Source organism: Artemia franciscana, chromosome 17, assembly GCF_032884065.1.
Source record: "Artemia franciscana chromosome 17, ASM3288406v1, whole genome shotgun sequence".
In the NCBI taxonomy this organism is placed as follows: Eukaryota; Metazoa; Arthropoda; class Branchiopoda; order Anostraca; family Artemiidae; genus Artemia; species Artemia franciscana.
The window spans coordinates 35051585-35339942 of NC_088879.1; the positions used below are offsets into that span (position 1 = coordinate 35051585).

Genomic DNA, 288358 nt, shown 5'->3' on the forward strand with positions numbered 1-288358 from the left:
TTTTAAACCCGACCAGATCTGATGACATTGGGGGGGGGGGAGTTGGGAGGGAGAAACCTAAAAATTGGAAAACACTTAGAGTGGAGGGATCGGGATAAATCTTGGTGAAAAAAAAAACACGAGTCCTAGATACATGATTGACATAACCAGAACGGATCCGCTCTCTTTGGGGTAGTTGGGGGGGGGGGGGTTAATTCTGAAAAATTAGAAAAAATGAGGTATTTTTAACTTACGAACGGGTGATTGGATCTCCATGAAATTTGATTTTTAGAAGGATATCGTGTCTCCAAGCTCTTATTTTAAATCCTGACCGGATCTGGTGACATTGGGGGAAGTTTGGGGTGGGGAAACCTAAAATGATGGGAAACGCTTAGAATGGAGGGATTGGGATGAAACTTGGTTGGAAAAATGAGCAGAAGTCTTGCATACGTGATTTACATAATTGGAACGGATCCGCTCAATTGCGGGGGGGGGGGGGGTAATTCTGAAAAATAAGAAAAATGCCGTATTTTTAACTTACGAAGGAGTGATCGGATCTTCATGAAACTTCATATTTAGAAGGACCTCGTAACTCCGATATCTTATTTTAAATCTCAGCCGGATCAAGCGTAATTGGGGGGGGGGGCAGTTGGGGGGACCGGAAATCTTAGAAAATACTTAAAGCGGTGAGATCAGGATGAATCTGGATGGGAAGAATAGAAACCTTTCTAAGATACGTGACTGACATAACTGGACCGGATCTACTCTCTTTGGTGGAATTGGGGGGGGGGGTAATATTGAAAATTGAGGTATTTGTAACTTATGAAAGGGTGACCAGATCTTAATAAAATTTGATATTTAGAAGGATTTTGTGCTTTAAAGTTCTAATTTCAAGTTCCGACTAGATCCTGTGACATTCGGGGGAGTTGGAGGGGGGACCGGAATTCTTGGAAAACATGAAAATTGGAGTATTCATATCTTACGAATAGATGATCGGATCGTAATGAAATTTGATTTTTAGAAGGAATTCATGTCTCAGAGCTCTTATTTCAAATCCCGACCAGATCTTTTGACATTGTGGGGATTTGGAGGGGGAAATCTTGGAAAAACACTTGGAGTGTAGGAATCGGGATGAAGCTTGGTGGATAGAATAAACAAATGTCCTTAATACGTGATTGACAGAATCGTACTGGATTCACTCTATTTGGGGGAGTTGGGGGAGGGGTTCAGTGATTTGGCGAGTTCGGTGCTTCTGGACGTGCTAGGGCGAGGAAAATTGGTAGGCGTGTCAGGGAGCTGGACAATTTGACTTGATAAAGTCGTTTTCCCAGATTCGACCATCTGGGGGGCAAAAGGGAGAGGAAAGATTAGAAAAAATTAGGTATTTATAACTTACGAGTGGGTGATCGGATCTTAATGAATTTTGATATTTTGAAGGACTTTATGACTCAGAGCTCTTATTTTAAATCTTGACCGGCATTAAGCCTCTTATTTTCCTTTTTAAATCAATCTATTGATTCATAGAATTTTGTTAGAGCTCATACCATATGATCTCTTGGCTCTTAGCTCTTCTCGCCTCGTCACAAGTGCCATATGAGCTCTTAGCTCTTGTTTTTTTGTTTTTTTTTCCAGCAAGCCTAGTGGCATACCAGAACATTAATGGCTCATTCAAAAGCTATTTCTCATATCTACGTGCTTTTTATAAACTCCGCAGTCCGCAAGTACCATATGACATTAAAATGTCACTTTTTGTCCCATTTCTCACGGGGTGGCACTAGCAGGCTACCAGAACATCGTAGACAGGTTTTTCATAACTTATATAAAAGATATTGCTCGTATCTACGTCCTTCATATAAATTCCACTATTAGAAAGTTCCAAATGGACCAAATAATGGACCAAGACGGTACTATGTCTCAAGTAGAAAAGCTGGGGCTAGTGGGCTAAAAGAGCTTTTGAGAGTTATTTTTAATAATTCATATGAAAGTTATTGCTCCAATCTACGTGATATCTATTATATGCGTGATGTCTTCGGTGACTACCATTCGGTGTTGTAGATCACCATTCTGTGACCTACAGCACTTCTGGTTTCATTTCTTAGGTAGAAAAGTTTGGAAGCATAAAACGATATCATTGTAATAATTGTGGTCCAAAATCCTTAAATGAAGGTTGGCAAAAACACCTCCCGTTTGTTCCTCCTCTAAGCCCCTTTAATAAGCTACGTAATTAAGGGACAAACACCAATATATCAAATTATTTCCCGCTTGGTTTTTTTTTTCAATCACGGTTTTGCCCCTTATATGATTATTTTTAAGATAGAACAATTTCACTGATTTTGTAAATGTGATGTGCTCATTTTTTAAAGCATTTTGCAGGAAGGTATTTTGTCAAGCATGTCTATTCAAAAGGGAATAGAGATTATCTAGTTCATGGTTTGCAACGACATTCTTAGCTGATCGATAAATCCATACCCCAACGAATGGCATAATTTTATCAAAATCTTGCGGGGTGGGGGCGCCAAAGTTGGAGCCTATTTTTACCAAATCAAGTTAAAATGACAGATAAACTGAAAAATGAGCCATATAGTAATAAAAAAGGTAAAACTCTACTGAAGAAAACTGACCTCTTTCAGTGGATGCTTGAATAGTGCAGGCTTATCTTAGTTTTGACAACATTTTGGAGAAACTAAATTTTAGCTGGGGGGATGGGAAAATTGGGTTATAGGGGAAAAATGAGGCCTGGGAGGGGCAGTTGCCCCCTCTGCCTCATGGCAAATTACCTCCCTGACCCCAACCTATTGTCTTTCAGGGGTTGGAGAAGTGTAGGCTTGTGGGTCCAAAGTTTTATATTAAAAGGAGGATTACTATTTTGTACTTGCTCATTCAAATTAATTACTTAGCAATTCCATCGTAATATTCTCTCCGTACGTTAAATTGTGCACCCAAAGAGGAAGAAACACAAATTAAAATAGTTGTGCAGGAGAATTCAGGTAATCCTTCCCAGTTTTTTTCAAATGAAAACAAATTTATTTTATAATACCATTTATCCTACTATATAAGAAATTATCTTTTTTTGAAATTTCGATTCATTTCTAAGTAATGAGTGGCTTTTCTATTTAGGGACAGGTCAAATAGCTCCCTAACCCTAAAGACGCATTTCTGTTGAGCTAGCATACCTTGCCACATTTGTGTATGGATAGGCAAAGCTGTCCGCTTAGTTAACCTTTTGTTCCGAAGCTACTCGCCTGGAGCAACTTCCTTAATTGCTGCTAAATTTAATTTTTAAAAACAAAAGAATCTATTTCGATATTGAAACAAGGAAGTAAAGATCTATATCTTATTTAAAATTCGTTTTTTTTTTTACAAATTGAAAAGATGGTCTTTTTGTTTCTCCGAAACTATTTTTTCTTTGAGTGCTTAGGTTGTTTCGCCCTCTAGCTCCTTAATAGGGTTTGATTCTCAGAGATTTCCCTGGCCTGAAAGTTAAGAAAACTGTTAATAAATAACTCAAATTGTATTGTAAGGTCTCAAAAGTGTTCAAGTTTTGAATCACATTAATAGTGTTTTGCAACCCAAGTGGGTCATTGCAACTAAAAAAAAAAACACATACGGCTTGAGAAGCAAGTCGTTTTCAATAAAGTATAAAGCTAAATTTCATGTTCCATGTTGCATTTAGAGGTAAAAAACCATGTTGTGTAATACTGTGCATCTTGTTCAGGCTTTAATTGAGTTCAAAAAGAAAATTCAAAACTATAATAATATTGAAAGATAAAGAAGTGAGAGACAATTTGTAAACAGAATCGAGATAAAGTTTTAACAAAAATACCAAATTCTCAAAATCCGTACTGGGAATGAAAATAAAGAGTAAAAAAGAGTTAAAACAGAAAACAGGAGATTCTAGCCAAACAGAAATGGCTGTATTTCCTTTTAGAAAAACATAATATAGAAATTAAAGCTATCTAATTGATGATGAATGAATACACAATGAGAAGATAATCCCATCATGGGACCACTGTGTAATTGACCTGTAAATGTATTTCTGGTTTCAGTGCCTAAACATGTATTGTTTTGTAAAGTATGAATAATAAACTTTTTGTTAGAAACTGAAAGTTTTTTTCGTAACTTTCAAGGTTGTCTACAGTATTCTCTATAGGTATTCTCAACTGAAAGTAAGGAGTGACATTAAAACTTAAAACCAATAGCAATTATTTAGTGTAAATAAAAAAGATCAAGGTAGTGTTAGATTTTGATTAAAAAAAAAAGAGCAGAGATTAATTTTAAAAAACAAAATTTTTCCGAGGGAAGTAAAGAACAGAATTGTCAATCAATTGCACAATGACCTATTTTTACCAAATGGGAAAATTTCATTTTATATTTTAATAATTATATTCCTTCGTCTCTAGAGAATTTTCCTTATCAACAGAGTGCCCTTTAATATTTTTCCTTGGAAAAGGATTGAAAATCACATCTCTGTTGTGTAGCAGAAAAGTAATATAAGAGCAAAGGTCATACAAATTGACTTTCAAGTAGTCTAATTTATTAATACATATTAATTAATCTAACATATTAATATAATGACATTTTAAAGAATGTAGAGGTCTTCGAAGCCTGGAACCATATGCAAAATGGGACGATATATGGAAAAGGCGGAAGAGGCTCAGTCGAGCCTGAGTGAATGAAAATAAGTATTGTTTTATATTGAGTGTGTGTTCTATGTAGTGTTGTATCACTAAACCATGTTGTGTATGGCCGTAGGGCTCAAATAAATTTTTTCTTCTTTCTTTCTTCTTTCTTCTATTTATAATTTAAATACATATATTTAAAATTTTCAATGCAATATTTATAGTTTAGTATATTTACAATTAATATGCAGTGTATTTAATAATGTAAATAAATGTATTTAATATAATCGATTAAAAATGATTTGTCATAATAAGGGTAGTAGTAACATTAATTTGCTAGATGGTATGTAATCTTCGCAACTATTTGTTAATCAATTGCATATGAAGAGAGCACCACATTATGTAAAGAAGAAATCGCATACTTATTCAAGGACTGTGATACATACCTACCCTTTCACAAGGGCTTCTCCTATTAGAGGTGGGTGCCCTTAAAGTAAGTAAAGCCATGTAAAGTGACACAACATATTTTTTAACAAAACAGAGCAGTAGTATAAGAGTAGACGTCTTGCACATTGTATCTTTAGATTGCAGAATGTCATATATCTAACATCATAGGTTAAAACAAGTTTTTATAGAAAGGGTTGTGGTACCATTAAGGCCGTGATTAAGTGAACTTGAAAACACCGAGCTTCAGAATTGAAGTAAGGTTACCCTTCTGTCTTTTAATTCTCTAGAGATCGTCGATTGTCAAAACTTCAAATAGCACCAATTATCAAGTCTTGTCAAAGGTTTTGATTGACAGCTTCCTTTGGTGAGATGCTTCAGCCGAGAAATAATAATATATTTGACAGTGTCTTGCAAAGCTTGGTTACCGACCAAGGGAGATTAGAAAATGAGCAAAAGAGCACTATCATTCTCAAGTACAAAATGCCCATGTATATGCAACTGTGACGGCATGCATAGAATGCATTTTAAAATTTATTGTTTTTTCCACTTTATTTCCTAGGGATAGGCTATTTAAAATACCTCATTTCATTAATTCGAAACTAAACAGCGAACTTAGTTGAAAGCTTTCTTCGAGGATTCTTAGAAAACCAAAGTTTTCTTACAAATTAAATTAAAAAAAAAATAAAACTGAAAGTAAGGAGTGACATTAAAACTTAAGACGAACAGAAATTACTTCGTATATGAAAGGGACTGCTTCCTCATGAACGCCCCGCTCTTTACGCTGAAGTTTTTTACTGTTTTAAAAAATAGAGTTAAGAGGAAGAGTCAGACTTTAGCGTGAAGACCGGGGCATTGATGAGGAGACAGCCGCTTTCATATATGAAGTAATTTCTGTTCGTTTTATGTTTTAATGTCACTCCTTACTTTCAGTTAAAAACACTTGTTTTTATTTAATTTAATTTCTTAACGTTTTTTAATCAATGCATGTTTTGATTTATGCTCTCCACAGATGAATAATTAAAACGAAATTTGGGTATTTATTTTTTTGGCTAAATGGGTTTCTCATAGTTTTGATCAAACGATTTTGAGAAAAAAATAGGAGCGGGGAAGGAGGTATAGTTGCTCTCCGATTATTTGGTTACCTGAAAAGGCAACTAGAACTTTTAATTTCTTACGAATTTTTTTATTAGTAAAATTATTAGTAAAAATAAATTTTACTAGTTAAAGACATACGTAACTTACAAATTAGCTTACGTAAGGAACTTCTGTATTCTCACATTTTTATTACATATATGAGGGGGGCTCACCCCCTCAACAGTACCTCCCTCTTCACACTAGAGCTTAAATTTTGTCCCGATTTCTTAAGAATGACCCCTGAATTACAAAAGCCGTAGAATAAATAGTTGAAATTCTAAAAATACTTTAGTGTAGAGAGCGAGGTATTAGGAGGAGGTGAGCCCCTCATATGCGTAATAATTTCTGTTCCTTTTAAGTTTTAATGCTGCTCCTCACTTTCAGTTGAAAAAACTTTGTCATATTTATTTTTTCATTGTTTTTTTTTTAATAATAGTAGGAAATCCTGCGCTCCCTTCATGGAAATTTTCTTCCTCCATGAAAAGTTTCCCCAGCATATCCCTCTCTTCTCAACCCTGCCCCAGACCAAATGAAAACGCCCCTGAAGACGTCTGTACACTTATAAGGATTTAGTTATAAGGATTTCCGACTACGCTGAATAAAATGGCTATCTCAGAATTTTGATCCGGTTACTTTGGAAAAATAATTAGCGTGGGACGGGGGCCTAGGTGCCCTCCGAGATTTTGGTCACTTAAAAAGGCACAAGAACTTTTCACTTCCGTTAGAATGAGCCCTTTTGCAACATTCTAGGGCCACTGGGTTGATACGATCACCCCTGAAAAAAAAAAAAAAAAAAAATAAACACGCATCTGTGATCTGCCTTCTGACAAAAAATACAAAATTCCACATTTTTGCAGATAGGAGCTTGAAATTTCTACAGTAGTGTTCTATGACTTTTAGGCAGATCACGGATGCGTGTTTATTTGTTTTTTTTTGTTTTGTTTTTTTTCCAGGGGTGATCGTATCCACCAAATTATCCAAGAATGTTGCGAGAGGGCTCATTCAAACGGAAATAAAAAGTTCTAGTGCCCTTTTTAAGCGACCAAAAAATTGGAGGGCACCTAGGCCCCCTCCCACGCTAATTATTTTCCCGAAGTCAACGGATCAAAATTCTGTGATAGCCATTTTATTCAACGTAGTCGAAAAACCTTATAACTATGTCTTTGGAGACGACTTACTCCTCCATAGTCTCCGTGGGAGGGGTTACAAGTTAAAAACTTTGACCAGTGCTTACATAAAGTAATGGTTATTGGGAAGTGTACAGGTGTTTTCAGGAGAATTTTTTGGTCGGGGAGAGGGGTCGAAAAGAGGGGGATATACTGGGGGAACTTTCCATCGAAGACTTGGTCATGGGGGAAGAAAATTTCCATGAAGGGAGCGCAGGATTTACTAACATTATTTAAAAAAAAAACAATGAAAAAATATATATGAAAAAGTTTTTTTTCAGCTGGAAGTAAGGAGCAGCATCAAAACTTAAAACGAACAGAAATTATTACCCATATGAGGGGCTCACCTCCTCCTAATACCTCGCTCTTTACGCTAAAGTATTTTTAGTAATGTCAACTATTTATTCTACGGCTTTTGTGATTCAGGGGTCATTCTTAATTAATTGGGCCAAAATTTAAGATTTAGTGTAAAGAGAGAGGTACTGACGACGGGGTGAACCCTCTCATATGTGTAATAAAAATATGAGAATAAAAAATTCTTCACGTAAGCTAGTTTATAAGTTACGTATATCTTTTACTTATAAAACCATTCGTAATAAATTAAATTTCTAGTTGCCTTTTTTTATTAACCAAAAAATTGGAGGGCAACTAGGCTTCCTCCCCCGCTCTTTTTTCCCAAAATCATTCGATCAAAATTATAAGTAAGCCATTCAGCAAAAAAAAAAAAAATTCAAATTTTGTTTCAATTATTACTCTGCGGAGAGCCAAAATCAAAACATGCATTTATTCAAAAACATTCAGAAATTAAATAAAAAAACAAGAAAGTAAACTTTTCAACTGAAAGTAAGGAGCGACATTAAAACTTAAAACGGACACAAATTACTTCGTATATAAAAGGGGCTGCTTCCTCATCAACGCCCCGCTCTTTACGCTAAAGTTTTTTACTGTTTTAAAAAGAAGAGTTGGGAGAAAGAGTCAAACTTTAGCGTAAAGAGCGGGGCGTTGATGAAGAAGCAGCCCCTTTTATATACGAAGTATTTTCTGTTCGTTTTAAGTTTTAATGTCGCTCCTTACTTTCAGTTGAAAAAACTTGTTTTTTTATTTAATATATTTAAAATCAGCATTAAAATGCGATTCTTTTGATGTAGCTATTGGTACCAAAATTCCATTTTTTAGAGTTTCGGTTACTATTGAGCCGGGTTGCTCTTTACTACAGTTCGTTACTACGAACTGTTTGATAAAGTTGGAGGACAAGCAATATAAACAAAGGTATTTTATTTCAAATGACAATACAATTAAGTATGTAACTACAAAGAAGGATAGAATGTAAGGAAAATGAATTTTCCTGTTACCGGTACTAGACGATTAATCTTATAAGTACGGCTCTTGTATTGGAACCCCCTGTGGAACTTTGGGATCAAAGCATCAATGAAGAATCCTTTCAGCTTGGGAAAAATCTTTTCGGTCCAAAAGCCTGGATTGCGGTCTATCTTTTCAATGTAGAAGTCTTTCTGGGTAAAAATCATGAAAAAGCAAGTATATAGCTGAGCACATTCAAGCTGACTGATTGTACTTGGTAAAAGTAGTCGTGGCCTCGTTTGGGGTTGACCAGTCCATTCTTTCCAACTTCCATGCAATAGTCCGCCTTAGACTCTTTTCGGTTCTTTATCCACTAGCCTATCCCCAAATTTCTCGCAGTTTCGCAGTTCCATACCTCGCTTTGATTTAATTTTCCCCATGATTTCGGCTTTGTGTGCATAACTTTCCTGAAGGCTCCTGACTATTTCTCATTTCTATGTTTCTTCATTGCATTGAAATAATTTATGAAAATTTCACACTATTAACAAGCAGCTGATTATTCCAGCTTGTCATTTTCGTCTCTAGGGGTTATTATCGGCGATCTGAAACGATTCTTTATGGCAACCGACTTGTAAAAATTTCAGGTAGCTGAAAATATTCTAGGGGACTGTTAGAAAACAGGAAAATACATCAAAAAATGGTTCCAGTCATCTTATAGGTTATTGTCTTCTGCACATGATAGTACCAATTTTGTTCCAAAAGCAATATCCTTCATAGAGTACACTTGTGAAAAATACCTAGACATTTTCTAAGATTTCTAAGCAATTAGAGGAAATAGAACAAAATCCTTTCAAACATTTTGTAGCATCTTCAAGAAGCTATGGCCTGATATTAAAAGCGGCATCTTCCGCCAATGAATACTTGAGTACTTTTTAAATATAAATTTTCAATTTAACATGGGATTTTCGAGTTCCATCAGTTCACTTAATCACCCCCTTAATTACAAGGTGCTATGTCCCTATTCATCACAATTACGAATTTACTAGCTGCCTGTACATAGAGCAAGTGTTTTATTGTTTTAAAAAGTAGAGTTGTGAGAAAAAGTCGAACTGTAGCGTAAAAAGCGGGGCATTGAGGAGGGACAGCCCCTTTCATATACAGAAAAATTTCTGTTCGTTTCAAGTTTTAATGTCGCTCCTTCCACGAATTTACTAGCTGCATATACCTAGAGCAAGCGTTTTATTGTTTTAAAAGTAGAGTTTTGAGAAAGAGTAACACATTAGCGTAAAGAGCGGGGCGTTGAGGAGGACCCTTTCATATACAGAATAATTTCTGTTCGTTTTAAGTTTTAATGTCGCTCCTTACTTTCAGTTAAAACAAACTTGTTTTTTTATTTAATTTTTGAACGTTTTTGAATCAATGCATGTTTTGATTTTGGCTCTCCACAGAAGAATAATTGAAACGAAATTTGCATATTTATTTTTTTGGTTAAATGACTTTCTCATAGTTTTGATCGAATGATTTTGAGAAAAAAAGAAGCGGGGGAGGAAGCCTAGTTGCCCTTCGATTTTTTGTTTACTTAAAAAGGCAACTAGAAATTCTAATTTTTTACGACTGTTTTTATTAGCAAAAGATATACGTAACTTATAAATTAGCTTACGCAACGAACTTTTGTATTATCATGTTTTTATTACATATATGAGGGGTTCACCCCCACGTCAGTACCTCTGAATCACAAAAGCCGTAGAATAAATAATTGAAATTACTAAAAATACTTTAGCGTAAAGAGCGGGGTATTAGGAAGAGGTGAGCCCCTCATATGCGTAGTAATTTCTGTTTGTTTTAAGTTTTAATACTGCTCCTTACTTCCAGTTGAAAAAACTTATTCATATTTATTTTTCATTGTGTTTTTTTAAATAATGCTAGAAAATCCTGCGCTCCCTTCATGGAAATTTTCTTCCCCCATGACAAATTCCTCCATGTAAAGTTCCCCCAACATGTCCCCCTTTTTTCAACCCCTCCCCCAGCCGAAAATTACCCCTGAAAACGTCTTTACACTTCCCAATAACCATTACTATATGTAAGCACTGGTCAAAGTTTGTAACTTGTAGCCTCTCCCGAGGGGACTATGGAGGAGTAAGTCGTCCCCAAAGACATAGTTATAAGGTTTTTCGACTACGCTGAACAAAACGGCTATCTCAGAATTTTTATCCGTTGACTTTGGAAAAATAATTTGCGTGGGAGGGGACCTAGGTGCCCTCCAATTTTTTTGGTCACTTAAAAAGGGCACTAAAACTCTTCATTTCCGTTAGAATGAGCCCTCTTGCAACATTCTAGGACAAGAGAGTCGATACGATCACCCCTGGAAAAAAAAAACAAACAAAGAAACAAAAAAACACGCATCCGTGATCTGCCTTCTGGCAAAAAATACAAAATTCCACATTTTTGTAGATAACAGCTTGAAACTTCTAAAGTAGGGTTCTCTGATACGCTGAATCTGATGGTGTGATTTTTGATGGGTAAGACTAAACTTGATGAAACTTATATATTTAAAATCAGCATTAAAATGCGATTCTTTTGATGTAGCTATTGGTATAAAAAATCTATTTTTTAGAATTTTGGTTACTATTGAGCCGAATCGCTCCTTACTACAGTTCGTTACCGCGAACTGTTTGAAGAACTTGTTTTGTGGAAAAAGTTTTTTAAATTAATTTCTGTTCGGTTTTTATTGACATAGCCTTTTTCATGGAAAAACAATATTTTCTATCTTTTCAATCTCTTTTTTAAGAGTCCAAAGTTTGGGTTGCTATTTGTATGTTGGAGAAACTTTTTCAACAATTTTTAATCCTGACACAAACAATATTTTTTAATTTAATTTGATAACTTTGAATTTGACCTAAAAATAAAACTAAATCATTCCCAAAAGTTTCTATCTATGCTCTTTGACAACCTGGACACGCTTACGCTCTTTTTATTTATTTAAATCGTAAAAGCAGAAGTAGTAATAGTAGTAGCCCATAAAGTTTGAACTTAATACCCCCAGTTGATCACGATATATTACTGAGTTATCTTATTGAAAACCATGAACACAATGCCTTTTGATGTAGTTTAAAGCAGCATTTAGTTTGAAAGTATAATGGGTCAATTATATAATTTTGATGGGTTGACAAGACCAACATCCCTAAAGACATAGTTCCTGGACCTTTCTACTATGCTGAACAAAATATTTGTTTAAAATGTTTGACTGAATGTGTCTGGAAAATGAAAGGGAGAAGGGCTGCATGCCCTCCAATCTTTTTTACTCTTAAAAGGAACACCAGAACTTCTAATTTTGAATCGAATTAGCTCCTTTAAAAGCTTCAATGATATTTCCTGCTATTACAGAGTGGTACAGTTTCCTCGTTTAATTGAAACTCTTCCTAAATGTTCCCTAAACGTTTCACCTTAATACCCTTAGCATCATTGGTTACAGTAACAGCAGTATTAGTATTAAAAATATACGTATAGTGCCTTCTGGCTAGTTCAAAATCCCCCATAACTTACCCTTAAAGGACTAACTTAGTAATATAAGTTGTTCTTCAGATATTGTTTTGTCATCTTTTTGAAAGTCCACATGCTCATAGTTTGTTTTGATTTAGTTCAACATCTACCTATATATTCCTTTAAAGCTTCACCTTAATGTCATTAGCTTGCGAAATAGCAATAATTGTAGCAGCATTAGTAGTAGTATGCGCATAGCACCTTTGGTTTCTTCGACATCCTCTTCAACACACGCTGAAAGTTTCAGCCTAATACAATCAATGCATCGGAAAAGTAATATCTAATTCAGACTACTACATTCATCGAATTACCACTTTATTATTAAAATTTAAAGTTTTAATCTTCAGTCCCTCTATTAATGTTGGTACTACTATATGGCACTGCTAATGGCCTAACCTTCCTCTCCAAATAAACATCAGTGGATGTGTCTTAGGTAGGACTCTAGATGCTTATGATGGGGAAGGGAGTGGGTGGCGTTTCCCAAATTCTTGAATTTCTAAGAATTACTGATAGTTTCTATTAGTTTCCGTTACTTTTTCCGCTGTTTTCTAAAGGTCCTCGAAAGCCCATTTACTCTTGAGTAGGAATATATATAAGATAGCATAGCCCGGGGGTCAGCAATTGGCAGCTCGCGAGGTGGATGTGGCTCTTTCGTTGTCAATCTGAGGCTCTTGAGAAGCGCTCTTCGTCATTCTTATTATACCTATTTGACAATCTAATGAGCCACACGCACACACACAGAAATCATGTCAATTCACAAACCCTACAACATTGACAATTGGAAATCGGAGGTAGTCCACACAGTTTGAATCTGGTGAACCTTCGCATACAGATTTTTAGCAATACATATTTTGAAGCTTTTTTACAGGTATATTTCGCATAAAACTTGATGTACGATCTATGAACGATATTGCAGCTTTACTCTAGTATGCATCAAATCCCATCGTGCAATTACCCTGCTTAAGAGAATTCAAAGGGATGTCGACTTCAAGAAATCACGGACGCCAAGTGGCGTGTGCCAAGCATGGTGTACCAAGCGCGGATTAACCGTGCCAAGCACTCAAAGGACTGTGCCATGCGTGGTGGAACTGTTTGGCACATGTGTTGCTATGGGATAGGCACCCGATGGCGGAACGTAGGTGACCTATCGGGTTTGTCTTAAAAAGGGTTGTTAGCTGTTGAATGCTGGCGTTAATATTCCTCAAAAATTTTTTCTCCACATATCTCGGTCCTATTAAGCTGGAAAATAAGTCTATGAAAAAATTGGTTTGGTTGAATATTTGAAATTGTGTGGTTTTTGATTCTTAACTGAGAGTTAAGGTTACAAAGTAAATAATGCGTTTTTTAGAAACTATTTTATCCCCTAACTGCGTTTCTTCATTAAATTTTTCAGTCATTAAAAGGTTAATAGGCTCTTTCAATTAAAAATATTTCAAATTACTGGCATAGCTGATGGCAGGTATACTTTTAATTAATGATGAAATCTGTAGTTATTCGTATTCAACAGTTTCTTATAATAGCCTACATAGTTACTTAAAATGAATATTTTACTGCGATAGAAGGATTGAAATACTGGGTTCCACAAAGACGTTACCGGCTATATTTTTGAAAGGGATGTCCATTTCCAGAGCGCAACTGTTGATTCAAGTGCTTTCAGAGTCCCGCTTTTTCTTGATTTTAGTCAACATGAACTTATCTGTACAAGTGAAGGCAGTGTGTTTACTTGTGAAGAATTTTATGCAAAAAATTAAGGTATGAATTTTGACTAGCATACAAGTGGCGTCAAGCAGAACCTAGAGGGTGCCAGGGACAGGTCGCTTTTTCTTAATTTTTGTCATCGTTAGCTCTTCTTTACTAGTGATTTTTGAATATGTACTAAAAATCAGATATTTTATTCAGTTAGTATATGATCGGTACAAGACGAGGGCCAGGGGGGCCAAGGAGTAGCCATCTTTTTCGTGATTTTAGTCAACATGAACTTATATACATAAATGAAAGCAGTGTGTTTATTTGAGAAAAAGTTTATTCAAAATATTAAGGTATAAATTTTGACTAGCATGCCAGTGGCGTCAAGCAGGACCTAGAGGGCGCCAGGGACATGCCGCTTTTTGTTATTTTTTTTCATCATTATATTATCTTAACTAGTGATTTTTGAATATGTTTTAAAAATTAGATATTATATTCAGTTGGTATATGATCGTTACAAGAGGAGGGCCAGGGGGTGCCACGGAGTAGCCATCTTTTTCGTGATTTTAGCCAACATGAACATTTTAGCCAATATGTACATGTGAATGCAGTGTGTTTACTTTAGAAAATGTGTTCAAAAGATTAAGGTATGAATTTTGACTAGCATGCAAGTAGCGTCAAGCAGGACCTAAAAGATGCCAGGGACATGCCGCTTTTTCTTATTTCTTGTCATCGTGAACTTATCTTTACTAGTGACTTTTGAATATGTGTCAAAAATTGATAAGATATTCAGTTATTATATGATCGGTACAAGAGGAGGGCCAGGGGGTGCCATGGAGTAGCCGTCTTTTTCGTTATTTTAATCAACATGAACTTATATGTACAAGTGAAGGCAGTGTGTTTACTTTAGAAAAAATGTGTTCAAAATATTGAGGTACGAATTTTGACTAGCATGAAAGTGAATAGCGACGAAGACCACACTCCTTTTCCATCACAAACACCAAAAACAAGAAGAACAATAGGGAATTTCTCAAGACAGTGGGAAACAAAATAGAATGAATATTTCGGCCCTTTGTCCAAGGGCCGTTCTCAGCAATACAAAAATATATAAGAAAAAACAACTTACAAGAGGATAAAATCAGTAAAACTAAAATGAACAGTTTTTCAAAACAGTCCCAGCATCCTTAACTCAGCGAAGTTCAACCAGGACTGATAAATAAATTATGATGAAACGAGGCAATTCATTGAAATGAAAGAGAATTATTTAAAAACACGTTTTTAATGCCAGCCTAGCTTTTTTCGCTGCTGATCTTATAGGTCTATTTTGTGACAGGTTCTGTGTTAATATTTATTGTTTCTTTTTAATATTTAGTAAGGTCATTTTTAATTTAATTTGTGCATAGAGCATTTAGTGAATATTCTCGTAAATCACTATTTAAGTGAATATTTATGTAGAGCATATTGGATATTGGTCATTAAATTTGTATTTTTTGAAACATATCTTTTGGGGATGTTACATGGATGACGTAATTTCACTTTGGAACTATGGAGAAAATGAACTTAAGTATTTTTTGGATCACCTTAGTGCATATAATAGGAATTTACAGTTTACCTTAGAAATTGAAATTGCAAATAAAATCTCATCCTAGAGGTTCTAATTATTCATAACTTGGATGAATTCAATTTTACTATTTACAGAAAAACAACACAAAACAATAAATATTTACATTTTGAGTCAAACAACCCCCCACAAGTTAAAAGAGGTGTTGTGATATCTCTGGTCGATCAAGCCCTAAACATTTGTCCTGATTCCTACATCACAGCTCAACTAGAATTTATCAGGGACATATTTTTTTTTGGAAATGGGTATCCTCTTTTATTTACTAATAATACAATTAACCGTAGGGTGAAAAGACACTCCCATAAAATCAACGATAATTTACCATGTGAGAATCCTGATAAGCCGCACCTAACCAAATGGCGCGGGTAATGGGAGTTAAAACATAATTTACCTCCCATATATCCCAAAAATCACTAAAAATCTTAAAAAAGTATGCACACAAAATAATCTGTATGTTGTATTTACTTATAATTTGAAAATCATACATCTCCTAAATTCTGGTAAAGATAAAACTCCAGTTACTCGCCAAGCAGGTGTCCATCAAATACCAAGCGACTGTGGCAAATTCTATGTAGGGAGAACCCACCAGAATTTCGATAAACGCCTACAACACCATAAGGATGATATTCCCAATGCTCTGAATTCTAATGCTATTCTTATTTATTTTTTTTTTTATTCTGCTTTAAGCAGCCATGTTTTTTAAAATCTTAGCCACAAAATACTTTTTGAAGAATCCACTATTATTACCAACGATCTAGGCATAAAGAAAGTAGTTCCAGAAGCAATTGAAATCAAACTCAAGATTAATAATAATATTTCCTTAAATAGGGATTTAGGAGAATATTCACTAAATGTTCTATACACAAATTTAATTAAAAATGACCTTACAAAATATTATAAAAAACCAATAGATATTAGCACAGAACCATTCACAAATAGACCTATGAGATCAGCAGCGAAAAAAGCTAGGCTGACATTAACAACGTGTTTTTAAATCATTCTCTTTCATTTCAATGAATTGCCTCGTTTCATCACAATTTATTTATCAGTCCTGGTTGAACTTCGCTGAGTTAAGGATGCTGGGACTGTTTTGAAAAATTGTTCATTTTAGTTTTACTGATTTTATCCTCTTGCAAGTTGTTTTTTCTTATATATTTTTGTATTGCTGAGAACGGCCCTTGGACATAAGGCCGAAAATTTCATTCTAATTTCTTTCCCACTGTCTTGAAAAATTCTCTATGTTCTTCTTGTTTTTGGTGTTAGCATGAAAGTGGCGTTAAGCTGGACCTACAGGGTGCCAAGGACAGGCCTTTTTTTCTTATTTTTTTTTGTCATCATTAACTTATCTTAACTAGTGACTTCTGAATATGTGTTAAAAATTAGATATGATATTCAGTTGGTATATAATTCGTACAAGAGGAGGGCCAAGGGGTCCCATGGATTTGCCATCTTTTTCTTGATTTTACTCAACATGAACTTATATGTGCAGGTGAAGGTAGTTTGTTTACTTGAGAAAACTTTTATTCAAAAAATTAAGGTATGCATTTTGACTAGCATACAAGTGGTTTCAAGCAGGACCCAGAGGGTACCAGGGGCAGGCCACTTTTTCTTATTTTTTGTCATCGTGAACTTATCTTTACTGGTGACTTTTGAATATGTGTCAAAAATTAAGGTATGATGTTCAGTTAAAATGTGAGTGGTACAAGAGGATGGCCGGGGTTGACATGGAGGGCCATATCCTTCTTGGTTTTAATCGACCTGAACTGATGTGCACAAGTGAAGGCAGTATGTTTTCTTGCGAAAAACTGTATAAAACAAGAGCTAAGAGTTCATATGGTACTTGTGACGAGGCAAGAAGAGCTAAGAGCCAAGAGCTCATATAGTACGAGCTCTAAAAATTTGAAGAATCAATAGATTTATTCAAAAGGAAAATCAGAGGCTTAATGCCGGTCAGGATTTAAAATAAGAGCTCTGAGTCACGATGTCCTTCTAAATATCAAAATTCATTAAGATCCGATCACCCACTCGTAAGTTATAAATATCTTAATTTTTCTAATTTTTACAAATTAACACCCCCCAGCTCCTCCAAAGAGAACGGATCCGTTCCAATTATGTCAATCACGTATCTACAACTTGTGCTTATTCTTCCCATCAAGTTTCATCCCGATCTCTCCACTCTAAACGTTTTTCAAGATTTCTGTTTCCCTCCTCCAGCCCCCATGTTCCTGGATCCAATTCGAGTCACAAATGGAGCATCTGAGACAAAAGATTCTTATATAGCCTATATGTATATCAAGTTTCATTAAGATCCGATCACCTATTCGTAAGATAAAAATACCTCAATTTTCACGTTTTCCAAGAATTCCGGTTTCCCCCTCCAAGTCCCCCCAATGTCACAGGATCTGATTGTAATTCAAAATTAGAGCTTTAAATAATAAGATCCTTCTAAATATCACATTTCATTAAGATCTGGTGACCCAATCGTAAGTTACAAACACCTCATTTTCCGAATTACCCCCGCCCCCCAACTCCACCAAAGAGAGCAGATCTCCCTCCCAATAGAGCGGATCCGTTCCAATTATGTCAATCACGTATCTAAGATTTCTGCTTATTGTTCCCACCAAGCTTCATCCTGATCCCTCCAATCTAAGCATTTTCCATGATTTTAGGTTCCCCCCAACTCCCCCCCCCCAATGTCGTCAGATCCGGTCGGGATCTCAAATAAGAGCTTTGAGACACGATATCTTTCTAAATATCAAATTTCATTGTGATCCGATCACCCATTCGTAAGTTATAAATACCTAATTTTTTCTAATTTTCAGAATTAACCCCCCCCCCCAACGACAACCCCAAAGAGAGCGGATCCATTCTGGTTAGGTCAATAATGTACCTAGGACTTGTGCTTTTTTCCCCACAAAGTTTCATCCCGATCCCTCCACTCTAAGTGTTTTCAAAAATTTTAGGTTTCCCCTCCCAACTCCACCTCCAATTTCACAAGATCCGGCCGGGATTTAAAATAGTAGCTCTGAGATACGATACCCTTCCAAACATCATATTTCATTAAGATCTGATCAACCGTTCGTAAATTAAAAATACTCCATTTTTCCGAATTAACTGGCCCTCCACTCCCCCTCCAGACGGTCAAATCGGGAAAATGACTATTTCTAATTTAATCCGGTCCAGTCCCTGATACGCCTGCCAAATTTCATCGTCCTAGCTTACCTGGAAGTGCCTAAAGTAGCAAAACTGGTACCGACAGTCATACAGACAGAATTTGCGATTGCTATATGTCACTTGGTTAGTACCAAGTGCCATATGAAAATATATATTGTATGAATTCTGATTAGCATACAAGTGTTGTCCCCCAGACGGTGCTAGGGGCAGACCTCATTTTCTTGATTTTCGTCATCGTGAACTTATCTTTTTTATTAATGATTTTTGAATATACGTTAAAAATTTAAGGTATAAAATTCAGTTAGTATATGAGCTGTATATAGCCATCTTCTTGTTCAGTTTTGTCAGCATGAACTTATTTTTCGTAGTAGGCTGTGAAAAATTATGTGTCAAAAACTTAAGTAGTATGTTTAGTTTTTACATGAGTTGTACCAGGGGATTGCAAAAGTGCCGTAAAGGCACATTATCTTCATTTTAGTCACTGTGAGCTTATCTGCAAAAGTGTCGGCTGGGTATATACTTGCAAAAAGTCTTACGCGAAAAACTAAGGCTATAAGACGATTGGTGATAGCCAAGAGGGTGTCAGAGAGAAATTGTTCTTGCTGATTTTACCATTATGCACTTTTTTTTACTAGTGAATTGTGAAAAACTATTTGTCAAAAATTGAAGTTATATATTTAATCTGTGCCAGAAGGGTGCTAAGAGAGGGCTTGGAGTTGCCATGGAGGGGCCAATTTTCTTGTTTTTAGCCACCATAAAATTATCTTAACAAGCCAAAGTATTTTTATTTATATTTATTTATTTTTTGTGAAAATTCTTATGCCGATTAAGAAACACTATTAGATTGGTACATTGGAAGCGCCCCCAATTGACTAAAAGGGGGGAAATGGTTCATGGAAGCAGTGTCTTTATCTCTGAAAGTTTGCGCGCAAATAATTAGAAATTAACTTAGTACACTGTTGAAAACAAGGAGAGACCAGGGTAAAAGAAAATATGGTAAAAACCTCTTTTGAAACCTATACCACTGTTTAGTCACCCCCCTCTTTTGTTCACAGATCTTTTTAAAACCAGGAAATTTTAATTTTAATGAAAATATGACTAACTATTAAAATACTTAAAATTCTTAAAATCTAATACCATCTCACCCGTTCACTTGAACTCCCCCTGATGCAATTTCCATGTGGTGATTCTCTCGGTTAATACGACCAAAATAATATGTCAAATCCAACAAAATATCTGATTCTTGAGCAAACTTTCCATGTTATTATTCGTTAAAACTAAATCTAAAATGAGAAACAGAACTTATAACTTAAAAACGAGCATCAACATGATTATATAAGATACAAAATATAAAACAAACAGAGATTATTTTGACTCGAAAGGAAAAGCCAAAAACAGAGATGTCTATGAATAAAAGAAATCAAACTTAAAACAAGTAAAAATTACAACAAACTTTGAAGTCAATTTAGGGTTTCTCTAGATAGGAGCTTGAAACCCCCACAATAGGGCTCTCTGGCATGCTGAATCTAATGGTAAGATTTTCATTAAGATCACTTGTGTTTTTAGATATATTTTTGATATAAAATTAAACATAATGAATTTAATATATTCGGAATCAACATAAACGCCTTTATTCTTTTGACATTCTATATATATATATATATATATATATATATATATATATATATATATATATATATATATATATATATATATATATATATAAATAAGTTGTCTGTATGTGTGTGTGTGTCGAGTGACGTCATGTTTGTGTGTCGACTGACGTCATGTTTGTCGACTGACGTCATTATAAGGATTGAGCTGTATGCGTCATGAAGTTGTTTGTCGACTGACGTCATGTTTGTCAACTGATGAAATTACATACCAGGACACCGGGACACAAATGACGACCGGGACACAGGGAATATAAATGACGACCGGGACACAGGGACACAACTACAACGGGGACGCCGGGGGCACAGGCGGTATATATAAATGACGACCGGGACACAGGATTGTTCGAATAGAAATTACAGACCGGGAAACCGGGACACAAATGACGACCGGGACACAGGGAATATAAATGACGACCGGGACACTCAAAGAGAAATTACAAACTGGGACACCGTGACACAAATGACGACCGGGACACGGGGAATATAAATGACGACCGGGACACAGGGACACATCATTAGAATAATGAGGTATAGATCTGAATACGGATTATTTTTCCCATGGACAATTATATGTTGCATGTTCAAGATTCAGTAAGCCTGACCATCTATTTATGTGCACAGACAATGGGACAGCGAAAAATGTTGTATATTCGCATGTTTTACGTAGTTAAAAACACACACATATATATATATATATATATATATATATATATATATATATATATATATATGTATATATATATATATATATATATATATATATATATATATATATATATATATATATATATATATATATATATATATATATATATATATATATATATATACTAGCTGTTGGGGTGGCGCTTCGCGCCACTCCAACACCTAGTTGGTGGGGCGCTTCGCGCCCCCCAAGCCCCCCCGCGCGCGTAAGTCGTTAAGCGCCATATTAGTTATGCGCCATTGTAGTTGTGTCCCTGTGTCCCACCTGTGAATATAGATAGATTTATATATGTGTTTCAAACTACGCAAAAATTGCGAATAAACAACATTCTTGGCTTTCCCATTGTCTGTGCATATGCAAAGCCGTATGTACTAATAATGACGTCATATACAAACGCTCTTTTTACAAACAAACAAATGTGCATCCACATAACTCGTTTTTATATAGATAGATACAATACAAATTAACTGCGTAAAACTTGCGAATAAACAACATTCTTCGCTGTCCAATTGTCGCTGCATATAAATACATTGTCAGGTTTACCGACCCTCGAACATGCAACGTACAATTGTCCATGGGAAAAACAATCAGGATTAAGATCTATACCACATTTTTCTAATGATTGACCTTGAGCTTTGTTAATGGTGATTGCAAATACTAATCGAATTGGGAATTGCAATCTTTTAAATTGAAAAAGCAGATCCGTTGGAATCATGGGAATGCGAGGAATAAGAACAGCCTCACCCTCATAAGGCCCTGTCAAGATTGTGGCCTCTATTAGGTTTTCCATTGTTTTTTTTTACGGCAAGTTGGCTGTGCGAGAATCGCTCTTTCACTTAGCCATTTATTATTTTTATAATTTTTTAGAATAATCGGAAATACTTTTTCAATCAATTCATTTTTGGACGTCACTAAATTACAGAAATCAGCAGGTAGTTGTATACGTCCTGAAATTGAGTCTATCGTATCATAAATGTCTTTTTGTTCCGACGTTAACTTGGAAATGTTATTTTGTACATACGACAATAGATCACTCGTGCTGTAACTTTGTTCACGATCCAATTCTACACATTTCGAAACAGCAGCGATACGGTTAGGTGAAGGCATTCCCAAATCCTGAAGAGGTTTGTTTGCCATACGTACGCACAAATCTTCTATAATAACTAAAGTGTAGTTATAAATTTCTGATGTAAAATCAAAAGTCATATCTGACGTCTCTAACTGTTTTCGATGGAGTATATCTTCGGACATTTTTGACTTAAAATTTTCCCATAACTCTGTAGGAGCTGATGGAGAGCAAGTTGTTAAAATGATGCCAAACAATGCACGAATTTGACTTGAGGTTGACGTTTCGCACGCGTCATTGATGCAGTTACCCCAGTGTTGGTCATTCTCCAATAAATTCAGAGCTTGGCATGCACTACGGTAAGTGTCATGTATAGTACCGTTTACAGTTCTCAAATACTCAAAGGATGTCGGACCGGGTACATTCACCAAAAGCAGGCGTAGAAAGAAGCATTCATGTTGATTGGGGTGAACGGTGTAGAGTCTTCCTATCGTGGTATCTTGGAAGATGGTAGGTTGGCCGTCGACTGACTTACCCTGTTTTCGACATTCAAATACTTTATTTTTAGTATTCCACGTGAAATACGAAGGCACTTCAGTATACAGCAGTTTTTTTGCAAAAGAATCATTTTTGCAAAGCGAAAAAAAAGCTGTTAATTTTGTATCCGGTGGATTCAGGGCTCTTTGTTGCACGTTGGTTTCCGAGAAATAAACACGTTGACCATTCTGTAAATGTACCGCTAAGTGAACAACAGCTGGACTACGTTCATTTATCGGAAATGAAAGAATTCGCCAAACAGCTTCATTACTGCTTATGTATCTTCCAGCCTGATATTGTACGATTTCGTCGAAATCTTTGATTTCGGGCTGCAAGCCAAAAACTGCCATGTCACTGCCTTTGTTGACGTATTTACATATGTATTTGATTGCCTTTACGGAGTTACAGTATTCAACGTTTATGTGTGCATTAAATGTTTTTGATAATAATGGGGAATATGGAACAACCCACTGGTTATCTACTTCGATGGTGGTACCGTTGCCATTGTAGGTTCTTCAGTCATTTTACAATTAGAAATTTCTCTTTCAACGGTCTTCTTACAATTAAAAATTTGTCTTTGAACGATATTCTTAAATACCTGTGTCCTGGTCGTCATTTATATTCCCTGTGTCCCGGTCGTCATTTGTGTCCCGGTATCCCAGTCTGTAATTTCTCTTTGAGTGTCCCGGTCGTTATTTATATTCCCTCTGTCCCGGTCGTCATTTGTGTCCCGGTCTGTAATTTCTCTTTGAGTGTTTTTTCTTTTTAGTATTTTTAGTTTTTTACATTTTTTCTTTTTCTTCTTTATTTTTCAGCTTCACTATGAAATAAATATCGCCGAACCTTTGTTTTTTTAACTAAAATCTGGTAGGCATTGATGACCTTATCCAAGTCAAAATCCCAAACCCAATCATCATCGCTATCATTTTCAGTTTTGATATGTTTTGACTCTCGCTGTCCAGGTGGATCTTCATCTAACTGCGCGGTTTTGCGTTCTTTAGCCTCAAGCCTGTTTCCTTGCTGTTCTTTTGATTCCTCGGCACGCTTTCTTTTCTGACTTTCTCTATCAGCAGCAAGTTTTTTGGCATAGACTCTTTGAGCATCTTCATCGGCTTTTGCCATTGTAAGTTCATCAGTCATTTTAAACTTAAACATTAATAGATTTCTACGTGAACATATATGTCTTAAATATCTTTAATGAAGTCACCGTCATAACAAAAATGACGACAACTAACTTCATGACGTCATTCGACACAGAAACATGACGTCACCTGACAGACAGACAACTTATTTTTATATATATAGATATATGTTTTTAACTACGTAAAACTTGCGAAAATACAACATTTTTTGCTGTCCCATTGTCTGTGCATATAAATAGAATGTCAGGTTTAACGACTCTTGAACATGCAACATATAATGGTCCATGGGAAAATAATCCGTATTCAGATCTATACCTCATGATTCTAATGATTGCCCTTGAGCTTCGTTGATGGTGATTGCTAATCGACGATTCCCTGTGTCGCCATCGTCATTTATATATCCCCCTGAGCCCCCCGGCGTCCCTGTTGTAGTTGTGTCCCTGTGTCCCGGTCGTCATGTCCCGGTGTCCCGGTCGTCATTTGTGTCCCGGTCTGTATATACATTCGTTTTTGAATTGGTCTTTTTTATGTTTTAGTTTTTTACCTTTTTTAGTTTTTTTTTCCTTTTTTTTAGTTTTATTTTTCTCCTTTATTTTTCATTTTTTTTACTTTTTCATTTTATTTTCTTTTTTAGTTTTTTTTTAGCTTTTTAGCTTTTTTAGTTTTTTATTAGTTTATAGTTTTTTTTTCTTTTTGGTTTTTTTGTAGTTTTTACCTTTTTTTAGTTTTTAATTTTTTTTTTACTTATGTCCTGGTCGTCATTTATACTCCCTGTGTCCCGGTCGTCATTTGTGTCCCGGTGTTTTGTTGATGGTGATTGCTAATCGAACATTCCTTGTGTCCCGGTCGTCATTTATATTCCCTACTAGCTGTTGGGGTGGCGCTTCGCGCCACCCCAACACCTAGTTGGTGGGGCGCTTCGCGCCCCCCACAAGCCCCCCCGCGCGCGTAAGTCGTTACGCGCCATATTAGTTATGCGCCATTGTAGTTGTGTCCCTGTGTCCCACCTGTGAATATAGATAGATTTATATATGTGTTTCAAACTACGTAAAAATTGCGAATAAACAACATTCTTGGCTTTCCCATTGTCTGTGCATATACAAAGCCGTATGTACTAATAATGACGTCATATGCAAACGCTCTTTTTAGAAACAAACAAACATGCATCCACACAACTCGTTTTTATATAGATAGATAGATAGATAGATACAATACAAATTAACTGCGTAAAACTTGCGAATATACAACATTCTTCGCTGTCCAATTGTTGCTGCATATAAATACATTGTCAGGTTTACCGACCCTCGAACATGCAACGTACAATTGTCCATGGGAAAAACAATCAGTATTAAGATCTATACAACATTTTTCTAATGATTGACCTTGAGCTTTGTTAATGGTGATTGCAAATACTAATCGAATTGGGAATTGCAATCTTTTAAATTGAAAAAGCAGAAAGAATCATGGGAATGCGAGGAATAAGAACAGCCTCACCCTCATAAGGCCCTGTCAAGATTGTGGCCTCTATTAGGTTTTCCATTGTTTTTTTTACGGCAAGTCGCGTGCCATTGCAAAGCTTTGGTGGGTTGATATTTATTAAAAGTATTATTGGTACGCCTATTTTTAGTTGTAGCACGTGTGGTGGAAACCCTGAAGGATCTATGGAATTTAAAAATTCAGATGGATAATTAACCGCTTCATTTGGTTCCAAAACTGTGTCGACTGACTTGTAAAGGACTGCCTGGTCTCGAATCTTGGTCAAAACAATATTGTTGATTTCGTGGACGTCTATATTTTTGGGTGCGAGAATCGCTCTTTCACTTAGCCATTTATTATTTTTATAATTTTTTAGAATATTCGGAAATACTTTTTCAATCAATTCATTTTTGGACGTCACTAAATTACAGAAATCAGCAGGTAGTTGTATACGTCCTGAAATTGAGTCTACTGTTTGACCAGAGTCATCCTTTTGCAATCGGACACGCATATTTGTAGTTAATTTTAGTATTTTTACGTGTGCCCATAAATTAGAATTTTTTAGGCAAGCATTCATTTCGTCTGCAGGAGTTAAACTACGTAAAAATTGCGAATATACAACATTCTTGGCTTTCCCATTGTCTCTGCATCGGACACGCATATTTGTAGTTAATTTTAATATTTTTACGTGTGCCCATAAATTAGAATTTTTCAGGCAAGCATTCATTCGTCTTCAATGGCTCTGGTGGTGCAGCCAATAGAGGAAGTTTAACTTTTCCTGAGGCGCAACACATTCCCATTGTTTCACCATTGAATTTCAAGGCCTTGCAATAGGGACAAATTTTAGACATTGTCCCGATTTGAACACATCTACTCAAGCTATAATCATCGACTGGGTTGTACCTGAATGCCAGGCGATAACTTTCAGGTTGCTCTGATTCCTCGGCACGCTTTCTTTTCTTACTTTCTCTATTAGCAGCAAGCCTGATTTCTTGCTGTTCTTGTGATTCCTCGGCACGCTTTCTTTTCTTACTTTCTCTATCAGCAGCAAGCCTGATTTCTTGCTGTTCTTGTAATTCCTCGGCACGCCTTCTTTTTTCACTTTCTCTTTTAGCAGCAAGTCTGCTTCCGCGTTGCTCTGGTAGTTCCTCGGCACGCTTTCTGTTCTTTTTTTCTCTATCAGCCTCAAGCCTGTTTCTTTGGTGTGACTTACGCGCGCGGGGGGGGAGGGGCTTGGTGGGGCGCGAAGCGCCCCACCAACTAGGTGTTGGGGTGGCTAGAGACAGTGTGCTGAAGATTATGAAAAAGATTTTTTTGAAAAATGTTGTCAATAAAGTTTTAAGTGTAGAACAGTGTGATCTTAAAAAGGGAAGAGGATGCATCGACTTAATTTTCATTCTCAGATTGATAATTAAGGAGTGCCTGTGTCAACCGACCCCTTTACTCTTAGAGTTTATAGATTATAAGCAAGTGTTTAATTCAGCCGATAGAAGACCTTGAGTTATATTTCCACTTGTGTATATTACTTTTTAAATAACATTTTACTATCAACACGAATCAAATATTTGCAACCATTCCGTAATAAGCTACAACTTTTCTTACAAGTCAGTTTTTTTAACACAATTTTTGAATTTTGTTCGCATGGACTGTGGCTAGTTCTTTACTAGGTTACAGCTATTGGTGAAAACATGAACGCAATAGCTGACTGACAAAGGATAGGGCTGTGGATTTTAGGTAGTTCAGGATTTGGTCTTATTTGGGCTGCTAGAAGAAGTCTTTGATATGACCTGGTACTAAAATCTGTACCAGGTGTAGTTGGGAGATAGGGGAGGCTAGGAAAGAATCAACTCCAATCTCAAAAGCGTAATTGTGGTCAAACTGTAGATTCATAAAACTAAAATTTGTTAATAAAACGCTAAATTTGAAAAACAAAGTAATTTACTGAAAACGCTAAGCTCCCATCTATAAAAATGGGGAATATCGTCTTTTTACCAGAATAAAGATAAAAAATACGTGTTTGTTTATTTTTTTCCGTTTGTTTTTCCAAGAAGTAATCGTATCAAACCAATAGTCCTGAAAGTTCACGAGAGAGTTCATTTGAAAAGAAATCCAAATTTCTAGTGCCTTTCTAAGTGCCAAAATATTGAAGGTTAGCCAACCCCCCTCCAAAGCCTATTTTCCCCAAAGACACCTGATAAAACTTTTGAGATAATCCTATCATCCAGCTAAGTTGAAAGGTCCAGTGGCTTTGCCTTTGGAGATGACACGAACTCTCACAGTCAGGGAGAAAGGGATGTCCTACATATTTGTAATTTGCTATTGAATGAAAGCCAATTTGATATTAGGAAATACACATAAATTTTTTGGGGGCTTATAATGCGAGTGGGGGATATCCCACTGAAAGAATTTTTCGTGGGGAAGAAAGTTTCAGAGGAGATTTCCGGGCGATAATTTATTCGGTGATGGGAGGAATTTCCTGGCGTAACTAGAAAAAACATTCTGAAATTAAACAAAAAACAAGTTTTCTCCACTGAAATTAAGGTATAACATTCTTAGAGTTAACTTACAGTCTATGTAAGGGATACGTCTTCCTTCGTCATAATGCTTCAAGATGGAATGTGTTTAGTTTGTATGTCTTGAAGGAAACAAGGTTGTTATTCCCAGAACAGAAAATTCTTTTCAAATTACGTGTTCATGTGCCACAGTGGCAAATAAATGAAATTTCAAAAGCAGTAACCATGCAGCATAGGATACTCGTACGAAGACCATGGGATGTTGCATTTTGTTGCAAATAGAAAATTCAATCCAATTGGCTGGCTCAAGTAAAGCTTTAAAATTACTTCCAAAAACTCTGGTCCATTTTACATTGACTGCAGTTTGCATCGTTTAGGCGGGGTACGAAGGCAAAGCTGCCACCCGTAGTGGGCAATAAAGCATGTATAAGGAGTCAACGAACAATACGTGAAAGTAGGTTTTACTCTAGCTCAAGAGATGGGGAAGTTGACCTTATTCTTTTCCTTATTCATAATTCCACTTTATATTGTCTTTTATGGCATAGAAATACTTCCAGTTATCTATTTACTCTTGAATTTCTCTTTTAAACAGCTGCATTCAATCTTAAAATAATTTGCGCAAACATGTCCTTGATCCTAGTGGAAAACTAGAGAGTTATTGTCCATTGTAGCTGTGAACAAGGATTAGTTCTTTGGGACTGATTGTCCACTAAACATGTCACTTCGGGCTCAGAGTGCCCTGGGACTGGATGATATATATCAAATTGGAAGTGTATAAATAACTGTAAATAAACTTCATTACAAGTGTTGTTCGATGCTGGAAAAGTTACAACATCAAATGTTGAACTAATGTTGTTCTTCTTAAAGTAAAAAGGTTTGTGTTTTCTTTTACTTAGATAGACTGCCTCCTACAATTAGGATTGCAAACAACTTCACTGGTGTCGAAAAATTAGCCAAATAAATGTAAATAACCCGGCAAGCTGGTTGCCTCAATTGCTTCTGGACTGATTACCCTTCACTACGCACTTAAAAGTGACCCTTCGGCAGATAGAAAAGGTTCAACAACTTCATGGTTGGGTACTGTTTCTTCTAAATATTGTTGATCAGTCTCGTCCCCCAAAGCAAATTGTTGCACTATTTTTACAATATAGCATTTTTCGTATATTTTGATGTCAATTTGAATTTAGACACTTCGTATGTGCCGGCCTTGTACTTCGTATGTGCCGGCCATGAATATTGTCAAAATGACAACATTGAAAATTAAATATTTCATTCTAAATTAAACAAAACGCGTGTTTTGCTTGTATTGAGTATAGATGTATTACCGGAGGCAGCTAAAATAAAAAAAAAGGCATTGAAATACACGTTTGTGTAAATAGCCACTACAAATCTAACAAAAATTGCCGGAACAAACCTAACAATCTAGCTTAAAAAATTGAATTAAAAAATCGATAAAAAAAAAATCGATTTTGCTTGTTTGAAAAATTTGTTTTTCCAACATAATAAATTGTTGCTAAAAGTGGAGCATTTTCTTCAAATGTTTTGAAAAATTCTTTGTTTTTTAAAAAGTGTACTAAGAAATCTATCTTTGCTAAGAAATGCTATAGAAGGACTTTGCTATAAGCATTTTTAGTTAGAATCCAGAAGTAATACAAACTACAGTACAACTGCTAAGTACAAACAGCTAGACTGCAGAAGTTATATACACCTTGTGAAACATTAGATAAAAAAAAACATGCTTTTATTTTCAGCTGAAAGTAAGGAGCAACGTTAAAACTGAAAACAAACATAAATTACTACGTATATGAAGCGGGCTGCCCTCTTAAGAAAACAGCACTTAAATCAGTAAAAATCAAACCATAAAAACACCACTAAACTAAAAGTAAGACCCTTTCCAAGCAAGGGTGAAAGGATAACTAAATAAAAAAAAATGGCAAATACTTTTTTCAAATGATTTTTTGCCGGTGGAAAATGATTTTTGATTCCTTAATCAGTTACTATTTCACCGTCGCTTGGAATAGGTCTTACTTTTGTTTTAGTTCTTAAGAATTGGTTTTATTCAGTTTCGGGGTTGCTTTCTTAAGGTCCTTTTTTTTACTGAGAACGATCGAACGGAGGTCTCGGCTGAAATATTTGTATTGCATTTTCACTAGTTGTAAATATCCTCGTTTTTTCTTCTTTTCGAGCTTTTCTTATATTGGCATGCTTAACCAGTGTAGTCTCATGACTAAATTATTTAGTCATGTTTTCAAAAGACGGAGGTATTTGTCCCTCCAGTAAATGTAATTACTCCTTTGTTTTAAGACGAAGCTATTTCTCTTCAGAAAAAAGGAATACTGGGATTTACTTGTGAAAAGAATTCACAAACATAAACCAACGAAATGAAATGCCACTTTTTAAGACAGAATTGTGGAACATTAACATCTCTTTTTGCGTACACTTAGGCTACATAAGATAAGATTTATCTCAACAAGGCGGCAATCACAAGCCCAAAAGGACCGAATTCGCACTTTAGTGTCAGTACAAAATCATAAAATTGCAATCATTAAAAGTCAAACGATAAAAACTCGTAAAGTTAAAACATGGAAAACAAATTTAAACAAAAGTCTAGCTAGCAAGAATTAAAAAGTTTGCAATTACAAAATATACACTAAAACTATAAGATAAAAGTGGATTGAGAAGGGGAATTGGCTATTGGTTTAAAATTTCAACTATGTGAGGGATGAATGTTCTTCTATATCTTTCAGTGGAAACTCTTATTGGGCCAATAAGGGGGATTTTTCTTGAAACGGAACGTGGAGAACGAGTTGGGGGGGGGGGTAAATTATTTTATTTTATGGAATTTTGTGTATCTTACTCTATTCTGCTTTTTTCTTCTTGTTGCATTGAAAACAGCTAAATTTAGGTCTCAGCGAAATATTTTCATTAACTCTTGGTCTTCACGGGCTATAGTTTTGCCTGGTTTATTTGTTCCATGTTTTTTTTTTCATGTTCTTCCAATGTTTTATTAAAACTCACCTGCTCATATATGATTGTCTAGCATCAAGGAGAATAACCCAAAACCTACACATTACTTAAAGTACAACTAAGGTGAGAGCAAGGTTATAAGACAATGTGTATATAACACTATCTGTCCTAGAATATTGACAGTGTAATATCCTTATGCAACATTGCTATAAAACTAGTGGAAATAGGGGTAAATCCTTTTAATAGTCAATGATTAATTTTCGAAAAAATACTAGATATTTCAGTCATACAGGCAGTGACTGTCATCAATATTAATATACTAGTGGATTATTACTCACTGATGATGAATGTATTACTACTGAAGACGTTCACTGCATATGTGACTGAAATACCTAGTATTTTTTGTGAAAATTTATCACTATCTATTAAAAAAAATTTCTCCCTACTTGAACTTTTACTTATCGTCATTGACAGGCAGTGTGGTATTCGAAGTTATTTATGCAACATTATGATTATGTATTCAAAACTGTGTGCCTTTCAGTAATAGTAAACTTTTATTCTTTGTGGTTAAAGAGGAGTAAGCAGGTATTCATTCTTTAATTCATCATGGTAAGCAGTGGTAGGTTACTGAATTTGACTGTAGATTACATTCATAGTTTTTTTCTTATATTCAGGTAACTGAGATGTAAAATGTGATTTTGACTGGAAGTTGAATGCACAAAAACATAAGCTTTTTCAGAAACCAGGTGCAAGTGTTTCAGAAACCTGGTGTGAGTGTTTTGACCCTTAAGGGGCCCCATAAAACTGTGTCAGAGGGAGAGAAGATAGGCAATTAGTCTAATCTGGAACTGAATTTTTTCTGAAGAGGGTTAGAAATGTTGAGAAGTTACCCTTCTGCTGTGTTCAGTAATGTACAAAACTAAGAATGTAAGAGTGAGGTTTTAAGTAGAAGGCAGCCCCCTTCATATACGTAGTAATTTCTGTTTGTTTTAAGATTTAATGTTGCTCCTTACTTTCAGCTGAAAATAAGAATATGTTTTTTTATCTAATGTTTCACAAGGTGTATATAATTTCTGCAGTCTAGCTGTTTGTGCTGCTGTTTGTACTTAGCTGTTGTACTGTAGTTTGTATTACTTCTGGATTCTAACTAAAAATGCTTATAGCAACTAAAAGAAAATTCGCTGGAACCCCTGATTTTCTGGTATGAACAGACCTAAGATAAATACGTTCTTCAGATGAGAGGATAAATACAAAATATGTTTTCATTTTGATGCCCTTGGCACTTTAAAGTCTTCTGCTATGAAGCTCGGTTTGTTTTTAATGATTGTGGAATTAAGTTGCATGAACATGATTCATTATTCATTTAAAAAGCAGAATACCTGCCTTTAACCCGATTCGTCGCTTCGGTTATTGAGTAGATACAATTCTGCAGTACTTCTGCAGCTAACCTGCAGAAATTATATACTAATTTTATCAAAGTATAAAACCGAAGGTCCAACATAATTGGGAGTGAGCTCATAATTTTAAATTTATAGCTCTTTTTAAGTGACCATACAGATTAGGTCAGGCAAAGTCTTGTTATCTGCCATTTTAGGGCATCAAACTATGACTTTATCCCAAAAGAGGACGAATTTGCGATAAATTTAAAATTCTGAGAAGCTAATTAATTTAAAAGTATCAATAACTATATTTTAGGCTTCCCAGTTACAAAAGAAGTAATGCCAAACGGTGGTAGTACTGGGCTCAACCAAGTTGATTCGCTTTATTTGCAATGAAACTAGGCTACGTTCGGGGATTGTAATTGCGTATCAGCTATAATGAGAGGGAATGAGTAATTCTTTAGGTTAAGTTAATTAGGTTAATTAGGGTTAATTAATTCTTTTATTTATTTAATCTTTTGATTATAATTCTTTAAGGTTAGTCAATTCTTTAGGTTAATTAATTTTCAGGTTAATTCTAAAACGAACATTTTAACGGAAAAACTGCTTACTCTTCATGAAAATTCAGTTAAATGTTAAAGAGGTAGGGTGGGAGTAGGAATGAATTAAAATGTTTCTCAATACAGCTAAAATGTTACATTCCCATGCCTACCAGCACAGAGGTGGAAAAGGTAAGGTAGGCCATCATTAGCTCCGCCAGGAAACTTCTTTGGGACAGCAAATACTGCTATTAACTTAGTTTTCAGCAAAGATGGTGGGAGCAGTGAAGATGTTAAAAGTAGAATAGCTAAGGCTCAGGGTGTTTTTTCACAGTTAAAAAAAGTTTGGAAGAATAGAAAGATAAGTCGTCAAACCAAGATTAGAATATTGGAAGCTAAAGTGATGACAATGGTCAAATACGGTTCTGAAGCATGGGTGCTCCGAAAAGCAGATGAAAATTTACTAGATGTTTTCCAGAGAAATTGCCTACGGATTGTTCTGGGTACCCGGCTGACTGACCGTATTTCAAACAGTAGGCTGTACGAAAAATGTGGTTCAATCCCGCTTTCTAGGGCTATAATGAAAGAAAGGTTGAGATGGCTAGGCCACGTTCTACGGATGAAGGATGACAGATTACCGAAGATTGTCCTTTTTGGTCAACCGTCTGGGGCTACACGGAAAACAGGTCGTCCTTGTCTGGGTTGAGAGGATGTCATAAATAAAGATTTAAAGGAAATGGGAACTTCCTGGGAGGGTGTAAAGAGGGAGGCTTTAGATAGATTAGGTTGGAGGAGGAGCTTGCGTAGCTGTGTCGGCCTCAGGTGGCTTGGTGCTGCAGTGAGTTATTATTAGTAGTAGTAGTAAAATTAAACGGTTCTTAGTCAACGTACAATTACGGATTTACACATATTAAAAGCAATTAACCAGGAATCTAAGGGACAGGTACCTCAAATTATATCTTGGTTAGGCCTGAGTATGATTTGGAAAACAATCATAAATTAAATAAAAAAGAGCTTTTCCAAATGAAAGCATGTAACCGTTTTGAAACGTCTTTGAAAAGATTTTTATCTAAATGAGGGGGACTGTCTCTTCCTTAGCTCCTAACTCTTTACTGTTAAGTTTGACTTTTTTAATTTTTTTTTAAAGAAACTTTGTTATTGGAAAGATAAGATTTTTTAAAGCACTAAAAGCTTTTGTTTAAAGTGCAAGGTTTTAAAAGTTTTAAAGTTTTAAGTTCTTAACTTGCTCCTTTACTTCATTTGAAAAACTTTTTGTATTTGTTCAATTACATATCATGAAACAGTAAGGTTTTATGAATACAATACTTTTGGTAACGCAGAAAAAACGATAAATATTTCAATGATCTCTGCTTGAATTTTGATTGGTAATCAAACAGGTCATGGTAACGAACTATAAGGAGTGACCCGGCTCAATACTAAACGAAACTTTAAAAAACGGAATCTTGATACCAATAGCTGTATCAAAAGAATTGGTTTAATACGCTGATTCTAAATATATAAGTTTTATTAAGTTTAGTTTTACACCGTCAATAGCTGCGAGCCTGAAATAATTTGTCTGATTTTCGAAAAACGGGGGAAGACCCCCTCGAAGTCTTAGAATTTTTGATGAAAATCACATAATCGGATTCAGCTTCTCAAAGAACCCTACTGTAGAGGTTTCAAGCTCATATCTTTAGAAATGTGGAATTTTGTAATTTTTGCCTGAAGAAAGATAACGGTTGCGTGTTTGTTTGCTTCTTATTTTTTTTTTGTTTTTTTTTCAGGGTGATCGTATTTACCCATTGGGCCTAAAATGTCGAAAGAGGGCTCATTCTAACAGAAATGAAAATTACTAGTGTGCTTTTCAAGTAACAAATAAAAATTGGAGGGTAACTAGGCCCCCTCCCACGTCACTTTGTCCCCAAAATCGTCCAATAAAAATTTTGAGACAGCAGTTTTTTTTACCATTGCCCATTTTTAACCATTGTTCTATTTGTTATTAAGAAGTATGCATATATTTTTCGGGAGGAAAGGGGAGGACGAATTTTTTGCTGGGAGAATTTTTCATAGAGAGGAAAACTTCCAGGAGGAAAACTTAGAGAAAAAAATTTCGAGTTCTACACCATTTAACCATTGTTCTATTTATTATTAAGAAGTATGCATATATTTTTCGGGAGGAAAGGGGAGGACGAATTTTTTGCTGGGAGAATTTTTCATAGAGAGGAAAACTTCCAGGAGGAAAACTTAGAGAGAAAAATTTCGAGTTCTACACCATTTAACCATTGTTTTATTTGCTATTGGGAAGTATCCATACATTTTTCAGGAGGAAAGGGGAGGACGAATTTTATGCTGGGAGAATTTTTCATAGAGAGGAAAATTTCCAGGAGGAAAATTTTGAGAGAAAAATTTCAAGTTTTACACTGAGTGAATTTGTCAGTCCTATACGAAATTTCTTTGTCTTGCTTTCTCTCTACCGATTCAATTTTAGGCGTGGGGATGTTAAGAGAAATTGTCCAGGGTAAGTCTTCACAAAAGTTAATTGTCCAGGGTAAGAATTACCCATAGGATATTTTTTTGGGGGAGGGGGATTTTTCCACGAGGCGGGTCAGCTATCCTGACGTTATTTAAAAAAACGATCAGAAATTAAATATAAAACTAGTTTTTTCCAACTGAAAGTAAGGAACAACATTAAAACCTAAAACGAACAAAATTATTACGTACATGAGGCCGGCTGCCCCCTCATCAACACCACGTTCTTTACGCTAAAGTTTAAATTTGTCCCAATTCTTTATAAAGAACTCTTGAAACACAAGGGTCGTTTAATTAGAACAATAAGTAACTTTTTTTTAGAATTGCCGAAAAACTGTAGCGTGAAGAGCGAGATGTTGATGAGGGTTGAAAAAATCTTTCAACGTTCTGTTGAAAAACTTGTTTTTTTTATTTAGTGAAGCTTAGAGACAAAAATTTTTCTAATGGCAATGGAAAAAGTATGTCAATTAAAGTAAAAGTATATAGAAGTGAAAAAAGAAATTAATTACAAAAAAAAACACAAAACAATAGCCTACTTACTAAGATATAAGTTCCCAGCATTTAGTCGCCCGAGGCCAACACAGCTACGCACACCGTAGAAAAAAAGAAAAAAAAATTAAAACATAAAAAAGAAAAAACAGAAACTCTTTCCTTATTACTAATTGTGTCCCCGTTCCTATCTTTAACTGGGAAATATCCGAATTGACAACTCCCTCTCAATTTATTAACATGCCAGCACAATATTTTACTATTATACTCTCTAGCTGCATCTTCCAGATCCTCGGCAATTTAATCCATGGCCTACACTTCATACCTCCTTAGTTCATATTTTAATGCTTTCTCCACTTTCTGACATTCCTTTTGTTTTCATATGATGTATCACTCAGATAATTCTTGTACAAACCCCTTCTCCTATCAATTACACATAAGGCTTTTTCACTAATATTCCTAGCTGCAGTCTTAACTTTCATCCCTAAGACACCATCAGCAAATTCACAAAATGTTTTTCTAAAATTATTTCAACAATCTTCCACATTGTCAAATTTTAAGTTCTCAAATTTAGTATTCAATTGTTCCTGAAAAGTTTCTCTTAAATTCTCATCCTGGAGTCTACCGATATCATACCATCCCTGGAGGTAGTTACCCTCCGAAATTTAGTTTTAAATTAACCCTAGACACTATTTGATAGTGATCTTCACTTTTAATATTAATAACATTACTCTTATATACCCTAGTATCTTGTATTGATCCTGCCAGTCTTCAGTTTACTATAACATAATCTATAAGATTTTCTGTTTTACCATCACGTGGGTACCATGTCAATATATGTGTCATTTTATGACCAAACACGACTTTGGTTATAACTAAATTATTATGCCTACAAAATTGCAAAAGTCTGTAGCTGTTAGTGTTTTCTTTTTCTACACCAAATTTACCTAGGCTAGGATGCCATCTATCCCTTTTTCTACCAACATGGGCGTTAAAATCTCCAGTGAAAACATTATATTTCTACATGGGACCCTGTCTATTGGTTCATGTAACAGTAGGAGAAATTCGTTATTCGGTTCAACAGGGGCATATACTACTTTAACTGACACCCTGAACTTTTTAGTCATAAAATGAGTGATTAGTATTCTATTATTAACACCTTTCCAGCCTAAACAAGACTTGGCAGCTTTCTTACTCAACATGAGCCCTACTACCTGTCTATGTAAACCATCTTTCTACCTAAGTAAAAAATTCTTTATCGCCTAATTTCATGCTTATTACCCCTGGGATATGGTTTTGTGAAACTCCTTATAAAGCCAGTTCGAATCGTCTGAATTCGTCTGTCAAAATGTCAGTACGATGGTCCTTTTTTGACGCCATAACATTCCAAGGTCCAATTTTCATGTCCTGCAAATCATTGAAATTATTTTGACCTCAGGACAAGTAATGATCCTGGATACCAGTGCAGGACGGGGAGCACCCTATCTTCTCAAATCTACACCGACGTGCTTAATCCGGCTTAGAACTGGACAGCAAGAAGTCCCTGGGATCTCCAGTATCAATAGAGGCTTTGTTGGCCTATCCTTGTCACAACATGGTTTTCAGCACTTGGCGATGCTCTTCCATCAACAAGAGTTGAAATCCTGCATAGACAGTCCCAAGCTTATTGCCTCTGACTCATTATATATTCATGCCTACAAGTATTACGCTACGGCGGGGATACAAACTGGATACCTAGTATGTACAATAGTAAAACAGTTCAAAATAGGGATGATCTCTTTTTATTGACAGTGAATAGATATAAAATTATTTAACTGGATATTTCGAACACATATACAGTGTTCATCATCAGCAGTATGTACAACAGTACAACAGTATGTACAATGGAAAATTCACCAAAGAAGACTAGGCAATACAACTTCTACTTGTTGACACTCTATTTGCTATTAATGAGATGTTTCTGTCTGGGCTTATGGTCGTTTGGCCTTAGATATTCTAAACGTATCTTTCTGTAGGTAAAATGAGATTATAAATTGCCATAAATTGATAGGCCATAACTTGATCAGAACATTTTAACTAAAACCCCACCACTTGATTAAACTATGTCACTAGTCTTTTTTCTTCATAACCTATAAAAAAAACACTACAGCTAATGAAACCGCTTTTTTCATACGGTTTAAAAATGAATTGTATGAATTATTATGAATTAAAAATTAACATATTAAAACACACTAATAAAAGCAAATTAATATAAAATAATTACAAGATTGTCCGAAAAACTGAAGAACTTCTCAAAGACATATCTCAAATGTCCTTTTTGCAAAAAATTCCCAGTTTCCCCTACTGAAAACTTGTAAATTGAAAACAAGTTTGAGAATATAGAAACAAAATGCAAAGAATAAAGTGATTGAGTGAACCTTTTGGAGACAAGCTCCAAAGCATTCTTAAAGGTTCACTACACATGTTGGTTTGTATTATAGCAAGGTGCTAATCGATATCGGATTCATTTGCAATGTAACCTATGTCTTCCGAACTCTTGGCAAGATGAAAATAACTAAGTCTTAAGTTTTGACTATTGGCAGTCAAAAATAGAGCATGCCTGCATCAACAAATAGAAAAAAAAATGCATTTGTGATATCAGTAGTGACGCTCTCCTTAATCCGAACTAGGTCATTCTTAAGGTAAAATAGAAAAGCGTGAGTTACATATGCAGAAGAACTTTTTTCCATTTCTAGAAAACCAATAGAAAGACTTAATCAAGCTTGGCTATGTATTGATATTGCGAAGTAAGGAAGTTTTTTCTACATTTATTGTTGTATGCAAGGTCACTGCAAGCTTTATAGTTATGATAGTTATGATATCAATGGAAATCTCTTATTCCATTTACCCAGAGGGTCTGCAGCAACTCTTTTACATATGTATAAATGACAAAACGGGTCTTAGTAGGAATATGAGCTCCTAAGAATCAATGTCACTTATAATTATTCCTAGGGATGCCTGGAAACTAAGGAAATTTTGATACTCATATTTCGGCACCCAGGTTGGGTCACTTTTAATCTAAAGTCAGGACAGTAGCTTTCTTATTTTGGTACGGAAGAAGTTCAGAAGCAGCTAAAACAGATTACTATTTGCTAATTTTGGTGATTAGAAAGTCAGTACAAATGACAGGGTTGTGTCTCCACATACGAAGGGTGCCAGTGGGAATATTATTTGCTAATACTGTTTCGCTAAGAATACAGAAGTCAATAGTATTTATTTGGGCTTGTAGCAGAACTCAAGCCTCTCAACTCTCCCTGGTTTCCAGTAGCCAGGCTCAAATGAATTTGACCCAGAACTCATCCCATCTTCCTCCACATTTTGTGAAGCCATGGAGTGGTTCTAACAAGCAAGCCATGTTTTTTATATCCTTTATGTCACTTTTTCCATCCCGAAAGCAGAGTACATCTAAGGGCCTTATTAACGAGGTGTGCTATAGGCGACAAAGTGCATGACCGAATCATGGGAGTCTTCTCTGTTTGATTAGAGTATCCAAATCTCCTCCCACAGGCCATGGAGCCTTTCGTGGGATTTGTAGATCATTGGGTAATTATTTTACTGTTGTATGGAAAATTGATCTATCTATCTATCCATCTATAATATTGATGGCAATTTTTGTGGGATTCATCATTGCTGACACGATTACTAGGTTTGTCGCCAATAATTCTCTTTAGACATGGATGGTTGAATGCATCGAGGGCTTTTATGTCGGATGCTTCTATATCAGATATATCCTTATTCTTGTCTTTAAAAGAAATTTTTTCTAGTCCCATAGAGAGTGGTTTAACTTGCTGAAGACTCCAGTTGCTAAAGCGATTCTCGACCGAATTTCTGATCTGCATTATCCAACTGGGTCTACCAAAAAGGCATCTCGTCTATGGAGGACTGTTCTAGTAAGATTGGGGGGGTTCTTGAGGTGATATACCAGACACATGAACTTTTGTCTTAGAGGAGTTTATTTTCAAACCCACAAGATAGAATGCTTCAGCTACTTTCGATAGCAGAGACTGGGCTTCTGAATGACATTCAGCTAATAAGGTAATATTGTTGGTTTTGTCTAGATCAGTAATGACAAACTTCGGGCTTACTGCAACGCCTAAGAAGGTTGTGATTTCCTTAGTCATAATCCAGTCGATTACCAAATTAAATAAGACAGGAGAGAATATACATTCCTGTCGGACACAAAAATCAAATTTGGAACATCGAAGAGAGCTCCACGCCGATTCAAATTTGGGCTTGCGCACTCTGGAAGCATGCTTGAATAAGTTTAACTGTATTGTCTGGTTCTCAATCCTCCGTCATGGCCTTCCAGATTCCATCCCTTAGAACTGAGTCAAAAGCTGTTATAGAATCTATAAATAGAGGCACTGTCGGTCTATGGTATTTTGCCCTGTGATGAATAGCTGGTCAATTATCCTCTGGGTGGAATCCCATTTGATTGGGCCTTTGCTTCAACTTGCTCTGGACATGAAAGCAATCGCGTAGCACTATGGTGAAAATTCTTAGTGACAATTCAGATGAGGGAGATCCCACGATAATTGCTGCATCTTGTCTTTAGCCCATTTTTCAAAAAAAGTAGATGATAGAGTCATCATGAACTGTAGAAGCATCTCTTCTTCCCCTATATGAGAGGCTAGTTTATGGTGCCTGCTGACAAATTCTGTCCCTCCATACTTTTAGGGTTTAGCAGGGATAGCATCGGGACTAGGGGTTTTGTTACTTTTCAGACAATTGATTGCTTGTTGGGCTTCATGTAATATGAGGGGGCCACGTCGACGTCCTTGTAGGTACTGCTGGATGGCTTCAATTCCTGCTGGTGATCAGGGATAAGGCTTGGGTTATGGCTATTATGATATGTTAATATGAAGAGCTTGTGCTGTTTTAAGTGGTTTGTCAAAGTTTTACTTCTAGCGACGGATTATTTCTGATTTTTTTTTCAGATAAGCCGCCATTTCATCTTTGACAGAGGTTCTAGCAGGCTTGTGTGATTTCCTCCTTATTTATTTTAGGAGCTAGTAGATCTCCCTGGTTGCGGATCTGGAGGCAGCAGCTTCAATGTCTTCTGCGATTTTTTCTCAATGCTGGTTCTTTTCATTCTTAGCCGACTGGTGGTTATATCTTCTGTGGCTTTTGAAAAACTCCGATTTAATGTCTGAAGTCTGTTGCTTGCGCTCTCAGCTGGACTGAACATGGGGAAATCCATTTTTTGGATAGCCTTTTGCGCTATCCTATCGTAGCTTATGCGACCTCGTGGATTGCATTGCGTTTGGTTACCTATTCTTCATCCAAACAGGGGGTTCACTCCTTGTAGTTTGCACTTGGAGAGCTTAAAATAATTAGAGATTTATAAGCTAAGTGCCTGTCGTATATTAAGATCATCAAAACAATTGCTACCACTACTACTAGTAATAACTCACTGCAGCACCAAGCCGCCTGAGGCCAACACAGCTACGCACGCTCCTCCTCCAACCTAATCTATTTAAAGCCTCCCTCTTTACACCCTCCCAGGAAGTTCCCATTTCCTTTAAATCTTTATTTATGACATCCTCCCAACCCAGACAAGGACGACCTGCTTTCCGTGTAGCCCCAGACGGTTGGCCAAAAAGGAGAATCTTCGGTAATCTGTCATTCTTCATCCGTAGAACGTGGCCTAGCCATCTCAACCTTTCTTTCATTATACCCCCAGAAAGCGGGATTGAACCACACTTTTCGTACAACCTACTGTTTGAAATACGGTCAGTCAGCCGAGTACCCAGAACAATCCGTAGGCGATTTCTCTGGAAAACATCTAGTAAATTTTCATCTGCTTTTCGGAGTGCCCATGCTTCAGAGCCATATTTGACCACTGTCATGACTGTAGCTTCCAATATTCTAATCTTGGTTTGTAGACTTATCTTTCTATTCTTCCAAACTTTTTTAATCTGGGAAAAAAACACCCTGGGCCTTAGCTATTCTACTTTTAACATCTTCACTGCTCCCACCATCTTTACTAATAATACTACCAAGGTAACTGAAGCTCCCAACCTGATCAATCTTTTCGTTACCTAATGTCACCTGTTCATCTTCACTTATTCCTAGCCTTAGTGACTTAGTCTTCTTAACATTAATTTTCAAGCCTATTTTAGCACCCTGAACTAGTAAAACCTCTAAAAATTCATTCATTTTGCTCACACTTTCATCTAATATGCTTAAATCATCAGCATAATCTAAGTCCAGGAGCGTTCTTCCTCCCCATTTGATTCCATGGTCTCCAATTGCCTTTCCTGTGCTCCTTAAGACGAAGTCCATCAAAATGATCCATATAAAGGGGGATAGAACACAAACCTGCTTAACTCGTGATTTAATACAAAACCAGTTGCTAACCTCATTTCCTACCTTAACGGCAGCAGTATTATTCACGTACATAGCGCAAATCACTTTAATGTATTTTTCAGGTATACCATATAACGAAAAGACCTTTGTTAACGCTGTTCTATCAACAGAATCGAAAGCTTGCTCATAATCGATAAAACTGAGGACCAAAGGTGTTTGACAACGAAGGGACTTCTCAATTATTAACCTAAGAGTGAAAACATGGTCGACATATCCTCTACCTTTTCTAAAATCTAGCTTGACTAGGAGACAATCTGACGCATTGAACCAGTTTCTGCTCCAATGTACGATGTACTATCTGAAGCAGTCAATTTTCAATGGCAGATATTAGGATGTAATCAATCTGGCTTTTTGCTGTACCATCTCTTGAATATCGCGAGGCTCTATGGCTGGTATTGTGTTTGAATAGGGTATTGGTAGTGACCAAATCATTTCTCATGGGAAAATAATGAAGCCTTGATCCCCTGCTATATTTGGTTGCAATACTAAACTGGCCAATTGGTGAATCAGTATTGGATAATTTTCTGCCGATTTTGGTATTAAAGTGGCCTCCACTCAAGGTGAGGTCTCGTTTCGAGACCTTCTGAAGTGCACAACTTAGAAGTTGGTAAAGTCTCAAATTGGAGCATAAGCTATAATAACTGATATGTTGAATAAATGGCCTTTAAATTGCCCTCCCCTGCCATTCGCGCTATGCTCTCTGCCGGGAGTAGGTTACACTTATGTTGTAATTATTGTAAAAAATAAAAGCACCTGAACCTGAGCCCAAACCTCTTGCTACTCTATGTGACAAGGGTTCTCACTCAGGAAGTGACCTCTATGCGAGGGAACTTAAGATGATGGCCACTCCACCATACACAGATTGAGGGATCTGGATTTGAAAAAGGAGAATGAAGGGTTTTCGTGACCCTTCCACAATGCCATTGACTCAAGTTTCTGAAACGAAAAAGGACATGTCTCCACTGATTTAACGTCTCTGCCCTCTCTCTCCTGGAGCCGAGGAAGCAAAGTTATAAGAACTAGAGATATATTTTAGCAAGAGAGTATCAATAGCTGCCCAACACTGAATACGGAGAAATATTATAATGTCATATGTTTTTTTTTTATTGGGTTTCAAAGGAAGCTGAAATAGTAAGCTTCTGCTCCAACGTTATGTGTTTTTGGGTTTCAACATAAGCATATATTAAACCCAAGTGTAGATATAAAGGAGCATCAGTCTAAATACAAAAGGCCGTACTTTACTGGAAACCAGGGGATTGGTATAACGAGAAGCCAGAGTGGGTGGACACTGTCTTAAGTCAAGTTGAGCTTCTAATAAACAATATTATTTGTATTTTAGGCAATGGACTGTAGTGATTTTGACTGCTCCCTCATCAACTCTTCTCTTTTTGAAGATAGTGACAGCTATGAAGACTACGAACAAGACGAATTTGTTGTTCTTGTACCCAATATAACAGATATGTTAAATCCATGGAAATACAATTCAGAATTTGGGCTCATCGTGACAACGCATGCGTTCACTTTCCTCTGTGGAATAGTTGGTAACATTTTTGTCATCACGATGATGACAAGTGGAAGGGATCGTGCATCAAGATCGACAACAAGGTAATTATTTAAATAATTATCAAACAATTCAGTTACTATTAAAAAACTAGAATGAAAAACACCGAGGATATCTCTGACCTCAAAAATGGAAAACTTGAGCGTTTGCCTGTTGATGCTCTTAAAATGCAAACCTGATGTGGGAAAGGTATAGAAAAACGAACTTTGGTATTCCCGAAGCGTAATGATTTCCCACTTACTTCTCCTCCGTTTACCTCCCACAAATCAACTTTGAAACAAGTAGTTATTGCTTCCTTATTACCCTTATTGCTTTTGATACAATGATTATGTTCGCCCTTCAATTTTTGCAAGTCGTTGAACCCATGGTCTGGACGCTATCAGGCTCTACCACCTTTAAAATAAAAGTGCTTTATCGGTTGTTCACCCGACCCTTTCATTTCATATGTGCAATGACAAAAGTCGAGTACTGAATTTGTTCTGTTCTGGTACAATAACAAATATTTTGGTAATCATGCGAATTTTTCGTATAAGGTAAAAATATCATTCCTACTGAAGATATCTTTACAGTATACACGAGAATCAAGACATTTAGCACATCTACGGGAGGTAGTGGGAATGTTAGCAATTTCTTACGTAGAAAATCTGCATTTTTTACAAAATCTCAGGATTGTTTCAATTTCGTTGACACGGATTGGTCAATCAGAAATCTGACCTGCGCTGTTTGTTAACAGAGGTTGTTTTTACAAGTCGCCAATCCCTTTCGTGAATCTGTATAACTCTTTTCGATGATCTTTAAGTCTGACCTGCATTGAATCACAAATCTTGCTGAATCGCAAAAGCCGTTTGCCTAAACAAAATTTATGTGCCTAGAGATATGTTGGCTACCAACCTAGAGATATGTTGGCTACCAACCTAGAGATATGTTGGCTACCAACCTAGAGACATGTTGGCTACCAGCCTAGAGATATGTTGGCTACCAACCTAGAGATATGTTGGCTACCAACCTAGAGATATGTTGGCTACCAACCTAGAGATATGTTGGCTACCAGCCTAGAGATATGTTGGCTACCAACCTAGAGATATGTTGGCTACCAACCTAGAGATATGTTGGCTACCAACCTAGAGATATGTTGGCTACCAACCTAGAGATATGTTGGCTACCAACCTAGAGATATGTTGGCTACCAACCTAGAGATATGTTGGCTACCAAAATTTCTTAATTTTTAGTACACTAAGTTGACCTGGGCCAAACAGATACCTCTTGAATATTTTTCTGGGCTGTGGAGTGATCCTGGGAATAAGATTAGTGGTGATGTTGAGGAAGAGGCAAGGGGTATGGCAGTTACCTCTTCAATAATTTGGAGAGAAAAATATTTTATAATTTTAAAATTGTTGCTTGTATTAGGTTTCAACTTCATTCTTTATTTTGAGCAGAAGGTTTTTTTCAATTAAATCATCCTCATTTTAATATAAAAAATGCGAAAAACAAGGGTCCATTACAGGTCCTAATATGTTCCATATTAATATTTATACAAATATAACGCCTTCAAAACCTTATCATCAAGTAAATAGGTGAGCCTAGTTAATGCTCCAATATGGATTAGTGGAATCAGAAAAACTTATACAAGGAAAGCCCTACTTTCAGCTCAGAGGTCGTCCCTAATTTTTATTTCGTAATCATTTAGAACTGCTTCAAGCGAGATCATAGCGGCAATCTCCGGTGTGTTCTTAGTTGACTATTGAGCTTTTGAAATATCCCTGTGACGTTATTGTGACGTTATTTCCAAATCATTTAGAACTGCTTCAAGCGAGATCATAGCGGCAATCTCTGGTGTGTTCTTAGTTGACTATTGAGCTTTTGAAATATCCCTGTGACGTTATTGTGACGTTATTTCCAAATCATTTAGAACTGCTTCAAGCGAGATCATAGCGGCAATCTCCGGTGTGTTCTTAGTTGACTATTGAGCTTTTGAAATATCCCTGTGACGTTATTGTGACGTTATTTCCAAATCATTTAGAACTGCTTCAAGCGAGATCATAGCGGCAATCTCTGGTGTGTTCTTAGTTGACTATTGAGCTTTTGAAATATCCCTGTGACGTTATTGTGACGTTATTTCCAAATCATTTAGAACTGCTTCAAGCGAGATCATAGCGGCAATCTCCGGTGTGTTCTTAGTTGACTATTGAGCTTTTGAAATATCCCGGTGACGTTATTGTGACGTTATTTCCAAATCATTAAGAACTGATTCAAGCGAGATCATAGCGGCAATCTCTGGTGTGTTCTTAGTTGACTATTGAGCTTTTGAAATATCCCTGTGACGTTATTAAAAAAAATCGTCCATAAAAATGACCAAATTTGTCACCCCCACTCTGCTGATATGCTGATTTTGCCATTCTTCTTGATCATTATTTCTTTACTGAAGAACTAGCTGCTTAATTTTTGGGCACATTTATTATAATATAAAAGAATACCACTCCCTCTCTTGCTGTTCCCCATACTGTTTTGACCAATGCAATATATCATAACTGGTATAACAGGTTTGAGAATTCCGTCAGTAGCTGGACGACGGACTTTCTCGTAATAAGGATTACCTTTTGTCTCTTACGAAATTCAACTCATCTCCTTGCTTAACCAAATTTATAACTCTTCAAAGACTCCTAAATTGTTTTCTACATAGAATTGGGAAAAACGACCCTCCACTCTGCTCCAGCGGGTGGTATTGAAAATGGTTATCACCTCCTCTTTGAATGTGCTAATTATTCTTTTCCTCGCTCTATTTTGATAGATTTCTTAAATGAGCTGTTATTCTTCTCTCCTTTCGATTTCTATTTGCTTCGCGTCTGTAAATTTACTCAGTCTTTAGTAACTCAATTTTTCATTGCAATCGTCCGACTTGATGAATGTGCATAGTTAATTTCCAAAATGATATGCTTACTGTTTAGATTGCAGTTCTATTTTCTTTTTTTCTTTCTGTGTTTTGTTGTGCTTATTTCTCTTTTCTTTAGCGTCATTTCACCATTTTTTTAGTTGTAGATGTGAAATACCGGATTTTCCGGTTTATTCACTAATAAAGTACCTCACTACCTCAATACTTTTTATAATAATCTTCGTACTGTAGCTAAATAGGTCGAATCGGTTGTAGTTTAGTTATAAAAGTTAGTAGGGAAGAGAGATCAGCTCCAGGAACCATTTAATTGGTTTAATTTCCCCAATCCGATATTTCAATCGAAACTCCAACATAGCTCCTAATTCTCTTAATTGCAACTGAAACGACCAGTGAGCACTGATAACGTCATATTCCTTGCGTTTTGGATTCACATAAGTAATATCCCCTCAATCTATTTAAGCGAGCCCATAGCCGCTACTCTTTTCTTCTTTACCATTAACCATGAAGAAATTTAACGGCGAGTCCCTCTAGACGTAAACGCGGGTTTTTTACTTAATAGGAGATGTTTTTCTCTTTGGTTGTTATACTAATTGTTTGAAAACCTAAGAGTGTAGGGAACAACCTTCAGGGACCGCCATTCAAGTGGGGAACCTTTAATACACCGGTATTATTTATTACGTACACCAGGCTATTCCGTAACTGTTTACCAATGTTGAAGATGACGTAATCTCGCGTAAGTTGTTTTGTCATATCTTACGGGTCGCCTACCTCACTATTATCTGTGCATTGGAATGATAAACAACTACATCTTATTTTTAAAAAGTGAAGATGAAATATTTTAAGAAGATGTTTGTGCAAGATAAAGTTTTAGTAGCATTGAATGCTGACAAGGACAAATATTTTAATTATGGAACAATTGCAAATGATAACACTATTGGATTAATATGCGTGCGTTGTAACGACAGCGAGATGCTAAATTTCTTTTGGGTACCGAAAAAATTCAAGCGTTATAGTGGTGATTATGCGAGAGTAACAGTGCCAGGGAAATTAGTGTTTTAAGAAAATAAAAATACGAAAATAGTTGTTGATGGTGAGGGTCAGCTTCTTGCTTATGCTGCTGCTGGTAGCACGTTATCACTTGATAAATATTATCACTTTCATCCCAGTATTAAAATTCAATAAAAGGTAAAAAGCAGACTGGTGCAATTTTGCAACATTATCACGCAACATATATCTTCTATATGTCGAAGCTGCAACCTATGTAAAAGTAATTTCGTAATAGACAGAAAAATCACTGGCAAAATAAAAAGAGCACTGGCAGAGAATATCACCAATAAAATTAAAGATGAGTTCATGAAAAACAAACCCCCTGCAAACATTACTAGTGCCAATGATAGTTTACCAACGGACACATTCATTGGATCATGAATCACTATGAAAAAAAGTGTTTGGAAATCGAAAAATGTTTTTCTTGTTGGATGTTTTACTGGCGATGAGATGGTAGAAAGAATATTCATTCTTTATTAGTCTATTATCGGTAGTAAGAGTCTCAAGCTTAAAAGTGGTTGAATTTGAGAAACAAAAGTTATATGGAATCTGGTGACTTTGGAAAAATGCTTGACTCTACATGACCATTTTCAAGAGTTACCTGTTCAAAGACAAATATTTCCTCAAAGAATGCTTGAAGATATAATGAAAAATGATTCTCCATCTTTGGACTATTGTATGAAACTCTTACGTCATGGGCCAGAAGCATTTACTCAATTTATTGACATTCTAATTGAAACACAACAAAATGATATTATGGATTTGATTTTGAACAATACCGTAAATTCTTTTAAGACAAGTTTTTTGGCATGGCAACAACAAATAAGTCATAAAGTCCTGATTGAATATATTTTTTGACGTCTCTGGATTACTCCTCCTCCTAAAAGTAAAAGAAACATGTATTTTATCGATCACAAGTCGGTTTCTTTATAGAATTGATACAGTCAACAGAAATAAATTTTTTAAATTTTTTAAACATCTCCATTATCTTTGTATACATTCGGCAGCTGGTCATCCTGTGAGAATTGAACTATTATTGCTAACTATGACAGAAAGTGTAGATTATGAAATCCCTGTAAATTCCATAGAGGACATACTATGCAACTTAAAGATCGTAATTCCTGTCTTGCATATGATTGTGACTCTCATACTAGAGGTTTTCTATGCTCCAATTGTCAGTATGATGAATTTCCTCAATGGGAGAGTACTTACTCTTGTGTGATTGAAAGAACCCTAAACACGATTTCAGTTTATATTTAAGAGACTGGTATCGTCGTGGCTGTAAATTGTTTTGGCACAAATTGTTTTTTATTTGGCTGTTACAGAAAGTGTTTCTTCAGATGAGAATAACTTGGGTGACATTGCTTCAAATAAGCAAATTGGAATACGTAAATTTTATGACATGAATCAGAATATTTTTATTGGCTTTACAAGGAAATATAATAAAATTCAATTTACATTCTGACGTAGAAAATATGACCCTGAGTTTGAATGCCAAGATGAGTACAAGCTGAAATAAATTCACAAAAATCTTTAAAGTTCTTTACTCTTAGGGCACTAAAATCTATATTATACTGGTAGGAAATGATATTTTAAACTAGAAAGTCGTTCAATTTTGGATTGTATAAGCAAATGCAAGTATATCTATTGTAAGTATATCCACGACATCGAAAAATAAAATATAGTAGTGCATTGAAACCACAGATGTTGGTCGATAAGTCTTGTAATCGTATTCAATTTTTACTAAAAGTTTTTACGCTTTGCTCAAGAAAGTTTTTGAATTGGGGTAAGTAGAATGCTTACGGTAGGCCAAGAGCGTCGGAAAAATTCAAAATTCACTGCTGTTTGAAAGATACATAGCCAATACCCTGTCTTTACAGTTGTAGGAGTTCTATTAATAATGATAATGGTATCGTTAACCCTTTGAACATGTTCAAGGATATCCAAGGGTATGCAATAGGGTTTGTAGTTGGAAATATAGGTATCCAAGTTAAATACATTGATTATTTGATTTTTGTTCACTCTGTGAAGTCAAATAGAACACTGCCATCAGGGGTAATTCCCCAATAGTTTTAAAACTAATTATACGAGACCAATTCTCTTTATTCTCTGCTAGCGGCTCAGCAAATTTTCACTCTAAACGCAAAGTACCCGTTCAGACAATACTTATATTTTGAGTACTGGACGAATCCAATACAACGACACGAATCCAATACATGAGTTTTTGCATTCATTGCATAGCTTATACCATTCTCAAATAGTTGCGAATCTGGATATAGGGATTGCATTGTAAATTCATATAGAGTTTTGTAGGATTTAACAAAGGATAAATTATAGATCGGAATTCCATTTACTTAACGTACAAGAGACGAAAGTCCTGACATTTCAAATTTGTGGTGGGAGTTTGTTCATGAACCAATGGCACTTACACTTTTTACGTAAGCCGAAGCAAGTTTTTAAAGAATTTCACTATTAATAAATGAAGAGTCGGTGTAAGTACGTGAACCCGTAGCAATACGTCGTTGATTTGTGATTTTATTCGGAACGAGCAGTTTGACATTAATTTTAAAAGCTCTTAATTTTCCCATTGTCAAAGCAACAGAACTCGCAACATGTATTCTCGTACATGAAGCATTGCCGAGGTAAGAGAGACTATTGTATCAGGTGCAGTGGCAGGTACTTTCTACAAAATGAAATTGGACGGAGCAACTTGTAATTTTATATAAATCTTAACATTGGGACACGTCCATTGAGGTATATTAAATATTTAATGGTTTATTTTCCAAACCAAGCGTAAATCACTAGTTGTAGCCTCTCTAAGTATATTGGTAGTTTCAGTTTCTGCCTTATATTCATATCCGGTGGATAAATCTCTCAGTTTCTTACAGGACTCTGGAATCATCAACCTGAATTACATAATTTGAATATTTTGATAGATTGCTGCTTGTGCTCACCAACGTTCCATTTAAGTAGACATTTATTTGTCTAAACCCATTGTGTAGAACACAATTTTCATAGAATAACCCCTCAGCAGCACTTGGTTTTTAATTGTTTAGATTTTAGAATAAACATGACTTGCAAGTCTATAAATGTGGAAGTCAAATCTATGAAATAGTCTTCGCTGGAATAAATTTGAAAATGAACGATTACAGAGAGCGGTTACAGGGGATTTTTTGTTCATGGTAACAATGTTTTACACTCACATTAACATTTTCTGCACTGAAAAGATTCAATGTTGAGGTGACTGAGGGATGAGATTATTTGTGTGGTAAATATGTAATTTTTAGGAAAATGAATCCTTTTTTGATCTAAAAAATTTTAATCTTGGTTTTTTCTTCTTCTTTGGCAAGAATGATTTTTTCACTTCTGTTCTGGGTAACTACTGAGGAGTGATGAGGAGTTTCTCGCGTTTTTTAAACCTTTTCCACTTTATTGTGATTTCAATCAATCGCCGAGGGATCGTGCGCTAGATAACAACTTATCTAGTTGTTGAATTAATAACAGCTTATTTAGGGTTTGGCGCTTCACTAACTCCGGGTAAATGGATTTGTCCGAGTTTGTGTAGTTCATTCGAGAGCTAATGTGCGTACCATTTTCCAAATCGTAAAATAAAATTTTCAGTTTTAACCTTTAACCTTTGGGAATCTAGGTCCCCATAATAAACTAGAATTGATCCCTCCCCCGGCCATTCGAGTTTAAATACATTGTAATGATATTTCAACATTAGTTTTTTTGAAATTTTTAATATTGCATTGCCACCGTTACTGTTTTTATTTAATACTACGCTTCTTTTTTCCTATTTAAAAGTATCATATTGGAGTCTTTGATCGTAAACGATCCGAAATTCAGATACGCAATGATTTGGACATATTCTCTTGGGTTGGTTACAACGTCGCAACGGCTTCTTTGGCACACATTCTTGGACATCTTACCAAAGGATGAATTTGAAATAAGTTGAAAGATTTCTTTTTAAACCTTTGTTTTGCCTCAGATCGCTTATTGACAAAGGTATCAATAAACGTCTTCATATATGGCTTTTGATCACACTGGAGAGCTCTAAGAATCTATGTGACCTTGAAACCATTGTCCAGCATCCACCGCAAAAACATGATGTAAAACGATATTCTTCTTCAGGTGAATGTAGGCAATAAGCTTTTTTTTGAAGGAGTCCATTGCTTACCCCCATCCTTTACCAAGGATAAAATATAGGGATTCGATGAATCCCTAGGCACCGGTCTGTTTATGCACGGGGAAACTAAGTCCTTTACCAAGTCATGAAGTTCCACTGGTATTTCACTGTCGGTCTAAAAACCATCCTTGTGGTCCATTCTGCTCAACAGTATAAATGCCGGAAAAATTTGGAGCACAAAGATTGTCCTACTATTTTTAACTCCTACACAGCAAAGAGAAGTGAGATATTGCCAATGGATAAGGACGGCCATATCAAGAAAAACCACATTCTACTATTCATCGGTGCGCTGTCCAGTCGGGTCAGTTTCCGGGATATTATTCCCGTGAAAAGCACACCCTCCCCAATTGATTTCTCTACGAATAAGTGCTGATCCACGCTGGTGATCAGAAAAATGTTTCCATTGCTGATTTTTAGAATTAAATCCATCAACAGATGAGGACTTGAAAATTTAAAACCCAAATTCGAGTCAAATTCCTCGTAAATTTTGTCCGTGCTTTAAAAGACAATATCCATTAACGTCAATACATCACTTGCTAGGTACATTTTACAATAATCATCTTTATTTTTATACCCTCCTTTGGTCCAAACCTTTCTTAGAAAATTCTTAGTCGGCAGTGGTGCATTAAAGATCGTGATGTGAATCATAAAACGCTTCGATGGGCAGAAATTTTCCTCATGTTGGCTCGAAGCGGACGTGTAGTTTTCACACAGGTACATGCCCTTACACATATATAAATTACACATTTCATCATCTAGAAAGTGCTGTTTAATGAGGGGAAACTAACAAGTTCGTCACTTTTCTGTACTTGAATGAGTTGACTCAAGGATTTGGGGAAAAAACTATAGGAATATAAAAAACAGATTTTTTTCAAGTACATATTACGATTTTTAACCATTTTTCATTTGAGTTCTAAGAGCAGCAGCCTGTATGAAGATTTTGGCATGATGTTATACGAAAAAGTCCCATCTACCCATTCGCCATCTACAACTTTATCTTTTTGCAAACGTGCCAACACTGGTAATATCAATTTCGAATCTTAGTTGGAATTGTTCATGTGAACAAGTAGAAGGTATTGCTATTTAACGTTTAAATGAAATGATTTACGTGTCAGTCCACAAAAGTTACTTCCCCCCCATAAAATTGGATTACTTAAGTGTTTTTTTTTTACGGACTGACATTTCCCCACTACCCGAACAAATTAACTTCAATACTTAACAAATTTCTTTATTTTTAATTACCAATTCGTCGTCTGGTGATACAGTCATCGGATAATTTTCGTTGAGCAGCTGTAAAATTGGCTCAATATATGTTTTTAAGAAATGCAACCATGGCTGTGCCTACACAATCTTCCGTCCCCAATATCTCAAATACCTCTACCAATTGCATGGTATTCTTCTAGTCTCTTTTAGCACGCCCATAAAAGACTGCAATTGCTTCATGCTCCTTAACACGATTCAAGTTTTATGGGTCGCACACATCCACGAGTAGGATTTTGATGTCTAACGTCATCTTGTCAATCTGCAAGGCCAAATTGGGGAAATTCTTGAACTGCACGATGGCATTGTCGCCCAAAACTGTCTCCACGGACTGGTATTTATGATGCTTACAGTGCCTCATGTGATGTTTTAATTTTAATTCTGTTTGGAAAACTGATAGACACATTGGACAATAAGAGCAAGTAGTTTGAGCGTTCCCTTGACTTAAAACCCGGATAATATGCGGAATTGGAAAGAAATGTGCAATTGAATCTGATTCTTCGGCAGGTTCGTAGAAAGCCATACCCAGTGTTCCACTGATACAATGACAAGGGCCTTTACGGAATATAAAACTCCCTTTTTATCTTTAAGTTCCTCTTCTTCATACTCTGTATCATACTGTAAAACAAGTAATATATGATATTTCCCTTCAGAATAAAGTCTTCTTTAGGAAACTCTCTTCCTCTCCACCACTATTAACTGCAAAATCATCCAAATGTGGCTGACTAGCCTCCTTCTGCAACGGTTTATGGCCAATTAAGTGTACTGAAACTTTAAGCACTCTAAGTCCGTAACGAAACGAAAGTATTGTACAACTTGATAACCCCTCAAAAATGCAGTATATCTTGCACCAACTCTTCCCTACCCCACTTCTGAAAAAGTCCTTTCTAAATTTCATAACATTAACATCTAAATTTTATATAAATAAAACTGTTGACCCACTCCCATTCTCAGACTATTCCCCAATAAAAAATACTTCCAACTCAATCCAGAAAACACACTCAAAATTCTGTAGGTCTGGTTGAACTGTCTGCATCTCTGTTTGCAGGTAATGCAAGAATACATCACTATCTTTTCACTTTAAAAATATTTTTTGAGCAATGAATACTTTCACACTCTCCTTACCTCCAGCCTCCAAAATTTGTCGTTCAAGAAGTGCCCAAATCTTGCGTACATAGGAGTGAGCTATTTCTACTGGTTCCCTATGGATACTACTACTTGTAAAGCTATTTAAGAAATCTCCTATCTCAGCTCTAAAAATATAAATATTGTGCAAAGCGGCATGTGCTAAATAAAAGTCGGGTGGTTCCTCCATATCGCCGTCACTGTGAGGGGCAGGTACCTGATATTCTGATACCCTCTCTATCTCGCTCGATAACAACTGATTTAACAGGCTATCAAAGAACTCTCCAAGATCTCTGACTACAGAGTATTAATCAAATATGGGGGAAATATATACTGATAGGGCTCATCCCTGCACTTGAACCCTTTCGTGTTCACTATTCTCTGAGGATATGCCGGAATTGCCACAAAACAGATGGCAGCAACAGAATTACCGTCTCCTTAAAGACCCCTTGTGTACCTGATAATGCTGGTATATGAACCGAAAAATAATAAGAGCTTATTAGCACATTGAACACAGTTGATTTCATCCTGTGAAAGAATTTATTTTAGACTGAAAAAAGAATAAGTTATACTTAATCGTAAGTTTTCAGAGTTAGTAGGACCTCACAACTACCTAATGATTTAATGACCAGAAATTATTCCATACATGGGACCTACAGTGACGCTTCGGATGTATTGAGACCAAACTACTAGTTAAGAATTTAATGATCAGAAAGTATATCATACATGAGCCCGCAAAGTGACCCTTCGTAGCCACAGGACCCATATTACCAGTTAAGAATTTAAGATGGGAATATACCACATAAATGTGGGTAATTTATTCCCTTCGTTACGTGTCAGGTATTATAATGCTCTGAAGAGTCTTAAAAACTTACGGAGGCCGTGTTGGTGTCTATTCGTGCTGCTCCAAGGAGGTCAGTGAGAAGATTGCCAATTAACCGGTCAAAATCGTTCTCAGGGGCCTGAAAAAAGAATAAAAAATCGTTCTCCCTTGAAGCATTTATGGTTTTGAGCTGTGAAAAGAGTATGTTATTATGCTGAAAAAAGTTATCAATATCATGACCAGTGGCTCCCCATACCCTTCAGAATTAACGGGCTAGGGCTCACTATTAAGCTGAAAAGAATGTTCTATTTGAGTTTCTTTTTATTATTGATTTATTTATTTCTGGACTGCCAAGAGCCTAGTTATTTTCCCTTTATTAACCCCGAAGAGAATGCTGTATTTTCATTGTTTTGAAAAAACCTATTGGGCAATGCCCCAAAATTCCCCTCTCCGAAAAGTCCTCATCAGTAGAACGCTACGTTTTTAACATTAGAATATATTATTTCTATAATACACAAGATACTAGTTATTCCCTCTTTTACTAGCCAAATGAATGTCTTATATTTAGCTATTTCACTGGTCTATTCCCAAAAAACTATCAACAGGGGCCCCTTATAGTGAACAATAAGGAATGTATTACTTTTGAAAGATGGGGGTAGCATCAGTATTCTACTTGCCGGAGAAGTTGAGTTTTTAGTGTTAAATCATAGAGAAAAGCACTTCCAACCCTTTATTCATCCGGAAAGAAGGAATTATTTTTAGGAAGTCGCAATGTTATTAAAGCCTCCTCTCAGAGGTAACGAACAAGACCCCCTACATCTTAGTTTTTCTCCTTTGTTAGTTTTTACAAGAATATACAATAGCTAGAATAAGCGGTTATTTTTTGCCAGGAACTAATAAGTTTTTACGAAGTATCAATAAATTTTATTTACATTGTGATCGAGGACTCCATATGGCATGGGGGTTGAAAGCCCCACATCATGAGTTCACATGCGGAGCGCAGGTCCCAATGAGCCACCAGCTTCACTGTCATAGGAAACAGGTCTTGAAGCTTTAGCTACTTCACTCTCTTGCATGCGAAAGGCAGAAGGGCCAGCATTCTTGCCATGGGGGTGGAGAGGTGAAGGTCCCGTATCGGATACCCTCGCTTGTTTTTTGGGGGAAGAAGATTGGAATTTTCCTTAAAAAGAAATAAAATCTTAGTATTCCATGAAACGAAAAATGCATCAGAAGGAAATTAGTTTTATAAAAAGCATGTAGATAGCTAAAAATCATCTTAGCTTTCAGAAATAACCCCATTGCTCCCCAACGCAACTTGACGTAGTCCAAAAATTATTGTAATGATACTTGAACACCGGGACAAATATTAGCAAATGATGTGTAATCTGGGGCTAGCGAGTGGAATTAAAACTTTTTTAGCCTCATTAAGGGGGGTAAGCCCAAAATGGGATATTTTAAGGAACAATTTGATTTCACGAATACCTTGGACCCTAAGCATTTCCTTGTGTTTTCGTTCTCTATAGTATAGTAAAAGAAAACAGTCTTTTTTGCATTTGATGTATAAAATTTTTATGTAACTCCATTTAAATGTAACAGAAGAACATTTTGAAAAAAAGATTCAAATTTAATAAATCACCCCCTTTACCCTCATATCCCTGGTACCTGCTTACTTTCCCCCATTCTGTATCAGTATCAGAAACCTATCGTCAAACTGCTCTCCAATTTAAGTTGTCAATTTTATTTGCAACTTCTTAAGCTTAGAAGTAATTCATGGTCCACGGTGATAAAAGAAAATTTTTGAAAGAAAAAGCAAAGAAAAATCTTAGAAAAATAGGCATTATTCTGCTGGCTGAGAATCTTAGTGAAGGTAAAGTGCCTCAATTCACACCTATTTTTTAAAGAGAGATAAAATAGGCTTGAAACATACTTTAAAATATCACTCTCCAGACAAGTGTGTAGTCCCTTCTCTGAAAGTTTATTTTCCTAACCTAATCCTCTTTTTCAAGATGGCAAAAAGTGGTTAAACTAGAATTTTTTGGAGAGTTACGGTACTCTGTTTGTGAGAAATATGTATAATAGACTACTCTAAAGGAAATGCTGCAGAATCAGTAAACCTTTGCTTTGTTGCCTAGGGTTACTTCTGACCCTATTAAGGGAGGAGGGGGCTCCTTAAAGAAAATTTAATACCATTGTCAGAAATGGACACTTCTTTGTCATTTTAATTACTATAAGGAAAGAATATTATCCGCGCCCTCATTTAATGCCTGAATAAAATCTATTAATGTAAGCGTTGTGTGCTTTAATGAAGTTCGTTTAGGCGGATATTTTCCAGACGAAAGCAGCTACAATAAAAGCGTCCTTTTTCAGTAATTATTTCATGGTAAGTATGGTATCTGTCCCACAGTAATTATGGTCTAACCTGAATAGGAGGCAGGTTCTTACCCAATTGGGAACTGTCAGAATATGTAACCATTAGTAGAAACTGCACTTTAATATGGGGGCATGACTTTTTGATAAAAATAAGGGCATTTTACCTCCAATAAAACTTTCTATAAGGATTATGGTTAGGAATTTACTTCTTTGTCTAATATAGGTATTTATGTCAGCTCAAATTTGGGTATGCACACTTTTTTGTAGGGGGATGGGGGTAAACAGGTTGAGAGACTCACTAGAATATAACCAAAGGTCCAATCCTTTTTCCAATTTCTAAAGGAATCAATTTTTTTATCCTTGTTATAGGTTCAAAAGCTTATGCAAGGCTGATGGGAATTCTGTTCTTGTACCCGTTTTTACACCCCCCGGAAATAAATGGATTTACTTGGCTCCCGTTTGAATAATAGTGGATCACATGACGCTTCTGTTTCCTGGAAATAGTATTACACCAACAAGTCTTTGTTCTTAGAAAATCTTATTTATGTCTAGACTCTCTAATGGTTTTGCACATAAAAAATGGCGGTGAAACTCAATAACTTGCTGAAACGAAATGGCTGTAAAGCATGAAAATATTGGGATGGAGTAAGAGCCATGGCCTTACTTGAGGTGGGACCCTTGGAGGGCTTTTAAACATAAAAAGAGAATAAATCTTGATTTGGCGGGCCTCTGATGGTTTTTAAACACTCGAAGAAACTTTTACATAACAATCAAACCCTATGATGTAACATTCAAAGAAATCCTGATTTGGCGGGCCTCTGAACGGCTCTCTCTCTCTCTACACACTTAGGTTTTTAATCATAAGAATCAAGAAAATCGTGATTCGGCAGGGACCCTGAAGGATTTTCTCTTCATCCCTAGGATTTTAATTATAACAATAATGGAAATCCTGATTTTCCAGGAGGTGTTGAAGGTTTTTTAAACACCCTCTATTAGGTAACAGCCATAGCCCTATTACATAACAACCAAAAGTAAACACAACCCATTACATAACAATCAAGGAAATCCTATGCTGTAGGTAAACTATACCGTCATAGGTGTGCTGTAGTATTACGCAGGACCTAGGTGCGCATAATAACATCTTGAGGGGCTATTAGCTCCAATGGTGTACCCCCTATGGGTGTGTTCGTACCTTAAAGGCCCTCACTACTCTAGTCCACTAATTTATTGCCAAATGTAAATCACATTCAACCAAGGAATAAGTTTCAAAATCAGTTATATGATATCTGCAACTCATTCTATCAATTTATTTGAAAATGTGGAAAATCAAGTGCTCTTGAAAAATGATCCTGGACAGAAAAATGCAAACGATAAACCTTATGCATTAAAAATATTTTGCCATCATGACAGTAACAAACTTATGGATTCGTAGATCAATGTCAACATCAAGGCAATTAATATTCTACGATGTTGTTGTCATTTCAATTTTTGTTGATCTTAATTTGCAATTTTGATACATTGCTGCAATCCACGTAGTCACTTTCCTAAAAGGAATTTTTGCTCTTTGTCAGCACCGAAGTCATTCAGATCATTCCTCTCTACACCGAGTTAAACAACAAAATATGTAGTATCAATGGATTTTTCATGCTGTTCAAGATATAACTTGGATATTTGAAATTCAAATTTGTATATAATTTGATATTCTTAATTTAGAATGTTCCTTCCCAGAATTTGTTGCTAAAATCTATGTGATCACAGATGGAAGGGGCCGTGCCAGAACTCAGAAATAAACTGCACCAGTCTCCCGACTAGAGCTCTACCACCAGAGTTTAGTTTGTACCAATCTAAACAGTAGGTTAAAAATTTACCATAACAACAAGACTGTGTCCGGGATTTTTTTCAGAGAGGGGAAGGCATGGATAATTTTTAAAGCATTAAAAATTTGTTTTTATGCAATTTTTTTACGTTTTTACCAGTCGGAAGGATATTTCTGGGGAGGGGGATTCAAACGCCCTATCCCCCCTGGCTACGGCCATACGTAACAACAAGAAAACTTTTCATAGACTAGAACTTGAACAATTATCTTAGTCAGAAACGAGCAAGTAAAACCAAAATATATCCGAAAATTTGATTGTACCAGAAATTTTCCAAATGTACCGCATTGTACTAGAACCTCTGAGTTGCACGAAGAATGGTACAATTGTACCGTGTTGGCAATGCTGGACCCTGTAGGATCAACAACAAGACAATTAAAATGTCATAGCAAGAGCTTATTCTAACTTGTAATTTTGGCTTATTGTGGCAACCCACGCAGTCTCTGTTCTCTATGGAATTGTTGCTGTCATCCTCGTCTTCACGATGATGACAAGTGGAAGAGATCGTGCATCGATATCAACAAAACAGTAATTAATACGACATGTTATTCTAATTTGACGAGCTTTTAATAGCGTCTCTCGAGACATCACAATGTAGTAATTTTCTAAAAAGGTTTCGTGACTCCCTTGATTGATCTTGTAAAGTTCTAATCAGTAAAAAATAATTTGATAGCAAAAAAAGAACATCATGCCTAACAGCTTAGCAAAGTGGTTGATGTGACAGCTGATGTTATTTTTAAAATCAATGTTTCAAACAGCATATGGAAAGGGATAATAACTATTCTGACGAAGTGTATTTTGACAAGTATCTAAGAACTTCTGTTAACTAACTTTCCTTAATAGGAGTTAAACTGTTGTTCCTTGTCGTATGTTTTGATAGCTGAGATTGAATTATTTATGTATAAAAGAGATTGAATTATTTATATACATCTATATATATATATATATATACATATATATATATATATATATATATATATATATATATATATATATATATATATGTATATATATATATATATATATATATATATATATATATATATATATATATATATATATATATATATATATATATATATATATATATATATATATATATATATATATATATAAACTCACATTACAATGTGAGAATTAAAACTAATATGTTTTTTAAAACTTTTTTTAAAACGACCCTAGCATCCTTACTTCAAATAAGTTCAACCAGCAATCAGTTTTTGTGTTCATCATACCATTACAAAATTGAACCTAACAAAAACATATAAATGCAAGAACGGTTAAAAACATGGACATCCCCAATATTTCAAAAATAGGAAAAAAATCCTTTTGTCAAACATTTTAACCAATTCACAATTTTTTCAATATAAAAAAATGTGGAGCAAATTTCACACCTTTGATTCGGAAGAAGAAAAAAGCTCAAATTGTAGCTCAAATAAAGCAGTCGAAAGCATAATTGTAACTCTATGCGGAAGCACTAAAACCCTTGGAATACAGAAAAATAGTGCACAGAAGTTCAACAGGGAGAAAAAACCTTACCGCCACAAAATAAACTTTTGCAATTAAAGCGTACTTTCTTGTAAGGAAGAGCAACAGTATGTTCTCTTTGCTTGTATCCAAAACAAACGAAATATCTTTCATTTTTATTATCCGCTGGAAAACGAAAGAGTTTGTAATTTGTATGATACTGGTTTGTTTTTGCTTAAAAATCTCTGACGACTAATGGCACAAAAACAAACTGATGCAATTGAAGCACAGTTTTTAGAAAGGAAAAATTAAACTGTTCATTTTTTCTCTGTGGCTGTTTCCAAAACGAAGAGGGTGTCTAATGTTTTCACTTTTAAGTAGGAAAACGAAAATTAATTTATTATATTTGTGGCGACCGTTTTATACTGAAAAACCTATGACGGTTAGTGACAAAAAAAAACTATGCAATTAAAGCATATTGTTTAAAAAGGAAAATAGTATAAGAATTTGCATTCTTTTTTTCTCTTTCATTGTATCACAACCGACGAGGGCTTCTGACATTTCCATTTTTCAATAGGAAAAAGGATTTCTACTTGTGTGTGGAAGCCTTTTTTCGCAACTAAAACTCATAACGGCTAACGGCACAAATATAAACCACTGCAATTGAAGCACACTTTTTAGCAAGGAAAAACAAAAAAGTACATTATCTTTCTCTCTTAGATTGCATCCGAAACAAAGGGTGCATCTAACATTTTCCTGCAGGATAAAGAAAAACGATTTTTAATTGTATGCAGAAACCATTTTTGGCTATAACTATCAAGGTTAATAACACGAAAATAAACTATTCTAGTTAAAAGACACTTTTTAGGAAGGAAAAACAAAAAAGTATATTATCTTTCTCTCTTAGATTGCATCCGAAACAAAGGGTGCATCTAACATTTTCCTGCAGGATAAAGAAAAACGATTTTTAATTGTATGCAGAAACCATTTTTGGCTATAACTATCAAGGTTAATAACACGAAAATAAACTATACTAGTTAAAAGACACTTTTTAGGAAGGAAAAACAAAAAAGTATATTATCTTTCTCTCTTAGATTGCATCCGAAACAAAGGGTACATCTAACATTTTCCTGCAGGATAAAGAAAAACGATTTTTAATTGTATGCAGAAACCATTTTTGGCTATAACTATCAAGGTTAATAACACGAAAATAAACTATTCTAGTTAAAAGACACTTTTTAGGAAGGAAAAACAAAAAAGTATATTATCTTTCTCTCTTAGATTGCATCCGAAACAAAGGGTGCATCTAACATTTTCCTGCAGGATAAAGAAAAACGATTTTTAATTGTATGCAGAAACCATTTTTGGCTATAACTATCAAGGTTAATAACACGAAAATAAACTATTCTAGTTAAAAGACACTTTTTAGGAAGGAAAAACCAAAAAGGATATTATCTTTCTCTCTTAGATTGCATCCGAAACAAAGGGTGCATCTAACATTTTCCTGCAGGATAAAGAAAAACGATTTTTAATTGTATGCAGAAACCATTTTTGGCTATAACTATCAAGGTTAATAACACGAAAATAAACTATACTAGTTAAAAGACACTTTTTAGGAAGGAAAAACAAAAAAGTATATTATCTTTCTCTCTTAGATTGCATCCGAAACAAAGGGTACATCTAACATTTTCCTGCAGGATAAAGAAAAACGATTTTTAATTGTATGCAGAAACCATTTTTGGCTATAACTATCAAGGTTAATAACACGAAAATAAACTATTCTAGTTAAAAGACACTTTTTAGGAAGGAAAAACAAAAAAGTATATTATCTTTCTCTCTTAGATTGCATCCGAAACAAAGGGTGTATCTAACATTTTCCTGCAGGATAAAGAAAAACGATTTTTAATTGTATGCAGAAACCATTTTTGGCTATAACTATCAAGGTTAATAACACGAAAATAAACTATTCTAGTTAAAAGACACTTCTTAGGAAGGAAAAACAAAAAAGTATATTATCTTTCTCTCTTAGATTGCATCCGAAACAAAGGGTGCATCTAACATTTTCCTGCAGGATAAAGAAGAACGATTTTTAATTGTATGCAGAAACCATTTTTGGCTATAACTATCAAGGTTAATAACACGAAAATAAACTATTCTAGTTAAAAGACACTTTTTAGGAAGGAAAAACAAAAAAGTATATTATCTTTCTCTCTTAGATTGCATCCGAAACAAAGGGTGCATCTAACATTTTCCTGCAGGATAAAGAAAAACGATTTTTAATTGTATGCAGAAACCATTTTTGGCTATAACTATCAAGGTTAATAACACGAAAATAAACTATTCTAGTTAAATTCACTTTTTAGGAAGGAAAAACAAAAAAGTATATTATCTTTCTCTCTTAGATTGCATCCAAAACAAAGGGGGCATCTATCATTTCCCTGTAGGAAAAAGAGAAAAAGGTTTTTAATTGCCTGCAGAAACCATTTTTGGCTCTAACTATGATGGTTAATAGCCCGAAAATAAACCATTGTAGTTAAAGTACACTTTTTAGCAAGGAAGAATGAAACAGTACATTCTCATTTTCTATGGTTTACAGAAACTGTAATATATTTGGGTATGTATGTATGTATATATTTCCAAAAAACCACTGAGCCATAGTAAAAAAAAAAAAACAGAAAAAAACAAGAACATTAACACACAGAAACAGAAAAAAAAACAGAAATTAAAAAGAAAAAAACGTACTTATATATGAATCTTCATGCAATTATTTATAAAGAGATACATCTTTCACGATGTATCAGCCTTTCATCAACATACTTAACCGGATTGCTTAATGCCATTTTGACTCGTTATCTTAGAATCCCTTCCACCAACCTTCTATCTGTTAACACTAAGGAAAAACACTCATTTCTCAGATCCAACAATTCCTTACAATTCTTCAAAAAATGAAAAATATCTTCACCATATCTTCACCCAGACATAGGACAAGGGAGTAGGTTAACACTATAACCCCTAAATTTCCTCTGTCTTTTTCCAATATCAATCAACCCTCTCCTTAAGTTCAAAATCCATTTTATTTCTTCCCCTTTCAACCCCAACTTAAAATGAACTTCTTCCCCCCACGTGTCCTTCACCTTACTATACAGACACAGAGATCCCGAGGCCTCCTTCCGAGCCTGACACTGCAGTATTCCTTGCTCGTGTAACCTTTCTTTTAGCTTAATAACCACTATATCTGTAGTCGATCCCTTACCTATATTTTACAAATACGAATATCCTACTTCATCTAAAATTTTCTTAATTTCCTGTGGCCACCCTACCTCTATCTTATCCTCCAACAAATTAAAATACGCTACTTTTTCTAGCCTATTTTACTTCTCAAAATTTTTATCCAAAACTTCACCATTCTTATTAACCTATCTTTTCTTAACCTACTTAGTCCCAAATTCCTTTCCAGTACAACACTGTGAGTAGATTTATGGACCCGAAAAACTCCTTTAAAATAATTCCTTTGCATTCTCTCCAACTCCTCCCTTTCTTTGAAACCCCACAGCTCACATCCGTAATGCATAAAGGAAGGAGTTTAGTCCTAAGTAAATATTTATGCATTGCTAAATTCCTAATCTTTCCAGCCTCACTTTTTAAAATTAAAATCACACACATATATCCTTTTTGTAATCTATGCTTAACCTCCTATGCATACTTACCATTCCAAAAAAACTTCATCCCTAAATACACGAATTCTTTTTTAATCTCTATATAATCATCTTTATATCTAAATTGATCATCTTTCATTAATTTTCCACCTTTCCGAAAAACTACTATAACCATTTTCTTCTTATTTAGTTCTAATCCTTTCATGTTCAAATATTCTCCATTATGTTTATAATGTTTGCATGTCTTTGCCGATTGTGCTATAAGTGCAATTAAATAAAAAAAAGCAAGTTTTTTTTAGCTGAAAGTAAGGAGCGACATTAAAACTTAAAACGAACAGAAATTACTCCGTATATGATAGGGACTTTTCCTCGTCAACAACCCGCTCTTTACGCTAAGGTTTCTTACTGTTTTAAAAAGTAGAGTTAAGAGAAAGGGTCAAACTAAAGTTAAGAGATAGGGTCAGCTAAAAAAACTTGTTTTTTTTTTAATTTCTGAACGTTTTTGAATCAATGCATGTTTCGATTTTGGCTCTCGCAGAGGAATAATTAACACGAAATTTGCAAATTTTTTTTTTTTGGCTAAATGGCTTTCTCATAGTTTTGATCGAATGATTTTGAGGAGAAAAGGAATGGTGGAGGAAGCCTAGTTGCCCTGCGATTTTTTGGTTACTTAAAAAGGCAACTAGAACTTTTAATTTTTTACGAATGTTTTTATTAGTAAAAGATAAACGTAACTTATAAATTAGCTTACGTAACGAACTTTTGTAATCTCATACTTTTATTACATATATAAGGGGTTCACCCCCTCGTCAGTACCTCGCTCTTTACTCTAAAGATTAAATTTTGTCCCAATTCATTAAGAATGACCCCTGAATCACAAAAGCCGTAGAATAAATAGTTGAAATCACTAAAAATACTTTAGCGTAAAGAGCGAGGCATTAGGAGGAGGTGAGCCCCTCATATGCGTAATAATTTATGTTCGTTTTAAGTTTTGATGCTGCTCCTTACTTCCAGTTGAAAAAACTTTTCATATTTATTTTTTCATTGTTTTTTTTTAATAATGCTAGAAAATCCTGTGCTCCCTTCATGGAAATTTTCTTCCCCCTGACAAATTCCTCGATGGAAAGTTCCCCCAACATATCACCCTCTTGTCAAACCCTCCCCCAACCAAAAATCCACCTGAAAACGTCTGTACACTTCCCAATAAGCATTACTATATGTAAGCACTGGTCAAAGTTTGTAACTTGTAGCCCCTCCCACGGGGACTGTGGGCGAGTAAGTCGTCCCCAAAGACATAGTTATAAGGTTTTTCGACTACGCTGAATAAAATGGCTATCTCAGAGTTTTGATCCGTTGACTTCGGGAAAATAATTAGCGTGGGAGGGGGCTTAGGTGCCCTCCAATTTTTTCGGCCACTTAAAAAGGGCACTAGAACTTTTCATTTCAGTTAGAATTAGCCCCCTCGCAAGATTCTAGGACCACTGGGTCGATACGATCACCGCTGGGAAAAAAAACAAAAAAAAAAAAAAAAAAACAAACAAATAAACACGCATCCGTGATCTACCTTCTGGCAAAAAATTAAAAATTCCACATTTTTGTAGATAGGATCTTGAAACTTCTACAGCAGGGTTCTCTGATACGCTGAATCTGATGGTGTGATTTTTGTTAAGAGTCTATGACTTTTAGGGGGTGTTTCTCCCTATTTTCTAAAATAACGCAAAATTTCTCAGGCTCGTCACTTTTGATAGGTAAGACTAAACTTGATGAAACTTATATATTTAAAATCAGCATTAAAATGCAATTCGTTTGATGTAGCTCTTGGTATCAAAATTCCATTTTTTAGAGTTTTGGTTATTATTGAGCCGGGTCACTTTTAACTACAGTTCGTTATCACGAACTGTTTGATATCATCAGCAAACAAATGCAGGCATATTTTCGAAACACTTATCAGTACTTTCGGAGCGCTTTTTTCCTTGGAGAAATCAACTGTGTAATTAATGTACACGTTGAACAAAATCGGTGACAGTGGGCATCCCTGTTTTGAACCTATTCGCGTCAAAATTCTCCCAGATACCTTACCTAATATTCTAACAACTAGACCTACTGAAATATATATTCCTAAAATTCATCTAGCAAAACTTATTGGCAGTCCTATCTCCAAAAGTCGCTTAGCTAGCATAGCTCTTATCACATTATCACAAGCTCCTCTTATGTCCAGGAACGCTACGTAAATCCTACCCTCTCTTTTCATGATTCCCTTTTTAGCTATACTATGCAAAACAAAAACCTGCTCAATTGTACCCCCTTCTTTCCTAAACCCCCCCTGTTCCTTTATTAATTTCCCTAAGTCTTCTAGCAGTTTTCTTAGCCGACTATCTACTATCTTGCAAAAAATATTACTAACTATTGGAAAAATCTGGATCAGTCGGTAATTCGAGAATTCTTTGCTGCTTCTTTTTTTATATAAAGGTACAGCTATAGATTTTATCCATTCTATTGGTCAGCTGCACAATAAAAATATGCGGCTGAAAACGACAGTTAAGACTAGTATGCATACTTCTCTTACCTTTTACCATACTCGTAATGGAATTCCGTCTCGACATTTAGCTTTTTCTTTAGCTGATTTCATGGCCTCCGATATCTCCTATTCCGAAATTGGTGCTATCAATTTCGTATCTCCTTCTGTCAGGGTCCATAAGGTGTAATTTCGGGTAAAATGTTTGGGAGATTTTCTTCATTTGGTTTCCGTTTACCGATTGTGTCCTGAGGTGCTGTTCCCATTGTTCAGGTTCCAAAGAGCATGTGTTGTGTGCCTCTCCCTTCAGCGACCTATGTACAGCTTTCCAGAATTAATATGTATCTATTTCCCTGAATTTCTTCTGTTTTCACTACTTCGCATTGTTTTTTCTCCTTTATCATCTTCTTATACTGCTTTCTATTCTCTCTGTAAATTTTTAAATTATTCTCTATTCCTTGCGGTTAGGATGGACCTACTTTCCTCAGAATCTCTTATACAATGAGTCGAACGCCTTCACATTCGTAATAAAAAAATTTTCGTCGATTTCTTCTCTTTTCCTAATTCGAATATAGGCCTCCGCACATCTTCTAAATCACACACTGCTTCACTTACTTTGCCTACTTCAACTAACTTAATAATCTTTTCCATCTCTTTCTCCAAATTTTCGTTTCCTTCATTAACCTTAAATAATTTTTCATTATAAATATCTACTGTTCTCTCTATTTTTAGATTTTTTCTTAAACCTAGTTTATATTTTCCCTTTTCTATAACCTTACTTTTCCGTCGGCGATCTTCCACTCTGATTTCTAGCAGTAATAGCAAATGGTTGGATCCAATTATTTCCAGAGCCTCCAAATCCGCACAACACAACAAAAGGCAACCCTCTACTAAAAAATAATTGATTAAACCTGGGTTCTTACCCGATAAAATGTAAACTCTCCTATTCCCTTATCCTTTCCAATCCTCCCATTAACCATAATTAAACCATACTTCCTACAAAATTCCAAAGCTTACTTCACCAAGCGTTCCTTCTCCTTCCCTTGTCCTTTGTATGCCTTCTCCTTAATTTCTCAAAACTTTCTTCTTTTTGAATTGAAAGATCTGCAAAATGAAAACCATCACAAATGTCGCGTCGTTCTAAACAATCGGCCGTGTACGCGTTATAATCCCCAATCAATATACGCATGGGATATGCGCGGGTACTTAAAGCGTAGAGCAGCCATTTCCTCAGACAAAAGTTTCCAGGTATCTTCGTTTGAATGTGAGGTAGACTAAGGTGGTAAATATACTATTTTTATTTTTTTTCCTTCATGCTTTAAACTCTTCATATCCCTCAATATTCACACTTTTCTCTACACTTTTCCGCATCTCTACAATACGCAAGATGTCAAAATCCTTCGTTTGATTAATCCTTTCCTATTTTTCACTTGTGAGAACTTGAATATTCCAATGACCAAACAAAAATTGTTCAAATTGTTTCCCATGGCCCGCAAGTTTATATTTTTCATCGTCTTTACTATCATTCTCAATTTTTGCTGTCTTACTTGGCTCTTGTTCTACACTACTATTTAGGCTTAGATCTCGTTTATTCGAGTTCTGATTATCGTTATTTTCGCCTTCGCTCCCAAAAGCTGATCCAGATTCTGACACAACAGTCTGTATTGACATAGATCTAATTCTTGCGTCTCCTGATTGAGACCGGAAACTGCTTGTTCTTTCCCTGCGAGTTTGGGAGCTCGTTCTCTCCGCTGGATTGTTTGTGGCTTCAACTTAAGTAGGTCGATTATATGCCCGTACAGTGCCAGTTTCTCTATCGTATTTCGATAAGTGGTTTCATTAACAGGTTTCAGGTTCTTGGTGCGTGCCTCTTGATGTATCGGTTTTAATTTGTTTCTAATCCCTCGTTCTTCGGGTGAATAATCCGGAGTTACAAACACTTGTTCGTGTCCAAAAACTCTCAAGTTGCGCAAAACAACGTCTCTTCGATATACATTTGAAAACCGAATAAGTACAGGACGTGGTCCCGATTTTGATGGCAATCTGAAAACATCTTATAAATCGTGAGGTCAGATTCTACTTTGGGGAAGCATTCTTGCAATATGATGCGCTAACTCTTCTTTGAAAGAGATGTTGGCTTTGCTTTCCTGCAAAGAATTACCAAGAATTACCAAGAATTACCAAATTCTTCCTTCGAGCTTCCTTCTCGACAATTCGTATACGGAAGTCCTGGAGTGCATTCAGTTTCTCTGTGTTTTGGACTATAGTTTTTACTGCAGACATGATGTATGCAGACAAATGTTGCATTACCCCGCTTGCTGAGTTCTGAGCCTCTTGCAGGCTATTCAGCTTCAAATCCATTGCTTGTAACTTTTCGGATAATGCCTGAATCGATGCTAAATTAACTTCTGTCATCTCGTAGCCTAATAAATCAGTAAAAACAGAAACTTATTCGCAAGGGGGGTATGTTTGTGACCCCCCTAGTTTCCAACAACACCTGTGGGTTTTCGCACGTTTACTGCTCAGGTGGGATAAATATCCAAATATCAATAAATCATCCTTTTTTTGCGCACTTCTTTGAATGAAAATTACTTAAGTTTTTGTAGCCCACAGCGAGCTTATCACTTCCACTAATCTGTTCAAGTTTACTATTTCACTTATTGTAAAACTTCTATAATTACCGAATTAATTAAACTTCATGGCAGTGAAAATAATGCAATTTTGAAGCGAGTTTTGAAATTCCCTAAGCCCAAAAGTAAGTGCTTTCACTTCGAAGACTGAAAAAACTACGGTATTTAAGAAAAGCGGCATTTTTACCCCCCAATAAAGTTAAAATTTGAACCTCACAAGAAAAGTTTGTTCACCGTACAATAAGAAATGCTTGGCCTGCAAACCTAAAAAATCGAGTGTAAAAACCAAAACCTAAAAAAAAACAAAATCTATAAAAAAATCAAACGTAGCAAAAATGAGTAGTTACATGTTTTGAGGCGATTTTAAAGTATTTTCTTATTACCCCCCCCCCCGCCATAAAAGAGAATCCTGAATACACCTTTGGTTCTTTTGAAAATATAAACATCTTTCGAGAATTAGTCAGTTTCTAATGAATTGAGAATCTAAGAGAATTCAGTCCTGGTTGAAATTCACTGCAGTAAGGATGCTAGGGCTGTTTTATAAGTTTTAAAACAACAATTTTAGTTTTAAAGTCCGAATTTTAATGTAACTATATATATATATATATATATATATATATATATATATATATATATATATATATATATATATATATATATATATATATATATATATATATATATGTATATATATATATGGTGGTGTGCTAAAGATGGTCCTTGGACATAAGGCCGAACTATTCACTGAATTGAATTCCACTGTCTTGAGAGAAAAAAAAAATTCCCTATCGTTTCTAAGGTATGAATGTTAGTCATTTTCCTTACTAAAGAGTTGAATAGGATCATTGGTAATTGATAAGACCTATTTAAATGTTGTTAAAAAAAATTGCAGCTCCTTCCTTTATAAGAAAAACGTATATAGGCATATAAATGTACATTTGGAACCGGTGATTGTAGAATATTTGAAGAGGGCTCAATTGAACAGAAATTTCAAAGTTCTAGTGGCATTTATAAGATATAAAACAGGTGATAACAAAACAGAGCATTCCTTCACGCATCTTAATGAATATGCAATATATGTTGTACGCCAAACACACATTAGTATGTCAACTTTATAGTATGAAGTAACATACATCAGCATATTACAAGCATGACCATTATCATAAAAGAGGTTTATCATGTGGCTATACCAGGGAAACATTCTCCCGTCCCCACAAAATGTGATGTTTGGGAAGCAAAATCTAAAATGTTGCGTGTATTTTTTAAATTACTGAAAATCAAACACTTCGTGGTAACGAAGTGTAAGTAAGGACTGACCCAGCTCAAAAGTAACCGAATCTATAAAAAACGAAGTTTTGATACCAATAGAAGCATCAAAAAATCAGATTTTTATGCTTATTTTAAATATACATAAGTTTCGTCAAGTTTAGTTTTACCCATCAAAAGTTACGAGCCTGATTCACCTCATTTTTGAAAAAAGGGGAACACCCCATCAAAATCAAAGAATCTTAATGAAGTCACAACATCAGATTCAGCGTATTAGAGAACCTTACTGTAGAGGTTTCAAGCTCCTATCTGCAAAAATGTGGAATTTTGTGTTTTTTTGCCAGAAGAAAGATCGCGGTTGAGTGTTTATTTGATTGTTTTTTTTTCTTACTCATGGCTGATTGTATTGACCCAGTAGTCCTAGAATGTCAGTAGAGGGCTCATTTGAACGGATATTAAAACTTCTAGTGCCGTGTTAAGTTACCGAAAAAATTAGAGGGCAACTAGGGCACCTCCTACACTCATTTGTTTCCCAGAGTTACCAGATCAAAATTTTGATATTCAGGATAGTCGAAATATCTCATAACATTGTCTTTGAAGACGACGTAATCCCCACAGTCCCCGGGGGAAGGACCGCAAGTTATGCTCATTGTACACATATAGTACTGGTTATCGGGAAATATACAGTCGTTTTTCGGAGGGACTTTTACTGAGGGGGGGGGGTCGGAGGGAGAAGGTTACGTTAGAGAATCTTTCCATGTAGAGAGTGTTCATTGGGAAAGACGATTATCGATGAAGAGGGTACCAGATTTCCCAGCATTATTTAAAAAACGATCAGAAAATAAATAAAAAAAAAAGTGTTTTTCAATTTTTAGTAAGCAGCAGCATTAAAACTTAAAACGAACAGAAATTATTACGTATTTGAGAGGGTTCTTTCCTTCGTCAATACCTCTCTATTTACGCTAAAGTTTGTTTTAGTACTTTCAAAAGATCTATTTATTCTAATTAAACGGCCTTTGTGATTCAAGGGCCATTTTTAAAGAACTGGAGGAAAATTTGAACTTTAGTGCAAAGAGCAAGATATTGACAAGGGGGTTGTTCCCCTCATACGCGTAATAAATTCTATTTGTTTTAACTTTTAATGTTGCTCCTTACGTTCAGCTGAAAAAGTTTGTTTGTTTTAATTTAATCTTGCAAATATTAGCCATTCTTCTTATGGAAAAAGGAACATGATCATTACTGATTAAAAAGTTGCCCTGAAGCTTTGATCTTTCGTATTTACTGGTTGCTTTGATAGATTTTCCGTCTTTCTTGAGTTTGAAGAGACTTATTGCTTTTCCATTAAATTGTCCCACGGAGACTAATATTGAACTTATAACTTTCAATCCCCCTAGGCTTTCAAAGTAGCTTAGAAGGCCAGGTTAGGCAGTAAAAACTTTAATAAACTTTAAAGTCTTAATTCCTGCTTCGCAATGGTTTCGTAAATGGTTGAAAGATTAGGTGAAATAAAAGGTGCATAAATAAAGGTGCATTTTCTTCAACGTAGTTCAAAGGTCTACTATCTTTGGTTTTGGTGATAATATGACCCTTCATAGTCCTAGGGGAAAGGACTGAACAGTGTATCGGTATCAGACGTATACATATTACGCATATTGACAAGGGCGTATTGTTATTGGGCGTATTGGTATCGTAGGTATCTTAAAATTTTTTTAACAGCTCATATAAAAGATATTGGTCATATGTACGTCCTACCAACAAATTCTGCCATCAGCAAGTTCCAAATAGCACTAAAAACGGTACTTTTGGCGTAATGTCTCAAGTGGATAAGCTGAAACTTGGGCATTAAAATAATAAGTTTGAAGTCATTGCACAACATAATTAATAATGGATTGATATATCAGATAACATCTTCGTCTCACCTCGCATTGCTCGCAATGAAAAACATATCAACTGCAATATGAGCTCTGGAAATCCAGTTATTTCTCTCTATACAACGGAGAATTTCAAGTTGCAATACAAATTCAAAACCAAGTCTGTAGTCCTAATGCTAATAAGATTTCTTTACTTCGAACTTGTCCACAAAATAATCAATCATGAAATGTCCTTTTCAGATCGAAAACGACAGACCATCATTGAACTGAGCTCTTTGTGCAGAAGTGATGCCAAATTGAATGAAAAAAAAAAAAAAACACAAAGCAAAAATCTAAGAATACCTTACTTTTATACTGTTAAAAGTTTCCTTAAATGGTTTACTTTTACCATACAAAATCTGCTGTGTTATTTTGTGTTTTCAGCAAAGCCCTAGTTTTCTGTAATTCTACAAACATAAGGAAATATTACCAGTTGATTTATTTGCACTAGTATTATTGATATGTGTTAGATAGGCTGTGAGGTGATAGTTTTTATTCCTTTTAAGATTCAACTTCACTTTTTACCTCCCATGGATTTCTTAAAAAATTTAATTTTTATTAAAAGCCATAGCACATGAACAAATGCTAGATGGGTTATGCATTATTTTCCTATTTTGACGTCCAGAGTTAAGCTATTATGCAGTGAAAAAGATAAAACAAGATTACTATTTAATTTTATTACCTTGTTCTTCTTTCAGCTTATTTCTTGTTAGCCTCGCTGTTTCAGACCTGATTCTATTGCTTTTTTGCACGCCTCTTCAAACCGTGGAATATTTCGCAAATCATTGGATTAAAGGAGGATATGTTTGCAAAATTCAATCTTACGTTGAAACACTGTCTGCGACAGCATCAGTTCTTAATCTCACTGTTGTCAGTTTAGAGAGGTAAGCATATAATTCTCTGTTAAAAATTTCTGTTTTATATCGTTATCGAAGTCTTAATCAAAGTTAAATCTTGATTTAGATATACTACTACTCTACTGATAACAAATCACTGTTCTACCAAGCTGCAAGAGGCCGAAAAAACAAAAACGCTTTTCCTCCATCCTAATCTATTCAAAGCCTCCCTCATTAAACCCTCTCAAGAAGTTCTCATTTTCCTTCGATCTTTTGTTACAACACCCTTCCACCCCATTTGGGGACGACCTGCTTTTCGTTTGGCCCTAGACAGTTTGCCAACAAGGACAATCTTGAGCAATCTGTCATCCCTCATCCACAAAACATTACATTTCCTAGTAATATCACCATTTCTCTCATCATAACCCTAGAAAGTGGGATGAACCACAAAGAGTATTGGTAACTCATAAGAGTGTAAACTGGCACTAGTATAAAAAAAAATCACCAACGCCATCTAGCGTCTGGCAGAATTTGGCATTTTAAGCCTAATTAATTAGCCATGATTTACCCTCATCAAACCTAGGCCTACTAATAATTAGGCCTAGTAATATGTACTACACCTAATTGAGTTATCAAGACAATTAGGCATAGCCCTTTGCCATCATAGACAAATAGGCTAGACCTTAAATAAATCTCTTAAACAGTAGGTTAGCCTACGCCAAATAGCCAAATACTTGATTTTTAAGACTTACACAGATACTTCACCTTTAAATAATATAATTATGCAAATCAGGCCCATAGAGCATGGGAAACTATAAGTTTTCAATACTATTTGGTTAGGCGTTTACCAATTGTAAAGTTCGATTTGAATTTTGTCAACTTATTTAAAGACATTTTAATGATTTTGCCAGCCACTATGGTGCGTCTGGCGCTAGTAGTTTTACCTCCTATCTTTCCATGTTAAGTCACCGAGGTTTCCACTCTTATAGTTTCTCATACTCTTTGGAATGAACCTCATTCTCCATACAACTGACTGTTTGAGATACGGTTAGTCAGTTGGATTCCCAAAACAACCCTTAGGCAATTTCTCTGGACAACGTTTGGCAAATTCTCCTCCGTTTTTTGGAGCGCCTACGCAAAATCATATTAGACCATAGCCGTCACTGTACCTTCCAATTTACTGATTTTGGTTCGCACACTATCTTCTCATTTTTTTTCAAACATTTAAACTCACTTGTTCATTGAACTATTATTCATTTGGATATCCTTCTAGCCAAAAGCAAAGAAGCCTTATACTTGTGTTCCAATGACGATTTAGATGACAAAAAAGGTTTCTCTTGTGAATTCTGACCTGCTGGTAAGACTAAAAAGCCGTATTTACTTTATATAAAGTAGGGATACTTCCGACAAACACTGGGACACAAATGTTCCGTTGAGAACCAATTCGGAAGTATGTTGAAACTAAATAAACAAAGAAACAAAGTTTATTTGCAAAAACAGAGTCTTTTGACCAAAAAGGTCTCTCCTTTTTATTGATTTAGAATTTCATACAGCGGAACCAATTAGGTGGAATTTAACTTTCACTTCAGTTTACTGGGCTAAAATTTCCCCCTGGCTTTAAAAGCGCTGAATTAGGAGTTTGCCTGTCTGGCATGCGCTTCATGGCTTATATTTAACGGATGAATGGAATACCCTAAGGATTAAGGAAAAAAAATATATCGCAGCAGTAAACTTATAAAATTGAACATTATTTTCTGGCATAGAAAGGTCTCTATTTTGCGTTTTACTATATATTTGCTGGGCCCAGACAATTTGTTAATACTGTAAGTGATTAAAAAAAAAAAACTCCGTAAAATAACATTTTCAAAGAAAAGTAAAGAACTCTATTAAACCATAGATGAGCAGAAATAAAATCAAATAGTCTACTGAGCGTAAAACTACCACAAATCACCATCAATAAATAAATGAAACGCAAAATGAACAGATATTACAATAAATAACCGTGTCAAGCTCAAAACGTGGTGAAATCAACATGAATGGGGCTGATAACCACCTTGCCTTCTCAAGACCAGAACATAGCCTGCACATTACTGAAAAAAAAACTAGACCTACGTTACCTGAGCAACGTGAAGTGTTATAAATAACATAATCTTTATTCTTTCCCTTTATCACAATGCAATAACATGGGTATTGTCAAAAACCAAAAAAAGAGAAAAACGCAAAAAGACGCAACATAAAGAATACATATGATGAGCTATCACTTCGATTTGAGGATATTGTCTTGTAGTGCTTCACGTAGTATGGAACGAAGTAGTTTAAAAATCTTGTCATTGAGTGTGTAGGCGGGCATTCTAACAGTTCTTTTCCCTCTTTAAAAGTTGCCAGCCTCGTCTTGTGTGCGTGGGTCACTGAAGTAAACTGAGGCAGGATATCTCGGTGCGTTGGGGACTTCAGGATGTAAGCTCCAAACTTCATCAGCGTTTCGTGCCTGCTTTCATCCAGGGTTGGGAGCCTGAGTTCGCTCAAGCTTTCTTCGTAGTTTTTGTAATTTGATCCAAGAATTATTTTGCAGGCTCTTGTCTGAAATGTTTCAAGCTGACTTCTGTGTTTCTCTGCGAGCAATGGGTGCCAGACAGGACAGCCGTATATGACTATGGGCATTACATAAGTTTTGTAGCACGAAAGAAGGAGTTGTTCTGTCATTCCAAACCTTCTGAGATTTGCGAAGGATTTTAGATGACCAGCTGCTTTTGCTGTGATCTGGTTGATGTGATCTCCGAACGTAAGATCGTCACTTATTGCGGTGCCGAGTATTTTGACTGATTTCTTTGTTTGGAGAGGTGCAGATTTGTCAATGCTCTTCTTCTTCAGGAAGTTGACATGAAACACACAGCTTTTCTCGAGACTTAGCTGGAGCTTCACTTGATCAGCTTGATCCCAAGACTCTGCAACCAGGGGCTCGAGTTGGTCATGTGTTTGTGACAGGAATCGTAGTAGACTTATTGAACAATCATCTGCGAACGTGTACCTCTGTTTATGTTGTCTCATCAGTCGGTTGATTACAATGACAGATAAGATGGGTCCTAGCTTGCTTCCTTGGGCTGCTCCACATGTGATGTCTTGGAAGTTGGATGCTTCCCCGTTTTCAAGTTGTACGCACTGTTGACGCACTGTTGACGACAAGAAAGGAAACTTGCGATGATGCACAGCAGAAACTGCGAGACCTCCAGGGCATGGACTTCATTGATAGCAGTCTCGTGATCAAGGAGATCGAAAGCTTTCATGAAATCAGAAATTATTATATCAGCAAGGGCCTCCCAAATTTCTAGGTACTCTAGTAGATTATGAAGTAATCTGACCAGTTAATGTGTTGTGCTGTGCCCTCAACGAAAACTGAACTGCATAGGGTCGATTTTATGTTCTACTTCTGCTAGTAGCCATTGTAGAATAAAATCTTCAAAGACTTTCGAGATGATGGGCGTCTTCGAAATCAGCCTAAGGTCTGACGGTGAGGTCGGTGATGTTTTCTTCGGAATAGGTGTGATAAATGCCTTTTTAAAACGCCTTCCAGTAGACACTGGTTATACATCATAGCCAATGGCGTGGCCAGGAAGGAGAAGCATGCGAGTATCAGCCTTATAAGAATTTTGCTGGGGTGAGAGGCTTTCCTAACATCTAGGTGTTCGAGTTTTTTTGGACCTGGAAAACTGTGATGACAGGGATGGTTTCGATGGGACCATTCTGTGGTAAAGTCTTGAGGGGAGGCTGTTGGAGGCAAATATTTGAGAAGTTGGCATTAATTATTTCTGCGGTTAAATTCTTTCCTTACTCGTCCCTCAGAATGGATTTTGACTTCTGCTGTCCCATTAACTTCCGTAGAGTTGTGTAGAAGTTCCTTGAATCACTGGCTGACAACTTAGCGAATATTTGGTGTCCATACAAACGCCTAGCTTGTTTTAGTAGTATCACTACTATATTTCTCTTCCTTTTATTTCCATCATAGTGGGGCTTTGTCTTGTAAAGCATGCCTCGCTCTCTCGTTGCAGCTTTTGTGTTCGGAGTAACCCATGGTTTGCTCTGCGCCTTAATTGTAACTCGCTTCTCAGGGAAGAATCGTTCAGGGAAGAATCGTTCGTCCGGTCCGCAACCTTTTTTCGGCTTCGCCGAATAAAGTGTTGCGAGAACGACCCTTTGGTTTTGTTTCTTTGCTATCAGTTAAAAGCTGAAGTTGTCAGCCTATCGTAGCTTTTAAAACGTAATGTTCAAAGAAGAACGCGATCAATAATCACATGATCAAAGGCTATTCCTCAGAGTTGAAAAAACAACAATAACAAAAGAATATAGAAAGAAGGGACTAAATTGACTTTGCAGCAAGTTGAAATTTATCCTTTTCAATCGTAGACATCGTGACGGATGAAACCTTAGAACAATATCTTATATAATCCAGTTGGTCTTATAAAGCTATCTGTAACTTTTCAGGATCAAAATATCATAAATGACACTATTAATTATGAAGAAACTACTATGACATATTTTTTATCAGCTCATCACGAGCTATCGATAATACCGAAGGAAGGGGCTAAATTGACTTTGCAGCCAGTTGAACGTTATCCTTATCAATCGTAAACATCGTAACGGATGAAAATTTGAAACAGTATCTTATATGATCTAGTTGGTACTATAAAGCTATCCCTAGCTTTTCAGGATCAAAATACTATAGATGACACTCTATTAATTATTATGAAACTGCCTCGTTGTTTTATATTATCGTTTATACCCGTTGCCTAAACACTTAATTCTAGGTTACAGGGAGTATGGGTAGGTTACACCAACTAGCAAAAGTTATAAACCCCTCTTAACTGAAGATGATTGTAGCCTACCAGACGATTATTACTTACAAGTCCCCTACATGTCTTACCACTGGAACAAACTCGGTCTTACCGTCAAATACACTGGAAACAAATAATTGGTACACCAAATAACGAAACTCACAAACCCCTCATTGTCGAAGATGATTATAAACTAACAGCCGACCTTTCCTTACAAGTCCCCTACATGTCTCACAATTGGTATCGGCCTATTTTTGGTTTCAGTGTGTATCTTGCTACTGAAGTTGTCAACCCCTTGAAATTCTCAAACTGGTATATCTTATGAAGGAATTTTTGTGCCAAAAAATGGATGACATATACTTTAGTCAGCTCATGACGAGCTATAATACCAAAAGAAGGGACTAAATTGACTTTGCAGCCAGTTGAACTTTATCCTTTTCAGTCGTAGACACCATGACGGATCAAGACTTGGAACAATATCTTATATAATCTAGTTGGTATTATAAAGCTATCCGTTTCACGTTATCGTTTGTACCCGTTGCGTAAACACTTAATTCTATGTTACAGTGAGTATGGGTACACCAACTGGAAAAGTTACAAACCCCTCAGTGCTTTCATTGTTTTACGTTATCGTTTGTACCCGTTGCGTAAACACGTAATTCTAGGTTACAGTGAGCATGGGTAGGCTACATCAACTAGAAAAAGTTATAAACCCCTCTTCACTGAAGATGATTGTAGCCTAACAGACAATTATTACTTACAAGTCCCCTGTATGTCTTACTACTGGAACCGAATTGGCCTTACCATCAAATACACCGGAAACAAATAATAGGTACACCAACTAGCCAAAGTTGCAAACCCCTTATTGCCGAAGATGATTATGGTCTAACAGCCGACTGTTGCTTACAAGTCCTCTACTTGTCTCACAATTGGTATCGGCCAATTTTTGGTTTGAGTGTTTACCCTATTACTGAAGTTGTCTACCTCTTGAAACTTTCAAACTAGTATATCTCATGAAGGAATTTTTGTACCAAAAATGGATGACATATACTTTGATCAGCTCATCAAGAGCTATCGATTGCCGTCGAATTTTTTTTATCTGTCTTAGTTCAAAAGGTGATTTTTTTTGGCCGTAGGCCAACTTTAAAACGTCACCACTTTGAAAGGAGCAAAGGATTAGCTCCAATTTCTTTAGCAATGAACTTTTAAAGTTTAAGAGGTACATCTGATAACATTTCTCTACCTCAATCCCAAGTCCGAAAAAACAAATGATAAACCCAGGCGAAATCACGGCAGCGCTTTCGGACCCGTGGGAAAATGCCGCTTTTTTGCTTCTGTAAATTTTTCTATTTATCACTCAAGGAAGATATATTGGCTGTGGGGCCGGGTAACTGCCGCATATATTTAACACTTATAGATTTTAGTCGATCTTCAATTTGAAAGTGGTGCCTGCTAGAACGGAGCTTTCCACTCGAAAGCAGAAACTAGGTTTGATGAAACAAAAGCTTGGCTGCACAACTTCAGATACTCCTCTCTGACATAGGCTATATAACTCCACTCCACATCAAGGCATAGCTAATTGTAGAAAAAGCCGAGACAGATAGTCCAATTGAGCGAGAGGCAAATCTAGCATTAATCCCCCCACTCCCTTATTAGGATTGTATAAAAATGATGTTAGTTCATTTTTCAATAGATTTTTATATCTATTATCCATCCATGCTTCATTCTTGGGGCAGTAAAACCAAGGTAGACAGTCATAGAGTTAAGATAGCGTAGAACCTATAGTCTTTTGAGTTTAGAAGTACCTATAGTTGGAATTAAAATGGAACAGTTGTGGGCATCAAGTCATGGCTAATTGTAGAAAAAGCCAAGACAGATAGTCCAATTGAGTGAGAGGCAAACTTGGAATTAATCCCCCCTTATTAGGATTGTATAAAAATGATGTTAGTTCATTTGTTAATAGATATGTATATCTATTATCCGTTCATGCTTCATTCCTAGGGCAGTAGAGCCAAGGTAGATAGTAATAGAGCTAAAATAGTGACAGAACCTATAGTTTTCCATGTGTTTGGTTAAACGGCACGGGTAAATGGCAGGTGTAACTGTGCCTCTCTTATTGGATCAATATCTGTTTGTTATCTATTAGCAATACATACCACTAGCAACCAATTTCAGAGGGAAAAATTGATATTAGAGGTAAATTAAAGTCCTATTAAAAGCTATTTCTGAAAGCTTTTAATGAAAATACCACGTTTCTTTGAGCCAAGACTATGCATATTCCGCCTCCGTGACAATGTATGACTGTCCCCTCCTCCTAGCAAGCAATTGCAGAGGGGGAGGGGGCTTGTTACTAGAGATACATTTAATACTTATTAAGAGCTGTTTCTGAGAGCTCTTAATGAAAATGCCACGTTTCTTTGGCTTAACACTATGCATATTCCCGCCACCGTGAAAATATATGGTCACCCCGCCATAGCAAGCAATGCCAGAGGGGGAGAGTTTTTACTAGAGATAAATTTAAGCAGTATTAGAAGGTACTCCTAATACTTCATATAACTTCATATCCTAATGAAAATTATTCATTCTATTTGTCTAAGTCTTAAATTTCAGTCCCCCTATATTTACAAATATTTCCTTGTTAGAATTCATGCTTTAAATCTATTTGTTCATGTTTTCGCAGTCCAACCCTCCGTGATACACCATCCTAATTCACGCCACCCTGAAGCACTATCACCGCTCCCTTCTGTCACCCCATTCATCATTCCTAAGACATTTTCTAGATTCATGATCGAACCATTCATTAAACCCAAAAGTTCGGGTTTTCACAACTTAACACTCCGTGATACACTGTCTCAATTTACACCACCATGTCACAATATCACTGCCCTTTCTAGCACCCTATGACACTCCCCTCGTAATTCCTTAGCCATTTTAAGATATTTTATCTTTAAAAATCATGCATTAAACCCAAAGGATCATGTTTTCACAAGCCAACCCTCCGTGATGCAGCATCACAATTGACACCGCTGTGTCACACTGTCACTGAGCCTTTGGCACCCTTTAACACCCTCTCATTATTTCAAAAATATTTTTTAGATATTTAATGATAAAATCATGCATTAAACCCAACGGTTCGTGTTTTTGCAACTCAACACTCCGTGATACATCCTCTCAATTCATTTCACCATGCCGTAATATCGCTACCCCCTTTATCCCCTTCTGGCATCACCTTCATCTTCCCTAAGGCATTTTTCAGATATTTTCTCATTAAAAATCATGAATTAAACCCAATGGTCTACGTTTTCACAAACCAACCCTCTTTAATACACGGTCTCAATTCACACCACCAAGTCAAACTATCACTGCCTCCTCTTGACCCTCTCACACCCCTCTCATCATTCCTAAGACATCTTCCAGGTACTTTGTCGTTAAAAATCATGCATTAAGCCCGATGGTTCATGTTTCTACGATCCAACCCTCTGTGATACACTATCTCAATTTACACCGCTGTGTTACACTATTACTGACACCTTACACTTTCAATCACGTTCCAGGCACGTTCCTGGGGCTTTTTCTAGATTTTTTTTAAATAAAAATATGATTTAAATCCATTGGCTCATGTTTTCATAGCCTAAACCTCTATGATACACCATGCCATTTCCCACCACACTTCCCCATTATGACTAGTGCTCTATTCCAGATATTTTCCTGTTAAAAATATGATTTAATTCCAATGGTTAATGTTTTTCATACCTATCCCAATGTGATAAACTATGTCATTTCACACCGCCGTGCCACACTATAGCTGGCTCTCTGGCACCCCCTCATCATTGCTAAGACATTTTCCAGATATGCTATTCTTAAAAATATGATTTATATCCAATGATTAACACTCTTGTGTATACACTTGAATTAAAATCAAGTAGTTGTGGACATCAAGCAATGGCTAATTGCAAAAAAAGCCAAGATAGATAGCCTGATTAAGTGAGAGGCAAACCTGGCATAAACCCTTATTAGGATTGTATGAAAATGATATCAGTTTATTGTTAATAGATATAAGAAAACAAGAAAGGAAATAATAAATGAAAAGACAAAAATCAAATAGGTAAAAAACGAGGAATTTGTCAGCCAGTAGCAAAATATGAAAAACAAGCAAATATTTTGACAAGGACATCCGCCAAGTCGTCCTCATTGCTCAAAATATAAGAAACAGGAAAAAGAAAAAAAAGAAAAAAAGAAGAAACAACAACAAAATCTAACCTTTTTAAGTGAACTGTTCGAGAGGAAAAAAGACACTGAATCAAACAACAAAAACCAACTTGAAATCAATGAAAGAGAAGTTACCAATTAGATTGAATAATTATCCTTTGCCTTGCAACAGATTTCGCCTGTCTACAATTTCGTTTTTCATTAAATATGCGGACAGGTTGTCTTCAATTAGACTGGGCGACAATATTCATAGAGTCTTTTAATATTAAATTGTTATAAATTCGGCTTAAGGAAATATCTCCCGTGTCTCTATTTATAGCCAAATTTCTATTTATATGTTTTTTTTTTTTATCTCAATTGCCTCTTTAAAAGATTGCGGTAGGCCATTTACGGTAGATATTAAAGTTGCCTCTTCAAAAAGAACTAAATGGTCCGGATTTTCTCATATATTTTGGGCCAGAGCTGAATAAAAGTTGTAATTTTTATTTTCAAATCTCAGGGACTTATTTATCGAAATTTTGTGTTCATGCAATCGTTCTCCTAGTTGTTGATGGATCCTGCCAATGTAAAATTTTCCACATGAACACGGGGCTCTGTAGACACCACTGCCTAGTATAGAGTCCGTTTTATCCTTTCCCGAGTTGAAAAAATATTCAACTTTTTGTTCAGTTTTGAAAGAAACAGAGATATTATGTTTTTTCATACGTCATGCATAGCCAGTATGGTCTCAGAATGTATTTACGTGAATAGATATGTCTATCTATTATCCGTCCATGCGCCATTCCTGGGGCAGAACTCAGGTAGATCGTCATAGAACTAAGATAGTCGTAGAATCTATAGTTTTCCAAGTGTCTGGTTAAATGGCATGAGTGAACGGCGGCAGTAAGTATGACCATCTTATCGGGTCAATACTTGTTTTGTTAGCTTTGTAATGTAAAACCCTTGCATGCGCTGTCGTTATGTCATTGCCAAAAAAATTACCAAATCATGTAAGATTACTGCACCACCAATAAATCTAGCAAAATCCCAAACTAAGTAACACTCACGTGTGTGTCACCCTTAGTTATAACTAGAACTTCCCCGTTTGACTAACGGTCTCTAAAAAGTCTTATTATATAACACCCCAAACCCTACTACATAACAACCAAATTTAACCCTCCTATTATGTAACAGACACCTGCATCTCTTAGACAACATTCCTCGTGACGTAACATAGACCTACGTCTTGCCCTGAGGGAATCGCCGTTCAACTTAAATCATTAAAGGAAGAAAGGAGTAGTGGCTATGGGTCTCACAGGAACAGTTGAGGCATCACTACTACCCTTTCAAAAATTTTGACAAAAGTAGTATTGCCTAAATTAGTTTTATACATCCTTTAATTTGACCTGCTAAAAACAAATCTATATATATCAAAATAAGTTGTTTGTCTGTGGGTTTGTCGAGTGACGTCATGCTTGTCGACTGACGTCATTATAAGGATTGAGCTGTATGTCGTCATGAAGTTGTTTGTTGTCTGACGTCATGTTTTTCGACTGACGAAATTACAGACGGAGACACCAGGACACAAATGACGACCGGGACACAGGGAATATAAATGACGACCGAGACACTCAAAGAGAAATTACAGACCGGGACACAGGGACACAACTACAACGGGGACGCCAAGGGGCACAGGGGGATATATAAATGACGACGGGGACACATGGAATGTTCGATTAGCGATCACCACCAACAAAGCTCAAGGGCAAAAACTAAAAACAAAAAAAAAGACCAATTCAAAAATGAATGTATATACAGACCGGGACACCGGGACACAAATGACGACCGGGACACAGGGAATATAAATGACGACCGGGACGCAGGGACACAACTACAAAGGGGACACTGGGGGCACAGGGGGATATATAAATGACGACGGCGACACAGGGAATGTTCGATTAGCAATCACCATCAACAAAGCTCAAGGGCAATCATTAGAATCATGAGGTAAAGAACTGAATACGGATTGTTTTTCCTGTGGACAATTATATCATGAAAAGAGAAATCACCAATGCAACAGCACAAACACAAAAAAAATACTAAAATGTTTATTTCAGGTAGGTTCACTTGAGCAATAAATAAATACAAAGTTTCAACCAAGTATTAACGTAGCTCATAATTAACCTTCTGCGGATGAAGGATGACAGATTGTTGAAAACTGTCCTTTTTGGCCAACCGTCCAGGGCTAAACGGAAAGCAGGTCGTTCGCGGTTGGGTTGGGAGGATGTACAGAAAGATTGAAGGGAAATGGGAACTTTCTGGGAATGTATAAAGAAGGAGGCTTTGAATAGATTAGGATGGAGGAGTGTGAGTAGCTGTGTTAGCCTCAGGCGGCTTGGTGCTCCGGTGAGTTATTAGTAGTAGTAATAATTAACCTGATTAATATAACATAGTAATTTTAAGGGTCGCGTTTTGAACTGTGTCATATTATTAAAGAGGATCTCATTTTATTTTTGAATTCTTAAAAATTTGAAACCTTTTTTGTTCAGAAAAAAAATAAACAAAATGAATTCTATTTACAGGAAATTATTGCGGCAAAGCAAAAACCACATATAAACAGATATTTATGAAACGCAGTATTGCAGATCTGGAAAATGTAACTTTCGTCCGGTATATATAAAATACAAATTAGATTTCCAGCCTTCACAACAAATGCAGGGTTTGTATTGTAACTGAATACTCCGCTAAGTTATAGTCGTTCTTTGAAAATATGCAATTGCTGTCCCCGTTCTGAGTGAACGGCTTAAAAGTACAAACTAGATTTAGTTTATTCGAGTGACATTCAAGGAGATAAATGGAAAAAAATTTAAAAATAGAGCAACAGATCGCAAAAATAAAATTAGTTTTAGACTGTATTTAGGCACACATCAAAATAAAAAAAGAAGTTATTTGACATATGATTTGGCTTTTCACGCATTCGAGAGAACTTTCAGAAAGTCAGCTGGGGATGATTATAAAAGTTATTTACAACCGCCAAAGAGCCGTTTGTTTTTAATTGACATATTGTACTTAATCTAATATAACTAAACTGCATATTCATAATTTCAGTCGACTCTCTATAAATCGAAATCTTGGAATTATTTTTAATCCCATCGGAAAAACCTGTCTAAAAAAATCAAGTCATTTTTATACAACCCTGAAAAAGGCTTATACCAGCTTTGCGTCTCACTCAAGACTAACTGTCTTGGCCTTTTCTCCAACTAGCCATGAGTTGATGGCAACCCGATTTTAATTCATATCAAGTTGTCACCAAGCCATTTCCAATTGGAGACAAGGCCAAGACAGATAGTCTTAAGAAAAACCAGACATAACTCCATAAATCATAACTCGAACAAAACCCATAACTCGAAATAATTTTGTGGTTGTATTTTACCTCTGTATGTCAAAATGACCCGAAAATTAACTCTAAAACCCCAAATTCAGTATATAATTCGCCGTTTATTTTCATTTTACCTCCAAAAGTCAAAGTTTACCTCTGTATCTCGAGGTTTTTTTCAACGAAGTCGAAACCCTGGAATGCAGCTTGCAACGTGTAAACTTTGATATATATTTAATTTTGTTTAACATATTTTTGTATCAGATTCGGTTAATGTTCAGGTGTCGTTTCCTAGGAAACTAAATTTATTAATTGTATTTGAAAATCAAGTCTTGGTATTTTGAAAGTCAAGTCTTGATTTGTCAATTCTATAATACACTAATAGTTATTCTTAACTTTTAGTGGCTATATGGAGTAAATTCAACGATTTTGTACCTCTATAACTCAAATTTTCATTGGGCTTACCTCTATAACTTGTTACTTTTATAAGTTGAATATTGTGTATAATGACCTCTATAACTCGAACTATGGGTAAGTCGAACTAAGCGTAACCCGAAGAAAAATCGTGGTCCAGTAAATTTCGAGTTAGCAAGAGCCGACTATATAATTATATTTTTGCTAAAAAATATGAGTTACCTTGTAAACGTAAAGTCTGTTCAGTGTATCAACAGCCGGTGGATTGTTAGCGCCACCCCAACACCTAGTAATTAATATAATTGTAAGAGTTTAATATTATTGATAAAATTATACGTTGTTAGGATTATTGTAATATAAAATTAATATTCAAATCGTTATTCAGTGTCAAAAAATGTCAGAAAATACCACTTTCCTGTGGCGGAATAATTTTTTCCTAAAAAAGGGCACTAGAATCTTCAAATTTTGTTCGAACTAGCCTTTTCCTTATTTTCAGGGCCATTGGGTTTTACAATCATCCCTAGGAAAAAACAAACAAAAACACAAACAAGCAATGAAATACGAACAAATTTTATTTTCGACAAATTACAAAATTTTGTATTATGACAGGTAGGGACTTAGTAACCCTGCAGGAAGTTTTTCTGATATGCCTAATTTGATGATGTCATTTTTATCAATGATACCTGGCATATTGAGAGTGACATTTCTAAGGTAACTTTAAATTTAACAGAATTTACCTGTTCAGAATTGCTATGAAAATGGGTTCTTTCGACGCATTATCTAAACTCCATCTCTAGAATTGTCAGTTGTTACTAGCTCGAATCGTGCATTACTTACAGTTCGTTTTCATGAACTGTCCCATGAACAATCTGGGAGTAGTAACTGGTAAGAATACCGTCAATTTGTTATAATTTTTTATTCCAGGTATATCGTAATTGTACATCCCATAAGTTCTAGAACATATTGCACAAGACGCAATTAAAAACGTAATTATTTTTATTGCAGATGTATCGTAACTGTGAATCCCATAAGCTCTAGAACATATTGCACAGGACTTTATTCAAGACAATATTATTATTTATTCCAAATATCGTAATTTTGCATCCCATAAGGTCTAAAACATATCGCACAAGTCGTTATTCAAGAAGTTAATATTTTTTATTCCAGTTATCCCGTAATTTTACATACCACATGGTCTAGAACATATTACACAAGACGTTATTCAAGATGCTATTATTTTATTCCACATTATGTCGTAATTGTACATCCCAAAAATTCTAGAACATATTGCACAAGGTGTTATTCAAGACGTTATTATTTTTATTCCAGGTATATCGTAATTGTACATCCCATAAGGTCTAGAACATATTGCACACGAAGAAATTGTCGATTTGCATTATTTATAGTGTGGGGATTTTCGTTACTGTTAGCTGGACCTGCTGTTTTCATCAGGGTAAGAATTCTTAGCTGATTAAAATTGCCGTTTCTTTAATTTAAAAGAATCAGATCGCGGATCATTTTCTCCTTAAAAGTTATATTCGTTTTTTAGGGTCTTGTTTATAGAAATTAATTAATACAAAGCCAAACCCATTACCATAACTTTTTTGCCCGGAAACCGTTGTTTTTTATGTTCGGGCACAAATGCCTATTCTAATGTGTTCTTCGAGGGGTCTTTTTACTCTAATTAAGTAATCCTTTGAAAATCAGCAATCTTTTTATTCTTTCATTGTTTTTCAAGAATAAGGATTACTTAATTTTCTAAGATGTAATGTCTAGATAAAGTTTGTTCAAAGATGGCAAATTAAAGTTAAAATAAGAATTTTATTTGAACATAATGAGTTGAAATTAACCCCCCCCCCCCACATGTCCTTTCATCTTGATAAAGCAGTTTTCTTAGGCAATTCTTAAGCTAAAAAACAATTAAGTTTTATAACTTTTGATAAGGCTTCCACATTTTTGTACTTCAGTATTGGGCCAGTTTGTCCCTTCCAACAGCACTCATTTCATCACCTGATATCCCCTGTAATGCCCTATGGTATTGAATCAAAGTTTTGAGGTGGTCATCTCCCTCAATAATATTATGAAATTCAAAAAAACATCTTTAGCTCTGGTTCAGCAGGGAAACGAGCAAAGTATTGACCCGGTGCAAAAATAAGAGAGGTCATGTTGTACAAAAGTGACCTAAGACCTGGATCATAGCAAAGATTCTGGCTCAGTATGGAAACGAGCAAAGTATTAACCCGGTGCAAAAATAAGAAAGGCCAAGTTGTATAAAAATGAGCCAAGGCCTGGATCACAGAGAAGAGGATTATTTTTAAGTTACCCGGTTTAATTAAATTAACCTGGTTCAAAAATAAAATTAACCCAGTTTAATTAAATAAACCCGGTGCAAAATAAGAGAGGCCAAGCTGTACAAAAATGAGCTAAGACCTGGATCAAGAGGATCTAGTTTTAAATTACCCGGTTTGATTAAGTTAATCCAGTGCAGAAGTAAAATTAACCTGGTTCAATTAAATTAACCTTTGTGGAAAAATAAAAGAGGCAATATTTAATAAAAAAAGAGCTAAGGCTTGGATCATACCAAAGAGGATCTAATTTTAAATTACCAGGTTTAATTAAATTAACTTGGTGCGAAAATAAAATTAACTCAGTTTAATTAAATTAACCCGGTGCAAAAAAAGAGAGGCTAAGTTGTAAAAAAATGAGATAAGGCCTGGACTATAGCAAAGGCGATCGAGTTTTAAATTATCCGGTTTAATTAAATTGACCCAGTGCAAAAATAAGAGAGGCCAGGTTGTACAATTTAAGCTAAGGCCTGAATCATAGCAATGATGGTCTTGTTTTAATTACTAACTGATTCTTTGTCAAACGAGGCTGATCCCGACTCACTAAAAATCTAACCAAGTCTAAAATCTCACTAAAAAATCTAGCCTAATTTTCCATTGGTGCCAAAAAAGTAAATTATTAGTTGGTAATGAAATGAGCTAAGTTAAAGCTTTGAAATTTTGGTAATATGGAGATAAAAAAAAGTCAAATTATTGGGATGGCAAATGCCCCCTCCAACGCCCCTCTTTTCCCCAAAGCCGTCCAATGAAAAAATTGTATAGCCGTTTTTCTCAGCATAGTAGAAAGGCTCAGTAACTGTGCCTCTGGAGATTAAATAACCCCCACTACTCCTGGTGAAAGGACTGTAACTTCAGAATGACCTAAGACTTTTGAATAATTGTTAACCGGAAAACTTCTCCACAGAACATAAATTTTGAGTCTATACTTTTTAGCATTTCGCTATTTATCTGGTACCTTGGTTGAATGGGATGACGTGTCAAGGGAAACAACTCATCTTCTCGTTTAAAGATATAATAATAACCCCTGAAACAAAATTCCTTATTTTGAGATCAAAATTTTCATAATCATGATTCTTTAGACCTCAGTCTAGCAGGATACTGATTCAGGAATGGGAAGGGGACCATTTCTAAGATTAAATCGTACAGAAGTGTCAACAGGAGGGGGTGGGTTGTTTCCCCGAGATACTCGACCCTACCTAGATTTTCAAAAGTACCTTTTTTGGCACTTTCAGCTGAAAATAGTCTTTTTGGTATTTCCATTGATAAAATAAAACATAAGAAAACCAAATTACCATCACAAGGCTTTTTCCTGCAGGTTTTTTGGGAAAAAAATGTTTGTCTGACTTGTAAAACCTAAAAAAATTAATATAAACAAATTCTTGATGCGCTTTTTAAAGGTTTTTTGTAACCCCTCCCCACCCAACAAAAATTTTTTTATAAGGCCCCTCCCAAAAAATTCTGGATACGGAACTGGACCACCCTTGATTTAAAAAGAACTTGATTTAAAAAGAACACTTTTCCCCTACATCTTAGTGAAATGATATAACTCATGTCGCATAGAGCTGCCAAATTTGAGTTAATTTTCATGCAATTTCGAGGAGAAAACTCTTCGAAATTTATTCAGGAAATCAACTGAAATTAAGGTGGGTCAAAAGTAGGTAAATTATGTTGAAAGGTACTTATTTATTACAGCGACAATACACAAGAAGGGAAGTTAGGTTAATCCTAATGAAATATAATAAAATATGATGAAAATATAATACTTTAGCAACATATTATTGAAACTACAACAGAGAACTATAGAAATTAGACCACCCAAAGCACATTATTTTACATCATATAGTTCGTGGTAATGAACTGTAAGTAAGGAGCGACCCGGGTCAATGTAATCGAAACTCTAAAAAAAGGGAATTTTGATACCAATTGCCTTATCAAGCTGATTTCAAATATATAAGTTTCGTCAAGTTTAGTCTTGCCCATCATACGTTATGAGCTACGAAAATTTGCCTTTTGTCTGGAAAAGGGGGAAATACCCCCTAAAAGTCATAAAATTATAAATTAAATCACGCCATCAGATTCAGCGTGTTGGAGGATCCTATTTTAGAGATTTCAAGCTCCCATCTGCAAAAATGTGGAATTTTGCATTTTTTGCCAGGGGTGATCATATCGACCCAGTGGTCCTAGAGAGATGCCTCATTCTCAAATATTAAAGGTTCTGGTGCTCTCTTCAAGTGACCAAAAAATGCAGGGAAACTAGACCCCCACCAGGCCTTTTTTTTCTCAAATTCGTCCGATCAAAATTTTGAGATAGCCATTTTGTTCAGCATAGGTGAAAAGACGAATGATCATGTCTTTGGAGATGACAAGCCCCCCACAGCCTTTGGGAAAGGTCTTTAAGTTACAAGATTTCCGCATTGTTTACGCGTAGTATATTTTATCGGGAACTGTGCATACGTCTCTTGGGCGGGGAGGGGGAATTTTCTGCTGGTGGGATTTTCCATGAGGATAATTTCCCATGGGGAGGGAAGATTCCAGGGTGGAATTTTTCAGAGGAAATTTTATCATGGGGGAGCTTGCCAGAATTTTTATAGGAAATTCTTCTTATATCTTGCTTTTTCTTTGCCGACTAAATTTACGCGTGGAGATGTTAAGGGTATTATTCATAGTTAATTTTTACTAGGATTGATTTGTCCAGAGAACAAATCCGTGTAGAGAAGGGATCTTTCCGTGGAGGTGTATCCAGATTGCCTGGCATTATTTAAAAACGATCAGAAACAAAATTAAAAAACACAAGTTTTTCAACTAAAACTAAGGAGCAACATTAAAGCTTTAAACGAACAGAAATTATTACATATCTGAGTGGCAGTGCTTGCCCTCAACACGCTCTTTACACTTAAGTTTGAATTCTGTCCCAAGTCTTTAAGAACGACTCCTGAAACACTACTCTTGTTTATTCATAACAATAAGAAGCTTTCTTCTTAAAGTACTAAAAAACTTTTGTGTAAAGAGCGAAGTGTTGATAAGTAGCAATCCCCCTCATACACGTAACAATTTCTGTTCATTTTAAGTTTCATATTGCTCCTTACTTCCAGTTGGAAAAATTACTTTTTCCGATATAACACCTAACCAACTCTATACATTAAGTAATTAATTAAAATATACCTGTATAGTAGTTTAACTCCCTCCGGATGAGCCAATTGTCTCCGAGTGCACATAGAGAATTCGGTTTTGAAGCTCAAAAACAACAATGTGGTTTGCTATAATACACAAGTACCTGTATAAATTTGAGTAACACATAAATAGAAATTATAAACTTAACATTTCGCATTTTAACGTTTTACATCCTTAACATTCTTACGTTCCCCTTCTATTTTTGGGCTTGTATAGGCTAGTAAAGGCAGTTGTATACCTAATTTTGAAAGCTTTATGTGGAAAATGTTTTGCAGGCATTCTAGCGGAGAACAAGGTGATTTAATATTTGACGACTTATAATGTAATCCTAAAAAGGATACATTTATTTCACGATGAATAGTATTTTTAAATAAAATGGTGTTTTTATTTATAAAATACCTGTTTCGGCACAGACTGAAATAAAAAATACCGGATGTGAAACCTTGACGTAGAACAAAATTGAAATCCATAACTTTAAAAATCGTTTTTTGTAATTCAATCACATCTTATGAAATAAGCAGTTTTATTAGATGGTTTTTCTACCTCTTTCAGCAGTTGAAGGAAATCTGAAACAGAGAAAAAACCTACAATTGTTTTTCCTTAGAGACACATCCTGGAAATCAAATTTGGCACTTCGAGATTTTGAAGTAAATTACTTATCTCAAAAACTTTAAAATTACTTCGGAAGTGAAGGTTTTGTCTCTTTATATGAGACTAGAAAGGCGAACTTTGAAATTAATCGTGACAAATAAGCGCTTAACTTCTTTCGATAGACTCAATTGGTTGTGGTTTGTAATATTCTCTAGACAGTTGGCGTTGACACGTAGCTGACACGTGTCACATGTAGGTCACACGTAGCACAGCTGGTGCGTACTTGATTTAAAATGAAATTGGTTGAGAAGTTTGGTCCTAAGCTGAACGCAGCTGAAATTGGTTGGCATTTCAGTTCATTTCAGTAGCCACCCTCTGATTCTTTGATTCTTAAAAAGGGCACTAAAACATCTGAGTACCTTTCCAATGAGACCCCTCTGAAGTATATACGGTCACCCTTTCTATTAAGATCTTGTGTGCCCCCAGGGCATGCCTTACAATCCTTGTCCTTAGGGCTTTGGGGTGGTTATCATACTCAAAGGCGTAATGTTCAGATCCTTCAACTACGCTGAACAACAGTTCCATCTGGAAATTTGATTGGATGTGTTGGGGAAAATGATGGACGTGAAGGGGAAGGGGCGGGGCTGGTCACTCTCGAATCACTTTTGGCTCTTAAGAATGGCACTATAACTTCTGATTTCAAATTAAATGAGCCCCAGCTGAAGTTTATACGACCAGCAATTCCATAAAAACCTTATATACCCCGAGGGCATAAATTACAACACTTGCCCAAGGGCTCTGGGGGGTCGTGCCAACCGTAGAGCGGGTACAAAGTACGCTGTTAAATTACGCTGAGTTTGGTAGAAAATTTCGTTTTAAGCTAAGTTAAGCTGGAATTGGTTGGCCTTTTTGTTATAAGTTAAAGTACGCTGAGTTCAGTTGAAAATTTCGTCCGAAACTGAGTTGAGCCGAAATCGGTTGAACATTTGGATCTAAATCGAGTGGGGTTGAAAATTTGATTTTAAGTTAATCAAGATTAATTTGGTTGAAAAATCGGTTTTAGACAGAGTTGAAATGAACATGGCTGAAAACTTTGTTTTATCCCTTTACTTCTTCACCCTTAGATCAGTTTTTTTTTTCTCTTCCATTTTTTCTTCTAAAATGTGTTTAAACGATTTCAAAAATGATTCTTAATTTCAGGATATTTATTCGTATGAATATAGGGACAAATCCAACAGAACGCTAGAAGTTTACACTTGCATGGACTATGAAAAACACAACCGGTTAGTAGTAGACACCTCATCAACAAACCTCTCATTAATAGGCCAATATCTACCCCCTGGGGTATATGACCTTGTCTACATTGTGAATATATACAAATACCTTGGGAAACATGAACTTTTGGAAGATTTGCATTTAGAAGATAGGATATCAGCACCCATATTCGATGCAAAGCTAATGTTGGCAATATATCAACTGCTTATAATGTTTGTTCTGCCATTAATATTAATGGGAGCCTGTTACACAAAAGTCATCCAGGAATTGTGGCTATCAACGAAGCAAATAACGGCTTTGACAAGATGCTACAGGTAAGTTATGTTTGTCTTTGAATCAGTTCGGCCTTAAGCCAAAGAGGAAAAGGGATACTACTTTCCTTTAGTTCCGTGGTAAGAAATGTGCTTTAATTTCATTGGACTGTGACGTATTTTAGCAAGCCAATGATATTATTCCTTTAGTAGATGCCGGAAACGGAAGCCAATAATTCCGCTATAATGTTTTTTTTTTTGTGGGAAATTTTGTGCCAGTAAAATGAACCACAAGGTTCATCAACTTCCACTTGATTGGTTTTCCTGTTTGAAATTTTAAGACAGTTAAAATCATGCAACAATTTCAGACATTTTATTTGACGTTTGGCTGAGCTTCACGCCATTTTCTAGACTGCTAAAGGACTAATTCTTATTAAGTGGGGAATAAGCTGTAAAACAACCAGTAACAATATACTCGTCCGTTAATTAATCCTGTAATTCCACTCTTTATTTTTTTTTTCAAGTCAGTTGCTAGAGAAACATGCTTAAGTTTTAGAATTAGGGCTTATTTTGACTTAAACTTAATTTATAAAATTTTGTTAATAATAATTTTAATTTTTTAAATATTTTAAATTAAATAAAATTAAAACATAATTTTGTAATAACAATTTATAATTATAATAATGACAATTAAGAATTATTAAAATTTTTAATTTTATAATCAAAATTTATCAATTATAAGCTAAATTTAAAATTATTTGTAAATTATAACTTATATTAAATGAAAATTTTAATTTAATTATTATAATTGAGGCTTAATTATAGTAAATTTAAACTTAAATTAACTACATTTAAAAATTCAAATCAAAGTTTGACTTTGCTATATCTTATTTTTGTTCTTAGGATCTTTGATTTACATCTTCGAAAAAATTGACTACGTCTATTTATTGGCGCTTCTCATTGCTGTTCACGCGAGTCTTCAGAGTTTTTGATGTTGATTATCTTTGGTTTTTCGGTCTTTAGTTATTTGTGCTTTTGGTCTTAAATTATGCCTTTCAAGACCTTTGCATATTGGGTGTGTGGAGGATCGCTGTGCTGAAAAGAAAGGCGAAGCTGAATGACAACTATGTTAAATAGAAATCATGTGCCAAAAAATACCAAAAAAGGGTCCTCTTCCCTTACCCCACAAGATAGGCTCTTTGTTTCCCTCCCTAGCTTCCTCTCCCAACGTTGAATAAGGGTTCCTAATTTTGGGAAGAGAAAGAAGAAAATTAGGCATTACCTGGTGACTAAATCTCTGTTCTGAAACAAAATGATGACAATGAACGAAAACCGTGAAAAGTAGAAAAAATGTGATGGTGCCTACAGAAGGAATTCAAATACAAAATGCCTTACTTAAATTCTCCTTTTGCCCGTTTCGTTTAAAAAACGGACAAAAGAATAAAAGTCACCAGAATGCATATTTTAACATGGTGTTAAGTACAGTTGTATATGGTGTGGAATGCATGTTCAAAAATTCATAACATTTGGTCTATTAGCTTAAGATTGCATCGCACACATATAAATCAATAATGAAAGGTAGACTAAATGTAGTAAATGGAAAGTAGATGGTACATGTAGTAGATGTATGGAAGTATATGTAGTAGATGGGAATATAAACTACACTACTTTCCCATCATACAAAATATAAGAAGTTCATGAGGAATTTTCTGTAAACAGTGAGTAAAATATTATATAAGCAAATATTTTAGCTGTAAAACTAATAGTCGTCTTCTATGAAACATAATGCAAATACTAAAACAAAGAAACCAATATAGCCTAACTCAGCTTGTTATCTCTAATAAAATAACAATAATATCAAATGGTGATGTTTAATCTCTAGGAAATCTCTTTCTTGTACATGTTAACTGTTTAAACTACACTGCAACATGTATTGAATGTAATTATTCAGTGCAAAAAGACCGTATTCCTGCTTTAGTAGTTTTGACAGGTAAGCCCTTGAACAATTTCATGACCATACCCACTCACATAAGTCAAACGACAATCGAAATCAAACATAGGTCAAACAACGAATTACATAGGTCAAACAGTAGAGTCAAACACAATCAACCAAATAGAAAAATAATGGCCATAGAGCGTTGTGGTTATCTTGTATTCCATTTTAGGCTCAAAGGTAAAAACACATCAAATCTAAGGTGAAAAAGGGAAAAGGTTAGAAGTTAAAAAGTCGTTAAGGCCCAATTTCTCCCTCATAATAGACATTCTCTATCAACCTTTTCTTTAAATTTAATATTAGGAAGTAGCAGACCCTCAACCGAAAAAAGTTTGATTTCTTTGCAAATATAAAAAGACCATCCATTTTTTAATCTCAAAATGATTATTGCACTGACAGCCATTTTCCCCCTCCAACGTTTACGTTCCATCTGTTTCATGGCATGTATATCTCTGATTTGGATCTTACAATCATTTTTTGCAAGACAGTGATTTACAGTCAAACAGTTCGTGGTAACGAACTGTGGTAAGGAGTGACCCGGCTCAATAGCAACCAAAACTCAAAAAAAGTAGAATTTTGATACCAATAGCTACATCAAAAGAATTGCATTTTAATGCTGATTTTAAATATATAAGTTTAATCAAGTTTAGTCTTACCCATCAAAAGTGACGAGCCTGAGAAATTTTGCGTTATTTTAGAAAATAGGGGGGAAAAACCCCCTAAAAGTCACAGAATCTTAACGAAAATTACACCATCAGATTCAGCTTATCAGAAAACCATGCTGTAGAAGTTTCAAGCTCCTATCTACAAAAATGTGGGATTTTGTATTTTTTGCCAGAAGGCAGATCACGGATGCGTGTTTATTTGTTTGTTTTTTTCCCCAGGTGTGATCGTATCGACCCAGTTGTCCTAAAATGTTGCGAGAGGGCTCATTCTAACGGAAATGAAAAGTTCTAGTGCCCTTTTTAAGTGACCGAAAAAATTGGAGGGCACCTAGGACACCTCCATCGCTAATTATTTTCCCAAAGTCAACGGATCAAAATTCTGAGATAGCCATTTTATTCAGCGTAGTCGAAAAACCTTATAACTATGTCCTTGGGGACGACTTACTCCCCCACAGTCCCCGTGGGAGGGGCTCACGGTTATTGCCGTGGGAGTTATAATGGTTATTGGGAAGTGTACAGGCGTTTTCAGGAGGATTTTTTGGTTGGGGGAGGGGTTGAGAAGAGGGGGATATGCTGGGGGAACTTTCCATCGAAGAATTCTTCATGGGGAAAGAAAATTTCCATGAAGGGAGCGCAGGACTTACTAGCATTATTTAAAAACAAAACCAATGAAAAAATAAATAAGAAAAAGATTTTTCAGCTGGAAGTAAGGAGCAGCATTAAAACTTAGAACGAACAGAAATTATTACCCATATGAGGGGCTCACCTCCTCCTAATACCTCGCTCTTTACGCTAAAGTATTTTTAGTAATGTCAACTATTTATTCTACGGCTTTTGCGATTCAGGGGTAATTCTTAATGAATTGTAACAAAATTTAAGATTTAGTGTAAAGAGAGAGGTACTGACGAGGGGGCGAACCATCTCATATATGTAATAAAAACATGAGAATATAAAGTTCTTTACGTAAGCTAATTTATAAGTTACGTATATCTTTTACTAATACAAAGATTCGTAAACAATTAAAAGTTACAGTTGCCTTTTTAATAAACCAAAAAATTGGAGGGCAACTAGGCTTCCTCCCCCGATCTTTTTTTCTCAAAATCATTCGATCAAAATTATGAAAAAGCCATTTAGCCAAAAAACAATAAATATGCAAATTTCGTTTTAATTATTCCTCTGCGGAGAGCCAAGATCAAAACATGCATTGATTCAAAAACTTTCAGAAATTAAATAAAAAAACTGTTTTTTCAACTAAAAGTAAGGAGCGACATTAAAACTTAAAACGAAAAGAAATTACTTCGTATATGAAAGGGGCTGCTTCCTCATCAGCGCCCCGCTCTTTACGCTAAAGTTTTTTAATGTTTTAAAAAGAAGAGTTGAGAGAAAGAGTCAAACTTTAGCGTAAAGAGTGGGGCGTTGATGAGGAAGCAGCCCCTTTCATATACGAAGTAATTTCTTTTCGTTTTAAGTTTTAATGTCGCTCCTTACTTTCAGTTGTAAAAACTTGTTTTTTATTTAATTTCAGACTTAAATCCACTTTAACAATCTACAGAGGAACATATTTAATTCTATAAAAATTGGAAGGAATGTTTAAATCAATTTTTTTTTAACCTGAGAGTTAATGTTCTACCTGAAAACTTTTCTAGCCACACAAGGATCATTGACTTCTGTAGGGATCCTACTAAAAAAAAGGTATTACTACAATAGTCTTTATGGATTTTAATTGTTTAAGATAATTATCCAATAATTATTCAGCTAACAGCAGATTCTGCCAGACAATAAGAATAAAAAGGGAAAAAATTAACGTATGCTCATATGTGAAGATTGGAGATAAACAGTTCACCCTTTTTCCCCAGCACAAAATTTGATGCCTTTGTACCCCTCCCTCCCCCAGAATTTTTTCGGAAAGTTTCAAACTGAACCCCCCTCCCTGTGAGAGAAAACAGGGTAGACTTATCGAGGCTACGCCCATACCTTATAACTATTTTAACTAAAACTATTGACTGTACGTCGAGTTATACTAGCTTTGCTTCAGGCGCCTGTTGCAAAACGTTAAATGATTGTTTTCAGAGCAGAAGATTAGTAATTGACTGAAAGTTACTGACACAGGCAATTATTTAAGTATACTGTTTTAATTACAATTAGGGGCATGATTTTCCATTGGGAAGGGGAGCAGCTGCACCTCCCAGAACTCAGTATTGCCCCCCCATACCCTAGTTTGTTCCCCTCAATAGAAATTTAGTTTCGTCCAAAATCTTGTCAAAACAAAGATTAACCTGCATAATTCTAGCATCAACAGAAACAGATCAGTATTTTAGTTCATATTAACATTTATAGTGCTATAAGCTACCTTTATATAGTAGCCTACTTTTAAGTACTAAATAGTACCTTTATGGGTCAATTTTTTTATCTTATTTTTGTTTTTTTTTGCTGTCAAATTTCACATGAATTGAGAAAATTGGCTCCAATTTTGATTACAATAAACCACTTTTCAAGATTACTAAGATTGTATTTATTAAACTGTGAACTATTACTGTTGGTAACAGGATAACATTGCTTTTACTTAGATTATATATAATCGGAGAAGGCCATATCAATTACTTAAGTAAACGAAATCATGTACAATGGTATCCATTCATTTACCTAGATGTAGAAGGGGAGGAGCAAAATGTGTATTTAGAAAACCCAGGGGAGTGGGGGCAATTCTGTTTTTTTTTCAAATATATTCAATGAAAACATTTTCGAAAGAGACTATCATAAAAAGATACTTTTCTAAATCTAGAGGGGAGGTCAAAACTTTAGGAGAGGGGAAACGCCCCCTGCTCGCCTTTCCCCCTAACTACTTCAATACAATTACCAAAATTTTTGCAACCTAAAGCCAAGGCAAATTGGATTCTGGGTAGAGTTGTAAGATAAAGACAAATATTATTCGAAGTATTTCTATTCATATTGATAATTGCAATCTGGCAAACCTGGTAGCCATTTTGCAAAGCAAAACTGATGACCATTTTATATAACATTTGATATTTATGGTTGAAGTATCCAGTCATATATTTTCTTTGAGCTAGAAAATTCGCCTTTTTTCTAATAAAATGAAAGATCATGATTTCATGGGCTATTCCTCTAAAATTATCTCCATCGTCTTTCGATCCTGTACCACTTTGACATTAAGATGGTTTATTTGACACGAAAGAGAATATCTGTCTCATAGATTTAGAGTATTTATCGACTGACCAACTATTTTGCCTAATCAATTACGCAGTATCATCCGCACATAGATTTTTTTTTAAACACGCTATTATAAAAAAAACGATATTCCAAAGTTATTCGATTCGAAGCTTATGCTAAAACAAACCTTGAACTGTTCATTACCCAAGTTTAGATTTTTTTTTTGCTTTAAAATACTATCGACTGAGCCTAACTTTATACTTTCATTAAGGAACTTCTTAAAATGAAATATTAATTTCTCCAAAGACAGCAAACAAAACGCTTTAAGAATGTAGTACTGCACAACTATTCTTACAATATAATTTGACTAGCTTCCTGCTAAAATAGATTTAAGTACTTTATTTCATATTTTCAATATTTAACTCGTTTTAATATTTTATCGGCATTCCTATTATTTTACACAGGCTTAAAAAACTGAGTTGAGACTCAGGTTGCAGAGGCCCATTGCTTTCACACCCGAAGAAGCCTAATTGGTTGGGAGGAGACTACTTGCACTAACTATATCCTCCAGCTAAATACCTAGTTTTTAAAATATCCCAATCCTTGCCTCATCCCAGTAGGACATTTTCCTATCAGATGCCTTGGTCCTTCAATTTCCAAGACAAACTAATCAATGCACTCATCCTATTATTGTGAGACTATGCATAACAATCCTAATTTCTACATGATTTCGCCAACCATTCGCATTTAAAACCTATTAGCCAAGTTGTGAATGATGTTGAGTCAGTGTGGGGTTTATCTTCGGAATCACTTGCTTAGTTTCTTTGTATCTCAGCTTTTTATGCCACTTTTGCTTCTCATTCCTATAGCCCCGTTTTCTTATTGCTGCCATCCAGTAGCTTTGGGAGACGGGAATGGACAGTCCGAGCAGTGATGCCATAACCTTTGCTGATTAATATGTCAATTTATCACATGTCACCCCGATTGTCCTGTAGCCCACATCATTGTAGGTCCATCTCCATTAATTGCTAGTTTGTTTAATGCCTCATAGTATTAACACTCACTTTTTTTGCCAGCTCTTAATATTGTCAAGAGGCTTAAGGCATTCTTTATTAAAGTAAAGATGCATTTATTACTCACCACCCCCACCCTTTATTGCAAATTCTATTTGGACAGTCTCTTATCTGCATGATCTAAAACATGTCAGCCTGATAGACCCTAGCAAATGCCCCGTGGTGATGACTCGTAATTTCTTGATTCAAACGAGGGTTATTCGATTAATCCCAATTCAGTTTCACAATTTTCAGTAAGTTTGTGAACCATTCGAGTTAAGAGCTTTACTTTAAAAAGTAAAGAGACACTTCACAAAAGAATATTTAACAATATTTATAACATACATAGCCCACAAAAGGCCTTCCCTCCCCCCTATCACGCACATGCTATCGGGAATCATACTCCACAAGAGTGGAGTATGAACGCTTTGACATCATCAAGAACGCTTTGACATCATACAAAACAAGAACGCTTTGACATCATCTGGATCTCCTAAATTGACTCTGCTTGAAAATTGACTCTATAAAAACTATTGCTAAGATAAACCAGAGTTAAACCATGCAAAATATCACGCGTAAACTGAATCCCACAAAAGATAAAAAGACCAGCCAGCGGCGAAACGAATAAGAGTTTCAAGAGGGGTAAGTCTTTTATTAGATAGTGAAAAAGCAAATGCAAAGGTTCTGAATATTTCGAAGACACAGTCGGTCTTCATCTTCAGCAGAAATACTAAGTATTATAGTTAACACAAACTATATTTACACAGTAAAAAATACAATAATTTCCGGACCACTGAACGTTACCGGTCTATTGACTTAAAAAATTCATTAACTGATTTCAATCAAAGTCTTGAGCGCCTTAGTATTGCTTAAATTTATGTTGAATTTTAGATAGGGTCAGTGAAAATCTTCTTGTTCTTTTAATTGTAAGCGGAATGTTAGTCAATTTCTGGGTACAAAATTTTCCTGGTCTTTCCTCCCAATATATACGACGTTGAATTTTTTTCACAGACCACACTTTCTGTGGACCCTCTAATACTTGTTTCCCGTGTACTTTTTAAATCTCACCATCCGAAACAGAGACATTTGTCAAAGCTGTAGCCTGTTGAGAATAAAGTTAGCAAAAAAAGCCAAATGCAGAGCACCATTGACGTATTCAAAGGTGAAAAAGAATCTCAAACAGGGCCGACAACTCACAAAAATGTAGGGGGGACAACATGTGTTTCTCAAAATTTAGGGGAGGGGTTTGGTGGCTGGTGAATTTTTAGTTTTTAAATCTTAAAAAGAAAATCAAATTTTGAAGGAAGTTTTACTCTTTCTCACAACTCCACTTTTAAAACAATAAAGAACTTTAGCGTAAAGAGCGGGGCGTTGAGGAGCGGATAGCCCCTTTCAAATACGTAATGATTTCTGTTCTTTTAAAGTTTTAATGTCACTCCTTACTATCAGTTAAAAACAACTAGCTTTTTATTTAATTTTGGGAAGAGCAGATGTCTTTTGCTGTTCTTCATTTTTGTCCTTAATAGTCATCTGGAATAGATTTTTGAGTTCTACTAGCTGGACGATATTATTCATGGGCTTCTACAACTTACCACACCTAAGCAGTAATGAGGTGCAGGTGTCTATACAAATTTAATTTTTCCGTTTTGTATCCGCTGTCTTTGAATCGATAGATCAATAACGATACACAAACCATATTTTTATTATTCTACTCTCGAAAATTTTCTACAGGCTTCCAACATTCTAAATTAGAAAGCATGTCAGTTCAACGACGGATTGACGTGGACATTTCGCAGGCTAATATCTTTAACCCTATTAGAGGGTTCATGTGGCTCATAGCTTGAACCATGAACGGACTCGGATCATTATTTTGTTCTATAGAGGAGGGAAAAAGACATTTGGTAAATTACTCACTTATTTGTTCTTGAGCCAGGACACAAGTTGGATGACAGCTCTACTTAGCACGACGAAGGAGCAAAGCTTATGCTTCTGCTTTACACTGCCGTTGGATGTGCTTGGAAGGCCATTGGAGATTACCTGAATTGATAAGCCATCGTCAGCTCTGATGTCAATAGTGCTGCGATAGTGAAACTTCCCAATTAATAGTGAAACACATCCCTGAAAGTTTCAATTCTCTAGCCCAACAACTTTCCAAGATAGCAAGAAGTCAATGGACTAGAATTTTACCTTCTTTTTGACTGTTCATCCCCACTTCAGTTTGTCCACCCAACGATTCTTATTTATGATCAACCGTTAAATAAATAACCGTTAAATAAATTAATTTTTGAAACCGTCAAATAAATAACCCTAAAATATACTTTAATTAGCTCAAAACTTCTTCCCCAAGCCATGTATTAAGGGGTATTCTTTTGGGGTGCATTAACGTTCTAGAAGCACTGTTATTAAAATTGAAAATAAAAATATTAGGATTGAAGAGGGACGGGCGTCAACCTCTCTGAAAAATAATAGTGTCCTGGATATGACGATTCGCAGTACTGTGAGCAAAGGGCAACCTTCGTCAAAGAAACCAGAAAAATTTTTAAACGAAGTATTGATTAAAATACATAGAGAAGCTAACTTTATCCTGATTTTTTTTTTTTTTTTACACTGATTCTAAAACGCAAAATTTCTTATTTTTAAAATTGACTAACACAAGCTATCAACTTAAGGATATACGTATAGGACAAGAAAAAAAGGTTAAGTGTTTCCTAAAACATGTGCGATCTTTAACTAATTACAAAATTGAGTTCAGTATATACGAAAATCAGGGAAGTGGCTCCAGTATTTTTATTGGGAGGGTGGCAGGATGGGTCCACATCCGGATAGGAGACTATCCTTCTGGGGAAAGCAGTGGCGGTTATGACCTCCTCAATTTGCTTATACTTACTGTAAGTATTAAGTATTATTGTATAAGTGTTACAGTAAGTGAGTAACTTACTGCCAACACCGACCTCTTCTTTATTTTAATAAAAATAAAATTTAAAAAACTTAAAAATGATTATAAAAATTAGATTATTCATTTCAAATTTGCACCCCCTTGAATTTCTGAACCCCGGGCGAGTGCCTCTTTAATCCCACTCTCTAAAACTATCTGTGGGGAAAAGGGCGTTGGAAAACTAGTGAAAAACACAAACCTAAATGTGTTTAAAGACGTCTGAAAATTCTGATGATTCTGTTTTGAATTTTCTCCCGTAGGTCTAAGGGAAAATTAAATTAAAAGTATTTTTTAACTAAAAGTAAGGAGCGACATTAAAGTTTAAAACGAACAGAAATTATTCCGTATATGAAAGGGGCTGTCTCCTCCCCAACACCCCGATCTTTACGGTAAAATTTGACTCATTCTTACAACTCTACTTTTTAAACAATAAAAACTTTAGCGCAAAGAGCGGGGCGTTGAGGAGGGGACACCCCCTTTCATATAGGAATAATTTCGGTTCGTTACAAGTTTTAATGAATGGCCCCTGAGTCACAGAGAATGTTTAATTAGAATAAATAGGTCTTTCAAAATTACTGAAAATACTTAGCGTACAGAGTGAGGTATTGAGAAGGGGACGAACCCTCTCATATACGTAATAATTTCAGTTCGTTTTAAGTTTTAATGCTGCTCCTCAATTTCAGTTGAAAAAACTTGTTTTTAATATTTAATTTCTAATTGTTTCCTTAAATAACGCTGGAAAATCCAGCGCTCCTTCATGGAAATTCTCTTCCCCCATAATAAATACCTTCCTAGAAAGATCCTTTCACTTAACCGTTTTATTAAGTCGTCCTCAAAGGCATAGTTATAAGATTTTTCGACGATGCTGAACGCAATAGTTATCCCAAAATTTTGATCCAGTGATTTTGGGAAAAAAATAAACGTGGGAGGGGGCCTAGTTCCCCTCCAATTTTTTGGAACTGTTTTCGTTTGTCTTTCTTCCTCTCTTGATACACAATCTTACGTATGAAGAGAATATTACAATATTAATTGTCAAGTAAATAATTTGAATAAGGAAGTATAACAATAATTAATTCTTCTTTTAATATACAACTCTCAGTGTTTCCAGAACCGCATGCATACACTTCTCCCATCACGGAGTGGCAAGGGGTTTGGGTCAGGGGTGTAATTTGTTATGGGAGAGTGGGGGGGCAACTTCCCCTCCCAGAGCTCAGCTTTCCTCAAGACCCCATTTCCCCCCTCCCCTCCCAGCTGAAATTTTGTTTGTCAAAAATTTTGTCAAACTAAGATAAGCCAGCATAATTCAAGCATTCAATGAAACAGGTAGGTTTTCTTTATTACATTTTCACCTTTTTTATTACTATATGGCTAGTTTTTCAGTTTTCTTTGTCATTTTCATTTGATTTGGGAAAACTGGCTCCATCTTTCACCCTCCATACAATTTGGGCAAAATTAAGCCAGTCGTTAGGGTATGGAGTTAGTGATTTACTCAGAATGCCGTTGTAAGCCATGAACTGAATAATCTCTATTCCCTTTTGAATCAAAATGATTGACCAAATACCTTCCTGGGACATGCTTTAAAAAATGAAGGCATCACATTTACAGAAACAGTGAAATTATCTGAAAATGGTCGTATAGAAGGAAGAAAACCATGAATGAAAAAAAAACACCCAAGCAGGAATCGAACGTAAGACACTTTAATTCGGTAGTTAAACGATGTGGTAGCAAAACCACGCCTCTAATTATCTAATTTGATATATTAGTGTCTGTACCTTAATTGCGTAGCTTATTAAGCGGGCTTGGAGGAGGAACATGTGAGATGTGTTTTTGCCAACATACAGTTAAGGGTTTTGAACTATAATTATCACAATGATGATATCCCAAGCTTTTCTACTTAAGGATTGACATCAAAATGTTTTTTGTTTTTAGTGATATTTCACACTTACGGATGGTAGAGGTGATAAACGTCACGTAGGTATGCTTTCAAATGTAGCTTTCAAATGAGCCATTAAACGTCACTCTAAAAATATCTGTTGGTCCACTAGCCCCAGCTAGGCTACTTGAGAGTAACGAAATAAATAAGAGTTCCAAATAGGGATAGGTCACCTATTAGACAGTGAAACAAATACATCAAAAACTCTTATTTGATTTCGTATATATTTGTTTCACTGTCTAATAAAAAGACCTATCCCTATTTGGAACTCTTATTATTTTGTCTGAAAAAAGGCACCAACCTATTCTTAACGTCTTTCCAAAGGTCTGGGAAAAAATACCGACCTATTCTTGGTATATAAATTATATTCATCAGAAAATGTCTACTACTCATATAGCCCATTTTCTCTTAAGATGTATTTTACTCACTGTCATGAATATATTCCTCGTTAACTCATATTATGATGGAAAGGCAGTTTGTCACTAGCAACAGCAGAGACAGGAACACTAAAGCCTTTCTAACACACAATAGGCGTGTAGGTGGAGGAAGGTTGTTTTCATCCAGACATCTTAGTATTTTCATTACTTATTTCTGCATAATTTTCCCAGCCTTGTCTTTTTAAAGTTTCTTCCACCCCCCCTAAAAACTCATCTGCCAAACAAGTATCTCTTACATGAAGGCTAAGCCGCCTGTTTATTTGAATGGCCACTCTTGATACATCAAAAGCAGGACAAGAGCCATCTATTGAAGAAAGATAAATAATTAGATGCAGATTTCCCCACAGACCAAGCCCCTTGACCAACGAAGAATCCTATCAACGTCAAAAACCAGTATGGCTCAATATTTTTTGGTTTAAAGTAGGAGCTATTTAAGGCTTAAACCACTAAATGATATCTTAGCAGAACTAAGCTTCTTAATAATTTTCCTTTCCTGACCTGAGGTTTAAAGAGTATTATTTAGCTCCCCTACGTCATAATTCATTTTGCCAATGCTAACACAGAAAGTCTTGGAAGAGGGTCATTGCGACAGGATGAATATTCACAAGGGTATGAATCATTCGAAAGCTACAAATTGAAAGTCGGGATGTTTTGCCAAGTTTTGTGGTAAAAGTCTTCTTTCACATTGTAGTAACAGAGAAAATAAAAGTTTATTGTAATAAGTCGGGACAGGAAAGAAAATAAGAAAACTAAATTAGTCCGATAAGAACTTAGAGCTAGTTAGAGACTTTACCTTCCATTATCATAATGTTTCCAATAACACAATTTTCTTAAGGGGTGACATATCGCTAATTAGGCAAGTACAGCAGCAGTAAGGTATAGATGGGCTTAAGCACACCCATAACCGCTACTGTTTTCTTCTTCATCGCTAACGACGAAGAAGTTTAACGGCGTTTCCCCCACGACCTAGATGTTACTAATTTTCTTCTAGATGCAGGTTTTTGTAACGTAATAGGGAATGTTTTTTCTTTTTCTGTTATGTTAATTACTAAAAAAAGATAAGAGTGTGGGGACAACCCTCAGGACCCGCTAGTCAAGATATTTTCCTCTCAAGATGTTATTACGTGCACCTGTTTGTTAAGTAATAGGGAATACTTTCTACAAGATGCAGATGCATGCTACGTAGTTGTTTAGCGTGACTTGCAAGACCTAACGGTACACTTACCTCAGTATTGAAAAAGAATTTAGTGTGTGAAATTAGTGTAAAGAATTTAGATGCTTCCAATTTATTGAATATTGAAGGCAACAGCAACGGTGAAATGAAACCTGGAACACATAATATAGCAGTAGAAATTACAAGGGGTTATCGGCTAACCCTAGAATGGGATAATATGTTTGCAAGATATTTAATATCATTAAGGATATTCAAGTTGGAAGAGCAATTACGTTTTGCAGCAAAAGTGAAAATAATACATATACAAAGATTACAAGACGGATTAAATGCATAAGTTAAAAATATTGAAGACTATGATCTGATTCAACATATAAAAAAGAATGACTTACTATTCCATTTCACATGTTTTTCATGATGGATATTTTACTGGCATTGAGAATGTAGACAAAGTCTTACTCTTTGTTAATCTATAATCAGCAGTAAGAGCGCCAAGATTAAAAACGAATAAAGTGGACAGACAGAAAAGTATAGAAAAATTTGTTATTTTGGGAAAATGTTTGATTCTAAATTATGATTTTCAAGAGTTATCAGTTCAAAGAAAAATATTCTCTCAAAAAATGCTCGACGATATAATGAAAAATGATTCTTCGTATTTGGACTATTATATGAAAGTTTTACGTCACAGGTCAGATGTATTTATACAATGTATTGACATACTAATTGAGACCAAACAAAACTATATTGCAGTTTTGTTTTTGAATACTACCAAGAAATTCGTTTAAAACGAACATTTTTTCGTAGAGCAACAACAAATAAGTAGAAAAATCCTGATCAAATAGGTTTTGTGATGTCACTCTGTTATTCCTCCTCCAAAAAGTAAAAGGAACATTTTATAGATTGCAAGTCAGTTTCTTTTTGGAAGTGAGACAGTCAACAGTGAACAAACGTTAAATACATGTACATTAAGTTTGTAAAAATTGGACAGTTGGTCATTCTTTAAACTTTGTACTATTGTTGATGACTATGACGAAAAGTGTAGATTGTACAATCCAAGTAAATTGCATAGAGGATATGCAGTGCAAAGCAAAGACTATAATTCTTGTCTTGAAGATGTTTGTGACTCTCACACTAGAGGTTTCCTCTGCTCCAATTGCCACTATGATAAATGTGATGAATGGGAAAATATTTACCCTAGTATGACGGGAAAAAACCCTAAAGGCCATTTCAATTTATTTTTAAGAGACTGGAATCGTAATGGTTCCAACTGCTTCGGGAAGAAAAACCTGGCCTAAGCTTCAATTAATTGAATAATAAGAGAGTCTGGTTTTTACGACTTCGCTGTGAAGATTATGACTACTATGATTAAACCTATTGATTTTTATTAGGGTGTTACAGAAAGTTATTCTTCATATGAGAATATCGTGTTTGACACTGCTGCAAATAAGCAAATGGAAACATGTGAGTATTATAACATGAATTGGAATAGTATTATTGACTTCATAAGGAGATATAATAAAAGTGAAGTTACATTGTATTGTAGAAAAAATGACCCTGTATTTCCATGCCATGATGAGTACAAGCTAAATCCTGACGAGCCACCTCCACTTATCGTTGTCAATGGTTAGATACAAGTTGAAAAAATCTAAGGAATGAAGACTGTTTTGTACATACAAGTTTCCTTAATAAACAGATTCAGAAACATTTTATGAACTTTACTCTTAGGGCACTGAAATCTATATTACACAGGTAGGAAAAGGTATTTTCAACTAGAAAGTCGTTCAATAGAAGATTTTCTACATAAATGCTGAGAAATTCACTGTAACTATAGCCAAGACATCAAAAAATAAAATATAATAGCGCATAAGAACCATAGCTTTCGTCGATAAATCTTGTACTCGCATCTGATTTTTAATAATAGATTTTCCACTTTGCTCAAGGAAGTTTTTGATGTGGGATGTGTAGAATGCATATGGTGGACCAAGAGGATGAAAAACTCTATATTTGTCGCTGTTTGAAAGATACACAGCCAATGACTCGTCTTTAAAGTTGACGGACTACTATTAATAACGATAATGGTATGGTTTACCCTTTGAATATGTTCAAGGATATCAATGGGTATGCAATAGGATTTGTATTTGGACGTGTACGAATCCGAGTTGAATACGTTGATTATTCGATTTGTGTTCTTGGTTCCAATTCTAGAATAACACTGCCAACGGGGGTGATTTCCCAATAGGTTTCAAACTGATTTAGTGAGATTAATGCTATATTCTCTGCCAACCGCTCGGCAAAGTTACACAGTATCTGTTCAAAGTAATATACACTCAAATATCACATATTCAGCGTTTTTCTCACAGTTACTTCGTTATGCAAGGATTTGTAGTAATTATATTGATGTTAGAAATAGACGTAAAATCTTAAGGCAAAAATTGATATTAAGAGGTTTTTCTGCAAATATATTAACTTGGCAATTTAAAAAATTTAGTTTTCATTATAACGAACTTTTAAATAAATACCAAAAGAATTATCTGGAAATACTTAGGGAAATTTTCGGCTAATTTCGGAGGTTCGCGAAATGCTGTTGCAGCGCCATCTATTTTGAACTGTGTTTCTAATAGAGCGAATTTTTCAAAAATAGCCACATGGTAATGATGAATTCTTGTTTAGTTTATTCAGGTTTTTTGCAAAGAGTTAATATTTGTGATTTGGTAAAATTTATCACATTTAGTTTACCTATTGCTGCTAAAAAGAGTAATATATTAACAAGTTAAGCTTGTTTTGGTGTTACTTGGTTGTTCTACATTTGCTGTTTTTTTTCATAGGCATGTATTTTGGGGGTGATACCTGACACGGGGATGTCATGGATATTCTGTGGTAGGCACAACACTTGACTAGGTAGAGAATTTAAAGTGCCGAAACCCTATAGTCAAGTGTATTCTCCTGATGAGCCCTTGTGTTGGGTTGTTGCCTCTGAATTATTCTTCTTTATTGTTTTTATTGTTTGGTAAATGACGACTTATACTTATTGACGACATGACTGCCTGTCCATGGATTATTCTTTATGGTTGATTGTGTATGGCTATGCTGGTTGACCTATGTGGTTGTATGGATGAGTAGGCTTAAGGCCTCATTCAAGTGCTGGTCAATATTAATCACTAATTTAGGAAAACAGTTTTCCCTTTCTCCTTCTATCTCCTTTTTTTTTAATGTGTTTGTGCTGTTGCATTGATGATTTCTCTTTTCGTTATATCTTGAGCACCAAACAAATGCCATAGAATGATATGCCATGAGTTTCGCAAACATTGCATAGGTTACACCATTTTCAAATAGTTGTAGATATCGATATAGGTTTTATTTTGCCAGATCATGTAGGGTTTTCTAGGATTTATCAAAGGATAAATTGTAGTGCGGAATTCCATTTACCTTACATGTATGAGATGGTAGTCCAAACATTTCAAACTCTTGTGGGGAATATGTCAATTTGAACTTTACATACCGTCATCTCTGCTTTAATAAAGGTATTTTTGGGGGGTTGGAGGGATAATTTGAGGATCGGTCAGAGTGACTCCCTTGGTGCCCTTCAAGAATCGTCTGATACCTTTCTACCCTTTAAGTCTTCACCGTCTTTGCGCTTATGCATACCTTGTTTGCCGTGAGTGTGGATGTGATACGAGACGATACGTGCGGGAAAAAATAACCGTTTTAATGAGCGAAATTAAAAAACTGAAGAAGGTCATCTCAATTTTTCAGGATTCTTTTGTTGGATCTCTGTTTAAAATTTTCTTATTAAAGCAGTACTGAGATTCAGGTTTCATCTCGTATTTAAAGCTACAGATAAATTGTGCCGCATGGAAATTTATTGGCAAGTTGGATCATTAAGTTTATGACGGACCTGAAAAGCTTCAAAACGCTTTTTTTAGTTATAGGCTTTACGCTACGTAGTATATTCCATTCGTATTACATACGTTTATCATAGCGTTCGCCAAACTTTTACACCGTGGCCCAATGCGAGGTTATGAATATTTTGCAACCCACCTTGTGAATAAAACTATTAATTTTCAATACAATTTTTGCATTTAGCTAGCATTCAGTTATTTGTGTGCTTACTTTATACATAAACTTTGGAAAAAAAAACATAGGAAAAAAAATGGAAAAGTACAATTATAGTCAATAAAATTAGAGTATTTCAAGTAAACTTTGTTTTTTCCTTGTTGTTGTTGTTGTGAAATCCCTCACCTAAGTCAAAAACACAAACAATCTATAATCCATAAAAAAAGAGATAAAAGCCAAATAGGGAAGAAAAATCAGGAAGCAAGCATAGATGTTGCTAGGGAAAAGACACAGGTAACGGAAAATATCTAAGCCGCAAATGTTAAGAAAAACACCATAGGAGAATCCTAACTTCTATTAATGATAGTAGCCCGATCCGACGCGCCACGTGGGTGATTGGGCTATATTGAGCAGTACAAATACGTAACTTTACCACTTTTCCTGGGGGTTTGAATAGTGTATAAAAGTAGGGTGTTATTAATTGTGTTTTACATATTTTCACAACCTTGCAAAGTATTTACTTACGCCATTTAAAAATGGTTTTACTGTGAAAGCTAGTGATATATTAACGTATATCTCGAAAGAAGAACGATATAGAGAAATGTTAAATTTTTATTGTTTCATTCTTTTATGGAGGGTGTGGGGGGCATTTGCTTCAGAAAAGGGAAAACAGGCAAAGAAATATAATGAAAAAATTGTAGAAATCACAAAATGTAAACGACCATCTTTACCGCTCTATAAGAAAATACCACACTTTGGGAAACGATGATGAATCAATATCTATTTGGAAGAATATACAATAGTGAATAGATTTTCACATTATTTAAGCCAATAATAGTTTTTTATAGATTAAAAGATTGTAGTAATTTCAATCCAGTTTTGATTATTACAGAAAAAAGTTTTATCATATAATTATAAAACCTTTCATCTGGAAAATATTGGAGTTTTTAGAGCAATACATTGTGATCGAACCTAATAATTTCTTTGCTTTGGTAATTCAAACGAAGTTAACAATTAGATTAAACTTTTTTTAAGTGGATTTAAGCCCCAATCTAGACTTCAACCTAAATGTAAACCTTGCTCAAGCCATATACTATTTCAATTTTCCTTCCACCTACGTGCAAATTTTTCAAACAGTTCGTGGTAACGAACTGTAGTAAGGAGCGATCCGGCTCAATAGTAACCAAAACTCTAAAAAATGGAATTTTGATACCAATACCTACATCAAAAGAATCGCATTTTAATGCTGATTTTAAATATATAAGTTTCATCAAGTTTAGTCTTACCCATCAAAAGTTACGAGCCTGAGAAAATTTGCGTTATTTTAGAAAATAGGGGGAAACGCCCCCTAGAAGTCATAGAATCTTAACGAAAATCACACCATCAGATTCAGCGTATCAGAGAACCCTACTGTAGAAGTTTCAAGCTCCTATCTACAAAAATGTGGAATTTTGTATTTTTTGCCAGAAGGCAGATCACGGATGCGTGTTTATTTTTTTTTTTTTTTTTTTTTTTTTTTTTTTTTTTTTTTTTTTCCCAGGGGTGATCGTATCGACCCAGTTGTCCTAGAATGTTGCAAGAGGGCTCATTCTAACGGAAATGAAAAGTTCTAGTGCCCTTTTTAAGTGACCAAAAAAATTGGAGGGCACCTAGGCCCCCTCCCACGCTAATTATTTTACCAAAGTCAACGGATCAAAATTCTGAGATAGCTATTTTATTCAGCGTAGTCGAAAAACCTTATAACTATGTCTTTAGGGACGAATTACTCCCCCACAGTCCCCATGGGAGGGGCAACAAGTTACAAACTTTGACCAATGCTTACATATAGTAATGGTTATTGGGAAGTGTACAGGCGTTTTCAGGAGGATTTTTTTGGTTGGGGGAGGGGTTGAGAAGAGGGGGATATGCTGGGGGAACTTTCCATCGATAATTTGTCATGGGGGATGAAAATCTCCATGAAGGGAGTGCAGGATTTACTAGCATTATTTAAAAACACAATGAAAAAATAAATATGAAAAAGTACTTTCAGCTGGAAGTAAGGAACAGCATTAAAACTTAAAACAAACAGAAATTATTACCCATTTGAGGGGCTCACCTCCTCCTAATACCTCGCTCTTTACGTTAAAGTATTTTTAGTAATTTCAACTATTTAATCTACGGCTTTTGTGATTCTGGGGTCATTCTTAATGAATTGGGACAAAATTTAAGCTTTAGTGTAAAGAGCGAGGATCTGAGGAGGGGGCGAACCCCCTCATATATGTAATAAAAATATGAGAATACAAAAGTTCTTTACGTAAGCTAATTTATAAGTTACGTAAATCTCTTACTAATAAAAATATTCGTAAAAAATTAAAAGTTCTAGTTGCCTTTTTAATTAACCAAAAAATCGGAGGGCAACTAGGCTTCCTCCCCCGCTCTTTTTTTCTCAAAATCATTCGATCAAAATTATGAGAAAGCCATTTAGCCAAAAAAAAAAAATGCAAATTTCGTTTTAATTATTCCTCTGCGGAGAGCCAAAATCAAAACATGCATTGATTCAAAAACGTTCAGAAATTAAATAAAAAAAAACAAGTTTTTTTAACTGAAAGTAAGGAGCGACATTAAAACTTAAAACGGACAGAAATTACTTCGTATATGAAAGAGGCTGCTTCCTCATCAACGCCCCGCTCTTTACGCTAAAGTTTTTTACTGTTTTAAAAAGAAGAATTGATAGACAGAGTCAAACTTTAGCGTAAAGAGCGGGGCGTTGATGAGGAAGCAGCCTCTTTCATATACGAAGTAATTTCTGTCCGTTTTAAGTTTTAATGTCGCTCCTTACTTTCAGTTAAAAAAACTTGTTTTTTTTATTTAATAACATTAGGGAACTTACCCACTGTAAAACTGGAACAATAACATTCTCTCAGTTATTTTTTCCTTGTATTGTTTTAGTTAATGATTTTTGCCTATTTTGAGTTTTACATTTTTATTTATTTTAACTTCTGTTCCTTATGGTTTTCGCTGAATCGTTGATAGGATTTTCCGTTCGTTTTAAGGTTGAAATAAATATAAAAAAAATTTTTTTTTTCAACAAGGAGCAACATTAAAACTTAAAACAAACAAACATTATTAGGTATATGAGGGGTTCGCCCCCTCGTCAGTACCTGGCTCTTTACACTAAAAATATGAATTTTGTCCCATTTTTTTAAGAATGACCTCTGAATCACAAAGGCTATTTAATTAGAATAAATAGCTCTTTTGAAAGTACTAAAAAAAACTTTAGCGTAAAGAGTGAGGCATTGACACGGGGGAAATCCCCCTCATATACGTAATAATTTCTGCTGATTTTAAGTTTTAATGTTGCTCCTTACTTTCAGTTGAAAAAACTTATTTATTTAATTTATGATGGATTTTTTCGTCATGTTGGGAAATCGGTGCTCCCTTCTTGGATACTTCTCTTTCCCGATGACAAATTCTTCCATGGAAAGATCCAACCCCTTACCAGAAATAAATACCTCTGAAAATGTATGTATAACTTCCAATACTATAAGTAAACAATGGGCAAAGTTCATAACTTGTAGCCCTTCCCCCGGGGACTGTGGGGGATCAAGTCGTCCTCAAAGACATAGTTATTAGATTTTTGATCTAATGACTATGCTGAACAAAATGGTTATATCAAAATTTTGATCCGATGACTTTGGGGAAAATGCGCGTGGGAGGAGGCCTAGTTACTCTCCAATTTTTTCATCCCCTAAAAAAGGCACTAAAACGTTTAATTTCCTTTTGAATGAATCCTCTTGCAATATCTAGGACCACTAAGTCGATACAATCACCCCTAGGGAAAAAAACAAAAAATAACAAAACAAATAAACACATATTGGTGATCTCTCTTCTGGCAAAAAAAAACAATAAAATTCCACAATTTTGCAAACAGGGGTCTAAAACCGCTACAGTAGGATTCCCTGATATGTTGAATCTGATTTTCATTAAGATTGTATGACTTTTAGGGGATGTTTCCCCCTTTTTTTTCGAAAACAAGGCAAATTTTCTCAGGTCGTAACTTTTGATGGGTAAGACTAAACTTTCTTTAATACATATATATTTAAAACCAGCATAAAAATACGATTCTTTTGATGTATCAACTGATATTAAAATTTAGTTTTTAGAGTTTTGGTTATTATTGAGCTGGGTCACTCTTTACTTACTGTTGGTTATCACGAAATTTTGGATTATGATAGGACTTTCCTTTTGCTCGTCTTACGCCATAATATGGCTTTTTACTTTCCAGGGAAAAACTTCTTTTTTCATTTTTTTTTAACATTAATTTCAACGTTTGTTTGACGGACGTTTTCCAATCATTCAAAAATTGACATTCAGCTTTACCCATTTATAGAATGAAATTCTAGAAGTTTGCTTTTAATTTTCTACCTTAAAAAACATCGAATAATGCAAAAAAGAAAAAAAAATGTAAATATGGGAAAACTTTTACTTTTCTAAGACGTTTTAATGCATCATGTAAGAATCAGTCTAAATATAGTGATTTTTTCTTGATTATTTAGTTCAATGAAGCTAATCTAATGACTAATCTAAAAATAAGGAATCTAATGATAATAGTATATCTTCCAATCAGTTGGAGCTACAGCCCTAAGTTTATTTCAGAATCGTACATTCCAAAGGCAAACCAGACCTTTAGCTGAAATTTTCTTTAGCATAATTCAGAACATTCTCTAGACTACAGTTAAAGTATCCCCCAGCCAGATGTAGCATCCATGCCATTTCGTATAATTTCATTAGAACTATTACAAATTTCTTCCTTTCAGTTTTCCAATGGAACCCATTGGAGCTTTTTTTGCCATTTTTGCTTAGTATTTCTTTTGAGTGTGACTTAACGTTTAGCTAAAATTATTTTTCTTCAATTTAAGCCCTTTTGAAGATTTAACTAGACCTACGTTGCCTGAGCAACGTGAAGTCTTGCGGCAACCTTTGTCCGGCTTCGCCGAATAAAATGTTGCGAGAGCAACACTTTGGTTTTGTTTCTTTGCTATCGTATAACGCTGAAGTTGTCAGCCTATTGAAGCTTTTAAAACGTTATGTTAAAAGAAGAACGCGATCAGTAATCACGTGATCAAAGGCTATTCCTCAGCGTTGAAAAAACAACAATAACAAAAGAATATCGAAAGAATTGACTAAATTGACTTTGCAGCTAGTTGAACTTTATCCTTTTCAATCGTAGACATCGTGACGGATCAATACTTGGAATAACATCTTATATAATCTAGTTGGTATTATAGAGATATCCGTAACTTGTCAGGATCAAAATACCATAGATGACACTCTATTAATTATTACGAAACTGCCTCGTTGTTTTACGTTATCGTTTGTACCCGTTGCGTAAACACTTAATTCTAGGTTACAGTGAGTATGGGTAGGCTACTCCAACTAGCAATAGTTACAAACTCCTCTTCACTAAAGATGATCGTAGCCTAACAGACGATTATTACTTACATGTCTTACCACTGGAACCAACTCGGTCTTATCATCAAATACACTGGAAACAAATAATAGGTACACCAAATAGCAAAATTTGCAAACCCCTTTACAGTTATGAGCTAATAACTGACCTTTCCTTACAAGTCCCCTACATGTCTCACAATTGGTATCGGCTTATTTTTGGTTTCAGTGTGTACCCTACTACTGAAGTTGTCAACTCCTTGAAACTTCCAAACTTGTATATCATCATGAAGGAATTTTTGTATAAAAAAATGGATGACATATACTTTGATTAGCTCATCAAGAGCTATCGATTGCCGTCGAAAAAATTCTATCTGTCTTGGTTTAAAAGTTGATTTTTTTTTGCCGTAGGCCAACTTTCTAACGTCACCACTTAGAAAGGAGCAAAGGATAACTCCAATTTCTTAGCAATGACAGAACTTTAATAGTTTAAGAGGTAAATCTGATAACATTTCTCTACATCAATCCCAAGTCTGAAAAAACAAATGATAAACCCAGCGAAAATCACGGCAGCACTTTCGGACCCGTGGGAAAATGCCGCTTTTTTCCTTCTGTAAATTTTTATATTTATCACTCAAAGAAGATTTATTGGCTGTGGGGCCGGGTAACTGCCGTATATATTTAGCACTTATAGATTTTAGTCCATCTTACCAAAGTGTTGCTCTCGCAACACAAACATAACTTCCGATCCATATATTTTCAAATAACTAAAGCACAATTATTCTTAAGCTATGAAATATTTGAATTTTTATGTCTTTCTACACATTCATTGTTCAAACCTTTCATGTCTTTCTGCATATTCATATACTAGAAATAAAATACGACGGTGAGACTATATTCCAGTACATTTAACTGCTACAGCCCAAAATGTCTTGTTGAATTTGGCCCCATTATTGTCAATTGTTTTATTTTTGATAGTAGTAGTAGTGACAGAAGTGGCTAGTAGTATTGGCAGTACATGAATGTATTATACATCAAAACATAGAACTCAAGAAATATTCCACCAAAATCTAAGATTGCAAAGGGACGATTGAAACTATGGGGTATTTAGAATTCCACTTGGAAAAAAATAACAAAAAGACATAGAAAATTACGCTGGGGTCTAATAAAATAAATAGGGGTATTGAACTTTAAGGAATAGCAGATTTTGAAAGACACTTTTTGCAGCACTTTCATTAAAAAATGCTTTTTTGATATTTTCGTTGAGGAAAAATATCATCTTGATTTTGAAAAATACTTTTTGATGAAGGCTACGAAAACATTGACAAAAAAAATGGATCAAAATATAACTAATATAAAAATTTAATGTCAAAACTTGAATTATCAATATATAAAAAAAAAAATGCAAAATATTGGCAATTAAAACACGAAAAATCAATCAGAGGTACACCAAAGAAAGATGGTGACTGCAAAAAAAAAGAGAAAATTATTAAATAACGATGAATAAATCTCATGTTAACGATTCAAGTATAACAATAAAATGCAACAATAATTGGTAATAACAATCTACCATAAAGTGTGACAGTAAAATATAACAATCTATTCTCCTACAGAAAAAAAGGGAATATCAGCCTTTACATTCGTTTTATGAAGTGTACTTTAATTCCATTGTTTTTTTGTCACGTATTTTTTTATGACCAATTAGATTTTTCCTTATTTAAAAAAAAATGGATTAATGGTTGTTTTTGTAAATATGTTAAGTGACAAATTCTGATGGATAAGGAAATTCACAAGGATGGACAACGTCAAAAGAGACATATGTCAAAGGGCAATGTCAAAAGAGACATATGTCAAAGGGCAATGTCAAAAGCATCCGGCTTTTCAAAACCTAACTGGTTTTTTTGCAAGAAATTTTAAACCAGTAAATAAAATCGAAAGTTCTTGAGTTACCATATTTTTTTTTACAAGTAAACCTTCTGTTCCTATCTGACTTTCCTCTGTGAATTTAGCGCTTGAACTCAATTAACACCTTTGACAAAACTACTCTTGTTGGTGAATCTATATGTACACCAATATTATGTTTACTTAATATTTTTCTCTTAAATGGTGTAAATATGCCTTAGCAATGGTGCTAGGGGGTTGAAAACTTGACTATCGTCCTAAGAATCATAAATATAGCATTCCTCTCCTTGCGGATAACGAATATCTAAGTCGATCAAAATCCTTCATATTTATAATGAACGAGCTGAATTGACCCTATACGAGGTTAATAAAAAAAAAATCTGTGGGAAATAATGAAGGAAGCTGAAATTCAAAATGAACAAAGGTTATTACTTCAAAGCCTATCTACTATATATCAATAAAACTAGTACAAATAAACCTACTAATAATGTTTCCCTATGTTTAAGTTTCAACTTCGCTCTTTACTTTCGTCATAAAAACTTTGTTTTTTTTAATTACTCTTTGCTCGTTTTTTATTAAAATTTAATGTAGAAACAATGCAGCCATGATTCGTTTAATTTATGAGGAATAATTTCTGTTCGTTTTAAGTTTTGATGTCATTCCTTACTTTCAGCTGAAAACTTATGATTATAATTATGAATTAGGAATATAATTATGAAAACTTATGAATATAATTTCTAATAATCACCGATCTAGGGGAGATAAGACACCTCTAGAAAATACTACACACAAATTCAACAGCTACAAAGAACTTTCAGTTTATAACAAAAAGTTTATTATCCATACTTTAAAAAACAATACATGTTTTTCAAGAATGTTTGTTTTTCAATGAACAAAAAGCTGTTTTTACTCGGTTGGCTTCGCCTGAAAAAGCCATAAGGAATACAGGGCTTTATAAATCGCTTACTGATTAGCAAGAACTAGAAGGTTAATGCAACAAAAGAGGGTTGTCCAAGGGCTCCTTGTTTTTATACTTAATCGCTTTTTATAAATTTGACTTGATAAGATATTCCCACAAAGTGCACTGTCGGTTTTTCCCCCAGTTTTTTTTCAAATGGAAAAATGCCTTTTTTAAAGGAATGACCAGAAAAGAGTTTTTAAAACCTAGGCAGGAGCAAAAAACTATGGGGGCGAGGACTCCCTTCTTCTCATTTACCGTCATTAGAACTAGCACACAGGCCTCGTCGCAGAGTGAAGTTTGAGGGTTCAGTTCAAAACTGTTGATCATTCAATCTTAATATTTGGTAGATTTTTAGTTGAAAGTTTTTAGTTTTAGGGAATTTGTTTTTGCCATCATCTTTTACTTTAAGATGAGTAGACGATTTATGAAACTTACTAAGAGGGCTTGGAGGTGGAGGATATGTGAGGGGCTCTTATAAACCTCCAGGGTTTTAAACCATAGTTATTGCATTGGTACCATGTTATGCTTTCAAACTTTTCCATTTAAGAAGTGGCACTAAAATTGCCGTTTTCCGTGCCATTTGGCACTTGCAGATGGTGCAATTTATGGAAAGCAGCTAAATCTGAGCAATAACTTTTATTGAGCTATTCAAATCTATCTACGAGGTTCAGGTAGCCTGCTAGCCCCACCCCTCGAGAAATGGCATAAAAAGTGCCATTTCCCGTCCCATATGGCATTTGCATATGGCGGAATTTGTGAAAACCATGTACATATGAGAAATACCTTTTGAATGCAGGGGTGGATCTGGAGAGAAATGTCGGGGAAGACCCAATGTGACAAGGACACCAATGCGCAAAATCTTGGATGGGGGGCAGTATTACAAAGGTGTCAACAATTGACCAAATTAACAAATATATTCACAAAAAAAGCGTGAAAATAAACAAGGAAAGAGAGCTTCAGAACCGAAATGATAATTACCATTCCTGAATCAGTGTCTGATAGAAATTTTTTCAACATGTAGTTGTTTTTTCAAAACGTGTTTACAAAACGTGTTAACTTTTAGTTACTTTAGGCTGTCGTCCGCTCTTTACTAGATTGCAGCTACTGCTGCAACCATGATAGAGAGTTTATTGTAAATTCTCCCAAGATACTAGTTAACATCGAAATCTGTGAAAACTAATAGATGGTAAAATTTGCAAAATCCTAGTAAATATACTAGAAAATATAAGCAATAGTTATTAATCGAGCCATTAAACATTCTATCAGCAAGGGTGTTGTAGCCTGCTAATTTTGCAGTAGCTTACTTGTGAGCAAAATATGGGGGAGTGTACGAGAAGGGCTCTTGTAAACCTCCAGTTAAGGGCTTTGGAGCATAAGTATTACTATGGTACCTGTTTTGTACTTCAGAGCTTTTCCGATTAAGAAGTGGTACCAAAAGTGTTGTTTTCAGTGCTATATTGCACTTACGGATGGTAGAATTAATAAAAATCACATAGATATCAGCAATAGTTTTCAAATAAGCAATTAAGCATCACTCTTTAAAGTTCTGCTAGCCCACTAGCCCCAGGTTTTCCATTTGAGAAATGACCCCAAAATGCCGTCTTTAGTACCATTAAGGAACTTGCAGATGGTGGAATTTATATAAAGAACGTAAATATGATCAATTAAAAATTTATTTACGATGGTCTGATAGCTCGCTAGCCCTACCCGTTGATTGATGACACAATAAGCGCCATTTTTGGTGCCATATGGCACTTGCTGATGGCGGAATTCATAAAAAGCACATAGATGTGACAAATAGATTTGTAATGAGCTATTAAGTATATTTCTATGCTGTTCGGGTAACCCATTGGGCATGGAAAAAAGAAAATAAAACTAGAGCTAAAAACCCATGCTGCACTTGTGACGAGGTCGAAACCTAAAATTAGACTCGGTACTAGAGTTGTCAATTTTGCTGTTCTTTGTTTATTGGCAATTATTACAAAAATAAACTCGTAGATGCAGTGTTCCTGTAGTCTCTTCTTGTTCAGTATTGCAACGTTTGTCCCGCCAAGTTTCATCCCGATCTCTCCACTCTAAGCGTTTTCCAAGATTTCCGGTTTCCCCCTGCAATTCCCCCCAATGTCACCGGATCCGGTCGGATTTCCAGTAAGAGCTCTGAGACACGAGATCCTTCTAAATATCACATTTCATCCGATTACCCGTTCGTAAGTTATAAGTACCCCATTTTTTCCAATTTTTCCAAATTAAACGTCCTTCCACTCCCCCCAGATGGTCTTAGCGAGGAAGTAACTATTTCTAATTAAATCTGGTCCGGTCCCATATACGCCTGCCAACTTTCAGCGACCGCTATATTGATCACGTATCTAGTTTTGGATCTTCTTCATGTAAAAATTAAGATGGTCCAGGATTCGAACCTGAGACCCCTCACACCCTATGCGAAAATCATACCCCTAGACTAGAAAGCCACGCTTAAGATGAACAATCGTTTGCTTTATGGACAAACAAAATTCTTCTTAACTATCTCGTTCGTTCGCACCCCCCCCCCCCAGATGGTCGAATCGGGGAAGTGACTATTTTTGATTTAATCTGGTCTGATCCCTGATACGTCTGCCAACTTTCATCGTCCTACCTTATCTGTAAGTGCCCGAACTTGCAAAACGGGTACCGACAGACCGATAGACAGAAATTGCGATCGCTATATGTCACTTGGTAAATACCAAGTGCCATAAAAACGGTAGACAGATTAGTGCTGCCCATACAAAAAAGTGATTTTCCTTGTTGTTCAAAAAAGGGGGACTGCAATTTTCCCGCAAAAGGTTTTTGACCATGCTGATTCCAAAGGTAGACTTTTCATTTTGATTTGACACCGTTTTTGAGGGGTTTCCTAATTTTGTCGAAAACGCCAAAAATTTCTTTTTCGCAGTTAACTATTACTTTGAACATGAATCAAAATAATGGTTACCGCTCCTGAATCAATGTCAGATTTTTTTTCCTTTTTTTGCCTAAAGCAATAAGGCAAGCTAATTCTCATTCCAGATCTTGCAAACAGTCAGTAGGGTTCAGTCGCAGCATAAATACTAAACAGTAGCAAATATTTGGTTGAGATGTGGGACTCATCAAAGCACGCGGAAAGGGAAATTTCCCGTTACATCACAGCAACCCGCAGTGTAAATCTTAAAGAAGTTGGAGTAATGAAGAAATATGTGCGACTAAGGTGTCCGAAAAGTCTTTAATGGAGAGCATATGACTTCTCGCAACTGTTTAATATTTATGCTTTGGCTTAAGTAGGAACTGACGAATTTTATATGTAGTTTGGTATGTGCGTTCTTTTTTGTTGAACGGCTGGGGTATCAAGTTGAAAAAAAAGTTTTCGCTAGAGGGGTGCTTAAGGACACTTAGAATTTTATATTAGGGGGAGGGTGGAAACAATTTTTTCTCCAAGCCTCATAAAAGAATATATACTATGGTTTTTACTCTTTTTTGTAATTTTTCTCAGACAGACTTAGCTGCTAATTCCTTAGAAACTTCTAGGAAAGATTTTGTTTGCTTGTACAGTATCGCATAGCATGCTTTTGACATCTGGTAAGCTTTCAGAATTTCTAAAAGAAAACAGGTCATTAATAAACTTGGACGTTGTACCTTTTGAAACAGGTGAAGCCATTAGCAAGTTGTTAAGAAATTTTGATTGTTGAGAAGACTTTAATGTTAAGTGCTACAAAGTTTCAGATGCCATGGGTTTTTATAGCTTCAAACGGAAAAAGAAAGTGATCACTAGGCTGTCTAAGAAATTATTCTTATGGATTTGCCCCTTCCATCTTCTTAGGGCTTGTGTACAAATTTTATAAAGAAACAATTTTTGGATTTCCAATATATTGAAAAATTTTCCAAAATTCTCTCTTAGAATTCAATAAAAATTTATTTTATTTATTCAAACTAGTAATAAACCTCTTAAACAGTGGCTAATTTTTCGATTGTCGTTTGTCATAACATAGTATATGCAGCGTTCGATTTTCTGAAAAATTCGAAAAATATAGATTTTTTTTTACCATTTGGGAACTAGAAAAGTAGGCAAAATTACGAATTTTTAGACTGGGCTATCTGAATTCCGTTTTCACGCCGTCCTTTGCCACTACATTTTCTGCTATACCTAAGAATATTTTGATTGACTTAAGACGTAAGGATCCTAGACTAAGATTTTCATTTAGTATATCCTCGGTTCTGGCTGTCAAAAATCTATCTTTTTTACCCCTGTGAAATCTGGGTTGCAAATAAAATATATACCAGAAAAAAAACACAACAAAAAACGCAACGTCATTCTGAATGTTAACTGATTTGTTAGTAGTCTGCATTGTTCAATGTTCCGAAAAATATAGATTTTTTTTACCATTTGGGAACTAGAAAAGTAGGCAAAGATACGAATTTTTAGATTGGGCTATCTGAAATCCGTTTTCACGCCGTCCTTTGCCACTACATTTTCTGCTATACGTAAGAATATTTTGACAGACTTAGACGTAAGGATCCTAGACTAAGATTTACATTTAGTATATCCTAGGTTCTGGCTGTCAAAAACCTATCTTTTTTACCCCTGTGAAATCTGGGTTGCCTATAAAATATATACCAGACAAAAAAACACACAAAAAAACGTAACGTCATTCTGAATGTTAACTGATTTGTTAGTAGTCTGCATTGTTCAATGTTCCGAAAAATATAGATTTTTTTACCACTTTTGGAACTGGAAAAGCAGACAAAGATACGAATTTAAGCTAGCTAGCTTGCTTGAACGCCTTTTCGGGTGCTATGATTCAAAGACGATTAGTTGCAAAATATGCCTTTCACACGAGAGGAAAAACTGAACTTCTTTGTCTTTTCTAGTTGTAATTTAAGAATTGTTGTTCTTACACAATAGTATAGCTTAAGGATAAAAAATAGTGAGATATAAGAAAGATCTAAACTCAAACTTTTTATGCAATTAAAAAAAAAATTGATATACAATGAAACAATAGTAAATCTTCGGTTGTTGTTTTGTTTTTGAGAACGAAATAAGACGAGGAAAGCAATTGAACTGATCTTATTTTTTTTTAAAGTGATTAAGCTATGACTTTTTAAAATTTGATTTTGCTTGTTTTTTCTATTCTTTAGGAATTTTTGTTATCATGAATTTGGTTTTTTATTGGTTACTTTCTTTTAGCTTTTTCTTCTTTTAGTATTTTAGTTTTACTGTTTTTATTGGCTTTATTTTAATCATTGTCTTTGTATTCTGTTTTCACTTCACAAAACTGCTCTTTTTTACTTTGTTTGAGGGATTGGCCTTGGATGAGGTCGTCCTTTATCTGCCGTATGTTTTTGATCTGGCCACTGGTCTGATATCAAAGTTAGAAGGGGATCGCAGGGATCGTTGGGATCGCGCCAGTTGTTCGTCTTAGTGTGAGTTCTGAAAATTTCGGTCGTCTTTTTCATGATTACCAAGAGTTTACTTTGGGTGTGGTATTTCATATTTAAGCATTTTCAATTCAAATCTTACGTAGAGCATACCTCATACAAGAAAGGTCAAGTGATTCTAAGGAATAAGTTGTTTCGGCCTTTAGAAGCCAGGTTTTAAAGGCATACAGCGGACAGACCAGGCAGTTTTCCCATACACGTTCATCTTAGCTTTTAGGCTTCTCCAGATAGACCTCATTATATTTGTTTATGCATCCCATGCCTTTCCTATTCTGCTTCATATAACTTGGCCTTGAAGGAAAGCCGAAAAGCAATATTTTTCGTTCCTGTGACATTAGCCAACTTGCTAGGTAAGACCACAGTTGTGAACTCATACTCACACTGGAGAAGTTCATAGCCACTTGTAAAAGACGGTAATAAAATTGACATTATAAAACACTTAACGAAAGTAAAACAGTTCAAAATAGGGATGAAGCCTTTTTTATTGACAGTGAACAGATACAAAATTTAACTGGATATTTCGAACACATATACAGTGTTCATCATCAGCAGTAAAACTAAACGACAATTAGTTTTTTTATGTCTTTTAGTTTTACTGCTGATGATGAACACTGTATATGTGTTCGAAATATCCAGTTAAATTTTGTATTTGTTCACTGTCAATAAAAAAGGTTTCATCCCTATTTTGAACTGTTTTACTTTCGTCATGGAAAGGGAGTGTGGTCTTCGAAGTTACCTAAAACACTTAAAATAAAAGATGGAAACAAAACAAATTACTTCCTTGTGCGTGGAAGGAATCTAATTCATTTGTACTATTGTTATTACCCCTCCTGAAGCGATTTCAATTAATAATATCTTTGACAAACACCAGGACCGAAATTGTTCCTTGATGAAAGAACATTCACTGCTAAGAATGGTTTACTGTATTGGAAATAAAACAAAGGATGGATAACATAACAAATGATCATTTGCACGTCCAATATTTGGCTCTTGGGGTGGTCAATAGTTGTATTAGAACTGTAGAAACGGCTTCCAACGCACTAAACATAACATAAATCACTAAGTCCATGTCAACATAAACTTAATAAACAATCAGTTAAAAAACTTACCGAAAAGAATTTATTCAAAGAAAAGTAATGAGCTATATTAAAACTTATGACGAGTATTAATAGAGGTCTAAAGTAATTCGATCTTAAACCGCAAAAAAAATTGAATGAATAGATAAAACCCAAAAAGAATGGAAATCAAAATAATTATTTACATCAAACACAAAGATTAAAGGTACTGACTTATATGATCCCAAACGAGGACCATGACGACTGATTTAAATCTTAAAATGAGCAGAATATGAAATGAATACTTAGATAAAACTGAAAACGAATAGAAATTACAGCAAAGAGGCACCTGACTTCTCTGACCCTCCCCTCCCTAAACCTTCTAAAGGCTATTGTGAAATTTGTGTTTTTATTCAGAACTACATTTGTTTCGACAGTTTTGTTTAATTTATCAAAATATTGACTGAAAAAAAAAATCGCCATAATAATTAAGGTGGGTGTAAAAAAAACTAATGAAAATAAATTTAATGTTTAATAAACAGTGGCATCACTTCCTGAAGTCCAAGCAATCTAAGATTAAAGATGTTTTTAACAGGTTATTTTTTGTTTGTTTTTTCAGTGTTATAATTATGAAAAAAATACGTAAAATATGTTTGGTTTTCAGTGAAGCACAAGCAACACAAAAGCCTTTAGAAGGCTTACGGGTGGGAGCGTAAGGTTATGAGGTTCGACTCAGCCAAAAGAACTTGATCGGCCCGGGAAAAAACATGGGCGACTGGTTAAAAATATCCGAACGTCTCTTCCCTCTACCTTCTTATTCAGGATCAATTGTCCTACGCCATTTCTAGCTCCGGGTTTAGCAGTTCACCAAGGGCTTCAAAACCCTTCACCGAAAAGGCTACAGGCTCCGAATTCAAGATCCCGCCCCCTTATGAAATTTGAGACCAAATGCCTTCTCCCAGAAATCACTGTAAGCCCTGTACCGTCAATGGCTCCATGTGAAAGTGGCCGTACACTACCTCGTACACAACCCTAACGGAGGGAAAATACATTTACATAAAAATGAAACAGAAACAGAAATTTTTTTAGCGAAATATTCATTCAAATTATATTTCCACTGTCTTGTGGAATAAATTCCCTGTTGTTCTTCTTGTTTTTGATGTTTGTGATGGAAACGCAGTGTGGTCTTCGTCGCTATTTATATTAAGGGTGACCATCGAGTTGTAATTATGAGTAACTTCAGGTGACATGTACCAAACAATAAAGAGCGCAGTCAGAGGATTAAAATTTAGCCTTACAGTACAGGGGGGCATATCTTATAAGATACTCAGTGTATATTTTTTTGTCAACAATAGCTATGATATAATTTTTGAAATGTGACAAAATTACTAGCATGAAATAGCAAAAGTAACTTTTACTTAAAAAAAACACATTCCTCCTCCACCCCATCCTGTTCAGAACAGCACTCTTCATTCCCTCCCATGGTAGGTCATTTTATATGCACTATAAATCAAGACAAAGTTTGAAATATAAATGGTTTTCATTAAAGCCTAACTGACGCAATACCTTCTGGAAGTTTTTAGGAACAATTACTTCAGGAACAATTATTAGTTGTTTTATGATTTATTTCTTCATCTAAATCAGTATCTCTTATCTTTATTTTTCATTTTATCATTTATTTTAAATTAAATTATTCTTATTAAACTTTCTTTTCGATTTTTTAAATCCATTTCTGCTTGCTATTTTGCTGGAGTTTTAATATCGATTATTATTATGAATGTTTTTATATTATGGTCATTTTGATGGCCTCCATATAAATTGTGTCATTATATTTTGGTCCAGCATCCCCCCCTCCCACATTTTTGACGGTTTTAAGTTCTACCCATAGCGGCTACGGAGATATTGCATATACACCCCTTTTACAGCTTGGACGCGTATACAGTTTTTTCCATATAGTTCAACATCACTCTAAAAATTTCCTGAAAATCCTAACTGAATAGCCTTAGCCGCTTCTGAAGCATTGCAGATGGACTGGTTTGAAAACCAAGATGGGCTTAGTGTTTAGTTCAGTTCACTGTCACTAGCGTTAGTTTGCTGTCAACCTCAACATTCCCTGAAAGTTTCGATCTAATACCCTTAACACCCCTTTGACGACATAAATCCTAAGAGTTTCTTTTGAGTCAATTCAGCAGCCCCCTTAATTTTCACAGAAAGATTTAACTTGATGCCTTTAACCTTTTCTGAAATATTGCATATACACTCCTGTTGTCAAATCCTGTTGACAACTTGAATGCGCATCGTCCTTTTGACAGCCTGGATGCCCGAAGTGCATTTTGACATGGTTTAGTATTAAGTTGATCCTGAAATATTCAGCTTAATACCATTAGCTATTTTAGAGATATTTCCGAGAAACTCTTTCGACAACCTAGATGCAGAGAATGTCTATAGGTTTAATCTACCCCCCCCCCTCCCCATTCTCTCGAAATTTCAACCATATACCCTTAGTCGTTCCTGAGATATTAGGATGTACCCTTTTGACAACCTTGATACAAACAATATCTTTTGGTTTAGATCAACATCTCAAAGTCTTCCCGGAAACCTTCAACTTAATATCCTTGACCAGATATGGCGTATACACCCTTTTGAAAACCTTGATGCATATAGTGTTTATTTTTCAGTTTCTCTCTCACCTTCCCCTGAAATTTTCAACTATACACCCTTAGTTTTTCCTGAAATAGTTGCAAAACATAGGTTTAAGCAGTTGCCAATTTGCATTATTTACGGCCATTGTCCCATAGTTTTGAGGGTCATACCATACCCGGAGGGTATATTTACGAAATTGGCTATCTTTAAGTCAGGTGTGTTTGAAGGTTGCCAGGGTCTGAGTAGCAAACAGTTCAAGGGAAGGGGGGGGGAGTGCTTTCTCTTTCAAGTTTCTCGTGCTCTTTCATTCAAACCGTAATTTAGTTCGATTTTCCGCACTTTTGTTCGATTCTTTTTACTTTTTACAGTAATGCCGTAATAAGCAGGTAATACTTAACGTCAAATGAAACAAGTAGGTAAACATGGTGAGCGAGTTATCTACATTCTACATAATCATTTATCCCTTTTTAGCCCCCTTTTATTAGGCTTATTATATAGGCTTTTAATTTGGACTTTCCGAAATAGGGGTTTGGATGGCCAAGATGAACATATAGGTAAGCAGAGTCAAATCCCAAAAGAGATGACCCCATATCTTTTCCGGAGAGGGGTCTGACTTGATGTGCAGGTCACAGAGAGTTCAGACTTGGAACCCAAAGGTGTCAATTCAGGAAAACATGGAGGGGAGTTGAAGTTTATCTAAGAAAATCTAGGAAGGGGGCATTTTTTGTCTTTTTCGGGTCATATCAGTGAAATTACCAAAAAATCTAAATTCAAATCTATGGAGAGGACAACAATATAGGGGGATTTTGCCCTCTACCCTTCAATTGAGGTGTCGTGCCTGTTGGAACATCGATGTACAAAATCTTACTAAGGTTTCTAATGTTTTCCATATGGACCACCTATGTTGACGTGTTTTTTTTTCCGAAATTGTGACTTGTGGTGCTTTATTTAAAATTTTAATCTTATTTTTTATTTTTATTTATGTTAGTTTTAGAGTTAAAATCGCTCTTCAATTTATCTTAGAAATTCATTTTTATTTTATTTCTCTAATCGATCCAATTGAGAATCAAATGGAAAATTTCAAGTTACCTTCGGCAGCGTTATTCTCATTTAATTTTGTCACAAGTATGCAAAACTAAACATTGATGGGACGGGTACTCCACAACGTCGTTGAAGATAGAGCTTTACTTCCACTTACTAGTTCTTTACTTTCTTTGTTATTCCCTAGTCATTGCTTGTTCTTCTAGTTGAAGAGTTTTCTTTCCCTGAACGTAGTTATAAACATTCCATAATATCCACCGCTTATTGTATTTTGCATAGTATTCAGTTCACATTTCAGTATTCAGTTCACGTTCATAGTATTCAGAAATTTTTTTGGATAGATTCAGATGGCGATATTACGCAAAGTGAGTAATTAAATGAGTTATTATGAGATAGTATATTTCTACAGTCTATTTTTTCTTGGAGTTCAATTATTTTTTTGTATAATGGGAGGAAAGAGGAAGAAGGAAAAATCTGACGAGTTTTTTCTCGCATCCAGTCCTATGGAAGGAATCTCTTTGAAATTACTAGCTGATAGTTTGTGTCTAGTTTTACAGACTGTTAAAGAAGATTCAACTACGTTAAATGAACTGAATGTTAATTTTAAAGGATTAGATCAAAGGATTTCTAAGATCGAAGAATCTGTATTGGAATCGAAATTGGAGGTGGAAGGTATTAAGCCTAAAGTGATCAGCCTTGATGTAGAAACCAATGATTTGAAGAGCCATATTTCTGTGCTGGTTGATGAAAATTCTTTACTGAAATCGCAGTTATCTAGCCTAAAGCATACAATGATGAAGTTGGAAAGTAAAGAAACTGATAAAAATATTCTAGTATGGAACATGACAGCGATTGATACTGTAAACGCTAAGGCGATTTTCGATAGTATAATTTCGTCATGCCTTGGAATCCATGAGGTACCCAAATACACGATAGCTGATTAAGCCTGAAAAAAATAGCTGTTAAGATATAGCGATAGCTGTTAAGCCTGAAAAAAAGCTGATAAAGGTTATCATGGACAACAGGGAGCTGAAAGTGGCAGTTCTGAAACAGGCTCGAAATCTTCGTGGAAAAACTATCATGGGCAATCAGAATGTTTTTTTATCCGATGATTCTCCCCCGTCTGTTCGAGAAGTTCGAAAAAAACTTTTAGCTATCCGAACCAGTATTCGTGAAAAAACAGGTTTTGAAACTTGGATTGCGAGATCCATACCACCATCTCTATGTATTCGTCGCCTTAAGGAAGGGCCAGTGGAAATGTTTTTGTTTGATGAAATCCCAACAGATATTAGTAGCCTGATACATACGCAACGACAGCGAAGGCAAGGAAATGGTCAGGGCAATTCTTTGGACTGGATTACATGACTGAATATTTTTTTTCTTTTTTTGTTTAGTGAGTTTGTGGAACCCCGGACACTTTTTGTGTTTTGATAAGAAAAAAGTATTGCTTGAATTATTTGTTGAGTTAGTTTGGTCCGATACAATAAAAATAGTAATAGTGACTTATATAATGGTATCTTTTGCTACAACAAATATTGTGTCTTTTTTATTGTATTGCTATTTGTTTTGTTTTTGTTTTTTTGCACCAACAGTAAAGTATTAGAACAAACCCACTTACTGTGAGTTTTAGTGCTTTTACTTTTCAATGGGAGAGGCATGGGGGAGGAGTACTCCTTAATTCAATTGGAAATAGAAATCAGATGAATAATGATTCTAACTCGGCTTTTAAAAAGCAAGTATGTTTTGCAATTAAATGGTTCTGCCTCCTCTAAACGAGATGATATTTTCTCTGTGTTTCATCTTAACATTCAGGGACTCTGCTCGTCTTTTGATGAGCTGAAACGGATCGTTAGTGATGGAACTCCTGATGTTATAGGATTATGTGAAACTTTCCTGGATTCAAAAAAGGATATCCTTTTAGATATTCCAGGATACAGGATGAAGAGGCTGAATAGGAAACAGATGGCGAGAGGGGGCCTTATGCTTTATATTGCTGATTGTCTTGCATATAATATCCGAAATGATTTGAGCAGAAATGCGGAAGGAATCTTTGAATCCCTATTTATTGAGATTAAATCAATGCATAAGTATTTAGTTGTGGGTATGGTTTATAGGTCCCCCAGTGGATCTATTCCTTCATTTTTGAAAATTCTGGAAGCAGTTTTGGACTCAGTCCAAAAACATCCCTATGAACTAATTCTTATGGGTAATTTAACCTCAACCTGCTTGGATCAAAATTTCGCTTCAACTATTGATTTTTTGTCAATGATGCTCTCTTCGGGAACTCTACCTTCAGTTTGTATACCAACCCGAGTTACAGAAACACACGCGTCTCTTATGGATACTATTTTTCGTCACTAGATGTCTCAGATAATTTGGTGCTGGTTAGTGCCATTTCTGATAATTTTCCCGCTATTTATCGATACAAGAGTGCTGATCAAGCGTAGCGTATAGCATCACCATCTAATCTCCTATTTTTCCGTTATGGTATTTTTCTGATTCAGATTTTAACCACTCTTTTGATTCCTTTTATAATTTAGTTAAAGAAGGAATCCTGGAAATTTGCAATTGGGGTCCAACGCCCCATACTTCGAAAAGGATTCACCATCTTTAGCTCATCACGAACGATTCAAGGCCTATAGGAGTATATTTAATTCTCTGTGTCGGAAGGCAAAGTCTCAGTATTATCATAGGAAATTTTCTGAATGTGGGAAGGATGTTAGGAAGACATGGTATTTAATTAATTCAGTTCTTAGACCTACTCCCCTTCTGCCTTCAGTTCCATCAATGCTGATAATCGATGATAAAACCGTCCAAGGAGATGTAGATGTTCACCTAGACCTTACCTCTTATTTTGCTAATATAGGAAAGGTAACTGCTTCCTCTGCAACTTCTCGTTGCGATTTCAGAGCCTTTCTTGGACCCTCATGTTTGAAGTCGATGGTCTTGAATTCTGTTTCTGAATTTGAGATAGTTCGTATCGTGAATGCTCTTCAGGACCAGATAAAATTCCTACAAGGGTTATCCGTGCAATTCTGCCTGCTATTCTGTCACCACTGACTAAGCTCGTCAATCTGTCTTTCGAGAAAGGTGTTTTTCCTGAATCTATCAAGCGAGCTAAGGTTATAGTACTCTATAAAGGTGGTTCTCGGAGTAACCCTGCTAATTATAGGCCAATTTCTCTCTTATCTGTTTTCAGCAAAATTTTTGAGAAGGCTATGCTATCCAGGCTTCTTAGTTTTCTGGATGCAAAGGATTTTTTGCATGATTTCCAGTTTGGATTCCGAGCGAGTCACTCTACGGAGCATGCTTGCGCAGTTTTATCGAATTTCATTCATTCGGCAATAGATTCTGGTCATATCTCGGCAGCTTTATTTTTGAATGTTCGTAAAGCTTTTGATTCCTTGACTCATCGGATTCTTCTTTGGAAACTATCGCATATTGGTATAAGATCAAACGCTTATTCTTGGTTTGATTCATATCTTTCTGGTAGGCTTATTTCAATTGATCCGCTTTTCCGGAGCCCTTCTGAAGTATATTATGGCGTCCCGTAGGGACCTATTCTTGGTCCCATTTTTTTTTAGTTTTGTTAATGATCTGATTTCGGCTGTAAAAAACACCAGGCCTCTGGGATGTTGCAAGCTGTGTCAGCCTATTGCTCAGTCGTGTTCCAATACTTCTTCTAATGAAGATTTTCTTGTTGCTTTTGCTGATGATACCACTCTTGGGACCCTTGGGAAGACGGAATGTGATATCAAGTCTAACCTTGTGGCATTATTTGAGAGAGTTATGTCATGGTTTAATGCCTATTACTTGGTCTTGAATGTTGGTAAATCACATTTTCTTATTTTTTTTTTCGATTTGGTATACCTTTCCCTCAGCTTATACACCTTCAGGTGTCACAAGGCTCCTTGTGTAGACGAGAGAATCGGGTGGTCCGGTTTCTTGGTATCCTGCTTGATGAGAACCTTTCATTCAGAAACCATGTAGCCATGATTAGAGTTAAGGTCTCACGGAGTTTGGGTATCATTCGAAAACTTAGATACACATTTCCTGGATCTATTCTGAAACTTCTTTTTTTCTGTCTTGTCCAGTCATATGTTTCTTATTGCCCCATTGTATGGATGTCTACTTTTCCGTCTACGCTGCGGTCACTTTCCTTCATGTATAATAAAGCACGGCGTCTGGTTATAGACACCAACCATTCTTCACCAACACCGCTCTTAAGTCTACGGTCTATTTACATTATTTCTTGTGCTTCTTTTGTCTTTGATCAACTTCACGGCAATCTTCCAAAATCTCTTCGGGAAACTCCTATGTTTATTTCTGATTCAGCTCCATATAGCCTTCGTTCTTCAAATAATACCTACATTCCGCCTACCCCTACTATTCGATCAGATTTCAATCCCCACGTTGCTTGTCAACAGGTCTGGAATTCACTACCTTCTTCAGTGCAGAAATGCCACTCGTTTGGGACTTTTAAAAGGATTCTTAAGGATCATTTAATAAAGAATCAAATAGATTTTTTTTCCTCTGAGGAGTTGATGGCCCCTGTGTTTTGTTAGTGGTGTGTGGTTTTCCTCTCTGCACTTTGCTCCCAGGCCTCAGGGATGTTCTCTATGTTTGTTTGTTTTTTGTTTTTTTTTCCTTCTAGTTGTTGCTTATATTGTATCCCTCATAAGTATATTGCCTATGAACTGCTATATGTGATTGCCTATATTTAATTTATTGCTTGTATAATAATTGTTTTTTTTCTCATCCCCCCTGTATCCCTGGTCATGGAGCCTTTCGAGGGGAATTATGTGTACTGTAATTCGATTTTGAATTGTATTTTGTATTGTCTTCTATTTAATATTAATAAACTTCTCTCTCTCTAAAAAAAAAATTTGCTCTACACTATTAGGCGTTTTTTTCTTCTCATCGAAAAGTAAATATTTCTCCTTTTTGAATTATATATAAGTCACTCCTAAGCCCCGGTCAATTTACTTTGGCACCCCTTACTGAAGCAATCTCTGTCACGTTTCAGTAATCCTTATCTCAAGGGTACAAGAACTAGGTGGCTAAATTGCAATACAACGGCAAAAACACTGTCTATTCAATGTTCCTACAGGATAAATACTGTACATCATGTGTCTACAAAGATTCCAATCAAGGCGGTTAGCACAACTGAAAACTTTTAATGCTGTCAAACTATTCAATAAGACTTGTTCTGAGCTGATTTTTAATGTTTTCCAAGCAGGTATACTTTTAGGAATATTTTTAGGGAATGCCCTTTCTTGAACTTAGCAAAGAAAATTCTGCTCTGTTCGATTAAAAAAAAAAAAAACAAAAAAAAAACCTGAAGTTTCATTATATCTGAATATACCTATCTCTGGAACAAAACTCGAAAAGTTAAATTGAAGTTGAGATTTCTGGGAAAATAAGTGTCGGGTTTTAGTTATCTGTCGTTTGTTCAGATCTCTATGTAAGCTATACAAGTTCTGGTAAGATCGCCCACTTAATTCTGAATAGTTTGGCCACACAAACTAAAAAAGCTTATAATGGACGAGATAGGGCAAGTCTTTAAGATATCAATCTTTTCTAAGCTGAATTATGGGTAGTTGAATTCTCAATCGTACGCATCTCGAGAAGTTTTTTTTTCACCAAGCTTTTTTTACGACTTCACCACGAAAAATAATAATAAACCTACGTAAATTCATATCTATATTTAAGATATATTGCAGCTCTTTACTCTTATCCTCGTCAGACTAATCGACATTTAGTCGGATACAATAACAGATCAGATTTACGGGCGAATAGTCTGGGTAGTATCTCCAGCCTACCCAACCCGCATAAAATGATTTTTATGCTAATTTTATATTTTTAGTTCATAGCTTAGTATTTGACCATTTTTTTTGGGGGGGGGGGATTCCCCCCCTCCCCCTAGAATTGATACCCCCACTAGTAGAGCACGAATCAACTAAAACTTCTAAACAAATCGGCTGGGAAAAGATACAATAAATAAAAAATACATGGAAGCCACCCAGCTTTTTATTTTAGGCAAAGCTATAAAATTGCTCTTGATAAAATATAAGTTCAAAAAAATATATGAAACGATAAAGCTTCTAGTTTTTCAGGCAATCGAATAGTTTCTTTTAACATCCAAAAATCTTTGACAACTGAAAACGCACAAACACAAGTAAAAAAAAAAAAAGCACAAATAGTACACACATCTATCAAAACCTAAATAGAAAAAAAATACTAAGAATCAAGAAAACCACTATAAACGTTCTTCAGTTTTTTGAATTGTTCTCTTTTATATTTGAGATATTTATAGTTAAGTTTTCGTTTATCCTGTTTTTAAACTGAGGAACAACACACATAAGAAATGGTTACCCAATTAGTACGATTCAGTATGAATAAATAAACAAGGAATTCCTACATAAAATGAACAAAAATTAAGGTAAAGTGAGAACATGTTTATTCTCAACAATGTAATGGTTTGGTGACGGTGTAATCTCAGCAAACTTTAAGGATGAGAATATAGAGTTCTTATAAGAGCCAAGGCCGTATACAGGGGTGGGGGGTTTGCCTCCCCTCCAAAAAATATTTGTCCGACTCGTTAAATCGCAAAAAATTGAATATAAGCAATTTTTCGATGCGTTTTCAAAGTTTTGTCCCGGAAAAAACGAAAAAATTAAAAAAGAAAAATTATGGTTATGGCCCTGCCACCAATAATTATTGAGAGGCAAATACGAGCTAAAAATCCAGGAAAAACGAAAATTTGTTCATCGGATAGCCAGGGGACTATAAATATTATCTAAATGACATTATGAAAAACAGCCTACCATTATAATAAAAACTAGCATATCTGCATTTTAGCATGAAAAGATTCTTTTAATATCTCTTGCGCCTCAGTAGGCTCCTATTTATTCGTTTAGGTTTCAAGCCATGTCACTGAGATCTAGACTAAGACATCGTATATCTTTTAGAATTGATAGGAAACACGAAGGTCCTTTTCCTATGGACACAGAAAATGCATTAAAATAGCAACTTTATTCGGAATATATCCTTAAATCAGACACACAAGGTTACAGCCAGCTCATATAGGCGACTCACTTGAGGGAACTCAATTTGTTCAAACAGTTGTAAGAAAGTTATTGTTTGGACAACTCTTGCTTTTTACAAATATAGTAAAGAATAAGCAGATATAACATGTTTAACAATTTATTGCAATCCTGGTTCAAAATTCCAAGCGACTTCGAAGTACTGTTTACCTTAATACTTTTGAAAAGAACCAAGATTTATTTGCTAGCCATGGCTGTTAGTTGCTTTTTGGCTCTTTTAAATTTTTTTGGCGGTTTTTATTCAGTTATATTTATCATGTATGTGTTTTCACATCTCCGCTCATGAGGATATAAGATTATTATGATAAGGCAGGATTTTAACAGTTGACTAGCTTTAAATGTACTCTCACTTTACCTTTTATCTTTGTTAATTTTATGTACGAATTCCTTGCTTATTTATCCCTACAAAATCGTACTAATGGGGTAACCGTTTCTTAAACGTTTTCTTTTTCAGTTTAAAAAAATATAAACAAAAACTTAACCATAAACACCTCAAAAATATAAGAGAACATCCCAAAAAACTGAAGAACGTTTATAGTGGTTTTCTTGATTCTTAGTTTTTTTTTCAATTTAGGTTTTGATAGATTTGTGTACTTTTTGTGTTTTTTCATTTCTGTATGTGTGTTTTTTGTTGATATTTGAAGTTGCCTAGCCTTACTTGGGCAAGGTTACGCCCCAAAGGTTTGAACTCGATCCTTCTAGTCTTTCCCGCTCTTTCCCAAAATCAACTACAGGATAACATGTTTCTAGAGTTGGATTTCATCAATTTGAGGGTTAGAATGGCATCATCTCTTCTTCTCAAAGCAATTTGTTAGAAGTTTCAGTTAAACTCTTCTTACATGGTAAGATATCCTGCTGGCCAAATACTGTTTCAGTTGACTGCCTCTGCACTTCTTCCAGAATCTTAATGTCTTTCTTAAAATACAGGGAAGCTAGAGATTTTTCCAACTTTAAGTTTGGACTGGACTAGTCCTTAAAACACTAGACTAGTACCTTATGAGGAGCAAGTGTTCAAACAATGATAAAAAAAGGTATTTTTTGGAAAACACTTCCATTTTACAAATACAGTAAAGAATTGGCGTGTGTAACGTGTACAATAATTTATTGCAATCCTGGTCCAAAATCCCAAGCGACCTTAATACTTTTAAAAACAGCCAAGAGCCATGTTTGCCATGTTTGCTAGTCATGGTTGTTAGTTGCTTTCCAGATCTTTTTTGGCGGTTTTGTTTTTGGCGGTTTTTGTTCACTCCGCTCCTGAAGATATAAGATTATTTTGTTAAGGCAGGATTTTAACAATTGACTAGCTTTAAACATTATCTCACTTTACCTTAATCTTTGTTCATTTTATGTAGGAGTTCCTTGTTTATTTATTCGTACTGAATCGTACTAATTGGGTAACCATTTCTTATGTGTGTTGTTCCTCAGTTTAAAAACAAGATAAACAAAAACTTAACTATAAATATCTGAAATATATAAGAAAACAATTCAAAAAAGTGAAGAACATTTATCGTGGTTTTCTTGATTGTTAGCTTTTTTTCTATTTAGGTTTTGATAGATGTGTGTACTATTTGTGTTTTTTTATTTGTGTTTGTGTGTTTTCACTTGTCAAAGGTTTTTGGATGTTGAACGAAACTATTAGATTGCCTGAAAAACTAGAAGCTTTACCGTTTCATATATTTTTTTTAACTTATATTTTATCAAGAGCAATTTTATAGCTTTGCCTATAGTTTTAGTTGATTCGTGCTCTACTAGTGGGGGGTATAAATTCTAGGGGGAGAATACCCCTCCCCCCTAAAAATTATCAAATACTAAGCCATGAACTAAAAATATAAAAATTAGTATAAAAATCATTTTATGCGGGTTGGGTAGGCGGAGGTACTACCCACACTATTCGCCCGTAAATCTATCTTCATGATCTGTTATTGTATCCGACTAAATATCGATTAGTCTGACGAGGATAAGAGTAAAGAGCTGCAATATATCTTAAATATATATATTAAATTACGTAGGCTTATTATTATTTTTCGTGGTGAAGTCGTAAGAAAAGCTTGGTGAAAAAACAAACTTCTCAAGGTGCGTACGATTGAGAATTCAACCACCCATAATTCAGCCTAGAAAAGATTGTTCGATATCATAAAGAATTACCCTATCTCGTCCATTATAAGCTTTTTTTAGTTTGTGTGGCCAAACTGTTCAGAATTAAGTGGGCGATCTTACCACAACTTGTATAGCTTAGATAGAGATCTGAACAAACGACAGATAACTAAAACCCGACACCTGTTTTCCCAGAAATCTCAACTTCAATTCACTTCTTCAATTTTGTGCCAGAGATAGGTATATTCAGATATAATGCAATTTCAGCTTTTTTTTCCTTTTTTTAATTGAACAGAGCAGAATTTTTTTTTCCAAGTTTAGGAAAGGGCATTCCCTAAAAATATTCCTAAAAGTATACCTGTATGGAAAACATAAAAAATCAGCTCAAAAGAAGTCTCATTGAATAGTTTGATAGCATTAAAAGTTTTCAGTTGTGGTAACCGCCTTGATTGGAATCTTTGTAGACACATGATGTACAGTATTTATCTTGTAGGAACATTGAATAGACAGCGTTTTTGCCGGTGTATTGCAACGTTTGGAGCAATTAGTAAGAGATTATACGTTTTCTCTGTTTTAAACTAGCTTCTTGTTAGCCTCTCGAACTGTCGATATATTCAAGATCCTTTATCGTTTTTTGCAAAATTGTTTTGGAAGCTCCCTGTGGTTGTGAGAAAATGTGCTAATGGGCCCTTTATCTGTGAGGCTGTAAGCCGACACTGGGACTTACAAAACGACTTTTTAACTCGAAGACTTTTCGAAACCCATTCTCCGGAACCTTTTTGTCATCTAGCCACTTAGTTCTTGTACACTTGAGATAAGGATTACTGAAAGGTGACAGATATTGCTTCAGTAAGGGGTGCCGAAGTAAATTGACTGGGGCTTAGGAGTGACTTAGAAATAATTCAAAAAGGAGAAATATTTTCTTTTCGACGAGAAGAAAAACGCTTAATAGTGTAGAATGAATATTATACGAAATACAATGTTTTGCAAACATGCTACGCACTAAGCGGCGGATCATAGAATGTTTATACCTGCGTTCAGGGAAAGAAAACTCTTCAACTAGACGAACTAGTGACGATTAGGGAATAACAAAGGAAGCAAAGAACTAGTAAGTGGAGGTAAAGCTCTATCTTCCACGACGTTGTGGAGTACCTGTCCCATCAACGTCTATTTTGCAATACTCGTGACAAAATCAAATGAGTATAAAACTGCCGAGGGTAACTTAAAATTTTCCATTTGATTCTTAATTGGATTGATCAGAAAAATAAATAAAAATGAGGTTCCAAGGCAAAGTGAAGAGTGATTTTAACTCAGAAAATAACATCAATTAAAATGATAAACAAGATTAAAATTTAAGATAAAGCACCACAAGTTAAAATTTCAAAATAAACAAACACGTCAACATAGGTGGACCGTATGGAAAAGATTAGAAACCGTAGTAAAATTTTGTGCATCGATGTTCCAACAGGTACGGAACCTCAATTGTAGGGTAGAGGGCGGAATCTTCCCTATATTATTGTCCTCTCCATAGATTCGAAAATGGATTTATTTCTCCTCCCTATATTTTCATTGACACACTTCGACCCCCCTTCTATATTTTCCTGAATTGACACCATTGGGTTCCAGGTGCCGAAAAAAACATGGGGATCATCTCTTCTGGGGTTTGACTCTGTTTGCTTATACGTCTATCTTGGTTATCCCAACCCTATTTTGGAAAGTTAAAAAAATATATAATAAGCCCAATAAAAGGAGATAATTCATGGGATAATAGGGCATAATAAAAGGGGGTAAATCATGCAAATTGGCAATTGCTTAAACCTATGTTTCACACTTATTTCAGGAGAAACCTAAGGGTGTATAATTGAAAATTCCAGGGGACGGTGAGAGGGAAGCTGAAAAATAGCGCTATATGCATCAAGGTTTCCAAAGGGATGTATATGCCGTATCTGGTCCAGGATATTAATTCGAAACTTTCTGAGAAGGCTTTGAGATGCTACCCTAAATCAAAAGACATTGTTTACATCAAAGTTGTCAAAAGGGTACATCCTAATATGTCAGGAACGACTAAGGGTATAAAGTTGAAATTTCGAGGGAATGGGGAGAGGGACGTTGGACTAAACCTAAAGACATTCTCTGCATCTAGGTTGTCAAAAGAGTGTAACTGCAATATCTCTTAAATGGGTAAAGGTATTAAGTTGAATCTTCCAGGTTCAACTTAATGCCGAATCAAGTCAAAATGTACTTCGGGCATCCAGGCTGTAAAAAGGACGATGCACATTCAAGTTGTCAACAGGAGTTCCAGAAAAAGTTGAAGGCATCAAGTTGAATCTTTCTGTGGATATTCAGGGGGCTGCTGAACTAGCTCAAAAGACACTATTGGGATTTATGTCTTCAAAGGGGTATTAAGGATATTAGATTGAAATTTTCAGAGAATCTTAAGGTTGACAGTGAACTAACACAAATGATAGTGAACTGAATCAAACTCTATGCGCAGCTTGGTTTTCAAAATAGTGCATCTGCAATACGATAGAAGTGGCTAAGGGTATTCAGTTAGGATTTTTAGGAAATGATTAGAATGATGTTGAACTATATGGAAAATACCCTATACGCATCCAAGCTGTAAAAGGGGCTTATATGCAATATCTCCGGAGCCGCTAACGGTAGTATTCTAAAACTCTCAAAAATGTTGAGGGGGATGCTGGACTAAAATACAAACAGACAATTTATATGGAGACCATCAAAATGACCATAAAATAAAAACATTCATAATTATAACCGATATTAAAACTCCAGCAAAAAAAGCGATCAGATATGGATTTAAAAAATCGGGAAGAAAGTTTAATAAAAATAACTTAATTTAAAATAAATGTCCAAATGAAAAATAAAGATAAGAGATACTAATTTAGATGAAGAAATAAATCCTAAAACGAATAATAATTGTTACGCACAATAAAATGAAACCTAAAACGAAAAGAAATTACTAAAACAGGAGTGTTGTTTCTGTTCCCCCTAAACTTCCTGAAGGTACTGCGTCAGTTACGCTTTACTGAAAACCATACATATTTCAAACTTAAAAACAAAAATTTTCTGAAATAAGTTATTAAATGTTGAATTACTGAGATTTCCAGAAACTAACATTATTATATTAAATATTCAGTTTGATTTCATTGAATCCTTCAAATTACCTTGATTATTATTGTAGCTTTATTGATACTTGATACTTTATCAAATTAGACAGTATTGTTAAAAATACAAATAGTTCCAATAAAGCATGAATGAAGCAATAACTTTTAGGGGGTTTAGGGAAGAGAGTACTATCCCTATTTTCGTTTGTAGTCATTCTTTGCCGTTTTAAGTATGATTTGATGTTTCGTCTTAAATATCAATTTTAGAATTTATTTATTCATCTATATCAGTGTTAACTATCTTTATGTTTTGATGCGATTATTTATTTTAATTTCTGTGTGTTTTTGGATTTATTTGTTCATTGATAGTAATTTCTGGTCGTTTGTAGTTTGAGTTATAAAGAGATTTTATTTCTTCTGGTTTTGAGTTTGATGTGGCTCTTTTCTTTTCTTTGAAGCACTTCATATTCAATGTTTCGTTCTAAATAAATAAAAAAAACTTCTGTCTGGATCCTCTGCTTGAGACACGGAAACACACTAAATAAGATTAAACTTATTTTGAACATTTCTAGCTTTACTGCGTGGTGTAATACTTTCAAGAGCACTAATATTTTTGTGTTCATTCTACATCCACAAAAACTTATTCAAAATAACAAGTAGCAAGTAACTGTACAAGAGCAGAGTCTTTCCTAACTTTCTAATTCTTTTTTTTTTTTTACCATAAACAGCTTACTAATCGAACATCAAGTGGCAAATTAGATTTATGTATTTATAACCGTTTACGTCAGTAGGACTTAAAGGCATACTTGTAAGGATAGGAGCTAGAGAGCACACTAGACAACCCAGAACAAGTTCACCATTTCTGTTGGCTCCTTTAAAGGAGGTGGTAAAATCACCGGGTAATCACGGTAATTTCTAATAATCAGTAATTGAGTGAGCCTTCCTCTCATGTTTACGGTTATTCTATTCTAATAAGGCCTCAAGGACTGGGTTAATCTAACTATATAATTAGCTCTCAGTCAATTACTAGTTTTTAGCTAAAAAAATAGCCACGCCACGTTTTAGAATGGTTATATGAAGCGAGTATTTTTTTTATTAAACCATATACAGTCAGATTCATTAGTAGCGGGGCTAAACGGAAATTATCACAAGAATCGTACACTTCTCGCAAAAGGCTTCAAAATTGGTGGAAATATGGATTAAAGCAAGGGGAATCCAACGGTTAGGGAAGGCATGTCGACGAGAGGCTCTAAAGCACCTTTTTGAGCACCGAAAGTACTAAAAAAAATCGCGAGTTTACCAGTCTCTCAACACACGCATCACAACTTCTGAGAATAAGTTTTAAGATAGGGAGATTCTAATGGTGGCTAAATAAAAAGGAAAGGATTACTCCGAAGCACGCAACAGAGCGCTAAAAAAGCACGTAAGTGCCTATTTCATGGAATACAAAAACCGGGAAAAAGATAGTAAAGAGAACTAGAAGTTCGACTATTACAAGAAGGAGCTCGATAATTACAAGTTCGTTTGTCTAAGCGCGTATTTACACGCTCAAAAGCACACAAAAAGCTCAGAACTTATGGAATGTTTTGAGAAACTCCGTAAAAAGTTCAAACACAGTATGAAATACGGGGAGCCCAATGCTGATCGGTATGAAGTCTAAAGATTGCTCTATAGCACCCTATAAAGCACCCGGAGCGCTAAAAAGGCGCAAGTTTACAAAAGCATCAAATCTTCTGTAAATACAATTGAAGATGTGTCGATTCCAATGGTGTCTTTACAAAAAGCAAAGGATCACTCTGAAACACGTTCTAGAGGGCTAATGAAAGCGCATAAAGCACAAAATGGAAGCGTAAATTCTATGGAATGCAAAAACTGGCGAGAACATAGTTTAGAGTACCAGAAGTTCGGCAATTACAAAAGCAGGTCGAGAGTGCGTTCCAAAGCGTGTCAGTGATGATGGGTAAGAAGTCGAGCGACTTCTTTAAAATTGTGGGGAAATCCCAATATGATTCTTTTGTGGAAGAGCCTTTTGTAAAACTTAAAAAGTCTATTGATTCACCGATACGCCATAACAAGATGCTATTATTTTCAGCTCCCATTCCATCACCGATACCACAGTCGCAATCGATCTTTCAGATGGTCAAGTGAGATTCGGCCCTATTTAATAAACTCTATATTGGCTGTAACACCAGAGGCACCAATTTGTAAAAGTTTTTCAAACGTGAGAACCAGCCTTTCCCTCCTTCAATCTCTGATCAGGGTAATCTGAGATCCGGCACGAAGTCTGATATTGTAACTCTGCTCACAGCTTATTTTTCTGAAGTTGTGACCGAGAAACCTCACGCTGATTCTAAGGTTTTTGATGGTGCTATCCTAGTCCACCTTATAAAGCCAGAAGTAAGACGTTTGGCGAATGTGTTACAGAAGAAATTTGCTAATACCTTCGTAACACCAGTTCACAAGTGAAACACGGAGAGTTGACGTAGCCTGAAAAAAGCGCGGCGAGGCTAAGCATCGGACAGAGGTTGAGGAAAGAAACTCTAAATCCAAAAAATGGACTAGTTTCCAGCAGTGTTCAGACAACAAGAAGAGCCTATTTGAGTTAATGGCAAAAAAGATATGCGACACTGTTACCAATCATTTAGCAGTCGCAACTTCTAGTGATAGTCCAAGAAGTACTAATCCAACTGACTTGGCTGGAATGCATTCTAGAAACCACAAGAGGAAGATAGCAAGATAGTCCTACGCTGCCTTCATCAAGCGCGCTGCAACATGAAATTTAGCACTGTCAGAACAGTTGATTCAGATGCAGGTGTTCTGCTCATCGCAAAGTACTTTTTTTATTGGGGCTTATCAACTGTACGTAGCCTACGGCCAAGGGAAGAGTTTCCGCTACATTCCTGTTCACGGCATAACATCTGCACTTGGCGGAGAAAAGGCGCAGTCATTGCTTTTTTCCATGCTGTCAGTGGCACCAACACTGTGTCTGTATTTCTTTGGTATGGCAAAGGAGGGTTTTGGAGAGCATGGGAAGCGAAAAGTGTCATAATAGTGGTTTTTAACCGCCTGTCTTCTCCTCCTCCAGAGCTCCCTGAAAACGACTTTGCACAGATCGATAAGTTCGTTGTGCTTGTATATGACAGATCCAGTAGGAAAGAGTCGGTAAACAAGTTGAGGAAGTATCTGTTCACAAAAAAAAAATCATACATGAACGGACTTCTGACAACTCCAGATGCACTAAACCAGCACATTCGGCGTACTTACCTTCAAGCCTTCTGGTTCTCATCTTGCCATTATTCCCGAAAAGACCCACAATGATTTCGGATGGGAAATGACTAGCAGTGGGCTTTGGGCCCCCCGATGGTCAACCCTGCCTCAAGCTTCTGTTGCCTGTCAAGAGCTTAAGCGATGCCGTCGCAAAAAAAAAACTACTCTGGGTGCTCCAACTGCAAAAGCAACTCACTTCAGTGCACCGACTTATGTTCTTGCAACGGGTCCTCCCTAGTGCAATAAATTTTTATGTATTGTGCATTTTCATCCCTTTTAAGGCTTAAGCCTAACTTGGAATTTTGGTGGTTCAACATGTGATCTGATATTTAAGTGAAGTACCATATTATGTGATGATTATTGGCTTATTTTGCATTCCATTTTCCAATAGCCATGACAATCAAGACAGGTTAGCTCAAGTAGCAAACGGAAATGGCTTTTTTGGTTGCACATCTCCAAAAAAGTGCCATATAGGTCTCTATGTGTGTCCAAACCTTTATTTTCTTCGTGTCTTTAAGCGTCGTGGGCTGTGCTGAACGCTCTAAATCGGGCTTCGTATTGCTTGTCCGGTGTCATTTCGAATATTCACTTGTTTAAAGAAACTAATTATCTCAAATTTTTCTACTTTTGCACTTGAAGCGGGTATTAAGACATGCCAGGACCAGATTTAGGCTTACAGATTCACTTACTTTCCAACACCACGGACTCTCGGTATTTAAAATCGTGTTTCAACCAAATCTGAACTTTTTGTAGCAAGTAGATGAGTTTTTCGCTTTTAGCGCACATTTCAGCGATTGCAGAGGTACTATAAAGCCGTCGCTCGACTTTCTACTTGTGATTATTGGATCTCCCACAGTTTGTTCCACATTGCCACTTTTCCCAGAGTTTCTTCAAACTTTCCATCAGTTTTGTGTGCTTTTGCACGCAAATTTGCGCTTTGACGTGCAGACTCGAGCTTTTTTTGCCTGTTTTAGTAGTACATCGGATAGGCACTCTTATTTTGCCCTTTACACGCTTTTTTAGCGCTCTATTTCTCACTTCAGAGTGATCCTTTACTTTTTATATAACAATCATTGGAATCACCATATCTTAAAATGTATATTCAAAGGTCTTTTTAGCGCTTTCAGATCTCTTTAAAGTGCTTTAGAGCGCCCGCTCGACGTGCTTTCCATCGCCATTCGATTTCTCGTACTCACCATAAATTTCCGATCCTCAAAAAAGACACGCCATTTATAACCTCTGTCGTCCATCAAGCTTTGCTACTAGTGATAATAGTGATAAGACACGCCAGTGATAAAGACACGCCATTTATAACCTCTGTCGTCCATCAAGCTTTGCTGCTAGTGATAATAGTGATAAGACACGCCAGTGATAAGGACACGCCATTTATAACCTCTGTCGTCCATCAAGCTTTGCTGCTAGTGATAATAGTGATAAGACACGCCAGTGATAAAGACACGCCATTTATAACCTCTGTCGTCCATCAAGCTTTGCTGCTAGTGATAATAGTGATAAGACACGCCAGTGATAAAGACACGCCATTTATAACCTCTGTCGTCCATCAAGCTTTGCTGCTAGTGATAATAGTGATAAGACACGCCAGTGATAAAGACATGCCATTTATAACCTCTGTCGTCCATCAACCTTTGCTGCTAGTGATAATAGTGATTAGACACGCCAGTGATAAAGACACGCCATTTATAACCTCTGTCGTCCATCAAGCTTTGCTACTAGTGATAATATGAATTAAGAGTTTAATCAAGTTTATGCTGTATATGTATGAACAGGCTGAATTATTTCTCTCCTTTTTCAGCATAAGCTACTCAAGGGACTTAGAACCGAATGGCTCAGCTGTCTGCCGTTCAAAATCTCGATGTTCCCTTGGACCTAACTCGAGCTTAAGCTCAGGTATTTCCTTTGGTTCGGATAAGTCAAGAAGGAGTAAAGCTAAGGTAACTTATTAGCATACAGTTTATAGAATAGAATTTATTTGCGCTTAAAGCGGATAGGTCATGGCAAAATATTTAACACCTCAAGTAACATTTAGTTGCGGTGGTAGACTATATACATAGTCTACAGTCCCTATAGACATGTAGCCTGTATTTGGCAAATTTTAGGCTGGTTGATCTCAACTGCCCGAAAATAATAATAACAAACACAACTAAAAGCTTCAAAAAAGAAGCGAAAATCAACTAATAACAGTGACAAACACGAATGCAATCAATTTTTTTTTTATTGTGAGTTTCCACTGACACCGTGGACACCAGTAAATTTTAAAGGTTCTTACCAATTAATACTTAATGGAGTGCAAACACTATATTATTACAAACTCCAAGCTCTTTATCTATCTTGTCTCAGCTTCAAAGAAACTTCCAAAAAGTATCTACTGAAAAAGATTAAAAAAGAATACAAATTTTTCAGCCAAATTCTCATATAATTGACCCCATTAGTTTTCGTTGCTCATGAAAGATTTTCCTATAATTTTGATTTTTTTTTAAGTCTTAATGAACTTAATTCGAAAGATGGTGTTTTTAATCGAGTTAATATGAAGGTACACGATTGTGGTGCTTGAATGAATCTATAACTTAAATTAAATAAAAAAAAAACAAGTTTTTTGAAATGAAAGTAAGGAGCAACATTAAAACTTAAAACGAACAGAAATTACTCCTTATATGAAAGGGGTTTTTCCTCCCCGACGCCCCGCTCTTTACGCTAAAGTTTTTTATTATTTTAAAAAGTAGAGTTGCGAGAAAGAATCAAACTTTAGCGCAAGGAGCGTGGCGTCGAGGAGGAAAAACCCCTTTCATATAAGGAGTAATTTCTGTTCGTATTAAGTTTTAATGTCGCTCCTTACTTTCATTTCAAAAAACTTGTTTTTTTTATTTAATTTCTGAAAGTTTTTGAATTAATGCATGTCTGATTTTGGTTCTCCGTACATAAATTATTAAAATGAAATTTGTATATTAATTCTTTTTTTGGCTAAATGGCTTTCTCTTAGTTTTGATCAGACGATTTTGAGAAATAAGGGGTGGGGAAGGAGGCCTAGTTGTCCTCCAATTTTTCGGTTACTTAAAAAGGCAACTAGATCTTTTAATTTTTAACGAACCTTTTTATTAGTAAAAAATACGCAACTTAAGAATTAACTTACGTAACAAACTTTTATATTCTTATATTTTTGATTATATATATGAGGGGGTTGGTCCCCTCGTTAATACCTCGCTCTTCACACTAAATCTTAAGTTTTGTCCCAATTCTTTCAGAATGACCCCTGAATCAGAAAGGCCGTAGAATAAATAGTCGAAATTACTTAAAAAATTTTTAGCATAAAGAGTGAAGTATTTATCTCCTCCTAAATACCTCGCTCTTTATGCTAAAGTATTTTTAGAACCCCTCATATGCGTAATAATCTCTGTTCGTTTTAAGTTTTGATGCTTCTCGTTACTTTCAATTGAAAAAAACTTTTTCATGTTTATATTTTCATTGTTTTTTTTTTTATACTAATGCTAGAAAGTCCTGCGCCCTTTCGATTGAATTTCTCTTCCCCATGAAATATTCCTCCAAGAAAAGATCCTCCCATATAGCCCCCTCCCCTGAACCCCACACCCAAACCAAAAAAATCCCCCTGATAACGTCGGTACACTTCCCAGTAACCATTACTGTATGTAAACATTGGCCAAAGTTTGTAACTTGCAGCCCCTCTCCCAGGGACTGTGGGGGGGTAAGTCATCCCCAAAGACATAGTTATTATGGTTTTAGACTATGCGGAACAAAATGGCTATCTCAAAATTTTGATCCGTTGACTTTGGTAAAAAAATGAGCGTGGGAGGGGGCCTAGGTGCCTTCCAGTTTTTTTGGTCACTTAAAAAGGGCACTAGAACTTTTCATTTCCGTTAGAATGAGCCCTCTTGCAACACTCTAGGACGACTTGGTCAATACGATGACCCCTGGGAAAAAAAAAAACAAAAAAAAAATAAAATAAAATAAAATAAACACGCACCCGTGATTTGTCTTCTGGCAAAAAATACGAAATTCCACATTTTTGTAGATTTTTGAATTTTTTCTATAAGGTTCTCTGATACGCTGAATCCGATGGTGCGATTTTCGTTAAGATCCTATGACTTTTAGGGGGTGTTACTCCCTATTTTCTAAAATAAGGCAAATTTTCTCAGGCTCGTAACTTCTGATGACAAAGACTAAATTTGATGAAACTTATATATTTAAAATCAGCATAAAAATCTGATTCTTTTGATATATCTTTTAGCATCGACATTCCGTTTTTTAGAGTTTCATTTACTATTGAGCCGGGTCGCTCCTTACTACAGTTCGTTACCACGAACTGTTTGAAAATTCTGATAATTATAATTAATAATGATTTTGAATAATAATTTAACCTAATATTTACACTTGCCAATTTGATAAATTAGCTAAATTTCTAACGTACAGTTTTCTTTTTCATCAGCCATCTTCTTTAATCTGATCACACAATCTTGCTAACTGAAGGGTATAACTAAAGGGTTGTTACGTTGTGAAATCTGGTCCTTTAGCTATACCCATTTCTTAGAGGATCCTAAAACCGTACTTATGATACTTATTTCATTTTCGGGAGTAAGTCTTTTCCAAGAACTTCACATGTAAGTACAAATCTGGAATTGCTAACTCTAAATTTAAAATCCTCATTTGGGTACTGGATTTATCATAACACGAGTTCTGCTCTTTCATAAGTTAATAATATCATAACTTAGATCTCATTTCAAATTTTGAGATAAATACAAGTCACAAGAAAGTTTTCCAAAAGTGCTATATTAGCATTGACTTCCATTCCAGGAGAAAATATAAACATAGATGGAAATTATTGAGGTGAACTGTTGATAGTAATAAGCTCCAATGAGTCTTGCACGGGAGAGATAAATTCTAAGTCCTGTTCTCTAGCAACGAGCTTTGCTAGTGCTTTACAAAATACATTTTTGAGGAACAATGTCACCAATAGGTAATTCAAGTGATCGTTGAACTAAATATGCAAGTGTTTAAAGCAAGTTACATCAATAAACAAATTTAATCTTGAGTCATTGGAGAAGGTTTTTCACTGAGTTTCTCAAATGCTCATGGGTGTGAAATTAACCAAATAATTAAAAAAACAAAAATAATATTTAGGATAATGCTTTTTTTATTCAATGTGTAAGGACCTGGGACCTAACTCTATGGGTTATTTTGTTATTAAACATTTTTGGTTGCATACAAAAACAGAAAAATAAAATTCAAAAATTTAGTTTCTTTCATGTTATTTTTCAAAAAACTGCAGATTCAAGCCTTAGCGGGCACTATTTTCAGAAGACTTGTTTCTATCACGCTATTTTTCAAATATAACTTTGGATTTAACCGTAGAGCTCTGATTCTTTTTTTTATATCAAAAATAAATCTGGATCGACAGAAAAAAACTTCAAGATTTTACCCCCATAAGGCTCCATGGTGAGGAAAGGACAAGGTTGAAAAAGAATACCAACAAAATATATAAACAAAATAAAAACCAAATCCAGTTGCCTACCTCACAAATCCTCAAAGTCACAAGCTAGGCAGGGTGTAGCAGGTGGCTTTGCCAACTGAAATAAATATACAAACCAAATCCAGAAACATTAGCTCCAGGGGAAGCTTAAATCAAAATGACCAAACAACAAAACAGAATTAAACACCCTGATATTAGATAAATCTTCCCTAACTTTCTATTTGAAGACACCAAACGAGTGGCAGATTTGAGCAGACTTAATGAGTGTGTGCCAAGTCAAGTTAAAAACTACCACAGGGCAACAGTAGTCAGAATCAAGTCAAATTGTAATCAGAAAGTATGAGGAATGTGTAGGTTGTTGGAAGTCCGGGGATGATGAGTCGATTTATCAAAATCAAAAGGCATATAAATACACAGGGCAGCAGAAAGGCTGCCGTGCAATTGTAAAAAAGCAAAACAAGCACACGACAGAAAGTAAAGTGCTTGTCAATCAAGCAAGCTTCTAAATGAAGAATGTTTAGTTTCCAAGGTAATAGTCCGTGCGACTGGATAAGGTCACAAAAAGGATTGCAAGAACCAACCCTAGAAGTATACGTTTAGCTTTATAGAGACTCCCACGCTTTTGGAGACTTTTGTTTTAATAAGACCAATATTAGTCTCAAATAAACGATTTTCATCAAGGAAGATGCCGAGAAATCGATATGTGTTTCATTTTTAGTCAGGACAACCCTTAAGATTCTTGAAAAAATTAGAAAGCATTACTTTCTAACACATAAAAGAAGATAATTTACACAAAACATCTGGATAACTCTTTCTAAGAGGGCCTCCATCTTTGAATAAAGATCAGACCCAGTTCTTTCGGCTGTACTAAGAGTGCTGTCATCAGTAAAAGCATTATGCGCATCTGGAAAAGACGAGCTTTTGCCCCGGTTGGTAGTAGATGCTTGTTGAAAGGACGGTAACAGATCGTAAGATTCGGATTGATAACCGCAATAAAAAGGCCATTAAAATAAACTGAAAAGAGTATTGGCCCAATGGCAGATCTTTGATGTACACCAAACTCTATTTTGAAATAGTTGCAAAAGAGCGGGTCAACCGAGATGAGTCGAGCAGATAAATATAGAAGAAACCGAGAAGATGAAACCCCCTTACAAATATATGGACCAGTTTCCAAAAGAATTTCATGTGTTAATGAGGAGAATACTTATCCTGCATCAAGAAACAGAGCAGTGGGTATAAAACTAGATCCAAGAGCCGAACGAAAATAATTCAAGAGCGATGCACAAGCTGAGTTGAGTGCCTTGCCCTGAAACCAAGAAGAAAATCAAACTCGTTGAATACTATTTTGTTTTCTGAAGCCGATATTCATTTGTTGGTTTGTCAATGGATAACTTGAGAGAACGGTGCTATGTGGGTTTCTCTAACATGAAGTTAGAGAAACCCACATAGCACATTTTTAGCCTAAAGGGCTAAAAATGTTAGTTCTGGACATACAACCAAAAGCACGTCACATGCACACCACTGCCCACTGTTTAAACTTGGCAGTTTTAGACAGTCTCCACCACCTTACGTCTTTTACAGCAACACATACATCGTGCGCAATTTGTTGTTGCACACGCGTGAAGGCGGAGTCATGAAGAAAGGCTGGAACAAAAATTATTTTATATCTTCAGCCATAGACGTAATAAACACCATAAGGAAGTCCAGCAAAAGGAACGAGACTTTTTAGAAGCATACACTCAGAGAGCAACAACGACTGAGCTGGCTTAAGACCCTTTGCCTGACTCGACGAACTGTGTGAGCTTCTAGTATCCTGAGAATATTGAAAAACTTTAAAAAACTGCTAGAAATTTTTGAAACCTGTTCTGCAGAGACAGGCGACAAATTGGAAGGCATCTGAGCTAATGTTATAATTTTAGACTTATTTCTTTCTACGTCTTGCCATGCAATGAGCCCAATAGAGAACGATAATTAAAAAAAAATAGATGTAATGATGTGTGTGTTGCTGATCTGGAGAAAATATACGAGGATTTGATTTGTGTAGTGAATGGAAATCAAAATAGTTTTGAACACTTTTGGGAATTATGACTAAAAGAAAAACATTCACCAGCTGATGATCCTTCGCATCGTCAGAATCGACGTGCACCAAAGAAGTATGAAGACAACGAGGCCTGCTCACAGCAGGCTTCCAAATCCCCAGAAGAATGCTAAAAAGCTATTACGTTGAAGATCGTGAAATGGTACAGTTTTGCATTACTAAAGGGTTTTTTTGTATCAGTTGGACTCATATTTGTCATAGCAGTTGAACTTGGGTGCTTGTTTTTAGTGCAGCATAAATATTTATGCAGTACAGACACTTCAGTTCAGAAATGGGACACACGACATCGCGTGCAAAGGGAACTTTCTCTTTTCGTAAATAGTAACAGCTTTAGGCTACTTGGCAACTTTTCATTGCGCACGTGCAAAGCCGGGTCCATGAAGAAATGTTGGAGACAGATATGTCCCAAAATCTTTAATGAAGAAGATAGGAGTTTTTCATACAGTATAATGTTTCTGCTATCGTTTTTAGTAAAAAGAGCTAAAACAAACTTTGAAAAATCAGTTTTTAGAAAATGATCTAGACATTCAGACGCTGCACTTACATTTGAGTATAGTAGCTGATATCACTAATAAGAAACAACGGATCTTTAAGCAAATACGTGACGTAACAAAGTAAATTTTGCAAAACTTGGCTATTCTTCATACCCACTGATATGCTTTGGATTTTTTGTTCACTGGTCCAGTCCAGAGATAGTCAATATTCGCAGCCTTCTAGCCCTAATAATGGTATTAAATAAAAAAAAACAAGTTTTTTCAACTGAAAGTAAGGAGCGACATTAAAACTTAAAACGAACAGAAATTACTTCGTATATGAAAGGGGCTGCTTCCTCATCAACGCCCGCACTCTTTACGCTAAAGTTTGACTCTTTCTCTCAACTCTTCTTTTTAAAACAGTAAAAAACTTCAGCGTAAAGAGTGGGGCGTTGATGAGGAAGCAGCTCCTTTCATATACGAAGTAATTTCTGTTCGTTTTAAGTTTTAATGTCGCTTCTTACTTTCAGTTGAAAAAACTTGTTTTTTTTTATTTAATTTCTGAACGTTTTTGAATCAATGCATGTTTTGATTTTGGATCTCTGCAGAGAAATAATTAAAACGAAATTTGCATATTTTTTTTTTGGCTAAATGGCTTTCTCATAATTTTGATCGAATGATTTTGAGAAAAAAAGAGCGGGGGAGGAAGCCTAGTTGCCCTCCAATTTTTTGGTTAATTAAAAAGGCAACTAGAACTTTTAATTTTTTACGAATCTTTTTATTAGTAAAAGATATACGTAACTTATAAACTAGCTTACGTAAAGAATTTTTTATTCTCATGTTTTTATTACACATATGAGAGGGTTCGCCCCCTTGTCAGTACCTCTCTCTTTACACTAAATCTTAAATTTTTGACCCAATTCATTAAGAATGACCCCTGAATCACAAAAGCCGTAGAATAAATAGTTGACATTACTAAAAATACTTTAGCGTAAAGAGCGAGGTATTAGGAGGAGGTGAGCCCCTCATATGGGTAATAATTTCTGTTCGTTTTAAGTTTTAATGCTGCTCCTTTTTTCCAGCTGAAATAAACTTTTTCATATTTATTTTTTCATTGTTTTTTTTTTAAATAATGCTAGTAAATCCTGCGCTCCCTTCATGGAAATTTTCTTCCCCCATGACAAATTCCTCGATCGAAAGTTCTCCCGGTATATCCCCCTCTTCTCAACCCCTTCCCCAACCAAAAAATCCTCCTGAAAACACCTGTACACTTCCAAATAACCATTACTATATGTAAGCACTGGTCAAAGTTTGTAAATTGTAGCCCCTCCCACGGGGACTGTGGAGGAGTAAGTCGTTTCCAAAGATATAGTTATAAGGTTTTTTGACTACGCTGAATAAAATGACTATCTCAGAATTTTGATCAGTTGACTTTGGGAAAATAATTAGCGTGGGAGGGGGCCTAGGTGCCCTCCAATTTTTTCGGTCACTTCAAAAGGGCACTAGAACTTTTTATTTCCGTTAGAATGAGCTATCTCGCAACATTCTAGGACAACTGGGTCGAAACAACCCTGGGAAAAAGAAAAAAGAAAAAGAAAAAAAAAACAAACGAACAAATAAACACATCCGTGATCTGTCTTCTGGCAAAAAATACAAAATTCCACATTTTTGTAGATAGGAGCTTGAAACTTCTACAGTAGGGTTCTCTTATATGCTGAATCTGATGGTGTAATTTTCGTTAAGATTCTATTACTTTTAGGGGGTGTTTCCCCCTATTTTCTAAAATAACACACATTTTCTCAGGCTCGTAACTTTTGGTGCGTAACACAAAACTTGATGAAACTTATATATTTAAAATCAGCATTGAAATGCGATTCTTTTGATGTAGCTATTGGTATCAAAATTCCATTTTTTAGAGTTTTGGTTTTTATTGAGCCGGGTCGCTCCTTACTACAGTTCGTTACCACGAACTGTTTGATTTAGAATAAGTTTTTTTTTATAAAATAGTGTATTAAATACATTTAGATTTGTACTAGATTGGTATTGTATAACTATATCACTATAGTATTGTATTAGTTATTTCAAATACTTAAGGCCCAGGGCCCACAGAGCAACTGTTTCAAGACAACGCTTAGAAATTAGTCTTATCTGCAACTGGTTTGCGACCAGTTTACAACCAAAACGAAACATGTCTCCACCCACGGACGTGAGTCGTTATGGGCCAGTTGTGTTTATCTAACTGAGCAGTGCAGTGTAGTTATATACGTTGAGTTCCAACGAGGAAGAATGCAAAGTCTCGTCTGTTCTTAGCAACAAAAGAACTGTTTCAATCAGCTAGAAAACTTATTACATTTTACGGAATGTCACATTTTACGGATAATTTATACTTGTACAGCTCTTCTTGCTTCTCTACTTCTTCTATGAATTTCAGTTTACTTCCTGCTTTGACACGTTGAAAGCCAAAATAATTGGATAATATCAACTTGGTAGCTACCAAAAACGTCTGGGGCAAAACTCTGCAACGCAACTGTGACCACGGGTCACAGTTGCGACTGTTAATTTTTTTATTAATAATAAAAAATAATAAAAAATATTTTTTTTGTTAATAATTTTTTAGTTAAAAAACTAAAAAAACTAAAAAAAAGGTAAAAACTACAAAAAAAACTAAAAAGAAAAAAAAACTAAAAACTAATAAAAAAAACTAAAAAAGTTAAATAACTAAAAAAACTAAAAAAGAAAAAAAAGAAAAAAAGGAAAAAAACTGAACAATAAAGGAGAAAAACACGGAACCAGTTTCAGACTAATCGAAAACTTCTACTTCAAAACTCTACTTCAAGGTCATACTCACAAAACAGTTGCGTGCCGAATCGGTTAGCAATTCTAGTCTCAAAACAGTTTCCCCGTGAGCGCTGGGCCATCCAGAACCGCTTTAGACTGATTGGAAACCAGTCTCATCTGGATTACCTCGTGACTGGACCCCCACTCTACTTCACGGCCATGGTCACAAAACACTTGTGTCTGCAATCGGTTAGCAATGCTAGTGTCAAAATTGTTGCCCTGTGGGCACTGGACCCAAATATTTTTAGGGTGTGAAACCCAAGTGACACCCAACTATTTATATAACTTTTGACTGAAAGTATTGGGCATACAGTGATAAATTTAGTATCTATGTAAAAGCTTTAGCTTTAAGATTTTGTTTTTATTGATTGAAACCCGAACTCTCTTTAAAGTAAGACTAAATTAAATAATAATCGAAGCACTAGTTCTGTGCGACAGTACACTGTTTTATTCTTCTGATGACGTACGATTTATTTAAATATAATTTCGGTCTTTTCAGAGCAATATAATCACTGCTCTGGAATAGTCTGTGAGCATAATTACTACTGTAATTTACAGAAGTAACTATTAATTTAATTTAATATGTGCGACTTATTTAATTTTTAACTGTGCGACAGTACACTGTTTTATTTTTCTGATGACGTACGATTTATTTAAATATAATTTCGGTCTTTTCGGAGCTATATAATCACTGCTCTGGAATAGTCTGTAAGCAAAATTACTACTGTAATTTACAGAAGTAACTATTAATTTAATTTACAATCTGTAAATTAGTTTTGTACAAAAATACCACCTTTTTGTTTCGATTTTCAAAACCAAAAAATGTATCATCGCTGTCAAGTTTCCCGGGCTGTAGAGTATTTAAAAGTCTATTTTTCGGGGGTCTCATGTTGATCATATGCCTCTAAAATGCATAAAAAGAACTTCAAACTGATCATTTTTCATATTAAATTTATAATAATTTTGAGTGAGACCGGGCCCCCTGTGTGAGCCTTACAGTATTTTTAATAAGTCGACGCCCCTGAACAAAATATACCACAAGAAATTTTAGGATATAATTTAAGATTATTAATAAAAATAGTGCAAAATATAAAGCAATTTTTCCGATACCATTGAAAATGCTTTGCGGTCTTCTTAGAGAATCAAGGAAACCAGTTTGAGAATTGCTTTGCTCTCTAGAAATTCTAAAAAAATGTTAGGCAAAAATTATAGGCAATTCAGAAAACAAATTTGAAATTCACAAGAATAGCTCAATTGAATTTCAAACTAGCTGCTGTAAGGAAGATCGGTTCAAGATAGCTAGTATCCCCTCCTATATCTCTGAACTTCTATATTTTTAATATATCTACTGGTTCAGTAGTGAAACTAATGTTTAGTTAAAATTCTTGGGTCGGCCCCTTCCTCTTCTCAAAATATATTGAAATATATTTGTTAGAAATAAAAAAGATTCAGCTTTCTAATGGCTTATTTTATAAGGAATACAGCTGCTCCTCACCTTTTTCTGCTGTGCTCCAGGGAATAGCGCTCTAGGGATTCTGTTGAATCGTGACAGCAACACTTTTGGAATAATCTTTTGCTTCATTCATAATGCAAGCTCTTTCGACACGTTTCTGAAGGCCCGCCCGAAAGTATTTTTTGGCTAACAATGCAAGAGAAAAGATCCAGCCATTGTATTTTTGTTTAGGTTGCACAAGTGAAGTGGAGTTTTGTAATATTAATTTATAATAGAATTATTCATGAATAAATTTACCTACTAGGATGAATTAAAACCCACGGAGAGAGACGTGTGTCGCTCCTGTTAAGAGATTAAATAATAAAAAACAAGTTTTTTTTAACGGAAAGTAAGGAGCGACATCAAAATTTGAAACGAACAGAAATTACTTCGTATGTGAAAGGGGCTGCTTCCTCATCAACCCCCCGCTCTTTACGTTAAAGTTTGACTCTTTCTCTTAACTCCACTTTTTTAAACAGTAAAAAACTTTACCGTAAAGAGCGGGGCGTTGATGAGGAAGCAGCCCCTTTCACATACGAAGTAATTTCTGTTCATTTTAAATTTTAATGTCGCTTCTTACTTTCCGTTAAAAAAACTTGTTTTTTTTTAATTTGATTTCTGGACGTTTTTGAATCAATGCATGTTTTGATTTTGGCTCTCCACAGATGAATAATTAAAACAAAATTTGCATATTTATTTTTTTGGCTAAATGGCTATCTCACAGTTTTGATCGAATGATTTTGAGAAAAAAAATGAGCAGGGGAGGAGGCCTAGTTGCCCTCCAGTTTTTTGTTACTTAGAAAGGCAACTAGAACTTTCAATTTTGTACGAAAATTTTTATTAGTATAGTTTATATGCGTAACTTATAAATTAGCTTACGTAACGAACTTCTGTATTCTCATGTTTTATTACGTATATGAAGGGGTTTACCCCCTCGTCAGTACCTCGCTCTTTACATTAAAGCTTAAATTTTGCCCCAATTTATTAAGAGTGACCCCTGAATCACAAAAGCCATAGAATAAATGGTTGAAATTACTAAAAATACTTTAGCGTAAAGAGCGTGGTATTAAGAGGAAGTAAGCCCATCATATGCGTAATAACTTCTTTTCGTTTTAAGTTAAAACGAACCTCCCATTATAAATTCCTTCAAGGAAAGTTCCCCCAACATATCCCCCTCTTCTCAACCCCCTCCCCCAACCAAAAAATCCCCCTGAAAACGTCTGTACACTTCCAAATAACCATTACTTTATGTAAGCACTGGTCAAAGTTTGTAACTTGTAGCCCCTCCCACGGGGACTGTGGGGGAGTAAGTCGTCCCCAAAGACATAGTTATAAGGTTTTTCGTCTACGTTGAATGAAATGGCTATCTTAGAATTTTGATCCGGTGACTTTGGGAAAATAATTAGCGTGGGAGGGGGCCTAGGTGCCCTCCAATTTTCATGGTCACATAAAAAGGGCACTAGAATTTTTCATTCCAGTTAGAATGAGCCCTCTCGCAAGATTCTAGGACCACTGGGTCGATACGATCGAAAAAAATAACAACAAAAAAAAAACACACCAACAAATAAACACACATCCGTGATCTTCCTTCTGGCAAAAAATACAAAATTCCACATTTTCCACTTCTACAATAGGGTTCTCTGACACGCTGATTCTGATGGTGTTGTTTCCTAAGATTCTATTACTTTTAGGGGTTGTTTCCCCCTATTTTATAAAATAAGGCAGATTTTCTCAGGCTCGTAACTTTTGATGGGTAAGGCTAAACTTGATGAAACCTATATATTTAAAATCAGCGTTAAAATGCGATTCGTCTGATGTAGCTATTGGTATGAAAATTCTATTTCTTAGAGTTTTGGTTAGTATTGAGCCGGTTCGCTCCTTACTACAGTTCGTTACCACGAACTGTTTGAATCTACTGCATTTTGATTTAATGCTATTTTCCTACCTTAAACAATGCTCAGTATCTTTCTCGTTAATTGGTATTTCTTAGTGAAAAATTCCATGTTTATAATCCTAAAAATGGCAATAAATATGTACGAAGTTATTTTCCCAAAAATACCAATGGTAATAAAGTAGAAAATAAACTGTCACACGAACTCTAATTTCTAAAAATCTCTATTTGATGATGGTAGAAATAAATGAAAATATGAATGACATATTCAATTCAATTCAATTCAATCATATATATTTAAACAAAAATACATAATTACATCTGCATAATCTGCCAGGAAAGCACAAAAGTGCTTGACTAGAGCAGAAACTTAACTAAAGAATAATTAAACAATCAACAGAAACAACAAATCAACTGGATTTATTAAAAAGAGAAAAAAGAGAAAAATAGGGGGGCGACCAAGAGAAAGAAAAGAAAAAATAAAAAGAAAAGAAAAGAAAAGAAAAAGACCGAAAAGAGGAGGACCGCACGATATTTAAATCTAAACAGTATTTCTGTAACCAACCTTCACTGCTCGCTTGAAGGTAATAAGGTTATTTGAGTTCCGGATTTCCAAGGGGATTGATTTCCAGAAAGCTGGTGCAAAAAATCTAATTAAAAAAGAAGCCCTTTTTGTTAATAGTGTCTCGTTGACAATGTCACATGAATTTCTCGTTTCATAAGTATGCAAATCTTGATTGAAAGTGAATAAATTTTCAAATGACGCTGGAAGGAGGTTGTTAAAATATTTAAAACAAAAATTTGCAATATGAAAATCCCAAGTCTTTGACACATCAAATATTTTAGTAAGTTTAGAATGGAGGTTGATGTTATCTGAATGCTGAAGAGGTGATATAATTTCAATGGCCTTATTTTGGATGATTTGGATTCTCTTATAACATGAGATGAAGTTGCTTGCCCATATAGAGCATCCGTAAGACAAATGGGGATGAAAAATAGAATGATAAATCATTTTCAGGATTTTTTTAGAGACTTGATTGAATGGATTCTGGAACCGACGAACGCTCAGGATGTGCGAATTCGCAGTATCCGGTAGTCCCATTTTTCCCCCAATAACTTGTTTCACTGACACTGGCTCCTTGTGCTTACTTTAAACCCCTAAAAATAATCTTATAATCTTATTCATTATGATTTTCTGTTCCATATCATCAAGTTTTAGTTCAATCACTTCGATTCTGTTTTCCAGAGATGCAATTTGCTTTTTGAGCCCAGATAATATTTTTTCAAAAGCACTGAACTTTGCCGAGTATTCAACCAAAATTGAATCATGGATTTTACATACGATGTCTTCTGTAACTGATGATGCTAGCCCTGTAGAAGGTACCGTGCTCAAGTTGTCACGAACCCATTGCTCAATGTCATTTCTCAAGCCGTTTTGCAGATTTTCAAGTTCTTTTTGAGCATTGTCCACAACGGAGGCAAAAGAAGCCCGATCCAAGTTTAACTTTTCTAAGTAAATATCCGGGAAATTGGTAACTTCGCTGAATGCATTTGCTACTCCTTTGTTTTTTTTTCTTCACAGCCTCATCAAAATTTTCTTGGTATGGTTCAAGCTGAGATCCTTGGACCGTTAATACCTCATGCGTGCCATAACGGAAAACAGCGTAGTGCGATCCGTTTTTCTTTTGAACAGTATCCATAATTCGAACCGACCATATTTGGATTTTGGATACATAAGAGAGTCTCACGTGTCTCCTTTGTATTTTCAATGGCTACGTCCAATTTTGTCAAAACCCTTTGACAATTTTGACAAACAGGCTGGTCAAATTTGACATGCGGAAGTCTATTCTCAATGGGGTTGTCTTATTACAACTTGGCTGCTTCGTTGACGGCTATAGAGACATATAAAGATGCTAATCTTTGTACAGATCTAATAGATCTAATAAAAGGGAGCCAACATTTACACCCCCCCCCCCCCTTCCCCAAGGCTGGTTGGTCTCCGATCACTTTTGACTTATAAAAAAGGACTAGAACTCTCAAATTCTGATGTAAAAAGCACCCTCCAAAATTTCTAAAACCATGAGGTTGAGGAAAAGGCAGTCCCTCTCCTATACGGAATTCTCATTTTGGGGTTAAATACTCTTTACTTTTATAATAACAGCGTAGAATAGAAATATTCAAAGAAATCGAAAGTGATTAAATATAAATTTCACATTCGGATGTGTTCTTTTAATTTTTTGTACCCCCCCCCCCCCCCCATGGAAAAACAACCCACCCGATAAAAAATCCTGGTTACATCCCTGGGGACTATACATTAGTCTACACCTCCACCCTCTCCTCGTCTCTCTGTTAGAACTTGTTCCGTATCAAACAGTTCGGGCTCTCAGTGAGGAGCGACTTAGTTCAATAGCAACCAAAACTCTAAAAAACGGAGTTTGATATCAATAGACCCATCAAAAGAATTGTCTCATCATGCTGATTCCGAATATATAAATTTATCAAGACTTTATTATTAATCATAAATCATGAAATTTAGTTTTACTGTTACCCAACAAAAGTTAAGACCCTGAAAAAATTTGCACGATATTCGAAAAAGGGGTAAATATTCCCTAAAAGTCAAGGAATCTTAATGAAAATCCTACAATCAGATTTAGCCTAGCAGAGAACCCTACTGTAGAAGTTTATACTGTATATATTTAAGAATTAACGACGCTTCTTGACTACTAAGGTCCCTGCGTCGGCCCTGCAGTGCATTCCTGCAGCGTGATTCGATCTCTGGGTCCCGTATTACCAAGCTAAGGTCAAATCCACTGCGCCACCACAGGACCTGTAGAAGTTTATATAGCAAAATGTAGAATTTTGTAATTTTTTGCCAAAAAAAAAAGATAATGGTTGCCTGTTTATAATTATTTTTTCCAGATTTCATCGAATCGAAATAATGATCACAGAAGAACGTTAGAGATTGCATTTGGACGAAATTCAAAACCTCTAGTGTTTTTTTTTAATTGATGTGAAATATTGGAGGGCATATAACCCCCCTTGGGGGGCTATTTGTCAGAAAAAATGGACATGGGAGGGGGCCTCTCCCACGCCCATTTTTCCGTAAGTCATCCATTAAACATTTTTAGATAGTCATTTTTTCAGCATAGTTGAACTATGTCTTTAAGAGTAACATGACCCCCTCCCTTCCCACAGCCCGTGGGGAGAGGCCTGCAAGTTATGGAATTTGCCCATTGTTTACGTATAGTATTTGTTATAGGGAAGTATACAAACTTTTTCGGGAGGGATAATTTTGTGCTTGGGTTTGGTTTCCATGGAGAAAGTTTCCGTGGGGAGGTAATTACTGGGGGTTAGGTTTCAAGGGTAAATTTTACAATGGAGAGATTTCACATAATTTCTAAACAAATTATTTTTATTTTTCTTACTTTCTCTTTGCCAACTCACTTTTGCATGTGGATATTTCTCGAGGGGAATTGTCCGTGGGCTATTTTCAGCATGCTTGCATTTCCAAGAAAAAAAATTCAACGGAAAGGGGGATTTCACACATACGGATAGTAAAATGTATAAAACTCACCTAGATAATAATAATAATAATAGTAATAATAATAATAATAATAATAATAATAATAATAATAATAATAATAATAATAATAATAATAATAATAATAATAATAATAATAGTAATAATAATAATAATAATAATAATAATAACAATAATAATAATAATAATAACAATAATAATAATAATAATAATAATAATAATTTATTCCAGAAAAAGCCCGTGGGTCATAGGAAATTTACATAACAAAAAACAAACAACAAATTAACTAAATTAAGTTAATACTATTTAAAGAAAACGCTCCCGATGTGCCGCTGCAATCCTTACAAATCTTGCTTTCCTTTTAATACTCAGGAAATTTGTCTCTTTCATTCTATCTACCATCCATATCTCATTCAATTTTTCTTTACCATACATCTCTCGCCTCCAATCATTCAATTCGACACATTCACACAAAAGATGTATTAAACTTTCATCCTGAGATCCACACATAGGACAAGTAATAGATTCTACCTTCTCCCCTTTTCTCCCTTGATACTTTCTTTTCTCCCCAATCAAAAACCCATTTCCCCTCCAAACCAAATAAGCCTTCAAATCCTCTTTACCTAACCCGGACTTCCAAAATACATCCTCCCCCCAAGTACCCTTTATCTGTCTATACAATTTTAACGACCCTGAACGATCCAGACTTGCCCACCATATCTGTATTTCTTGGTTCTTCTACCTCTCTTGTACCTCCCTTATTACTATTTCCTCCATACCCATAATTCCCTTTCCTTCATTCCACCATTCCCCTAACCCACACTTATCTAAGATATCCTTAATCTCCGCCGGCCACCCTGTTTTACTATTCTGTATCAACGCCTCTATAAGTATGCTGCCTTTGCTACCGTAAATCTCTGCATACCCAGTATCCTAACCCAATATCTCACCATGGTCACTAGCCTCATAGGTCGCAGCGATACTAGCCATAAATCCCCCTGGATTACCAAATTACTAAACGAATCCCATAGTCCTAACATCCTCTTATAATATCTCATCATAACCACCTCAAGTTTCGGACCTTTCCGATAGCCCCAGATCTCTGCTCCATAATGCATCGCCGGTACTATCTTACTTGTCCAAATCCTCTTATGTACTCTAATATCTCTCACCCGTCTAAGACTACTCCTCGCTATTTCACTGCTAATATACCTCCCCCTTGCATTCGCTAGATCCAGATGCCCACTGAATTTCCCATTACTAGTAAACTTTACCCCAAGATAAACAAATTCATTATTCACTGGTATAGTTTCACCTTTAAAGAAAAAAAAATCACATCTTCACTTTCCATGGCTTTACGACCAAATACCATCACCACTGACTTCGATGTGTTCAAGATTAACTTCTTCTCTTCCAAATAAACCTCCATAATCTCTAATAATTGTTGCAGTTTCTCCTTTGTTTCAGCCAGTAATACGATGTCGTCAGCAAATAGTAGTAAGCACAGTTAAAGCAAATCAATCGATATCATTGGTGCATTGTTCTTAACGAAAAATTCATTGGCATCATTTAAATAAAGGCTAAACAATTTCGGTGACAGCACACATCCCTGCTTTAGTCCCAATAAAGATTGCACTGGAGTTGAGCACTTTCCCGCCACTTTCACTACTAACTTCACGTACTTATACATTTCGCACAGCAACAATACAAAATAGTGAGGTAGTCCTAAAGATAACAGGTTTAACATTAACAGGTTCCTATTCACATTATCATATGCTCCTTTTAGGTCTAAAAAAGCTGCAAATAACCCTCCCCTTTTCCTTTCCTATACTTCTCTACCAAAATTCTCAAAGTAAAACTATGATCTACTGCACTATGGTTTTTTCTAAACCCTACCTGAAAAGGGGATAACAGTTCTTTTACATCCAACCACTTTCCTAATCTTGATTCTATAACCTTGCAGAAAATCTTACTCATCACATTTCCTAAACTAATTATTCTTTCATTACTATGATCCTGAGTTACCTTTTTTAAAAATTGGTATTCCTACTGACACATTCCACTGATCAGGCCATTTCCTTTTTTCAGTCAAAAAACTGAAAACTGCTGCTAAAACTGGTACTAGAACTGTTTTCCCTATTTTCCAATCGTTGCTGGTATTCCATCCACCCCCGGCGCCGAAGATCCCTTCATTCCTTTTAGGCTTGCCCAAACTTCCTCTACCTTGATCGATTCTAATAGACTATAATCCTCTTGTCTTAAGGGGAAACTATTCTGTTCTCGTAGCTCCTCTGCTAACCTCCCTATACCGTCTCCATATTGCTCCCTTTTGCTAGTGTCCTGCTCCAGGTATGTTTTCCACGACTCATCTGGAGGTATGTGTTTGTCGTTGGCCTTGAATTCTCGCCTTACTTCACTCCAAAAGTGTTTTGCGTCTTTTGACAGGTATTCCTCGCTGATATTTATAGCCCTAATCTCTTCTACTTGTTTTTTTCTCTTTTTTGTTAGCCTCTTGTAGATTTTCTCTCTTTTCGGTACTCCGATAAGTGTTTATTCATTTCCTGGTCATTTAATGCTCCTTTCATTTTCCTGAGAAGTTGAACAAGGTTTACTTTCAGCCTCCGACAATCCTCATCAAAGAATTCGTTTGTATTTCTTACCATCTCCTTCTTACTTGATATTCCACTGCATTTCTGATATACTTCCTCTGATATTTCTTCCACGGCTTCTTCTAAATTCCCTTCTCCCAGTATATATATATATGCATTCCTCTGCCATTTTCTGCATCTGTTCACTTTCCAACAATTTTTTCAAACGGTTTTCCTCCATACAATCTGCCCGAATCTGCTGCTTCATTACCTTCCTACCCTTATCTTTCATCTTTCCCTCATTCCTCCAACTATATCCCTCACCCTCCATCTCATTCATCCATTTCTTCGCCTGTCCTGCCTTCATGACTACCTCTATTGGCTGATGGTCTGATCCTACAACATAGTTTTATGAGCAATAGCTTTCAAATGAATCATTAAACGTCATTCTAAAAAGTTTCGGTAGCCCAATAGTCCCAGTTTTCCACTTGAAACACGGCACCAAAAGTGCCGTTTTTAGTGCCATTTGGAACTCCATGGTGGAATTTATAGGAAGGCCATAGATAAGAGCAATATCTTTTTTATGAACTATTAAAAATCTGTCTAAGATACCTGTGATACCGATACGCCCAATAAAAATACGTCCGATACCGATACAGGGTGCAGCCCTTTCTCCAGGGACTATGGAGGGTTATATCATCATCAAAACAAAAGATATTAGACCTTCGAACTAAGTTGAACAAAATAACTCTCTCGAAGTATTGATTGGATAACTTTGTGGGAAGGGGCCAGGGGCCTTTGGGGGGGGGCTAATTGCCCTTCAATGTTTTTGGTCACTTAAAAAGGGCACTAGAAAATTGAATTTCCGCTTAAATGAGCCATTACACATACCTCTATGATGTTCTGGTAACCCCTAGCCCTGCTAGAGAAAAAAAAAGGAGACATCAGTGCAATCCATTCAAAAAAGTAATTTTACTTGTTGTTTATAGTGGATAAAAGGTTTTAAGCCATGCTGGTTCCAATGGTACACTTTTCATTTTGATCTGACGCCTTTTTTGAGGGGTTTCAGACTATTCTTCGAAATCATCATAAATTTCTTTTCCCGATATTTTTGAAAAGAACTGAAATAACAGTCACCATTTTTGAATCAGTGTCAAATGACGATTTTTTTCAATAGGTAGTTTTTTTCTAAATGCATTTTTAACTTTTGATTACTATGGACTGTGGTTCGCTCTTTACTCGGTTGCAACTACTGCTGTAACCATGATTGCATTACATCAATTGATACAGAGCCATTAACAGGGTTGGTGATTCCAGGAGAATTTAAACTCCCCCTTCCATGCTCAAATATAAGCAAACAAGTTGAATCAAAGTTAAAATTTTAATTAAAGTGGGCAGCAGCCCCCACCCCAGCTGCGGTGCTTGGGGCAGTTGCCCTGGTTGTACCCAAACCCTTTGGACAGTTTTTAATAGACACGATAAATACGTTCTGAGACCATACTGGCTATGCATGACGTATGAAACAAGAAAGAAAATAATAAATGAAAAGACAAAAATCAAATAGGTGAAAAAACGAGGATTTTGTCAGCCAGTAGTAAAATATGAAAAAGCAAGCAAATATTTCGACAAGGACCTCCGCCACGTCATCCTCAGTGCTATAAAAAATAAGGAAGAGGAAAAAGAAAAAAAAAGAAACAAAGAAGAAACAACAACAAAATCTAACCTTCTTAAGTGAACTGTACAAGAGGAAAGAAGACACTGAATCAAACAACAAAAACCAACTTTAAATCAATTAAAGAGAAGTTACCAATTAGATTGAATAAGTATCCTTTGCCTTGCAACAGATTTCGCCTGTCTACAATTTCGGTTTTCATTAGATATGCGGACAGGTTGTCTTAAATTAGACTGGGCGAAAATATTCATAGAGTCTTTTAATATTAAATTGTTATAAATTGGGCTTAAGGAAATATCTCCCGTATCTCTATTTATAGCCAAATTTCTATTTATTTGATTTTTTATCTCAATTGCCTCTTTAAGAGATTGCGGTAGGCCATTTACGGTAGATATTAAAGTTACCTCTTCAAAAAGAACTTAATGGTCACGATTTTCGTATATATGCTGGGCCAGAGCTGAATCAAAGTTGTCATTTTTTTCAAATCTCAGGGACTTATCAATCGAAATTTTGTATTCATGCAATCGTTCCCATAGTTGTTGACGGGTCCTGCCAATGTAAAATTTTACACATGAACACGGGACTCTGTAGACACCACTACCTAGTATAGGGTCCGTTTTATCCTTTCCCGAGTTGAAAAAATGTTCAACTTTTTGTTCAATTTCGAAGGAAACAGAGAGATTATGTTTTTTGAAAATTGTTCTAAATTTGTCGCTGAGTTTCGAGACGTATGGCAATGTAGTGAAAGTTTTTTTCTCAATTGCCAGTGTAACTGAATCAAGGGGGACGGACTCCCTATTTTCCTGTTTTACCTTTTTTAATCGTCTATCTATTATATTTTCAATGAGACTGATTGGGTAGCCATTGCAGAATAGAATATTTTAACGTAATCTAACTCGGATTTTACATGATTACGTGAACATATTTTTAGAACCCTGTCGACTAAAGAAATTACTACCCCTCTTTTTACACAAGGAGGGTGACTTGACGAGAAATGTAGATACCGATCATTATGGGTCGGCTTTCTATATATAGAAAATTCAAGACTAGGAATATTCTTTATAATTAAAACATCCAAGAAAGGAAGCTTTCCTGAATCTTCCAGTTTTATTGTGAATTGAAGATTTGAATCAGAAGAATTCAAATGTGCCAAAAATCTTTTAGAGAGTCCTGACCATGTTCCCAAACAGCAAGAATATCATCAACGAAACGATACTAGAGTACTCTACTTACAAGTAAAGCACTAGTACTGAAGGTACTACAGACAGGCACGTACGCAGGATTTCTTTTTTTTCGGGGGGGGGGTCTCAAAACCTTCGAAACAGCAGATATAAAGTAGCACTTTTTTATTTAGTAATGCAAACAGCACGTATATTGGAAAATACAGATTAACTTTAATCTGTAGTACTGTAGCGGATGGGGGGAAGAGGACTGAAGCCTCAAAAATAAGTTTTAGGCTCAGATTATGTTCATAGCGATTTAGAACCAGTGATATATCTATTATATCCCACTGATAGGGAAATTTTAGGGTTAACAGTGCAATAATGGTGCTGTGGGGGGTAGTTCTTCTATTGCAAAAGCGTAGATTTTAATGAAAAAAGATAGCTTCCAAAATTGATCCATTAAAAGCTGTACTTTATCCTGAAAAGGGGGGATAAACGCCCTAATATCAAGGATAATTCTATTTTGCTGTGGAAAGCAAACTCTCTTTACAAAAAAAAAAATAACAGCACAATTGCTAATTACTTCAGAAGGGTAAAAAGTCAGACAGAAAACGGATTAATAATTGGGCTTGACTTGACCGGATAATTGCATGCTGTAAAATCCCCCAAAAAGGCCTTCACACATGTATCTAGATCCTTAATAAATGTCCTACTTTTGCCAGAAATCCCAAGAAACCATGGGGAAATTAAACATTTCAAAAAATTTCGGGGGGGGAGGGCCCGAAGGCCCTCCCTGCGTATGGGCCATGCATTGGGATAGAGAAGGGGTGTGCATAGCTGTGCAGAGTTGCAGTGAGCTGTTATTATTAGTAGCAGCAGTAGTATTGAGCATCAAAACTCAATATAATGCTTCTCAAGTGTATCGATACTTAGGTAATAGCGTGTTTTTGATATCTGGATGCTGTAGTGCCAAATAAAGCTAAAAGTGACAACCGATAATTCCCAAAAAAATACGTATTTCAAAATGTTAATGTAAGCAAATTTTTGGCTATGTTCGCTTTTCTGTTTCATTTCTTCATCCGTAGCAATTTCTGGTGACTCAATTCACATAATAGCTGCTGTTTTTTTGTTTTCTCGTGATCAGCAGTCTGTAACTCTTAACTGGTAAGGGAGACAAACTCGAAATTTTTCCAGTTATGGGAATCGTGAAACAGGCGAACATTTCCAGTTAACTTTCTGAAATTTCTAGTAATCTTAAAGAAAAACAAGCTTTTTCTCCACATATTGTACATGGTGCGAAAACAAAACTATCCTAGCCGAAAAGTAAACTTTTTTTCAGAGAATTTTCGTGGCGTCCTCCGGCAGAAAATTACATTATCTCTCTGAGAACAAGCGACCAAATTCTTATATCTCTTCTAGATTTCTTGAAAATAGACTTTGAAAAGCCACCCTTGAATTCAAAATCAGATATTCTGTTTTTTCTGCTATTTTGAATTTGATTCTCTTTTGTATTTAACCAGTGATAAACAACGTGAAAAACAGCGCAAGATGGTATTCACTTTCTTATAAACGAAATTGCTATGTTCACTTAGAAGTAACTTCCAAAGTTGTCATGAAGCGTGAACTTTTTTTGATATTCTAGAGGTAACTTTTCTAGACAAAGTAGAGTTTTTTCCTAATGCAGGTGAGAAACAACAGATCTTGATCTTCTAAGAACTGAAGCCTTTGTAAGTCTTCAAGAAATTAAGTTTCTTGTGTGACTACTTCTATTTTGAGCTTTGATTCTATGATTTCCCTATATTTTGTCTGTGTAAAAGTAGGGGCACAGCTACAGTATTTTATTGAAGCGGGAACAGAGGGGGGGGGGTTACTGCAATTGGTGCTATTCAAGCGACAGAAAGAAAAGTAACAGTTTAACAAAGACGCTAGCTGGTGAATTTAAAAACATTACACAATACATTGTAAAAAATAAACACACATTAAACAGTCATAAATATAAGTTCGGGTGCTTGGTTTTTTACTAAAATTGTCAGTAATGAGCTGCTGCAGACGACGGTATAGCGTAAACACTCTTCCGAGTGGGTGAAGGTGGATGTCGTATATACTCGGCTTTTTTCAACCAGACTCACCACTAATGCTGCAGTACATATTCCCCTCCACTTCCCCCAGTCCCAACGCCCAGCACAGAATGCTTAGTCTCATAATTGAACCAAGCTCTATTCTAATAGCTCTGGGTATCGCGCTATTTATTTGCTCATAATTTTGATTCATTTTGACTCTGCAAGATTTAGTTTGTTGTACCAAACTTATAATGTAGGCTACGTGATTTACTGAAATATTATATATGGTTTTTATATTAAGTTGATTCGTTTGAGGGTTTCAGCGCTTTGTGTTAAAAAGTAACATTGATATTAGTGGACCAAAGCTGAAACAAAAATCATAGGCAGCGCATTAGCGCTGTCTAAGTAAAGATTAAATTTAAAAAAAAAGTGAGGAGCGACATTAAAACTTAAAACGAAGAGAAATTGTTCCGTATATGAAAGGAACTCTCCCCTTCTCAACCCCCCGCTCTTTGAGCAAAATTTTTTATTGTTTTAAAAAGTAAAACTGTGACAAAGAGTCAAACTTTAGCGTAAAGAGCGGGGCGTTGAGGAGCGGACAGCCCCTTTCATATACAGAATAACTTCTGTTCGTTTTAAGTTTGAATGTCGGTCCTTACTTTCAGTTAAAAAAACATGTTTTTTATATTTAATTTCCAAACGTTTTTGAATTAATGCTGGCTACGAATTAACTTACGTAACGAACTTCCATATTCGTATATTTTTGTTACGTATATGAGGGGCTTCGCCCACTCGTTAATACCTCGCTTTTTACACTAAAATCTAAATTTTGTTCCAATGCTTTAAGAATGACCCCTGAATCACAAAGACCGTTTAATTAGGAAAAATAGCTCCTTTGAAATTACTAAAAATACTTCATTGTAAAGAGTGAGGTATTGAGGAGGGGACAAACCCCCTCATTTACGCAGCAATTTCTCTTCGTTTTAATTTTTAATGTTGGTTCTTATTTTTGGTTGAAAAAAACTTGTTTCTTTTATTTAATTTCTCATTGTTTTTTTTAAATAATGTTGGACAATCCAGCGCCCCTTTCATGGAGATTCTTTTCCCCCATGAATAATTCCTCCATAGAAAGATCCTCCCATCTACCCCCCACCAACACCAGAAAAATCCTCCTGAAAATGTCTGTATACTTCCCAATAACCAATACTATACGTTAGCAATGGGCAAAGTTACTAACTTGTATCCATTTCCCCAGGGACTGTGGGGGATTAAGTCGTCTTCAAAGACATATTCATTAAATTTTTCGACTATGCTGAACGAAATGGCTTTCTAAAAATTTTGAACCGGTGACTTTGAGGAAAAAACGAGCGTGGGAGGGTGCCTAATTTCCCTCCAATTTCTTTGGTCACTTAAAAAGGCACTAGAACTTTTAATTTCCATTAGAATGGGCCCTCTGGCAACATTCTACGACAAGTGGGTCAATAAGATCACCCTTGGGAAAAAACGGTCTCACGGTCTCTCAGTGTTGCATGATAAAACTAACAAAAATAAAACACGAGAATGGGTTGTTACCGCTTATACGTGCACAAAAAATTTCTAAATTGTGAGAAAAATATACATATTTTTTTAATTCACTTTATTCTTGGCATACATTACTCAGAAGACATTTTATTCAGCCTGCTGATGCAGAGATAAATGTCCTACAATTAGCTCCGGTTTTGTGTAAAACGTGACTAATTTCTGTCATAATTCTTAGCACATTTATGTTAGTTTTTTTTAGCTTGATATTTTTCATTTCTTGTTATTGTATATTTTCTATTTCTTGTAATTTTTTATGGAGCATGGTATTGTACATAAAGGCAGTTTAATATTTGTGCGCTAGTATGTGAATCCAAAACGCAAGAAATAGGCGTTATCAGCGCTTATTATTTGGCATTTTAATGACGAATTAGAGAATCAGAGTTTCAATTAAAAATACAGGGTATAAAAATTAAAACAATTAAAAGATTCCTGGAGCGGACCCCCTCTAACAAATTCCATAACCAAACTACAACCGATTTGGCCTATCTACTTATCGTGCGAATATCATTACAAAAATACCAAGTCTTATTTTCTTTTTCAATGATTTATTTTCCATTCTGGAAATTACACTCATTGTACTCTAAATTCTTATTGTTCAATGATTCCATTTTTGTTCTATTTGCAGATGTAGAAGGTATAGTCATTTACACTTTGAAAGTTTAAAACAAGAGAATCTAATCTTGAACTGACAGATTTAAGGAAGTTAAAGCACCTTCAATAGCAGGGGAAAAAATTACCTGTTTAAACGTGATGAAACAGAAAGCATCGAGCATTTTTCGATTTTGGCATTAACTAGGCTCATCTTTTTACTTGATAATAAGGTTTCAAAGGCAGTATATTTGGAAAAATATTAACGTGGAACATATTATGAAGTATAATGGATCGCTATTTTTCTCATTTTCTTTACGTTAAAAATGAGCAAAGATTAATTAAAAAAAAAATTATCTGCTCCAAGTAAAAACCGGAATTGACACTTAAAAGGAGCACCAGTTTTAAAGTCAATTAATAAATTATTGTTTCTTTCCAAATTATTGTGGGACAATTATAATAAAATATTATTGTGGGCCCCCCAACGAATCTAATCCGATCTAATCCGACACGCTGAATCTAATGCTGCGATTTTTATATTAAGATTCGCTGAATTTTTGGGAGTGTTTCCCCCTTATTCAAAAATCAATGTTTTTAATGTATATATTGCTATCAAATTTCTGTTTTTTAGTGTGTCGTTTTCTATAGAGCCAAGTCGCTCCTTACTCGCAGTTTGTTCCCACGAACTGTTTGATAAAAATCGAAAACAATATCCCAATTTATTGTGCCCCCCAACGACCCCACTGTTTAAAATGTAGCTTCAAAGCTTCACTTTTCAAAAAGACATTTAACTTTGAACATTGACAGAATTTCATGTTATCTCTTGAACAACCAAAGCAAAATTTCCATATCATAAGTTCCACTTTTTTTTTATTCTACGATTTTTTTTATATTTTTAACATTAAAAACCAAAAAATTTAAGGAAGAAAATATGTTCTCTTCTATATATAAGTTGAATTGTACTCATAGTAATAAAAGTTTACACAATGAGCAGTTTCACTGATGTTATTTCACTGTAGTAAATGCAAATGGTGAATAGTCTAATCCAGATATAAACAAAAAGGGCTTAAATATAAAAATGATTTCAGAAGTTCTCTTATTACAAGTAGACCTTACAAATTATAACCTATACTAACCATAATGCATCTGAAAACGTGATAAGGAAGCAAATACATTTGCTACCCCCGAGATATAGTTGTATGTGCTGCTCCAGAACAGTGAGCCATGGGTAATAGTTGCTGCAACACCCCACGGGGTTTTGGCGCTGGAGGTCTAGATTATTTCAGTTCCTGTAGCATTTGTATAATTGCTTTAAAGTAAATTTTTTGTCTTGAAAAAAATCATTCCCCAAAACTGCTGAAAAAGTTATAACGCAAACCTGTGGATGCTAGATTTTTTTTTTTTTTTTATTTGACATAACAAACTTCGAAGATTAGTTCGACTGAAGTTAAAAAACAGATTAGAAAAAAATAAACTTTAAAGTAAAAATAACTTATGTGAAGGAAAAAATATTGACTTAGTTGTTAGAATTTAGAGTGAATTCTTTGAAATATGCAGTAATTTTATATTTTGAAAATTCACTCCTCATCAGTTTTATCAGTAATAATAACTTTAAAATATATTTTATATTTCAAGGCATCTCTTTCTCTGAGTGTTCGTTCGTCTGATAATTTACTGCGGACTTCCGATACAAAAAATGGTAATAGGTCATGCAGGCCTTCACAGAAGTCAGGTTACAACGCAAGAAGCGCGAGAAAGCAGGTATTTGGACCATTATATATTTCATTAAACAATTGCCCCATTTTTAGTTTGGCTTCATCTTACTTCATCAATCATATTAAGTGTTTTGTTAAGTGTTTTGCAGTTCTTATTTTTAGTGTTTTGTAGTTTTTATTAGTAACAATCATGTCAAGTCTTTTGCAATTTTTATTTTGACGATACTTGTCTTCTTCTTCCGTCTAGGTTTTAGGCTAATATTTTCGCCCGAAGGCAATTTATGATTTGGCTAATTTTGAAGATTTGCTATTATTTAGTTAAGCCATGCCCAAAGGTTCCATAGATCCATTACCTTGGGTAACCCATGTTAGCCAAGCATTACCACCTGTTGGATTGTCAATTTGAAGTATTCATGTACAAAGTCAATTTGTACAATTTCAAGATTGTCAATTTGTTGGATTGTGTTTTGTAGTTTTTATTAGTATCAATCATGTTAAGTGTTTTGCAATTTTTATTTTGGCGATACTTGTCTTCTTCTTCCGTCTTGGCTTTAGGCTTATATTTTTGCCCAAAGGCAATTTATGATTTGGCTAATTTTGAAGATTTGCTATTATTTAGTTAAGCCATGCCCAAAGATTCCATAGATCCATTACCTTGGGTAACCCATGTTAGCCAAGCACTACCACCTGTTGGATTGTCAATTTGTAGTATTCATGTACAAAGTCAATTTGTACAATTTCAAGATTGTCAATTTGTTGGATTGTGTTTTGTAGTTTTTATTAGTAACAATCATGTTAAGTGTTTTGCAATTTTTATTTTGGCGATACTTGTCTTCTTCTTCCGTCTGGGTTTTAGGCTTATATTTTTGCCCAAAGGCAATTTATGATTTGGCTAATTTTGAAGATTTGCTATTATTTAGTTAAGCCATGCCCAAAGATTCCATAGATCCATTACCTTGGGTGACCCATGTTAGCCAAGCATTACCACCTGTTGGATTGTCAATTTGTAGTATTCATGTACAAAGTCAATTTGTACAATTTCAAGATTGTCAATTTGTTGGATTGTGTTTTGTAGTTTTTATTAGTAACAATCATGTTAAGTGTTTTGCAATTTTTATTTTGGCGATACTTGTCTTCTTCTTCCGTCTTGGCTTTAGGCTAATATTTTTGCCCAGAGGCAATTTATGATTTGGCTAATTTTGAAGATTTGCTATTATTTAGTTAAGCCATGCCCAAAGATTCCACAGATCCATTACCATGGGTAACCCATGTTAGCCAAGTATTACCACCTGTTGGATTGTCAACCCATGCAAGAAAAAAAAACTTGGAAAATCGGCAATGCTTTGAGAAACCAAGAGCTGTCATTGTATTTCTTCAAGCTGTCATTGTCTTTCTTCAAGCTGTCATTGACAGCTTCAAGCTGTCATTGTCTCAGAGCTGTCATTGTCTTTCTTTCTTGTCATTGTCTTCAAATTTGTGGTAAAGATCTGTCCTTTGCGAGGGAATTTTGCTACCTTTTTGATGAGTTTTTATTTATAAACTATATTCTAATGGCTTTGCGTGATGGCACTCCAGCATCCTTTGGGGTCTATTTATCTCGGAGATAATCTACTGCTTCGTCAATACAGTCATTGCTATTTTCATATTAAAATTCTCTTTTTTTGTATTTTTGTATTGCCTCTTTTTGCAATCATAAGTCTCATGATCACCTTCATCTTAAAACAGCGTATACGACTATCGCGTAACGCATAAAGTAGCATTATACTGATTATTGCATGGACTTTTGTTTGCAAATGTTCAATCATATCCATCTAGGCGTTACGGAGCAATATCACTGCTATCATTGCTTTTTTTTAGTGATCGGTGGTCTATAGCTCTAAAGCTGTAAGAAATGCAAATTTGGAAATTTTTCCCGGGTGTGTGAATCATGAAACTGTGTGAAAAGCTCCAATGAAGTACGTAAAAGTCAGCAGTTTGCCAAAACAAAATACCCATGTCGAACATGGTACCAAAACAAAACTAACCTATCTGGGAAAGTGAACTTTTTCAGAACAGTTTCATGTCTGAATCCTGTAGGATATTAAAATATTTCTCTGAGAGCTAAAGAACAAACTTCCATATCTATTGCAGATAATAATTCTGGAAAATTCGATCTCGAATGCGAAGTTCCAACTCTTTTGGGTCGTTTCCTGATTTTTTTTTTTTTTTTTTTTTTTTTTTTTTTTTTTTTTTTTTTTTTTTTTTTTAATCGAGTAATACCATAAAAAGTACACAGTACATAAGATGATATAAGATTTCCTATATATAGAATTACTTCCTTCACTTATAAATCATTTTCAAAGTTATCATCATGCATTAATTTTTTTTACACCATAGAAATAATTTTTTTTTCTAAGCAAGGTAGATCTCTTTGTTCAACCACGGAGAAACAGATCTTGATCTTCTTAGAACTGGAAGTGACATTGGTTTTCCAAAATCAAAATTCCTTCTGTGACTTCTTCTATTTGGAAGTTTTGATTCTGCAAATTCCATACATGTTGTTTAAGTAGAAAGCCCTAAAGTAGAAAGACCGAGTCCGTTGATTTTTGATTTAAACTGGATGGTTCTGGGCATCAAGTCCTGGCAAATTGTAGAAAAAGTCTTATTGAGTGAGAGGCAATTCTGGCATTAATGCCCCCCTCTTATTAGGAATGTCTAAAAATGATGTTGGTTCATTTGTTAATAGATATGTATATCTATTATCCGTCAGCGCTTTTTTCCTGGGGCAGTAGAACCAAGGTAAATAGTCATAGAGCTAAGAAAGTGATAGAGCCTATAGTTTACCAAGTGTTTGGTTAAATGGCACGGGTAAATGGTGGAAGTAAGTGTTTCCAGAGATCAACAAATTTTGAATGCTAATAGAACCTCATATTATTCGACAACCTACGAAATATTTCTGCACGTTCACAAATATCTTAGGAATAATACAGAAAACCTTGTTTTTGACAATGAAGTTCCAATTTTTTCTACAAATTTTGGTTTTGATGTTTGAAATCTTTCGTAGTAACTGTCCTTTACATCCTCATCTGCGTCATTTGTAGGCGCATAGCATACTACCACTGAAAACTTGGTGCGATCTGTAATGAATCGAGCTCACATTATCCTGGCATTCACAGGTGTCCATTTGAGAACAAATCTGTGAGTTTTGGGGGGATATAGTTATTCCTACCCCTGACCTATGATGAGTGTCATCACCATTATAAAATAGAAACGTATCCTTTAAGTTCTTTCGCCCCATACCTTTCCATTCTTTCCACCAAATTTCTCTTAGGGTCAATATGTCAATATTGTACTGTTTATCTCTCTTAGCACTTGGTCGGTCTTCTATAACTGACTCATAGATCTCACGTTCAAGAAGAAAATTTTAGTTTCGCAGTCAAAAACCGTGTCCAGGGCGTTCTTGGTTTGTTATTAGGGAAAAAGATTATTCATCCGAGACTTTTTTCGACCTTTGTGCTGCTGGATCCTTTTACAGGGACAGGTAGCAAACCTGTCGCTAAGTCCTTAACTTCCATCATGGCTTGAGACAGGCTGTCACGTCAATGAAACGGATGACAAGCAGAGTTACAGGCAGAATTACATGTTTTACAAAAAAAAATCTAGGGTAAAACGAGCCTTCAGCCCTTATGCTACAGACTCACTCCAAAAGCTTTCCCGTGAATTCAAGATTATTTTCTTATCCTTTCTTTCTCCAAGCTTCCTTTTATATTTACTTCAAGGCTCACGAAGACTTAGAGACACAAATTTTTACGTGAGCCTGACAACACATTTTTTCAAAGCTTAAGGCTCATCCCTTCCCCCGCTATTCAAAGATCCACGGGTCACCCTCCATAAGAGCTGACGCGTGATTATAAATTGCTGTAAATAGCTTTATCAAATCTAAAATGAATCAGATCAGCTAAAAGAGGCTTAAACAACGAACGTGTATGTTAATCGTTTTTTCCTGCATCGACTTCGTTCGTCTTTAACGTGCCATCTACTTCTGTGCGCAAATGCAGCCTCTGAAACTGAAGAGACTATTATTTTTTTTTTTACTATTTTAATTCCTTCGGCAATCTCACAGTTTCATTTGATATGTGTGCCACAAATAGTAAAACGCAGCCTGTTGATGTTGTACGGTCTTCTTTGGTGTTTAAGAAGGGCCCTGAAACTTCTGTTGAATGATCTTCTCCCAATTTTCTAGGACAACTGGTTCGATGCGTCAACATTCTTCTCAGAAAAAAAAATAATGTCAAACTTGAGATTTTTTCCAGAGAAAGTCCTGAAACCTCTGCATTTTGTGAAACCTTTGGGTTATACAATGTGCTAAACTTGGCGATGTAGTTTTCATAAAGATTACTTGCCGTTTTGGGGGTGTTTTCGCATTCTTTGAAATCAGGGAAACTTTATCAGGCTCTTAACTATTACTGGGTCACTTTAATCTTAATTGGCTTTACGCATTAGAACCACCAAAAAAATCAATCCTTTGTTGTAGATGGTTATCAAATTGTCCTTTTTTTAGACTTTTGGTTCTATTAACACCAGTCAGGTCTTGCTTACGGCTTGTTACGACGAGAATTTTGATATTCCATTTTAAAATTAAATAAAAAAAAAAGCTTTTTTAACTGAAAGTAAGGAGCGACATTAAAACTTAAAACGAGCAACAATTACTCTGTATATTAAAGCGGCTTTTCCCTCCTCAACGCCCCACTCTTTACGCTAAAGTCTGAATCATTCTCTCAATGTTACTTTTTAAAACATTAAAAAACATTAGCGTAAAGAGCGGGGTGTTGAGGAGAGAAAAACCCTTTAATATACAGAGTAATTTCTGCTCGTTTTAAGTTTTAATGTCGCTCCTTACTTTCAATTTAAAAAACTTGTTTTTTTCATTGAATTTCTGATGGTTTTTGAATTAATATATTTTTTTTTATTTTGGCTGTCCGCACATGAATAATTAAGACGAAATTTGCCTATTTATATTTTTTGGCTAAATGGCTTTCTCTTAGTTTTGATCGGAAGATTTTGAGAAAAAAAGAGGTGGGAGAGGAAGCCTAGTTGCAGCCCAATCTTTTGGTTACTTAAAAAGGCAATTAGAACTTTTAATTTTATACGAACGTTTTTATTTGTAGAAAATATACGTAGCTTGCAAATTAACTTACATAACGAACTTTTTTGTTTGGATATTTTTATGGCGTATATGAGGGGGTTTGGCCCCTCGTTAATACATCGCTCTTTACAATAAAGCTTAAATTTTGTCCTTATTCTTTAAGAATGACCCTTGAATCATAAAGGCCGTAGAATAAATAAACTAAATTGATAAAAATACTTTAGCGTAAAGAGTGAGGTGTTTAGGAGGACATGAACCCCATATTTGTGTAATAATTTCTGTTCGTTTTAAGTTTAGATGCTGCTCTTTACTTTCAGTTGAAAAACCTTTTCCATAGTTATTTTTAAGTGTTTTTTTTTTTGTTTTGTTTTAAATAGTGCTAGAATATCCTGCGCCCCCTTCGTCGAAATTGCGTAATCCCATGACAAATTCCTCCATAGAAAGATCCTCCCACATAACCCCCCTTCCAACCAAAAAAATCCCCTTGAAAACGACTGTACACTTCTCAATAACCATTATTATACTTAAACACTGGTCAAATTATGTAACTTGCAGCCCCTCCCCCTTGGACAGTGAGGGAGTAAGTCGTCCCTAAAGACTTTGTTATTAGGGCTTATGACTATGCTGTAGAAAATGGCTATCTCACAATTTTGACGCGTTGAATTTGGAAAAAAATGAGCGTGGGAGGGGGTCTAGGTGCACTCTAATTTTTCATGTCACTTAATAAGGGCAATAGAACTTTCAATTTCCGTTAGAACGACCCATCTCGTGAAATTCTAGTTCACTGGGTCAATACGATCACCTCTGGGAAGAAAACAACAAACAAAACAAACAAAGAAATAAAGACACACCAGTGATCGGTCTTCTGGCAAAAAATACGAAATTCCACATTTTTACAGATAGGAGCTTGAAACTCCTACAATAGGGTTCTCTGATATGCTGAATGCGATGACGTGATTTTCGTTAAGATTCTAAGACCTTTAGGGAGTATTTCCCCCTATTTTCAAAAAAGGCAAATTTTCTCAAGCTCGTAACTTTTGATGGGTAAGACTAAACTTGGTGAAGCTTATATATTTAATATCATCATAAAAATCCAATTCTTTTGATGTATCTATTAGTATCAAAATTCCTTTTTTTAGAGTTTCGTTTACTATTGAGCCGGGTCGCTCCTTACTACAGTTCGTCACCACGTACTATCTGATGGAATATTTCAACAGAGTTTATGAAACTATTTCAATCTTTAAGTAAAAACCAGTTTTTCAATTTTCTAAGCAAATATTATCTTGCATAACTTTCAATCTCAAAGTGAACGAAAGTGTTGCAAGGAATATTAATGATACAACGAGCATTGTTGATCAAGTTTCCCGCAAGGAAATGCTAAATTAAATTAGGAACCTTCAATTTTTTTCACTAAGTCTTGGGCAATATCCCCTTTTTCTTTTTTAAATTGGTAGAAAGTTCTCCAAATGTTCATCAGATATGTTCATAAAGTGAACTAAATTAGATGTTTTAATACAATAGAAATCTAATTAAATAATTACACTGCTGTTTTTATTTAAGGCATTTCACGAACATGTCAAAATTTGATTAAACACCCATCGGAGGAAAACTCTTTTTTTTTTTCTTAAAGATAAACTCCTCTGATCGACTTTCGAAGATTCTTCTTCTAAATTAAATAAGGGATACGGGATGTTGCCAAGAACCCATATGAAAAAAAAGACCTTGATACTCCCTATAAAGTTCAGCTCTTCGTTATTGGGAATATTCATCAACAATGCTTGTTACATCAACACTTTCCTTGTGACGCTTTCTTTCCCTTAAGTATTGAGAGATTTGCCAGAAAATAGTTGCTAAACATCTGAAAATGAATATTCACTTAAGTTTGTCGAACTCTTTTGAAGCTCCCCATTTCAAAGGAATAAAAAGGGAGCTTCTTAGTTAGTTCCTTGATCATGAATTTTGTGTAATAGCTTCTGCCCCCTGTTTAAGTAAGGACAGGGCTCTTCAACCGCAGATGCGTTCATAACATCAAGCCAATTAGATGCTTCTGAATAAATAGGAATTTAGTTAAATAATTATGGTTTTTAACCTGGCCCGTTGTTATGTGGAACCTTTTCAACAGTACATGCTGGATCAACAATATCCTTGGAATACATTATTTCATTTTAGAATTGAAAGATATGCTAGAAAATAACTACAAAAACATTTGAAAATGTATATTTGTTCATGTTTGTTTCCCTTCATTGAAACTCCATATAATAAAAAAATAAATACAAAAGAAAAAAAAGGAACATCAAAGTTTGCAGTTTATTCTCTGAGAGTCTTGAGTAATTGTTTCTGTCCCTTTTTTAAATTAGGAGAAGGCTCTTTAAACACCAATGTCTATATAAAACTAAGCAAATTACATGTTCTTAAATAAACCGGAAATTAATTAAATTTTTAAATTGTCCTTTTTATTTATGGCTTCCATCAAAGTTTTAACATTCCCTTTAAATACTCCAAGCCAGATTTACTTATTTTTTTATTTTCTTAAAGACAAGCTTTTCTCATCGACTTTTGAAGATTCCTATTCTAAATTAAGCAAGGGACACAGGATATTGCCAAAGACCCCGTGGGAAAAAAAAAACAGACCTTGAGGCTCCCTATTTAATTTCGCCCTTTGTTCTGTGGATTCTGATCAACAGCCTTTGTTGTATCAATAGTATCATTGGAATAGTTTTTTTTTTATTTCTATAGAGGTGCAAGATATGCTTAAAAAGAATAGTCACTAAAAAAAAATTTAAAAGAATATATACTTAAAGTTCCTTAGGGTCTTAAAGTTCCTAAAGTCTTAGGGACTCTATTGAATATTACTACACAGACGGAATAAACTAGGAGCTCCAAGGTTTGTTGGGCTTTTTTCTCAACGAGTCTTGAGTAAAATCTTCTGTTTATTGTTTAAATAAGGATTAGCATGTTCAAACGTAGGTGCTTTCCTTAAATAAAGTGTCTAATGTTTCTACTGAAATACAACTTTAATGAATTGCATTGAAATTTTATTTAAGGCATTTCTCAAACATTTAAAAATCCAATTCAAACATTCCTTGCACGATCCACCTATATCTTTTTTTATTATTGTCATTTTTTTACTTATTTAAAGACACATGTTTCTGATTGAATTTTAAAGATCTTTCTTCGAAGCAAAAGAAGGGGTAAGGGATATTACCAAAGACCCACGAAAAAAGAAAATTTAAGGTTTTCTTTTTGGGAACTTTATAAATAGTCCCTGTTGTATTCTTAACATTGAATTAATACAACATTAATGCTTGAAACACTCCCCTTTAATTTAAGATTGAAAGTTATAAAAGAAAATATTTGCTAAGAAAATGTGTATTTATTTCTGTCTTGAAATAGTTTTCACTTCTAATAGATTAATTTGGGAGCCTCAAGGTCTACTTTTTTCTCTTAGAGTCTTGAGCAGTATCATGTGTCGATAGGGTACTTGTTTATTATTCAGAAAAAACTCAAAAAGTGAAGTTAGGTTCTTTCGTGAAACAAACTACGATGCAGGTATGTTTTAATGAAATATTTGGTACTTGTTCATTATTCAACTGATTTAATTCAATTCAGAACACACTCAAGAAATTTGCTAAGAAAATCCGTTTTCATAGCCACAAAGACAAAACCCAATTTAGTTTGCTACGCATAATGATAGAAGATAGTGTCTGAACATGGATTTTGAAATGAAGGTTTAGTAGAGTACATGTGGCAGGCGGCAGTAAAGGCAGAAGGAAGACCTTCTTTTAATGCGATTCTTAACGATATTTCTGCGTTCTGGGTACACAATTCTAAGTTGTAATTTTACAATTTTCCTAATAAAGTATTATATTTTCATCATATTTTGTTTTATTTCATTAGATTTATCAAAAATTTGGGCTAAATATTTGCAAATTAGGGGGGGTGTGTGTGTGCATTATATCAAATACCTAACTTAACCTAACATAACCACCTCTTCACTTATTGAGTGTGTTCTGAATAATACACAAGTACCGTCGATTGTGTAAGTTACGAGAAAAATCATCAAATTTGGACATATCAGGTCATAATCCTTAGGTTAATTAAGGTTCTTAATAAATTAGAAATTTTATCAAAGGATTATATTTCCATTTTTCGATTACTGGGACGATCCGTCTTTTTTTATACATTACTTATCTAAAGATAAATAATTTCGTAATAAAGATATTTCTTCAAAGTGAAAAAAGGAGCAAAAGATGTTGCCGAAGACCCCCAGAGAAAATACAAACCTTCCAGCTCCTTTCCTAGCCCCCAAGATTGTGAAAACATTATAAGCAGTGCCTGTTGCATTGTTGATACACCAGCATTAGCGCAACAATATTTTTTGAAACGTCTACTTTGATTTAAGAAATGAAAGTTACACAAGGAAATATTTGCTAAGAAGATTCGAAAATCCATACTTATGTAAATGTTGAAATAGCCTTATATACTCATTGAAGCTCTTATTAGACACTTATTGCTCGAGATCATATATAATCATTAAATCATTTAATTATTTAACGTTTACCGTGAATTCAGTATTCAATGCGAGACCCCTAGTAAGATCCACTTGTTATTTACTAATTATTTTCAACGTAACACCTTAAGTTAGGTATTATTTTCTTAGACCACCCTGCCGTTGTATGAGGAACAAATAAATTTTCAAAGGGGGGAAAAATTTCAAATAAATTTTCACTGTTTAAATAAGTCTATTTATGTAGACAGTGAAAAGGAAAAGGTACAAAAGTCCAGATATTTCAATCACACATACAGCAATCGTCATCAGTAGAATTACTAAAATAATATAATTGAAACTACCATATATATACATAAAAAATAAATGGCTTTTCGGGTCATTTACGAAATAATGGACTTCAGGATTATTCACTAGATTATTTTCAGAGAGAGTTCACTGAAAAAATTCATTCAAATTCTTGAACAAATACATTTTCAAGCGGGTATAAATCCATTTATTTAGGCAGTGAAAACACAGTTAAAAAGTCAAGATATTTTTATCACATATACAGCGACCGTCATCAGTAGAATTACTAAAATATTTAATTGAAACTAGGATTTTTATACACAAAAAAATAAATATCTCTTCGGGTCATTCAGAAAATAATCAACTTCCGAATTATTCATTAGATTATTTTCAAAGAGAGTTCACTGAACTCTCTCTGATTCTAGACTCTCTCTGGTTCTATAGATGACCATCGCATTCTATGTGATCGAAATATATGGACTTATTTGTACTATTTTAGTTATTCCACTGATGACGACTGCTCTATATGTGATTGAAATATTCGGACTTAGTACAAGTATTTTCACTGTCTAAACAAATGGATTTATCCCCATTTGAAAATTTATTTGTTCGTCACAGAACGGCAGTGTCGTCTAAGAAAAGAATACCGAACTTAAGATGTTACGTCGAAAATACGTATTAGATTATTTTCAAAGAGAGTTCACTGAACTCTCTCTGATTCTAAACTCTCTCTGGTTCTATAGATGACCATCGCATTCTATGTGATCGAAATATATGGACTTATTTGTACTATTTTAGTTATTCCACTGATGACGACTGCTCTATATGTGATTGAAATATTCGGACTTAGTACAAGTATTTTCACTGTCTAAATAAATGGATTTATCCCCGTTTGAAAATTTATTTGTTCGTCACAGAACGGCAGTGTCGTCTAAGAAAAGAATACCGAACTTAAGATGTTACGTCGAAAATACGTCTTATATACGGAGAAATGAGACCAACCAAGTGACCAACTATAAACTTTCGTTTGCAATGAGAAGACACGGAAGGCTCTGGCACTTCATTGGAAATTTGTTTTACTTTTGGGAAAGATTAAAGAAGGAATTTACATCAAGATTTTGAATGAACTTTTTCAGTGAACTCTCTCTGAAAATAATCTAGTGACTAATCCGGAAGTTCATTATTCTGTGAATGACCCGAAAAGTTATTTTTTTTGGCGTATAACTATGCTGGTTTCAATTATATTATTCTAGTGATGCTACTGATGATGATCGCTGTATATGTGATCGAAATATCTGGACTTTTGTACCTGTTTTTTCACTGTTTAAATAAATGGATTTATCACCGTTTAAAAATTTATTTGTTCGTTATTTACTAATTAAAAATGAAATAAGTAATTAAGAATGACGGAACAGGACCCCTATTTTTTTAGTACTTTCAAAACAGCTATTTGTTCTAATTGAACGGTCTTTGTGATTCAGGGGTCATCCTTAAGGAATTGGAACAAAAGTCGGACTTGAGCGTAAGAGTACAGGTCAGACTTGACGAAAGTGTAAATCCACTCATATAAATAATAATTTCTCTTCCGTTTAAGTTTCAATGTTGCTTCTTATTTTTAGTTGAAAATTTTGTATTTTATTTATTTAGTTATTAGTAAAGGCAGTGGACGCAGTAAAGACGTAACAGCTAGAAAAACCCCGTTTTTTCACGTTTGAAAAAGTATGAAAGAATAGGAAGGTAAGTTTATGAACCAAGATTAGAAATAATGAAATTTAAGTTTATTAAGGTGATAGAGTGTTGTTCTAAAATGAGGGCACTTTGAAGTGCAGAAGAAGTTTTGTTAAATGTTTACAAGAGAGATAATAAAAGGAAAATGAGGTTCGATCCCACTTTTTAGGAATAGGTAGGGATAGGGATAGGTACGAAATAGGTAGGAGTTGCTTGCGTTTTACTGATGAAGCATGACAGATTGCCAAAAATTGGGCTTCTTAACCATCCAGATGGGGACAAAAGAAAAACAGGTTGTCGCTGAATATGCTGGGAAGAGGTGATAAGAAAAGACTAAAAGGAAACTGGAACTGGGGGTAAAGAGCGGAGCTTTAAATAAATTGCAGTGAAGGGGCACCTTGCACTGTGCTGGTCTCAGACAGATTGGTGATGTAGTGACTTATTAGTAACAGTAATAGTAGTTTAGATACTTATTAATCAAACAAAAACACTGTCGAGAAGTTTGTGAATATAAGATTTTAGAAAACCAGTTTCATAGCCACAAAGACAAACGACAGGTGACGTCTGGCATTCGAATTGTATAATTTGGACTATAAATTTGCGCAATAGGGAGGAGGGTAAGCTTAGGCCAGGGGTACTTTCCAAATACTTTAACCCTCCCCCCTAATGTTCAAACATATTGCCCAAATTATACTATTATATACACTAAAGGTTATATGACGGTTATATTTCATTAGGATTAACCTAACTTCACTTCTTGGGTGTGTTTCGCTTAATTAGCAAATATCGTAGCTTTTACTCGCTATCATTTCTGAATTACATTTGAATTAGAAAGTTTTCGACTAGGCAGTCTTTTTTTCAAAGTGTGTTCTTAAACTCTCCATAGCTATGGGCTGTGGTCGCAACAGGTTGCAGCAGCTGATATAGCCCTGGTTTGATTATTCATTTTGAGTTTATTTATTTATTGATAGTTACATCTCTTCGTTTTAATTTTCAATTATTATATGTCTTTGTTTCTGCTCCTCTTTTCTTTTAATATCTCTCTAAGTTTTTTTCACAAAAAAATGAAAAAGTTTTTTTTAACTAATTTGAGTTCGTTTTCTATTAATGTAATTTTATCATTGTTTAATGCTAATAATATTTATGTTTTTTTCAGCTCTTCTGCTTCAGAATTAAAATTTTGGATTGTAAATCTAATTTGGACAAAATTTGAATATTTAGTCAAAATTTTCCGTCTGTAGCATTAGGCTATCGTGCTATAGATTTTTAATATTAGTTTTTACTAAATAATATTAAACGAATGAGGAGGGGGATTACTATTTATTTGGGCTAAAACCAATATATTTTTCGGACTTCTGTTGGACTGAAGCTAGCATCTTAGTCAATCTTTTCATTAAAATAGTCTTTGTAACTTATTTTTTTTTGTTTTAACAGTTTGAATATTTAGATCAATGCATGCTAAGGTCACTTGTTAAAAAGTATATGTTTTGTGAGCAAAAACAAAAGAAAATGACATCTTGAATCAGTATAACAAGGTTTTCTTCAATAGCGTTGTGTCTCAATTAAAGTTCCCTTAATCTGTAAATTTTAATTGAGGTGTAGAAATGACCTGAAATTTTAAGGCAGATCTGGCTAAAGCAAAAATCAAAAATAAAAAAATCTAATTTTTCGTGTTAAGAATCGATTTAACCATTTTTTTTCTTCCAAAATAATTATCCTCGTTATTGTCCCTCAGGTCCAGTCTAAATAACAATAGGTTAGACAAGGATCTGAGAAAAGAGTGTAAGACTTATTTAGATCAGACCTTACATTATTAACTGGGAAGCATTTTTGTCCCTTTTTTAATCCTTTCCAGGAGCGGGATCTTTTCTTGGGATAATTATTTTGTGCAATAGACTCATCCTGGGCTGTAACTTACGGCTGTAAGTTTCAAACTAATGAAGTAAGAAGTTTTTGCTCCGCCCCGTCCCAATCTAACCTCCCTCACACAACCAAAAATTTGATGCTTTTTACCCAAAGAGGAATCCCTGAAAGTTTAAGCCCCAATATCAAGAAAGCCCTTCTTTTCCAATTTAAAACTTATATGTAAAAAATTTGCAATTTAAAAACCGTAAACAAATACGGTTCTTGCCTCAGGGTTTATGGGAGCTGTACCATCTCTGGAGGCATATTTATTTGCCTTTCGGCTATTTCCAACCAACAATTGTCTCGAATTTTGACCGGATGTCCTTAGAGGTTATAAAGGGACCAGGTAGAAAAAACGGGTAAGGGAGGTACCTTCTAATCGTATTGACCCTTAAAAAAAGTTCCGTAGCTTTTGATTATCAATTGACTAAACCATATCCAGAGTTTCTTTAATCCTTCAATACAAAGCGACCGGGGAAAAGAAAATGTTAATTAAAAAATAATACATTGCAGGGTACATGGCTCTTTACATAGGTAGCTCTATACTTTTGCTTCTGATTGAGAAGAATCTTCAGAATTTGATTATTTCTGTTAGTTGAAGATATTTTTCAAAATTGGAAAATTAATTGATAATTAGATTTTTCTATTATTGATTATAATATTGATTATTATTATTTAGTGTTGTTATTTTATTATATTATTTATGTTATTATTATATTATATTATTTTATTTATTATATTATTTATGTTATTATTTGTGTTAGTTGAAGATATTTTTCAAAATTGGAAAATTAATTGATTATTATTGATTATAATATTGATATTGATTATTGATTAGATTATCTAGATTTTTCTCTGAGGCATCCATCGGGAACATTTAAATTCAATTTAAATACTTCTAATAAAATCCTCTTTTTTATTGATTTCAAAATAAACGCCTCAAATCAAGTTTTAAAGCTCCTTTTCCTAAATTAAACAAGGGACAAGGAATAATGCCGAAACCCTTCAGGGGAAAACGAGGCTTGAGGCTCTCAATTTAATTTTGAGCTTTGCTATAGGGAGACTTACCAACAAGGCTCATTGTGTTAGTAATATTCCTTGAAACGGTTTCTTTTAATTCAATTCTGAAAGTTGCGAAAGAGAATAGTTGCTATGAAAGTGGGAAATTTATTATTTATTTCATTTTAAATAAGATCAATATACTCAATTGAAACATTCGATAACAATTCCAAATATTTTGGAGAGGAATGTATTCCTATTAAGAGAATGATAAGTTTGGAAAAGAAAATAAATAAGATGACATAGCCTTAAATATGTAATCAACAAGCTTAGAAATCTTTTGATACAAACTATGGTGAACATTAGAAACAATTTTAGAAATATGCAAGGTTTATACTATGCTTTGGCTTAGGAAATAGAACATGAGGGGGGGGGGTGAGTGTTCTCCAGACCGTTTTGTCTCTTTAAAGAGGCACTATATCTCGGGCTTGGTGTTGAAATAATCCTTCCTCTGACTTCTAACAAATATGCTTTCTATATGAGGAGGCCTGTGAAAATATGATGATGGTATATAATGGTTAGAGCGGTTGCTGCAATTTAGTATACAGCAAACTAGGGCCCATTGCAATCGAAAGCTTAGAAATACTCTTTGAAAAAAAATATTATCTGGTGAGAAAAAACTAACCTTTAAAACTGATTCAGGAATGGTAACTATTTTTCCGAGTAAACTTAGCAGTAATAGCTATTGCAAAATATGAGAATTTTGAAAGAGAACCTGAAACCCCTCGAAAATGGCGTATTAAAAAATCCACTATTAGAATCACTGTGATTCGAAATTCCAGCCTGGAGGCTTACAGTCCCCCACCTTGAACCACAAGGAAGATTACTTTTTGCACAGAATGCACTGGTTTGTCTCTATTTTTTTTTACCACGGGGAAGGGCTCAATTGAACGGAAACTGCAATGTCTAGTGTCTTTTTCAAGTAACCAACGATCTAGAGGATCTTAGCGCTCTTTTTCAAGAGCGGATCTAGCGGGTCTACAGCAGAATCTCAGTTGGGGGGGGCAATGTGACAAGGGTTCCAATAATTGGCCCAATTGATTGATTTATTTAAAAATAGAGTAAAAATGAAAAAGGAAGGAGGGCACAAGAACATCTCTGTGGCCAAGGCCTCCCTCGGATCCGCTCAGAAAATTCACCATGGTGAGCCAGTGCTACCAGTGGCTAACTCTGATATATATCGAAATACTTCTTTTCCGCCACTTTTTCAGGAACAGTTTTCATTCCTGGCTCTTGGTTATACGAATATTAAACTTGACGATGAATAATAGGGTTGAAGGAGGAATTGATCCCTAAAATTTAAGAGAGCCTCTGATCAAACAGTTAGTGGTTGAAAACTGTAAATAAAGAGTTTTCCTTGAAATCAAACAATAAAAAACGAAGTGGAGAACGATATTGAAAACATACTAATTCTGAAGTGCTCATAAAAAAAAATGAAAATTTACTTAGTCCTGGAGAAAGGGGTTGAACTCCCCCAAAAATGTGTGCTGTCAGAACGAAAATTGTAAAATGCAAGTATGTATGATAATCCTAAATTATTTCTTATACCACATTGCTTTTCTATTTACGAAAAAATTTACCAAAGAGAAAACGGGTTTTAAATAATTATATTGACATGTTTTTTTGCTCAATTCGAAAAACTTAAAATTGAATTGGTCTTTTGCCACCCGTAGGCTAGACGTAAATAATTTCTTAGACCACACTGCTTTTCCATTTACGAAAAAATTAAGCAAAGAGAAAACGGGTTTTAATTTCGACAGAGCAGTGAACAAAAAATAAAATATAAAGATAAAACTACACTTTAACTGAAAAATAAACTTTAACTAAAAAGAAGTTTATATTATATCTAAACTAAAAAGTCAAGATACATTTGATATTTCGATATTTTTAAGTTTATCTTTTAAGATTTCTGTTTTTTATATACGAATTTTCGAGATATGATAAAGGTTTAAGTGTCATTGCTACCCATTTTTCGTTTTTTTCTGTTGGTGAGTTCATTGTTGGTACTATAGGTCTTATTGGAAAAAACTCCATCGGAAGAAACCTATAGGTCCCTCGGAAAAAAACATTTTTAATACATCTGTGGTGTGATGGTTCGACTAATTTTAAGGCTTTCTAAGTCCTTTCTTAATTTTGCAACATACGATTCAGTTGAGTCTGAGTTATGTTTTTTGTATGTTGAAGAATCGTTTAGAATTGTTTCTATTTTACTATCATGATCATCTTTTTCTAGGATTACTACCGTCTTGCTCTTATCAGCCTTCATTATTATTAGAGAATCATCTTTTATTAAATCTTTCAAAATTTTTGAATCTTTGTTCATAAGATATTCTTGATTATTGCCAAATTTTTTAAAAATATTAACGACTCCCAGTCGTAAATCATCTACATTATTAACATCTTTTGAAAACACATGAATCCCTGTCTCAATCTTTAAGATTATTTCTTCTACCGGTACTTTTTTAGGATTTAGTCCGAATTTTATACCTTTTTCAAGGATTTCCTTTTGTTCTTTGGTTAATTCCTTTTTGCTTAAATTAATCACACCTGGTCCTGGAAATGTTTAGATCTATACGTTGATATATTTTGTTTTTCATGTTCCCTTTTTAATTGCAAAAATTTTTGGTTTAATCTTTCCCTCTATAACTTTAAAACATGTGCAAAAGAATTTTTGAAAATTGATATATTTTGTTGGAAATCATACTCATGAAAAAAAAAAAAAACGCAAAAGACATTTTTCAAAAAATGTCCGTTTTCTCTTTGCTTAATTTTTTCGTAAATGGAAAAGCAATGTGGTCTAAGAAATTATTTACGTCTAGCCTACGGGTGGCAAAAGACCAATTCAATTTTGATTTTTTTGAATTTAGAAAAAAAATGGCAATATAATTATTTAAAACCCATTTTCTCTTTGCTTAATTGTCATACTCATTAAAAAAAAACCGCAAAGGACATTTAAAAAAAAATGTCCGTTTTCTCTTTGCTAGATTTAAAGAAATAAATCTATTTGTTTTACAACTTGTGATCCTGGAAACGTTTATCTTTCAGCACATGGTTTAAATTTAGTAAATTTACCTTTCTCGCGTGATTAGTCTAATTATATGTATTTAAACGATACTTGAAACGAAACGATTTTAGAATTATTTTACTTACTTTACACTTTTCTAAAAAATTTTGTTGTGTAATTATATTGGCATGTTTTTTTACTAAATTCAAAAAAAATTGAAATTGAATTGGTCTTTTGCCACCTGTAGGCTAGACGTAAATAATTTCTTAGACCACACTGCTTTACCATTTACGAAAAAAATTAAGGAAAGAGAAAACAGGTTTTAATTTCAACAAAGCAGTGAACAAAAAATAAAATATAAAGACAGAACTACACTTTAACTAAAAAAATAAAAATAATCCGAATATTTCAGCCCAGCATCCGGGAGCCTATCTCAACGGAAAAAAAATTACGAACAACAAAAAGAAGAAAAATATTTTTTTAAACATAACACACAAAAACAAAAAACACGACAACTAAACAGATGGAAAAAACAATAAATAAATAAGAACAACTCACATTATAAACAAAACTCCCAGCACTGATGGTAATAATTTAAGACGACGCCAAAGCAAATGTTTATAATGAAACCATGGGTTCCTTTCCTCTGCAACAGTCGGTGCATAAATGGAAATCTATTAAAAGTGAAAATTATATTTACTTTAACAAAACAAAAGAACTTCAGGTCCACCACCGCTAAAGAAGTCTTGCAGGTTAATGAAACAAATTTATGAATTATAAATTGAATGGATTTTTTTCATTTGCTAGTTTAGCTGGAGTCCGTCGACTTCTCACAGCATCGACTTTACTTTGACTTTTGTTCGCAAGGTTATCACTTGTTTCAGGATAATTACATAAATCACTACTCGTTGAAGCTTTTAACTGGTCTTTAATTAAAGTATTATAAATTGAATTTATCTGAAAACCCGCTTCATCTCTATTAATACTAATACCCCTATATATAATCTTTTTTATTTCTATAATTTCTCTGAAACTTTGCAAGTCCTACAGACATATCAACAATTTTTATCTGATCAAGTAAAATATTGTAATGAGGAAAATTATACACGTGTTCCGCTATAGCGGATTCAAATGTTTCAGGTTTTTTATTATGTCTTAGCGAGCAATCTATAGCATTTTTGTGTTGCTGTAGCCTATTTTTTAAATTCTGCTGTGTTCTACCTAAATAAAATTTACCACAAGAGCATGGAATTTTGTAAATTTATTGGAACTTTATTTTTCCCATTATTTATTTATTATTTATAATATTATTTATATATATATTATATATATATTATATATATTATATATATGTTATATATTATATATATTTATATATTATTATTTAGCCATGAGTTTACAGTTTGTCCTGATTTAAAAGCTGTTTTTAATTTTTTTTTTAATTCTCTCCTTAATTTCTGTGATAACATTGGGATATAAGGCAAAGTTATCTAATTCGTTTTTTGATTTGACCCATTTTCTTCTAATATTACAGGTTCTATTCACTTTTTTTCCTTCTTTCAATTATTTGAGAAATCCTATTTTCGGGATATGCATTTCCTACTAGACTATCCTTAATAAAAATTAATTCACTACTCACGTATTCTGGTGAAGCTAATTTTAATACCCTATCAACTAAAGAAATAACTACCCCCCTTTTTACTTGGATCGGGTGATTTGTTGCGAAAGACAAATAACGGTTGTTGTTAGTCGGTTTACGGTAAATTGAAAAAGCTACCTCATTTTTATTTCAAGCCAGTGTCCGTTAATTATTGAAAGAGGACTTTACTGAAAAAACATTTAAAAATCATTTAAAAACATTTAAAAAGATACAAAAGTGATTATGCCACACTGCTACATGGGTGAATTCTTATATTTTCGCCCCCCACAACAATTTCGGAAGGAAAAAGGCCAAAATTTTATCAAGTAGAAATTCTGAGAATTGTTGAATAAGTGTTTATATAGCCTCTTAGGTCTCAGAGTACATACTGGCTTGCAATATACGATTCGTCCTAAATATAAAGAATTTCTAAATGAGCCCTTATCTTTTAATGTCAGGGTCATCATAATTTCAAGTCCTTAGCCGGTGGTTATGATTCCTCCGTTTCTCAAAGAAGGTGCTTTTTGTTTCTTGGTTAAAAAACGGTCAAAGACTCTTCCCTTATCCTCTGTAGAAGTAGGGTTAGCCCCAAAAAGGTTATAGAGGCTGTACCCTGCAGCACCTACCCCACTGATGTTTTGTTAACAGGATTGTCAGCCCATATTTGACTAACCAAAACCAGCAATATCACTCCAAATTTGTCGATATATATTTTATGAATTTATAATTTTGCGGCTATAGAAAGACCCATCCATCGTCTTGAACGTCGCCCCCTTATTAGAACTTAAACAGCTGAAGATACTTGGGGCACGTTTGCTCCGTGTGACAAACAATAGCTTTGGTGCAAATCAGGAAATAAATCAAGAATTGAAAGAAGTCCTTTACACAAAAAGAAAAAAGGAATTCCACTTTGACTTGACACACAATAGGATAAACGAAACTGGGTCACTTTGTTTTCTTTAGCTTAGGGAATACAATCGCTTTCTGAAAGTTTATTTTTCTTTCTTCCCGCTGGATGTTAATGCGCTAAACTTAGAATCTATCCAATAGCAGATCACAAATACTATTTTGGCTAACTCGTTGGCAGGAGATAATTTTTTGATTACTTAACTCCTAACATTATATAGCGCCTAATGAATGATGGCGATGGTACGGAAAACCATGGGAATAAATTTTCAAAAGAGGGGGGGAATTGTCTCTTCAATCAAATTTTTTTGTGTTCTCAGACATTTTAAAAATGTGGGTCGTTGAGTTACTTAACTTAGTTCTCTCTGCGTTAACTAAATTTTAACTAAACTAAAATACATTAACTTTCTGCGTAAACATTGTCTCTTTATGACGATCTTTCAAGAACCTTGAACCAGAGGCTTAGCAAAGACTTTCTAACCAGTGAACCACCAGGACATGTTTGCAGGGGGACCATTTTTTGCCCTATGCCCAAAATTTCCAAACCATGATATTTTGCGATTGGCACTCTTATTTCTTTTTTTTTATACAATTAGCTTAGACAAATCAGTTTACAAACAAATATTGTTGATATTTAAAAAAAATGGGTAGAGAAAAATGAATGAAACTTTAAGGAATCATCCCAAATATTAAATGTCAGCTGAAAAAACTTCAAAGTTGTTTGGATGTACCTTAACTACTTATCTCCAAATTTTAAAGAAAGTTTGTACGAAAACGATTATTTACTCTATTTTTGTGATAGTTCTGCTCAAGGAAAGGCTGCTCAAACACAAGAGACGTTGAATTTGAATAAAGATTACTTCTAAAAGCTCTGAGATTGCAGTGTAAAGAGGGAAGGTTAGGGAAGGGGTAGCCCTCTCGTATAATTTCTGTTCGTTTTTAGTTTTAATGCTGCTCCTTACTTTCAGTTGAAGAAACTTCTGCTTTTATATTTAATTTCTTTAAAGTAAAATAACTGCTACCACATCCTGGAATCAATAATTTATTAGGAAATACTTTCTAACTGATCATTGAATTAAATAAAAAAGCTTCTTTTTTTATTTTAGCACTTCTTAGTTTTCATTCTACCTTAAATTTATTGTTTCGTTTTTCTTCCCTCTAAGGAGTATTTCAAAGAATTTTTAAAACTTGTAGTAATTTTTACAAGAAAATGCACAATATGATGAAATATTGAAAAGTAAAGACGTGGTTGATTAGTCTCAAAGTCTTTTATTTTATTTTTCAGGTTATAAAAATGCTGATACTTGTCATTGCATTGTTTCTACTCTGCTGGGGTCCACGACTCATATTCAATGTTATTGTAAAATCAGGGCTTGAAGCATATACAAAAACAGTATACTATCTTCGTGTAACAGTATACTTATTACCATTTATTCACTCGTGTTTAAATCCTGTTATATACACGTAAGTAACTTCATTTTTTTTTACAAACTCATAGGTTGTCAGTGTACCTGTATAGTAAAGTTGTTTTTGGTACTGTAAATTAGCTTTTCTTACTTAAAGAGTAAAAATATAAGAACACATTGATTTTTGAAACCTTATGGTAGTCTAGAATTCTTTGTTCTTTTTGTTCACGCTGCCGCTACCTTTAAGAGATAATCAAGGGTAGAGAGAAATTGAGAACCCCAACCTGGAGTGTGATTTGAGGTTTAGACACAAAAATTCTAACGTAAAAACATTTATCGATTTTTCTTCAATTTACTGATCCACCAGATTAAGTTCATACTCAAAATTGATTCTGATAATGGCGTCAAATTTGATGTGATATATCTCGTATAACGGCGTTTAGCTCAGAAATCAAGTCAAGTCAATATAGTCAAGTCATAGTCAAGTTAGCTCAAGTCATAGTCAAGTCAATGAAGCAGACGATAGGCACAATTGAAGACTATGTAGGTTTTGAACCACAGCTCTACGCTTTGAAAATTAGCTGTACAATATTTGGCTCAAGCCTCACAATATAGGATGAATTCCGCACCGAGTTCCGTGTTTATTCATGCATCATCTGTACAGATGATGACATGAATTCTGCAGTGATTCTAAGTCTTATGACCAATCATGAGTAGATAACGACATGTTGAAGCAATAAAGTAAACAGTGCCACAGCAAAATGGTATATTCTGCCATTATGTGCCAAACATGAATTTTTGGCTAAAAAGGGTAACAATGCCGGAGAGACAAATAAGACAGCCCATTGATTTTGTATGTTTTAAATTCTTCAACTGAAGATTTAGAGCTCCCTTCCCTTCTTGAAAAAAATGGAAAAATTAATTTTATGTATGGTTAGCATGCATCTCAGTGTTTATTTCTAATTCTAGTTTTTGCCAGGGTTTCCTGCTAACTACAATGAAGCAGAGAGATGTTTAGTGACTCGTTTAGAACCTAATGCTTCTCTCTATCTGCCTCTTATTAATTCCTCATAACAATTCCAACGTAGAATGCCATATGAAATCAAAATTTGCATTTTTGGTGCCATTTCTGAAGAGAAAAGGCTGAAAAGCGTAACAACTCTTTCGGGACTCGCTTAAAAACTCTTTCGGGAAAAAAAACTACCTGATAAAACTGCCTGATCTTTCAAGCAATACATTTTGTTCATTTTAAGTTTCAACTTCACTGTCTCATTCCGTAAGGAAACGGTTTTTTAGATTAATAGTCAAAAGGGGGCTAACATTTTAGTTCTTTATGTACTCATCACACAAAGGAATGAGCAGATTTTTTTATTATGTAATATTTGGATTAAAAACCATAATAGATAACTAATTACAATTAATGATATATGCCTTCCCAAGCACACCCAAAGATAAATAAAGAGTTTCAAAACTTAAGGTCTAGATTGACTACAAAAATATCAAATATCTCTCTACTACAAAAGCATTACAAACTTCACTAGTGGCCTCGAAGCGTCACCCACTTCCAGAATCATTTAACCACCTAGTGCGCGCCAAGCGTTGCTGAGATGTTCCACCTATGGGGTGAGGTAGCCAAGTGGGGTGGTGATGTACCTACAAGCACTGCCTACTATGGCGGAACAAGTAACGTAGTATGCCTCACGCGGGGAATAAATTGACACTCTAAGATGTCCACCCAGTGGTGAAGTGAATACCCCCTCGTAATAATTTCATAAGACTAAGTTTCAAAATACTTAATAGCTTTTGAAAAGACAAGGAAGTCAGCTAGGGTAACTGAAGTGGAAGAACTGTAAATATGTTTTAAGCCTTTTTGCTTTTATAAGGGACCAGATTATAATGAGAATGTTAAGGTATCCAAGATACAGCAAAACTATTTTGGTATCACAAGCCCTATTTCTCAATTTTTTATGCAAGCAACAACAGACTATATAATTTACTAATATACTGATTTTATTTATAAAATTTCATGATTTAATTATAATGAATTTATTCTACATAAATTAATATAAATAGAACTTTCATAAACAATCTATATAAATTTATCTTATATAAATAAAAAATAAATAAACAACATATTTTATTTATTAATAAATAATTTAAGTAAATATATAACTTTTTAGAAATTTATAATAGTTTTATTACATTATATTTCAGAAAAATTTTTAAAATTGCATTATAAAATAAATTCTAAAAAGAGTTTAAATAAAAGAGTTTAAATAGATTCTATTCCTCTACTTAATCATAGAAAAATGAAATACTACTAGAACTTCAACATCAGCATATGAGGTACAAGAAGATGGCAGAGTATCCTGGATTAAAATTTAGTTTATAAAAGAAGAAGAAAATTCAGCTTCTTAAATCTCCAAAAAAGTGCAAAAAACTACAAAAAAGCTACTGTCAACAAAAGCTAAATCTAAAAATAAAAAATAGGTATATAATTTTTTAAAATATTGATTTTATTTATAAGATTTCATAATTTAATTATTATTAATTTTGTGTTTTTTTGGACATTTTCCTGAAAAAATATTCGTTTACACTAAAATCGATTATTTAAACTTAATGAATAAACACCCATAAGGGTTTCTTCTTATGACTCTTAGCAATGGAGGCCAGCGTGGTAAAATGTACCAGTCCCTTTTAACATCATCTGGGGGCATATTATCACACATAAAGGTTTTTCAACCTTTTCCTCTAAAAAAAAAGTTTATAAACTAAAAATTACCATTGTTTCGATTTGAACAGTAGAAACTTGCCGTTTCATTCCTAGATTTCGATGTTCCATGGTAATTCCCAGCCTGTGACACTGAATGGCTGACACACAGCCCCTCTAGCAGGCATTATCTTGCTTATGGCATTTTCCGGGCATTTTCCTGTAAAAATATTCGTTTACACTAGAATCGATCGTTTAAACTGAATGAAAAAAATTCCACATTATCCTATCTTCTGATGACTCCAAGCGATTGAGGCCAGCGTGGTACAATGTACTAGCCCCCGTTGATCCCCTCAGGGAAAAAATTATCACTCCTAAGGGGTTTTCAACCTTTTTCTCTCAAAAAATAAATTTATAAATTTAAAAAATGACTATGGTTTTTATTTTGTTACACCCACGTGTGTGCTGTGCTCAGTTAATAGCGGGGGGTCCCCACGGGGCTCTGACATTTAGCATGTCACGTTAGAATGCGCATCCTTAGCACTGGTAAATATTACCTATAACGTAAGAACTAAGGAAATCATGACAAAAAACGTCTTCAAAAAAATGTCTTAAAAACGTCTTGAAAAACTTTTCGAAGAAAAGTCTCATAAAAACGTCTTGAAATGTCTTGAAAAATGTCTTGAAGAAAAAATGTCTTAAAAAATGTTTTGAAATGTCTTGAAACGCTTTGAAAAACGCCTTGAACAAAAATGTCTTGAAATGGGTTAGGAACGTCTTGAAAAACGTCTCGAAGAAAAATGTCTTAAAAAGTATTAAGAAATGTCTTAAAATGTCATGAAACGTGTTGAAGAAAAATGTCTTAATAAAATTCCCCCTCTTTACTAGTGGAGTCAAACACTTCCTAATACGTAACACTTCCATAACTAAATATTCCCAATGACGTAACATGCATTTGCATCTTTTAGAAAGCATTCCCTATTGCGTATCATGCACCTGCATCACTAAAAACATTCCCTATGACGTAAGATGCACCTTCTGACTGTCATGGAATGAAAGGATAGGGATCTCATGAAATCTAAGGATAGGGCTCTCATCGGGGGTATTATGGCGATACTACTAAAATTTTTCAAAAATAAATTCAGGTTAAACGAATTTTTCCTTAAGTCGTAGGCTACCTAGATCGTTATTTCACACCGGAAAACGACCAATTTTCTTATTAAGAAAAATTTTATTACACGAGCATCGTCACCTAGCAAAGCGAGGGAGGTTCCTTGGTATAAAAATTATTATTGTAGTTTTTCCGCTGCAATTTGTACTATTTAAAGCAAAGCAAAAAAGAATTAGAGACTCACTTCACAACTATCAAACGTGAATGTCTTTCTCTAAAAGATCGAAGTCAACTGGTTTTTCAACAACAAAAAATTTGTGTATTAAACTTATTTTCTGCTCAAAGCTTTTAACCTTCAGGAGTCTGTAATTTGAGTCAGCAGAATTAAAAAAAAAAAATAATAAGGAGACTGGTAGATAACTCCGAAAATCTATATGGTTTCTGAAAGTCGGCACCTTCACGCGTTTTTCAGCATGAAAGAGAGTACTAACTTTATTTAATAAAAAAGGGTATGACATTTTTTTTAAGGGTTAAGTTACTAGAGTTTTCGAGAATTGGAAAAATACTTAATTTTAATCCTTTGAATAATCAAGATTCTCTCGATGCCTATTCATCATACCATCACTACTACGTACATTCTAAAACAGGAACAATTTAATATTCAATTCAATTCAATTTAATTCAATGAATTTTCCTGCAAAGCTTTAAAGTGATATAGCAAATAAAAAATAAATAACCATACATCAATCCCTTTGGGATATTTTGTATCTCTAATGGAACTAACCATCATAATTCTTGGAGAGAATCTAGAATATTTACCAGACAAATTTTGATAGAACCTACTGATTTAAGATAGAATAAACCAGATTTTAATTGGCAGACTATCCCATCCCTGGAAAATCATCTAACCTTCCTAATTAGTTTTACCTAAGCATCTAGGGTTTAGATAATATTTTACCCGTCAAAGTAGTCCAAATGAGAACAATAAATTCGACACTTTCCCTCTACATTAAATTCTCTTTATCATAAAAAGACAGCGGAATCGTATCCCATAGCCATTTACGGCCAACAAAGCTGTGTGCGCACGTCCTCCACTCTACTCTCCTTAAAACTCCATTCTTTACTCCCTCATTTGAAGTTTCTACTCCCTTCACATGTTATCTTCTAGCTACTTGGAGCTTTGTTTGAGCACGTCCTGGCTTTGTTTGACTCCTATCGGAGAAACAAAAGCGGCATCTAAGGTATTTTAAGGATGTAAGAACAATGCGAGAGTAAAGGGGGTAAAGTGGTGATTAAAGGGGATGAGATATTGGTATCATTTGGCCTAAAGCAACGATGAGTTCTTTTTAGTAGAAGAAACTATTTCTATCTTGTTTCGTTTACTAGCTAGTTCTGTATTGTGTATGAGTGTTACCAGATATTGGAATGCAGTTAAATTTTCTGATTGGCCATTTTTAAAATTTAGTAATCCTCATTTAACGTATCTACCAGTTCTTTTATTAATCTTCTTTTACTTTTATAACTTCCTTTTTTGTTTACTTTTATCTTTGTTTCTCCTCGGACCTTACTCTTGATTCAAGAGCACTCATAAGGGAAGAGAGAGGCTTTAGCCCCTCCCCCCAAAAAACACAAATATGGAAATGTTTAAAATAAGAAACTGGTACTAGTCTCGAAAAGAAAATGGCTAAAGTCATCCAGCGTTGTGACTATATATCTACTCAAAATTACTACATAGTTTGTTTTTCAGGTACTTTAAAATGCAGAGGGTAAGGAATGCAGAAATCTATCGTCAGGAGGACTTACATCTTTAAGTTAACTAATCTACTTAACTTACAAAAACCAAAGCACGGACTGCATTTTCATTTCAGTTAATTCGCAAAAATAAAAACTGCTGAAAAATAAAATGCAAAAAAAAATGCTGATAATTATCCCTTACAGAAAAAATCAGCTTTAGTCTCGTTACACATAAAATTAATAATACAAAATATCCAATTTTCTTAGAAATTTCGGACTCGCTTTTCAGTTGTTTTTTTTTTTCAGGCATTTTGAATGCAGAGGAGGGTAAGGAAGGCAGAATTCTGTCGCCAGGAGGCCCACAATTATTAAGTCAACTAATCTACTTAACTTACCAAGATTTATTTTTTCACTACATTTTCACTTGATTCACAAAAATAAAAAATGCTAAAAAATAAGTGCAAAAAAATGCTGATTAATTATCCCTTACAGAAAATAAAATCAGCTTTAATCTTTTTACGCTTAAAATCAATCATGCAAATATCCGATTTTATTTGAAATTTTCTACTTTCTTAATGAGGCAACAGAAAGTTGGAAATATTAGCTACTGAATTAAAAACTATACTACTGTGAAGTTAGTAGATTCAACAGAGAGCTTAAACCAAAAACTAAACTTAAAAACTAAAGTTAAAAACTTTAAAACTATACTACAGTGAAATTAGTAGATTCAACAGAAAGGATCAACGAAAAACTAAACTAAAAGCTAAACTTAAAAATCAAAACTTAAAAACTAAACTACAGTAAAATTAGTAGATTCAACAGAAAGCTTGGATCAAAAACTTTCAACACTGAAAAAAAGGAAATATTGCTTAGCCTCCCAAATTTCATGCATTCATTAGTTTTCGCGTTTCTCAGAAATTAAATAGCCAAACAAATTTCAGCCCTGGAAAACAAAAAGAAGAAAAGATTAATGAAACAGGGTCATCAATTAGAAGTTTCGTATTATACTTGGATATTGAACACACATCTCCTTATAATTTAAACATCATTAAACTCCCTTACTTGAAAGACTCTTTTTGGAGTAAGATAGAAATTACAATTTCAAGGAAAAAATCAAACTAAACCATACAGTAACACAAAAAACAGCAACACAACGCCAACAAACAACGCAAAAACCACAACACAACGCCAACACATAAGCAGCAACACAACAAGATTTTTTTTTTTTTTTTATTTTTTTTTTTTTACTGCAACCAAATATCTAATTTCCTTTGGAATTTGTTAACTTTCTTAGTAAAGCCATTGGAAGCTACTGTCAGTAACCCTTATTGTTATAACTCTAATATTTTCATGTTAAATCGTCAAGGATTCAACTCTTATAAGTTACAATTCTCCCCTCCCCCTACCATTGAAAAAACAAAAATATGAAAAGTATGATCTGACATTTTTCCGAAGTTATTTTCCTAGATTTTCCGAGAAATATTTTCCAAAATAGTGACTAGAATTAACAATCAACCAAATTTATTTACCAGTTTGAAATTAAATTCTAAACTAAATTAAACTAAATTCAAACTAAGTTCTAAGGAGCAAAGTCATTAATAAGTACGATTGAAAGCACAATTCTCCGACATAAGCATATACGTACTATCTACATTATTAACTTTATTTAAGTTAACATATATTTTATATACTATACTAATTTCGATCTTTATTATTATTATTATTCAATTCAATTATTATATTCAATTATTGCATAATCGCATGACAACACATTATATGAACAATACTATATTACACGAACTTAAAGTTTTTTTTTTATTTCAAACACAATTTTGCCAGCAGAGGAAACAGGCTTTTCAGCTCTGGTCGGAAACAGAAGTGAACTGAAAATTTACCCACATAAGTGACCTCTTTTAAAACTTAGCACAACTTGACCTTTCTATTTTCAGGTTGATGTCTTCAAATTTTCGACGGGTCATGTTAAGAACGTGTCGAAGAAGAAAACGAGCTTCTCCCTGCTCCAGCCTCTATGCTGTACCACCACCCCCTGTTGTGAATCAACTTGCACAGACACAAGAAGTTCTGTCAACTATATCACTAGTACAGGCAACAGTAGAGACATCTCTTTCAAACACATCACCTAATAATCATATTTTAAATACTTTATCCAATTTAGAAGAAGATGATGAAGGGATAGTATGAGTGAGTGAACAAGTTCGAAGAAGAGATCTAATGAAGTTATCTTTTTCTAGAATATTTTCTGTGGATTTATCATATTATTTATATACTATAAATAGGATAGTTTTTTGTCTTTTCTTCAAGAAAAAGAAATCATTCTTAGTCGTCGATAAAATTAGTACTACAGTTCACGCAAAAAAGTGTCGTTCTGGGGTAATCTAACGGTTAAGCATACAACTTAATATATTCAACTTAACACATGTTCAGCTCCACCCTATTTAACTCTACCCCTGTGCAACACAACCCTTATTTATCTTTACCCCCACCCAACTCACCATATATTTAATTCAATCCTAATTTAGCTCAACCCCATACACCGCATCAGTCATTCAACTAACCTAGCCTGATGCAGGGATTGAACAGAATTAGAGTTGATTTGGATAGGGTTGAATGAAACTCAAAAAGGGGGAGTTGAATCAGCATTAGTTACATGGGAGTTGAGCTAAATGGAGATTGACTTGCATGTTTTATGAGTTGAATAGGGTTGATTAGAAAAGAGGAGTTAAAGGGGTTGAGTTGAATGGGACTAAGTAAATGGGGTTGAGCTACATGGAGACCCCTCCAACGATGCACGGCTGGAGTAAGTTTAAAGATAGGATATCTTTCGTCATCGCACTGACATTTGCAAGCTGTATTTTTAGACAGAGCAAGCTCTATCAAGTCTTTTTAATCTGGTTCACAAGATAAAGGGTCCTTTTTTAGTTACGTTTGTGCAAATAATCACATTTCGGTTTCAACCATACTCCAGACAGGAAAATGACCTTTACGAAAAATACCTACAATATTTTCCAGAAGAACTGTCTACGAGTAGTTTAAGGTACTCATTTGGCAGGCTGTATATCAAGCAACAAAAAATATGGGGATCTATCCTATAAAAATGTGATTCTATCTCACTTCCTACAGCTAAAATGAGAGAAAGATTGAAACAACTTGGCCATATTTAGTGGCTCAAGGATAATAGATTGGCCAGTGATTGTTCTTTTTAGCTATCCATTTAGGACCCAACAACAATTGGGTTGTGCACCAATAGATAGAAAAAAGAATCATAAGGATGGATTTAAGGGAAACTGGAACTTCTTGGGAGAGTTAAAGACGAAAGCTTGGAATAGTTTCCGGTGGAGCAGCGTGCACAGCTGCGTAGGCCTTCGGTGACTTGGTGCTTCAATCAGTTGTTAGTAGTAGTAGTTCAATTTGTTTCATGGTGGTATTAATAAATGACACAACAGCATGTCAGATAATGTTAGAAATGATTTGAAACCAATCTTCGTTCTTCTTATCTATAGATTTTACTTATTGAGCTGTGGTCTTTTTCTAGCTTCCTGGGGAAAGACTGAAAACAAACCAACCAGAAATATTTTTATTTATAGAATCTTTTAGTTCTAATAAGAATAAAAAAAAAAGAAAAATTGATAGATTTAGAAAAATGGTAAAATTTGGGTATCGAAATTTTCAATACCTTCCATTTCTATCAACTTACAAACATGATACCACTGAACATCGACATTTATGGTATTAGTTAAAAGAAAAAAAATATTCCGAAAAAGAGGTTTTTCAAAGAAAAGTAAAGGCCATTTTAAACTTAAGATTAGTAGATACAAATACCTTTTAAAATACAAACTCACAGCGAACAGAAATTACCATTAAAGAAGAAATGAAACCCAAAAGGAACAGAAATTAAATAGACAATCATAGCAAAAAAACATACAACAAGTAATAATGTAAATGAATAAATAAACTTTAAAGCGAGTAATGTTTAAATTGAATATACAAATCACAAGGTTAAAATGTAAAAAAAAAATAATATTTTGCTATTGAAGTATAAATGAAACCCAAAACGAGCAGAAATTGAATAAACAATCAATACAAACAAACATGCAGTAGATACTAATATAAATGAATAAATAAATTTTAAAAAGAGTGAAACTTGACTTGAATATGCAAATCAATCTTGAAACGAACTAAAGTCACAACAAACGAGAATGCGGGCATCGCCTTCTTCTCTACCTGTAAAGGTCTAAAACCTACTGCGTCATTGGCGCTTTACTGAAAACTATATGTGTCTTGAACAGTCTTGGAGAGTATGAACAAAATCAAATTGAATATTTGATAGCATAATGACATTAATTGATGAAAGATCTATCAGTTCAAGGTTTTATTTCACTGTAATTTTATTTTATTTTTCAATGCTGTAAGAACTGGAAAAGAAAATACTTGTAATAAAATTCGTTTTCAGTGAAGCACCAATGACGCAGTAGGCTTTAAGTTTTCTACAGTTCAGGAAGTGGGCAGTATCTAAACTCTTGTTTGTAATGATACTATGTTCGGCTTGAAAAATCTTAGGAAGAACTAATAAATTAAACTGAATATTTGATATAACGCAGTAGGTTTTAGACTTTTACAGTAAGAGAAGGAGGCGATACCCAAACTCTTGTTTGTAGTGATTTTTTTTTGTTTCAAGCTTAATTTGCATATTCAATTTAAGATTCAGTCTTTTAAAATTTATTTATTTATTTATATCAATATCTATTGTATGTTTGTTTGCATTGATTGTGCATTTAATTTCTTAATTTAAACTCCAATAGCAAAAAATGTTATTTTTCGTTTTAAGCCTGATTTACATATTCAGTTTAGGCATTCCTCGCTTTAAGATTTATTTATTCACTTATATTATTACTTAATATATATTTTTTGGCTATGATTGTTTATTTAATTTCTATTCATTTTCGGTTTCATTTATTCTTTAATGGTAATTTCTGGTCGTTGTGAGTTTGAATTTTAAAAGGTGTTCGTATCTGCTTATCTCAAGTATAAAAGGCCTTTACTATTCTTTGAAAAACTTCTTTTTCGGAAAGCTTTTTTTTTAAATTGATACCCATAAATGTCGATGTTCAGTGGTGTCGTGATTGTAAGTTGATGGAAGTGAAATGTCTGCCCCGGGCCCTGGGGGGTTGCATCGACACCAAATTTTTCGTTATCTGACCTTTGAACAATTTTTGAAAAAATGGCAATCTCAAAAGTTTTATCTGATGCATTTGGGGAAAAAAGGACGTGGGGGGAGGAGGCTAACTGCCGTCCACTCACTTTTTACTGTTAAAAAGTGAACTAAAACTTTCAATTTCCAATCAAATGAGCCCTCTCTGAAGTTTAAACGAGCATCCCTTCCATAAAAACCATATATGTCCCCAGGGCATAACATACAACGCCTGCCCCTGGGCCCAGGGGCAGGCGTTGGTGTGTCGACACCGGAGTTTTTGTTAGCTGATGTTTGAACTTTTTTTTTTTAAATTGCTATCTCAAAATTTTTAATATATGGGTTTGGGGAAATGGATGGGAAAGGCGATGCGCTTGTTTGTGGCAACTGGAGAGGTATTAAGATAATGTCGATACCTAGCAAACTTTTGTCAATTATTATACTACAACACCTACAGCAGAAACTGGACCAATATCTTTGTGATGAACAACACGGCTTCTGACCTGGAAGATCATGTGCAGACCTAATTTTCACACTGAGAATGCTCTGGTTGACGACAAAGGAATGGAACAAAAAGCTATATCTTCTTTTCATTGACCTAGAAAAGGCCTTTGACTCGGTTGACCAAGAAATCTTGTGGAAAATCCTCAAATACTATGGAATACCCCCCAAGATAGTAGAACTGATTATCGCCCTGTACAAAGAAACAGAATGCTGTGTTCGAACAGAAAACGGAGTTACAAGATACTTCAAAATCATGACTGGTGTCAAGCAAGGATGTGTATTATCACCACTTTTATTTACAATAGTTATGGACTACGTACTCAGACAGTCTACGGGCTATGGAGTAAACGTCAACAACAAACCACTCGCAGATCTTGACTTTGCAGATGATATAATACTACTAGAAGTCGCCAAAGATCGATTACAGCTGCTATTTGATGAAATCTCAGAAGAAGCCCGAGAGGTCGGATTGTCCATCAACGTCAACAAATCAAAAAGTATGTCCACATCTGGCTCCCCTAACTCTTCAATGCTCCAATAAATCTGTTGAACAGGTCCAAGAATTTAAATACTTAGGAAGGTGGATAGAAAATACCGGCGATGTAACATTTGAAATCAAGAGAAGGATTGGACAAGCATCAGGCGCCTTCAACAGGCTAACACCAATTTGGAGAAGCAACAAATACTCAATTCGTTTAAAATTGTGCCTGTTCAACAGCAATGTGTTGTCTATATTGATGTACGCCAGTGAATGTTGGAAACTCAACCAACAACTTGAGAAACGTATCCTTGGATTCGAAAACATTTGCCTTCGAAGGATCCTCAAAATCAGTTGGCATCAGAAAATTACCAACAGGGAAATCCGGCTGAAAACAAACCAGCCCATAGTGACCAAAGTTTTGAAGAAACGAAGATGGACATATTTGGGTCATGTTCTACGCATGCCCGAAGACAGACTGCCCTCAAGAGTGTATCAGTGGAAGCCTGAAGGAAGACGAAGACGAGGCCGACCAAAACACACACTGCAGAGGCAGTATGATCAGGACCTGAAAAAGGCAAACATTTCCCTCACTCCGCAATGGGAAGATATCATTGCAGCCGCAAAGCTTCGTGATGAATGGAGAGATTTTGTCGACGCCCTATGTGCCACCGATAGCTCAGGAGGATCTAAGGTTTAAGGTAAGGGTTTGGGGAAAAATGGGCATGGGGAGGTTAGTTGCCCTTAGATCTCTTGTGACTACTAAAAAGTGAACTATAACTTCAATTTCCAATCAAATTAGCCCTCCCTGGAGTTTATATGAGCACCCCCTCCATAAGAACCATATATGTCCCCACGGCACAACTTACAACACCTGCCCCCGGGCCCAGGGGAGGTGTGTCGACACCGGAGTTTTTGTTAGCTGATTTTTGAACTTTTTTTTATAACGGCTTTCTCAAAATTTTTAATGGATGCGTTTGGGTAAAAAAGGGCATGGGGAGGCTAATTGCCCTTAGATCTCTTTTGACTTTTAAAAAGTGAACTAGCACTTTTAATTTCCAATCAAATGAGCCCTCTCTGAAGTTTATATGAGCATCCTTTCCATAAGAACTATACATATCCCCAGGGCATAGCTTACAACGACTGCCCCGGGCTCTGGTGGGTTGTGTCAACACCAGAGTTTTTTTTATATGATCTTTTAACTATGTTTAACAAAATAGCTATCTCAAAATTTTTCTCTGATACATTTGGGGGAAAAGGGCGTAAGAGAGGGGCTAGTTGCCCTCCAGTCTCTTTGACTCTTAAAAACTTAACATGAACTTTCATTTTCCAAAAAAAAAGCCCTCTCTGACGTATATACGGGCATCCCTTCCATAAGAACCAAATACGCCTTGGCGTATAAGTTACAATGCCTTGGCGTATAAGTTACAATGGCGTATAAGTTACAATAATTTCTTGGGAGGCGGCAAACAACAAAAGCTTTAAACAAGATGGACTATTCACCAGTGTATAAATCTTAGGTAGATTAATACCATGATCGGTTTATAAAAGAAATAGTACAATATATTTTTAAAGCAGCAAGCACTATTCAAAATTAAGCAATTATATATTAAGTGTTTTACAATGTTATGGTAATTACAACGTTACCGTATTATGTTATGGCGGTGTTGTAGCAATTATATAAATGATGATTACGTGTTGGTTTTTTCTTGCGTAAAATCGAAAATGTAGCAGTTATATATTTACTAGCAGCAGAGCTTATTGGGCAGCAGGTAAAAAGATGAAACAAAAACATGTAGGCTACTGTTTTGTGAGGTTCAAAAACCTACTCACTGTGATTGTACACAGAGAAATACTTGCCTCAGGTACCCTTTACATTCCGTCAAATGACTCTTTATATATATATATATATATATATATATATATATATATATATATATATATATATATATATATATACTAGCTGTTGCGGAGGCGCTTCGCGCCACCCCAACACCTAGTTGGTGGAGGCGCTTCGCGCCACCCAAGCCCCCCCGCGCGCGTAAGTCGTTACGCGCCATATTAGTCACGTGCCATTGTAGTTGTGTCCCTGTGTCCCACCTGTGAATATAGATAGATATATATATATAGATATATCTGTGAATATAGATAGATATAGATATATATATATATATATATATATATATATATATATATATATGTTTTTAACTACGTAAAACTTGCGAATATACAACATTCTTCGCTGTCCCATTGTCTGTACATATAAATAGATTGTCAGGTTTACCGACTATTGAACATGCAACATATAATAGTCCATTGGGGAAAAACAATCCGTATTCAGATCTATACCTCATTATTCTAATGATTGCCCTTGAGCTTTGTTGATGGTGATTGCTAATCAAACATTCTCTGTGTCCCCATCGTCATTTATATATCCCCCTGTGCCCCCCCGGCATCCCCGTTGTAGTTGTGTCCCAGTCATCATTTATAGTCGACAAACATGACGTCAGTCGACAAACATGACGTCAGTCGACACACAAACATGACGTCAGTCGACACACAAGTCCCAGTCGTCATTTGTGTCCCGGTGTCCCAGTCTGTAATTTCTCTTTGAGTGTCCCGGTCGTCATTTATATTCCCTGTGTCCCGGTCTGTATATAAATTCGTTTTTGAATTGGTATATGATGAAATAAATTTTTTTTTCCTTTTTTTCTTTTTAGTTTTTTTTTTGGTTTTTACCTTTTTTTAGCTTTTTAGTTTTTTTTTCTTTTTTCTTTTGTTTTTTTTTGTAGTTTTTTCCTTTTTTTAGTTTTTTTTTCTTTTTCAGTTTTTAGTTTTTTTATTAGTTTTTTTTCTTTTTAGTTTTTTTTGCTGTTTTTACCCTTTTTTAGTTTTTTTTTCTTTTTTAGTTTTTTACCTTTTTTTTAGTTTTTTTTCTTTTTCAGTTTTTAGTTTTTTTTTAGTTTTTTAGTTTTTTTTAGTTTTTTTCTTTTTAGTTTTTTTGTAGTTTTCACCTTTTTTTATTTTTTTATTTTTTTTTTACTTTTTAGTTTTTAGTTTTTTACCCTTTTTTAGTTTTTTTTTTAGTTTTTTTAGTATTTTCTTTTTGTTTTTTTTTGTAGTTTTTATCTTTTTTAGTTTTTTTCTCCTTTTGTATTAATGCTAAAGCCAAGGTTCGAACCTGGAACCTCTCGGACCTAGAACCTGGAACATAACGCTTTACCAACTGAGCTACTGTATTTGTATCGGATTAACGACGCTTCTTGACTACTAAAGTCCCTGCGTCGGCCCTGTAGTGCATTCCTGCAGCATGGTTCGATCTCTGGGTCCCGTATTACCACGCTAAGGTCAAATCCACTGCGCCAACACAGGTAGTTATATAACTGAGCTACTTCGGCTTGAATACATTCGTTTTTGAATTGGTATGTGATGAAATAATTCAGACGTCATATGCGGACAGTGACGTCACTCGACAGACACACAGACAACTTACTTTTATATATATAGATATATATATATATATATATATATATATATATATATATATATATATATATATATATATATATATATATATATATATATATATATATATATATATAAATAAGTTGTCTATGTGTGTGTGTGTCTGTCGAGTGACGTCATGTTTGTGTGTCGACTGGCGTCATGTTTTCGACTGACGAAATTACAGACCGGGACATCGGGACACAAATGACGACCGGGACGACGGCACATCTCTATATATAAAAATAAATTGTCTGTGTGTATGTGTGTGTGTGTCTGTCGAGTCACGTCATGTTTGTGTGTCGACTGACGTCATGTTTTCGACTGACGAAATTACAGACCGGGACATCGGGACACAAATGACGACCGGGACACCGACACATAGGAAATATAAATGACGACCGGGACACTCAAAGAGAAAGCGACCGGGACACAAGGAATGTTCGATTATCAATCACCATCAACAAAGATCCGGGACACAAATGACGACCGGGACACAGGGAGTATAAATGACGACCAGGACATAAGTAAAAAAAACTAAAAAAACTGAAAAAAAAGTAAAAACTACAAAAAAACTAAAAAAGCTAAAAAAGAAAAAAAAAATAAAAAAGGGAAAAAAATTAAAAAAAAGGAGAAAAACATAACTAAAAAAAAAAAAAAAAAAAAAAAAACTAAAAAGAAAAAAAGGGGAAGAATACAAAAATTTATTTCATCATATACCATTTCAAAAACGAATGTATATACAGACCGAGACACCGGGACACAAATAACGACCAGGACACAGGGACACAACTACAACGGGGACGCCGGGGGGTACAGGGGGATATATAAATGACGACGGGGAAACAGGGAATGTTCGATTAGCAATCACCATCAACAAAGCTCAAGGGCAATCATTAGAATCATGAGGTATAACTAAAAAAACTAAAAAAAGGTAAAAAATTAAAAACTAAAAAAAAAAGACCAATTCAAAAACGAATGTATATACAGACCGGGACACCGGAACACAAATGACGACCGGGACACCGGGACACAAGGAATATAAATGACGCCCGGGACACTCAAAGAGAAATCACAGACTGGGACACAGGGACACAAATGACGACCGGGACACAGGGAATATAAATGACGACCGGGACACAGGGACACAACTACAACGGGGACGCCGGGGGGCACAGGGGGATATATAAATGACGACGGCGACACAGGGAATGGTCGATTAGCAATCACCTCAAGGGCAATCATTAGAATCATGAGGTATAGATCTGAATACGGATTGTTTTCCCATGGACCATTATATGTTGCATGTTCAAGAGTCGGTAAACCTGACAATCTATTTATATGCACAGACAATGGGACAGCAAAGAATGTTGTATATTCGCAAGTTTTACGAAGTTAAAAGCTATATATATATATATATATATATATACTAGCTGTTGGGGTGGCGCTTCGCGCCACCCCAACACCTAGTAGGTGGGGGCGCTTCGCGCCCCCCCCAAGCCCCCCCGCGCGCGTAAGTCGTTACGCGCCATAATAGTTACGCGCCATTGTAGTTGTGTCCCTATGTCCCACCTGTGAATATAGATATATATATATATATATATATATATATATATATATATATATATATATATATATATATATATATATATATATATATATATATGGTTATATATATATATATATATATATATTCACAGGCGAATATACAACATTCTTTGCTGTCCCATTGTCTTTGCATATAAATAGATTGTCAGGTTTACCGACTCTTGAACATGCAACATATAAGGGTCCATGAGAAAACAATCTGTATTCAGATCTATACCTCATGATTCTAATGATTGCCCTTGAGCTTTGTTGATGGTGATTGCTAATCGACCATTCCCTGTCCCGGTCGTCATTTACATCCCCCTGTTTCCCCCGGTGTCCCCGTTGTAGTTGTGTCCCTGTGTCCCGGTCGTCATTTATATTCCCTGTGTCCCGGTCGTCATTTGTATCCTGGTGTCCCGGTCTGTATATACATTCGTTTTTTAGTTTTGTTTTTCTCCTTTATTTTTTTCCTTTTTTTTTCTTTTTTAGCTTATTTAGATTTTTAGATTTTTTAGTTTTTTTATTAGTTTTTAGTTTTTTCTTTCTTTTTAGTTTTTTTGTCCCGGTCGTCATTTATATCCCCCTGTTTCCCCGTTGTAGTTGTGTCCCTGTGTCCCGGTCGTCATTTACATCCCCCTGTTTCCCCCGGTGTCCCCGTTGTAGTTGTGTCCCTGTGTCCCGGTCGTCATTTATATTCCCTGTGTCCCGGTCGTCATTTGTATCCTGGTGTCCCGGTCTGTATATACATTCGTTTTTTAGTTTTGTTTTTCTCCTTTATTTTTTTCCTTTTTTTTCTTTTTTAGTTTATTTAGATTTTTAGATTTTTTAGTTTTTTTATTAGTTTTTAGTTTTTTTTCTTTTTAGTTTTTTTGTAGTTTTTACCTTCTTTTTAGTTTTGTTAATTTTTTTTTTTACTTATGTCCTGGTCGTCATTTATACTCCCTGTGTCCCGGTGCTTGGTTGATTGCTAATCGAACATTCCTTTTGTCCTGGTCGCTTTCTCTTTGAGTGTCGTCATTTATTTTTTTCTTTTTTAGTTCTTTTAGTTTTTACCTTTTTTAGTTTTTTTTAGTTTTTTAGATGAAAATTTTTTTTAGTTTTTTTCTTTTTAGTTTTTTATTGGTTTTTACCTTTATGTTAGCTTATTTTTCAGTTTTTTAGTTTTTTTTATTTTTTTTAGTTTTTTACCTTTTTTTAGTTTTTTTAGTTTTTTTAGTTTTTTAGCTTTTTTACTTTTTTTATTAGTTTTTAGTTTTTTTGTAGTTTTTGCCTTTTTTTAGTTTTTTCAGTTTTTTTTTTAGTTTTTTATTGGTTTTTACCTTTATTTTAGCTTATTTTTCAGTTTTTTCCTTTTTTTTAGTTTTTTTTTAGTTTTTAGTTTTTTTAGTTTTTTACCTTTTTTTAGTTTTTTAGCTTTTTTATTTTTTTTATTAGTTTTTAGTTTTTTTTTGTAGTTTTTGCCTTTTTTTTAGTTTTTTTAGTTTTTTAGCTTTTTTATTAGTTTTTAGTTTTTTTTGTAGTTTTTGCCTTTTTTTAGTTTTTTTAGTTTTTTAGCTTTTTTATTTTTTTTATTATTTTTAGTTTTTTTTTGTAGTTTTTGCCTTTTTTTAGTTTTTTCAGTTTTGACGTCACCTGATCCAGTTTTTTCAGGTGACGTCACCTGATCCACGATCCACAGATCCACAGACAACTTATTTTTATATATATAGATAGTTTTTTTTTTTTACTTATGTCCTGGTCGTCATTTATACTCCCTGTGTCCCGGTGCTTTGTTGATTGCTAATCGAACATTCCTTTTGTCCTGGTCGCTTTCTCTTTGAGTTTCGTCATTTATTTTTTTCTTTTTTAGTTCTTTTAGTTTTTACCTTTTTTAGTTTTTTTTTAGTTTTTTAGAGGAAAATTTTTTTTAGTTTTTTCCTTTTTTTCTTTTTAGTTTTTTATTGGTTTTTACCTTTATTTTAGCTTATTTTTCAGTTTTTCCTTTTTTTTAGTTTTTTTTTATTTTTTATTTTTTTTAGTTTTTTACCTTTTTTTAGTTTTTTTAGTTTTTTTAGTTTTTTAGCTTTTTTACTTTTTTTATTCGTTTTTAGTTTTTTTTTGTAGTTTTTGCCTTTTTTTTAGTTTTTTCAGTTTTTTTTTAGTTTTTTATTGGTTTTTACCTTTATTTTAGCTTATTTTTCAGTTTTTTCCTTTTTTTTAGTTTTTTTTAGTTTTTAGTTTTTTTAGTTTTTTACCTTTTTTTAGCTTTTTAGCTTTTTTATTTTTTTATTAGTTTTTAGTTTTTTTTTGTAGTTTTTGCCTTTTTTTAGTTTTTTTAGTTTTTTAGCTTTTTTATTAGTTTTTAGTTTTTTTTGTAGTTTTTGCCTTTTTTTAGTTTTTTTAGTTTTTTAGCTTTTTTATTTTTTTTATTAGTTTTTAGTTTTTTTTGTAGTTTTTGCCTTTTTTTAGTTTTTTCAGTTTTGACGTCACCTGATCCAGTTTTTTCAGGTGACGTCACCTGATCCATCCATCCACAGACAGACAGACAACTTATTTTTATATATATAGATAGATATATATATATATATATATATATATATATATATATATATATATATATATATATATCTATATTCACAGGTGGGACATAGGGACACAACTACAATGGCGCGTAACTAATATGGCGCGTAACGACCTACGCGCGCGGGGGGGCTTGGGGGGGGGGGGGGGCGCGAAGCGCCACCCCAACAGCTAGTATATATATATATATATTTATATATATATATATATTTATATATATATTTATATAATTTGTCTGTCTGTCCGGATATGACGTCTGAATTATTTCATCATATACCAATTCAAAAACGGAAGTATTCAAGCCGATGCAGCTGAGTTGGTAAAGCGTTATGTTCCAGGTTCTAGGTTTGAGAGGTTCCGGGTTCGAACCTTGTTTTTAGCAAAATAAAAAGAAAAAAACTAAAAACTAATAAAAAAAACTAAAAAAACAAAAAACTGAAAAAGAAAACTAAAAAAAATAAAAATAAAAAAGGTAAATGTGTTCAAGCCGAAGTAGCTGAGTTGGTAAAGCGTTATGTTCCAGGTTCTAGGTCCGAGAGGTTCCAGGTTCGAACCTTGGCTTTAGCAAAATAAAAAGAAAAAAAAACTAAAAACTAATAAAAAAACTGAAAAAAAAAAAAAACTAAAAAAAGGAAAAAAACTGAAAAATAAAGGAGAAAAAGAAAACTAAAAAAATTAAAATAAAACTAAAAAAATTAAAAAGGGTAAATGTATTCAAGCCGAAGTAGCTGAGTTGGTAAAGCGTTATGTTCCAGGCTCTAGGTCCGAGAGGTTCCAGGTTCGAACCTTGGCTTTAGCATTACTACAAAAGAAGAAAAAAAAACTAAAAAAGGTAAAAACTACAAAAAAAACTAAAAAAGAAAAAAAACTAAAAAAACTAAAAAAGGTAAAAGAAAAAAAAAACTAAAAAAAGGTAAAAAGAAAAAAACTAAAAAAAACTAAAGAGAAAAAAGAAAAAAAACTAAAAAAGCTAAAAAAAAGGTAAAAACAAAAAATTTATTTCATCATATACCTATTCAAAGACGAATGTATATACAGACCGGGACACCGGGATATAAATGACGACCGGGACACCGGGACACAGGGAATATAAATGACGACCGGGACAATCAAAGAGATATTACAGAATGGGACACCGGGACACAAATGACGACTGGGACACAGGGAATATAATTTTTATAATGACGACCGGGACACCGGGACACAGGGAATATAAATGACGACCGGGACACTCAAAGAGAAATTACAGACTGGGACACCGGGACACAAATCACGACCGGGACACAGGGAATATAAATGACGACCGGGACACAGGGACACAACTAAAATGGCGCGTAACGACTAGCGCGGGGGGCTTGGGGGGGCACGAAGCACCCGCACCAACTAGGTGTTGGTGTGGCGCGAAGCGCCACCCCAATAGCCAGTATATACATATATATATATATATATATATACATATATATATATATATATATATATATATATATATATATATATATATATATATATATATATATATATATATATATATATATATATATATATATATATATATATATATATATATATATAATATATATATATATATATATATATATATATATATATATATATATATATATATATATATATGCGTGCATGTATATACAATACAAAAAAGCATGACGAGTATAATCGCTTTTTTTTATCCTAACAACAATAGCCTAGAATAACCAAGTAACTGAAGATTGGTTGTAGCTCCTTCCAAATACAAAAGTTGGTTAATTTGATAGATGAAAAACAGCATTAAAAAAAAAAAAAAAAATATTTCTAAAAGCTCATACCAACTCAAATTCCTATAGCGTGAATAAACATCAGAAAGCACTTCTTTTAAGAAAATATTAATGAAAATTAACTAGGACAGAAAGAAGGAACAGTCGCACAGTCCTTTTATTTTGTGTTTTCAGGTACAGCGTTGCCAAATTTCTTCCAATCTCAAATTTCGACTAATTCAGTGACTGAAAACCACTTTATGATCTCTATAAGCAGGACTAGCTCTAATTTTTTTACCACGCAGATTAACTGCTTTTGGTAATAGTGGTGGCTTCCTCATGTAAATTCCTCGGGCATCAGGAGTCCCAACTCGAATCTTCGCTTCTTTTCTTGCACCAAGCGTCACGGCTATCCATCCTATAAGTATAACAACAGCTTACTATTTCTATCTATAAAGTAACTTGATGTTTAAAATTTTAAAATGCAGAAGATGGATTGAATAATTTTAGGAAGATAGTTTATGGAGTTGCTAAGAACACCTAAGGAATAAAAGTTAGAAACACGGCTAGGAATATTACAGATAATACTTTATGTTTACTAGAAAAGAAGAGGAGCTTGAACAAGAGCTATTTGAGTGAAGGATTTACATGAAAGTAAAAGCAATGTAAAAAAAAGTGGAGAAATCAACAAAATATGAATTAAGGAGGTGTGAAATGGAAGCCATGGATAAATTTGACGAGGATCTGGAAGAGGCAGCTAGACGTTATAATAGCAAAATATTGTACTGGCATGTTAATAAACTGAGAGAGAATGGTAAATTTGGACTTATACCAGTTAAAGGCGTGAACGGAGCCACAATTAGTGACAAGAAAAGAGTTAAAGAGAGATAGGCAGAACATTTGAGAGTGTTCTGTCACGATCCGTCACATTTGAGAGTGAAAAAGTTTGTGAAATATTGGATGTGAAGGAAGGTTTATTCTGTGAAAAAGAATTACTGATAGTGCTCAAAGGATTAGAAACAATTAGGCCTACGTGCTGATAGTGTGGTAAATGAGTTTCTTAAACATGGTGGTTGTGAGGTTAGAGACGAGTTATTAAAGAATATGAATTTGATTTTTGAAAAAGGGGGAAGTACCTATCAAATTTAGGAGAACTAATTAAATCCCTCATAAGAAAAACGATAAGACTAACTGTGGTAGTTTGAGGGATTAGCCTGGTTACAGTAAATAGCAAATTACTTAGTATGATGATACTTTTTAGACTAGGGGTTGCTTTAGATAATATTTAAGAGAAATTTTTAGAGGATGCGTCTAAAAAGTTTTCACTCTTAGGTTCATAATTGAGAAGTGGCTGAGTCATCAAACGGCTTTATTTCTCAGTTTCATAGATAATGAGCAAGCGTTTGAATCAGCTAATGGAGAAACTTTCGTGATCATTGTAGGCTATACGAGATAAAAACGTTGAAGTGCTTACTGTTATGTATGAGAATAACATCGCTGCGGTTAAGGCAAGAAATGAAGTTAATAGCTGGTCTCGTATTAAATCAGGAGTTAACCAGGGTTGCGTTCTATCCCCAATAATATGGATCACTTTGATGGACTTTGTCCTAAGGTGCACAGCAAAGGCAATGGACGAACATTCAATCTAATAGGTAATAAAACTCTCCAAGAATTGGATTATGCTAATGACTTAAGCGTTCTAGATGAAAATTTTAGCAATATGAATAAACCTTTAGAGGCTTTGCGTGTTCAGGGTGTAAGAACATTTTTTAAGATAAATGTGAAGAAGACTGGGTCGCTACGACTAGGAATAAGTGAAGGTGAAGAGGTGACAATGGGTAATGAGAAGATTGATCAAGTCGTCAGCTTTTTCTACCTAAGTAGTATTATTGGTAAAGACAGTGGATGCAATGAAGATGTTAAAAGTAGAAAAGCCGAGGCCCAGGGTGTTTTTTCGCAGTTAGAAGTTTTTTGGAAGAATATAAAAGTAAAACTGCGAAGCTTTAGAATATTATATGCAACAAAGATGACAGAGGTCAAGTGTGGTTCCGAATTGTGGGCGCTCTAAAAAACGGAGGAGTTGGTAGATGTTTTCAGAGAAATTATCAACGGAATGTTTTGGGTATCCGACTGACTGATCGTACCTCAAATAATAAGCAGCCCAAAAAAATGAAGTTCTATCCCACTATCTAGGGCTTTAATGAGAGAAAGGATGAGATGGCTAGGACCCACCCGAAATTGTCCTCCTCAGCCAACCACCTAGGGGCAAACGAAAAGCAGGTCATCCTCGGTTGGGGTGGGAGGATGTTGCAAGGAAAGCAATAAAAGAAATAGGAACTTCATGGGAGGGTGCAAAGAGGGAGGCTTTGAATAGATTGAGATGGAGAAGAAAAGTGCGTAGATCTGTTGGCATCGGGCGATTTAATAATAATAATAATAATTTATTTGTGACCCACTTGAAACAGCGGAGTATAAAAACAAACACAAAGAAAAAAAACACAAAAAAACAACTTCTAATGACACATTAAATTACTGTAAAAAACATTTTAGAAGGTCATGAAAAGGGTTAATAGTAAAATGTATCGAGTGGGACAGTTTCTGGTGTAGCACTTTAAGTTTATTTAATAAATCTAGATCCCCGAAATTTCTTACCATATCACTGTTCTTGTACCAGGGAGGAAGATACGACAAAAAACAGAGGAAACGAAAATAAAATGACTTGAGAGCCTTTAAATCTTTTCTTTTTCAAACAGGATACAATCCAGAAAGATATAAAACCGAGTGATCACAAAAGCAAGAATAAATTTGTGAAAGGGCTTTGCGGTTGTATCTCCCCCTGTTCGCAACAATTTTAGAATAGCACACATGAAGTTTAACGTTAGCATCAAAAACAAATTTATTACGAAAAGAGATTTAGTGCTGCAGTGAGTTGTTAAGAGTTTTAGTAGTAATGATATGTCACAAGGTAATGTGAATAATGTCGTTGTTACCCCTAAAAATCAAATCTGATATTTTCAAACTTTTGAAACAGGTAAAAAACCGTCTGCGGAGCTGCTCTAAAGGTCAGCAGGGTAGCTTCAGTCACACTTTGGACCTCTTGATCTATATTATCCTGCTGATTATTCCTTTGGAGGTATCTTTGCATCAGCTTTAGGCAAATATCCCAGAGGTTTAAAATTGTCAGATACGACCTTTAGGGTAATGGGAACGATATGTTTTCCGAAATACCGAAGAAAATACCTAGACATAACGTATATAATATAAATATTATCCCCAAAATTTTAATAGTATTTTGGCATACCTCTGCATCACATGAGTATGTTTCCCAAAATGAAAAACACATAACTTCGTCTGATGACTATTAAGATAATCCTGACAACCCGTCTCATTATCCAGCAGAATAATACAGCCGTAACTATTTCCTATTTAACCATGTTTCCCAAAAACTATAGCTTTTACATGGAAATCCATTGTTATTAAATATCAGTTAGCTATTTATGTCTCACAAGAAAGACAGACGGTGAGAGGCAGACAGAGGAGGGTGAGAAAGAGAAAAGGACTTTAAAATGTCAAACTTCCCATAATTAACCAGCCCCTGCCGATCTTCTTGTATTTTTTTTTTTTCATATTCATAATACAGTTCTGGAGAGCCATCAGTCTGTCAGAAGATAAATTTGCACTTTAAAACTACAAGTATTAAAGTAAAACTAAAAGTAAAAATTAAAAGTAAACTGAAAGTAAAAATGAACTGAAAAAGTAAATTTAAAAAGTAAAACACAAAATAAAAACTGAAAAGCAAATAAAAAAATTAGAACTATACCAGCACTCGAGAGGGTAATGTCAGCATAGCTTTCCTCCCACCACACGCCTTTCATTTCAAACTCTTTAAATTGCATAGAGGGCCACTGCTTCATTCTTTCTTCTCCACCACTCGGCACAGCTATCAAAGGTGTATTCTCACATTCCTGAAAAAAGTTTTCCACTTCTTCTGTAGGCAACACAGTAACAGGAAGACAATTGGAGGAGAATACTGTTAAGCTTAAAAAAAGAAAAAAAGATGAGAATGATAACAAACCAAGAAATAAAGATAAGAATTTTAAGCAAAACTAATTAAGTTAATTACTTAATTCCGACGGCTGTGCACGTTCCTCCTCCACCCCGATCTACTCAATATTTCACTTTTTATCCCTACCATGAAGTTCTAATGCCCTTTAAGTCCTTCTTTTAACCAATTCCGACCTTATTTGGGGTCGATCTACTTTCCGTTGACCTCAGTATTCTGCGTACATTAAGTAAGTATTTATTTAGTAAATACAATACAAATTGGCCGTGCCTGGGTACAGCCTCTAAGGGGGTACCAAACTGAAGTTCTTTTTTGCTTATAGTGGGGTAGTGATGGTGACGGGAGCAAGGGACCGATATTGTCCCCAAGTGATAAAACCAGTTTTGCTATCATTCGGCAAAACATCGAGTAACGTAAAATTGCCGTTACCAAATTAACATTTAATTAAATTACCAGTTACCGAAGCAAAATTCAAATATGTCCTCAACATAGCTTAACTACCATGAAGATGGAAACCACCAGCTGGATAAATGCCAGTACATACTTTAGTAAACACCAAAATACATATATGCTTTGTATACACATAAAATACAATCAGTTGTATCTCTGTATGTTTAAATTAGAAAGAATATAGCAAAAAGCTTTTTAGATACGAATAGAACATTCCACTAGTTTTTGATTTGGTCGTCTCCTTTTGGAAGAATCATAAAAAGGTCGGAAACTGAACTGAGTATATCTCTTTTAAATCTCGATAGATTCTTATGCAAATATCACATTATCTATGAAGGGTCGTATCCAGGATTTTTTTTGGGGGGTGGAGGGGGGGATTACACAAAAAAACTATAAAAAAAAGCATAAGAAGTTCATTTATATCTATTTTGTTATGTTTTCACGAGTCGAGCACACATTTTAGCGGGAACGGGGGGGGGGTATAATCCCCTGCCCCCCCTCCCATGGAGACGACCTTGTATCTATGCTAAGTGGCTCTCTTCTCAAGAACCGTTTTGAGAAAAGCAATAGAGTGGCGACCCAGTAAATATTCCAGCTGAGTTTTTCATACTAAAACATCTATATCTAGCTGTTTTTTCCGTATTTTGTATTTTGACACTGTTTTGCTAATAGAAGTTACAAATGGAAACTTGCCTCTACATCGGTCATTACAGATCCCTTCTTATGCATAACAAAGCTGTGAGAATAAATAAAGATATATGCAATTTTGTGAACCGAATTGGCCAGCTATAACAGAAATAAATTGAAGAAAAGAAAATCAAGACTTTTTCCTTTTTTATTTTAGATCAAAAAAAAATTGGACGAATATTTTGAGCCGAAAACCGCTTCAATTCTTCCGCGCTTTAAGAGAAATTTAAAAGGAAACACAATCACATTTTCTGAACGAAGATGCAAGAGAAACAATCCGAATAAAAAAACACATCATTGAAGACAAACAAGGGGGAAAAACCAACAGATAAAATCAAAACCAGAAGAAATAAAATTTTAAGCTATTCACAATTATTTAAGCAAAAAAAAAAAAGTTCTCGTTCAATGCTACATACGTGACTCACTTGTTAAACCTGTCACAAAAAATTTTTATTCTATATCGTATAATTTTTATGGCATATCTTAAAAAGATAAGATATTAATGAAGATTAGAAAGTCCTTTACACATTTCCCTTTTATATCTTTCGCAAACCATGGGCTGAGGACTGCTTTTATCATAGAATCGGGCTGATCATATCAGCAACAGCTACTGTTGCTAATCACATCAGCTATTGCTACTGTGGCTAACCACATCAGCCACTGCTGCTTATCACATCAGCAACAGCTACTGTTGCTAATCACATCAGCTACTGTTGCTAATCACATCAGCTACTGTTGCTAATTGCATCAGCAACAGCTACTGTTGCAAATCACATCAGCTACTGCTACTGTTGCTAATCACATGAGCAACAGTTACTGTTGCTAATCACATAAGCTACTGCAACCACTCTCCCTCTTAAAAGCCCAACTATAGACTCCAGCTTCTTTATCTACCTGGAGCTTCCACCTCCCTACGCTTTATCTTGTTAGCCGTATCCTACTGTTTTTAGACAACTAAATGAAGACTAAAAATGAATTAAACAGTTTAAATAACAGGTTTTTGTGTTTAATTAAATGCATCAGCCAACACTGACATTTTTCATCAGTTTCACCAATATAGTTGTCTGTATGAAATTTTGGGGTCTGGCATAAAACCTCCCATCCGATTCCAACATTCTCATTCCGTTTTTAAATTAATATTCTCGCATCAGTTTAGCAATGAATCACCGATCAGGACAAAAGAGGGGAAAAAGATCACGAGATTAGTCACAAATAAAATTAATTCTTAGAAATAAGAAAAAAAGAATACAAGAAAGGTTTTGAAAAAGCATTGCATTGCATTAGATAGATGTATCTAATTTTGGGTTTTGGTACAAAAACTCCCATTGAATTCTACACTTCTCGTTCCATTTTCAAGTCAAATTCCCACCTCCATTTAACAAAGTATGAATAATCAGGGCGAAAAGGGGAGGGGGGAAATCACGAGATTGGCCATACATAAAATTGATTCTCTAAAAAAAAATTAAATAAAGCATACAAAAAAATTCCATACAAAATGGAACAGCATAAAAGAGAATAATTCCGATTGGAAAATCTCTAGATACTTTGCCAACCAAAAACAAAAATATGATTGTAGAAAGACTTGAACCATTGGTAGTAACTGTTACTTCAAATACACTTGAGAAGACGAGAAAAAAAATTAATCATTGTTTGCATGTTACATTGTTTGACGTTTCAGTCATGTATATTTAAGCCACCAAACGTACATCCTCATTCATTTAATTATTTGCTGCGCAACATATTTGACCATAGGCATAAAAAAAAGTAGCGTGTACTCTTTCGCGACGATTGTCGCCAAATAGTCTTGCCCCCCTCCCCCCATCCTAAGAAAAGTCTGTGAAAATTCCAACACGATCCTTCAGTCGGGAGACGAAACCGGAAATACATCTTTGGGATAACTCATTTACTAGTAGAAAGGACAGTCCCTCCCCCTACTCCCTTTAATCAACTTTTTTATCCATCTACTTAATAAGCCTCATTTGTCATATAATGCTATTTCAACCTAAATAGTAGTAGTTAGTAGTTCCTAAATGGTAGTTTGGGAGAATAACAAGATAACTCCACGATCCAAGATGAGAACATAGGAAGGCGCAGTTATGACAGTGGTCACATACGGTTCTGAAGCGTGGGCGCAACGAAAAACGGATGCCCCCCCCCCTCATAAAAATTTTGGATGTTCCCTCTCAATTCAATGGAAGTTCCAAACAAATATGATAACTCATTTGGAGAAATCATCTCCGACTACATATACACTTTTTAATATAATCCGAATGGAGAAGATTTCCGCTAATTCAGAAAATTGTTATGTTCCATGAATGAAGAAAGCTTGAAAAATGACCTATGGCCTAAATTAAGGTTGGAGGTTTTCTAAAGAAACTGCTCAGACTTGCACGCAGGAAAAGAGTGAACATAAAAGAATGCTAACAATTTTCTAGCCCCAGATATGAGCTACAGATCCTGAGATTTTGATCAGCTTAACAAAACAATTCACTTAAAGTGTTCTGTAAAAATAATATTCTATTTCTGTCTCCTTCCATCACTATTATTTTCCTTTCTTAATAAATAAAATAGGAATAGCAGTATCCATGCTTCTTCTGGATAACTTCAGGTATAATTTTCATGTGTTTATCTATCTATCTACTCAATATAACTTTATCTATTATAATAAAGATTAACACTATAAATAGAATTGATACGCAAAAACTTTGAAAGTTAAAAAACTAGCCTAACTATATTTTAAGTTAAATTTTAAAAATATTCATTGAAAATATTAAAGTTATGTTAAGGCTAATAAATAAGTGTTTCTTATTTGATAATAAAAAATAAAAAAACTTGCATAATTTAATTATTTTAATTCCAATTTAATGATTTTTAATTAGGTATGCAAATCTAATCAAGTGTGTTTTATTTATTGCTTTACTACATATAGCAGTGCTTGAGTGAAGCAAAAAAAAAAAAACTGGTTACGGCCAACTATCTTGCTCTAGGGAGAGAAAAGTAAATGCACAGCAATTAGCAGCTCTCTTGTCCATCAAATGTGACGAGTATGATGTTGAACAGATTTTCCAGTTCAGATACCTGGGAATAATCATTCAGAACTCTTGCGCGATAGTGAAAGAATTCTTCACCAGAAAGGGACAAGCAAATGATGCCTTCAACAATCCTCATAAAGTAAGTGCATCTCGGAAATTTTCTCTGTACCTAACGTTAGGCCTTTTTAACAGCAATGTTATGCCAATACTACTTTATGCCACTGAATCATGACAACTGAATCAAGAACAACAGAGATGACTCATAGCTTTTAAAAACACATGCCTTTGTAGAATATTGAAAATCCACTGGTTACAGACAGCAAACCCGCCCATCCTTGAAATGGTACGACAACCTTTAGTGACCGATACCATCAGAGTCCAACAATAAGGATAATTAGGACATGTCCTGCACCTAGATGACCATAGACTGCCAAAAGTGGCTTTACATTGGCAACAACCAAGCACTCTCAATTTTTAATGGTATCATTATATGTTTGGGCATTAAGGTGTCTAACCTGGACTACGTGGATGACATCGTTGCTCTTGCTACCAATCCAACAACTGGCCAAGTAATACCAAATAAAATAGCATATTTCTCTCAGCTACTTGGCATGACGATCAACACGGTCAAAGTAAATTAAGGACCTAAAGATAAAGTCGGATTATCAGCTTGTTCATTACGGAGAGAAATTGGAAAAAGTCGATAGCTTCACTTATCTTGGCTCGCTAATAGACTATCGTAGAGGCTAGGATATTAACATACAGAACAAAATCAACATAGTCCAAAGAAACTTGTCTCAATTCTACCGCCATGAAATCAGTATTTAGACAAAAATTTGTGTCTATAAAAGCGGCTGCTAGATCTGTTCTCTCCTAATAGTTGGCAACTGAGTTCACTTCATTTTCATGGTATGAAAGTCTTTGACCGCCGCTGTTTACAAGAAATCCTGAGGATTCGACACTTCCAAAAAAAAAAATCTCAAATGCTGATGTGCGTCAGGGCTGAGCATCGAGCACACAGCCGCGATTTTCAAACAAAGAAGACTGCGTTGGCTTAGCCATGTCCTGAGAAGACCCAATAACAGCATCACCAGGCAAGTGCTTCTAGCTGCTGCTTGGCCAGATTGGCGCAGACGTCCTGGCGGTCAACTATCAAAAATGACCTCGACACATTGGTGGATTTCGAAAGTTTGGCAAAAAGTGGAAGAGCTGCTGGCTCCGGTATACTGAAGAGCTGGCAAAAGATGGCAACATATAGGATTATTACGTAAGGAGTCTTCTAGATTCTGGATGAGGCGTCCACGTTTGGTCCCACAGCAAGTAGGCTACAAGTAAAAATAAGTGCCTGGGTGCCTCAGGAAGCATAGACAGTCCTAAGGTAGGGTCTATTTATTTGATCGCAATAAAATCACTCAGCAAAAAAATTTGGGTGATTAAAAACGATAATTATCTCGTTTCAATTTTAGTTTAATTAAATTGATTCTACTAATTTACCAAAAAGACAACACAAAACTTGGGGCGACAATAAATTATAATGATCGCATTTACGAGTTAGGCTTTAAAAGCGGTACTAAAATCACCATGAAGTTTTATTCAGCCAAATAAAAAGTATCTGTCCTCTAATAAGAAAACACTTACACAACACAGTCATAAAATTTCCTTTAAATAATTTTAATTGAATTATTGAATTTTAATAATTTACTTTATTTTGATTACAGTAAATTTAAATTTACCTAATTTTTGGATTGATCTAATTATCTATCACTAAAATAACAGAAAAGTACATTAAATATTCTATTAGTAAAATTACATAAAAAATAAGGGTGAAAAAAATTACTATGAAGTTTTATTCAGCTAAATAAAGCCTTTTTCTTCTGTTAAAAACAGCTATAATTATTAGCGTTCAGCATAATTATTCACCCTACAATATATTAAATAAAAAAAAAACTAGTTTTTTTAACTGTAAGTAAGGAGCGACATTAAAACTTAAAACGAACAGAAATTACTCCGTATATGAAATGGGTTGTCCCCTCCTCAACGCCTCGCTCTTTACGCTAAAGCTTTTAATTGTTTTAAAAAGTAGAATTGTGGCAAAGAGTCAAACTTTGTGGCAAACAATTGGCAAAGAATTGTGGCAAATATGGCAAAGAGTCAAACAAAGAGTCAATATCGATATCGATATTTTATATATTCACAAATTTATTGTACAAAAAATTTGGGGTGATGAGAATTTATAAGAATTACATTTTAATGAGTTTTAAGAAGTTGCACTAAAATTACCACTTTATGGAGCTAAATAAAAAGTTTTTATATATAAAAAAAACTTACATAATGTAATTATTCCCATCAATAAAGTCAATTTGTCCAAGACCAGCAAGAAGCAGAGTCATTCCTGGCCTAATTAAGAAACTCCTTGGACGTATATATTCTCGGGGTACCACAAGCTCCAATTCTTTCATAGTAAGCAGTGTCAAAAGTTGATCGTTGTTTACCGTGCCAGGCGAGTCAAGACAGAATTTAGGCCGATTTTCGCGTGGGTCGTTTGGGTCATATATTGGGCGAGGATCTCCAGTCGATGGAATTGTATTCGAGCTTACAGAAAATGGGTCACTTTCACCTTCTTCCATCTTCTTCAGCTCTTGTTTTGACAAAAAAGTCCTTCCAATTTTTCCTATAAATATTTAGAAATGATTTTTATTTCTAGAGATGCATTGTTCACACTGATATTGTAAAAAGTAAAAAAATGAAAAGTGGCCATGCCACGTCCGTTCTACGTCAAGCCCATTAATGTAATCTGTTGTTGTGTAGCATTAATATAAAAGGAGCAATATTAACATAAATGAAGCAATATTATTACAAAAGAAGTAGGATTGATATGAAACAAATAATGTTAACATAAAAGGCGGAGAAAAACGGATGAATCAAGACTGACTTCTTAATGTACAATGATATCCAGATATCTTGAATAATAAACATCCAGAATTCTGGATATTGTTGGAATGATAATATTGCTTGTAAACTTAGAACTACTATAATTACTATTGATTCTGCTGCAGTGGTGCCGTTTGGAGGGGAGGGGGCTGCACTCCTCCATTAATGCGGAGAAAAAATTATTATATATCCCATGCCCCTTGACTGTCTAGATTTAGACCCTCCTTGGCCCCCCCCCCCAAAAAATGCTGGAGATTCGCCCCTGTTCTTCTGACTTGTTGCAGTACCAACCCACTTGAGATTGGCACAGTCACACGCCCTCCTTTAAACCACACTGTACAGAGCTCTACTCCCCCAAAGAGGTTCCTACTCCCTTTAAATCTTTCTTTATGATATCTTCAAATCCAATCCTATCGGATGACGTCCTGCCTTTAGTTTGGTTCCAACGTTGATACGTTGTGCGGGTATATATGGTATCTTCTCTTATAAGATTACCAAGAAATAGCTTACAAACCTACACAAGAGTATTCAATGGTTTTGTCTGGACTTGATACTGTATTTGCATTACCCATCATAACAGATTCCGTTTATAAATCACAAGTTTAGCTTATAAGATAAAAACAAAAAAAAGCAGTTTTTTTTAGCTCTTTTCGAAATCTTTTGTTAGTTCCAGTTGTGCATAAACAGTGCAAAAGTTTTGGAACCAACCCAAATTTTCGTCTGCATAAATGTGCGTTGCCTTAAGAATGTAAATATCCGATTGCACTCAGGTCTACTTCAACGCCCAGCTCTATAAAGCCCCATTTAATTAGAAATCACCTACTAGTTTCACGAGTTGCTAGCTTTATCTACCCATAATCACAAGGAATACTCCTGAGGCCAGTTTCTTTTTGAAATCATTCCAATGTGGTTCAATCTAGTGCTTGCATTGCGCTTTTAACTGAAAATTTGTGTCCTTTTATTAAGGAGTCATTCCACACCTATCCAATCTACTAAACACTTGATACGGTACAGGCCTAGCTGAGGAGCTCTTGACAAGGAAACATGTTAAGAAAACAATTCTTACTTCAGAATATGCAGAATAATTATAGTTAACACATCTTGCATGCAGCTAAGCTTTTCTTCACCTATTTAAGTGTTTTCCACTTTTCTACAAAATTATTAGTTTTTGGGAATAGCATTTCTATTATTTTGGAAAGTTTCCTCATGCAGCGTTTTTAATCCAAGATTCTAGTCATTTTTCTTAAATGAAGCGCCATCTGTAATTATTTCTCATAGCAAATGTTAAGATGAAATTTATCGTAAGATATAGATGGCACTGTATTTCGTGAAAATTGTGTATTCGCCACTACAATTTCTTTAGCAGTCTACAAACAAATTTTGTAGAGGGCCTTTTTCTGGATTATTACTTGACTTTCAAAACTGAATGGATGGCTACTAATAGAATGATAAATATGCTGCTGAAAAAGGTTCTTGTATGATAAACCTCCTACTGTCTAGGTTGTTCATTCATTGACGCATTATAGAACCGTTTTTTTTTTTTTTTTTTTTTTTTTTTAACTTAGCATTAGACAAGACAAGAGGAATGAAGAATAGATGGAGAATATACAATTTGGGCTGTATATTTGTATATTAGGGGAGGGGGGGGGGGGTAAAGTACTTGGACAGTGTGAAGTAAAAAACATTTGTTACTACATAATATGCAGAATAATTGTACCCAACACTTTAGGCATAAAAACCCGCTATATTCTACCTCCCCCCCCCTTTATGTGCAAATATATAGACAGAATTTGGTTCTAAAGTATTATATTTTTATCTTACTTTGGTATATTTCATTAAGGTTGAGCGTCAGAAAAACATATAAGAAAAATATTAGATAGCGGGTATACCATGTTTCTTTTTCAAAAACTACCCAGCAAGGCCTAAACCCAAGGTATGATCAGAACTCTACTGGAGCATGTTTTTCTTTAATTTGCTCTTCATTCTAAAAAAGATAATTCATATAATTAAACAGAAATGACGAGCATACAAATAAGATGGGGGCTGTTTAAAAAATAGGGTTGGAAATAAATTTTGAAAGGCAAATCCACAAAATTATGGAAAGATTTTGAACTGTACATAAGGTGTATACCAGAATTATCGAAGACGCAGATGTGGAGAAGCAAAATTTGTTGATCTAGCTCAAAATCCAGATCTTTTTTCTAACATAGTCTAGTTCCCTAATTCGTGTTTTATTTAATACTTAACATGTTTTATTTTTCAATCATTTCTCAACTGTTCAATTCAGTGATATTAGCGTCTAAGACAAAAATAAACCAACTTTTTCCATGAATGGTAAAGAGGAAAACAAAAAAATTTTGCTTCTGGACTGCAGCAAAGGACTCTTTTTTTAACAGTATGTTTATGGACTGTTGTCCATTCCATGGACACACTCTGCTTCTTTTATAAGTTTTTTATTATTTTGTATTTGTTTATTATTTATTTTCTTTATTACCCTCAAAAAATGAGGAGTACGCTACAATATAATATAAAGAAAAAAAAAATACAATCAAAACCTATCAAATACTTAAAAAAAAAGATACAAAAACACTTGTATAATGATTAATGATTAATTAAGTAAATGATTTCCCAGCAATAACAACAACAAAACCTCATTTTAAATAGTTAAATCAGCCTTAGGTTACAATAACTATGAAAATAGTTTTTTATGAAAAATAAAGATCAAACTTGAAAAGATTTCGGTCTGAACTGCATCTCATTCTTGTCTCTTCTTTTATAAAGTATGGTAATTAAGTATTTTCCTATCCATGGACAAGCTCTAATTTTTGGATAGCTAGTTATTATTGTGTATGAAAAGTTCTTGAACTCCCTCCTCCGTTTCATCCGTTGATTATTTAATATTTTTTGTGCTTAAATTAAACAAAGGGTCTCACAGTAACAACAAATTATATAATTGGGGATAACTTTCAGAAATAGCATCGGGGAATTTTACCACATACCGAAACTTGGACTTTTGATTCTAATATGCTAAATTATAGCGTACATTTAAGGCAGGAATGTATCCAAAGTAAATATAAAAAGGACAGTAATCTGCGAAGTTAGTATGCTAAAAATTATCCAAAGAAGGCAAATATTGGACATATATTTAAATCTTTTGTTAACTTATTTCTGCTCTAAATTGAGGGCTTTTGCGATTTTTCTTTAGATTTGGTCTTCTAAGGAGATGGGGTTAAATTCCTGATTTAGCTCTTCTGTTTAAAAGTATTTCGCCAAACTGTCGTGTTTTTCCACGACGGGGGAGAGGTCCGGATCTACTTGTTGCTATTGGCATCCACATTTTTAGAAACATTGTTTAGTCTAAGGGCTGCAAAATCTGCTGTTGTTCTTCCTCTTAAATTATCAGATTAGCTCTAAATTTTTCAATCTTTCGGGGTTGTTTTTAGACTATTCACAGAGAAAAAATCCCTCCCGTCTTTATCATCTTGTATTTACAGAGTTCAATAGCCCCAAAAAATAATTCAGTATGAAACCCTTTAGAATTTTATTATGACTTTTGATTCTAATCTGTGTAACTACGCTAAAATTATCCAAAGAGGGCAAATATTGGACATTTATTTGAATTTGGTGTTAATTTATTTCTGCCCTAAATTTAGGGGTTTTGGGATTTTTCTTTAAATTTGGTCTTCTAAGGCGATGGGGGTTAAATTCCTGATCTAGCTCTTCTGGTTCAACGCTTTCCGCGAAAGTGTCATGTTTTTCCAAGGTAGGAGAGAGGTCTAGATCTACTTCTTGCTATTGAGATCAACATTTTTAGAAACATTGTTTAGTGTAAGGGCTGCAAAATCTGTTGTTCTTCTTCCTCTTAAATTATCAGTTTCGCTCTAAATTTTTTAATCTTTCGGGGTTGTTTTTAGGCTATTCTCAGAGAAAAAATCTCTCACATCTTTATCTTCTTGTTTGTACAGAGTTCAACAGCCCAATCAAAAAAAATAATCTAGTATGAAGTCCTTTAAAATTTCATTGTGACTTTTGATTCTAATCTGTGTAATTACGCTAAAATCATCCAACGAGGGCAAATATTGGACATTTATTTGAATCTGGTGTTAACTTATTTCTGCCCTAAATTTAGGGGTTTTGTGATTTTTCTTCAAATTTGGTCTTCTAAGGGGATGGGGGTTAAATTCCTGATCTAGCTCTTCTGGTTCAAAGCTTTTCGCCAAAGTGTCATGTTTTTCCAAGGTGGGAGAGAGGTCTAGATCTACTTCTTGCTATTGAGATCCACATTTTTAGAAACATTGTTTAGTGTAAGGGCTGCAAAATCTGTTGTTCTTCTCCCTCTTAAATTATCAGTTTCGCTCTAAATTTTTTGATCTTTCGGGGTTGTTTTTAGGCTATTCTCAGAAAAAAAAATCTCTCACATCTTTATCTTCTTGTTTGTACAGAGTTCAACAGCCCACTCAAAACAAATAATCGAGTATGAAGCCCTTTAAAATGTCATTGTGACTTTTGATTCTAATCTGTGTAACTACGCTAAAATTATCCAACGAGGGCAAATATTGGACCTCAATTAAAATCTGGTGTTAACTTATTTCTGCCCTAGATTTAGAAGTTTTGCGATTTTTCTTTAAATTTGGTGTTCTAAGGGAATGGGGGTTAAATTCCTCATCTAGCTCTTCTGGTTCAAAGCTTTTCGCCAAAGTGTCATGTTTTTTCAAGGTGGGAGAGAGGTCCAGATATACTTCTTGCTACCGGCATCCACATTTTTAAAAACACTGTTGAGTTAAAGGGCTACAACATCTGTTGTTCTTCTTCAATTATCAGTTTCGCTCTAAATTTTTCAATCTTTCGGGGATAATTTTAGATTATTCTCAGAGAAAAAATGACTTTTGATTCTAATCTGCAATATTATTTTACACAAACATATTTGAGGCAAGGGTGTATCCAAAGTAAAAATAAAAATGACATTAATTTGTAAGGTAAGCAGGCTAAAAATTCAATGGCTACTATGTATGTTATTTTCCTTTCTTTTAACTATAGATTTATTGACCAACTCGCATTTTTAGGGGGGGGGACATTTTAGACTATTCTCAGAGATAAAATCCCTCCCGTCTGTACCCTTTGCGTGCTGAGTCCAACAGTCCATTTAAAGTATCCAATATTAAGTCCAGTTACAACAAACACAAACACAAACGTTACACTTGTAGAATATGTGTGATGAAACACGAGCATAAAAAAAAAAATATCCATCAACGTGAGGAAAAGAAGATTTTGAGTTATCTCATTATCAGTAATATCTACTATCAGTAATATCTGCATGGGTCAGCATCAGCGTCTATCAGTATCAGTAATATCTACCATCAGTAATATCAGTAATTTCTAACTATCAGTAATATCTTATTTTCTGTAAAGCAACATCTAAAATTCAAGATAATGTTTCAATTGTAAGGAGCGATACAGCTCAAGAGTAATAGAAACTCGTAACCAGGGGGGATTGCATTTAGAGTATCCTCAGAGAAAAACCCCTCCCATGAGTCCAAAAGACCATTTTAAAAACAAAATCTAGTTTTAAGTCCTGTATGATAAAACACAAACATGGAAGACAACCTGTACAATATGTGATAAACAAAAGTATGATAAAAAAAAACTCACCCATCAGCGAGGCATAGACCGGATTTTGAGTTTTCTTCACTTGTTCTTTTTGGAGTTGAGTTTCTAGATTTTTCTTGTGACGTTCTTCTATTAATCGTTGAGTTCTTTCATAAACACGAATAGCAGAGGGAGATGCCAGTGGAAACTCGAAAAAGATAAACCTTTATTTACTAGAACTAAACAGTGGGAGTTCATCTGAGAACACTCACTCGTGGAAAGGGAGATCAAACAAAGTAACCACTTGAATAAGTGAAGCTCACAACGTGACAGATAGATAAATGCTACAAAACGAAAAAGTGCAATAATGGAAAAAAAGTTCAGCCCTGCAACACTATGCCTAATATATATGCTCCTAACTACTGCAAAAGTCAATTTGCATCAGAATATTTTCTTTAGAAAATTTTTAGCATAAAAAAACCTCTTCAATTAAAAAAAAAACTATTAAATTTTGAAAAAAGTAAAAAGTTGTTAAAGTGGGTCTCAAAATATACGCTACAGTATACGAAGATCCTATGATACGCCCCTATTGACTTTGTGATTATGTACACATGATCGTTAACTAACAAGAGTTACCACTCCACAGAATCACACTACATATGAGACAAATGAATGACTGCTACAAGACGAAAAAAGCGCTATAACTGAAAACGCTCAGTGCTGTAATACAATGTCTAACAAATTTACTGCTGACAAATGTAAAAGTCTAATTGTTACAGAGTATGCTCCCTCAGAATTCCTGGGACGATATGTCTAAAGCCACCCTCCCCCCTTAAAATTCAAGAATCTAATTTTTAAATGTAGTGTTTCTGAACCTAAAATTTCTGTCTTTGAAAAAAAAAATCCTATCACCAATCCTCTCTTAATATTGCCTTTATGCATACATCTTGGTTTTCCAACCAGGGTTGCCATTCATCTGAAATAAAAGTCATACAATACAGGCAAAAATAAGACTACAAGACGAGAGATAAGCATTACTTTCAAGAAAATTTTAAAGGTTGTAATACTTAATCCAACAATTGAAAAGAATATTCGAATATAACACTTATGAATATAACATATTCAGAATATTATAAGAATATTCGTATATAACATAATGAATTTAATATAATAGCTTTTATCGTTGCAATTTTAATGCAATGGTCTCAATATTTCTATTTTTCCTGGTGGCAACAAAAGATAAAAATATGTATAGCTATAAAATCATTAAGAGGTTAAAGAATTTTTCATTCTTCCTAATATTCACATGCACTGCAAAACAATCGCAGTGATGAAAATTATATGAAATTTTTCATCTAAAATTAGCCCTTTGTTGATTGATTTAAAGACAAAAGTCACGTTAAAGTCACATAAAAGTCATCGTCACCAGTGACAATGGTGATGAAAAGGAAGATTATTAGAAATAGCCCAAGTATTGGTTCTGATATTGAATATTGTTAACAACATGCAGCAGGGACTCTTCGTATCTAAACAATAACTGAAGAATTCATTTCTTGATAACGAAAATAATATCTAAATGACTGAAAGGTGGTGCTTATGCCAGAAATGTCTTTAAAGGGGGGGGGGCGTACATAAAAAAGACTGTTTTTATTTGTAAATAATTCCAAACGACATGCTTTGCATGTTATGGTCTTACAAGGAGGGAAGATACCCTCCAGTTTGTGAAGAACTTTGGGAGAAAGAGGGATTAAGTAGAAGTAAGGGAGTTACAGGCCATAATTCAAAACTTTTTGTTCGAAAAGAAAAATCGAATAAATGGGGGGCTATTTTATTACCTTTAAAAGATTCAAAGTTGTTCCAGGCCAAATAGAAGTCGTGGCTCTATCTATAAGATCTACAGCGTCTGATTTGCATAAATCCGACTGTAATAATGCATTAAATAGCGATGATTTTCCAACATTAGTACATCCCAAAATGTAGATATCACCTATAAAACAATAAGACAGACAATAACTACAATAAAAATAAGGAAATAGAAAGGTATAATATGTCGAGGCAAATTCAAACCTCGATTTTAAGCTTATAAGAGATTCTAGAACTTACAATTTGCTACACACACAACAACTTTTGACGGCGCATATTTAAATTATTGGGTAATACCTTTGTAACAATCCATATAGTTTGAACGTATCTTAAGACGTCAGACAGTATATACCTGAGATAACTCTTGGTAGGCTACGGGGCTCGGACTTTGAAATTTCAAGAGCTGCTCAAAAAGTAGTTATTTACTGTAACGCAAAAGATAAAAGCAAAACAGGTTATATTCTGAAATCTGTGGCATAATTCAACACCAAAAATCCCAAGACTCTATTTAAATCTTAATTGATTTACACAAATGTATTTAAATTAGAATAGAATTTTCCCTATTTGGATCTTTGCATGTGAGCTCTGTTGTTACAAGTACCACAAGACCATTTATCCAACGAATACAAGCTTCCTCGGACACCATCTAGAATAGGTAAGAACCAATGCTTATCTAGCAATGTATTGGCTGAAACTGCTTAGAAAACTAAGAATTATTACAGTATTGCAACGTTTTAAGCTCAAATTAAAGCTCAAAAATTTAGTTAATATAGCTTTACCTATATAATCAGAGCTTAAATACTCAAGGTTCCATTAATTATTACGTTTCCTGAATTGAAGGCCAAAAACCACAGTATTTTTCTATAAAAACTGGGTTCGGGAAGTGTCTTTCAATTCAGTTTATTTCAGTAAGTCTATATCATTAGATCAGTCAGTTTAATACCCTATTTTTTTAGACACAACTGGGTTTCATTAATGTAAATAAATAAACATAACCTATAGTTCTCAGGGCAAGGAACCAACACTTTAATATATACATTAGCTTAGAACCATAGCTACTTAGAAATCACATGGGGCTAGTCTGTCTTGCTTGTCTTGGTGTACCCAGCATTACTAGGTGTAAATAATAGTGGTGATTCTCCATGACATTTCAGCAAATAATATGTTTTACTGTGACAAAATTGCTACTATTAATTATAGCAAAGCTTTTCCCATTCATCATGATAAAAGTTTTCTGTTTTTTTTCTAGATATAGATGATCCTTGCACTGCTACAGGTCCCCACTTAAAAGATGAAAACTACTTGATAGAAAGAAGAAAGAAACATTTTTTTTTAGCCAGAAACAAATTTTTATAGCCGGGTTTATCCTGTAGTGGCGTATGGGGTTTGATCTCAGCTCAGCAAAACGGAACCCAGAGCTCAAACTCAGCTGCAGCAACAAACTGCAGGGCTCGGAATGGGGTTCCGGTGATGAGGTTATGCGAAAGTGTCTCCATTCTAATCTAAAGAAGAAGAAGCTAACTAGATAAGCAGTCCTGCCACGCTAAAGTAAACTTGGAGAAAAAAGATCCAAACTGGATTTCAACGCCAAACTATACTGCCATCTAGATATAACACTCTTAAAAGCCTTTAGATATAGATGGCCTAATAATTTGTCCCATTAAAGATTAAAACTACATAATAGAAATAATGTTTTTTATCGATACCATTATAACTAGGAATTCCTGAAATCTATACTAAAACAGATAAAGCGTTATTAAAAGAAATTCGCTTGCGTAAGAACAACTTTTATAAGAAACTAAATAGAAATAAGTAAAGATTTTCCACTAAAAGTAAAGAGCAAACTCAACAATCGAATGAGAAACAATAAGTTTATGCCATTCCAGACTTAAAAGACAAGAAATAGCTATAAATGACAGAATGATTCCTAATACTAAAAACATATAACAGTGAAAACTGAAGAAAACGAAAAAAATTACAAAACAAAATTTAAACAAATTGTAAAACAAAAATTCTAACTAACATTATGTACACAAGAGGGCTGTTGCAACCCCATCAAAACCTTTAAAAGGCTAAAGTGTCAATTGCACCTTACCCAAAAACTAAATAGACACTTTTTATAGGTTGAATAGAAGTTTTAATATGTCAGTTAATTTTCCATTTATCTGAAAATACTTTATTCAGAGGAAGAAGCCATTGAAGAAAATTAGTCACATATTAAACTAGTAAAATTAAAACAAAACAAAAAATAATTTGAGAATATAAAGGAAAGTAATGACTAGTAAGTAAAGAAAAGACTAGAGTAAAGAATAAAAAAAAGTATGTCATTACAAATACAGTGATATAGAAAATGAATGTCCCGAAACAATCGTGAATTTTTTAGTTTTGTTTTTATGGTGGTTAGAATTGCGGCCACAGTCAGGACTCTTTTGTCTTAAGAGTGGCCGTCAATGGTAAATTCTTCGTTTAATTTATATGTTTTGGATGAAAATAAAAAATGTCTATGTCTATGTCTATAATTGTTTTCATTAAGAGACAGCTGGATATTGCAAAGAATTTTGCAAAAAAACGAATTTTCCGTTCATTCGTTCATTTCCGTTCATTTAAGCACAGATAATAGCTACTGGGGTACTTGTTAAAACACGAAACACAACGAAGGAGCTAAGTTAGGTTGATCCTAATGAAAAAAAACCTTCATATTACCTTGAGTTTATATATTAATATAATTTCGGCTATATATTTGCACATTAGGGGGGGGGGGGGGGGGAGAGTAAAGTATTTGGACAGCGAGCCTAACCTAGCATAACCTAAACTAACCCCCCCCCCCCTTATGTGCAAACATATAGCCCAAATCATACAAGTCTAATGTACCGTACATCCGTCACTTGTCTTTGTTGTTATGAAGCCAGTTTTCTGAGATCTAACTAAGCGTAATTCTTGAGTATGTTTCAATTTAATCAACAAGTTAATCTTTTTGACAAAATTGCCCATTGCGAGGCTTAAAAAGGTGAAGCGTAAACAGAAAAAACATTAAACAAATAATGAGTTAAACATTATACATGTGTTTATGTCAATAATTTTCAGACTGAACGTGAAGTTACAATCTATAAAAAAATAAGGTAAGGAAAATTGGTTCTGAATGAATTGGCCAATACTGTAGCAAGACAGCTTTATAGCTATATAAAGCCTGTTTTAATTGCATGAAAAGAAATTACCATGGAAGGATCAAAAGAAATGTTAAAAAGATTTAGTGGAGCCACTTTTGCACAAAAACCAGATTTTGCACAACTGATATACAGAGTCTTTTCAAAAATTTAGACGGTGGTTTAAAAACCTAAATAAGTTAAGTCAACTAGTCATTTTTTAAACAAACACAAAGAGTGAGGTTAAAACTCAAAACAATCAGATATTCTTCAGTAATTAAGGGTCCTCCTCAGCGTGTTGTTCTTGCACTAAAGTTCCACTCGTTGTACCCTAGGTATTCAAAGTTCCCCTAGGCTTTCAGGATTTCAGGTCCCCACTGTTCCAACACAAGTAGACAAGGAACAGAATGAGAAGCATTCGTTTGGCAATGTCTTATAATAGGAGAGCTAATTTATGGGCTTTTTTCTTTAGACAATAAAATCTTCTTTTCAAATGTTTTAAAAGAAAATTCAATATAATAGATTGATTACTCTCAAATATTTTCAGTAAAGGACTAAAAGCCTTTGGCGTAAAGAGCAGGTGGTCGAGGAAGTTCAGCTTCCCTTAAACACTGATTCACTTCTATTCATTTTAAATTTTAATGTTGCTCTTTACTTTCATTTGAACAAAAGCTTGCTTTTTTATTTCGATTTTTTTTTATATATCAAGCACACTGCCTATTTGACATTGGAAAGCTCACTCTTCGTTTACAATTCGTAAGCCTATTCCCTCCAAGAGGTCATTCCTGGTTACGAAGGACTTCTTAACCCCATAACGGTCCAAGGACTTACTCGTAATTTGAGCTTAAAGAACCCATTCCCTACTCATCCCTTTCCTTGTTTAGAAATGATTCTTCAATTCTTTGGTACGTAGTCTTTTTGTGCTTTAGAGCATATTAATTAAGATCTGTAAACAGATTCCTTATCTACAATTAGAGAGGATCTATTTCTTTCTGCAGCCGAGTCCAGGCTGGTAAGGAATTTTTGAAAAGAATCTGCAAATAAGTTATGCAAAATCTGGTTTTTGCTTTAAAGTATCTCCATTAAATCTTTTTTAACCTTTCTTTTGACCCTCCCACAGTAATTTATTTTCATACAGTTAAAATAGCCTTTATTGGAAAATAGTACGGACTACTTGCTGGAATAAAAGGCCAGTTTCACAAAATAGCCCTGGGAAGACTTTACAACGCTTTTACTGCACCACATGTCTTCTTCTTGGTCCCTTTGTGGACCAATATCTGAGCAGAAGAAAATTAGATTTTTTTCTTCCGTTTTTGCAAATATTTTCTGCAATTGCCGCTCTGGGCCAGTACACCAGTATATTTCGAGTATATATGGCGTTTTCGATAGTTCCAAAAAATAACCAGCTTGTGGATAGGTTCCACAAGCGTCGAGAAAATATTGTCGACTTTCCACTTAATTGTGTTGCTTAAGCAGCTGAGATATTGTTTGTTTTTTTAGTCTTTCTTTTTGTTTATTGTTTCCAGTTTTATTTTTGTATATTTGTACTCGTCTAAGTGCATGTTATGTATGTAAAGAAGGTTTCAAATAAATTATTCTTATTATTATACGGTTTGCTGAGGACAGTTCTTGGCTATAGAGACAAAATTTTTATGTAAGACATAAAAAATTTCACTGTTGTACATAAATCCCTTATTATTTTACTTGTTATTCTTTTTAACATAATACACGTCTGTGCTAGCAATAAGAAAGTGCATTCTGCCGAAAAAAGTAGCTTTGTTTTGTGTTTATTGTGCTCTAAGCTTTTTCAGCCGTCCGAGCCATAATACAGAGACACTTGACGAGGCCGTACCAAGGGGGGGGGGAAACAAATTTTTGGTAGGTCTTTTAAGTTATTTTTTTGTACTCCCCGAAAAAAAAAATCCTTATGTAAAATCCTTTTTTCTTATCTTCATTCCCGTTAGTTAATCATAAAAATTAAGTTTGAAAGTTGGGTGTAGGCAAGATCAACAGAATACATAGGAGATGTATTAATGCCACTATACTCGTCCACAGTTCTCTTTTATTGAAAAGTTTAACTGCAGTATGACTCGGCATCTTGTGTACAAAACTAATCAACTAAGGAAACGGATAACACATATAAAATAATAGAGTAGATCTAACCTTTATTTTTCCACGAATTCCAAAGCTTGGTAATAAGTTCCTCAATCCCAAAACCTGTTTTAGAACTAACCAGCGCCACGTGTTTTAGATTCACTTTATTTAGACCGGCAACGGTTGCAGACTCAATGAGCGCCGTCTTCATTCTATCCAAAGATCCTTTGCCATCTAGCGGTACCATATCAACTTTGTTTCCAACTAGACAAACAGGACGTTTGCTTCCTAAATAAATAAAATGCATTATACAAATTAACAAAAATATTGCATTATTACGGTCGTCGGTATGTGTCATGAATTGTGGTGAGTTGTAAATTATGACGGTGGGATTCATTCAAGTTCCCTGAAACATATTAATTTTAAAACTGTTGATTAGTAGTTTAGTAGGGGTGGAGGAGCAAGATCAAGGCCGTATCCGGGAGGGGGAAGGGGGTGAACCCCTCTCAAAATGTCTTTCATACTCATTAAAACGTAACAAAAAGGAATATAAACACATTTTTGATTCATTTTTTAAAGCTTTTTTGTAAACAACCCCCTTCCCAAAAAAAATTATTTTGTAAACACTCCTCCAAGAAACAAAATCCTGGATATCACCCTGAGTAAGATATTTCTTTCCAAAGACATGTAATATTATTAGTTGTAATAATAGTAATAGTATAATATAATGTTAATATAATAATAATAATAATGTAATAATAGTCGTTTTAATGTTTTGGGGTTTGCCCAAACATGCTTATTCGCGTCGGAACTTACTGTCTATGTAATGTATTAATTTTTATTTTGTTAGAAATATACGGAGAATTAACTGTTGTGTTTTCTGTGACCCATTTGTTAATAATAATACAGAAAAAAAATTTGCATGGAACTTGAATCTTAGTTCTTAAGGCTAATTTTTATAGTAATCGAGACTTGAGGTCATTTTAATACACGTCATGTATTGATACAATATATTGCATAAAATAGATACAAACAAAAAATGCACAAATTAAATGAACTATTGCATTATTACGGCTATACATGGAATTTGTATTTTACTCTAGAGGTTAAAATTTTAGTTATTGAGGCAATTTTTAATATATGCAGTAAATGCCACCCTTAAAAGTACGTTGGTTAAGTCCTTGTACGAGCTTCTTTTATTTTTGCCCTTCTGCATGAAAAACTAACAGTTCCTAGATTTTTTTTTCTTTTTGTCAGGCTTAGCCAGTATTTTCTCAGAAATTATTTAATAACAGCCATAAATATAATATATAGGTTTGTGCAAGGGTGAAGATCGATTCTTTCAAGATCCTCTATCACTCTTCCATGCTAAATATTTTTGAAAGATATACGCAACATTTTTCTTATATTCAGCTAAGTATTTCTTTTTCTTTTAGTTTTTGCATTAGTACAATAGCTTGGCGTTATTTCACTAGACAGGTCGTAAGTTCACTGGAGAGGTTGGTTTAACCTTCGATCCGATCTATTAGAAAGCTGTCTGACCAATGTTCGCAAGAAAACAAGAAGTTGACTAAACTTGGATACAAACCCAGACTGCAAGTCAAAGCTCGTCTTGGCTACTGGCTCTTAGCGCAGTTAGCTTCTTTATTTGTAAAAAAAAAAAAAAAAAAAAAAAAAAAAAAAAAAAAAAGAACCGTCATTTCGTAAATAACAGTTTCATAAGATGAAAACCCCCCAATTCATAAGTGATCCAAGCCGGACTTAGGTCTAAACGGTTTTTTTTTTCGAAGAGACACAAGAGATTTACGGGGATATCCCCGAAAATTTGGGGATAATGGAAGCCCTGAACAGAAGGCAACTAATGAGTGATGAGCCAAAAGTAATACAAGAGATAGGTAATACTGAGCTCTCACCAACCATTATTGGGAGACGTCTGATAGTTTATAAGCCGGTAAGGAATTCCTGTGTTGTTTTAATATCACCTTTCTGTGAATAGCGACGAAGACCACATTGCATATCGGACAAAAACATCAAAAACAAGAAGAACAATAGGGATTTTTTCACAAGACAGTGGAAATCTAATTTGAATGAATATATCGGCCCAATGTCCAAGAGCCGTCCTCAGCAAAACATAAATATATACATAAGAAAAAAAAAAGTTAAAATTTTTGATTTTAGTTCTATTGGTCGTATGTTGTTGCAAGTTTTTCTTCTTCTATATATTTGTGTTTTGCTAAGGAAGGCCCCTGGAAATAGGGCCAAAATATTCATTCAACTAGATTTCCACTGTCTCGCGAAAAGAATTCCCTATTGTTCTTGTTTTTGATGTTTGTGACTTTTCTGTGAACAGGCAGCACAGCAGCAAAGTGCACCTCGCACTTTGACGATAAAATCCCTACAGTCCACTCTTTCTTCAGGAATAAAATGGCTCAGTGTTTTTTTGCAGCCCTCGATATTGTGCACCCCTAAGCCCGGACCGAAAGGGCCCATGCGTAAACCATGGCCTGTAAGTGAGACCCAATTATTAACGCTATTTTCAAGCGCAACTTTTTATTATCGTCATTCACAACACTTTTCACTAGCCAGTCTTATAAGCCAGCTTCACCATCTGTTGGATATTCCTGACTGGCACTTATTGTGCAGCTAAGACAAACGTTGTCACAACCAGCTTCAATTACTTCACAAATACATTTAATTTTTCAAGTTTTAATAATTCAAAGAGGCAGCTTCCTCTTTTCTTCAAAAATGAAAATAAACAAAGAATAATTCTGGAACCGTCAAACGGGTATATGGCAAGTATGAAGGAATTTCCTTCATACTGGCTACAGACTCGTTTGTGATTTCCAAATTTATTCCTTTTCTATCATTGCTGGTCTTTAGTTTGGCTTTAGATCTTTTATTTAAAAATGAAATTTATCTGCAATTCATTTTTATCCAAAAAAAGAAACCCTGATTTACTCCTAAAGAGTAGTAATTTCACCAAAATGAAAAAATATCAGCTTAAAGGAGCAAATCAGCTCCATTGGGAATCCCTACATCAGTGTGTGTCAAAGATTTTTTTTATTTTTATACTTTTTCCTTATTCTGAAAATTTATTCTAAGTTCTTTATATATTATCCAAGCATTGCAAGTCCAAAATATGATTACGCAAGAGAAAAGCCAGACAGACATGTATTCGTAAGAGAGGGGAGGCTCATGCCGTCAAAATATCATACTCTTTAATAATTTCTTCGATATTTCCGGTAATCTTAACGAAATTCACCTTTTAAACTATTTTGACAACACCCCCCCCCCCGCCCTCCAAAAAAAAACTAAGTAAGAAACGGCAGACTAGTATAATATTTTTGATCTCGATAAATTACCTATGACTTCCAGAAGACCAGGCCAAATTGATGACGGAAAGTCTAAAATGTCCACAACCAGAAGAACCAAGGCTAATTTATCCTTAATTTCACTGATAACATTTACATAATCCTCTGGAGATACTGACACTTTTAAGGCCATCTTGTGCTCTCTCAAGAAAAAACACCTCTGACAAAGGGTGCGATATAATTCGCGTCTCGTCAACACCTTGAACGTCTCTGATGGAATAAACCCTAAAAGAAAAATATCGCAAAAAAAGTAAATAATTGATTCTCGGTCGTGACTACACTCCGGGTACAAGTAAGACCATTTCACTCTATGGCTAAAATTGGATTTACGGTGTCATTGGTAAAAGATTCGACCTTCGACCGCCTTTCAGACAACATTAGAAACGAATTTCAGACAAAGGATAATCTACCAAACAAAAATTCGTTGAAATTCATAAAGCAAAATCATACTTATCATTATAATTTCACATTTTTGAGAAGTATTTCAGCAAATCATCAAACGGCATATTTAATTTTATTTCGTTGCTTTTTCCAGGCGAAGGATTTCGAATCCTGGAAACGCGCACACACCAACGTTTACTTGTCTCAAAAGCATCTATACATGTTGTTCACATCTTTGTTTTTTTTTTCGTAGTTAACAGAAGAGGCTAAATCATTGAACGAGTGTTTACTGGATTTTTTCAGTTCTATTTTTTGCATAAGACCAACAACAACACTATGAAATACAAATAATATTGACATAAAGAAAAACGAAAGCAGTACAAACATGACTGAAAACTATTTAACAAAACAGTAACCTTTAACAAACGTTTCAAAAATGGCTATAAAGAATAAAAAATAACAAAATAAGGAATTAAAAATTAAGAAAAAGGTCCTACTCAGAAGCAGAATTCAAACCTTAAAATAAGTTAAAAGTTAAAGATAAAAAAAGGCAAAAATTCAGCAATTGAGCAAGATAATGTTATCTTAAAACAACATGTTTTCAGGCAAAAAAAATTTCCAAAACATTTACTTATCAACATATCCTAACAACGTTGAACAAAATTATCCCTTTTTGTAAAGATTTGAGCAGACTCCAACTAAAATTATGCTATATCCAGGATTGAATGGTCGTTTAGTATTAATTCAAGTTGAAAGAAACTGAAAATGACATCAGAATCAATTGCATAATTGAGAAGCACTTTTACCCTAAGCTAGGTAAGAAGGGTAACGAAAAATCCAAATTTTAATTTTTGTTGTATTTTCTGGATTTATAGGTCTCTTCCTACAATTTCAAGCCCAGAGAGTCTGGGAATGACATAAGAATTGAAAGACTCCTTCATATAAAAACTCATTTCAACTCTAAGCAAGGTGAAAAAGGTAAGAATACCATTAAGTATTATGGTTTGATTTAGGTGATTGTTCGGTCCCCTTTTGATTCTTGCTTAGCTTTTAATTCAATTAGTTTCATGATTTTTGCTTTTAATTCTGAAACCGATTTCACCTAGAGTCCCCTATTCATAAGGATTCCCTCTTCCCCATAGTGTATACGCTACAGTATACAGCGCCTACGGTGCTTACTTTAACCCCTCCGAAAATATAGACTGTATCATATAGTATCAACAGAAAAGAATAAAATAAACAATGGTTTGCTATAATCAAGCTCTATATTAAGAATCTATTTTCTAACAAGCATGCTTCAAGCTCCTATCTACAAAATGTGGTTTCACATCCCTCCCCCCCCCCCCTCATAGATCATCATGCATGTGTGTTTATTCTTTTTTTCCAGGAGTAATCGTATCGAGATATAGTCCTAAGGGATAAAGATCAGGCTCATTAGAACAGAAACTACACGTTCTAGATCCTTCTGAATTAACCAAAAAGATTGTACAACGAGAAAGTAGCCATTTTTGTTCATTTTTCGGAACCAAACTACAATTTTACCTTGTAAAGGACAAAGTTGCAATTGATTAAAAATTGAGATAACAAATCACTTTGGAAGCGTCAAAAAACTATATATTGAGCTTCTATGTTGCAGGGGAAGTAATTATAAACAATTGCGTATTCGTTCCTGAAAATTCACTAAGTCCATACAAGTTAAGGTGCTTCAGACTGGAGAATCTTCTGATTTGCACCTGGAGTGTTTTTTTTTGTAAACAAGGGTTGAGGAAAACTTTTTTTTTTACTTGAACTATTGCTTGCTTATTTAGAATAAGGAGCTCTGTCAATCTTAAATTTACTTTGCTCAGAATTTAGAGTTTGCTCTTGTTATTTCAATTAAATTTGGAAAAAAAAACCCTTAAAGGTACTACAGACAGAATAGCCTTCTGATTTATGCCTAGTGGATACAATCTTGATAGCAAGATATAAACTGGTATCACGGAAATTTCAGCATGGGTGTCATGTATAGGGAAGGGGAAACGCCTCTCCAATTTTGTTTTTTCATCTAGTCTGATGAAATTTGAATCAGTGAAGTAGTGGCGCGTAAAAGAGTCCCCCCAACTATTTTTGCTATTGGCATCTTTGGTTAGTACCAAACCAAGTTCATTGTATGATATAATTAATGGAACCTGTTAGTCCTAGTGCTTCCATCCTATGACAACTTTTCTGCAGTTGCCACTAATCTCATATTTCCCAATATCATATTTCAATATCAATATCTTATTTCAATACTAATAATAATATATGCCAATAAACATTCTACTCTATACATTCTACTCTATACATTCTACCTATTTTTGCCATTCTGCCTATTTTGTGAATTGTGGCCAACCTAAATTTTCTTATCACAACTCTTCTGCAGTCGCCACTAATCTCATATTTTCCAATTATTTTCTTTAACCATCATCTTACCTAAGTCATAACTCAACCCTCAAAAATATGAAAAAAACTAAAATATATAAAAATAAATACTAGATGATATTCTACACTATATATTCTGCCAATATTTTGCAATATAGGTCAGACATTCTAAAATTCCTAGTTCTATTGAAAAGAATTTTAGCTCTTATATCTAGCATTTTTTAACATGTCCTGCATTCACATGTGTAAAGAAATGTTTTGTCAAGAAGTAAAAGCAAACACAAATTTACCTGGTAATCCTGAATCTTTACAATGAAGATGAGCACCACAGCCATGACAAGGTACATCACTAGCTGGCAGAGCTGGGTCAGCAGTACCATAATCAGCCATCCATTCTTCATCAAAATTAGCATTCGTTGTTTCAACATTAGCTAGGTTAGGCAAGCCCCTTCTGACACTCCTAGATGAAGTAGTGTTATCATTAATTGGTGTGAATGACTGAAAGGGAAATTTTACATCTGTGTCATCTGCAACAGTTTTGTCTATGTCATCCTCTGCTGCAATAGTTCTAGAGAGTAACCTTGCAGCTATTGAGGTGGCTTGACTCTCGAGGCGTTTCCTGTTATCAGATTTTAGTCTATCTTGTTCATTTTTTAATAGTTCTTTAAAACCCAGTCTTTGATTGTTCTCTTCAATGAAACTATTAAATAAAATTTTCTCTTCAATTGGTTTTCCTAAAACTGGTTTTCTTGACTCTTTATAGAGTTGAGTTCTTGTTTTTCGTTGTTCTACTCTTTTATCAATCACTAACTCAAATCCTTCCTTATTTGTTCCTTCTTTTAATGCTTCATTTACTAGTTTTAACAGTTCTTGAGAATACAGCTTGCAGTGATTATGCAACCAAAGATGTTTTTTTAGCTCTTGAAACAAAGCTGTGGATCTCATCACTTCAAATTAATCTGAAAACAAAAATGTAGTAATTATAAACCAGAAGAACTTTTAGCATCCAGTGGCGTCAATATGGAGGAGGGCATTTATCCCCTAGATTTCCAAAAATACGTTTTAAGGGGCATTTTCATTGAAAAATGCATACACTTTTTTCATATCTTCACTGGAAAAACAGAAAAAATAAATTTTGTTCTACCTAGATTTCCACAATTTCACTCTGCTTTAAGCACGGTAACAAGAGACACTGTCCATTTTTTTCTCCTCCCCCTTTATGTATTATCAGTGGTGTTGATTGGGAAAGGCGTTGGCATACATTTCTCCCTATATTTTCTCAGTATGAAATACCCTAGTTTCTTGGTGTTGCTTATCCCCTTTCATTCACCCCATCAAATATCACTGCAGATTTTCAAACAACAGGTATTACTCCATTTAATGATGAGTTTTTGCTATCAACTGTAACTTACCAAACATTGGATGAGCCTGCATATAAGCCAAGAGATGAAGATATGGCTTCCTCAAATCTAGAACAAGGGGGAACTAGTCTCTCAACACACCTAAGTCACCTGAACTTTAATATTTCACCTGTTATGAAAAGAACACATCCAAAAGCTCATCTGAGAAAGGCCACATCAGGATATCAAACAAGAGGAGACAGCAGAATACTGACAGATACTCTAGAGAAAAAAGATTGAGGAGTATAAAAACGGTATATTAGGGTCTGTCCCAAGCATGGCTACCACCTGTCCCATCTATAGAGCCCAATTCCATACTTGAGAACAAATGAGGTGTTGTGACATTAATGCCTTTCCTTAGAAACTGAAGGAGCTCCCAGTTTTTAACCTTAGGGATAACATTCTTAGTTAATGCAAAAGATATTGAGAAATGTTTGTTTCCTCCTCACAAAGCATGGGGGAGTTGGAGACAAAAATCAGTGCTAGTGCTTTTAAACTGTAATTAAACACTGTTGCTGAAATAAAACAATAAATCTTGTAATTTTAGAGCAAAACTAACATAAAACAACAAAACTAACAACTAACCAACTTCTTCAGACTATATACTCACGGGAATACTAAAACAGACTGTCTGTGCTAAAATCTAATGCCAAGCAAGCACAAAGAATATGGATGATTCAGATCTGTAATTCCCTACACAGAGTGCAGGCCCCACCAGTGGGGCATGACAATATTTGGTGGGTCATGGGCAGGATGTTCCACTGTTGGCAGACTATTCTCTAGAGCCTTAAGTTGGAAAGAATCATTTTTATGTCACATTCAAAAGCATTTGAAAGTAAAAAGGATAGATGTTAGTATTGCAATGGTGTTATACATTGTATAAAACTTATTGCTTTCAGAAAATATTTTTTGTTTGTATAAAATATACCTTGAGTGCAACTAAAAAAAATGCCATGTTAATGGAACTTTAAGCTTCCTTCAGATGATTAAGTGTAAGACATTGAATAACAAAATTTAAATATTGTGAGGGAAGTATCAGGATTTTAGAAATGCCTAGACGGGGCATGTCACCTAATTGCTTTGGAACTACTGATTTAGATATAACTTATCATGTGATCAAAATAGACCAGACCCTGGGTCTCAAACTTAAATGCAAAAATGTATTGGCAGATATAAAATACTTCTAGTTAGACATTTCCACTGTTTATATTCTGCACCTGAAAAACCAGAAAAAAGTCAACTAATAAACTTGTCTACTCAGATTTCATTTTCTTTAATACTAGAGTTTAACTCTTAGGTCAATTTTGGTAAAAATGGAACAGTTTAAATTACTAGCCAGGGAGTAAGGTGATGATACCACTCAATGCCTTTTATGCTTTTTCTGAATACAATAATTACTTTACTTGTGAGTTCTATTTTAAGCCCATTATGGACCCTCAAAGAAGGCACCTTTTTCTCTTGTTTTAAGCTATTTAAAAGATTAGAAACAACGGTTCTTACTTCATCATTGTAGTTTCAATTCAACTGCAGCTCCACTATACTTAACCATCCCTCCCCCTTCATGTGCAAACATATAGCAAAAATTGCTAAACATGGAGCATTTTGAATTACTGACCTTGAAATAAGGTAAATATACCACTCAATGCCTTGGTGTAAATGTATGAGCAGTCCAGTACATAAGGAGGCATTCTAGGAAAAAATATTCTTACTTTGTAATATATAAAATAATCCTAGTTCACATAATTTCCATCACTTCTTTCACCATTGTACAACTTTTTTTTTATAAAATTAACATAGATCCAGTTCCAAAAATTGCAGGGAGGTATATGGACTAACAACAAGTCCTTTCACCTCTTTGACTTCTTCTTCAGAAAAACTAGCCACTGGAAGCACTATTCTCCTCCAGTTTGCAAACAATGAATATATGCAATTATAAACAATAATACACTGTTATTGATTGTGGGAAGTGTGAGTACCTGAGCTACCTCTCCCCAGCAGTTTCAGACCACTAGGGGGGCCGGTACCAATACAGCTCTTCTTACTCATTCCTGCTCTCTTATGCACAATCAAAAACTATACATAAATCACATCCTTATAAAAATTGACTTCTTCAAGCTTTAATCATTAATAAACAATATTTCTCTTCTTTAAGATATCAATTGCTGCCTTAAATATCTTACTATCAATTTCCCATGGCAGGTTAGAATCCAGGATAGCTGTATAAGTATTTGGAATCTTAGCCAAGGAGCAGAAATGCTTAAGAGCAATAGTCTCCTCACTCTGAGCCTGGCAATCAAATACTATATGCTGGATTGTTTCATATGTTGAAAAGCAGACTCAGCATAAAGGGGAATGATGTAGCTTCCAATTAAATAACAAGCTATTTAGAAGTAGGACACCTGATTTTAGCTGGTAATATAGCACTGTATTTAATCTTGTATAAAATGGAGAAAAAATCAATTAACTGTGATTAAAATTGGATCTTTGCCTGATAATATCTTGTGAATTGAGGTCAGAGGAAGGACTAGGGATTAACATGGAAGCCTTCACTGGTTACTGCTTCAACCTGGAATTGTTCTTTATTATAAAACTTAATTGAGTCTTTATGTAATTGACTAACATCATTTATGACAAACTATATCAGTCCTTTATGTAAACTGTGTCAATTTGCATAACATACTTGTGCTATTTTATCATTCAAAAGATAATTGTGTTACATCACTGTGCAAATGATTCTTTGTACAAAATTGATTTGATTTTAAAAATTAATTATTTTAATTAGAAAAGATTTCAACCCCATCAATTTCCTTTAAAATGAGTCATTAAACAGCTCTGTACAATGTTCCAGAGATCTGCTATCTGAGGAAAAGAAAAAAGAAAGAAAAAAATGTTGTATATGCAGAATATTGTTGTTGTAGCCCCTTTTCTTGATTTTCAAAGCAATATATTTCCCTTGTTGTTCAAGCCAAGGAATGGTAAGTTTCCTATATGTGGGTTTCTGACAAGATGGCTCCAATAGTGTACTTTTTGTTGTGATCTGACTCTATTTTTGGGACGTATGGGTTATTATATTTCTTAGTATTAGCTTACCTTAAATTGCATTTACAGCAAGATAAGGTGGACAACATCCTCCTGTAGAGCATCTTGCTGTTGAATTGACAAAGTGACACAATTAGTTGGTGTGATGGGGTGTGGTGTCCCACTGATACTTCCATTCTGCATTACTCCACTCCAAATCAACTGCATTTCTGAAAGAATTAATCAATTCACCAGTGACAGTCTCATTGGAAAGACTATTCCAAGTTGAGACAGCACATACTAAGAAAAAATTTGTCCTATCTCTGCATCCTGAGGGCTCCTGTTGCAGCTTCATTGAGTGGCCTTGTGTCATAGTGGCAAGGGAGCAAGTAAAAATGGAGTTAGCCATGTTATTTTTGGTGCATTTTCTTGACAAAACTGACATCTTCTCTGTGCTGCCAGTAAACCAATGTGGGTATCTTCAGACAATGTAGATGTTCAGGGTAGGAAACCTGTTGGTGTGGGGCACAAAACTTAATGGCTCTTCTCTGTATGCTCTCTAGGGCTGCCACATCTCCCTTATATTGAGGATTTGTAACAGGGCAGCCAAACTTCAAATGAGGTCTTACAAGAGCATTGCATAATTTCTTATTATCAGAGGATGGCATGATGATAGGGTTTGTTTAAGTAGTCCCAGGGCTCTGTTGGCCTTAGCAACTTGTTGCATAGTGTGCTCATGGAACTTAAAACTTCCTCTCAACAATCACCCCTTAGTCTTGTTCACTCTCAACAGCCTCAACTTAGATAAGTGTGCCAGATTTATCCAGCATAAAATATGAAATCTATTGGATGTGATTGTCTTTTACTAGGCTGCTAGCTACTATTGTAACCTCAATTCCTCATTATAATTACAGCTGAAAACCAAATTTAATGCAAAACAACTTTGGCCCTTAAACGTAATTTTGATTTAAAGATGTGATAAACATAAAGATGTCTTTTACTAGATTGCTAGCTACTACTGAAGCCTGGATTCAGCTAACTCTATGACCATGACACAGATCTTTTATGTAGCTTTAATATAATTTATCAGTCTCAAAACTTTCTCTTTATATTAGACATTTCATTAAGTAGGCTCACAGGGTAGAGTTTGCTCTTTATTATAGTAGCCTATAATATAAACAGCTACTAGAGTATTGTGGAAAATCCAGTTTTTAGTGGAAAAATCAATTCTATTTTGCAAATATTTTTTAATTATGAAAGGTTTCAGTCCTTTAAACTTCCTTTATAATGAGCCATTAAACAGCACTCTATGATGTTCTAGTGCTCAGCTATCTGAGGAAAAGAAGAAAAAAAGAAAAGAAATAATATAGGCTGCTCTTTATACAGAATATTTTGGTGGTTGCCACTTTAGTAAAATTCTAGTTAATTGACTTTTGGCTATCTTGGAAAGGGGTTAGGATAGGAAAATGAAACTTTCAGGGATGGGTCTAAAGGCTAAAGGATGTCCCAGGAAGGTATTTTGAAGTACCCACCTCCACTCCTTCTCCCTCTAGAGGGCCCTGATTTTTAAAAAATGTGTGTAATGAAAGTGAAACCTTGCAAAATAGATCTTCTGCTTGCATGAAGTAGCTACAACAAAATTGTCTTCAGCTCCACAACTTTGCTCAGTCTCAATTTATAAGGTTTTAAGGATATGCAAATACATTTCCTAAATTTTGAAAAAAAAAACCTTGATAAGGCTCAGAATTCTATTCAAATAAAAGAAATTCCATTTTCAGAACTAAAGGCAGAGAAAACACAACTGGGTAACTGAAAATTAAGGTAAAATGTTGTTTTGTCAAAATTTTAATAGGTAGGCTGTAGACCTGTCATTTAGGCAAATTGCAGGGCCCTCTAGAGGGAGAAGGAGTGGAGGTGGGTACTTCAAAATACCTTCCTGGGACATACTTTAGCCTTTAGACCCATCCCTGAAAGTTTCATTTTCCTAACCTAACCCTTTTCCAAGATAGCCAAAAGTCAATCAACTAGAATTTTACTGCCACTTTTCTTGATTTTTAAACCAATATATTTCCTTTATTGTTCAATCCAAGGGACAGATAGTTTGCAATATAGAAGTTTTGTGCAAGGCAATTCTAATAGGGCCTAATATACTTTGTCAATTGATCTTATTCTATTTTTGGGAGTTATGGGTTAGTCTATCAATAGTGAATATTCACTAAACAGAGGATAATATGCACAAATTCATACCATAACCCATGAATTTGTTATCCAACTTAATTGCGACACATCAATCCTTGAGATTATAATACTCAGACAGTAGCCTAGGCTAGCCAAAGTTCTAAGCCAATAGGCTAGGCCTATTTAAAAGTTGTTACTGTATCCAAAAGTATCAATTTTAGTCCTGTGGTGGCGCAGTGGATTTGACCTTAGCTTGGTAATACGGGACCCAGAGATCGAATCACGCTGCAGGAATGCACTGCAGGGCCAACGCAGGGACCATAGTAGTCAAGAAGCGTCGTTAATTCTTAAATAAAATAAGTATCAATTTTAAGGGTCTATTAAGATTAAATTATTGAGTAAAACAATCACATGGGAGACATCATATAAGCCTAGAAAATAAAAGGAATAGGTCTAGTCTACTTCTTGAGATGTTAAAAAGGCCATTTATCAAGTCTGTGCCTATAACTTGGCCAACAGTCACGTTCCAAAGGAATATGACACTTAATCTAAAATGAACAAAAAAGCACCTACAGTTTGACACCAATTGTATACAGAAATCGGCCTAAAGCTATTTATACTTTTTTCAACTTCTCTTTCTTCTTTGACATGAGAGTTCAAAGACTTATCAATTTTCATATAGGGTGCGTTTCTTTACTTGTCCAATGGGATTTTTACTAATCGAGGTTTAACCCCTAAAAGATAGCAACAAATACTTGTCTGGCCACGTGTTACTGAAAACGGCAAGATTAATTGCGAATAATAACAACATTGGTGACGTGTAATTATTATTTTAATGCTATGTGAAGTTTTGACAAGGAAGAGGCTAGGACTTTGGGCCTGTTTCAAATTTTACAGGCAAATACAGCTTCAGCAATTATTTCAGAGCTGGGTAGCCTAATACAATTTGTGTGGCCAGAAGTTTAATTGTAAGATTTCAAATTGTGGTTGTCATTTGCCTTTTTAAGTCATTCCATTCAAGATGCTTTGGATATTTTTTATTGTGATAAATTGTCTTAATGCTCTGAAAAGGGAAAATTATTTCAATTGCATAGGATAGGAAAATGTTGGTAGGCTAATTAATTCAAAGTCCTAAATTAGCCAGGGAAGTGCTTTTTTTTCACTAAAAAATCACCACGTTCTTTGAACTCCAATTATATAGCCCTGTTCTTGACCCCCTTGATCCAGTTCCTGATTGTCATTTACACTAAATTTCACTTTTTCTGTTACCTATTTATGTTTGCACCAGTTTTACCATTGGGTAAAACTGGTACAAACAGTATTACTGGCTTTCATATAATTTGAATATACCACTTGATGCCTTTTGTGATGCTGTTTACAAATATAATAATTGCTTCTACCGCAAGTTCATATTTAAGCACTTTTTGACCTCTTAAAAATGACCTATATATGGGGTCATTACAAATCTGTAATAGTTTAGAAACAAATTTGGGCTATATATTTGCACATCAGGGGGTGGGGGTAAAGTGTAGCATATATTTAATATGTAAACTAACCATTGCTTGAATTTTTGTGTGTGTGCTGTTGCACTGGTGATTTCTCTTTTCATTAAAATTTGATGTGCACAAACACATTAAAAAAAAAACAGCAATGGTTAGTCTACGTATATAATATATGCTATGCTTTACCCCCACCCCCCTGATGTGCAAATATATAGCCCAAATTTGTTTCTAAACTATTACAGATTTGTAATGACTCCATTAATAGGTCATTTTTAAGAGGTCAAGAGGTGAAAAAGTGCTTAAATCTGAATTTGCAGTAGAAGAAATTATTATATTTGTAAAGAGCATATAAGAAGGCATCAAGTGGTATATTCACTTTATATGAAAGCCAGTAATACTGTTTGCACCAGTTTTACCCTTGTTTCTTGTTAATATTACTAAGGGGTCATAGTTAAGCACTAGAGAAGTCATTGTTAAATAACATGTGCTTATGTATATATAGCTTTTTGCTACTTATTCTTCTTTGGTTATATAATGCTTGATGTGGTATAAGCCAAGAGAAGGACCTGTAGACCTATAGAAGCAAACCTGTTAAAAAAAGATGATTCTTTGTAATTTACATAATAATTATAGCTTTCTACATGCAGCCCTGCTCTACTTTAGCCCCAACCCTGCTAATATGGAAATCTATAGCTGAAATTACATATTTTCTATTGATTCTGCCAATCTATCCCTCAACCCTTGTACCTGTTAATTGAGGCAACTGTGGCAAAACAAGAACTGGAAAAACAAGTAACAGGTGGCAGAAAACATTGGAAATATATAATTTGGGCTATATGTTTGCAAATTAGGCATGTTAGAGGTGAATTTCTTGTTGTTCATATTTTGATTTAAAAATAAAATGAATATACCACTTGATGCCTTTTTGTATGTTCTTTACAAATATAATAATTGCTTATTTTGCTAGTTCAAGTTTAAGCACTTTTTGACCTTACTTAACCTAACGAATTTTGGCAGTGAAAAACATACATTATTTTGTCAAAAATGACCAAAAACACATACCTTAATTGAAAATTTGGCATCAAAGAAGAAGAAATACAGCATAATATTGTAAAATTTATTAATCCAACTTAATTGTGGAAAATCAGTGCTCATAGATTATACAACATGTAAAAAATGGATTAATAATGAAACAGTAAGTTTGAGACCAATGTTTTAAGCTTTCTTATACCCAAAAACTATTTGAGTATACTTTGGTCATTTTCAAGAGCTCAAAAACTTGTACTTGAAGCACTTATTATGTTTGTAAAAAATAAAAAAGGGCATCAAGGAGTATGTTCACTTTATTTGTAAATCAAACATATGAACAACAAAAAATTTACCAATTATTAGTATAGCTGCACAATTTTCCCCTGGGTATGTAGGCTTAGTGGAAGGTCACTTATACCTGATCATGTCCCTAATGTTTTTACTTGGTTGAAAAAAAATCCAAAGAAAGTTCCTATTGAAAAGGAAAGAGATCAAAAGTGAGATTGAATTTGTCATAGCTTGGAGGTTTGTCCCTTCAGTCTGTTTAAAGAAAACAGATTCATAATTGAAGCTTTGTTCATTTCAATCTTAGGGATAATCTACATTTGTTACACTTAATTAAATGGTTGTAAAGGGATACTTTTATTTATTTGTCTTGTTTGTTTTCTACATAATTTTTTAATCTTTAAATTGATATACATTTCTTACAAATTAATTAGTCATATCATAGTTCCACTTGCAAGTTTTGACCTACTTTGTAACCCTGGTCTCAAAATTGACTATAAATTTATTGAAGCTAGGAAACATAGAACTCCTCTCTGTTTAAAAGAAAATGGATGGACATAGGTAGGTTTTAATACACTAAAGTCCTAGGGCCATGGAAATTAAAAAAAAAAACAATGAAGATTAACTTTAAAATTCTGGACATGACATAAATACGACATTCACAAAGAAAAACCATTCACAAAATTTTACTTTTGTGCTCAGTTGCCAACCTGAGCAATTGCCCTAAATTTTTAAACCTTGCAAAACATTCACCAGCCAATTCTTATGACCTACACTGTTGTCTGTACACCAAAAATTCATGGAAAAGGAAGGACCACCTTACTGACATTTCTTCCTTTGTACTTATATTTAATGGGTTTAAAAGAAAGCTCCTATGGCTAAGTCAGAAGCCTAGTAAAGGACCAGGTAATCCTTTAGACAGGAAGTGCAATAGGAAGCTAGGAGCCAGTCATCCTATGCTTTTGCATGTCCTTCCTGCTTACTGACCCCAGATTTCTCTAGGTAACCTGTTAAGTTTGGGCCAATTCTGGCTGAACTTACAGAGTTACATCACTGACGTTCGTCCCAAACCAAATAAACTGCTAATGCCAGAAATTAAACCTGTGCCCTTTGGATAAAGGATTCTCAACCTAGAGTGCCAGCCACTTAGGAAGGAATACAAATGTCACCAGAGAACAAAAATTATTTGGAAAAAAGAAAATATTGAAAAAAAAAATAACTCAAGTCATAGTTGCTCATTGCTGTCCCACAAACAATATGTATTTCATTAAGACAAATAAATTTTTAAACAGGTATCAACAAAACTCCATCAGGGATTGTTGTTACTTAAGGTACAATCAGCAATATTAATGCTTAGTTTTGTGATATTCTGGTTTTGAAATAATAAAAAAAGAGAAATTATATGTTCTACTTGTTTTCCACAACCCCATTTGAGAAAAATCATTTGTAACAACAATATACCCATGGTTGGCTCAGAATCTCTCTAAAATTCTTTAAACAGAAGGAATTTAAAAAAAAATTATACTCATCAGCAAGAAAAATATTAACATAACTCTCTAAACTTGGCACTTTTTAAGACAATTTTTAGCAAAGCAAATGCAAAACTTTAATGGTGTCCTATGTCATCTAAAAAAAAAAAACATTAAAATGTGTCAAATGAATTTTGATGTAAGATGCCTCTAATACTTTCAGTTGAATCTGTGAAATGAAGGGCCAGGTATTCCTTTACATTTTATACAATATATAAAAAGAAAAACAGTTCAAATTTTTTCACAAAAGAAGAAGCTTGATGTAAAAAAATAAATATATTTTTAACAGAAAGCAACTGACATCAATGAAATCAAATAAAACAAAAATTCATGGAGAATAAATAATATAAGCCATATATTTAACCTATAATGAGGTGGCATAAAAGATTATTTTTAGAATTAGAAAAAACAGTGTTATGGCTTAAAGTTCTGCTCAATCAACAGGAGTTGTCTAAGGCCAGAATAATTAAGAACTAAGGCCAGAGAAAAAGAAACTGATAACCAAAAAAATAAGGCACCCAAAAATTTCAGGACCCTTTAGAGGGAAAAGAAGTAGAAGTAGGTACTTCAAAATACCTTCCTGGGAAATACTTTAGCCTGTAGACACATCCCTGAAAGTTTCATTTTCCTAGCCTAACCTCTTTCAAAGATAGCCAAAAGTAGCTAAAGTAAAATTTTACCCCTACTGTATCTTAAAAATCCAGTTTAAATAGCAGTCTCAACAAATATAGACTATATAAAAGGCTATAGGTATTGGCCTAATCATTCTAAATTTTTTCCAACTAATAATTATAGGATGGTTTAGAAACTAGACCTGTTTGATATAATAACATTTGACTAACTCACCAAAGTGATAGCTGCCTCCCTAAGAATCAACCTTTTTAATAACAAAAAACTTTTCTTCTGACTCCTTATGAAGCTTAGCCTATGCAAGACAGGCCTAGAACACCAAAAACCCTTTAGATACTAAGGAATATGCATAATATTACTTACAGGTCACTGAAAAGCTAAGATTATTTTTATTATTTACAGTTTCCTTGTCTTTTCTCTAGACTTAACGATTTCACATGTTTATCCATTTAAAAAAATATATAGCATTGACGTCACAATCCTCAAATAATCTTTTTATTTGGGGGTTATAAAGTGCCAGCCCACGGACAAGTAATCTTGAGCGTTTGTGGGGATAATCCGACTAACCTCTGACGTCATATGTGTCTAAAGAAACGCTTGGATTAATCAGATTAATAATCGGAGAAGTAAAGAAACGCACCCATAGATAGCATTGATAACTGACAAATACTAGCTAAACACTACAGTCCTTGACCGTGTCCGAAATCTTATTTTACAAAGAATGCTGCATCTGGATGCAGGGTTAATTCTGAATACTCAGTCCGAAAACTGTTTTCGTCATTTGTTCTTTGAAGCTCAAATCCCTACTCAACAGCAACTCAGTAGTAGGGGAAGAAACAGAAATCAACCATCAGATTGAAAATAGCTCTCTATGTAGCTCCTAATCACTTTGCTACTACTGCAAATTTAAGTACTGGATATTCTTTTTCTCTGTCTGATGGAGGAGCAATTTTTTTTCTTGCAGATAATGCATGCATAATTGTCAAGACTTTGATTTTGGATAGCTTAGGTGAGACACTGGGTATATCTAGCATTTACTATAGTCTTTGGTAGGCCTATGTCTAACAATAAGTAAGGCCCATGACTTTCTTATGATGGCAATCAAGATCAAAGGTCATGACTAGATTCAAGGATCGAATTTTCTCTGGCCTTTGAAATCTAGTGGTCATGCAAATTGGGTGATCATTAGATTTGTAACATAGTGCATATGCACTGCTGCACTAAATATATATCTAGAGAAAATAAAATGTCAATGTCTCCAGAACCATTTAGACCATGTCTAGTAGGCTAATAAAACTGAGATTTTCCATTACAAAGCTGCTGCTAAGAATCAGAAACACAAAGAATTGAGATTAGAAGGCAGTTGTGTTTATAGGCCTTGATTATTTAGACCAATTAGATTTGTTGTATATTTTACCACTTTTAGCTGAATTCTTTTGTTTTGCATTTGCTTTGCTAAAAAGTTGTCTTAAAAAGTTCCAAGTTTAGAGAATTATGTTAGTACTTTTCTTGCTGATCAGAACAATTGTCTTTACAAATCCTTCTGTTTAAAGCATTTTAGAGATATTATAAGTGCACCATGGGCACATTGCAGTCTCAAATGAGCTTGTGGAAAACAAATAGAACATATAATTTTTCTTATTTTGTATTATTTCAAGACCAGAATATCACAAAACTAAGCTTTCATATTGCTTATTGTATCTTAAGTAAATACAATTCCTGATGGAGTTTTGTTGATACCTGTCTTAAATTTAATTTGTCTAAATAAAATGCATATTGTTTATGGGCAGCAACTATGACTTGAGTTTTTTTAAATATTTTCTTTTTTCAAACAATTGTTGTTCTGTGGTCACACTTGTGTTCCTTCCTAAGTGGCTGGCTCTCTAGCTTGAGAATCCTTTGTCCAAAGGGCACAGGTTTAATTCCTGGAATTACCAGATTATTTGGTTTGGGACAGGGATCAGTGATGTGACTCTGATAGTTCAGCTAGAATTGGCCCAACTTTAAAAAGTTACCTAAAGAAATGTGGGGACAGTAAGCAGGAAGGGCATGCAAAAGCACAGGATGGCTGACCCCTAGCTTCCTATTGCACTTCCTGGCTAAAGGATCACCTTGTCCTTTACTGGGCTTCTGACTTAGCCATATAAGCTTTCTTTTAAACTTATTAAACATGAATACAAATTAAGAAATGACAGTAGGGTAGTTGTTCCTTTTCAATGAATTGTTGATGTATAGACAAGAGTGTGGGTCATGAGAGATGGCTGGTGAAGGTTTTGCAAGGTTTAAAAATTTAGGCAATTGCTCAGGTTGGCAACTGAGCACAAAAGTAAAATTTTGTGAATGGATTTTCTTTGTGACTGTTATGCTTATGTAATGTCAAGTATTTTATAGTTAATCTTTATTGTTTTATTTTAATTGCAATGGCCCTAGGACTTTAGTGTAATTAAACCAACTTACATCCATCCCTTTTCTTCAAGCAGACAGGAGTTCTAGGTTCCCTAGCTTCAATAAATTTATATGCAATTTTGAGACCAAGGGTTACAAAGTAGGTCAAAAATTGCAAATGGAACTGTGGTGCAACTAATTAATTTGTAAGGAATGTATATCAATTTAAAGAATTAAAAAAAAATCATTTGGAATTCAAACAAGACAAATAAATAAATAGAAGTATCCCCTTACAATCATTTAATGAATTGTCACAAATGTAGGTCACTATTAAGACTGAAATGAACAAAGCTTCAATTATGAATCTGTTTTCTTTCAACAGACTGAAGGGGCAAACCTCCAAGCTTTGATAAATTCAATCTCACTTTTGGGCTCTTTTCAATGAAAACTTTCTTTGGATTTTTTTTTTACCAACTAAAAACAGTAGGGAAAGCATCAGGTATAAGGGACTTAAGAGACTTGACAACATTTAGAATAAGCTACATGCAAAATTGTAAAGTATCAAAGAGAAGCCTACATATATCCCAAATAAAGTAAAGGCATATTACAAAGAACAAGAACAGGTTCATAGAATACCATTGAAGTGGTAAAGAAACAAGAAAATTGCAAAAGTTGAGATTATAAGATTAACAAGAAACTATGAAAATTGAAGTACAGTACTAGCCTCCTTCCAACAGGACAAATAAGGGGATTCACACCCCAAGGCTCTGACTACTTTCAACTACACCTTTACGAGCAAAAAAAAAAAAATTAAATACATTTTTTCACATATGTCAAATATGACAGTTGACTCAGGAGTTTAGGGTCAGGGATTCAACACTCTGTGGTGCCACAAATGGAAGGACCTTTGCTGTCATAAGCATTGTTAATCCTAGCACACACCCATACTCAAATATAACATTCTGTAAAGTCATAAACATCTTAAACAGCAAAAATAAAACTTTTTTTTATTTTTGATACATATTATTTGAAAAAGGACACTACAAGGCAAATATCAGGCTCATCAGCATGCTAAATTTGATGTGACAATGATAAAATTTGTTAAATCTTTTCTGGGATCAAACGTGTTAACTATAGATAACACAGACATTGCAATTTCTATTTCTCCATCCATCTGTTTGATTGAGATTCTGAGACTATGACCCTAGGTCAAAAAGGCTAAGGCTTTTAAAGTTTTTTTCATTGACCTTAGGTCAAATAGGGAAAGAGGAGGGGGTCTATACACAAAAAGTAGAAAATTTTTGTTGATTTGCTGAAGTTGGTGAAAGGAGTATCAAATCAAACAGTTTGTGGTAACAAACTGTAGTAAGGAGCAACCCAGCTCAATAGTAACCAAAACTCAAAAAATGGAATTTTGATACCAATAGCTACATCAAAAGAATCGCATTTTAATGCTGATTTCAAATATATAAGTTTCATCAAGTTTAGTCTTACCTATCAAAAGTTACAAGCCTGAGAAAATTTGCCTTATTTTAGAAACTAGGGGGAAACACCCCCTAAAAGTCATAGAATCTTAACAAAAATTACACCATCAGATTCAAATGTAGAAGTTACAAGCTCCTATCTACAAAAATGTGGAATTTTGTGTTTTTTGCCAGAAGGCAGATCACAGATGCCTGTTTATTTGTTTTTTTTTCTCCAGGGGTGATTGTATCAACCCAGTTGTCCTAGAATGTTACGAGAGGGCTCATTCTAACGGAAATAAAAAGCTCTAGTGCCCTTTTAAAGTGACCAAAAAATTTGAGGGCACCTAGGCCCCCTCCTATGCTAATTATTCTCCCAAAGTCAACAGATCAAAATTCTGAGATAGCCATTTTATTCAGCGTAGTCGAAAAACCTTATAACTATGTCTTTGGGGATGACTTACTCCCCCACAGTCCCTGTGGGAGGGGCTACAAGTTACAAACTTTGACCAGTGCTTACATATAGTAATGGTTATTGGGAAGTGTACAGGCGTTTTCAGGAGGATTTTTTGGTTGGGGGAGGGGTCAAGAAGAGGGGGATATGCTGGGGGAGCTTTCCATTGAGGAATTTGTCATGGGGGAAGATAATTTCCATGAAGGGAGTGCAGGATTTACTAGCATTACTTAAAAAAAACAATAAAAAATATATGAAAAAGTTTTTTTCAGCTGGAAGTAAGGAGCAGCATTAAAACTTAAAACAAACAGGAATTATTACCCATATGAGGGGCTCACCTCCTCCTAATACCTCAATCATTTGCATAAGAAAATATACAAATTTCATTTTAATTATTCCTCTGCGGAGAGCTAAAATCGAAACATGCATTGACTAGAAAACGTTCAGATATTAAATAAAAAAAAAAATTGTTTCAACTGAAAGTAAGGAGCGACATTAAAACTTAAAACCAACAGAAAATACTTTGTATATGAATGGGGCTGCTTCCTCATCAACGCCCCGCTCTTTACGCTAAAGTTTGTTACAAACTCTAGCCTAAAGAGTGGGGCATTGATGAGGAAGCAGCCTCTTTCATATACAAAGTAATTTCTGTTTGTTTTAAGTTTTAATGTCACTCCTTACTTTCAGTTGAAAAAACTTGTTTTTTTTTGTTTAATTTAAATGAAAGATGGAATAAATGTACATAGCAAAATATCACCAAATTGGATCCTACTAGAATTTATCAGATTAGTTTAGTATAATTTCAAGAATGGGTAAGGTGCTGTCTCTGATAGTTGAGCAAGTTTAAAAAAAAATCCTTTAGATCAAAAAGCTTAAAAATAAATTTGTGTATGACACACAATATAGTTAAATATATGTAGTTAATGGAAAAGCTACCATATTTTTCATCCCTGGGAAATTAGTTTAAAACCCTGTCCTGATTAGAAGAGATAGCTCAGATCAGGTTACTCAAACATGATTCTAAAGGAGATAGACCATGGTTAAAATACTAATATTGCACTGATACTTCGTCAATTATAGCAATTTCAGCTTATTTGCATTGTGATGTTAACAATGGGTTTGCAGCTTTAATGTGATGATTGCTTGAAGACAGGATTATCACCCTATTCAGGGTAGATCAATTTTACTTGAAAGAAAATCATTTGGTAAAATTCTAGTTGATTGACTTCTTGCTATCTCAGAAAGGGGTTATGTTAGGAAAATGAAACTTTCAGGGATGCATCTACAGGCTAAAGTATGTCCTTGGAAGGTACTTTGAAGTACCTATCTCTACCCCTTCTCCCTCTAGAGGGCTGCAACCTTCAAAATATGTGTTATAAAAGTGAAATCTTGCAAAATAGATCTTCTGTTGAATGGCGTACAACAAAATTGTTTTCAGCTTCACAACTTTGCTCCATTCCATTCCATAATTTGTATGAGGGTATACAGACTGCATACAGTCCTTTCACCCCTTTGACTTCAAGATGGCACTAGCAATCCTTCTTTTTCATTCTCTCTTCTCTTCTGTTTGGTTTGTGGGAAGTGCGAGTACTTGAGCTACCTGTCCCCAGCAGTTTAAGGCCAAGAGGCCGGCCGGTACCAATACGGCTCTTCCTACTCACTCTCGCTCTCTTCTGCACAGTAGATCTTCATTACTAAATTAGCTCGTTTTCCATTGTCTTTTTCATAATTTGGATCATCATCCTATAGATCAGCCTTTCAGTATTAGGAGGTAGTTGGAAACTAATGATGGAGTTAAACATTTCTTCAATCTTCAGTTTTTTACAAATTATCTTAATCTTATTAGTTTTGGGTGCAAGTATATGGTAATCAAAAAATATGTGTTGGGGAGTTTCCTCTGTTGTTAAACACCACCTGCATAGTGGAGAATGATACAAATTCCATTGAAATCGGACAGAATTCAGAAAAAGATATCCTGATTTCAGTCTATAGTACCACACTGTGTCTTCTCTAGAACGAAATGGGGAATTTCGAAATGGTAGACACTTTATTTGTCCACGGCGTTTCATAATATCTCGTAGGTTCCCCAATTTTGATTCTGGCTGGGGGTCAATATTTGCTGCTTCATTTGCTAGCCTATCAGCAGTCACGTTATGAATCAGTCCTTTATGACTAGGAATATGCTGGAAGCAAACAAAAATACCCCATTTATTTAATCTTTGTAGATCATCTCTTATTAATTTTAAATCTGAATCAGCAGCCTCATAATTAATTTTTCTTATTAATTGAATTGCAGAATTTGAATCTGTAAGGATTGACACATTCTTTGACGAAAGGTTTAGTCTGGCCATAGTTTCAAGTGCTTTATGTATAGCAAATAACTCTGCTGACAGAATTGAAGTGTGGGATGGAAGAGTTGCTGATATATTCAAGGAAACATGAGGAATACACACACCTGCTCCTGCTCTTGATCCTTTTACTGAACCATCCGTGAAAGCTAGAATATGTTCAGGAAAGTGTGAGGATATCTTATTAGCAAAGAGTTGACAGACATACTGATCTGAATAATGTGACTTGTCTTTAGAAACTAACTGAAGATGACAATCAGGAGCCACCATTTCCCATGGTGGAGATTTTGGAAAAGGGTAACTATCCGCCTGTTCATTTTTCCAATTTGGGTAATCTTTTAGATACTGGCTAAAAGAAGATAGTAGGTGTTGGGGCTTAGCAGGATTTCCAAAAGTGGAGGGAAAAACTGCATGGATTTTGCCATATGTTTGTATTTTTGTGAAATAGCAGTTTCTCTGCATAGTAGCCCTGTCTTTCAGAGCAGGTAGTCCAGAAAGTTCTTTGAGCTTAACCACTGCAGTATGTTTGTGGAGCCCCAAAGCAATTCTGATGGCTGAATTTTGGAGTGTCTCAAGGGTATTGAACAAGGTAACCGGGATATTTGTAAGAAATTGTATGCCATATTCCAATTTAGACCGAATATACATTTTGTAAAAGTCAATAATCAACTTTGGTGAAGATCCCCATTTAGATCCTGCAAGTCGTTTGAGGATGGTTAGCCGTTTTAAAATTGTCATTCTTAACATCATTAAATATGGTTGCCATTTTAAACGAGAATCAAGAATCATGCCCAGTAGCCAAACTGACGGCTCATAGACTATCTCACTCTCCTCTATCCTTAAGGGTTTCGGAAGGATTACTTGTCGTTTATGGAACACAATTGCTTTTGTTTTTGGTATAGAAATGGGCAGTCCAAAGGCTTTAGAAAACAGGCACACATCATATATATCTTCCTGAATGATGTTTTGGAGTAAAGTTATGTTCTTATGTCTGTTCCACACAAGGAGATCGTCAGCAAATTCTCCATGTTTTGACTGGCTTCTAAGTTTTAGTTCAGAAATATATAGTGTAAATAAAAGAGGGCTTATGACAGTTCCTTGTGGGAGACCATCTTCAACTTGTTTTCTTACAGACAGTATTTCATTAATCTGTACTTGAAAGGAACGATCACATAATAAATCCATTATAATTGAGATCACCAGAGGTGGAAAATTTTTATTATGCATAATTTCTTGTAACTTTTTACGTTTTACATTCCCATATGCATCTGTCCAATCAAACAATACAGCAATACCAACTTCGCCCTCCTGTAAAGCATCTGTCATATCTGTTTCTATTCTAGTTATGTTGTCCATTGCACTATGACTCTTTCTAAAACCTGTCTGAGATTGGGGTATTATTTGATTTACCTCTGCAAACCATTCTAATCTCCTTAAAATCATTCTCTCAAATATTTTGCTGATTGTGGGGAGAACTGATATTGGTCTGTAAGATACAGGATCTTCTGGTGGTTTTCCAGGCTTGAGGATTGGGTAAATAAGTGCAATTTTCCAGGGGGTAGGAAATTTCCCTTCTCTCCATGCGTTGTTACATACTTCCAGGAGCTTAGCTCAAAAAATGTCAGGTGTTTCAATCAACCATTTGATGTGTATCTCATCATATCCTGGGGCTGAATTTAAGTTGCATCTTTCAATAGCTGTCTGTAACTCAGATAAAGAAAAGGGTAACATTAACGACTTCTTATGTTGTGCTACAGAAGGGAGGACACATACAGGTGGATTTGGCAAAACAGTGTCTAGAGGTTTTTTCATGAATGTGTTTGCAAAAATATCAGCTTTTAGGAAATCAGAAGTTATTAGTTGACCCTGGTGTTTTATTTCATATTTCCGATCATCAAGTGTCATTCTCTTGCCATTCATCTTGCTTACGTATTGGTGAATCTTAGATACTGCAGTTTGATGATCTATACTAGTCATAAATTTTTCCCATGCCTCTCTTTTGGCCTGTAAACATGTTTTTTTTACTTTTGCTGAGCTACGTTTATATTCAATTGCAGTGCTCATTGATGGATGTCTTTGAAATGCCTTTTTTGCTACATTCTTAGCTTCCACTGCAGTAGAGCATAGTTCATTCCACCCATTTTTAATTCTCTTATTGCCAGTTGGAGTCCAAATATTGGGGCTTGTCTTGGGAATTGCTTTGTGAGCAGCGTCCATCATAATTTTGTTAAGTATTTTTACTTTATCATCAATTTGGGAAAAATCTTCAAGTAAATTATAATTGGCTTCTTGCAGGATTTGCTTGAACATTGGCCAATTACCTTTCTTGTTGATAAACTTCCTTTTTCCAGGTTTAGTTTGGTGGGACATATTAGAGATTGTAGTCTTAATAGCGCAGTGGTCACTTTGTAGATCTGTTACTCTACTTATTGAGACCTGGTCAACAGCAGCAGCAGGACCTAGTTGAATATCGATGGTCGAAATTTTTTTATTTTTTATATTATAATAAGTTGGCAAATTATATGGTGTTAGAACTGCTATATAATTATTTTCTAACAGTAATCTTTCAACATTTTTCCCAGCTCGGTTTGGTTGTTCAATATCTTCCCAATGAGTGCTATGAGCATTTAGGTCACCAAAAATAAACGAGTTGTGACCCTCTGCTTCTGTTGATAAAATATTATATATATCAGTATCCCCCTTTGGGTTATACATAGATTTAATTATTAAAGTGTCTCCTGAGCTTAAAGTGATTGATACTCCTACCACATCTATTTCGTGGTCATGTTGCTTTAATGGTAATGGATAGTGAACTATTTTATCAGCTATAAAAATGAGCACTCCACCTCCTTTTCTGCCAGAATCTCTATCTTTTCGATAGCATTTGTATCCTGGTATGGACACTTTTTTCATATTATTTAAATGTGTTTCTTGGAGACAAATTACATCCACTTTTTCTTTATTAATATACGAGCAAAGTTCCATCATTTTTGTTTTATTAAGTGAAAAAGCGTTCCACTGTAACACTATCAGTTTATCTATGTCACTAACATTGTTAATTAGTTGGGGGGGGGGGGGCTGTTTTCTAATCATTGGGGAACTTGAATATTTTTGGCTGCAACAATAGCAATTAGTTCCTTAAATTCATCTGTAACTTCTTTCAGCAATGACTCTGGAAAGTGCTTTTCTAGTGTTTTCTCACATAGTTCATTTTTCATTTGTGTGTCATAATTTGATGATCGAATATTTTCCTTCTTAATAATAAATTTTGTCAAGTTTCTTAGTTGATTACCAACTAAGATTGTGGGTGTTGGAGGCTTGATGTTGCTTCTTTGAGGTCCATTACCCCTAATAGATAAGAATGTAGGTCTTTTGGGTTGAGAGGGGGATACGCCTGCAGGAATTCTTCCTACTTTGTGGTCAAGTCTGGGGAAAGAAGGGCTAGTTAGACTTATGGGTTGCTCATTAGTTGATAGGGAGTAGGTCTCATAGAAGTTGGTAGCAGGAATTTTTTTCCACGCCTGCTGTGGTTGTCTTCTCAGCTCTTGGACTGGAGTTGGTCTCCTGGAAGGTGTATTGACAAAGTTTATATGAGGCTGACTAGGTTCTTTCCTCATAGCATTAGCAATTATGGGTACTGGTATTCTTTTCTTCTGTGCTATTTTTACAATCTGGCTTCTTTGTTTGTATTTAGTACAAACATTTCTGTCATCAGAAAGATGTGAACCTCCACAGTTCATACATTTTGTTGGGTTATGGCAGTTGCTTTCAGAGTGACCCCTTGATGTACAGTTTTTACAAACAACAGCAGTGGCAAATGGACAGAATTTTTGTGTGCCCTAGTTTCAAGCAGTGTTTGCATTGTATAGGTTTTTCATCATAGAGTCTAAAGGCAACTCTTCCACCAAACAAAAATAACTTTTCTGGTGAATAGTCTCCTTCAAATGCACAAAGAACAGAGTTACTTGCTACTAACTCATTGTTTTCATTTCTTTTTTTTAGTCTTGTTATTGACTTCAGAGGGTAAGATAAAAGGGAACTATCAGTAAGACCCTCTTGGATGTCATTGTCTGTATATAAACTGGGTATATTATAAATGACCAGTCTAGTTTCTTTTTGAATTAGTTGTTCTTTTGGCTTACAAGTTACTTCCATATTACCAATATGTGTCAAGTCCAGCAGAGAGGTCAGACAGGCTGCATCATTGGCAAATACTTCAGCTTCTCCATTTCTGTTAATGAATATATCAAATTCCTTTCTTAACTTCTTGAAAATGTTCATCCTCAAAAAGTCAATATGTTTTTTTGGTTCAAATTTCAGGGGTTTGAGACTGGTATTTTTCTGGACAAGTGAGATTACAACAGCAAACATTGGAATGGATAATTCATAACTAGGGGTTGGGGCTGTTGACTCATCTGTTGGTACTGAAAGATTGGGGCCGTCAACCTTTCTCTTTTTATTATTCTTTTTCTTGAGTTTTTGAACTACTTGGAAGTCATCCCATGCCAGATGATTCTCATCATCTGGTACTTGACAGTTTGGTTCACACCACTGAGGTGAACCCACAGAAATCATTGTGCCATCACTAGATGTAGATGGTCTTGATGGCTGTCTAGTCCTGGCCTTTTCAGTTTTATCGTTATCATTATTTGCAGGCTTAGTGATTTGAGGAGGAGATATGGCAATATTGCTCTTAGGCTTAGCATGGCTCCCCTCTAGATAGGGATCTGGTGGATCTAGCTTAGACATAAGTCTAGTAACTTCACAATATCTGAAAGGTGCTAAACCTCTTAAATAAAGAAATGACAATAATTGAAAAAAAAGATAAAACTTTAGATACTCTACTGCCAAAGCAATATAATTATCAAATATTATATTAGTAAATATCCGTTCTTCTTCTTCAAAATCCAAATTTATAAGGTTTCAAAGATATGCCAATACATTTCCTAAATTTTGAAGAAAAAAAAAGTGATATGGCTCAGAATTCTACTCATAACAGGAATTGCATTTTCAGAACTAAAGGCAGAGAAAGAGCAACTGATAACTAAAACTTAAGATAAAATGTTGCTTTGTCAAAATTTCAATTTTGACAAACCTGTTAAACTTGTCAAACCTGTCAGATTGGCGAATTTCATGGCTCTCTAGAGGGAAAACAAATGGAGGTGGGTACTCTAGAATTCCTTCCCAGGATATACTTTAGCCTTTAGAACCACCCCTGAAAGTTTCATTTTCCTAACCTTACCCCTTTCTGAGATAACAAGAAGTTGCTCAACTAGAATATTAACAATCACTATATTAAACAACTATCAAAAAACTGCTGATCAGCTATTACTCTGCTTAGAGATAATCCTTTAGCATGAGAAATTTTGTGTTTTCCCTTTGTTTGAAACAGCTTAATTTTTTTGCTTCAAGAATAACAGAACAAGAAGTCAATGATCATTGTATTTAGCAGTTAGGCCTATCATATAATTGAAGCTATATGATCACTGAGTAAGGTGAAGATCTACATCCTTAATAATAATCATCTAAAAGCTGCTGATCACACATAATTTTTTTTTTAACTGAGATATTCTTAGCCACTTACACTGGAAGTTTTTTTTGTCACACATTTTTGGAATTTGAAATCTCTCTGGAAACAGATCTTTCTTCCTTATGCTCTGGTTTTCCTTATGCTTTGGATATGGATCGCCACTATCTTTCCTTAGTTTCTTCTGAAAAACCTCAGATAAATGCTGCAATTTCGTAGAATTTTTTCGTGGGGTTTTTGACGTCATAACCCTGCGATAATTACACATGAAATTCTAGTCCGGACTGAGAATTCTTCGAAGAATTCCAGACGGATGCGAAATTAATTCTGCATACTTGAGATTTCGGACACGCTCCGAAAATAATAAATTCAGAGAAAGGAAATTTTGACAAAAGCATAACATTAAGAGTCAAAAAATTGTATTGCGAAATCGTGTTTACATGTAGTAAAAAAAAATAATTGAAAATAAAGTAAGGAGCAGCACTAAAACTTAAAACGAGAAGAAATTATTACGTATATGCGGGGGTTGCTGCTCTTCAACACCTCCCTCTATGTTAAAATGTTTTAGTACTTATAAAAAAGCTTGTTATTGTTCTAATTAACCAAACAGTGTTACAGGAGTCATTTTCAAGGAATTGGGACATGAATCAAACTTTAACGTAAAGGGCGAGATGTTGAAGAGGAGCAACCCCCTTAGATACGTAGTAATTTCTGTTTGTTTCAACTTTTAATGCTGCTCTTTACTTTTAGTTGAAAACCTGTTTTTTATTTAATTTCTGATCGTTATTTAAGCAATGGCCGGAAATCTGGCTGCACCTCCACGGATGATTCCTCCTCCCGACGGATTTATCCTCTAATTTATCCAATCTTGGTGAAAATTTATCTCGGAGAATCCACGCTTAAAATTGAGTCGGCAATGAGGAAGAAAGACATAAGAAGAAGTTCATATAGAAATTCTGACAAATTCTCATAGTGTAAAATTATACTAAAAAACTCACCCCTTCAAAACTTCCCTCCCAAGGGAAAACTATCCCCGAGGAAAATCCCACCCCTAGAAAATTCACTCCCCAATCCTGAAAAATGCGAGTATACTTCCCAATGACAAAGACTATACGTAAACAAAATATAAATTTTTTGTATCTGAAAGACCTTTCCCCTAGGGCTGTGGGGGTCTTGATATCCCCAAAGGCAAAATTATTCGGCCTTTCAACTATGCAGAAAAAAAATAGCTACCTCAAACTTTTGATCGGACTATTTTGAGAAAATAGAGACGTGGGATGGACTTTAGTTGTCCTCCATTGTTTTGGTTATTCCAAGGGGACATTTTTAGAATGAGACCTCTCACGATATTCTAGGACCACTGAGTCGATACAATCACCACTGAGAAAAAAAAACAAATAACCACGCAACCGTCATCAATATTCTGACAAAAATACAAAATTCCACATTTCTTCAAACAGGAGCTTGAAACCTCTATAGTAGAGTTCTTGAATACGTTGAATCTGATTGTGTGATTTTCATTAAGATTTTGCAATTTTTAGAGGGGGTTTATGCCTTTTTTTTCGAAAATTTGGCAATTTTTCTCGGGCTCTTAACCTCTGCTGAGTAATGCTAAACTTAATGAGTGTTATATTTGAAATCACCATAGAAATTCGATTCTTTTATAAGAATTACCACTTATAAGAATTTACTACTTTTTTATAGTTTCGGTTTTTATTGAGCCAGTCGCACCTTACCCGCAGCTAGTTACTAAAAACTCTTTGATACAGCAAACTAAAAAAGACTGACTATATAGACAACTTGAATATCAAGCTACAAGATTAGCTACTCCATAAGCGTCAGATAAATTAAAATTCCTTTGAAAAAAAATTGGGTGAAGGGAGAACTCTACAACCCAAAAAGAGCAGCTAAGGATGCTGGAAAACAGTTGCCAAATTTCTTCAATTTAAGCAAGTTTTTTAATTTAATGTTTTACTTTAATCCCAAGTAAATTCAAAAGAGAATAAAGAAAAGTAATATAACAAACATACCAAAAGACAAAAGAAGTTGTAGATAATGCCGTATCTCAGTCTTTCATGTTTAGAAGAATTAGTTTACAAATTTAACCTTGCTACTGGCTTGCATAAAGCGTCATTAGGAGTTTTAGAAAGGTTTCTTATGCAGAGGGAGGAGGGGCAATTCACTGTTAATTGAAGAAGAGAAAAAACTTATAACTCTGGACTTAATAAGGGCTTACCTCTATCTGGCATATAAGGCATGGAAAATATATGCTGACGCAGGGAATGGTGGTATAACTTTTGAACGTCCACAACAACAACAGGCTTACAACAGAAGAAGGACTCATAGAAGTTATCACAACCAGTGCAAAGAAGAGGATCCACATATACTACCCTTGTCCTCAAAACCCCGTTAGACTTTTTGGAACATATCCAATAGTGTAACGTTCAAAAGTTATACCACCATTCCCTACGTCCAGCAGTTTCAACCATTACACCAAGATTTGATTTCTTATCCAATAAAAACTAGGCAAATCCATCTCATTAAATTTTTAACATAAACTTTAATTTAATATTTACCACGCATTAATTGGATATATTCGAGAGAATTAAACAAAAAAAAAGTTTTTTTAAATGAAAGTAAGGAGTGACATTAAAACTTAAAACGAACAGAAATTACTCCGTATTTGAAAGGGGATGTTCCTCCTCAACGCCCCGCTCTTTACGCTAAAGTTTGACTCTTTTTCTTAAGTCTACATTTTAAAACAGTAAAAAACTTTAGCGTAAAGAGCGGGGCGTTCGAAGACCAGAGCATAAGGAAGAAAGATCTGTTTCCAGAGAGATTTCAAATTCCAAAAATGTGTGACAAAAAAAACTTCCAGTGTAAGTGGCTGAGAATATCTCAGTTTAAAAAAAAAATTATTTGTGATCAGCAGCTTTTAGATGATTATTATTAAGGATGTAGATCTTCACCTTGCTCAGTGATCATAGAGCTTTAATTGTATGATAACTGCTAAATACAATGATCATTGACTTCTTGTTCTGTTATTCTTGAAGCAAAAAAATTAAGCTGTTTCAAACAAAGAGAAAACACAAAATTTTCATGCCCTGCTAAAGGATTATTTCTAAGCAGAGTAATAGCTGATCAGCAGTTTTTTAATAGTTGTTTAATAAAATGATTGTTAATATTCTAGTTGAGTGACTTCTTGTTATCTCAGAAAGGGGTAAGGTTAGGAAAATGAAACTTTCAGGGGTGGGTCTACAGGCTAAAATATATCCTGGGAAGGAATTCTAGAGTACCTACCTCCACTCCTTCTCCCTCTAGAGAGCCCTGAAATTTGCCTGACAGGTTTGTCAAAATTGAAATTTTGACAAAACAACATTTTATATTAAGTTTTAGTTACCAGTTGCTTTTTCTCTGCCTTTAGTTCTGAAAATGCAATTCCTGTTATGAGTAGAATTCTGAGCCATATCAATGTTTTTTTTTCAAAATTTAGGAAATTTATTGGCATATCTTTGAAACCTTATAAATTTGGATTGAGCAAAGTTGTGAAGCTGAAAACAATTTTGTTGTACTTCATTCAATAGAAGATCTATTTTGCAAGATTTCACTTTTATAACACATATTTTGAAGGTTGGGGCCCTCTAGAGGGAGAAAGAGTAGAGGTAGGTACTTCAAAATAACCTTCCAAGGACATGCTTTAGTCTGTAGATGCATCCCTGAAAGTTTCATTTTCCTAACATAACCCCTTTCTGAGATAGCAAGAAGTCAATCAACTAGAATTTTACCAAATGATTTTCTTTCAAATAAAATTGATCTACCCTAAATAGGGTGATAATCCTGTCTTCAAGCAATCATCACATTAAAGCTGCAAACCCATTGTTAACATCACAATGCAAATAAGCTGAAATAGCAGTATAATTGACTAAGTATCAGTGCAGTATTAGCATTTTAACCATGGTCTAACTCCTTTAGAATTATGTTTGAGTGACCTGATGTGAGCTACCTCTTCTAATAAGGACAGGGCTTTAAACTAATTTCCCAGGGATGAAAAATATGGTAGCTTTTCCTTTAACTAAATATCTTTAACTATATTGTGCACCAGAGACAAATTTATTTTTAAGCTTTTTGATCTAAAGGATTTTTTTTTTAAACTTGGTCAACTATCAGAGACAGCACCTTACCCATTCTTGAAATTATACTAAACAAATCTGATAAATTCTAGTAGGATCCAATTTGGCGATATTTTGCTATGTACATTTATTCCATCTTTCATTTAAATTTGATACTCCTTTCACTAACTTCAGCAAATCAACAAAAAATTCTACTTTTTGTGTATAGAACCCCCTCCTCTTTCCCTATTTGACCTAAGGTCAATGAAAAAAAACTTTAAAAGCCTTAGCCTTTTTGACCTAGGGTCATAGTCTCAGAATCTCAATCAAACAGATGGATGGACAAATAGATATTGCAATGTCTCTGTTATCTATAGTTAACACATTTAAGATTTAACAAATTTTATCATTTTCAAATCAAATTTAGCATGCTGATGAACCTGATATTTGCCTTGTAGTGTCCTTTTTCAAATAATATTCATCAAAAATAAGAAAAAAAGTCTTTTATTTTTGCTGTTTAAGATGTTTATGATTTTACAGAATGTTATATTTGAGTGTGGGTGTGTGCTAGGATTAACAATGCTTATGACAGCAAAGGTCCTTCCATTTGTGGCACCACAGAGTATTGAATCCCTGACCCTAAAACCAACCCCTGACCAAAAAAATGTATTTAATTTTTTTTTTTTTGGCTCCTAAAGGTGTAGTTGAAAATAGTCAGAGCTTTGGGGTGTGAATCCCCTTATTTGTCCTGTTGGAAGGAGGCTAGTACTGTACTAGCAATTTTCATAGTTTCTTGTTAATCTTATAATCTCAATTTTCTTGTTTCTTTACCACTTCAATGATATTCTATGAACCTGTTCTTGTTCTTTGTAATATGCCTTTACTGTATTTGGGATATATCTGTAGGCTTCTCTTTGATACTCTACAATAGCATCCTTATTTAGATCAGGTTGCATGTAGATTTTTCTAAATGTTGTCAAGTCTCTTAAGTCACTTATACCTGATGCTTTCCCTACTGTGTTTAGTTGGTAAAAAAAAAAAAAATCCAAAGAAAGTTCCCATTGAAAAGAGCCCAAAAGTGAGATTGAATTTATCAAAGCTTGGAGGTTTGCCCCTTCAGTCTGTTGAAAGAAAACAGATTCATAATTGAAGCTTTGTTCATTTCAATCTTAAGAGTGACCTACATTTGTGACAATTCATTAAATGATTGTAAAGGGATACTTTTATTTATTTATTTGTCTTGTTTGAATTTTAAATGATTTTTTTTAATTCTTTAAATTGATATACATTCCTTACAAATTAATTAGTTGCACCACAGTTCCATTTGCAAGTTTTGACCTACTTTGTAACCCTTGGTCTCAAAATTGCATATAAATTTATTAAAGCTAGGGAACATAGAACTCCTGTCTGTTTGAAGAAAATGGATGGATGTAAGTTGGCTTAATTACACTAAAGTCTTAGGGCCATTGCAATTAAAACAAAACAATAAAGATAAACTATAAAATACTTGACATTACATAAGTATAACAGTCACAAAGAAAAACCATTCACAAAATTTTACTTTTGTGCTCAGTTGCCAACCTGAGCAATTGCTTAAATTTTTAAACCTCACAAAACATTCACCAGCCATCTCTCATGACCCACACTCTTGTCTATACATCAACAATTCATTGAAAAGGAACAACTACCCTACTGACATTTCTTCATTTGTACTTATGTTTAATAAGTTTAAAAGAAAGCTTACATGGCTAAGTCAGAAGCCCAGTAAAGGACCAGGTGGTCCTTTAACCAGGAAGTGCAATAGGAAGCAAGGGGCCAGCCATCCTATGCTTTTGAATGCCCTTCATGCTTACTGTCCCCACATTTCTTTAGGTAACCTTTTAAAGTTGGGCCAATTCTAGCTGAGCAGAGTCACATCACTGATCCCTGTCCCAAACCAAATAAACTGGTAATGCCAGGAATTAAACCTGTGCCCTTTGGACAAAGGATTCTCAAGCTAGAGAGCCAGCCACTTAGGAAGGAACACAAATGTGACCACAGAACAACAATTGTTTGAAAAAAGAAAATATTTAAAAAAAACTCAAGTCATAGTTGCTGCCCATAAACAATATGCATTTTATTTAGACAAATTAAATTTAAGACAGGTATCAACAAAACTCCATCAGGAATTGTATTTACTTAAGATACAATAAGCAATATAAAAGCTTAGTTTTGTGATATTCTAGTCTTGAAATAATACAAAATAAGAAAAATTATATGTTCTATTTGTTTTCCACAAGCTCATTTGAGACTGCAATATGCCCATGGTGAACTTATAATCTCTCTAAAATGCTTTAAACAGAAGGAATTGTAAAGACAATTGTTCTGATCAGCAAGAAAAATATTAACATAATTCTCTAAACTTGGAACTTTTTAAGACAACTTTTTAGCAAAGCAAAACTAAAACAAAGGAATTCAGCTAAAAGGTGGTGATATATAGGACAAATCTAATTGGTCTAAATAATCAAGGCCTATAAACACAACTGCCTTCAAATCTCAATTCTTTGTGTTTCTGATTCTTAGCAGCAGCTTTGTAATGGAAAATCTCAGTTCTATTAGCCTACTAGATATGGTCTAGATGGTTCTGAAGGCATTTACATTTTATTTTCTCTAGAGATTTATTTAGTGCATAAGTGGATATGCACTATGTTACAAATCTAATGATCACCCAATTTGCATGACCACTAGATTTTAAAGGCCAGAGAAAATTCGATCCTTGAATCTAGTGATGACCTTTGATCTTGATTGCCATCATAAAAAAGTCATGGGCCTTACTTATTGTTAGGCATAGGCCTACCAAAGACTATAGTAAATGCTAGATATACCCAGTGTCTGACCTAAGCTATCCAAAATCAAAGTCTTGACAATTGTGCATGCATTATCTGTAAGAGAAATAATGGCTTCTCCATCAGACAGAGCAAAAGAATGTCCAGTACTTTAATTTGCAGTAGTAGCAAAGTGAGTAGGAGCTACATGGAAGTTGTTTTCAATCTGATGGTTGATTTCTGTTCCTTCCCCTACTACTGAGTTGCTGTTGAGTAGGGATTTGAGCTTCAAAGAACAAATGACAAAAACAGCTTTCGGACTGAGTATTCAGAATTAACCCTGCATCCGGATGTAGCATTCTTTGTGAAATAAGATTTCGGACACGGTCCATGTATCTAAGGGGGTTTGTTTCTTCTCAACACCTCGCTCTTTATGTTAAAATTTGAATTATGCCCCAGTTCTCTAACAACAACTTCTTTATTACTGTTTGCTTGATTAGGACAATAAGGAGCTTATTTTATAGCACTAAAACATTTTAATGTAAAGAGTGAGGTTTTGAAGAGGAGCAACCTCTCTCATATATGTAATTATTTATTTTCGTTTTAAGTTTTTAATGCTTCTCCCTACTTTTAGTTGGATTTTTTTATAGTTTATATTGCGTAAATGTGATTTCGCAATAAGATTTTTTGACTTTATATTATGCTCTTGCCAAAATTTCTTTCTCTGAATTTGTTATGACTCTAGTGTTTAGCTAGTATTTGTCAGTTGTCAATGGCACCTATATGAAAATTAATAAATCTTTGAAATCGACGTCAAAGAAGAAAGAAAAAATGGAAAGAAGAAAGGAAGAAATCAATTGATGAAAAATTTATATTATTGATTTCATTTATTTTCTGAGTGAAAGGAATTAAAGCTCTTGCTACTCCTTTTGTTTGAGAAGTATTATTTTGCCTTTTCATATAAATCTATTGCGTGGTTAGAGTTTCTGGAATTTCCCTTTCCTGAACCCAATGTTTCCTAACGCTTCTAGCCCCCTCAGGGAAGGGGGCCAAGCATCAAATTGGTTATCAGAAGCTGATATTCCTATTGTTGTATCTCCAATATCCAATGATGATAGCCTGAATGAAACCATGATTACTGTCTCTGAGCCACCAATCTCTGAAACTGAAAACCTGCTAAATGAGGATTTTCAGACAGTAGGTAGAAAACAGAAACGAAAAAAACCTTCTATGAGTCCTCCTGAAATAATGGGACTCTCAAACCCAAATCCATTATCCTTTTTGCTCCAACAGTAAAAGATCAATCCTTCTCTATCAAAAATATTACTAACATTAGAATGAATCTTTTCAAAACTTTTAGATGCAGCTTCACTGTGAATGTGAACAGAGATGGTTCACTAATGGTTATGTTTCTAGACAGAAATGAAGCCTACAAAGCCCTTAGCCTAAATAAAATTGACAATATCCCTGTTACACCTGAATGGTGGAAACCAACCCTGAAAAATTCTCAGAAAATAGTACTGTACAACATACCATTGGAACTGTCAAATGACGACTTGAAAGATGGCCTTATGAACAATAAGGGGGAAATGCTGGAGGTTCTGGATGTTCATCGTATGGGCAAACTAGATTCTAAGGGAACAAGAAGTAGTAAGAGTGTCCTCTTTATCTTACCTGCTAGTTCCCAATTTGACTCAGTATTCCTTTTTTGTCAGCAAAAAGCTCATAAAATATACCAAGAAAAACCTCTTCAATGCTCAAAATGTTTTAAGCTTGGTCACTCATCTAAGTATTGTTCTTCTTCTGTGCCAGGGTGCCCTAATTGCCTTGGTAATCACTCCTTGTCTACAGAAAGTAGATGCACTGAAGTGCCTAAATGTACAAACTGTGATGGTAGACATCAATCAACAGATCACAATTCATGTCCTAAATATGTTCAACGAGCTAAAGTTTTAAAGATTGCTCTTCAAGAAAATGTTCCTTTCCCAATAGCTGCAATGGAGCTGGCCAAGCGGTCAAAAGTACCACCAGGTCCAAGAGTTAATGAGGCCAAAGAAGGGAATTTAGCCCTTCCTCAAAAACCCTGGCTACAGGTCCACAAGAACCACCCAAATCAGGCACTCATACCTCCTACTGAGACTTCTTACCCTCCATTGGCTAAGGAGCATCCCAAGGTGGCTGAAGCTAGTCCATCCCTCAACAATCCTAAAACTAAGCCTAAATCTTGGTCTGAAAGAGTGGCAGCTTTTCCTAATATTTCTACTCAAGCCATAACTATGCAAGATAGAGTTGGACCTCATATTACTAATTTAATTAAATATGTTGCATCAGTGGACCTAATATTACAATCAAATATGGCTAAAGATAAAAAAGCCAGTATAACAAAAGAAATTGCAGAATACTACTTTTCCAATTCTATTTTCAATGAAATAGGAAAAGAATTATCATCCATTCTCTCAAAATATCATGCAGGTCACCTATTCAACCCTTCCTATGTTAACTAAGCTACAGATCCTACAATGGAATTGCGTCTCTTTAAATTCAAATAAACTTGCTGATCTTATCCAATGTGCTAATGATAAGAGAATTGGAATTATTTGTCTACAAGAGACTAATCTTCATCAGTACAAGAAAATCAAAATGCCTGGGTACAAGTGCTACAGGAAGGATAGATCAACTAACAGAAAGGGAGGGGGTGTGGCAATTTTTGTTCATGATTCAATCCAACACTCCCCTCAACCCTTAACTATTTACAGGGATGAAATAGATGTTGTAGGCATATTAATTACCTTAGCTAATGGTAACTATCTTGCCATAAAATCCTTTTATAATCCATGTGGGAGTAAGGACATCCAAAGTATCTTGGAAACAGAATTATCAGGTAATAATACCTTTATTTTTGGTGATTTTAATGCCCACAGTCCTCTCTGGGAACAATCAGCAGGTAGCAACAAAGCAGGAAGAGGAATAGAGTACATATTGTCCAATTTTCCTGACACCTTGATTTTCACTCCATTTGACTTTCAGACCAGGTATAATATTTCTTCTAACTCTTTCTCAACTATAGATTTGCTTCTAGGTCCTTCTTCATATTATGATTTAGTTCAGATGGTAAAGGTGTCGTCTCTCCAATCTGATCATTGTGCAATTCTTACATCATTTCAAGATTTATGCTACACTCCCAAACCCTACGTCCCTACATTTATCAACTCCAAAGGTAATTGGTCCCTTTTTCGTGAGATATTAAATGAAGTAGATTTTTCCTTTGTTTCTCCTAATTATGATATTAATGCCATTGAGTCTAATTTGAGATCAATCCTGCTGGAGTCAGCTAAATCGGCAATTCCAATGACTAGGGTACGTTTTTACAATGGCTCCAAAAGACCCAAGAATTGGTGGAATGATGAGTGTAGGGTTGCAGTTCTGGCAAAAAGAAAGGCTCGTAAAATGTTTCAAAAGCACCCATCTCAGTCAACAGCAATCTTTTATAAGCAGTCATGTGCTAAGGTGAAACTAGTTTGTAGGAGAGCTAAACAGAGTACATGGCTGAATTTCAGCTCAAGTATCAGTTTTAGAACCCCAATTTCAAAGGTCCACAATTTCATTAGCCAACTAAATAGTGGAAAGCAGCCTAATGATGACCGTAGATATGATATCATTCAGGATGGATATCCAATTGTATCAGATAAAAAGAAGGCAGATCTGTTTACCAATGTTTTTAAAAACGATTGCTCAGATTTTCATCCCAGCCGACCTCCTTTTTGTAATCTCCCTCTTACCTGTTCTTATAAGGGTACTCTGATGAAACCTTTTTCCCAAGATGAATTTTGTGTAGCACTTAATTCTCTTAACATCAAGTCTTCCCCAGGTTATGACGGTATTTATATGAAGTGGATTCTTGAGTCCCCAAAGGTGTTTCATACAGCCCTCTTAAGTCTTTATAATCTTATTTGGTCAAGTCAAAAGTTCCCAGATGCCTGGAAGATTGCTCAGGTATTCCCAGCTTTAAAACCTTCTTATTCATCTAATGATCTCAAGTCTTACCGTCCTATATCAGTATTACCTTCCTTTAGTAAAGTTCTGGAAAGGCTTGTCTTATCAAGAATTGAGTGGTTTTCTGAAGTCAACAATCTCTTTCCTAGTGAACAAACAGGTTTCAGAAAAGGACATAGCTCTTTAGATAGCATTACCCGGCTAGAAATTGATGTTTGTAACTCCCTCAAAAAAAGACATATCACAATGGCTGTTCTGTTTGACTGGTCGAATGCCTATGGAAATGTAGTCCACAATAAATTATTGGAAATCCTAATAAATCTTGACTTCCCGTATCCTTTTATAAGTTTTATAAAGTCTTTTCTAACTGATAGATATTTTTACGTTCAAGTAAATCAGTCTAGAAGTGAGCAATGCCCCATTACGAGAGGACTTCCTCAAGGTGCAATATTGAGTCCTCTTCTATTCAGCTTGTATGTTTCTGAATTTCAAGTATCTCATGCATCATTTGGCCTTTATGTAGATGATTTGATCATTTGGAAGTCAGGAAGGGATATTAGCATTCTTCAAAGCATTATTCAACATGATATAAGTCTAGTCCAGAGATTCTCTTTAGCATTTGGCTTCCCAATATCAATCAGTAAAACTAAAGCCATTATATTTACTAATGGTACTCTAGATCCTCCTAATCCTCTGACAATTTTCTCAAGGGAGATCCCATATTGCAATTCAGTGAAGTTACTTGGTTTATTAATGGATTCTAAAATGCAGTGGCATGAACATATTAATTCTTTGAAATCTCTGATTATTCAGAGACTTTGTATTCTAAAAAGACTTGCTGGAAGTAAGTGGGGATGTCACCCAAAGAATATTTTGGATTTTTACAAATTATATATTCGTTCAAATATAGAATATGGGATTCAAATAGTTTCAGCTCGTCCCCCATCCTCATTCAAAATCCTTGAATCTTTACAAAATTCTGCTATTCGAATAGCTTTGGGTGTGCATAAGCATACTCCTCTGTCAAAGTTAAGAACACTGTCAGGATTGGTGTCCCTAAGTGAAAGAGCATCTAGTCTAAGGATAAAGTATTTCTCGCAAATCCAGGCTTATGGAGCCAAGCATGCTGTATATGCACATACCTTTGCTGAGAAGTCAGCCTATCCCAATGCCCATTCATCATGGAATCAGTTTCAACTGGAGGTCCCAAACTGGAATCAACATTCGCTTCATGCATATCCCTTTACTGAGTCCCCCCCCATGGGAAATGAGTCCTCCAAGCTGTCAAGTAGAACTTATCTATATTAGTAAAGATTTGATTCCTAATTATGAGATCCAGACTATTTTGGCTGAACACATCTCAAAGGCTTACCCCAACTATACAAAAATATATACTGATGGATCCGTCCAGAGGGAAAGAGCTGGAGCAGGAGCATGTATCCCATCCCTGAATTTGAATATTTATTCTCCTCTCCCATTGGGATCTTCTATCCTGTCTGCTGAATTATGTGCCATCCGCCTGGCCTTGGATGCTCTTATAAATTATAACATTGAATCTGAAAATATACTCTGTCTCTCTGACTCTAAATCAGCATTACTACTGATCCAAAATATTAATAGAATTGCTAATGACAAAGATTTATATAATATTAGAAGACAGCTTCTTAATCTTAAGATCAAGGAAAATGAAGTTTATTTTCAACATGTTCCTAGTCATAAAGGTATAAAATATAATGATATGGCTGATTCTCTAGCAGCAAAGGCTTCCATGTTATCTCCTAGTCCTTCCTCTGACCTCAATTCACGAGATATTATCAGGCAAAGATCCAAAGTTAATCACAGTACATTAATGTTATCTCCATTTCATACAAGATTAAATACAGTGCTATATTACCAACTGAAATCAGGTGCCCTACTTCTAAATAGCTTGTTATTTAATTGGAAGCTACATCATTCCCCTTTATGCCGAATCTGCTTTTCAACAGAGGAAACAATCCAGGATATTTTATTTGATTGCCAGGCTCAGAGTGAGGAGACTGTTGCTCTTAAGCGTTTCTGCTCCTTGGCTAAGATTCCAAATACTTATACAGCTATCCTGGATTCTAACCTGCCATGGGAAATTGATCGTAAGATATTTGAGGCAGCAATTGATACCTTAAAGAAGAGAAATATTGTTTAATAAGGAATAAAGCTTGAAGAAGTCAATTTTTAATGGGACGCGATTTATCCATAGTTTTTGATTGTGCAGAAGAGAGCGGGAATGAGGAGGAAAAGCCGTATTGGTACCGGCCGGCCTAGTGCCTTAAACTGCTGGGGACAGGTAGCTCAGGTACTCGCACTTCCCACAATCAATAACAGTGTATTATTGTTCATAATCGTATATATTCATTGTTCGCAGACTGGAGCAGAATAGCGCTTCCAGTAGCTAGTTTTTCTGAAGAAGAAGTCAAAGAGGTGAAAGGATTTGTTGTTAGTCCATATACCTCCCTACAATTTTTGGAACTGGAGAAAGGTTTAAAAAAAGGAATTATTCAAAATGAACAGCTGTAGCCAGATTTGTGCATACAATTGGTTTCAAACTGTAGGTGCTATTATGGTCATTTTAGATTAAGTGTCATATTCCGTACGGAACATGACTGTTGGCCAACTTCTGGGCATACACTTGATAAATGGCCTTAATTTCTCGTAAAGTAGGCTAGACCTGTTTAGTAGGCTAGACCTTTTATTTTCTAGGCCTATATGATATCTCCCATATAATTGGTTTAGTCAGAAATTTAATCTCCTTGAAAGTGATTCTTGTGAATGCAATAACAAGGTTTAATAGGCCATTTGGCTTAGAACTTAGTCTACTGTCTGAGTATTACAATCATAAGGATTGGTTTGTAACAATTAAGGATAAAAAAAAATTCATGGACTATGGTATCAATTTTTTCGTATTATCCGTAAAATTCTAGTTAATTGACTTCTTGCTATCTTGGAAAGGGTTTGGGTTAGGAAAATGAAACTTTCAGGGATGAATCTACAGACTAAAGTATGTCCCGGGAAAGTATTTTAAAGTACCCATCTCCACTCCTTCTCCCTCTAGAGGGCCCTGAGATTTGCCTACTTGACAGGTCAATACCTATTGAAATTTTGACAAAACAACATTTTACCTAATTTTCAGTTACTAGTTGCTTTTTCTCTGCCTTTAGTTCTGAAATTGTGATTCCTGTTATTTGAGTAGAATTTTGAGTCATATCAATGTTTTTTTTCAAAATTTAGGAAATGTATTTGCATATCATAAAATAGAATTGAAATAGAAATAAAACCTTATAAAATAGAATTAAGCAAAGTTAAGATGCTGGAAACAATTTTGTTGTTCTTCAACTAAGCAGAAGATCTATTTTGCAAGGTTTAACTTTTATAACATACATATTTTTAAAGGTCATCAAAGGTCAGGGCCCTCTAGAGGAGAAGGAATGGAGGTAGTTGCTTCAAAATACCTTCCCAGGGGATACTTTAGTCTGTATATTCATCCCTGAAAGTTTCATTTTCCTCACCTAACCCCTATCCGAGATAGCAAGAAGTCAATTAACTAGAGTTTTACCATATTATCTTCTGATGTTCACTATTGATATATAAAACTGATAATTGATAAAGAATATTGTAATGTTAATAGCAACTTCAGAAACAATGCTTGGAAATTTGCTAATTTGATAAAATTTTACTTTAGGACTTTTGGCTATCTTGGAAAGGGGTTAGGTTGAGAAAATGAAACTTTCAGGGATAGGTCTACAGGCTAAAATATATCCTGGGAAGGTATTTTCCATTCTAATTATGAAAAATAACAAGCTGATTGTGAATTATTATGCTTTAAATCCATCTGTGCCTGCCAAATTGTCTCTCTTGTACCCACTCCCTCTGTCAAAATTGTTTAACAGGTTTGTTATTTTGAAGTACCCATATCCACTCCTTCTCCAAAGGTCACACACACATTTCCAAAGGTCAGAACCCTCTAGAGAGAGAGGGAGTTGAGGTAGGTACTTCAAAATATCTTCCCATGACATACTTTAGCCTTTAGACCCATTCCTGAAAGTTTCATTTTCCTAACTTAACCCCTTTCCAAGATAGCCATAAGTCACTAAAGAAGAACTTTACCACTAATTTTGTTTGCAGAGAATTTTCAATTTTTTTTTCTAAGAATTGTTCTGTCTTTCACTAATCAAATAGCCTACCTTTTGAAAAAAGGTTTTTTTCAACAGGAGCAACTTTAAAACTTAAAAATAAGTATTTTAAAAAAGTTTCTTTCAAACAGTTTGTGGTAATAAACTGTAAGTAAAGAGCAACCTGGATCAATGGCAACCAAAACTCTAAAAAACGTTTTGTTTTGAAAAGTTCTGATCCCAATAAATACATCAAAAGAATTGGATTTTTATGCTTATTTCAAGTATATAAGTTTCATCAAGTTTAGTCATACTTGTCAAAAGTTACAAGCCCGAAAAAATTACCTTACTTTCAAAAAGGGGAAGCAACCCCTAAAAGTGATAGAATCTCAATGAAAATCACATCATCAGATTAAGCATACCAGAAAATCACACTGTGAAGGTTTCAAGCTTCTATCTGCCAAAATGTGGAATTCTGTATTTTTTTGCCATTAGAAAGATCATGGATGCACATTTATTTGTTTTTTTCCCCAGGGATGATTGTATCAATTTATCAGTCCTAGAATATCATGAAATGGCTCATTTGGAAGGACCCAATAAAAATTAAAAGTTCTATATTGCCCTTTTTAAGTGATTAAAGATTTTGAGGACTTTTGGAGATGTCTTTGAGGATGAGTTAATCCCTCACAGTCCCCATTGGCTGCAAGTTGTGAACTTTTTTTCCATGTTGTGGATTTTTTTTATGCAGGAAGGTACCTTTCTGTTAAGGGGGCACAAGATTTCCCAGTGTTATTAAAATCAGAAATTAAGCTAAAATAAAAGTTTTTTCAACTGAAAGTAAGGATAACATTGAAACTTCAAACAAACAGACATTATTGCACACATGATTGGGTTTGCCCCCAAGTCAAATACCTTGCTCTTTATGCTAAATTTTTTTTAGTACTGTCAAAAGAGCTATCTATTCTAATTAAATGGTGTTTGTAGTTCAGGGTTTATTTTTAAAGAATTGGAACAAAATTCAAATTTTAGCATAAAGCACAAGGTATTGACTAGGGGTGCACCCTCTACTGGCATTGATCCAATGTCTGCCTCCCTGTATACTATCATGTCTTCAATCATTGACTTCCAGCAACAAGAAACAAGTGAATAGTCAATTTGGGCATGGGTTCAACCACCTCGGAATCTCCAAGTGTAAGTGTGGCATGGTTTGTGTTTAAACCATGTATTAGCCACACTGAGATTATTCACCATAGCAAATATGAGAAGTCTAACTCCATTAATACAATGGTCACCCAAACCATGGTGGCCAATGGCTCATTCAGAATTGTTTAATCTCATGCCAATCCTGGCACTGAAGTCACCACTAGGATGTACTTGTGAGGAATTTTGTTCAGAGTCAGTTAGAGGTTGGCATAGAGATTGTCATTCAAGTGGTCAGGGGCATACACAGATAGTATTGTCAAGTTATTACTCTGATCTTTTAAACAGGCCATCACAATTCTGTCAGACACTGCTTCATAGTCCATGAGTCCTGGTATGATCTTGGATGTCATGATTATTCCCACTCCTCCTAGGCCAGATCCATTCATTAGTCCAGAATTAAACAGAATGGCCTTTTTACCCAAAGGGGCTATTAGGTCAATTGTCATTTGTCAATTCAATCATGTCTCTTAAACACAGAGTATGTCTAGGCTATATAGATAAAATTCTTCTGCTACAAAGGCTTACATTAGTGAACATTTGATAGAATAGAGGTTCCAGCAGCCAATATTCAGGCCTTTTCCCCTTGATAAGATGGTGGCTCGCTCACTGTTTGATAAGGTTGCCAGCCTCAACACATTGCTTAAAGCAGAGAATGCTATAACTAAATTTGCTCTCATAATAGACATCTTCAACATAATTCTGAATGTTTATTGGGTATGATTAACCACAGAGACCCCAGTCCTACAGGTCTCCCAGAGCACATTGGCTGTCACTTTGCTTGGCGTATAGCCTGGTGATGTTTACACCCTCTCACTGCTATGTGGTGTGCAGGCAGGTTTGCTCTACTGTCTAGGGATGGAAAGGGGAACATCCTTGCTTGCAATGCCACCACCACCATGGCAAATTACAAGCTTAGCACACCTTTTTTCCCATCTAGAATCAGCAAAGTCTTCAGAAAGGGTATTATATTGAGCCAAACATAATTTTCCAAACATTTCCAATCAAAATTTTAAAACAGCC

At 34.8% G+C, this 288358-nt stretch overlaps 4 protein-coding genes and 1 long non-coding RNA gene across 10 annotated transcripts; 1 reads left to right on the plus strand and 4 right to left on the minus strand.

Annotated features, from left to right (window-relative positions):
• Positions 1 to 13850: 13850 nt before the first annotated feature.
• LOC136038183 (galanin receptor 2b-like) lies at positions 13851 to 204042 on the plus strand. Of its 3 annotated transcripts, none has more exons than XM_065721263.1 (9): positions 13851 to 13936; positions 43432 to 43697; positions 73374 to 73559; positions 87648 to 87771; positions 93626 to 94014; positions 147235 to 147373; positions 174542 to 174667; positions 196068 to 196246; positions 203693 to 204042. In XM_065721263.1, exons 1-9 carry the CDS (start codon positions 13871 to 13873, stop codon positions 203943 to 203945), a joined length of 1728 nt encoding a protein of 575 aa, XP_065577335.1. In that variant the 5' UTR covers positions 13851 to 13870; the 3' UTR covers positions 203946 to 204042. The 3 variants fall into 3 exon arrangements, with proteins under 3 accessions (XP_065577335.1, XP_065577336.1, XP_065577337.1); XM_065721264.1 differs by lacking the exon at positions 13851 to 13936 and adding an exon at positions 28461 to 28655; XM_065721265.1 differs by lacking the exon at positions 13851 to 13936 and adding an exon at positions 28461 to 28655 and having other exon boundaries at positions 43487 to 43697.
• Positions 181550 to 200627, minus strand: LOC136038184 (uncharacterized). 2 transcript variants are annotated; one of them, XR_010620144.1, is made up of 4 exons: positions 200254 to 200627; positions 198971 to 199118; positions 192796 to 192911; positions 181550 to 181604 (listed from the first exon to the last, which is right to left on the minus strand). It is a non-coding gene; the product is annotated as an uncharacterized LOC136038184 (long non-coding RNA). The 2 variants fall into 2 exon arrangements; XR_010620143.1 differs by lacking the exon at positions 181550 to 181604 and having other exon boundaries at positions 192697 to 192911.
• A 13409-nt stretch (positions 204043 to 217451) lies between the features above and the next one.
• On the minus strand, positions 217452 to 278283 carry LOC136038185 (nitric oxide-associated protein 1-like). Of its 3 annotated transcripts, none has more exons than XM_065721268.1 (9): positions 278172 to 278283; positions 247630 to 248298; positions 244550 to 244783; positions 241257 to 241475; positions 235923 to 236074; positions 234151 to 234295; positions 227899 to 228241; positions 221159 to 221376; positions 217452 to 217756 (listed from the first exon to the last, which is right to left on the minus strand). In XM_065721268.1, exons 2-9 carry the CDS (start codon positions 248282 to 248284, stop codon positions 217578 to 217580), a joined length of 2145 nt encoding a protein of 714 aa, XP_065577340.1. In that variant the 5' UTR covers positions 248285 to 248298; positions 278172 to 278283; the 3' UTR covers positions 217452 to 217577. The 3 variants fall into 3 exon arrangements, with proteins under 3 accessions (XP_065577340.1, XP_065577339.1, XP_065577338.1); XM_065721267.1 differs by having other exon boundaries at positions 278073 to 278257; XM_065721266.1 differs by lacking the exon at positions 278172 to 278283 and adding an exon at positions 254509 to 254619.
• On the minus strand, positions 264907 to 267003 carry LOC136037550 (uncharacterized). The gene has a single exon (XM_065720273.1). The coding sequence runs from the start codon at positions 267001 to 267003 to the stop codon at positions 264907 to 264909; it is 2097 nt and encodes a 698-aa protein (XP_065576345.1).
• On the minus strand, positions 267172 to 268548 carry LOC136037551 (uncharacterized). The gene has a single exon (XM_065720274.1). The coding sequence runs from the start codon at positions 268546 to 268548 to the stop codon at positions 267172 to 267174; it is 1377 nt and encodes a 458-aa protein (XP_065576346.1).
• Positions 278284 to 288358: the final 10075 nt, after the last annotated feature.

Coding starts and splice junctions, on each gene's coding strand:
- LOC136038185 (XM_065721268.1), bottom strand. CDS start 248,284: ATGAGATCCACAGCTTTGTTTCAAGAGCTAAAAAAACATCTTTGGTTG. Junction 244,784..247,629: donor TAAAGATTCAGGATTACCAG/GTAAATTTGTGT, acceptor TTTTTCTTTTAG/GGTTTATTCCATCAGAGACG. Junction 228,242..234,150: donor GGTCTATGCCTCGCTGATGG/GTGAGTTTTTTT, acceptor AAATATTTATAG/GAAAAATTGGAAGGACTTTT.
- LOC136037550 (XM_065720273.1), bottom strand. CDS start 267,003: ATGATTTTAAGGAGATTAGAATGGTTTGCAGAGGTAAATCAAATAATA.
- LOC136038183 (XM_065721263.1), top strand. CDS start 13,871: ATGAACTTATCTGTACAAGTGAAGGCAGTGTGTTTACTTGTGAAGAAT. Junction 147,374..174,541: donor CAAGAAGGAGTAAAGCTAAG/GTAACTTATTAG, acceptor TTATATTTCAAG/GCATCTCTTTCTCTGAGTGT. Junction 196,247..203,692: donor TTAAATCCTGTTATATACAC/GTAAGTAACTTC, acceptor TTCTATTTTCAG/GTTGATGTCTTCAAATTTTC.
- LOC136037551 (XM_065720274.1), bottom strand. CDS start 268,548: ATGATGGAACTTTGCTCGTATATTAATAAAGAAAAAGTGGATGTAATT.